This window comes from Pinus tabuliformis, chromosome 2_1 (assembly GCF_031772625.1).
Source record: "Pinus tabuliformis cultivar Carrire ecotype Pingquan chromosome 2_1, CPIR1, whole genome shotgun sequence".
Lineage (NCBI taxonomy): Eukaryota > Viridiplantae > Streptophyta > Pinopsida > Pinales > Pinaceae > Pinus > Pinus tabuliformis.
This window is the reverse complement of record NC_142299.1, coordinates 176,813,407-177,101,764: the sequence shown is the minus strand read 5'-3', so window position 1 is coordinate 177,101,764 and position 288,358 is coordinate 176,813,407. Positions and strand designations below refer to the sequence as shown.

The window sequence follows — 288,358 nt, the reverse complement described above, 5'->3', positions numbered from 1 at the left end:
TTACAAGACCATGTAAAATAAAATCCTTATGATATATTAATAAAGGTAGTCTTTATATTGTCTTCTCCTTCCATGATAACAAGCATTCTATTCAAAGGATGAAGTCATTACTTCCATTAAATGATTAAGGAAACCACCTATAAGTGTTGGCCTTGCAATGACAGAGTATGCAAGAATATATTCACATACTTACCATCTCAATCACCACCTCATTTCACCCATCATCTTTTCCTCATCCATCCCTTTCTTGTCCTCAATTTGTATTGCTCAGTAAATTAGTATGGTATGTTAATGTGAAGAGTCTTGCTCCAAAAGAACCAACACCTCCAACTATTCAAGTAGTGCAACTCCACAAGAACCAGAACCTCCAAATATTTAAGCAATGTTGTTCCACAAAGGACCAACATTTACGAAACAGTGTCAAAATTTTGTCAATGAATAAGGGATTTGTTTGCATGAGGACATGAAAATTCTCAGGCATGGGGGGATGTTGGACATAAATATGCCCATTTTTCCATCGTATAATACCACTATTCATAATCTAGATTCCTATATCTTTTAATTCATTTCATATCATAATTCCACAACTTTCCACCAATACATATCTTACACTTCATGGTTGATTATCATTAGTTTTCTTAAATTTTCAACGATTAGGGATGAAATTGCCATAATTTACTAATGATGGTTTTTCCAAGTTTATTTACTACAGGGATCCATTGCCGAAATTCTTCATAAGTTAATTAAACTAAATGCTACAGGACAAAGTACAGAATGCAAAATTCATGTAGGTGAAAATATTAAATTTGTGATTAAATGGGGAAGAATATCAATATTATGAGACACGAGTTTTGTTCAAAATACCCTCATTCAGGTAACTGAGAAACCTTTTCGTAAAATTCATTATCACAAATAAGTTATGGTCAGGGGAGTATTAAGTATAGAATCAACATGGAAAATTTTAGGGGCTAATGTTCGCCCAGTGGGCTAATTTTCCATGATTTTTCCAAAAAAAAGATTCGCCAATTTCCAATTTTATAAAAGACGATTCGCCCAAATTTTAGAATATAAAATTATTTTACCTTAAAAATCGCCAACATTATAGAGAGACTATATATAAAATAATTATAAATTTGATTAATTTTACAAATATATCAATAAACATTTATAATTTGCATATTAGGGATTAGTGAGATTCGCCAATGTTTTAAACTTCAAGAAAATTTTCCATCCTTAAAATTTTCCTTGAGAATCAATGTCAAAATTATGGGTTAAGTACAGAAAATCTAGGTTTGATGGTTTTAGATTAGCCACGATTGGGACAATTCGGTTACAATTTGGGATAAATAGTCTTGAAGATTCCACTTGGCTTAACTTAGTTTAGATTCCAAATATTTTTACTCTCCTTAGTCAATCAGTTGTAACTATTTTAGTTGTCTTGAATTATTTAAGAGGTGCAATGATTTTTATGTAAAGGGACCCTCACGCACACATAGATGGGAATAAGGAGATACATTTGATTCTGGTTTGTTAATATTGGACTCTTAAACTGATGTTCTACTGCAGTTTTTAATATAATTATTGTCTCAACTTTTACTCTTATTTGAGAGTTATGTCTCTTTAATATGAAAGTACCGAATTAGATTGGGCTTGTTCTAGGTTGTGGAAAGGGCCCACCATGAACCTATAACTGAGTCTTGTAACCATTGTAGATTGTAGGAAGTGTGTTTTTCTACAATTTGTAGGCTACACTTTCTTTTCAAATCATTTGTTGGATAAGATTTCAAATTTTTTGCAGTTCATTCTATACTTAAGTTATTTTCTTTGTTTTCTCAGATCTGGAAAGGGAACGATAAGTGTAACACCAATGAATCTTTGTAAACATAGGGATAGCATTACTTAACGTACCATGTACATGAATTCTTTCGCAGTTTCATCTCCATAATCATAAATGTTTAGAAGGAATACTTTAGTCTTTAAAGGAGAAGCAATCATTGTGTTTTAAACTTAACTCTTTGATTTAAATTGAATTATGTTTCTAGTATCCAAACATTATGTGCATTCATCCATAATAAAAAGATCTGGCAGCATTATAATTTGCGTGAAAGTCTAGAAATCATAGAGTTAAGGTGTTATTTATTGATGCAAGTTTTGTGTTGATAGTATAGGGATTATGTGGTATTTATAGCATAATAATTTCAATTCCCTGCACGAGATATATTTGAGCTATGGTTTGATCATTATTTGAATAGATCGTAGGCTATTTCTCTTTTCATATAAGGCTCTGTACTTAGAATGAAATTGTCTGAGCTTATTTACAATATCTTTTGAATTAGAAAGAAAAGTTTTGCCTTTTAAAGTCTTTTGAATTTAAGTGTATTAAATAGAGTAGCATATAAGAATCAATTTGAGCTGTCATTTAGTTTTATTTTTGTTTTCAAGTCTTTCATAATTGAATGTGTGAATCGGGTAGAATAGAAGGAATCAATTCGAGTTATTATGAGTTTTCATTAGTTTGAAAACCCTAGGGATTGCTTGAGCATGTTTTTAACAATAGATTAGTTTCAAACTAGGAATATAAATTCCATACTTAATTTAGGAATAGATTTCATATTTCTTTATGTTAGTTTATATTAGACGCTCTGATCCTACGTTACCTGCACCTGTGCCTCTAATTTTACAATCCTTGGATATATAATTTAATGTTCGAATTATAACACATAATTTCCCCAACATCTGCCATCTAGGAAATAGATTTAAGCTAAAACTTTATCTCCTCATGATTTTCAACTAAAAGAGAAAATCATGAGGGATTTTTCTCGGATCATATCCTCGTGATTGAAAAAGTATTATGCATGCTCTCCTAATTTCATTTCTTGTTTCCTTCACTTGACCATTGCACTGTCATACTTAGAGTTTGGCTTTAAGTTTGACTCTTATATCTCCTTATCTTTGTAGCCTGACAAGTCATGCTGATAGGTGGTCATCCATGTGGTGAAAATTTTTTATCTTCAGATACTCTTCATCCCTTTACTGATGCACTGCAACCTATCTAACCATGAATATTTTTGCGGAACTCAACATTAGTTGCGGAATGTTCACAATTTTGTTATTGTAGGAATGTTTTCAATATAATTCATAAAGAAACATAGATTCTAAGCATGGATTATAAATACCTTTTAATAAGTTGAATTTACCTTGAGTATGCTGAGACTACTACAAAAATGGTGACAAAAGGGTGAAGGAGGTGGAGAGAGGTAGTATAAAAGGAAAGAATTCCAAACTTCAACACTTTGGTTGTTGGCTTGGCTCACTTCTTAATTATTTAACGGGTTTTACAGATTTTCATTTCGTAACCTTAAAATTGCTTGCACAAGCCTGTGAAATAAATTCTCCTTTAATAGTTTCATGAAAGCTAAGGCCTGATTTGATGGAGGGAGTTCTTTCCCTACTAGGAATGTTATCCAAAATCTTAGAGGTATCTTGAAATCTCAATTTCTTATCATTTTTTGCTAATTTCCCTTCTAGAATGCTTACCTCAACCACTTTTTCACGTCTAGTCTTTTCCAATTGACTTCTCAATTCAATGATCTCCTTCTTAAGCCTGTTTTCTTTTTCTTCAAATGCTTGAAGAATCTCCAAGAGAAAAAGAGGACAACACACAATAAACAAAACCATAAACAAACTTTTTTTATTAAAACATATAATAACTGTAAAGACTACATTGTGGTGGAAAATTTGTCCTTTTACAAAATGTGACTTGTTACTTATAGTGTTTTTTGGTTATGGTACCACAAGTAAATTTCATGGGTGGGTAAATACCATGGGTGAATCAATACCATGGGTGGGTGTCACTTACAATACCATCGGTAAATTCCATTGGTGGATATATACCATGGGATTATTAATACCAAGGGTGGATGCCACTTACAATACCATGGGTGATAAATGCCATGGGTGGGTGAATACCATGGGTGGATGGCACTTACAATACCATGGGTAAATTCCATGGGTGGATGCCATTTTCTATTTGGATCATTCCTCCCTCCTTAAGAAGCAATGGTACCCATTGCGTGAAGTTCCCTCCTGAGAAGCTTGTGTTGAATATAAAGAGCCACTAAAGAGAATGGTTTTGTGTGGTTAACCCATAATCATGATGAAATAAGATCCGAAGATAGAGATACCATTATGACCATGTGTGATACTGATAGTGTGAGGCCTAGCAAATGGACTTCAATGAAGTGTGGGTTTGTGTATGACCCATAACCATGAAAAACGAAGATCCGAGGATAGAGATGCCCTATAATGCTTGTGACCAATAGTGATACTAACATTGTGTGGCTTAGAAAATGGACTATGATGACAAGGATTTTGTGTGGTTGACCCATAACCATGATGCTAATAGTTGATGAAGTAGAAGGTGCCTACATAGCCTCGGGTGGGAGGGCACATCTCCAAAGAACCGAAGTCGGATGTTTCTATGCTAAAACCGATGAATGTGAAGCAGGTGCCTATTAAAATAGGGTGGAAGATATAAAAAATTAATTTAAAATGGGCATAACTCGATCAATATAACTCAGAAACTTTAGTATAACCTATTTTTGTAAATAGAATGATCATTCCATGGGTGGATGTCAATTACAATACCATGGGTAAATTTCATACGTGGATAAATACTATGGGAGGATGAATACCAAGGGTTGATGCTAGTTACAATATCATGGGAAAATACCATGGGTGAATGAAAACCATGGGTGGATAAATACCATGGGTGGATGAATACCATGGGTGGATCCCACTTACAATACCGTGGATAAATTCCATCTATAGATGAACACCATGGATGGATGCCATTTTCCATTCGGATAAAAAATTAAATGCACCTAAAATGATATGCAAACCAAGAATGGAATCCTATACACAACTCCCCAACAATGATGCCAAAATGTTGGGAAATTTAATTGTTCTTAAATTACGTCATTAATTGTCAACCAAGGTTCGTGTACTTGTCATATGTATACGCACTATATATGATATGAATTCTATCTATGGAATAAATTATTCTAAGTATGAAATCATCCTAAGTATGGACAAATATTTGAATGATATTTAGAGAGTAAACACGAACAAGTTCTTTCTATTCAAAGTTACATGAAAACCAAATTACTTAACTAAATTGAAATCTATTTTTTACCAAATCGAAAGTCTATTTTAATTGCAGAATTCAAAACTTACTTCTACTTGCATAAAAGAAAATGTTAATACTAAATTTCATGAAAAATAATCTAGTGTTACTTATAGAATTGAAAGCACTAAAACACTATTTTGTAGAAAGGTACTTCTACACTAATTGCATAAGAAAAACTAATTACATAAACAAAAGAGACTACAATTGCAAAAAGAAACTATTGACAGGAATAAAAAACAAATGACAAATTGTAACTCTAAATGATTATTGATGTGCACGACTAACTTTAAAATACATTTCTTTTGCCATCTATGAAATTAATTGAGTAATGAAACCTAAAAGGAAACACATATGAAAGTTAAATCTTTTCGATAATTTTCTTTTACGAGCACTCTGAAACTGGAATAACAAATGATGAAACCATAACTGTAATGAAACTATTATAAGAGAAAATAGACTTCAGAATATTATCACACTGTGAGAAAATCGAAACATAAACAAAACTAGATATCCTTACAGCTCGACAAGAGCCCCTCCCATGAGCATAAGTTGACTATCGATCAAATGAATTCTTAGTCACACATTGAAAACAAATGATTGTATTAACCTAAAATAGAGTATCACAAATTATGGAAATGAACCACAATAAAATTAATAATTGAAATGTCTTTTGGGTCTTGCCTTATGGAGTTTTTACAAGTTTTGGTTAAAAAACTTCAAGAGTTTTATGTCGATACGAAATTAAAGTATTCTTCCATATAGGAATTAAATTTAAACTAAATATTTATCTCCTCGTGTTTTTATACTGAAAGAGAAAATCATGAGGCCTTTTTTCTCAGATCATATCCTCATGATTGAACAAGTATTCCACATGCTCGCCTAATGTTGTTTTGATCTCCTGTTGCCTTCGTTTGACTGTTGCATCGTCATACTCAGAGTTTTACTTTGAGTTTAACTCTTAGATCTCATGATCTTTGTAGCCTGACAATTCATGCCAATAGGTGGTCATCCATGTGGTGAAAATTTAACATCTTCCGATACTCTTCATCCCTTTAATGATGTACTGCAACCTATCTAACCATGAATATTGCTAAGGAATTCAACATTATTTATGGAATGTTCAGAATTTCGTTATTGTAGGAATGGTTTTGTTATAATTCATAAAGAAACATATATTCTAAACATGGATGATAAATACCTTTCTATAAGTTGAATTGAACTTGAGTATGCTGAGACTGCTACAAAAATGGTCAAAATAGAGTGAAAGAGATGGAAATAGGGAGTCAAAAAGGAAATAATTTTAGGCTTCAACACTTTGGTTATTGCACAATCCTGTGAACTAGATTCTCCTTTAATATTTTCATGAAAGCTAAGGCCTGATTTTATGAGGGAGTTCTATGGATGCTAAGAATGTTATCCAAAATCTTAGAGCTATCTTGAAATCTCAATTACTTATACTTTTCTACTAATTTTCCTTATAGAATTCTTACCTCAACCTCTTTTTCACCTCTAGTCTTTTCAAATTGAGTTCTCAAGTCAGTGATATCCTTCTTAAGCCTGTTTTTTTTTTCTTCGAATATTTAAAGAATCTACTCATATTGTTTGTTTGACTTTTCAAGATCATATTTGAGAGAAATGACTTCTACTTCAAGCCCGTCACAATAATTGGTTATTTCTTTAAGCTCCTCAGTTGATGTATCCTCTTCATTTACCTTGTCCCTGATCCACTCTCAAGTGGTTAATCTTCTGCTGGAGCGACATAATCTAATACCAGTTGTTAGGAAAACTACTGGGGGGAGTGAATCAATATTTTTAATTCACTTTTAATTTCAATTTCATATTCATAAATCTATATGCTACTTTCATTCATGCAACATGCGTGTGTACGTGAATCAAGCGCAAGAAAATTGCGTATATCTAATTTACTTATTTTTTCATATATTCCATGAGTGATTTAACCTAACCAGTGCATCATTGTTTCTTTAGTTATTCATTATGAAACAACCATGAACAGTAAAGAGACTATTCATCAACACATAAGAAACACATCAATAAATGAGAACACTGAGATTTTAGGTGGAAATGCAATGTGGGAGAAAACCACCGTTGATGTCGTATTTGTCTTCTTATTTTATTATAAAGAAAAACTCCATTACATGTTGTACTAGTGTAGACTCTTACCAGCACACAAGCTACTACCCGCAGGAGGCTAAAACCTCCACTCCTTCTCCAATACACACTGGAAGGGAGCTACAAACCCCTAATCTCGTTTACCCCCTCCTATCAGAAGGGAGATCCTACCCCCTCACTGAAGTCTCCAACCTTCAATAGCTTATGGACAATAGCTTATGGACCATGTTTCATATTATTTCATACTAGACCCACACCTATGTCAAACAAATATCAAAACCTATTGGCCATATTTCATCATTTTTTCACACTAGACCCACCCCAACATTATGATCAATACCAAACTGAATAATGAATATGAAATACGATAACTAAAGCACTATAAACCAACAGAATCACTGTAACATCACGCCACTGAATACTCAAGAAAACCAGTCACCACTAGATCAAATTAATGCACAACTATCTACAACATATAAAAACCATATTGATCAAGGCATCATCGATAGATAGAAGAAAATACCATAGAACTTATCAACTCTCATCATCATTTTGGGAAAAATACTGAGAGGGGGGGGTGAATTAGTGTTTTAAAAACTCACAATAATAATTTTATTTTATGAAATATATACATGACTTTACTGAACCCAACTCGCATATGTACATGACTAGTGTAAAAGAAACTAGCGTATTCTCAGTAAACTTGTAAAAAATCTAATTCTTTATCTGTTGAACTTAAACCAGAATGTAAGATATTTATCAGGAATTCGATAAACAGTAACTAGGTGCAGTAAGAACATAATAAAATATTAGGCATAAGCAACACACATGAACACCAAGACTTAAGGTGGAAACCTAATGTGGGAGAAAACCACTCCTGCTGTTGTCTCAGTCTTCAAACTTATTAATATCAAAGGATTTTTACAATCTTATACTAGTGAAGACTCATACCAGTATGCAGGTACCCACCTGTAGAAGGCTATAACCTTCACTCATTCTCCAGCTCCTACTAGAAGGGAGCTCCAACCCCCTGGTTCTTGTATTGGCGTAAAATTATACCAGTATGCATGCCCCAACCTACAGAAGGCTACAACCTTCACTCGTTCTCCAGTTGGTACTAGAAGGGAGCTCCAACCCCCTAATTTGATTTACCAACTACCATTAGAAGGAAGCTCCAACTCCCTCACCTTCGGGGACCATGTTTCATACATTGGATCAACCTACTACAACACTTCATAACTTGTAGGCCATGCCTCATCAAATTTTCAGACTGGACCCACTACCAAAACTTAAGCTCAATATCAATAATCAAACTATAACTCATGACTGTAACATAATCATCAATCCCTGACAGAAATGAATCAATCAATCACTAAAACCCAATCAATTGAAACTTAATAAAAACTGAACCAATCAACTAGAACAGTAAGATCACTGTAACCAGAATATAAAACATCATTTTACACATCACAAAAACCATGTTCTGTTACTCCAAATCTTTATCAACCATATGTCAAAATGTATAAGCTACTTTTCTTAAGGCAACATGCGTGTATACGCGCTTTTCTATAGAGAAACCTACGTATAGATCTCAATATAATAAAAACTTGTAATTCTGAATCAGACACAGAGTTGAGGTCAAGTTATTCTGAAATATTATGTTAACTTACAAAACCCTCATACAATTAGAAACATCAATAATATTTTCAACCAATCAAAATTTAACCAAATTCCACTTCATCATTCAATCAGTTCTACTTTAGACATTATCACTCAACCCAGATCAACATGAGGACAGCATTGACAGATAGCAGAGAAACAACAACATTGGTCAAGTTGATCATACATTTATGAACAAAAACCTTTCCTTTATATACATGACTTTGAAGAAGCGAAACCACATGTAGATGAAACTTAACCGAGACCAACCTATGTATAGATCTGAAAATTTTGACCTAAAATTGCGTAGCTCTTTAGGACTTCGGAAAGACCCATATCATAATATTAAGAGATAAAAGAATGTGCTAACACTTAGATCTAGTCAATCCATGAGAAAATCATACAATGGAAATTCATTTTATATCTCATGATCCTGATCCATCATTGTATTCATCGGTGCATAATTATTTCAGATCTATTGGATCTTATCCATCATCAAACTATCAGGTGCATACTTGGTTTAGATCAAGCAAAGCATCAAAATCCCATAATATGCATAGTTTCTTTAGATCTAACTATTCATAAGATTTCCATCCCTTGTACTTTCCACACACTTTGATCTTCACCACCTTATATAGTTTAGCCTTTTTCAATACCACGGGTCAAAACTACACTAGTGTCAATGGTAATATTGGACGGGATCAAATAACCATTATTGCGCTCAATACTATGGGCTAATACCACGGTAAGCACCCTTGGTATTCTTAAATTAGTGCATAATTGGTACACATAAATTTCCCTCTTTGTACCTATTTGTATACATGACTTGGCCTTGACGAACCCACGTATAGATATTCAAATAATCATCTTTATCACACTTATGATTCTGATCTATAAGCCTTTGTCCCATTATTCTTTTATTTTGTTCCACCACTCTGTCACCTTTGAACTAACCTATGAATTCATCTAGTTACCATATACTTATTTTGTTACAAGTGAGTTTCCATCAAGGACAACACATGCATCCTAATGCCAACCATCTCCCCCTTTGGACTTTATGGAAACCATGTTGGTGTTGATCACCTCAACTTGTAGAAACTTGTTAGATACATCAAATAATCATTATTCAAACACCAAGATACTCTCCACCTTTTACATGAAGGGAAAAGGGCGGACCAAAGCTCCCCCTTTGGATCTGATTTGCACTACAATGCCCATGCTCCCCCTGAGCACATGTTGAATCTCCAGAAAGACTTTCAAATCAAGAACAAGACTCTATAACTCAATTGAGTATGAGCTTCCTATCACCAAGGACTCATACTTACATCAATCACCCAACCAAGTGGAATTTGATATTTGACATGACCTCAAAAGTCCATACAGGACTGAATATGAAACTCATTACATCATAGGTCTCCACATGACCTTTACATAAAATGACAAATATGAAATTAATAAAAAAGACTAAATATATAAACAAGACCATGATAATTATCAGCAACTATCATACACCATATATGATCTACACCATAAGCATCTGTCAACAGCATCAAGTACAACAATCTGCATACGTCCATCATTAATTCGAAAGATAAGACAATGTAGCTTTGATATCATCAACCTATGACTAAGTATGATGCATATAGATTTTCATATATATCTACTATCAACTCATCCTCTTGACCTTATTAAGAACAACTTGATCTTTTTCCCTAGAGGAAAAAAGCCTTAATCTATGTTCATAAAAAACATAGCCTTTCATGAATCAACTAAGCATATTCCATATCTCCAAGAATTAATGCCTATATCTTCACAAAACCATTCACATCATATCATATACATGTGAAAGCACCATAGTCATCATCCATGACCACAACATCATCATCAAATCATCGTAGCAAGAACTGCATGTTATTTCCACAACAACCTTCAATATATCAACCATGTATCATCACTAGGGAGTTTTCTAACATCCCACATCTTATAAGAATCAACCATGATAATCAACATATCTAAGAACCAAGGCTCTCATAATAAAGTAAGATAGGAAGAAGTTGTTGGTGTCTAGGTATGAACAATATATTCACCCTTTTTCCTACATTAATTTATCAATCCGAGTGCATATCCTTTTCAAGGCAACACACAAAGTATATGCAAGGGCAAGGTTACCATCCGTTACCGACCAAGGGTTCATGATTAATACTCAAAACATTGTTGTAAAACGGAAACTACTTGCAGTACTCAAGAAAAGCAATTACAAGAAATAACAATCTGCAACAACAACCATGAAATGATAAATGACACACAACAGGAAATACGCAGCGCCTGATCAAAAGAGCGGGCCCAACTCTCTGATCAGGGCTGCGTTAATCACAACGGAGAATGGAGCAGCAAAAGAAGTGATGTTTTATTAATCTGGAAAGAGCTATTACAATATCGATGGGGAGTCCCCCTTTTATAGGAATAACCTGTCTTTTATACACAGTGAAGGAGAACAACATCTTTCCCCAAAACCTGGTAACCGTATACCCAGAAATATACATTAGTTCAAAACGGAACCGACACCGGATGAACAAGAACAAAGAATGGTCCAAGAATGGTTCAAGAATCTGTGACTCCAGCTACACGGCTCCCTTATGGCTGGTCGTTACTGTGAATCGTGGATCTGCTTCGGGATGCTAGAAGATCGGTACCTGTTCTCTGGAAGCTGCGGTCAAACATGTATTTTAGTGCTGTGAATAGGAAAAACCCTGTGACTTTACTTCATTAATAAAATATTCCAATAGACAGAAAAGGGGTAATTACCTTGCGGGTTTAGCATAGTAAACACGGGTGAATAAGTGCAAAAAGGACAAAAAGAGGGATGGAAATGTAACAGAAAGATAGCCCAATTTTGTGCCCAACATCTCCCCCCAACTAGCCTACTACATGTCCTCATGCAGTTCGCTGCCTCCGTAGGTCTGGGTTATGTAGACTGTTGGCTTCCTGGAGCTGAGCGAGATCATACTCTTCAGCCATCTCTGTCCCTGGAACCTTAAAACCTTCTGAGAGGAGGATTTCCTTTCGCTAATCACCCCGAACATATTATGTTGGGGTGTAAACTTCCACTGGCAACAAGATGATGGGTAACTGGAACAGGATCCCCATCCATTGAACCCCGCATGTTCAGACGCACACCACATACTTGGGCACTCTGGTGAGTACTCATGCAAAATTTGGTGCTCCAAACGATTCCCTATTCTGGATGGCTGTAGGTGACATCATCCATCTTTTCTGACAACAATCAAGGGCTTCATCTTGAAATGTCACTAATTGTTTGACATAAAGATCAAGGCACCATTTTTGTGTCCTTAGCATTCTTTCCTTGCTTCCCTCAATTCCCAAAAAGGTGTTGTGTTTAGTGAACATGGTTATTGACCTTTCATGTTCTCCTCTTACTATAAATGGCTTGGTAACCTAATTGGACTCAAATGTATTAAAAACCTCCTGCCAACTGATCTAATTAAAAGTGTAAGAAGTGAGAGCCCTTAAATGAATATCTCCCACATATGGGACCGGGTTGAATTCTTTGTCCATGTCCAATAGATACCCATGCATGTAAAACTCACACATCAAATGTTGAGTTGGCACGTCATGGCTCCTCAATATGCGGAGGAATTGTACACCATCCTCTATTTTATAACTCATCTTGTTCTTGATGCTCTCCATGCAGAATAAAAGAAAACATTCATGCAAGAATAAAGAATAACAAGAAGCACGGGAATGACATGCCATCACATCTTGTGCTAAGTTAATCATCTACTCCTTATCAACTTTCAACTCTTCCACTTGCCTTTCCAACTACTCCATCTTGAGTTGCTGCTTCGCATGCCTCAACCTTATGACATCTATACGCTCCACATATTCAAAAATGGTTGTGGAGGCTCGTTCCTAAGTTCTTTTGACCTCGCTTTGATACCAAGTTGCAGTGGATTTCCAAGTTTGCACTTCAGCTGTTAGGGCATATTCACAATCTTCAAATAGTTGCTCGACCGGGTCTGTTTGAGTGGTAGCAGAATTTGTGTCTATCTGGTCCACCTGAGTCCCTACTTCTACTACTGTGGCTTGGGACTTTTTGGCTTGCCGCTTGTATTTCTTCACCCACTTCTGCAATTTGTGTACCTATTTCCTCAACTTCCTAACCTCTGTCTTAAGCCGCATTGTTTCTCTAAATTGCATCTGGTATTTTTGTTTGATAGGTAGTCTTCGTTGTTCACACAACTCCACCCATTCTTGCTTAACAAAAACCTCTTCAGTTTCTGCAACTGGTTCAGCTGGAGGTAAATCCCCTGGGACAGCTTCTGCTACACCGACTATCGGATTTCCTTCCACTGCCCGTTCTTCCTCGATTATTTCTTGTTTTATGTCCTTCTCGCCTGGCCTTACCACTGGCTCATTCGTTGAGACTGCTTCGCTTGGTCCCTCCTCTTCGCCAACAACTGCTTCCTTTTGTTGTGGGATCACCACGACCAGTGGTGCCCTTGTGAGATGATCACCTGTTAATATGTCTACTGGAACCCCTCCAGGTTCCCCTGCCTCAGGGATATCTGCCTCTTCTTCCCTTTCAGGCTCCGAGGTGCTTGTCACCTGGGCAGCATCTATCCCACCTGGTTGTGGTCTTTGTGATAATTTCAAAGCAGGAGGAACGGCGATATCTTCTTTTGTGCACCGAGGGGAACGAGATACCCTCGCTCCTCTTGGGATAGAAGAGAAAAAGGAAAATTGGCAGGGATCTTCAGTGTTTGGTCCTGAGGTTGATGCTGGTTCTTGTGGAGTTGCACCAGCCTCATGCCCTAGTTCTCCCAGAACTTCCTCCCTAGATTCCATGGTTCTCCCAGCTCTAAGCTCTTCTCATCCTGGTTCGTCCTCCTCCATTAGTCCTATGGTTGGGGTGGCCACAACCTCTTCTTCATCTAGTTTGTCTTCTTCCATTGGTTCCACGGTGGCAGGAGGTCCTTGTGGGGTACCTTCGGCCGCAATATCAACCAATTCTCCCATCCTTGCTTATTGTGGTACCTCCTCTGTTGTTGTCATGCTGTCGATTTGATCTGCTAACCTTACAGTCGAGGCTGGTTCTTGTGGAACACCCTCGGCCATTGTACTAGTGGGCTTTTTTATGTCTACTCGTACGTCTTCCATCAGTTCCACAATTGCGGCTTGCTCTTGAGGAGTAGCCTCTTCTTCAAGTTCTTCAGCTTCCATTTCCATCTCCTCTGGCTCCTCTTGGTCAACATAGTCATCTCCTTCTCCATATTCTTCCTCCATTGCTTCTGGTTCATCTTCCCTGGCAGCCATAGCGGCTGCTATCTCTTCCTCCGTGGAATCCTGAAATAGATCCCACGAAATCGGAATCCATCTAATTTCATTCATCACTAGTAGCTGGACTAGCCCATGGTGGGTAATGACCACCATCACCTATTGCGATTGTTGACCAGAATGTGCCATCAGCTAAAGACTCCTTAGTAAGAAATAAGGCATATTTAATGAGAAGGCCTCTGCTTGGGGGAATCAGAGGTGAGCTAATATCTGGAGATGATATTTAAACACAGTGGAGTATCTCCCCTCACAAGTTATATATTTTATTACAAACTCTGCTACCTCTCCCCATGGATGCGGTAACGAGTTTCAGTCGTATCCTCAACCCTTCTGAGCAATGCTTTCTCCTACCTGCAAAAAGGCTTTGGGAAACTCTGGGAGGGAAGTCCTCCTTGAAAACCATCTCTATCCATTTTGAGGGAGCCTGCTAACTTCTACAATGGCTTCCTCTATAACAGGGACTTCTATCCCGCAGACCCGAGAACTTTCTTCTTCCAGATTGAGTGTGAATTCCACTGTAATTGCCTCATTGGACCCCCTCAACTTGTCGAAGTAGACATCCCAACCTGCATTTTCAAAGACCTTCCATACCTCCCGACTGTTTCGAACTCTTGTTGTGTCTTCTGGCTCATGCCGCACAGACCGTCCACCCATCTCTATAGAGGCAGGATCAGCACGACAAATACAGTTAGATGGTAGGGGAAAATGACAGGGAGCCAAACCGTTGGCAACAATAATAACGTCATGGTTGCCTCAGGGAAAAGCACGGTACAGCACTGGTATGTCTGAAGAAATCTCAAAGAATGATGGCGGGTTATGGCAGTACGGTTGGATATTTTCAATGGTTTAATGCGACATGTTGAGTAAGTGACTAGTTATGGCTTTTTTCATACGAATACGCATTCCAATGCATTGAGGTTGTGATTGCAAAATCATTGTAATTAGTGTGAATCATGTGATATGAATGCATTTTGTTGGTACGTCGTTGTTTATTATGACGAGCCCCCCCCAACTTAATTAAGGCCATCTGCGGCATGTATTGATGTCTTTTGGAATATTTTAATTAAATTCATAAAAGTTAGCAAAGACGTACCTGGGGACCTACCTTGTGGTGGAGTAAGAGCGAAATGACTGACGAAGTAACAGCAACATTGAGTAACAACAGCGACAGAGTAATAGCAACAGGGAGTAATAGCAGTTGCGGAGTAACAGAAATGGCAAAGTAACAGCACCAGCGGAGTAACGGCAGTTGCGGAATAACAACACCGGCGGAGTAACAGCACCAGCAGAGTAAAAGTAGTTGCAGAGTAATAGCAATGGTGGAGTAATAGCACCAGCAAAGTAACAGCAGTTGTAGAGTAATGGCACCGGCGGAGTAACAACAGCTGCGGAGTAACGGTACTGGCAGATTAACAGCATTGGTGAAGTAACAACACCGGTGGAGTAACAACAACAACTGAGTAGCAGCACTAGTGGAGTAACAACAATGACTAAGTAGCAGCACTGGTGGAGTAACAGCAACAACTGAGTAGCAGCACTGGTGGAGTAACAGTAGCGATTGAGTAGCAGCACCAGTGGAGTAATAGCAATGGCTGAGTAGTAGCACCAGCGGAGTAATAGAAACAGTGCTGAGTGTTACATTTCTCCTGGCCATATTCCTTTATTAGTCTTGCAAAATACAAACAAGTAAGTAATAACAATTTTTTTTTTTTTAGAGCAGAGTGAGAGTGTCCTTTATACCAACAACCATTAAACCAGATGAATCAAAAAGATGTTTGATAAAGGCATCTCTAGAGGCTGGACGGTGGTATAGCTTTAGACGGTGTCCATTTACTAAGAACGAAGTATGATTCCCATCTATTGTAATTAGTCTAACTGTTCCATTGTCAAACACTATGTCCACTTCATACGGTCCCATCCAATGAGTGCAAAGCTTTCCTTTGAAATCTTTAAACCAGGAGTCGTAAAGTAATGCCCAGTCCCCTTCATGAAACACCTTGCTCTTGATAAATTTATCATGCCATTTCATTCTCTGTTGTTGAACAGCAGTAGTTTTCTGGATAGCTACCGATCGAATCTCGTCCAACTCATTGAGTTGTTCCAGTCGATGTTTCTGTGCTTCTTATAGGTCTAGGCCTACTTCCAAAGCTGTTCTAAGTGTGATGATCTCAAATTCTACCGGAAACAAGGGGGATTTCCCATAGACTAACTCAAATGGATAACCTAGTTGTGTTCCGCCATGTTGTTCTATATGCCCATAAATCTTTTAGAAGCTTTTGTGCCCAGTCCCAGCGATGAATTTCTACTATTTTTGTCAAGATATTTTCCAATATCTTGTTTGTACTTTTTACCTATCCATTCACCTAGGGGCGATAAGGGGTTGTCACTCAGTGTTTAACCCTGTATTTCTGCATCAGCTTCCCTATCATGTGAGATGTGAACTGTGCTCCTCTATCTGACACAATTTCCCTTGGAGTACCATATCAAGCAAAGATTTCTTCAAAAAGAAAGTCTGCCACTACTTGCTTCGTTGCCCTTGTGACTGCTCTAGCTTCCACCCATTTAGTCACATAATCAGTGCAGACCAAGATGTGAGCTTTCTGATGAGAAGGTGGATTGAAAGGTCCAACAAAATCGATGGCCCATTTCTCGAAAGGTTCAAGGGCTCTCTAGGGTTATAGAGGCATTTCTTTCCCAGGTTGTCCCATCCGTTGGCAACTATCACATCTACGGATATAATCCCAAGCATCACGAAAGATGGAAGGCCAGTAGTATCCCATTTGCAGCACTTTGTGGCCTGTTCTCTTATTTGCAAAATGTCCTCCATAGGGTCCATCATGGGCAGCCTTTAATATCTCATAGATGTCATCCTCTGCCACACAACGCCGAATCTATTGGTCAACCCCTGTATGAAAGAGATACCCTGCCATCCATGAATATCAAGTACTATGATGAATAATCTTCCTTTGATCCTTATATGACAAATGACGAGGCACTTTCCCTGTAGCAAGATAGTTAACAATATCTACATACCACGTAGTGTTAGCAGAAACTGCAAAAAGATGCTCATCTAGAAAATTATCTTCAATGGGTTTATTCTTACCATCATTTTCTATCCTAGACAAGAAATCAGCAACCACATTGTCCTTCCCTAGTTTGTCTACTATAGTAATGTCAAATTCCTGAAGTAGCAAAAGCCATCTTGTAATGCGACCAGGGGTAACAGGTTTATTCATTAAATACCTGATAGCTACGTGATCAATATGTACGAAGGTAGGAAACCCAATAATTTAATTCCGGAATTTGTTGATGGCGTAGATGACAGCAAGGAACTCTTTTTCAATCACTGTGTAATTTAATTCAGTAGGGGCCAAATTCTTACTAACATAGTAAACTACATACTGTACCCTGTCCTCTTGCTGTCCCAACACCGCACCAACCGTTGTTTGGGAAGCATCCATGTGAATATGGAATGGTAATGCCCAGTCTGGCCCTCTAAGGATCAGAGCGCTACAGACCAATTCCTTAATTTTGTGAAAGCTACATCACAGTCACCTGTCCACACAAAATCTGCATCTTTTGTCAGCAAAAGAAAAAATGGATGTGCTGCTTTAGCAAAATTTTCTATAAAGCACCTGTAATAACCGGCACAACCAATAAAGCTGCGCACCTGCGTGGGTGTTTTTGGTGTCGGAAAGTGCAGAATTACCTTTATTTTAGCTGGGTCCATCCTAATTCCTTCAGCCGAGAGAAAATGTCCCAGAACAATTCCTTCCTCCATCATCATATAGCATTTTACCATACTTAAGGAGACTCGCGCATGTATGCACCTCTCAAGAACTATCTCTAAATTTCTCAACCCCTCTATAAATGAATCCCCATATTGAGTAAATTCATCCATGTAAATTTCAACACTATCGTCCACCAAATCAGAGAAGATCCCAAAAATTGCCCTCTAGAACGTTGCAGATGCATTACATAGGCCAAAAGGAAGGACCCGGTATGCAAATGTTCCCTAGGGGCATGTGAAAGTAGTTTTTTCTGATATTCAGGAGCTATCTGGATCTGGTTATACCCACTAAATCCGTCTAGAAATGAGAAGAACTTTTTGCCAGCCAATGTGTCCAAAACTTGGTCAATAAATGGTAAAGGAAAATGATCTTTCTATGTTGCCTTATTTAATTCTCTATAATCCACACATATCTGCCATTTACCATTTTTCTTAGGGACCATTACTAATGGAGAAACCAATTTGATATCTAAAATGGGGTAAATAAACCTACGTCCAGTAATTTCTGAAGTTCTTCTTTCACAACATTTTTCAATGCAGGGTTCATCCTTCTCTGAGGTTGTCTCACAGGATGAAAATCTTCCTTAATGTATATATGGTGGGTACATAAATTAGCAGGAATCCCCTTCATGTCTGAGTAATCCCAAGTGAAGGCTTCTTTATGTTTCCAAAGGACATCTACATGTTTCTTCTTCTGATATTCTGAGAGGTCAGGTTTAATGTTTAGGGTCTTTCCTGGTTCTAATTCCACTAGAATACTTCCATTGGGTGCAACTACGGGTAGCTCCTCAGATCCCTGTGTTGTTTCAATAGTATCCTGAGTTTCACAGCTTAAGATGGATTCTAGGATTTGTTGATTTGTTTCTAAAACAGAGTAAGGATCATCCATAAAAGAGGTGATTACATCATCCTCTGATTCCATTTTTAACTGGAGGGCTTGTCCAATAGTAAGGACTGGTCTTAATTCCTCATTTTCCGTTTTAGGTTCCTTCCTAGATAAGATTTTCTTGCTACCTACTGGTTTTGTGGATGGGTTTGGTTCTACAGGTGGGTATAACACTAAATTCTTAGTGTTTTGCCCATTTGAAATGACCATGTGCCCTGAACGACACCCAATGTAAGCATCTGCAGTAGCCAACCATGGCCTACCTAAAATCAGGGGATGGCCGCCAACCGAAGATTGCGTATGTAATACAAGGAAATCTATGGGATAGTGCCATGAATCCACCGAAATTGTTACATCTTATAACTTCCCTACTAGTTTTACTGTAGATCGATCTGTCAATTCTAACACTGTAGGTGTGTGTTTCAAGTTACAAAGACCTAATGTATGCATAGTTTCAGTGGTGATAACATTGATGGCAGCACCCAGATCTACCAGCACATTCGGGATTTCTACCCCATTAATTTGCACTGTCAGAATTGGGTTCCCTGGATCTCCATACTTTACAGGCATTGACTTTCCCATCATAAAATCTGATAATTTTCCCATGACGTGAATAGTAAGGGGATCTTTGGATTTCTTTATAGGCTTCTTCGAACAATATTCCCTAAGAGTCTTTGCATATATCGGTACATCCTTGATAGCTTGTAGCAGGGGAATTTTGACAAATAAGTTCTGTAATTCACCTAATAAGTTGAATTTAGCCTGAGGGCTTGATTTACTCAAAGTCAGTCTCTCTGGATAGGGTGGTTCAGTTTGATGTTGTTTTGCAGGAGGCACCTAGTTTCTATCAATTTGTTTTGGTTCCCTGTTAATTAATTCTGATTCTTTACCCTCACTATCAAGTTGTTTAATGATAACTGGTGGAGGTTGAGCATCGATTGTCCGACCTGATCACAAATTCATTTCATACAATTCTGTGGTGGAAATGCTATACGAAGGTAGGTTGAGAGTGTCAGTTTGATGAACCCCCTTATTATTAGGATTCGGGTTAGGTTGGATGGGAAGCTGGGGACAGACAAGTTGACTACTAGGAGGCACATTAGAGGGTAGTTGGAGTTGTTATTGTGGCATCGGCTGAGGGAACTACCCAGGAGAAGATCCTTGCCAAGTTGGAGCCCATGGGGAGCTCGAACTGGCTTGAGGGCTCCACTGCTGCCAAGGTGGAAACTAGTATTGTGGCCACATGGGTGGATAGGGCATGGACTGAGGATTCATATTGAGATTACTGAAATATTGAGATGGGTCTCAGTACATACATTGATTTCCCATTGGTGGTCAAGGCTGCCATGGCTTTTTAGACCCCATGAGGTACAACTGCTCCATGTCCTCTCCTATCCCTTGAAACACTGATTTCAGGCCTGGCAAGGAGGGGCATGAGCTTGTTGCATGATTTAACTTACAAATTGCGCATTCCTCCATGGAGTTCAATGGACATTCCCTCTCTGGATGCTTCTTTCTAAACTTTGGGCAGAATATAGCCATGGTCTTGTCCAATTCCAGATGCTTTTGTTTCACTTGTAGCATATCCATCTGTGCCGACAGAGTACTCAGGATATCTGTTCTCAAGTTGTCCAGCAGGTTTTCGATTTCTGCCTTCATAACACCCCCGCCAGATACCCTTGCTGAGCGAATCCCTTGTCTGTTTCTTGCGAGCCCTCTCAAGCACTGAATGCATAGTTCACAGATAACCTCAAAGGTTTCCTTCGATATATCTCCCTTTCCTACGATGTTCAATAATTCCAAAGAGTCCTCATGAAAAGCCCGGAGGAGGATAATTTTTAAAATATCCTTATCTAGGTTGTAGTAACCTGACCTCTGTAATGTGTACTTAAATAGTTCCACATAGTCTTCCAAGCTCTCGTCTTCTTTTTGTGTGAACTTAAAAAGTTCCTCTTTGATGTTCTAGGATTTGTAGTAATCCTGGTATTTTTCCAGAAAAGATGTCTGCATCTCATCCCATGTGGAAATAGAACTTCCTCCAAGGCCCATAAACCATTGCAGAGTTGTCCCTTTTAGTGTAGCAGGGAAAATTTTTAGCTTTTGGGCGTTCATCATGTAGTCATACCCTCGATACACTATGTCAAACTCGAACAAAATCATGTTAGGGACTTCTGAAATAAGCCCATGAAAGCTTGGTAAGGCTGCTAATGGAATGGGTTTCGTGGGTGCGCTAGCTCCCAGATCCCTGATCGGAAAATCAATAGTGGAGGTTGTAGGAGCCATAAATATCTTCCAATAACCACTGGGTATTTCAACAAGCTCTGTGGAGGATGGTTGAGGGTTCCTTACCACTCGGGCTCGACTTTCCTTAACGACACTTCCCTGATCCCTTGGTTATGCGAGTGCCCCTATGTTTCTTTCTCCTGCATCCTGATGACTTGATCCCTCGGTTATGACCTCCTTTCCTTTGCTAGAGTGGCCTGACTCTATCGATGTTCTGCTTGCAACCTCTTCCCCTTCTATTACCAGCATAGGGTTCCCCTGGTTAGGTATACTGTTGGATGTCTCCTCAACTGTTGGAGGGGGCTACTGTGTCGAATCACCAAAGAATGTTGTAGACAACACTGGTTGATCTACCGATTGTCCCTCAGATTTTACTCTCTGTGCACCTGGTCTCATGGTTGTGCGAGAGGATGCTTCTGATTCAGCTTTTGCTATAATTTGCTGGATGTAAGTCTTTCTTCCCAAGTCTGGTCCTCCCCTCTTTGGGGCTCTTCCTCTGCCCCTCTTATTTGGTTCTGTGTTCATACAAATAATGATATGACAGAAATTTTTGGTGTCAACTTACAATGCTCTAGTCTTAAAGTAAGGTGTGAAAATACCATTCCTTCCCCAAGACGAAAGGGCTTACAAAAATAGATACAACTAACAAAATAGAAATCTAGGGTTCGGGGCCTAGAGCAGGGCATCAAAGGACTCCTCCCTCCCTAGGACAAGAAGCAGAAACAAAAACACACCTCTGAGAAGACCTAATACTTCCATATTTGATGTAGGGTGTCAAAAGACTCCTCCATCCCTAGGGTAAAAGCTAGGGTTTCCCGAAATTAAAACACAAAATGGTTTGAAAAAAGAATAAATCTAACTCAGGGCCTAGAGTAGGGCGTCAAAAGACTCCTCCCTCCCCAGGACAAGAGGTCAGCCCTATAAAAATAGGAAAGCAAATAAAAACAAGTAGAAAGAAACACCTACGCTCAGGACTTGGAGCAGAGTGAGAAAACTTGTTCTCTCCCCAGGACGAGAGATTGACCCTTTGGTTGGTCTGGATCATGTCTTGCACCTTGTTAGCCTCCCCGAAAATGGCGCCAAAATGTTGGTGTCCAGGTATGAACAATCTATTCACCCTTTTTCCTACATTAATTTATCAATCCGGGTGCGTATTCTTTTCAAGGAAACACGTAAAGTATATGCAGGGGCAAGGTTACCATCTTTTGCTGACCAAGGGTTCGTGATTAATACTCAAAACATTGTTGTAAAACGGAAACTACTTACAGTACTCAAGAAAAGCAATTACAAGAAATAACAATCTGCAATAGCAACCATGAAATGATAAATGACATACAACAGGAAATACATAGCGCCTGATCAGAAGAGTGGGCCCAACTCTCTGATCAGGGCTACATTAATCACAATGGAGAATGGAGCAGCAAAAGAAGTGATGTTTTATTAATCTGGAAAGAGCTATTACAATATCGATGGGGAGTCCCCCTTTTACAGGAATAACCTATGTTTTATACACAGTGAAGGAGAACAACATCTTTCCCCGAAACCTAGTAACCATATACCCAGAAATATACATTAGTTCAGAACAGCACCGACATCGGATGAACAAGAACAAAGAATGGTCCAAGAATGGTTCAGGGATCTGCGAATCCGGCTACACGGGTCCCTTATGGTTGGTCATTGCTATGAATTACAGATTTGCTGCGGTTTGATGGAAGATCGGTAGCTATTCTCTGGAAGCTGCGGTCAAACATGTGTTTTGGTGCTATGAATAGGCAAAACCCCGTGACTTTACTTCATTAATAAAATATTCCAATAGACAGAAAAGGGTTAATTACCTTGCGGATTTAGCATAATAAACACGGGTGAATAAGTGCAAAAAGGACAAAAAGAGGGATGGAAATGTAACAGAAAGATAACCCGATTTGATGCCCAACAGAATTATTCATCATTCCTTATCATCATCATTATGTGACTAAGTAAGCCATGTTTCCAAATAGCCATGTCTTCATGAAACCTGCAATAACACCACTCTCTTGGCTAATTTTCTTCATACAAGAAGATCTTTTATACCAACATCATTTACCAATATGAAACTTAATTAATCATCCATGTGATCCTTACCTATAATGTATCCATCATAGATATAACAATATGTATCTAGCTTCTCATCAATGAGAAAAGCAAACCATGAGCTCACAATCATTTGTCAAACTTTCTTGGTACCATCAAAGGAAACAATCCTCAAACAATATACCATGTGAGAACCAATAACTATAAGAATCTTCATCCATAACTACACCATATGAAATTTATGCATCTTTGAAGGGATTATGACAATAGCATAAAATAAATGAGTGACACTTATCATCATCAAATAATGAAGTTGTGTACTCAAGCTTTGTTTTTCTCCTTGAACTTATGAAGATCACCATGTAAGAAACATAACATATGTACTATATGCATCATCAAAAGAATCATCCATAAATTTTATTAGCAGCATAAAAACAACTATGTGGCTCAAGCAATATATAAGTATCATATGTGATTTCATCATAGGAAACCCATGGTCGTAGCATAGCATGATGCATCATTTAAACACTTCAGCAACATAAGCATCATCATTTTTGATAAGCATCGTTACATACCAAGGACTTTTAAAGAAAACATAATGCCAACAATGCATTATTAGAAGCATCACAAATGCTCCCCCTCAACCTGTGCCATCTGTTCACAGTCATATCTGATCATTTCATATATCAGGCAGAATCATCAAGTCATCATCATTAACCAATTATACGTCAAGTCATCAACAACTTATGAGGGCCAAAAGAACTTCTAAATAGCATCAACAGACTGTAATCATCAACCTTCAAAATAGAAAAGACAATTAATAATTGAATTAACCATATCAGACCCTTTTCCTGATTTTATCCGATTGTTTCCTCATCAAACCAAAATATACGTGACTGTGTAGTTTAGAACTCACGTATACACGTGACTTGTATTCATAAGATTCGCATATAGAAAGTGAAATACTAATATTTCACACTTTCATCTCCCCCTGAGTTTGTTCTGACTGTACCTAGTCCTAGAGCGTTTGTTGAAACATCAATTCCAACATTACCATGATGGTTCTTCATGAGAGACTTCATTTTACTCTTATCTCTAGCCATGTGATGAGAAAATCCACTATCTATGTACCATTCATCTTCGTCTTCGAATGAGAAGAGAGAAAGACCAACCTTATCTGTTCCTCCTTTCCTTGCTTATTTGTGGATCCATCTTTTTTATATTTTCTGATATCAATGTTCTTATTTGGTTTCTTACCATATTGTTATGACGATCCATGAACTTGTTCCTGCATTCTTTTGCTACATGCCCAAACTTGTTACGATCAAAACATCTTATATGTTTCATATTCCTTCTATTGCAATCAATGGCTTTGTCATCACACATATTGAAAAAAAAACAATATTGTCCCTTAAAGTAATTGGAAGCTGATGATGTTTCTGTGAGACGGTTATTAGCTTGAAACATTATACTTTTGAAACTAGTTGCAACATGTCCAAAATTATGACATATAAAACATTCAACATTATTGATCAGAGGAAAAAATAGATTAAAACTTCTATAGTTAGGAGTAAATGATTTCCTTTGAAGACTTTCTTTCCTTGGTTGTTGATGGGGTTGACTTCCTATCTCCTTGTTGAGCATTTCATATTTTACATTAGAATACCTTGCCTCGGCTTGTGAGCTAGATTCACCTTTAATAGTTTCAAGAAAACCAAGATCATATTTGATGGCAGGAGACCTTTGAATACTAAGAATATTATCCAAAATCTTAGTGCTATCTTGAAATCGCACATGTTTATCCTTTTCTTCTAATTTACCTTTTATGATATTTACCTCAACCTGATATTGCTTTTCCTTTTCTAGATACTGCTTCTTCATGATTTCTTCAACCTTTCTTCCTTCCTCCACTTGTTTTTTTAACTTGAGAATGTCATTTTCTAGTTCTTCAAATGCTTGTAGTTCTTCATTCTGCTTATTTGATTTTTCAAGATCTTCTTTTAGAGATATGACCTCAACTTCAAGACCTTTACAATAACTGGTTCTTTCTTTAAGTTCCTTGGTTATTGTATCATTTTCATTCACTTGATTTCTTAATGACATTACTTCATCCTACAGCCTTTGACATTGATCTTCCTTTTCCTTGTACTACTTCCTTATTTTGTTTCCTTCCTCCAACTAATTTTTAACGTACTAATATCTTCTTTGTAGGTATATTCCCTTTTATCAAATAGATCTTGTTGATCTCTAACTTTATATGTGAGACTTTTAACTTCTACTTCTATGGTCATTAGATTTCTTCACTTTTACCGATAAGAGAAAATTCATTTGTTTCATTGTCATATTCATTATCTTTAATATTGCATGAACAGGGAAAGGTATCACTAGAGGACCAAAAATCAGCACTTGATAGTTCTTTTTCTTGATCATCTTCATTCTGGGGTAATTCTAAGTCTGAATATTTTCTTCCATCTAATAGCCAATTGTATCTAAAAATGTCACTTTCTCTTTGAGATGTATTCTTCTGTTGATTCTTTCCCATTGTCTTGCAGGATCTCCTTCAAGCGATCAAGCCTCTGCCAAAGGCCATGCTCTGATACCAATTGTTGGGAAAAATACTGAGGGAGGGGTGATTCAGTATTTTAAAAACTCACAATAATAATGTTCTTTTCTGAAATATATACACGACTTTATGGAACCCAACTCGCATATGTATGCAACTGTTGTAAAAGAAATTAGTGTATGCTTAGTAAACTTGTAAAATAGCTAATTTATTATCTGTTGAAATTAAACCAGAATGTAAGAGATTTATCAGACATTTGATAAACAGTAAGTAGGTACAGTAAGAACAGAATAAAGTATCACACATAAGCAACATACATGAACACTAGGATTTAAGGTGGAAACCTAATGTGCGAGAAAACCACCACTATTGTCGTCTCAGTATTCAAACTTATTAATATGAAAGGATTTTTACAATATTGTACTGGTGCAGACTCATACCCGTACGCATGCACCCACCTATAGAAAGCGACAACCTTCACTCATTCTCCAACTCCCACTAGAAGGAAGCTCCAACCCCTTGGTTCTTCTACTGGAGTAAACTTGTACCAGTACGCATGCACCAACCTAGAAAAGGCTACAACCTTCACTCGTTCTCTAGTTACTACTAGAAGGGAGCTCCAACCCCCTGATATGATTTACCAACTACCATTGGAAGGAAGCTCCAACTCCCTCACCTCCGAGGATCACATTTCATACATTTTCACACTTGATCCACCTGCTACAACACATCATAACTTGTAGGCCATGTTTCATCAAATTTTCAGACTGGACCCACTACCAAAACTTAAGCTCTATATTAATAATCAAATTGTAGCTCATCACTGTAACACAATCATCAATCTCTGACACAACTAAATCATTCAATCATTGAAACCCAATCAAGTGAAACTTAATCAAAACTCAACCAATCAAATGGAACAGTCATATATCTATAACTAGAATATCAAACATCATATTGCACATCACAAAAACCACATTCTATTACTGTAAATATTGATCAACCATCTGTCAAAATGTATACACTACTTTTCTTAAGGCAACCAGTATGTATACGCACTTTTCTGTAGGGAAATCTGCTTATAGATCTCAATATAAAAAAACTTGTAATTTTGAATCAGACATAGAGTTGACCATATTTATTCTGAAATATTCTATTAGCTTACATAAACCTCATATAGTTAGTAGCATCAATAATCTTTTCAACCAATCAACATGTAACCAAATTAAACTTCATCATTCAATCAGTTCTACTTCAGACATTATCACTCAACCCAGATCAACATGAGGACATCATTGACAGGTAGTAGAGAAACATCAACACTGATCAAGTTTATTAGTCATTTATGAACAAATCCCTTCCTTTATATACGCGACTTTGAAGAAGCCAACCCACGTGTATATGTGACTTCACCGAGACAAACTTGCATATATATCTGCAAAATTTGACTTAAAATTGCGCAACTCTTCAGAATCTCAGAAAGACCCAGATTGTAATATTCAGAGATAAAAACATGAGTCAATACTTATATCTAGTCAATCTATGATTAGATTATATAATGAAAATTCATTTCAGTTCCCATTATCCTAATCTATCATTGTATTCATCGATGCAGAATTATTGCAGATCTATTGGATCTTATCCATCATCAAACTATTAGGTCCATACTTTGTTTAGATCAATCAAGGCATCAGAAGCCCATAACATGCATATTTTATTTAGATCTAACTATTCATAATATTTCTATCACTTTCACTCTCCAAACACTTTTATCTTCACCACCTTATATAGTTTAGCCTTTTTCAATACCATGGGTCAAAACTACACTAGTGCAAGTGGTAATATTGGATGGGATCAAGTAACTATTACCACGCTCAATATTGTGGGTTAATACCATGGAAAGGACACTTGGTATTCTTAAATTAGTGCATAATTGGTATCCGCGACTTCGCTTCTTTGTACCTGCGTGTATACGCGACTTGGGCTTGACAAACCCATGTATAGATCTTCAAATATTCACCTTTATCAAACTTATGATTCTAACTTGTAAACCTTTGTCCCATCATTTTGTTATTCTATTCCATCACTCTGTCACCTCTGAACTGACCTGTGGATTCATCTGGTTACCATATACTTGTTCTGTTACAAGTGAGTTTCGATCAACGACATCATTTTCATCATAATGCCAACACATCAAGAAGAATTGAATGCCCTAACTATATTTAACACGATTGTTATTAAGTAGAATTGCATATATATGCACTTATCATGCACAACACCAGCGTACAGATCTTAATGTATTGAAAAACATATCTCATAATAAATGCGTGACTAAATATAAACATATCTGTGTATGTAACCGACTATACAGAAACAATCCTGCATATATATCTTACGTTATTGAATCAAAATTTTGTTGCAAACACAACTCATATTCCACATACTTCACTATAAAAATCACATATCATTGTAAGCACATTTAGATCATACCATTATTATAACCATAGATCTAGCACTATTAACTACACAACCATAAGTAGATTAAGCATGTATATTCATTAGTCTTCACTTCACTTTCATATTTGAGCCATCTCCTTGCTTCTTGGTGCACACTTGTTCCAGGCCAATTCACACATGAATAATCCATTTAATTTCACACTTAACTCCCTAATCTCCATCTCCTTATCTTTTTTTCCTTTTCCAATCCCTCAGGAAAATCCTTTCGTAATGTCATTATTATTCGTTGACAGGATCGAATAAATGTTGGCGACACAATTACTATGGGAAATTACCATGGTAATGGCCCCTAGTATCCATATTTTGGTGGTTCAGATTATGTAGGTGACTTTTGTTCACAATACTTGCATATGTACATGAATCTTCTTCATAGGAACCATGTATACTTCTCAAACTTCATATTTTTCATGCATCGTGTGACTAAGTTGCTAATTCTCTTCCATATCCTCTGTAATATTTGTATCAATATTCCTATTATCTACATTAGTTCCATAATCACCCTATTATGACCAAGTTGAAATCAATTACTTCTTTGTCAAATAGGTTTCCATCAAGGACAACAAATTAGCCATAATGCCAACATATTGGATCCTCCCTTAAATGAGGTTAAGTCCTCTTTTATATAGGCTTCTATGAGGCCGACGTGTCTTTCTAGATAGGTTGATTTCTCCTTTTCAAGGCCAACTTGATTGCTAGCATATGACAAGTTCTTGGAGGGTCTTTTGACTCAAATAAATTATTTTCACAATATGTAACATGCCAAAATGGGTCTTCAATACATGACAATGACTCAATTGACCTAGAATCACTCAATGGGTGATTGACCTAAAATTAAATTTTCCTTGAGCATGAAACCCATGCCTCAAGAACAATAATAATAATTTTATTTTTTTCTTTACATTAAATAGATAAAATCATGATTACATATGTCATTATGAATACCTAACCTAGTTCCATATTTCAACACAAAACATCCTACGAATTTTAGGACCCAAAAATCTATGGAAAAATTACTAAAATGGAGAACCATGGTTTGATCCAGTGGAGTAGGTGGATGGAAATTGATATCCACCTAGATCAGAATTGTTCACAATTTTGGACCATGTTGATTTCCAAACTAATTTGTGTATGATTCGACTCTAACCATGGGAAATGCCACAAAATAATAGCTATAGGGTCCACTAAAAATGAGCATTGTATTGGGAAATGATTTGTGTCATGCTACTATAAGAGCTAGCACTTGTTACTTATTACACAAAGTGAAGGAACTAGAGTGAGGCTTTCTATCCAACAAATCTCATAAAGATATTAAGTTTCCTAGTATTTCTCTAAATAGGTCTCTCACTATCTTCCCACCCTTTTTTCCACTTGGTAGAGGGTTGTGTTGAAATCACCTCCTAGAATGCTCCTCTACATAATGCCCACCTGTTGCAACAGTTTTGAATATTTCTATTATGCCTACTTATCCCCACTATTATCAAGAATGTAAATATTAATAATGTTAAAATTTTCACCTAAATGTAGATTTTTGATATTTCTATTCTAGAAACTAATAATTCCTCCTAGGGATCCTCTCAAATCCTTTACCTTCCTTGTACTATATTTTCAAATTTATTAATGAGCTTCAAGGGCATCATTAACCCGTAATTTAGTCTCGTGGGGAAGTATAATTTTAGGTTTCTCTTTTCTAATTAGAATTTTTTTAACAACTATTGTTTGAGCTTAAACCCAAGCCTATATAATTATAGGAGATTTTGACTAAGGTTGCATGATCCCCCTTGTGAAGGATGACTTTCACATTGGATTTTGAATCTAGTTCCAAAGACATAACCAACCAATGTCCTATGATTTCCTAGATCCTTATCTTGTTCCATTGATTGCTCTTTCTTCTCTCTCTAGGTGTGAGAACTAATGCTCAAGGGGATTACTAGCAGTAAATTCATCATCGGAGGTAATGGAAACTTTGGGACTACTTGGTGTGAATCCTAATGAATTATTCATGAAAGATAAAAGGTCATGCCATGACAAGCATAATTCATCCAAGGATTCAGTTTTATGCTAAAGAAATGTTAAGGGCCCACAAGGGCTTCACCTTCTTGACCAATATGTTACCATGTTCATTCATAAAGGGGGTTTTTTAATTTGGAAAATAGAATCAATATATTGTAGGTATTGAGTGGAGGGTGGTGCGAGATTCAATTTTTATAGGTACTAGGGGGTATAAAAAATGGTATTCAATAAGAATAGGGGATATCTATTAAAATAGGGGTTATTTTTATTAGAAATATGTATTGGGAGGGGTGTTCAACTAAAGGATATTGAGATATTTATATAAATATCTTTTTGCCTATGTGGGGCCTGACCCAGGTTCAGCAGTGAGTTTAGCCAAGAAAATCCCGGTACTACCAGCCCTTTCGGCAAAAGTCCACAGAGTGAGGACTGAGGTCTCACCCGAGGTAGTATGGGAGGGTGTTGGAACCAAGTTTCCGCACCCTAGGGATGTCTTGATGTGGGAGATCGGTGTCTGATCCACTCTTCACGCTTACTAGATTACGTGTACCTAAAAGCTTCTGGTGTTCTATGGAACTGTGCATCCTCAGCCGCAGTGCAATCAATGTTAATTACCCAGTTCTTCCTTAATTAGGGTTTGTTCATTAATTACTAAGAATATTCTCAATCATAAGCATACATATAAGTGCACACAGATAAATAAACAGGTATTATCAACACATAACATTCAATTACATATCTATGACCAAATGCACCATAAAACAACTGATCTTTATCAATAAGGCCTTCAAAGCTTGTTCCAGTACAGACTCGACTCTTTCCTGTGCACTGAGCTACAAGGGTCCATGCACTCAGTTATGGACTCTACTAGGCCTCTGTGCACTCAGCTGCAGAGCCTCTACCCTCTACTACGACCCAATACACTTCAGATTCATTGTTATAGCCTAACCATGCCTTCACATCTATCTATTACTTCTTAAGACTATCAAGACTAATTTTTACACTTAGAGCCTCGCTCTATTTATACAATCCCATGGTCCGCGGACCATGGGTAAGCCGACACACTTTACATTAAAATACATTAGTTTAGGGTGGACAACCCTAAACTCTCACACTCTGCACCTACATTTTGCTGGGTCTTTACATTTCATTGACCAAAAATTGGGCTTTAAGCCCCAAAAACTTGCTACAGAGGGATCCGCTGTCCAACAGGCCCCCAACACAATCATCGTGACTCATCCCGAGTCACTCAGCTAGTGCGGTGATCTTCGCGTGAAGTCCCTCCAGGAGGTCACACGCAGCTTGGGTACCTACAACACACTGTTCAGTTGTCCGCTATATCTGCTGCATCCTAATCTCCAAACTCTTAGAAGGAGGGTCACCTTCCTGTCCAATCGTAGAAAGTGCTTGCATTTGTGCCAACTGCCCTTCAATGGTAGCGGTAATGGTGAATGCTTCATCTATCCATGGTTGGATGCGTTCCTTGAGCATTGCTTCGTCTTGGTGCGCGGCGTCTAATTGGTCCTTCAGTTCCCTTGCCTGCTACAATCAGGTGATTCGTTGAGTAAGGGAAACTATTTGTACGGTACCCTAGACACTGTCGTACTCCCGCAGTAATTCACGCGTCTTGGCCTCTAGATGTTGCAAATTTGGGTCTTCCTGTAGGTGCGTCAGCATGGTAAGTGGTTGCTCCAGCAGCCCGGTGCAATCCTGTGTTGCCTGGCCAATCTGTTCCAGCCCCAGTTGGATAGCGCAGGCATGCTGCTCTCTGACTTGGGGGGGAGTGGAGGGCTGTGCCTTCAAACGTAGCTTGGTGATCTGCAGGTTCAGCTCCAACTGAACCTTCGTTGTCGCCTCCCAGGCCTTGCGGACTCCAGCCACCATTTGGTGAATCTTTTCTGCTATTGGGAGTTCCGTCGGTACAGCCAACTCCGGTATGCTTCTACAGGCCTCCTACATGGCCTGTTCCAATCCCTTGGTCTATGCAACCAGGTCGTCACGTTGGAGGCTAAGTTGTTCAAGATTTTCCTCTTGCTCGCTTAAGACCTGGAGGGCGCGGCCCTCCCTGGCACGAAGCTTAGTGATTACCCCATCCTGTAGCTGGTATAGGGTTTCCCTGGGAAGGACAGCCAAATTCAACCCCCAGCCCTTCATTGGACTTGCCGTGGCCTTGTCGCCCTCGGCTTCGACTAAGACCGCACCTTCTGGTAACACCAAAGTGTTCATTATGCGGGCGCACAACATCTGTTCAGCTTCAGATGTACCTGCCGCAACGTGTGGTGTCATCATTCCTAGGGGTCGCACCTGTAATGCCTGCAACTGTGCTCTAAGCACCCCCAACACAGTTGTCTGCTTCGTCATTAATTCTTCAAAAGCATCCTTTGTCTTTGATACCTTTGTCTTTTTCCGCGGGGCTGACTTCTCGTGGACGCGCGACCTCTTGAGTTGAGTCGATGTCAGTGCCGGGTCTGTGCATTCCTCATCTGATCCTACCCTTGTATGTCCTGCTCCGTGGAAATTTCCTGGCTTCCCTTGGGCTCTTTGACTAGCGTGGCTGTAGTCTCTACCATCTGCGTTGCTACTGCTACCTTAGCCACCTTTAGCTACGTGGCCACCTCTTGTTCCTGGTGCCTTCTTTCAGCCAGCTACATGATATGAAGCTTGGTTTCCTTCTTTCATTGCTTCTCGGCGATCTTCTCCATTACTGCCAAGTCCAGGGTGTGCCACTCCGAAGGCCATGACTCTATCACTGTAAAGATCACATCATCGGTTGCGATGGACAAGAGCTTAACCCATTTGTGTGTGGGATCCTTGCGTGCTCGGATATATAGGTTATGCATATCCGCCTTGAATTCTACCGCGCTTTGCAAGCTATTATGCATGGTAGCGGAAAAGCATGGCCTGTGGTTGATCCAGGTTCGTATGCTCGCCTCCATGAAAACCTAGAACACCTTTATCTCACAAATCCTTATCGCGTCCTTCATAGCTCAGAGCAAGGTGTACCTCGCGACTTCGGGTAGGTCATTCTCAATCGTGGGAAACTGGTTGTCCTTCGACAACTCTCCTGCAACCAACAGGATGGATAAGAGTAACCACGAATAGTGGAAGGTCTTACCCTACTCCTGGGCCTCCCTGCAATTTGTCAAAAACTCGTCACAGAGGAACTGCAACCAGTTGAACTGGACCCCCTCTGCGCATTGCTCTGCCAACGCAATTACAAACGTTGGCACTTTGTTTGCACGACATTTCCTCATCAACTTGCCATCTAGCAGTTGGGTGGCTACTTGCACCCCTTGGTCCTTGATTCTTGCGATTGTGTACCATTGCTTCCTTTTCTCCAGTTTATATTTGGCCTTCATAGCTTCTGCAAGGGCTAAGTCACTACTCTTTCCTGATATGGCTGCAGGGTCATTTCCTTTCACAGGTAGCCGAGAAATCTGGTGAATTAGATCAACCATGATGCGAATCGGCTCCTCCAGCCAGAGATACCCATCATGTACTAGGAACAGTAGCTGCCAGATGAAAAAAATGGTGATAGGCGTGCGGTGGTAGTGGGGTATCCATCATAGATGGAGTAGCCCAGCCCTCTCTGCACTGCGTAGCCATTTTTGCTTCAGTAATTTCTTCACGGCCAACTGTGGGAACTTCTCACCATCTGTGAGGTCCCAGTCTTTGAACATCATATTAGGTACCCGTCCCAATGGCGGACCTTCAAACCTTATGTCATCAGGAAGGAGCAGAGTCTAGAGCGCACTCTTCATGGCCTCTGGGTCCTTTGGTATCTTGGCTTTCTCCTTCCACAGGGGGATGTAGGGGGGTAACTTTATCGCCAAAGGCACTTGGGAGACATTCTCCGCCTCATTGTCTTGTGCTTCAGTTTGGACAATCAGGGCTTGCAAATCTTCCTCCTCCTCCTTTGTTTCAAGGGTGATGGCTGTTGAGATTGCAACAAGATGATGGAGCTTAGTGAAAAGAGTCGCCTTCACTAAGTGGGCCCGCAGGCTATTTTTGGCGCAAGTCTATTTTTAGACTATGTCTATTTTTAGACATATGGATCATGTTTATGGATTGCAGGTTGCTGTTTATGGATGATTGATCAAGTTGGGAAAAAAATAGATGGACTACTATTTTTGATGAAAGTGTGAGTGATCACAGTGTGAGTGATCACAGTGTGAGTGATCAAAGTCAAAAATAGAAAAGTCAAATATTATTATCTCACAATAATATTTGGACTATAAACTTAATCTTATTCTGTTGGAGCACTTCAGTTTGAGCTACAGAGGTGGCACATGCAGCTGTCAGAAGGAAATACGCTTTTCTTATGAGTCAGTTGAGTTGTTGCATGCATGACTTCAGTTAGAACTCAATCAGTTGAGTTTGGTGGAGTTGATTGTGGAGTTGATGGAGTTGTGTTCAGTTTAGCTTTGTTAAACTAGTTGTATTTAGTCTAACTGGAAAATAGACTAGAGATGAGTTCGGTGAATTAGTTATTAATTAATTCACAAGTTATTAACTCATAATACAACTAATGAATACATCAGTTAACTCAGTTGCATGTCAGTGCATGTTCAGTTCAACAGGGACAGGTGGTAGAGAATCAGATTGCTATCAGTTGTGACTATAGTTGTGCACCAGATCTTGCACAATCAAGGGATTGAGTATGCCAATGAGTTTGCCCACGTATTTTCCCACATTATAGCTTGTGCTCACGTCCAACAAAGTGTGAGTGACTATTTTGCAGGTGAAAAACGAGTTTGGTAAGCCATTCTCATCAGTTCTTGAGCAGGTATTGAGCAGTGGAGGCAGGCAAGCAGTGGAAGAGATTTGGAGATCAGATCTGAGCTGTATTGTGTGTAACAGAGGTGGAGATACTTGTGAGAAGTATTATGCTATGTAATGTTACATGACTCAATCATTAATATATAGATAGTTGGGTTTTTTAGCGAGATGCTTTCCCCGGGATACATACTGTGTTAATGTGTGAATGCTCTTGATGTTTTATTGTTATTGATGCTGCTATATTGTTGATCAACGTAAAGGAGCTTATGTATTGTGTATGGTTTCCGCAATAGTACATGATCAGGATAATCTCCATTGAATATGTGTTAAATTATTCAAAATTTCTACATGGTATCAGAGCTGTTGATCATCAGATCTACTATTCAGGAAGTGTTTACATTCTAATTCTTCAGGCAGAGTCTGTAATCGGGCCAGGTAGCCTCTGGATTCATCCTTCCTTTGGAAGGTGAGATATCTGCTGAATGCCCATACAGTCAATCTCTGTACGAGAAATATTGTGTTCTCACGAATCTTAGATCCGAGGCGATTGAGTTGGTTGCTGGTGGAATTCGAATTTGCAGTAGTGTTTTCTTGGTGACAACGCAGCAATGTCTTTCAACGGATTGCGATTGGAGTATGCTCTTGAGGGAAGCTCAAACTATATTGCATGGAAGGACAAGATGGAGGCAGTATTGGATGATAACGGGTTGAAGGAGTTCATAGATACGGATATCCCAAAGCCTACTGATGCTGCTGAGGCAGAAGTTTGGCAAAAGAAGACCGCAAAATGTCGAAGGATTCTGTTGGAGGGCGTGAAGGATCACATTGTGTCCAGCCTCCATGGAAAGGCTACTCCATATTTGATGTGGAAATCATTAACAGAATTATTCCAAAGCAAGAGCGATCAGAGGAAGCTGGCGCTCAAAGATAAACTCAGAAACATCAAATGCGAGAAGGGTGACAGTATTCCCAAGTATCTCACGAAGTTCACTCAGTGTCGAGATGAGCTGGGAAGTGTGGGGGTTACTGTCGATGATGAGGACTTGGTGAGCTTGGCTCTCCTTGGTCTTTCGAAGAGTTGGCATTCCTATCAGGACTCTGTCAATGGTCGAGAGAAGTTGCCAGGATGGGAAAGACTATGGTTAGATCTTGTGCAGGAGGAGATCAGGCAGAGTACCAGGGACAGATCTTCGTCAAAGGGAGCTGATGAAGAGAATTGTGCTTTGGCTGCCAAAGCAAAGAAAGGGAAGAGCAAGAAAGATTCTCAGTCTGGTGCGAAAGGCAAGAAGCAGGATATGTCCAAGGTGAAGTGTTTTCACTGTCACCAGCACGGACACTATGCCACAAATTGTCCGCAGAAGAAGAAGAACAAGCAAGCTGCTGGATCTACAGGGGGAGAGGCCTTAGCTTCTCAGTTTGAGATTGATTTTTCATTGATCGCATGCTTGGTTTCAAGTGTGATGGGATCAATGTGGTTCTTGGACAGTGGTGCGTCTTTTCACATGACAGGAGATAGAGATTTGTTCTCTGATCTGGAGGACAAGGATCTTGGAGTGCACATCGAGATGGGCGATGATGGTAGATACAGTGCGATCGGTATCGGTACCATTTCCTTTGAGAGGGAGTCTGGTAAACCCTTTGTATTGAAGGAAGTCATGCATGTTCCAGGATTGAAGAAGAATCTCATCTCAGTGGCGATGTTAAAAGACAAGGGGTATGATGTTGTTTTCAGGGAGGGAAAGGCCTTCCTGCGCAGCAAGACAACTTGTGAGACCTGGAAGATAGGGGTTCGAGTGAGGAACCTTTATCAGTTGCATGTAGATGGATGCGCAGCAATGGCAGGCAAGGCAGAAGGATTGGTGAGCCGGGATGATGGCGAGTTGTGGCATAGGATATTGCGTCACCTTCACCATGGAGCCTTGAAGATACTGCAGCAGATCACTACAGGGCTTCCTAAAGGCACACTTGTGCAGTCAGATCAGTGCAAGGGGTGTACTTTGGGGAAGTTTGTGAAAGCCACCTTTCACGAGAAGGATAGTCACGCCACGACGATCCTTGAGAGAATTCACACAGATGTGTGTGGACCTTTCTCAGTTGCTTCGACAGCAAAACACAGGTATTATGTGATTTTTGTTGATGATTTCTCTCGTAAGTGCTGGATCTTCTTCATGCAGAAGAAGAGCGAGACATATTCAAAGTTCTGTGAATTCAAAGCACTGGTCGAGAAGGAGTCGGGGAAGAAGGTGAAGGCTCTTAGGAGCGATAATGGTGGTGAATACATCTCGGACGAGTTCAAGGATTTCTGCAAGACAGAAGGGATTCGTAGAGAGCTCATAGCTCCCCATAACCCACAGCAGAACGAGGTAGCTGAGCGAAAGAACAGAATGATTGTGGGTGTTGCACGGGCAATGTTGCATGATCAGGGCCTACCCCTTCACTTGTGGGCGGAAGCATGCAATACAACAGTTTATGTGCAGAACCGTTGTCCTCATAGGATACTTGGCATGAGTACACCCGAGGAGGCTTATTCTGGTAAGAAGCCTGATCTTTCTCATTTGAGGATTTTTGGTGCTAACGTTTACATGCATGTGACGAAGGATGCCAGGAAGAAGTTGGAGCCGACCGCAGAGGTTGGGATATTTGTGGGGTACACTGATACGCCCCACAACTATCGTGTGTATTTTCCAGACAGTGGTAAAACTATTGTGCGACGGGATATAAAATTTCAGGAGGAGAAAGCCATGAAGTGTTCGCTTGAGAGGGAGCTACACTTGCATGCAGATGAGGAGCTATTAGTTCTTAAGGATGAGCTTTAGGACGTGGATCAGCCACAGGACGAGGTTCATGGAGTGGAAGAGACCACTCATGCAGCGCCAACCATTAGAGGGCGAAAGCGCTTGACAGAAGCTGAGCGACTGGCTCAAGATGCAGAGAAAGTTGTAGGACCACCTACAGCCCAACGCAGGCAGAGACAGTCACCTGATCGGTACACTGGATACATGGCTCTTATGAGCAAGTGTGTTGTGACTGAGCCATCCTCTTTCGAGGAAGCTGTGGAGGATCCCGCATGGTTAGACGCCATGGTGGAAGAGTATGATTCTATTGTCAGAAACAGTGCATGGGAGATTGTTCCTAGACCGGAAGGGAAATCAGTGGTGGGTTCGAGATGGATCTACAAAGTTAAGCAGGCAGCTGACGGGAGTGTGGAGAAGTATAAGGCAAGATTTGTTGCCTGAGGCTTTTCACAGATTGAGGGGATCGATTATGAGGAGACCTTTGCACCTGTCGCAAGGTATTCTTCCATACGGACGATTCTTGCTCTCTCAGCGCAGATGGGATGGCACATTCATCATATGGATGTGAAGACTGTGTTCCTCAACGGAGTCATTGAGGAGGAGGTGTACATTGAGCAACCCGAAGGCTTTGAAGTCTTCAGCAGCGAGTCGCATGTGTGCAGGCTCAAGAGAGCGTTGTATGGGTTGAAGCAAGCACCACGTTCTTGGTACACACGGATAGACAGCTATTTCACAGGACTTGGATTCTCCAAGAGCGAGGCGGATCCGAACCTATACCAGATTGTGGTGGAGGGTAAGTTACTTATCATTGTACTATATGTTGATGATTTGATTCTAACGGGTGATGAGCTGTTGATACTGTCATGCAAGAAGGATCTTGCTACAGAGTTTGAGATGAAGGATTTGGGCCTCCTTCACTATTTCCTGGGATTGGAAATATGGCAGCGCAGTGGTGGACTGTTTGTTTCTCAGGGCAAGTATGCTCGGGAGATACTGGAGAAGTTCAACATGCATGGCTGCAAGCCTATTGATACTCCTCTTCCTGGAGGTTGGAGGAAGGAGGATGCCACTTCGGGAGAAGAAGTGGATGCCACTGTTTATCGATAGTTGGTGGGGTCGCTGATGTATTTGGTCAATACACGACCTGATATATGCTATGCAGTTAACCAGCTTTCACAAGCTATGGTTAAGCCTACCAAGCTCTTCTGGAAGGCGGGCAAGCATGTATTGCGCTACTTGAGAGGCACATCGGGATATGGTTTGTGGTACAGACAGGAGGATGAGGTGAAGCTATGTGGCTTCATGGATGCAGATTAGGCAGGGAGCCCAACAGACAGAAAGAGCACATCAGGAGGGGTCTTCAGTATTGGATCGATATCAGTTTCTTGGTACAGCAGGAAACAGAGATCCGTGGCACTCAGTTCAGCAGAGGCCGAGTATATGGCAGCAAGTTTGGCTGCATGCGAGGCTATATGGATGAGGAAGATCCTCGTTGGTTTGTTCGGTTCTCATTTGGATCCTACTGTGATTTACTGTGATAACCAAAGTTGCATTAAACTCTCGGCTAATCCTGTATTTCATGATAGATCTAAACATATTGACATCAGGTACCATCATATCAGAGATTGTGTGCAGCGGAGGATCATGTTACTTTCGTACATTCCAACGGAGGATCAGGATGCTGATATTCTGACGAAGGCTCTCACCAGGAGCAAATTCGAGTACCACCGAGGCAGGATAGGGGTTGCTGATAATCCATATCTTGTCAAGAGGGAGTGTTGAGATTGCAACAAGATGATGGAGCTTAGTGAAAAGAGTCGCCTTCACTAAGTGGGCCCGCAGGCTATTTTTGGCGCAAGTCTATTTTTAGACATATGGATCATGTCTATGGATTGCAGGTTGTTGTTTATGGATGATTGATCAAGTTGGGAAAAAATAGATGGACTTCTATTTTTGATGAAAGTGTGAGTGATCACAGTGTGAGTGATCAAAGTCAAAAATAGAAAAGTCAAATATTATTATCTCACAATAATATTTGGACTATAAACTTAATCTTATTCTCTTGGAGCACTTCAGTTTGAGCTACAGAGGTGGCACATGCAGCTGTCAGAAGGAAATACGATTTTCTTATGAGTCATTTGAGTTGTTGCATGCATGACTTCAGTTAGAACTCAATCAGTTGAGTTTGGTGGAGTTGATTGTGGAGTTGATGGAGTTGTGTTCAGTTTAGCTTTGTTAAACTAGTTGTATTTAGTCTAACTGGCAAATAGACTAGAGATGAGTTGGGTGAATTAGTTATTAATTAATTCACAAGTTATTAACTCATAATACAACTAATGAATACATCAGTTAACTCAGTTGCATGTCAGTGCATGTTCAGTTCAACAGGGACAGGTGGTAGAGAATCAGATTGCTATCAGTTGTGACTATAGTTGTGCACCAGATCTTGCACAATCAATGGATTGAGTATGCCAATGAGTTTGCCCACGTATTTTCCCACATTATAGCTTGTTCTCACGTCCAACAAAGTGTGAGTGACTATTTTGCAGGTGAAAAACGAGTTTGGTAAGCCATTCTCATCAGTTCTTGAGCAGGTATTGAGCAGTGGAGGCAGGCAAGCAGTGGAAGAGATTTGGAGATCAAATCTGAGTTGTATTGTGTGTAACAGAGGTGGAGATACTTGTGAGAAGTATTATGCTGTGTAATGTTACATGACTCAATCATTAATATACATATAGTTGGGGTTTTTAGCAAGATGCTTTCCCTGGGATACATACTGTGTTAATGTGTGAATGCTCTTGATGTTTTATTGTTATTGATGCTGCTATATTGTTGATAAACGTAGAGGAGCTTATGTATTGTGTATGGTTTCCGCAATAGTACATGATCAGGATAATCTCCATTGAATATGTGTTAAATTATTCAAAATTTCTACAATGGCTTTGCCCTTCTCTTCCATTGACAATTTACTAAATCGTGGGTTCCGTGGTGATACCTGGACTGGCCCCATTGTTTGTTTGTCTTTCTGTGGTCGCAGCATGCGTGGTGACTTTGGGACCTCTAGTGTAGCTACCACCTCTCCAGGCTCCTCTTGGATCATACGGGTTCTGGGGTAACTTCCATGAATCGCACTCTAGTTCTTGTAGCCGTCATCATGTCTACACTGGATCCGTTTGGTCGCGTACTCAAGGGTGGCAAGAGTGATTGGTGCTCAATGCACTGTACTCGCTCAAATCTTAAACAACCAAGTGTTGCCTTGAGGCCAGCCCAAGGGATTTTATAGTATCGTTTGAATTTGAATTCAACCATTCCCTCCACTTCTGAGTCATTAATACCTTCTTGGCGGTAGATCATCCCGAATCTAGCTCTTAATTCTTGTCTTAATTGCCCATCGCCTGCTCCTTTCTGCCTTAAATTGGACCTCTTGTCATGACATTGACATCAATGGTCACCTTCCAGCCTACCCACGCAGCAACGCAACCCCTTATGTGCGATCGTGACCCCTGCGACATACTAACCCTCCACGTAACCTCCTTCCCGCGCAACTCTCCTACAGACTTGTCTATAGTCTCGCGCTCTCTTTCAACTGCTTGGAGTGCTCAGACTATGCTTTCTACGGATAGTTAGGTGGGCATACCACCTGCACAAAGCTTCCTTGCACCTGGTAGCCTAGTCCGCCGGCACCCCTCAATTACCCTCGCGTCAGTTAGCATGTCACATTCTTCCTTATACGGTGTGCTCCCTCAGTTCCTTTGTCTAGTGAGGTGCGGCCACAGCCATGGTAGTAGAGCCACAAATCCTTCTAATGCAGTAGTATGGTTGCCTCCCTCTTGTCCTGTCGTACTTGGTTCCTCAGCGTGGCTTGCGTGTGCGATTCCAGTTTCCAATTTGTTGATTTCTTCATCCCAGATCCTGCTTTTCTTCCTCAGTCGTACCCGATCTTCTTCGAGTTCACAAATTTTTGAGTGCCGAAGGGCGTCCGGTATATAGTCGTCTTCATGTAGTGGCATAATTCCTTCGTCCTGGTCCCTACGAATTGTTCCAATTATGTGAGGATTCCGTCCTCCCAAACCTATGGCCTCAAATCTACCCATCATCTTTAGGATTGTTTCCACCCTCAGATTCTTGTACACGGCCCTAGAGGCCCATCGAACCGCTACTACGCGCTGGTTGCAGTCATTCCGTCTGGCCTGGTGAACCTTATTCAAGATCCCGCATATCCTCTTGAATGATTATAGGTGGAACTTGTGCAGTGCGCGATGCTTTTCCTACTGCTGTAGCTGGTTCTGAGTGTCGAGCCATACTCTAGAGTGTGCATTGGTGGACGACACAGCCCCCATTTGTACCCATCGACACAGGTGAGTGCACAGACTTCTCTATCCTGGCTGCCCGATTCTTGTTCAGCGACGAGGGCTTCCAACTCGTAATCACATCTGCCTTTTACCTTCATGCCATCTTACCATGGTCTTTTGTCATGTACTCCATCCCTGTTGTTTCCGGGAAAACTAGTGTCTATCGACTAGCCCTCTAATATTGGAAGCTATCCTAGAAACAAATAGTTTAAAGCAATTTGTGATTTCCTCTATGTATGATAGATAAGAGAGAGGCAAAGGAACCAACCTAGATCTTCCGCTTAACTCGTTGCTTGATCTCTCTCCCCCTTGGCAGAGCTTGCACCTCTTCTCCTACTTATCCCGCTTAGTGAATACCTATAGAGACAAAGTAACAAAACACCATCAAAGCATCTTGATCTATTATATCATAAGCATTGTAGAATTAGAAATACAATGAACATACAATAGCATTCACAAATAACAACATTCACAAATACACAGTTGTATGGAGGAAAACTCAAATAACTTTATTAAAATAGAAGGGAGAATTACAACCCAGCTGTCTGATCCAGCATCATCCTCCCAGCATCAAAGCCCTCTTCACCTCATGAAAAGCAAGATCACCCAACAATACAATGCTCTTTCTTAGATACAAACTATCAACACTTCCTTACAAATTACCAAATTCCAGCCTCTAGATCTCTTAGATGAGGGATCCATTTATAGATGTCTGCAAGGGTGTGAGTCATCTCTGGGTTTTTGATTAGTGTTATTCCACTTGTTGTTTTTGGTTCCACTTGGAGATTTCTTGGATCTCTTACTCATCCCTGGGTGAATTCAAAGAAACAAGTGTCATAGGAGAAGTTTCTAGAAGATTTCATGAGCATCCACTTAGCAAATTGTCTCAGACATTTGTCCATTCTCGCTCATCGCACCCCACAGAAGGCCTCATCAGTATGCATCACACCTGGCTAGTGTAGAAGTCAGTATACATCGCACCCTAACAGTGGAGCTTTCAGTATGGTCCAGTTGAGGCCAGTTCTGGATGGTTTTTCAGGTGGAACTTTTGGGGAATGATGTAATCAGTTGACCATGATCTTTTAGGATATAAAAAAACACTTTTAGGGATTAAAGAGCCCTATTTTATTGACATATAAGATTGGGGTTGAAGTGCCCAAATATGTCTATAACACCGTACAGGTGTCACGCACAATATCCCTTCCAGCGTAGTGTATTACTGTTGTTCCGGTACTGTGCTTTCAACCTTGTCCAGGAATTCCCCTGCCACTGTCACATCATCATATGTTGGCAGTTCCCTTGCTTCCGTTGTTACGCGACGGAATGATCTAATAATCATGTTTCAATTTAGTGTCGTCACCTCGTGTAACCTGTTCTGCCAACGTTCTACTTCCTCATCTGAAACCAAAGTGCAAGATCTGTTGCGCTCCCACGAGATTCTCCCATATGTAGTTGGGTTCACCCAATCCTGGTCTTGCGTGGTTATCTAGTAAATGCAATCTAGCTCATCGTTGCTTTCATCGTCGCACACGGGTTTAGTGTAGCGTGCTCCTTCGGATGGGTCTAACGGGACTACTACGCATAGGGACTTTTTCTCAAATACCATCTTCCTCTTCTTCAGGTTGATGAATCCATTCATATCAGTCGCCCAATCTATTCCTAACAACGCGGGATAAGGATTACTGTCATCGAAAATTTCTATCACTTCAAAATCTTTCTATGTGCTCGCGCCTTCAATATCAACTGTTACTCCTTTCAACCTTCCCATGGTCACGATCTTTTGTTGGTTCGCGATTCGTAATTGAATAGGGTACCACTGCAACACAGGCCTGCCCATGTGTTCCCAGGTTTGCTTAGGTAACACATTCGCGTCTGACCCCAGGTCCAGGATAACCGAATCCATTTCGTATTCACCAATCTGCGCCATCAATCTCATCTCCGTCCCAGTGTGCAATGCATGCTTTCCCAGTTTCCGGACTATGCACGATTCACCCACCCCGGCGAACCTAGTGATCAGCTCTTGTAGTCCTTTAACTGCCTTATTGTCATGCAGAAATTTCATACATGTCTCTAGAAAGGTAGTAAGCATGGAAGGATCCACTCCTGGCTCTGGTTGGTCCTTACTACCTAAAGTTGAGGCCTCCGTGAAGCTCTTCTTAGCTTCCATAAATGTCTCCTTTGCGCATTCCAAGTCGAACTCAAGTTCCTTTGCAAGAGCCTTGCGAACCCATATATGTCCCTCAGGCTACTTCCTCTTGTCTTCCCCTATGGTCGCACCACTTCTGAGCATCATGTTCACGTTGGGGTCTTCTTTGCGGGGTTCAGATTTCATCATTTGCATATTCTGAGTCGGAGGGGACTGGAGTACCCCTTTCTCGCACATCTGTGTGATCAACGTAGGACAATCTATCATTCCATGATCAAATTGTTTGCAATATGAAGAAGACATTCTTGTCGGGTTAGTACAATCACGGGCGTAATGTCCTGGTCCTCCAAAATTGTAGCAAATCAACTGTCCGCGTCCCCTTCCTGGCCTCATTCCTCCTCGTCCTTGGCCTCACCCCTGAAATCCAGCATGTACCATCCCCGCAGCTAGGTCGAGGGCTCGCGTCTCTATCTGTATCCTATAGGCTAAGGTCTGATCCATCATTAGCTCATAGCTATGACAAGTGCGCTCGTCGTGGCCTACCGACCTACAAAAATTACAAAACAGTTGTTGTGGAGTCTGTGTATACTTCTGCAGCAAGTGACAATTGTCTATTGTGTGTTTTCCTCCTACCTGATAGATCACGCACCATAATGTGGGTATCGTACTCGGCCCTACTTGTGCTTCCGGTCTTAACGACATTGGTCCCCCTCCTACCAATTAATTCATGAATACCAAACAGTGATCTTTGTCGTGGCCCTGACCTTTGCATTTTATGCACCATACTTCCTCGCGCACCTCTGGCCATGGTGCCTTATCCTACTTCAAACTCTGCATCTCCAAGCATATATTTTGTAGTTGCGTGTGTATTTTTTTAACTCCCAACCCAGGGTCTTGTTTCGGGGTCTCATGCAACTTCATCGCCATATCTAATGCTTAGGCCTGGGTTGAAAGCTTCTACTGTGACAACGTCTTCCTCAGGTGCTATGTCAGAGACGCCACAAACCATGCGCGGTGCTACCCATCCGTTAATGTCATATTAGCCTCGTGGATCATACTTTTCAACCACTAATCCAGGTCCCAGGGGGTCTCGCTCGGGAGCATCACAATTTCTTTGAACCCAATGATTGACTTCGTCTCGGATTTCGGCTGTCTAAATTCTTTGTTCAACGCATTCTGGATCTTTGTTATCCCTGTGTTTGGGTGATTGCTAGAGTGCTTGATATACCACGTCAATGCGCAATCTTGCAGTGCGCTCACCAATGTAGCCTTCTTAATGTTGTCATCCGTGACCCCTTGCGCTTCCCATACTGCTCGTACCATGAACTAGAACTAGTTCGGATCCTCATTCCCTACTCCTCCAAATACCGGTAGCTTGATCGCATTTGCCATGCTGAACTCAAGGGCTAGTGGAGGTGGAGTGGGTGGAGCTGGAGGGGAGGGAGGTGAAATGGGTGGTGGCGTGGGTGGAGGAGGCAACTGTGGAATGCGTTGCTTTATCAATTGGACCGCACTTCTCGGAGAGAATCAAGCGAGCTCTTCCTCGCTCTCTCGCGACGGTGAAATTAATGGACTGTTTTCTAATTCCCCGCTACCTTTTTAGATTGCGTCATTCCAAACATTAATGTATTCACATAACCCGCTTTTCACATAACAACATCTTAATCCAGGTATTCAAAGATTTAATATACTTACCTCGCAGTCGTTTGTTGTGGCTTATGGTTGTGTCTATCGCGAACTCAGTGATGAATCCCCCTATTATTCGGTCGAGCCAGTGGTTCACAGCTCTCGCGATCTTGTCTTCGGATGCCTCTAGTCTGTGCACCAACTCTGGGTTCCACACTATCAGTTGGTCGAGCTTATACCTTCCCTGGTTGTCAGCTAATCTCGTGATCCAATCATATAGCTCTGATGGAAAGGATGCAAAGAAATTCTCATGGATTTTCGTATATACGTAGCGATCCAGCCACCTTTTCTCAGATAGTTGCAGAGTTCTGTTTTCCTGTGTCACGAACTTGTGAATCTTCTGATCCAACCACTCTTCAATTTCTTTCTTCATGGGATTCCAGTGTTTCAACATCAAACGCCCCTTAGGCAGATCCCGGTCTCGGCAACGAAACCATTTGTTGGCTACGTGGGGCCTGACCCAAGTTCAGTAGAGAGTTTAGCCAAGCAAATCCCAGTACTACTGGCCCTTTCCGCAATAATCCACGGAGCGCGGACTGAGGTCTCACCCAACGTAGTATGGGAGGGTGCTGGAACCAGGTTTCCACACCCTAGGGATGTCTTGATGTGGGAGATCGATGCCTGATCCACTCTTCGCGCTTACTAGATTACGCGTACCTGAAAGCTTCTGATGTTTTGTGGAACCGCGCAGCCTCAGCCGCAGTGCGACCAATGGTTAGGTAGCATGTCATATTTCATGTGGGAGGATAGGTGGGAATCAAGCTTGATTCACATTAAATCACTTACAATTGAATCGATCGCCAACATCATTACCACTCCAATTCTTTCTAGTACAAATGAACTTGGAAGCAGGGCAAAGGATTTGTTGTAGGGATTTGTTGGTTTTTTGATGCAGTTGTTGATTAGAGGCATTAAATTTGAAGAGATGATGTTAGGAGAACACCAAAATCTTTCAGGTGCTTCTATGGATTCATGGGACATGACATGTATGGGTGATACCTTCATCAAGGGGGAGGGTCCCCTCCTCCAAGGTTGCTCCTGTATTGGCTTGATCATCGACGATTTTGTTGTTTCCTCTTTTGACATCAAATAAATTGGTTGTCTCAAATTTATTTAATTGCATTCTAATTCTATCATCTAGAGGGAGTCGGTCTTCTGCCAATGGGTTTTTTGAATAACAAATTTGTTAAATTGTTACTTGTGAATCCCCAAAGATAGTAAGTTGTCGAATCCCATAGGACAATGTTATCTTGAGACCCTACCATAGTGCAAGAGTTTCGACTTAATTGTTTGTAGTCCTTCCTAATCCCCAAATGAATTTTGTCACTACTGCTCTTGCCTCCCCTATTACTTTTTATTCTTATTATTCATTTAATTAAATCAACTTTATATTATATTTTTTTCTAAGTTAAGCTAATTCTATTACTGAAAAATATAGTACACCGAGGCTTTAGCCTGTGCATGTCCATGCCTGAGTGTTGGGTAAAAACAGAAAAAACAGAGTCTGGACTGCCCAAAATGGGAAACTAGTCCGAATCAAAATATGATTGCCAATATTATCTTGCTACCCATGCAGGGGAAACCATCAATTATGCATAGTTTTTTTATCAATTTTTCAAGGAGAAACAAAAAACAACCAAGTAACCAAATACCAGCAGTTTTTCTGAAAGCCCCATAAAAGAAACCAGAAAGCAAAATTCCCAAAACCTGAGAATAGTAGACACATGGCAGGTTGTGTGGCCGATTAGGTGTGTGGCGGAGATGACGGGTGTTCCTCAATGATGAAGCATCTGTAAGCATCCATGTCGACACCTACCTGCTTTGAAGCCTCTGTGTTGTCTGCCTGCTACGTCGGTTGTTCTTCCTCGATAAAACAACGGTAAGGATCCATGTCTTTATCGTCATGCTGGTCCTTGTTTGTCTCCTTCCCCATTTGCTACGTCCTTGCACTATGAGTGCTCTTCCGGACCATGGCTGGTTCTGCTCTAGTGTGGCCACCACCTTCAGTGGCCTACTCCTCCTCATTAAAGGTGATGGAATTCGGGCTCCGCGCACCTCTGGCTGGTGTTGTTCTAGAATGGTGTCCACCCTCAATAGCTTGCTTCGTCTCATGAAAGGTTATGGAGATGCTGGCACTAATGATGGGCCTATTCATGGAGGAGCGAAAGATGAATTGAGCGGAATGGGGAGGTGGCTGTGTATTGGAAGGAATGCCACTAGGAGGTGAAGTAGGGAGCGTTGGATGGAGATGGTGAGTTTATGAGCGGCCTCTTCCACTACAAGTATTTGGGTAGCAATCTGTAGTCTGCTGAACCAAAGAGGATGTGGTTTCAGAGGCCGGAGAATGAGAGGGATGAGTCAAGCTTCCTCTACTTCCACCCCTGCGACTACGCATTCGATGTCATGTTCTCGACATGTTGACACCAAGTGTTTGAGAATTTCTGCCGGGATTAGGCTCAAAGTGATGAGAAGGCTCAGTAGGATTAGCGGGCGGTTCAGAGGAGGGATTAGCTGCAGAGGCCGAGTGGAAGACGAAATGGCAAGCCAGGCTTTGAGTGAAGTGAGTTCCTAGGCCTAAACCAATGCAACAAAGGAGGCTGCAACACCTCCCCGTAGTAGTGCGAGAGCTAGGTGCTGCAGCTGCCTGAGGGCATAGACATTGCGGAGGTAGGGGATAATGGATAGGTGCGGTGGTATGATTATCACCAGAGGTCATCTTTGCGTGCAGCTGAGGTGGGTAGTTGTAAGCTGGTTGAAGACAGTGCCAACTTACATGCCATTTAAGGCTAGTGTTAATGCATTTTTTAGACTGATGTGCCGGATTACAGAGGGCCATGTGGTATGGCTACTTGCCATCCCATTCTTCTGCCACCTTACTATCTTTGCTGGGCAACCAGATCCGGGAAATCAACTTTATTATTATTATTATCATCATCATCATCATCATCATCATCATCATCATCATCATTATCTAAATACTACAATATTTCTCATAACATAAATATTTTTTTATAAAATTTTATCTTATCAAATGAAATTTCATTTCGAATGAATTGCATTTAAGTTGATGGAACATACATTATAAATATGGGAGAGTATTCCTAGTTGAATAAGGGTTAATAATTGTGAGAGGTAACTCTCTTTATAAATGAATTTAATTTATATGTTTTTAATTAGCTATGTGAAATAGTTTATTGAAGTGTTTGCAAGTGTATAATAATTGTGAGAGGTAAGGAATGTATTTTTTTTAAATGAATTTAATTTATTTATTTTTAATTAGTTATCTGAAATAGTTTATTGAAGTGTTTGCATGTGTATTTAATTTAATGAAAAATATTAATATTAATATAATATTTATGTTTTTAAATTATTTACTAAAAATAAAATTATATTTTACTTTTTTAAATAAAAACAAATATTTTAAATTTCCAATGTTATTTAAGTAAAATTCAGATTATTGTAAAGTTATTGATTAATACTAATATACTAATTACCAACTACTACTTCTGAGTTTCAAATAAGATATGTTTAACAACTTGAAATTTAGTAGTATTATTTTAAACACACATAACACACTTTAAGAAGAAATATGGAAGCAAGGTACATGATAATACATATATTATAGAAATTTGGAAGTCTAAAATGACTCTATATAAAAATTACAAAAACACATCTAACACACTTTCAGAAGAAATATGGAAATAAGGTAAATGATAATACATATATATTATAGAAATTTGGAAGTCTAAAGTGACTCCATATAAAAATTACATAATCCTAAATTTCCAGTGCACATGTAGCCAGTCCTCTCCCCAATCTGTTGTAAGAATAAAGAAAACTCATTACACCAAAACTCACCATAAAAAAAATGTTCCCTTAGATTTTCTGCTCGATTCCATTTTTCTAAAATGCTTATTACCTCTGTTGTAGACTTTGTTAGTACTCTTGTTTTATTTTCTTTTCTCATTTTCTTTAAATTTTCTGTCACCATTGAACAACCCCATAGTCTTATTTTTTGAAGTTTCCTGATATTCAAATAACTTTCTGGCAACCTCCTCAATGCTTCACATAACATCACAGTGAATATTTGAAGTGAAGGCATTGCACCTTCTTCGATCACTGGTAATTCTTCTAAATTTTTTAGTAAAACTATTGGAAAGATAGGAAATGCTCCTTTTTTACCAAACTTTTCCGGAATTTTTTTCAATTTAAAACAGTTTATGATTTCTAATTCTTTTAAATTCGGAAGGTTATGTAAATCTGGAAGTTCTTCCAGATTATTACATCCCTCCAATTTAAGTGAGCTTAAATTCTGAAATTTATAAAACCTACTCTCCATTTTAACCACACACGGACATTTTAGCAAAAGCCTTCTCATCTTCGACGCGCTGAATAAGTCATTCGGTAAATTTGCGATTCCTGTGAATCTCAATTTGAGCGTCTCTATTTTATCCATACTCCCGATTGTTCCCTCGCTTATGAGTTCTCCATTGTTATCCAGACATAACGTCTTCAGTTGTGTCAGAGTGCGCAAATCATCGATAGAAGCCACCGTTTGAGGACGACTTCTCTGGCCGCGTTTTGTCCACACCCGACTGCAACCATCCATTATTAAGTACTGCAAAGAAGTAAGCAGAGACATACTCCAAGGCAGAGATATTAAATCTTCACAACGCTTAAGCCCTAAAAGCCTTAGGGACCTTAGCCTGTGAATGTCCGACGGCAATTCTGTGATTTTAGACCCATTAAGTAGGAGGACTTCAAGGCTTACAAGATCTGTAAGTGATGCAGGCAGACTTGCAATCGGAACCCCTACCAAGGCGAGGTATACCAACTGTTTCAAACACCCCACACTCTCCGGCAATGACCGGACGGACGTCCCATTCAAAATCAAAACCTTAAGGGAAACCATACTCCTAATCAATTTCCTTGGAATTTCTCTGAGATTTGCATTTCCAGCCAAGGTTAACGAGGACATTTCGGGAGCTCGCAACGACTCCGGAAGCAATGTCAATTTGTTGTAGTCTAAAAACACGTGAGAGCGCCCTGAACATTCATCTTCAGTTAAGGCTGCCAAACCCTTATCTGCCCGGCAGTAGAAGTTTTCTTCCCGCTCAGCGATTTGTATTGCCAAATCACGCAGGACGTCGTGCACCCTGAAATACACCACTGACCCACCCACGTCTCTCAATGTGGTTTCGATCAAGCAACGATCCGCCAAAAGGTTGATGTAAATTTTCCCCACCTCAAATGGGTCGTAGCTACGCTCATCTTGCACATTCTTTCTTGCAACTAGCCCTTCCCCTATAAACAGCGCAATTGATTGTTCGAACCAGATGATCTGGTCTTCAAAAAAGGCACTTAAGAATAGAAAGCACAATTGCAGGTTAACGTCATACCTGCCGAGGGCATCATAACTCCACCTCAGGGGATCATGCAGAGCTTCTCGAATGTCTTGGCTGTCGCCATTTGGCTGCCTCCCGATTGCAAATTCCCATTCTTTTGGATCCGTAATGCCAGCCATTGACCTGGCAACCACTTTGATCGCAAGGGGAAGTCCTCCACACTTGGCACACACAACCCTTGCCCTTCTCTCCTCAATGCTTGCTGGCGGATTTCTGTTACTATATGGAAAAGCATGATGAGCAAACAATGCCCAACTATCATCTTCCATCAAATCCTCCATTTTTATTGTGGACCTTTCTGCAGCATTAACCCCCATCTCTAACAGTGCTCTGTGATTCCTCGAACTCACAATAACTTTGGAGGTCGAGTGGTCGGTTAACAAGGGTATACATAATTCTTCCAACAACTTTGCACCCTCTCCCCATACATCATCTAAAAATAAGGCAAATTTCTTTGCCTTCATACTGTGATTCATCCAGATTTTTACGCCTTCTGCGTTCATATTATGTTCTAGGTCATGTACATTTGTCTGGCTGGCTATCTGCTGACAGAGTTCGTTCCCAAGACTTTTATATGACGGACACTGAGAGACAGTAAGCCAAAGCAATAAGCCATCGCTAAAGACATTCCGCACCCTTTCACTGCTGAAGATTCTCTTGAGAATCAGAGTCTTTCCAGATCCACCCTTGCCAACCACGCCAATGGACGAGAACTCTGAATCGATCACTAGCTTCTCGAGTGTTGCAAAAGCTATGTCTTGTCCGACTATAAGGGGTTCCTGGATGAAGAATCCAGTTGAAGCAAGAGATTGGGAGGTGCTTACAGAAGGAGTGCTTGAAGAAGGCAATATGGCTTGGATGCTTTCCTTCATACTCTGCCCAATTTCCTGCTTGAGTTCCTCCAGGAGCTCAGGAGTATGAGCCCACGCAGCCAAAGGAGACAATTGTAGATGTTCTTTAATGTCTGAAATAAGATGAGTGATCTTTCTACTTGATTGATATCGGAAAACAACATTATACCGTGGAGCAATTGTGCACTGTTGCACCAGTTCTGATGCTTCTCGGAGAAGCAGATCCAACTTCTTAAGCCATATATTGATGGCTGAAGCCTTATTATAACACGGAGAAGTGGGAATTCCACTCCTCCTATTTAATGCTGGGCGGTATCGCTGGATCTGGTTGATGATAGGCTGAATGTTTGTTACCAGACGCTCAAGGGAACTCAATTCTTTCTTAAAGCGAATAGCAATCCCTATCTTGTGAAGAATCTGGTTGATTAAATTTTCTGTGGCCACACCAGCAAATGCAGAGACCACAATAGCTTCGGCCATCGTGTAATTTTGTATAACACAAACACAATGAAAACACTCGCACAGAGTATCTGTGAAATTTTCAAAATATATTCAGATGTCTCAAAATGATAATTTCATCTCTTACTGGACTTGCCCAACCATAAGAACAGTACAACACGGTCTGAGGAAGGCAATCACAAGTGCGGTAGATATTTTAAAACATCTTAAATCCAAGTTAGTAGCAACTAATTCCGTAGCTTTTCTGACTGCTAGATCACAAATCAAATGAGTGAACCATTTCAGTTGTCAAATTTGAGTGTGAACCATTTGAGTTGTCAAAATGAGTGAACCATTTGAGTTGTGAGAGGAGAACTTTAGGTTTGGAATGGTGGGTAATGTGCCTTTTGGAAGCCTAACTTATCACGTAAGAAATGTGGGGTCTGGAGTATTGACTTGACTTGCGTAAGGTGGGGTTAGAAATTTCTATGGCTAATAAAGCGAGTGAGGACGGCTGCGGGGTTCAAATTTATGTGGTCAATAAGGCGAGTGAGGATGCCAGTCGACTTGGAGAAGACAAAGTGGTGGACGTTACAAACTCCTAGCGTTGGAATTTCATTGGTTGAAGTAAAAAGACACCCATTTACTCAACAAGTACCAATTTGAGGTCAAATCCACCTCCATAGATGTACTAACCTAAGACTTTATAACAAATATCAATATCCATATTAAAATCACCAAGTGGGGTTGTAAGGTCCCCACATTTACATATTACAGCAAGTGGGGTTGTAAGGTCCTCACATTTAGATATTACAGCAAGTGGGGTTGTAAGGTCCCCACATTTAGATATTACAGCAAGTGGTGTTGCAAAGTCCCCACATTTAGATGTTACGTTCTAATTGAAATTGTCAAATCAAGCATAATAGAGATTACTTGACTATAATTAAAAAAAATAAAATTGTGTGGGCTTACTTCATGTACCATTTTCTCAATATTAATATCTACTGAAAAGATGTTAGGGACTTTTACTCTTATTTCTTCAACTTTCTACTTTTATATATTGAATATCATATATTTATAGCGAATAAAAAATTAATTTTGTAATTCAATTATTTATTACTACATGTATGTAATATGCATATATAGTCTTAAGGGTTAGTTCAAGTGCTTTAGAGTTAGACATGAAGTTTTTTTATATTGTTGCTAGTTGTTGTTGATCACTTGTTCAATTCTCTTCAATTCCCTTGGGGTGAGATTTTGTAATCAAGATTGGCGTTGGTTTACCCAATTTACCATCCACAAAATATGAGGAAGTACTCCAAAATTTCTCTTACTTTTATTCCAAATAAAAATAAATAAATAAAATAATGTACCAAACATATATCTACATGACATAAAATCTTTTCACCAAATCAAAAATCACATTATAAAAAAACAATTACTTTATTGCAACGAGAGGCGCCCATGACATAACATCTTTTCACTATATCAAAAATCACATTATAACAAAACAATTACTTTATTGCACGGAGAGGGGCATTCTATAGTCCAGTATGACCTGGACCTCATGCCACCCTGATATGTAAGTATGTCACTTCCTAAAAAAAAAAAAAAATTGCCTAATGTTGGCCAATCTTAAATTATAAATAAATCTTATTAATGGATTAAAATTAATTATTAAAATATAACTATGTATTTGAATGGATAGTAAATTATCTCATGCTTTTAATAGTTCTTTTATCATATATGTGAATTTGAATGGATCATAAATTTATCTTTAACAAAAAATGTTACCGCATTAAAATTCCAAATTAAGTAAAATTTTAAACAATTTTACTCTTTACTAAAGTCAATGTCATTTCTTAAATCAAAGGGAAAAAGGTTATTTCAACGAAAAGAATAGAATATCTTGCTCCAAAATATTTTAATATTTCTTTTTGCTCCCAAAACATTTAGCATGTAATGTTTAACATTTAACATTTAACATTTTTAATCTAATGTTAGCCCTATTTAAAAATAAATATAATTATTATTATATATAAACACAATATAAATTTAAAATATAAAAAGGTTTAAAAACATTCAAAAAAGATATGGTAAATAAACAAAAATATAAATAAACTGGAGGGATGGTAAATAAATAAAGCCATTTTTTATACTTGCTCCATAGGTATGGTAAATAAATAAAAATATAAATAAACTGGAGGTATGGTAAATAAATAAAACCTCTTTTTATATTTACTCCATCAAACTCTTTATATTTAAAAAAACTCAAAAAAAAATTATTTAGGTGAAGCCTATGGGAGTAACAAGGGAGAGATAAAGATAAATTGAAGGAGAGGGTAGAGGAGGAATGAAGAGAGAGAGAAAGGGAGAGGAGTGAAAGAGGTAGAGAAGGGTAAGAGAGGGAGAGGGAGACACAAAGATGGAGAGGCGAGAGAGATAAGGAGGGGGGAGGGGGGCGGGGGGAGAGAGGGGGCGATAATGAGAGGATTGGAGGGCAGCGAGAGAGAGAGAGAGATGTGGAAAGGGAGAGGTAGGTAGGAGAGAGAGGAAGGACAAGAGAGAACAGGAGAGAGGGAGGTATAGAGATATGGATTTGGAGGGGGAGAGAGGGAAGGATAGAGAGATGGTGTTGGAGGGGGAGAGAGGAAGGGAAGAATGAAGACATAGAGAGTAAGAAGTGGAGAGAGAGGGAGTGACAAGGGGGAGAGAGAGAGAGAGAGAGAGAGAGAGAGAGAGAGAGTGATGGGGGAAGAGAGAGGGAGGTAGGAGATAAAGGGAGAGAGAGGAGGAGAGTGGTGGGGGGGAGAGAGAGGTTTGGAGGGAAGAGAGAGAAAGAGAGAGATGGGGGTAGATAGAGGGAGGTAGGAGATAAAGGGAGAGAGAGGAAGGAGGAGAGAGAGGAGGAGAGTGATGGGGGGAAGAGAGAGAAAGAGAGAGATGGGAGTAGATAGAGGGAGGTAGGAGAGAAAGGGAGAGAGAAGTAGGAGGAGAGAGAGGAGGAGAGAGGGAGTGAGAGAGGATCAGAGAGGGAGGGATAGAGAGATGGAGTTGGAGGGGCAGAGAGGGAGGGAAGAAGAAAGACATAGAGAGTGAGAAGTGGAGAGAGAATGAGTGACAAGGGAGAGATGGAGAGAGTGTGTATGTTTGGGGGTGAGATAAAGAGACAAAGAAGGAGATATGGAGAAAAGGGGGGAGAAAAGGAGAGATAAGGAGAGAGGGAGGGATATAGTAACAGAGTTAGAGGATAATGATATAGAGGGAGAGAGAGAAGTGGGAGAGAAAGGGAGAGAGAGGATGTGAAAGAGTGGAGAGAGGGAGGGAAAGAGAGATGAAGTTGGAGGGGGAGAGAGAGGGAGGTAAGAAGAAATATATAGAGATTGAAAGCTGGAGAGAGAGAGGGAGTGATAACGAAGATGGAGAGAGAGGGAGAGAGGACAACAGGAGGAAAGAGAGAGAAATGGGGGAGAGGGAGAGAAGGGAGAGAAGGGAGAGCGAGAGAGAGAGAGGAGGAGGGAGGGATAGATATAAAGATTGGAGAAAGAGGGTGTATGTTTTGGGGGTGATATAGATAGACAATGGGAGATATAGATATTGATGGAAGGTGAAGAGAGGGAAGAAGAGAGAGGGAGAGAGGTAGGGACAAAGAGTTTGATAAATATGGATTGAAAGAGCATGTGTGTTTGGGGGGTTAAGATAGAGAGACAAAGAAGGAGAGATGGAGGGAGATATAGATCTAGATGGATAGGAAAGAGAGGGAAGAATATTTCTTTCACTTGATGCATTGATTTTAGTTTAGATGGAGATTTCTAATAATATTTGATTGCTTGCACTAGATGCATTGATTTTAGTGTAGATGGAGATTCTAATAATATTTGATTGATTTCACTAGATGCATTTATTTTAGTGTAGATTGAGATTTCTAATAATATTTGATTTCTTGCACTAGATGCATTTATTTTAGTGTAGATGTTGATTTCTAATGATATTTGATTTCTTGCACTAGATGCATTGATTTCAATTTAGATGATTTCTAATCCTATTTTATTTCTTGCACTAAATGCATAGATTTTAGTGTAGATGGTGATTTCTAATCCTATTTGATTGCTTGCACTAGAAGCATTGAGTTCAATGTAAATGATTTCTAATCCCATTTTATTGCTTTCACTAAATGCATTGATTTCAGTGTAATTGTTGGTTTCTAATCTTATTTTCTTACTTGCACTAGATGCATTGATTTGAGTGTAGATTTTGGTTTCTAATATTATTTGATTGTTTGCATTAGATGCATTGATTTCAGTGTAGAAGTTGGTTTCTAATCTTATTTGACTGCTTGCATTAGATGCATTGATTTCAGTGTAGATGTTGATTGTACATTAACTTTAAAGTGATTAGATTAACAATGTGCATTTATTTCAGTGTACGCACAAAAAGTTATTGGCAATGTATATTGATTTTTGTGTTATATTAATTCAACTTATTAATATTGGAGAGCAAGAGAGACAAGGTATGATGTTTACTACAACAACTCAAGTTAAAGATTTAAGTGGTTTACGATTTTAACTATCCTTTTCATATAATCGATATGAAAAGATGACAAAACTAATAAGGGTGAAAATAAGAATAGTAGCAGAAAAGAGTTTGAGATTGATCACAATAAATACTATTTGTAATTGAATACATTATTATTATTCACATTTTATATTATTCAACAGTATTACATTGTCACTTTGCATTCAAATTTTTTATTTCATCATTTTTTGTCATTAAAATTATTAACAATATTTATCATCTCAACAAACTGACGTAACTAAGAAAATTTGAAATTAAAATAATCTCAGACATGTTTAGCATATTTAAAATGATTATATTAATACTAGATATATTTACATATTATTGATAAAAATAATCATATCTTCGATATATTTTCCTTGGCCACACACGACTGAAACCAACCTAGATCCATCTTAACTCTCGGTCTATCAAGCGCCAAGAGGGATCAAATATCTTGAGGTGCAAACTTTTCCTTGAGTTTTTCACTCAAAAATGAGGTTTGCACCTTGAGAGATTTGATCCCTCTCGGCGCTTGATAGATCTAGAGTTAAGATGGATCTAGGTTGGTTTATATTAAACTAAATTTGAGGTTTACTAAACACCATTTGTTTATTCAACTTATAATTTTATAATTTTATAAATTTGTCAATATATAATATTTTAATTCTTTAAATTAAATATCTTATAATTATGAGAATATCTTAATTGGACATTGCAAAAAATACTTTAGGACCACTTGTATCACAAAATAAACAAACTAAAATAAACCGGCAACATAGGTAACAAAACATGAAACACACTAATCAAATCTTAAATATTAACAAATAAATTAATCATTCTATCAAATATAATTTTCAATGGTCACATCTATCCCTATAGTTATCGCATTCTCCCAAATGTTTTCTCTTTCCATTTCTAAACTATGAATTAGCCATTTATTATTTCTACATCAAATATTGTCCTTTCCATTTCAAATTTTGTCTCTTCATCTCTTATCCCAACATGGTTGAAGCATTCCACAAAATTCCACAACAAAAGTTATTGATCTTAGCATAAATTTAATTTTGACCATAAGCATTGGAAGAGACAAAAATTGAATTTCGTTATAGGGTTTCAACTATTATGTACAATTCATTTTGGGCCCATATTTGATTGCTTTGGATGAGCCTAATGGACCTAATGGTTAAGAGCAAGTGTTTCCTCGTAAGAGGTCACAAGTTCACAACCAGAAGGTGGTAGAGTATGTATGCCTTCGTAGACTTAGCACTCAAATCGTTGCGTGGAGGTGGGTCCTTTGTCCCAAACAAGGGGGTCTCATACAACAATTTGGTGTTTGGCTTGGTCGTGACCTTAAAATTGGATAATAATAATATTATGCACAGCAAGATAAGAAATTCTTTAGCTCAATTCTCTTGAATAGGACACATGGACGAAAGAATACATTTAGGTTTTCAATTCATCACATTGGTGGAGTAATAAAACCAAAAGGTTTTCCTACTATAACTTATATAGTATATTTATAATTGTGATAGTGGACATCTTTAGGGTTTTTGAAATTTTAAATATTGCATATCCCAATCTTAGATCGGTCATGTGTCAATGTTATATGAAAAATCATGGATTGTTGGATAACCCCGGTGCAAGGTCCCAATTAGACGTTACACCATTTTGGGTAGGAATCCCATTCGGTATGTTGGCCAAGCCACCACCATGTTTTTTTGAGGTTTGTTTTGGACGAAAAGAGAAATGTTTGAGAAAACTAATATAACTCTTGAAAAACACAAGTTACAATAGCTTTATGAAATACTAAGCAGCTAACTCACAAAAGACATATCCACAACCAAAATAAATAATATGAATATTTAAAGGAAGGATGCGAGGATAATTCAATTAAGATACATGGATAAAGAAAGGATATGTTTATCAATTGTGAATTAATTCACAACTAGGAACAACAATAAAATCATAAATAACATACAACTTCAAATAAGATATGTGTTATAAACCGAATGAAATTGTTCATTAACTTTGACACATGTAAATACAAACACATACCATTGAATCACCACAAGATAAGTCCCAAAATGCTCAATAATACATGCATGAAATTGTTGCAATGGCTCAATGAGCTTCTCTATATTATGTTGAAATGTCTAGTGCACCATTACAAGAATCAGTCGTGAAATCCACTAGTGGAAATACTAAGCTATCACTTGATTTCTCAAAAGGACGTGCAAGATTTCCTAAGCAAGGTGCTCAAAATGGAGTCCAAAAATAAAAGTCCTTTCTATCTAGTTATGAGGGTATATTTATACTGAAATGAAGTGACTCTTCAGCTCCCTTCATGACTCTTCAATTACCCTCATGACCTTTCAACTTCCACTTGACTTTCATTTCTACATTTATTATATTTCTAATTTCAAAATACTTTAATTTCCAAACATTAAATGGAAATTAAGAAAACAAGATATGTTCACGGAGAAAGATGCATAATAGGCATGCTACGTGCCTCAATGTGTAAATCTTGAGTCATGTGTGTGTTCCAAGCCTTGCATTTAGTAGCAACCAATTTGACTTTTTGTGAAATTTCATTGTCAAATTTTACTTGGCATTCTAAGGCATCAGGGAGAAACATCTTTGATTTTGTTTTCATTTAGCTTAAAAGCATCGAACTCTTAGTTTGCAACTTTTTTGGCTCTGCAACATACATTTTAATTGCTTCATTTCTAACTTCTCGATCATCCCATACAAGAAGTTTTTTTATAGGATCTAATACCTCTTGAATCTCTCACCTAACTTATTCTTCTAGCCTTTTCTCTCTCAATGCACCAATAGAGGGTATTCTATGCACTTTGATGAGACATTCCAACAGTGAATATGAATATTTTGATAAGAAGATATCATTATAGCCATGTTTTTACTCAACTTTCCATGTGATTGCACAAACATCCTTACTTCCACCTTGTCCAATTCCGTAGTCAATCTGCCTTTTTTGGATAGTTTTTTCAGTGCATCAGGATACTCCATGCACCATTCCTGGATATAATCCATGGCCAAGAGTGAATTTTATCAGTTCTCATCACCCTTCCAATTCTCCATGCATCTCCGGGAGTGGGGCTACTACCTTGTGTAAGACCATGATTTCATCATAGACCCCCTTATGACTTCGAGTGGTACTTTAAATTCCTTAGGAATTGTTGACTATAGATCTTCCTTGCATGAGTTTGTTACTGACAAGGTATGATTCTATGCATAAGGTGATCATTTTGTTGTTATGCAATGGACAATTCTTCCTTTAATTTCTCAACTTCCTTCATCAAAAGATCTACATTCTTCTTAGTTGCAGCCATAAATACAATGTTGATAGAGGCTCTATCGTTGTAGGATTTGTTCTAGTTTCCATCACAATTTCCATTTCTAATGTGATTGATATAGGATTATCCAGATCTCTGGGAAAACAATTTCACCTTTCTTGGGTAATTTTGAACTTGAACTAATCAAATGTGAAGCTTAAAAGATCTAGTAGCATGTCTTCCTCTTCAAATGTGACCCCCATTTCACTAGCCGAAAAGTGGATATTCATTGTAGACAATATTGTTTCTACTTTAAAAAAAATCAACCTAGCCTCTTCCTTTGCTTTATCATCTAGCCCATTGGCAAGTAATTCCTCCTCTAGCTGCTTGGCCAATGCCTTTTCTTCCTTCTTATTTCTTTTTGCTTCTTCAACTTGTTTTCTTTTCATTTGTTTCATTCTCTCCTCTTTCGCCTTTTTCTTTATGGCTTCTTCTTCTTTCCTCTTCCTTCTTATTTCTTAGTGCTTCCTACTTTTGTTTTTCTTGTTCTTCTTTTCCTCTTCCTTTTGCTTTTTTTTTTTGTGTATCCTCTTCTTTCTCTATTTTGGCTTCTTCTTTTCCTATTCTTCATTTCTTTTAAGTTTGACTCTTTTCTCCTCTAAATAAATGTTCTCTTCTGATTCCTCTTCTAAATGTTCAAATTTGTTTGTAGTTTTAGAGGGACCTACTCCTTTATTTGCTTCAATTTCTTTGGCAGCATTAAAGGAATACTTATCTTTTCTTCTTCATAAATAACTGGAGCATACATCCAACCCTACTTTATTCTTACATAATGTTGAGTGGCAACAACCTTGGAATCATATTTACGATTACCCAACTCTCCAAACATAAGGTGTTCTATTAATTTTTCTATGCCCACACCAACAAATCCAAAGACCCCAACAACTTCGTCCATCATTTAATTTTGTATAACACAAACACAATGAAAGCACTCGTATAGAGTATCTGTGAAATTTTCAAAATATATTTAGAAGTCTCAAAATGATAATTTCATGTCTTACTGGACTTGCCCAACAATAATAGTAGTACAACACGGTCCGAGGAATGCAATCACAAGTTTGGTAGATATTTTAAAACAACTTAAATCCAAGTTAGTAGCCACTAATTCCATAGCTTTTCTGACTGATATATCACAAATCAAATGAGTGAACCATTTCAGTTTCCAAATTTGAGCGTATTTTCAAAAATAACGTGAAAGGAGAACTTTAGGTTTGGAATCGTGAGTAATGTGCCATTTGGAACCCTAACGTATCACGTACGAAATGTCGGGTTTGGAATATTTACTTGACTTGCATAAGGTGGGGTTAGAAATTTCTGTGGTCAAGAAATCGACTGAGGACAGTTGCAGGGTTGGCAATATCGACTTTTGGTGCTTCAAATTTATGTGGTCAATAAGGCGAGTGAGGATGGCAGTCGACTTCGAGAAGACAAAATGGTGGACGTACATTACAAATGCACTGCTCAAAACGGATTGGAAAGCAATAAAGTTCTTGCATTGGAATTTGGTTGAAGTAAAAAGACACCCATTTACTCACCAAGTACCAATTTCGAGGTCAAATCCAATAAAATCATACACATTTCTTGCGTTGGAATTTGGTTGAAGTAAAAAGACACCCATTTACTCACCAAGTACCAATTTCGAGGTCAAATCCAATAAAATCATACACATTACACAATTTCTATGATCTAAGATCATAAGATTGGGATTATTTTTAATATATATGTCAAATGTAATGCATAGATTTTAATATTGTGATTTAATAATTCAATGATTTTATATCTCAATCTCTATTATTTAACTTTATGCTATAGGATTGGGATGTTTTACATTATTTAAGACTTATAGGTTCTATTATTTAATGATCTAAGACTTTATGCTATAGGATGGGGATGTTTTAACATTATCTAAGATTTTATATTATAGGATTGGGATATTTCAATATGATATAAGACTTTTTTTCAGAGAAAAAAAGCAACATAGATTATATTAAGGAGATATAAAGATCAATATACATGGGAGTTCAGGAACCTCAGTCGAAATAAAAAGATCATATAGATAGGGAAAGACACATAGTTCCCCAAATGAGCAGAATGAGATCAGATGTAACCATCAAAAAGAAGCAGATGGTCTATAACATAAGACTTAGAATATCACAAGTATTGGACCCAGGAGGGCCGCAAAATAAGCTATGGATCTACATGATCTGATTGGTCTATCAGTGAGACAATGCTGCCAAAAAAATATCCAGCTAGTCCAAGGAAGGCATGGACCCCGAAATTGAGATCAAAATGGAGTCAAGGGGCTGACAGATGTTCTGGAAGATACGTCCATTCCTCCATTTCCAGATGTACCAGCAAGTGAGGATGAAAAGAGCACGCCAGGAGGGGCGCTGGGCACTCCACCAGAAGAAACCATCCTGTACAGAGGGAAAAAACCGGTGAGAAAAACCATAAATCAGAGAAAGCTCGTACGAGATTGAAGAGGAAGCAGCGCACTCGAAGAACATATGAGTGTTTGATTCAGCTTTAGATAAGCACAGTTGACACCTGCCAGGGCCCTGCCATCCTTTTTTTTGGAGAACCTCCCAGGTGAGGTTCTTATTAGAGAAGAGTAGCCATGAGAAGAGGATCGACTTGAGAGGGCAGGGAGCTTTCCAGAGTTTGGTGGGGAAGGTAGGGGAAGATAGCGGAAGGTCGGATGAGAGGAGAGAATAGAGGTTTCTGACGGTAACAGGTTGGGAGGGTTTCTCAAAAGGCCAAATCAATTCGTCCTTTGTACCAGATTGTACGATTCCTTTGTTTGAGAAACCATTGGTAGCAGAAAGCCATAAGGGGCAGAGGGGAGGGGGTAAAGCTAATTGAATTTCATTTTTCCAGATTGGCTTCTGTGAGGACCACGAGTCTATAAGTTTATTCCAGGTAAAAAGGCCCTTTGAGTGGAAGAAAGTAAGTAAAGCTGGGGAGATCATGGATTCAAGCTTGTGCAGTGTGGGGTCGATACCAATGAGAACACCCTCGCCAGAAAAGATTGACCATCTTAAATTCTCCATGAAAAAAGACTGTAATTTCCTGAAGCTCAGCCAGATTGTGGAGCCTGTTCTGATGCCTAAAGTTGACCTCCTGTACCAGTATGATATATTCTGATGCCGGCAGTAGAAAAAGGTGACTCCAATAAACCGCGAGCTGGGAAAGCACTGCCTGTACCAAAATAAATCTGCCTGCCAGAGAAAGAAAACGCATTTCCCAGCATGAAATTTTGTTGTAGAAGCGGTCGATTAGCCAATTCCAGTCTCGAATGCAGTACCCTTTTGCTTTTAAGCGGAACCCCAAATATGTGAAGCCATCCCTTATCAGCGCGAGATTTATACCAAAGCGATCTGCTATCCATTGTGCTATTGCAAGATTAGTTTCATTATGATATAGCACAGATTTCCCTTTATTAATGGTCAAGCCCGTGGCTGATTGAAATTTCTGAAAAATCACATATAAACAGGCCCATGTAGATTTGCACAGCATTGCAAAAATTAAAATATCATCTACAAAAAGATTGTGTGATAGAGTAATGTCCTTGCACATCTTAATCGGTCTACACCTTCCTTCAGCGACAGCTAAATTAATCTGGGCGCTGAGGGAATTCATCACCAGAATGAAAAGAAGAGGGGAAAGAGGGCATCCCTGGCGGAGCCCCCTCTCCGCTTTGAAGAAAGTTGATGGGGCGCCATTTATGATGACTGAGAAATTTACACTTTCAACGCACGCCATAATCCAACTTATACCTTGTGTCTTTAAACCTATTCTTGCAAGAAGGATTCTGAGAAAGCCCCAATCCACACAGTCGAAAGCCTTTTTTAGGTCAATCTTGAGAGCAGCAGCATCAATATTTTTGGAGCAGATTGTGAAGAGACATTCCTGAGCCATAGCTACGGCATCCAGGATTAGTCTATCCTTTAGGAAAGCATGTTGTTCCTTGGTAATGAAAGAATTTAGAACTTTCTTCATTCTTTCCGCGATTATCTTAGAAATAATCTTGTAGAGAGTATTGCATAAGGCAATCGGCCTGAAATCCCCAAAAGATGTTGATTTGTCTTTTTTGGGAATAAGGGCAATGAAGGTGGCAGATAAAGCTCCATTTATGTTCCCCGAGATGCGAGAGGCGTCTACCATGCCCAGCAAGTCATTTTTGAACAGATCATAGAAATGTGAGAAGAATTCTATCGGCCAACCATCTGGCCCTGGGCTTTTATCTTTTTTAAAGCTCTTGATAGAATCAGAAAGCTCCTCCTCCGTGATAGGCCTGAAAAACTCCTCATTTTTATTATCATCAAACATGACCGGTAATAGGTTAACGGCCCACAGCATGTCAGAAACTTCACTTCTTTGTCTTTTATATTGTTCTTTGAAGAACCTTGTGGCTTCAGCTGATATTTCCTGTTGGGAGTAGAGAAAACCTCCATTGCCGTCCTCTATCTTCCATATTGAGTTCTTTGCTCTGCGTGCGTTGGCAAAGTTGTGAAAAAACCTCGTATTTCGGTCACCCTCCTTCAACCAAGTTGCTCTGCTCTTTAACCTCCATGTTGCTTCCTCCTTTTGCAGCAGATCTTGCTTTTTTCTTTCCAGGGATCTGATAAGAGTTTTTTTGTCAAAAGATAGGCCGCTATAATGGACTGAGGAGGAAAGCATGCATATTTCCTTGTTTATATCATGTAGTTCCTGTTTATCTTTCTTCTTCTTTTTTATTTGCCAGTCTTTTGCAGCATCTCTCAGCATTTGTATTTTTTCCCGAAATGTGAACCAGATTGCCTCATCGGATTGATGAAAATCTGTCCAGATTTTTTTTATGAGCTCATTGAAGGAATCATCCTGCAGATGGATTCTGTTGAACTTAAAAGGATAGCCCATCCTTCGCTCCATATGCATCCATTCCAAAAGGATGGGCTTATGATCCGAAGTAAGATCACTTCCAGTCTTTGCTGTCGGCATTCCCCACTTTTCGATGATGCTGGAATTTAAGATGAATCTATCGATTCTTTTTGCAATGAAAGCTGAGCCAAGCCTACCATTATCCCAGGTTGGAGTCATTTTCTCTGGAATGATATCGACCAGATCCCTTTTTAGAAGTTCCTGTCTCATTTTGTCAGCCATGCAGTCCTTTTTCCTACACTGTCCCCAGCATTCATCTGAGTTGAGAGTCAGATTTAGATCACCTGCAATTAATAGGGATTCAATATCTAGAATTTCAGAATCAAACAAAGTATTCCAAAATGGAGCTCTGTTCCTGTAGGGCGCATAAATGTTTAAGATATTAAGAATCTGTGGTCTTCCTCTTATGGAGGCCGAGATGAGGATTCCAGCACAGCACTTGAAGGCCTTTGCTTTGACCCTGTGCGGGTCCCACAGAGCCACCAGGCCACCAGACAAACCCTCAGCATCTGTGGCAGCCATATGCCATGTTGGAAACATTTTTCTGAAAAAAGCCAGGGACACAGAGCTGGAATGCATTGTTTCCTGTATAAAAATAATATGGGAATGAGCAGAAACGAGGGTCTCCTTCAGCGCCAGGAATTTAGGGGCGGCACCGAGACCCCTAATGTTGTAAGAGATTAAGAAGGTCATTTTGAGGGCTGACCAGCCGTGCATGCTCTAAGAGGCTGAGGAATAGGAGATTCAAGAATCGGGACATCAACCAGAGGCAGGTTTGTGATCTCCAAATCAGAGGCAATCGTTCGACCTCTGAAGTGGCGGCTCCCCCCTTTGTGCTTTTTCCTTACTGTGATATTTTTGGCAGAGTTGGGGCTGATGATGGGGAAGGATGGCTTATGGATCGTCAGAGGTTCAAGAATCGATGGGTGCCGCTGAAGAAGAAGGTCGATATCGCTGTCATGTCTGTTCACCGGCGAGTCTGTTGGAGAATTGAAAGGGGTCGGCGACATCAAAGGCTCTTTTCCTTTATGATTGACAGAGGGCGATTTAATGGGGGAGGGGGAGGATGATGTGATTTGAATGGGGTGCGATCCCACAACGAAATCTGCTCTATTCATAGCCGGTGGGGAAGGCACTGCCGCCTCCTCATGCTGCTCCAGGATGGGAGGACTAATGAAGTCCGTCATGTTCATGAGCGGTGGGGATAGAGCCGCAGATTCGTTATACACCTTCGGTGAGGGAGGACTCTTGAAATCCGCCATGTTAGGAGACCCAGGTCGATTTTGAGTGTTTACCTGTGAGCATCGGACATCAGAAGATTTGAAAGAGAATTGATTCCCCGAAAGACTGACATCTTCAGTTTGGGAATCAGAGTCCGATTGCCTCTCCTTTCCTGGAGGGAAACTGTATGGCCTGTGATGACGGAATCTGCAGTTCTTGATGAGGTGACCCGTCCGATGACAAGAGGAGCATCGAAAAGGGATGCCCCAAAAGTCAAGTCGCTGGCAAATCTTTGATCCTTCCCAGGAGATTTCAATCTGGTCGGGATAGCCTCCCTTATAAGGTTTTTCAATAAGAATCCACGCGATTCTTTTGTCCTTCTCGCCTCTGACCCATGGATCAACATAAATGAACTTGCCAATTGCGTTTCCAATCAAGGCGAGGATCTCTGTCGTCCAAAGTTCTAACGGCAGATTGGGGAGCTTGACCCAAATCATGCTGTGGGACGGAGTGTTTTTGAGAGGGTCAAAACCCAGATACCATCTCGACAGGGAAAGGAAACTTCTGCCAGAGACCCAAGGTCTATTAAGAGCCAGCTCCAGATCAGACTCCTTCTGAAAGTGGAACGAGAACCAGTCTTTCATGAGACGGGAAATAATTGGAGTGTATCCAATGAGAGGGGTCCAGGAAGATGATATCCATTTTCTCATATTTTCCTCATTCATTTCGGGGAAATACCATTTTCCCACCAGTGCATGCTTTTGAAGGCTTTCGATACGATCTGACAAAGAAGAGCCAGAGACCGAAACAACTTTTGGGGGAGGAACCGTTTTAACAGGAGCTTTATGCTTGTAACGGTGCCGGCCATGGGCATGGTGATCCTTTGGAGGATGCGGGCCCTTCTTTTGAAAATGGGAGACAAGACTCCCTTGAAGAGGGGGGTCTCTTAATTCAGATGGGAGCATGTCGGACACCGTGGCATGCCAGCCAGGATTCCGGGAGGCGAATTCACGTGATGATTCAGCTTTGATGGCTGCAGCAAATAAGGCCCGCGTGGCAGGAGAGTCACTGTCATCTGCCATCCTTGCCAGAAGAGAAATCCCGAAAGATGGATCCACCCGTACCACAAGTACTTTGTGAGAATCCCAAAGGAGAAGACCGACAGAGAGAAATACCTGGAGAATAAAGACTTCTGCGGGAATAGAGCTAGAAAAGGTACAGGGTTAGATCATTCTCAGAAGATCTTGTCAGGAGAAAGGACACACTCTAGAAATGGAAATGAAGAAGAGACCAATTGTGGGGATGGGATCCCAAGAAAAGGGGAGGGGGAAACCTCTAGATATGTACTTAGGTGGATCAAATGACGAAAGCCTGCCGCCAAAAGAGCAGTTGCCGGGAGGCCTAATGGTCAGTGCATTTATGGAGGCGGGAGACGATAGCAGGAAAATTTCAGAACGTTCAAATGGTTCATTAAAAGCTCACAGGGGCACCGGAAAGGGAGATTGAAATCAAATTCCGGGAGACAATTGACCGGAAAAGCAGAGAGCCTTAGTAGGATTCGAAGCCGAATCCTCCTGTAACCTTCATGGCTGATAGAGAGAAAGACCTACAACTGCTCTGTTGACAGATTGTTACAGTCGAAACAGCAGCAGAAGATCTGTAAGATGCACCACCATTTCCCGACACGGAAGCGGATATCTTGGCATGGACTATATACGTAGAAAGATGCTTTTAACCTATTTAAGAAAGCTTTTAACATTTTTTACCAGACTAAGAGAAAAATCAACCCCCTGTTCAGGAAAAAACTGATAATGTAACAGACCACCCACAACTGAAAGAAGTTCTATATTCATATCATAGCAGACCGTCTGCATATAATTATCAGCTTAAACAAGAAGTGAAACTAAAACAGATAATTCGTTTTGAGGATGGCACAACCATAATAGTTCACATTCCCTCCTTAAACTAAAGATTCAATGGACAAAAGAAATGAAGCACGCACCTGGGAAAGGAGACCGCGAGCACGCCCGAGACGGAGAACTGAGGCCAGGCATCACCATGAAAGACAGGAGTAGAGGGGAGGAGGAAAGAACCTCAAGCCTGTGAGGCTGGAGGAGGAAACCGAATGGTCACCCTTGTTGAGGATTAAATAGAAGAGCTGTGAATTCCGCCAGATGTTCAATGTCATGCAGGATCGAGACTAAGCTGTGCCATGTTCCAGCAGGTGGCCATGTTCCAGCAGTAGCGTTAACAGGTTGACGGACGCACTTGGATGAAAGACAGCCTCCGGTGCAGGAGCTTCCGCCGGATGTCCGGTTCATGCAAGAAAGGAGAGAGTCACGGTCATGGCAAGATGGGCTCCTCCGGTAGGTGGGTGGCCTTCGGAAGCTTTTGGTATTGGTTGAAATCGTCCTAAGTGGATGCAGCTTCCCATGGTTTCACTGGCTGAAATCTACAGTTGGCTGATAGTGGGTGGCTCCTCCGTCTGAACGCGCTCGCGCTCCTCCCAGCTCTCCCCTGATATAAGACTTTATGTAATAGGATTGAGATGTTTCATGATCGAAGACTTTATGTTATAGGTTTGGGAGGTTTCAAGCAACAATGTTCATGTCAAATCCAATAAGTGGCATTGCAAAAGCCTTTCATGTATATATTATATTCCAACTACCTATATTTTGTTTTGATATTATATTTCAACTACCAATGTCTATGTCAAATTCAATAAGTTCCTTACACACTATATATTATATTAAATAAATGATCTAATGACTTAAGGCCTTATATTATGGAATAGAATGGGGAATACTTCCCTAATTAGATACAAATATCAATATCAATGTTAAATCCACCAAGTGGAATTCCGAAGTCCCCACATTTAGATATTAGGTCCCAATTGAAATTGTAAAGTCAATAAAGGTTGCTTGACTACAACTACAAAAATGTCTGGAGCTTGCCTCATGTACCATTTTCTTAATATTAATATGTACCGAAAAGGTGTGATGTACTTTGACTCTTTTCTTATCAACCTTCTACTTTTTTAAATTGAACATCATATATTGTAAATTATGGTTGAAACCTTCTTATAGCAATAAGAAGTAGGGATTCCAATTTTACCGTTCATTGTTACGAGGTATTGTTGGAGCTGCTTGATGATAGGTTGGATTTCCTTTACCAAACGCTCATGAGAACCCAATTCTTTCCTACCATGAATAAAAATCCTTACTTGGTGAAGAATCTAGTAGATTACTTTGCCTATGCCCACACCATCAAATCTAGAGACAACAACAACTTCAACCATGGCATAATTTTCTCTAACACAAACAATAAAAAAGGATTTGTGAATATATATATGCAAAAATCTCAAAATGGAAATTTCTTCTCACTCAACTTCTCTAGCAATACTACCATGGTCCAAGGAAGGCAAACATAAGTTTAGTAGATATTTTAAAACAAGTGGGATAAGTTGCAAAGAAGCTAGTCCTTTCCTCTATGGATAATTTGATTACATTGTTATATGAAACTTGTGGTTTAATTGCTTTGTAATTGTTTGATTGGTCCCCACAAAAAATTAGGATATATATACTCATTTGGCCTATCTTTTTATAGTGAAATAATTCGATGGAATGTTTGGATGGAATTTTTCAACAAATGTTTGAAACAAACAATCTTCTTTCTATTTGTGGATGGACTAATTAGGAAATTTTTTTAGCAAGTGTGACAAGTATTTTCTTTTCAATTTTGGGGACCACACTATTCGAGCTTTTGAGAATTTTCTACCTCATAATAAAGTAGATCATGCCTTAGAAGAATTAGTCAATGCTTATGGTGACACTACATTGCTAAAAAATGTTAAGCTAGTGATATCTCAATGCTTGAAACTTTCAAAATAAATTCTAGAATTTTGTTAATTGTCTTCCTAGGGAGACTACATGATTTAGTGGTGACAATGAGTGGGTTGTGGGTACACCTGCTAATAGAGGGGAACATGCTAGGCTTGAACACTTGGACCACCCATCCAATTGCTTGACAAGATCAATGGTTGTGATCAATTGTCAGGTCATAAATTTCTTACTGAGTTTCCATTCTCAACCTCTTCAGATTCAACATTTATTCATGTTCACAGTCATTGGGCACTTAGTATCATTGAATGCATCCACATAGAGGATTTTCCCATTATATATGCATTGATGTTGTGCATGTATAGTTGAAATGAGTGGTTGGAATGGTTTCCCTTTCTCTCCTATACGCAGTTGATCACTGGATCACAAGGAATTTCAACCCAACACACCTAACAATTTTTGGTTATGAGTCACTTTGTAAAAAGAGCGCAAAAAATGGGATTGATGTCTAATTCTCTAAAGTGGAATCCTATATCATAATCGAACCTTCTACTAATGTAATATTGTCACCACTCATTAATTAATTCTCAAAAGAAAATCGTTGAGAGAAATATGCTCGTAGTATGTGGACCCCCCCACCTCCCCCTCTATTGGTTCTGAAATGGCGATGGGGGGCGGGCGGGGGGGGAGGGCGGCTTGCTGATGAGCCTTAGTATAACAAGAATGCTAGAACTCCCAAGGCTACCAACTTTAATTATCAACTCGGGGTTCATACAAACTTAAGATGTATCGACACTATATGTGCAACATACAACGTGTCCTTCCTTTTTTGTCATGCTATAATGGAGTGCATGTAATGAAATCAAATCCTAAACTAATTGCAGAAAATGAAATGCTCAAAATGGAAAACTTAACATATTGCAAGAAAGAAAATACAAGGAAAAAAACCTATTCTAAATGCATAAAGTAAATCTCATGAATTAAATGTCAATAATTACATTTCAAATAGTTTAGGTCCATTAACAAAGTTCATTGGATGTGGCAAACATCATTGTATTATCCACTTCATAAATCTGTCCATTAGCCCAAATCGTTGAAATGTTTTGCATGGGTAAAGAGGAAAGTCTTAAGTGGTCTTTAGTCTTCCCTAATAATTGATTTAGAGCCTATGGGTCTTGATTCAACCTTAAGGGACAATAACCAAGATTCTTGAGCGAATCTGGGCAAGTATATACATGTTGGAAGAGTACTATAGGAAACAACAAAGTTACTACATGAAACTATAATTCACTGAATGACCAAGAAAATAAAATCCAAATTGGATGGGACAAATTTTTTTATTGACTAGGATGTCTTAGGTCTTCATTCCAAGTAGAATCACTCAAAAATACCTCTGTTAACCCATGCTAAAAAATAGCAGAAAATTACTAGTCTAAAATCTAGAAATTCGAGAACTAGTGAGCTAGTAAATCTATCAAATTCCTAACCTAATCAAGTGCAAATGCAATGGGGTAATTTTTTTTATTAACTATAATTTTTTTTGATCTAATGGAAGTGGAATAAAATCGATTGAAGCTTGTTAGCATGCTCTAAAAAAGAGAAGAAATTTACTGTGATTTGCCACAAGGGACTTCCACAAATCTAGATTTGGGAATAAACAAATTAATCCAAGTAGCTCAATGATTACTATGACCTTCCAAAATTGTTATAATGATGAAATGATGCTTGTGGTACTGCAAAATAACTTACTTCAACCATTTAACCCAATCCTACAACAAGAAATCATTAATACTAAATGTAGAAATAGAAAACAAGAGCAAGAGGTGCATGTGAATAAGAAGTAAAGTAAATGATACAAAAGGGTTTTGAGGCTACTGGGATGGCCAAGCCCAAGGAAAATCAGAGACCTATGAAGGATCCCAAGGTTTATAAGTTGAACATGACACCAATCTACATCATTTCCATCAATACAATTACATCCCTATAGAAAATGAAAGTGGATTTGCAAAAATATGAGTTCTCTCCACAAGAAGACTAATAAAATTCAACCCCTAGAGGAAAATTCGACTTGGTACTTTTAAAAAATGATTAGGAATCATTAGCCATGAAGTGAGGAAGCTTTCCCCACCAAAATTCCTTGATTAGTGGATCTAGTTCCCAATACTAGGAATCTACATTAAATGGTAGGGAACACATCCCTAGATTTTCTCAACCATTGGAGCTCCAGAATCTAAGCCATAATTCCAGAATATCTTGTTGATTTATTATTTAATATTGATCCTCCTATAGTAGGGAGCAAGTTCTTAAATTATCTCATCTTCCAAATCTTCATAATATGCCCCATATTCTCACAGTATTCCACAAAAATAAATAATATTAGGCACAAATATGAAACTATCCATAAACCTTCATAATGAACATATTAAAGTTAAAAATACATTATCTAATGAAAAAAAGAGGTTTAATGTGTTGAAGAATGGTCAAATGGGCCTTAATTTATGTCTAATTTACAGGCCCATCAGTTGCAATTCATGAGGACTGTCAAATGTGCTCCCCTTGGATGAACATCTTACAAAGATCATTTGGTAATTAGAAGTAAAGGGGGAAGCATTGCTTCTATGCACATTGGCAGATCTAAACATTGCAAAGGTGGGGAAGTAGGTTTACTGCAAATTTTGATGTTAAGGGATGTATATTCTTTGCAAACCACAATGACTAGGAGTATCATACTTTGGACTACATTTAAATGATAAATGGCTATCACCACCTTGTACATGAAATACCTGATTAAGGTGAGCTCTGAAATGGTGAAGACACCCTCCAAGTTGTTACCTATTCTACCCTCGAAATAAACTCGTGCCAAGTGGATTGATGTGCAAGATTACATGAAGTTGTTTGTTAGTGGAACAACGAAAGATCCAAGAGCTACCTATTGATGATATGATAGTCCCACATGTAGCTCTCTATGAAGCTAGTGCTTTGATCCTTTCACTTCCCAATTGAAGAAACTCATTACTAGCCTTTGGTCATTAGTGTGGAGCTGAAGTACCACTAGAATAGTTTGTTGGCACCCATCCTAAGGTTAAACTCTATAGGGGTAGTGTGAATTACCTTGATGATAATATTTAGCCACTATGTCACAAAATTCCTTTTAATAAAAATTGTTAACAGCACCCTAATCACGAACAATAAAGGGATGCAATTTCTTCAAAATTAGAATAAAACTACTCATTATTGTTTAACAAAGGTTCCATAATCTACAACTTGATACTTCATATGTGAAGTCGTCATATTATCACGTTTTCCTTCCTTGCACATTTTTTGTCCAAATTGAAAGAAACTATAAAATTCAAAATGGCATATTCCTTTCCTAATCATGAGATTGCAAGGCATTCCAACTTTGGAATGACCTGCTTGATTATTTGCAAGATGAACCCACTGATGAAGAAGAATTCTGCATAGTTCAATTTTAGTTTCATGTCATGATTAAATTCCATAAGGAAGTGGACAAGTGAGATAAGTGAAACAAAAAGATACATTTTTTGCCCAATCCTCAAAATTTTCTTCTACTCTTCAGAATTGGTGACAACTTCCATGAATTCTTTGCTACTAAACAAATCATCTCGTGTCCCTTTATAGTTAATGCTAAAAATATGAAATAGATCACACTCTAAATTTGGCTCTTATATATATGATATTAATATTATGTATCGGATCCAAATGAACATGAAATTCATCATCAAGAAAACAAAAGCGATGGGTTTTCTTAGCATTCCTCATGCTCAATATTTACCTAGGATCATTTAAACGAATATTATCCCATTAAAATTAGGAGTCTTACTTGTTTCTCAATTTCTAACAACTTGAGTGATAGTGATGGGTTTTCTTTATTATCCCAATAAAATTAGGAGTCTTACTTGTTTCTCAATCTCTAACAACTTGAGTGATAATGATGACTTTTCTTAACATTCCTCATGCTCAATATTTACCTAGGATTATTTAAATGAATATTATCCCATTAAAATTAGGAGTCTTACTTGTTTCTCAATCTCTAACAACTTGAGTGATAGTAATGGGTTTTCTTAACATTCCTCATGCTCAATGTTTACCTAGGATCATTTAAACGTATATTATCCCATTAAAATTATGATTCTTACTTTTCTCTCAATCTCTAACAACTTGAGTGATATCTATTTTAGCACAGAAAAATCAGGAAAGAAAGCCATTGTTTCTTCACCAAAATCTGGCCATCTATTAAACTCATTAAAACCTTCAGTTGATATGTCTTTTATAAATGTAGACCAATCAAAAAGGGAGATATGAATACTATATTAAAATAATATATAATTAAACTTTTATTTTGAATTAAAAAACTATTTTGTCTAACCCAGAAATTAAATAAATTGTAAAACAACTTCTTTGATTAATAGTGTAATATGGACCCCTTAACTAGTTTCTAGTTTTAGGGTAGGGCCAGGAATGAATCTTGTTCGTTGAGTTTTTATTGGTGGTATTTGATTACTGCCTTCCCGTACCCATTGCCGCTAAACATCCTGAGGGGCCATGTAGCTATTGTGGACCATTGGTTCTCATATACTTTGTTGTAGATTGTAGCGTTCGACTCTTTCATTTGTCTTATTGGTGGCATCCTGTTGCAGCTGTACCAAAGTAGCACATGCAATCCTGAATTGATTAACATCGGTTCACTATTATTTTTGTTTATGTGGAGTATATCACTGGTCGAATGGGATGAAAACAACCTCCCCCTTCAATCTCAACTTGAACCTAGAGCTTTCAATAAATTACTCGTTGATCCAGACCACTAAGAATGAGAACATTATTAGTTTCGAGCAAGGAGAAAGCAATACCAGTTAGGGATATTTATTTTGTTAAGGGACCCTTTCACATCCTTATAGGGCATACCAAATTCTTGAAAACCCTTTTCTACTTGAGAGTTGGCTATTTTCTAGCGTAAAGGTTATTATCCCTAGACTTTATTTAGGTTATGTTTTTGAAATGTAATATATCTCAATTTTAATAATTGTCTAATGTAACCTTATAATTTTATTGGAAAGTCCTTTACATAACATAGATTTAAATCTCTCTTTTCAAAAGCTCTAGGTGAAAAAGATTGTTGGAGATTTATCACCACTCAAAGTTTATGGATGGAGGCGGTTCACAATGTTGAAGTTTCCTTTCCCTCTATGTCTCATATGTGCCCTATTTAGGAACACAATACACTAAAGAAGCCCAACATAAAATCACTTTACATAGTGGAAATATAATAACAGTGAAACAATAAAGTACACAAGTATTATAGGCCCAAAACTTGTTATTACTTGTCCTTCAATAAAACAAACATATGGCTCTCGTACCAAGGATCATGGCCCTTTACACCCTGATACAAGACTAGTATACAACAATATACAACTAGGGCTTGAGGTCTACTTCGTTAGACCTTCAATCTGCCCAACAATCAAAGACAATACTGACAACTCACTTGTTGGTTGAGCTCCCTTTCAATTCAAGTAGCCTTATAGGGTTGTTAGCTCAATTATCTCGTTGAACTAATTTAATTGATTGAACTGTGTTGGATGACTTCTTGGATATGGTTCCTTAGAGAGCCTCATTGGAATTAATGGGATGATGGTACCAGGCTTCACACTGATAGGGAGGGATATGGATTTATGATCAAACAGAGCTAGAAGCCAGGAGATGCTTTTAATCAACCTCTTTCAACCTTGTTGTCCACAGAAGATCAGCTCCCTTTTGACTTTTGTCCTAGCTATCCTTTGCCTCCAAACTCATAGGGAAATATCTCCTTTAATTTCTTTGCATACCAAGCTACTTAGAGTGGAAAATACCTTGTGTTCACGTCCATATATCAGTTGCTAAACATGTTGTTCACACCTGCATTAGTGAAAATACTTCACCATGAAGACTCAATAATCCATCTATACAAACATATTAGCCTCCACACAAATTTTTGTCCAACTCTCTTTCTAAGGTATCTGAGCTATTATTGGTCAAGGTTTAAGGTCTTTTCTAGCCTCCTTTAGGGATTTGGCCTTCCACAATACTCATGCACAATTCCAAAGGCCTTTCAGCCTCCTATAGTGGGAAAATTTGAGGTTGTTAGTCCTCCTTCTAGGGATTATACCCTCTTCCCTTTGACAGAATACTCTGCGGCCTCAACATAGAATTTTCAATGGCTATCTTCCTCAACTTGGGCTTGTATAGGATTCTTCTAAGGCTCATAACAACTATAGAAAAGTTGGCCTTGATTTTGGGCAGAATCGAACTCTTCACATCACAGAACAGACCCTTCTGTTTCATCCTCTTCTAGCTCAACCTCTCCTTGAGGTTTTATGGGTCCTTCTTAGTCTTATGTTCATCACAAGAATGGATTTCTATGATGTGATATCTCTCCATTGGTATTTCAAATATAAATACTCTCTAAAGTTTCCTTAGGAACCCATTTTGTCCATTAAAGGCATCCTCCACAACAAATAGAACAAACAAATAATAACTTTGGGTTTGAAGCCCACTAACATGGGTACTTTCCCCACAAAGTCAATTTTCTCCTCACAAATCAAGCACCGGGGACTTGTGAGAGTACCACACAAGATACATGATTTTCAATACTCCCTCTTAGCGAGGGAGGTACTTCCATTCCATGGAAGTAACTCGTTATGAACACAATATCCATTCATGACATCAGTCATTTGATCTTCAAGTGCCACCTAAATCTAATTATAACCACCAAAACCATCCAAGAATGATAAATACTTCTTACCTGCAAATGTATCTAACACTTGATTTATAAAGGTCAAAGGAAAATGATCTTTAAGGGTAGCTTTATTCAATTCTCGATAATCAATGCACACCCTCCATTTACCATTCTCTTTAGGCACAATCACTAAAGGGGAAACCCATTGGTTGTTTGAAATTGGGTAAATGAAGTTTACATTCAACAGTTTTTGCAGCTCTTTTTTCACATTTTCCCTAAGATTTGGATTCATCCTTATTTGAGGTTGTCTGATAGGTTTACAATTTTCCTGAATGTAGATGTGATGTATACAAGTCTTAGGAATAATTCCTTTCATGTCAGTATATTCCCATGCATATGCAGCAGAATGTCATTGTAATGTTTTGATTAGCTTTCCCTGTTTTATTTCCTCCATGTTATTGTTTATGTTCAATGTTCTCCTTGGAAATATTTCAATTGTAAAGATACCGAATTCTTCCATAAAATCAAGGGACATCTGCCTAGATGAAAAATATTCAATATTGGATTTTTCTTAGAATTGATCATGTTCATATTCTGGAGATGATTCAAAATTTTCCATTGTATTCAAGATTTGACTATCTTCACTAATATCTAAAATAGTAAAGAGAGGCTGAATGTCATTTTCATCATCAATCCATTCTTTGTCATCTATTTCTGTGATTGTTCTTGCTGGAGGATATAGAGTGAATTTATATGTTGAATTCCCATCAGAAATATACATGTCACCAGATCTACAACTAATGAAAGCATTAACTGTGGTCAACTAAGGTCTTCCTAATATAAGTGGATGTCCTCCTAGATTGTTCTTGGGGGTTAAGATCATAAAATCAATAGGATATTCCCAAGAATCTAAGGATACTGAAATATCTTCTAACACAACATTTGGTTTGATTACAGATCTATTTGCTAATTGCAGTAATGTAGGTGTATAAAGAAGATTAGGAAGCTTGAGCAGTTCCATGGTTTGTTTGCTCATGATGTTTATAGTTGCTCCTAAATCAATCAATGTATTTGGAATTTCAACTCCATTGATATGTGTTTTCACAATTGGACTTCCTGGATCTACATATTTTTGTATGGAAATTTTTCCCATCATTATGTCTGTTATTTTTCCTACCAGGTGAATTCTCTTTGTTTCTTTTTCTTTTCTTCCTAGTTTCTTTATGCTGAACTCCTTTATTGTTTTAGCTAGGATTTGAATCTCTTTAATGAAATGTAACAAAGGGATTTTGATAAAGACATTTTTCAATTCATCTAGAAAATCATAATTAGTCAACATAATCTGCTTTTCTACTGCTCTATCAACTTGTAATCTTTCAGGAAAAGGAGGTGTAGAAGTAGATACTGGTTGCTCAATGATATGAGTTGAGTTCATTGGTTCTTTTTGTTTTTCATTTTCAGTATTTTGGTTTTGAAGAGATGTTCCTTCAAAACGTTTATTGGGTTGTAGAGAATCTTCCTCAGAATTGTCTTGTTCCACAATAACTACAGAAGGCCTTTCCTTTTCTAATATCCTACCAGATCTTAGTTGAACATCATTGGGATCTAGAGAAGTGATCATATAAGTTGGAAATTGTTTTCCTTCCACCATGTAAGTATTCTGAGGATTTTTATTGTTGGGGTTTGGTAATGGTTGGGCAGGTAGTTGATTTGGTCTTTGTTGAAATGGTAGTAAGAGTTGAGGATTTCGGTTTGGAAGTTGAGGTTGCTAGTTTTGTTTGTGGAATTTTTTGTGGAAATGGTAGTGAAAGTTGAGGGTTTTGATTTTGAAGTTGTGGTTGCTGATTTTGTTGTGGAATTTTTGGGGGAGGATAATTTTGATATGATGGAGGATATTGATAATATTGAGAAAATCTTCCATAAGGATTTTGTATTCCTTGAGCTCAAGGTTGAGATTGAGATTGAGGTTGAGGTTGAGGCCAAGTTTGCTGCCAAGAATTCCAATTTGGTGGGGGCTGAAGATACATTTGATTGTTAAATCCCTGATTTTGTGGCCCCTACCAAGGTCTTCTACAGACAAAGCAAAGAGATTCTGTTAATTTTGGAATTGTTTCTTCTTGAAAAACAACCTTAAGACCTGGAATTGAAGGACACCCCTTGGTCTCATGGTTTTCTAAATAAATCACACAAGTCTCTATGATTCTTGCAACCAAAGGGCATTCTCTTAAAGCATGTTTTTTTTTTTTTTTTTTTTTTTTTTTTTTTTTCTGCATTTGGGACAGAAAATAGCTAAAGCATCAACCTTTGTTTTCTGTTTTTTTTGTAACATAAGGGTGACTATTTTCTCACTAAGGCTCCCCAGAATATTTATTTTTAATCCATCAAGCATATTCCCAATTTCTTCCTTACTCACTGATCTAGTTGCAGACTTATTCACTCTAACAAGAGAAGGATCTCTTGGACCTTTCCCATTTTTGGATTTCCCTCTTGAGAGATGAACACATAATTCTCCTATGTCACTTAATGGGAGTTGAGAGATATCTCCCTTCCCCATCATGTTAAGGATATCTATCCACTCATCTCTAATGGATTTTAATAGAAGAGCTTTTAAGGTATCTTCATCTAAATTATCCATCTTTGCTCTTTTCAAGTTATAGTTGAATCTCTCAATTAAATCCTCTAAATTTTCATCCTCTCTTTGCATCATTTTGAACACTTCATCCTTGTGATTGGTAGGCATGCAATAATCCAAATACCTGTCCAAAAACACTTTCTTCATGTCATTCCATGTTCTAATGGACTAAGTGACCAACCCCATGAACCACTTCAAAGCAACTCCTTTCAATGTTGAAGGAAACAACTTAAGTTTTTGAGAGTCTTCTAAGTAATCATAGGTTCTACACAAGACTTCAAACTCAAATAAAAATGTTTCAAGATCCTCACTTTTTAGTCCATGGAAATTTGGGAGGACAGAAGGTGAGATATTTTTCATTGTGGAATTTGTTTCTTCATCAACTATAGGGAATCCAAAAGAATTATCTACTTCCCTATTTCCTCTCCCACCTCCATTTTCCTCTACCTCCTCCATTATTTCCTCTATCTTTTCCTCTACCCCCTCCTCCAAACAATGTGAATTCTCCATCCTCTCCTTCTTCTGCCATTATAGTTTCTTCAGAGTGAGTATAAGGTTCAACCTACAAGGTTAATTTCTCTTCCTTTGGTTCCTCTATTAATGGTATGTGGGAGAGAGGTTCTACTTCTTCTTTCTCACTAGGTATTCTTAATTCATCAACTAAAATATGCTCCCCTGTGGAGGTGAAAAGGGCTACTCCTTCTATTGGAGATCCAAGATCTTCCTCCTCTAGGACTATTTGGTCTTTACTTACTAAGTTAAGTTAAGCTCTTAATTCCTTTATCAACCTGGGAAAGTACACTTAAAGGTACTCATCTAATGTATCTATATCTAGAAGGATCTAAGGTTCTAATGATAGCCTAGTGAAATGAAATTAACAATGCTCTCTTACAAGAGATCCTTCCTTGTCTTTTCAAACACTTAAGCATCAATTTAGATGAAAACAAATCTAATGAAATTCTGATTGCCTAGGTAACAAAAACATAGTATTAATGACTGGTTAAAAATCCTATCATTCCCTTACAAGAATCTTACTCAATAGAATCCTTTCCAATCCTTGGATCATAACAATTTAAAGCAATTTCAACACCTAACTAATCCAAGCAACAAATAAGATAAGTAACATTGCAAACCAATGATAATTGACTCCCTTACAAGAATCACTTATCTAATTGCAAATTGAATTTAACAATTACAAATCTGAATCACTTGGAAATCAAACCATGAACTATCTTTGAAATTAAAGCCAATAAGAAAATATCAAAATTATGCAACAACAAGCATATATATCAATCTTCAAGATTAGTATTGGTTGAGTCCTTTTACAAGGTTATTTTCACAACGAATGCAAATCCTTTCCAATTAACAACTTCAATCACATAACCTTCCTTACAACACATAGAATAACCTCTAAATTTTAAATCTATCTATGCAACTAGCAAAGAAACTTGAAGACAGAGTGTACCAACGTAGTGATCAAGGCCCTTCAACACTTCACAAGAACACCAAAAAATGATTAAGAAGAATATGAATATTGGATCTGGAGGCATAAGCTAGATAGTGAAGTTTGTATTAAGTCTGGAATTAAAATGCATAAACTATACTTTCATGTGTCCAAAATCTAGCAGAAACATAGTCTTTCCTCCTAGGTTATTTATTACAAATCCTATACCAAAAGAAGTTATTCTGCTCCATATTATCCTAACAGAATTCTATTAACTACATCCAAGAAGGTCAAAATTGGATCAGTTCCTTCATTTATGAAAAAATTCTCAAAATAGAATTATTTTGTTCATAAAATCTGGAAATTCTACTAAAGTGGCTGGGTTTGACCAGTGTTGACGGACACCTATTTTCTTCAAATTTGAAAGTGGATAGGTAATCCACCATCAGTGTAAATCTAGATTCATGCCCACAATCTTCAAATTTACCAACCTGTTATGCAACATGTCAAACCATGGAGCAGTTACAGGAAGTTACAACTTCTTGTAATTTTCTGGAAAATGTCATTTTTAACACAATAATTTCAAAAATTAATTTCAAGCTAAAAATAATGATAATGACATCATATCATTTAGTTTCTAAGGATTATGGCTAGAATATGAAGGTTATATGGAAAAAAATGATAATCAAAAGAGGATTTTTAAGTGAAATGGGCAGTCATAATTTGATACCAACATTCCCCCAAACTTAGGATTTTTCATGCCCTCATGCAAATGAATTCTAACCTAACAAATTCTGCCTTCTGCCTCTGCTGCTTGAAGTAAAGCGTTGATGTTTATTTGGGCTTCATATACTGTCTTCAAGATTTGATACTTGGTTTTAATTGCCTTCTTTTTCTTGTAAAGTTTATAGGCCTTCCTACAGATTTGCATTTTATAAGCTTTAGGTTTCTTAACCTTATTTTTCAATTTTTCATTCTCATCTTGAAATTTATTTCTTTTTATTTTGAGTGTTTCATTTTCTCTTTTCACCACTCTTTCCAAAACTTTTGATTCCATAAGCTACCGCTGTAATTTCTCAACTTTCCTTTCCAGCTTCCTTTTCTTCTTTCCTAAGAATTTTTGTTCTTGTTGTTCCTTTTCCTTGTCTTTTATTTCCAATACTTGTATGTAATCATACTGGGGTTGTTGTAGAATGTCATATTCCTCCACCATTTTCCCTTTCTGACCTAACTTAGTCTTTCTGGACTTCCTTGTGTAGGTTGTAAAATTTTTATCCTGTTTAGTTTTCTCAACTTCCTATCTTACCATTCTTCTTATATTAATACTGCTGCTAGATGGAACAGAGTTACTTTGTCTGTACTCTGAAAAGTCTGCATTTGTAGCATCTACATACATCAATAGTTCTGCATGTTGCTACCCTTCCTTTAAATTCTGTTGTTCTTCCTGTGAATCTCGTTGCTTTGCTTGCTCCTCATCTGCTATAAACTCATTAGTCACCAAGAATTTCTTCCATGTCACACTTATCTTTTGCAGTTAAAACTCAATCAAGATTTTTACCAAGCCATAATGATATAAACTCCTATCCTTGTTTTTTATTTGTTTTTGTATGGTCTTATACATCCTAGTTAAGCTTTGCAAAAGAAAATAAGGCAAGATTATAACACAGTCCCCTCTTAGATGCATTAACTATTTGATATGATAAATAAATATAATGTTCTATCTTTCCTCACAAGTTATAAATTTTTGAATGACATAGACTATTTCATCCCATGGATGAATGAGCCAACTCCTAGGAATCTCTGATTTCCAGTCAAATGATGATACCCTTGTCTTGGATATGAAATGTATCCATGTTTTCTCCTTGAATTGCTTTTTAAAAAAATACTTCTCCCCTTCTGGGCTTATGCCTATTGCTTGAGAAATTGTGTCTTCTGAGACCCTAAAAGACAAGTTTCCTACAATGGCCCTCTCTTTAGTGAATGAAGAGGCAAACTCCCTTGTTGTTAGCTCATTGTGCCCATTAAATTTTTCTAGGAATTTCAGCCACTGTTTTTCCCTAAAAATGTCTATGCAGCCCTTATGGAATTTGGAAGGGTCAAATTATTCTGGCTCTATTCTGTTTTCCATGATAGAAATTTGTTTACCTCCAGTTACCCTGTGCTGTAAGAAGAATTTACAGTTGTAAAAAAAGTACTGCAATTTCCTTATGTTGTAAAAAGAATTTTACCCCTAACTTGTGATAAGAAAACTACTTGAGCCTGAGTGCTATGCGTGTCTTTGTTTTTTAGTTGAGGATGTTGTCAATTAAATTGGAATGCCCTTCAACCCGTTTTGTAGAATCTCCCCTGTGTTGTGGCCCTCTTACTCGTATGTTGACATTGTTATTGTCAACATACTTGTAATGTGATACCCATACGTATTTCAGAGATGATTTCGTTTTAATCTTCAGAATGTTAAATAGCTCTTACTAGTCACTAAGAGAAATTCACAGCATTCTCTACAGGTTCGGACTTATACCTATACTCCATGATAAATACAACGTTTACTTCCCTTTTTCACCACAACGATTTCATTCATTTGCCTCCATACATCACTTGATTATGCAACGAACCCTCGGTCCCTTCATGCAGCATATACTTCAATGATGATCCTTCAGTTCCTTACACAGGGATTTTTAATGACGTCCTAAGCAATCCGGGTAGCGGTCTTTGAATGATGAAATTGGGTATGGTGCAAGACCTTTGCTAAAATCGTGAGGGCTACAAATCATTATGGCCTCTTCAGATTGTGAGGGCATTAGGTCATTATGATTTCTCTGAACTAGCCATTAATCCTTATTATGATAGCATACCCTTTGTCTATCAATTTTTTTATGTTCTAGATTTAATAAAATTTAGGTTGAAAACCATAAAAATTTATAAATCCTTCATCTTCGTGACCTGATCCCATTCTTCAAAATTAAAATATGTAGCTACTAACTGGTGGCTTCTAATCTGTAGTTTTCAACTTAATTGGTTTTAAGTATGCATGCTTAGTTTTAGTAGGTTTGTTGGTACTTATGACTGTAGGTTGAATGTTGAATCAGAAATGTATGTACAGGATATAAAATCTAGTTTTTAAGAGTAGGAATGACTCCTACAGGATATAAAAATGGGCATGTATGATATAGGATAGGCTAGATATTAGAAACTAAAATCAATAATCATCATAAACCACTATTTAAAACTTGGAATTAATAAAAGAAATTAAAAGTATTAAAATGAAAATTCTTACAGCCCTATGATATTTCTTTGTTTGGAAGCTAGCTTTTGTTGTTTGATATGTTCAGGCATAGCAGAATGTGATGGTGTCCATTTCTCTCTTAAGTGTAGTCTCTTTTCCTTAGGTGTAGTCCAGTCTTCTTCTTTGCAATCTTCTTCTTCTTAGGTGCAGTCTTCTTCTTTGTAGATGCAATCTTCCTCTTAAAAGATCCCATTCTGATAATGTGCATAGAATAGGTCCCTTTTCTGAGAATGAGAATTTGTATATAACAGGTCCCTTTCTGAGAAATTGTATATAATAGGTCCCTTTTTGAGATATGTTCTAAGTTTAAAATTTGATCAAATCCTTTGAAAAAAATATTGAACAACAATCATTTTTTTATTTTTTTTGTTGAGAATCCATTAGAAAATGTAAAGACAAATCTCTTCCTCTGCTGGAGATGAAATTAGGGAGATGGAAAAGCATGAACAGGTTCAGACTTTCTTCTCCCCTACTAATGATTTGACTTGTCCTCAAGTCATGTTTCTTTGAGAATCCTTTTATTTTGAAATTCAAACTAAAGAAAAAGGAATTCTTACAAGCCAATTGCTTGGTTTTCTCATAAGAATTCGTGTTTAGAGTATGCCATATCTGGTTTTCATATCTAAACATTATTATGGGTTTTTTTTGAGTTTTTTTTTAATTGTGTGTGTGTGTGTTTTTTTAAAGAAGAGAAAAAAACTAATTAAGGCTTAGATATTACAGCTGACTGCTGTATTATCTGTACCTCCTTTTGTTGTGATACTGTCTCCATGAAATCTTCTTTGCTGACAAGTTTATGATAGATCTTTAGCCTGTGTCCATTTACTAGATATGTTTGTCCTTTCTGGTCAATTGTGGTGAGTTTGACTGATCCATTCTCAAAGACTTCAATGATTTCATAAGGGCCCATCCAATGGGTTGTAAATTTCGCTTTGTAGTCTTTGAATTTTGAGTCAAAGAGTAATTCCTAGTCACCAACTTGAAATTCTTTCTTCTTAATTAACTTATCATGCCATTGTCTCCTTTGTTGTTGTATCATTGTTGTCCTTTCCACTGCTTGCAGTCTCATCTTGTCCAACTGATTTAATTGCATGATTCTTTATTGCTGAGCTTCAAAGAGATCTATTCCTAAGTATGTAGCTAGTTTGTAAGTATGTACTTGAAATTCTATTGGTAGCATGACTTCTTTGCCATACACTAGCTAATAAGGTGTAAACCCTGTTGTGTTTTTCCAGGTGATTCTATATGCACAAAGTGCTTCATTGAGCTTATCCGCCAAATCCTTCCTATTTGTTGCCACTTTTGTTGTCATGATCCCTTCTAGTGTCTTGTTTGTAGATTCCACTTAGCCATTGGCCTACAGATGGTAGGGTGTACTCCCTTTGTGCTTGATTTTGTACTTGTCTGTAATTTCTTGAAGTAGTCTAGAAGTGAATTGACTCCCTTGGTCGGTTACTATCTCTCTGGGCACTTCATATCTAACAAAGATTTCTTCGAAAAGGAAATTGACTACTTCTTGTTCAGTTGTCCTTACAAGTGCCTTTGCTTCAACCTATTTAGTCACATAATCAGTACGTACAAGAATGTACTTCTTACCTTTGGATGGTGGATTGATGGGTCCAACAAAGTCAAGAGCCCATTTTTCAAATGGCTCTAGATGTACTTGTGGTTGTAGTGGCATCTCATCAGAGGTGGTTGGTCTGCCTATGCATTGGCAGCTATCACAACTTCTTACATATCTTTGAAAATTGATGGCCAATAGTAGCCAAGGCTAAGAATTTTATGTGTTGTCCTCTTAGCTACAAAATGACCACCACAAGTTTGATCATGGCATCATGTTAGTATGTCAATAATTTCATCCTCTCTAATGCATCTTCTAATGATCATATCATAACCAGTGTAAAACAAATAGCAATTAACCCATGAATATCTTGCGCTTTGTTTGATGAGTCTTTTCTTCTCCTTTGAACTGAAAGATGGAGGTACTTTTCATATGGACAAGTAATTAGCTAAATCAGCATACCATGGAGTTAAAATTGAAATTGCAAACAATTTTTCGTCAGGAAATGAATCTTCAACTTGGACAACTTCACCTGGATTTTGTAGTCTAGAAAAGTAATCTGCTACCTGGTTCTCTTTCCCTGACCTATCTAGTATGGTGAGATTAAATTCCTGCAGTAAGAGTAACCATCTAGTGATCTTGCCATTAGTAATAGGTTTTTTCATTAAGTATCTTATGGTGGAGTGGTCAGTGTGAATGAGGACTTCGTATCTAGTTATGTAGTGACGAAATTTGTTCACCGCATGTATAATTGCAAGCATTTTATTTTCCGTCACTGTGTATTTGAGTTCAACAGGAGTCAAATTTTTACTGATAAAGTAAATGGCATAAGTTAAAGCATCTTATTTTTTCCCTAATGAAGCCCCTACTACTGTATTGGATGCATCAGTTGAGATGTGAAAAGGTAAATTCCAATTGGGTGTCCTTAAAATTGGAGCAGTGCTTAGTTTCTCTTTTAGTTTCTCAAAAGCATTTTGACAAGCCTCATTCCAATTGAAGGATACATCTTTTGCAAGAAGTTTAAACAAAGGAAAATCTATCCAACTAAATTTTTCAATAAATCTCCTATAATAGCTTGCATAACAAAGTAAGTTTATTACATCTTTTTGATTTGGTGGAATTGGCAATTCAACAATTATTTGTATTTTTGTTTGATCTACCTTGATTCCCTCGGGAGAAATATGATGTCCTAAGACTATTCCCTCATTCATCATCATACAACATTTTTCATTGCTTAAAGACAAATTGGTTTCTATACATCATTGTAAAACTTTCCCAAGATTTTGCAAAGAATTGTTAAAGGAATCACCATATACTGAAAAATCATCCATATATACCTCAACACATTCGTGGACCAGATCAGTAAAAATTGCTAATACTGCTCTCTAAAATGTTGTTGGAGAATTGCACAAACCAAATGGTAGTACATGGTAAGCATGCATGCCCCAGGGACAAGTAAATATTGTCTTGTCTTGGCCTTTTGAGGCTATGCCGATCTGATTGTAGCCACTAAAACCATCCAGGAAGGAAAATGGCATTTTTCCAGCTAATGTATCCAAAACTTGGTCAATAAATAGCAGTGGAAAATAGTCTTTAAGGGTGGATTTATTTAGGTCTCTATAGTCCACACAAACTTGCCACTTACCATTTTGCTTGGGGACTATTACTAGCGGAGATACCCATTGACTGTCAGAAATGGGGTAAATGAACTTTACTTTTAGTAACTTCTGCAATTCGTCTCTTACAATACTTTTGAGCATGGGGTTCCTCTCTCTCCGTGGCTGCAATGGTGGAATACTAGTGTCTGTATAGATACGATGAGTGCAAGTTTTCGGGTGAATTCCCTCCATGCTATTGTAGTCCCAAGAGAATGCTTTTTGGTATTTGGTAAGCAAATCAAGCAAATTTCGTTCCTGAGATGTTTCTAGAAATGGCCCAATGTTCAATGTTTTTTTGGGATGATTTCTATAGTCTTACTTTGTGTGTTTGTAATGGAGTTGCTTGGAAAGATCTCTTCAAATAATGTTTTCAGAGAATACATGGTACAAGTCTCCTGAAAGCTTTGTGCCAATATTTGATATACACTAGTGTATTGTTCATTTCTCAACTCTTCTAAAACATCAGGTTGAGAGATAAACATTTCCACTAAATCTTCATTGTTGTTCTCCCTGATATCATACATTTGATTGATGCTTAAAATAGAGTATATTTCTTCCTTATCATTGTATTTGTCATATATCCATAGGTTTTGTGTTATTGTTAGAGCTTGTGTTGATGGGTATAAGGTAAGTTTTTTTCTCTCCGTGCCTCTAGAAATGATCATGTTACCAGATCTACACCCAACGAATGCATCAACAGTTGCCAACCATGGTCTGCCAAGTATGAGTGGGTGTCCTCCTAAATTTGATTTTGGCTGGAGTACTAAGAAATCAACTAGGTACTCCCAAGAGTCCAGTGAAACAATTATATCTTCTAGTATCCCTTCAGGAATGACTTTAGAGTGATATGCTAATTCCAAAATAATCGGGGTTGACTCTAAATTTGTTAGCTGCAAAATTTTCAATGTGTCCAATGTCATTATATTTATTGATGCTCCTAAATCAATTAGAGTGTTTGGAATTAAAATTTTGTTGATAATTGTTGTGACTCTAGGTATGCCTGGGTCAACGCATTTTTCCATGGATATGATATTTGACATCAGGCCAACTAAATTTCCAATAACATGTATTGCTTGTGGATCAAATCTTTTCTTTGCAAGATTTTTGAGACAGAGCTCTTAATGGCTTTGGTATAAATCAGAATATCCTTGATTTGCTGGAGTAATGGCATTTTGACATACACATTTCTGAATTCATCAAGAACATTGAATTGTGGAAATGGTGTGGGTAACTTTGGTTGAAGTAATCATTCTGGAAATGGAGGTGATTGTAGTGTTTTGATTTGTTGACCCTGTTCTAAATTGTTTTGTGTTGGGTCATTTTTTTTACTGTGTGTTTCTTTTTCTTGTTCATCAATTTGACTCTATTTTTTGTGACTGTGTTGGAACAGGTGGAGGTTCTTTTTGCAGAGCTCGACTTGACCTTATTTCAATGTTTTGCAATGGCAGAGTTGGGTACAATGGTCCTTCATCCATGCTATAAGCTGGTATATCTATTCGGTTGTTTGGTTTAGCTATGGGTTGAGCTGGTAGCTGTGTGGGTTTAGGAGGTTGGTTGGATGGTAATTGTAGTTGTGGTGAATTTATTTATGGAGGAGTAGGTAATATTTGTTGAGGATTTTTCTATTGATAAGCAACTGGTTGTTGAGGGTATTTTTGTGGATATGGCTGAGAATATTGTTGTTGATAGTGTTGGGGATATGGCTGAGCAAGTGGTTGTTGATATTGCTGAGGTTGTTGTTGAGTAAATTGTTGAGGATAAGAATATCCTTTCCATCCTTGTTGTGGATATATTTGATGTTGTTGATTAGGCCAATTTTTCCAAGGCATAGGAACATTCTAAGAATTTTGAACATGCATGGTATAATTTGCTGGATTTGGATTTTGATACATACCTGGAGGTCTTGGCTGCCATGGATTTCTAGCTCCCATGAAATACATGTTCTCCATTTCTGCATTGGCTTCCAAATTATAATTCTGCAAAATTTTCATCTTTGTGCAATCCTTAGTGTCATGATTTTCTGTACAAAACCCACAAATATGCACATTATCTAAAGGACATTCTTTCAAAGCATGTTTTCATCTGCATTTGGGATAGTATATAGATAACTCTTGTTCTTGTTCATCTTGTATTTTCTTTGTTTTTAAAGTGTCTATTTGATTCCCCAAGGTGCTTAAAAGGTCTGTTTTGAAATCTTCAAATAGATTGCCTAGTTCAGCTCTAGTGATATTTCCTGTGGCAGATTTAGTGATCTTAGATGTCATAGCTCTTTTTCCATTTCTTGCCCTACTTCTGGAGTACTTTTGACACAATTCAACAATCTCATCAAAAGGTAAATTAGAAATGTCCCCTTTACCCATGAGATTGAGGTCATCTAGATACTCATCCCGCATGCCCTTAAGAAATATTGTTCGAATAAGATCAACAGACATGGTTCTATGTTTTTATTTTTGTAGATTCTCTGAGAATATTTCAAAATATTCCTCTAAGGTCTCATCTTCTTGTTGATTCATTCTAGAGATGTCATCTTTAGAATCTTTTGATTGACAGTAAGGTTGATACTTCTTCAAAAAGATTTTTCTCATGTCATCCTAATCAGTGACTGAATGTTCACCTAATCCCATGAACCACCTAAGTGTTGTTGCTTTTAATGTAGCAAGAAAATGTTGAAATCTATATGCATCATCGGTATATCCATAGGTTCAGCATACTATGTCAAATTCGAACAAAAACGAATCAGGGTATTCAAATGCCATACCATAAAAGTTTGGTAATACAGATGGTGGTATATTTTTCATTTTAATTTCCTCATCCATATACTCTCCTCTATCTTGAATTGGAAATTTAAATGTGGATTCCTCTGCCTCTGGTGGATTTGGATCTCCTCCAAACAGAGTATCATTTCCTTGTTTTTCTTCATTCTCTCTTTTTCTTCTCCTTTCTTCCATTTGTCTCTCATACTCTCTTAATTATTCTGCAGTAGGTCCTCTGGATCCTCCATCTTCAGCCATTGTGATTTGTGACTTGTCTAAAGTTTCTATCTCTTGTTCTTGTTTTAGTTCTTGAGGGAAAATCTGTTCAAAGATAGGTTGTTGGATTCTTGTATTATTCTCTTTTAGTTTCCCTACTGTAGAAGTCTCAGGTATATATATTTTCTTTGCCTCATGAGCTAGTAGGATTTGTCTTTCAACGAGAGTAGGTCTTTGGCCTGAGCTTTGTTTTTCCTCAAGTTTTTCCACAGTAACTTTTCCAGTTGGTGTTGTGTACTCAATCTTTCTAATGGTTCTGCTCCTAATGGTGAGTTAGTTGTTGGTTGGGGGGATTTTATGAATCTTCCTTTCTCATCCCTAAATCTAGACATAAATAAACATGACTAAAATTTAAATTGAAATCTATGTTTTTGTTGTTTTTTTTATTTTAAGTGTTTTTTTTATATTTATTTCTAAATCTTTCTAGTTGCACCTCCTCGGCAACAACGCCAAAATATTTGGTCTTTACTTACTAAGGTAAGTTAAGCTCTTAATTCCTTTCTGAACCTCAGAAATTAAACTTAGAGGTACTCATCTAATGTATATAGATCTAAAAGGATCTAAGGTTCTAATGATAGCCTAATGAAATGAAATTAACAATGTTCTCTTACAAGAGATCCTTCCTTATCTTTTCAAACACTTAAGCATCAATTTAGATGAAAACAAATCTAATGAAATTCCGATTTCCTAAGTAAAAAAACCATAGTATTAATGATTGGTTAAAAATCCTATCATTCCCTTACACGAATCTTGTTCAATAGAATCTTTTCCAATCCTTGGATCATAACAATTCAAAGCAATTTCAACATCTAACTAATCCAAGCAACAAATAAGATAAGTAATGTTGCAAACCAATGACAGTTGAATCCCTTACAATAATCACTTATAACTGAAAATTAAATTTAACAATGAAAAATATAAATCACTTGGAAATCAAACCATGAACTATCTTTGAAATTAAAGCCAATAAGCAAATAACGAAATTATGCAACAACAAACATATATATCCATTTTTAAGATTAGTATTGGTTGAGTCCTTTTACAAGGCTCTTTTCACAACGAATGCAAATTATTTCTAATTAACAACTTCAATCACATAACCTTCCTTACAGCACATAAAATAACCTCTGAATTTTAAATCTATCTATGCAACTAGTAAAGAAATTTGAAGACAGAGTGTACCAGTGTAGTGATGAGGGCCCTTCAACACTTCATAAGAACACCAAAAAATAATTCAGAAGAATATGACTATTGGATCTGGAGGCATAAACTCGATATTGAAGTCTGTATTAAGTGTTGGAAATAATACTGAGAGGGGGGGGGGGTGAATCCATATTATCACATCAATAAAACTTTTTCATTTCCATATTCAGATTCATATATGCTACTTCCACAACTTCTTATGATTCAGTTAGTTGATCCTTAATGAGTGCATTAGAACAGTATCAACCATATTAACAGTAAACAGGTGCAGTAAAATAGAACAGATCATCACACATAAGCCACACACATGAACACCATGATATAAGGTGGAAACCCAATGTGGGAGAAAACCACCTGTTGCAAGTCATCTCAATCTTCTTCTTAATAAGAAAATCCTTTTACAATATTTATGTACTGGTGCAGTCTTATACCAGTACGCAGGCTTCTACCTGCAGAGAGCTACAACCCTCTCTAGTTCTCCAGTCTCTCCTGGAAGGGAGCTACAACCCCCATAGTTCTTGTACTAGCCGATCCATTTACTAGTATGCAGGCTGCTACCTGCTACAATGCTCCAAAGTTTTCAACTGCTACTGGAAGGGAGCTACCACCCCCTTAGCTCTTGTACTAGTTAATATACTAGTACGTAGGTGCCGGCCTACAATCTTCTCTCCTCTAGGTACCATGTTTCATACATTTTCAGACTGGATACTCCTGAAGCACAACACATAATCTGAAAGGCCACGTTTCATCCAATTTTCATACTTGACCCATTAATATAATTGAAGCACATAATCAATCAATCTTCTGAATCACCCAAACACCAGATCAATACATATACAAGGATAATATATGTGTTAGCACCCAGATCTAGTCCATCAGATCACATAAATATGAGTCATTATGATCCTAATCCAATATTAGTTCTCATCCATCAATACTAAGCTAAACACAACCAACCAAACAGGATATGCAGAATACTGACACCTTTAAACTGTCATCAGAACCCATCAACAACCAGAACCACCTGTGACTTCAAATATCATAGCTCAAATTGTATACGCTACTACAATGAACCAAACCTGCATATATACGCGCTTACACCAAAGCCAACCCACGTACAGATCTATAAATATTCAAACATGACTTGTAGCAATTTCAAACTTAAGTTATACCCAGTTCAGATCATTTTTCAATTTACAGATCTAGAATAAGCATAATCAAATATATAGAGATAGTTCATTTCAAACCATTTGATCCCGATCTATCCTTAGATCTTGTTCTCCATCAACTGGTGAGATCCCTCTTTAGCTCAGATCCAGATCTGCACCATAACCCAATCACAATATTCCAGATCTAGCACTTTATCAGATATTCAATAATTCAGATAATACTTTGCCAAATGATCCCCTTCCTCTTTTATAGCCTTAGTCCTTTCTCAATACCACGGTCCAAAACCATAGGATCAAAAAACTGTTGGACTAATACCATGAACAAACCATGAAAGTGCGCGAGATCAACACTTTTGGATGCAATACCGCGGAGCAAAACCATAGGATCAAAAACTGTCGGACTAATACCATGAACCAACCATGAAAGTGCGTGAGATCAACACTTTTGGATGCAATACCACGGACCAAAACCATAGGATCAAAAACTGTCGGACTAATACCATGAACCAACCATGAAAGTGTGTGAACTTTTCTCTTGCATGAAGGGAACTTTTCTCTGCATGAAAATGCGTAAACTTTTCTCTACATGAAATAAACTTTTCTCTGCATAAAAGTGCGTGAACATTTCTCTACATGAAATAAACTCTTCTCTGCATAAAAGTGCGTGAACTTTTCTCTACATGAAATAAAATTTTCTCTGCATAAAAGTGCGTGAACATGGAATAAACGTTTCTCTGCATAAAAGTGCGTGAACTTTTCTCTACATGGAATAAACTTTCTTTCTGCATAAAAGTGCGTGAACTTTTCTCTTCATGGAATAAACTTTTCTCTGCATAAAAGTGTGTGAACTTTTCTCTACATGAAGGAAACTTTGTTTCACTATAATTTATCAAATAAATTTGCTGCACTATAATTTATCATTTGTGTGATTTGCCATCAAGAACAACACTTGTCTCATAATGCCAACAATCTCCCCCTTTGGACTTGTCATACTGAGAATTGTCATATGATATCTCTTCCGTAGATTCATCTAGATATATATAAGTGAGTTGATCTTCTATGAGTTGTTTGCCATCAAGTACAACACATGCATCATAATGCCAACAATCTCCCCCTTTGGACTTGATGGCAACAACACCAAATCACTCTCCCCCTTTGACATCAAGGGCAAAGGGTGAACCAAGATATTCTCTTTCCTAAATAAACATTCCGCTGTCCATACTCCCCCTGAGTACCTGCTGAAATCTCTGAATGAGCTCCCCCTTTGTATATGCCAAGGTGTACCAGTCTGTCCATGCTACATGTTGAAAGCTCTGCTCTTGCTGAATTGTGTTGTTCATGCTCCCCCTGTATGTAAGAAAGGTCTGCAAAAAGGTGTTCTACAAGAACATGACTCTATACATCATACGTGACCTTCCTAGAACCAAATACTCATACATACATCCATCTCTCAACCAAGTGGGGATATACCAGAAAATGACAACCAAGTACATTACATCATTCATCCCAGGCATAGTGGGGAAACCAACATAGGCCGTTACATGACCTTGATATGACTGAAATATTTCATCAAATGACTACAATATATAGAGACAAACTATTACATCATGAGTCTTGATATGACCTTTACATCGAATGATATACATGACATTTATAACATACACCAAACACCTAAATAAGATCATGATAAACATCAGCAACGACATTGAATGATCTGCTCCATAGCATCTGTCACCAGCAACTTGTGTTGGTGCATGAATCATCAAGGTATGTCTGTATCAACTCATCCTTTTGAACAAAATTCTGTATATACAGAATCATTCTATCATATGTGAGAAACACCATAGCCATCCAGATCTACATGGACCAAGTATCATCAACTGGGAATATATCAAAATATGTACGAAACAACCTATCATCATATAGGTAAGAACTCATCATCATCAAGTCTCCAACAATGCAACTTTGAATAATCATCCATGTATCCAACCAACAATCCTCATCCAGATATGTGCCAAGAACAATAGGAATCTTGCATCATAATTGTAATATATGATCTTTATGCATATGACGACAACAGCATATGAGTGACTCATAATCAAGTAAAGAAGATGTGAATTCAAGCTATGTACTTCTCCTTATCCTTATGAAGATCACCATGTAAGCACCATTAGAGGATTAACCACAAATATGATCTAAATATCAACTATGTAACCCCAAGAATCATCTGAACAACTCATAACCATATCATAGCAAGATGAATCATTTATCCATATAAGCATCATCACCAAGGACTATTAACCATAATGCCAACAATGCATTAAAAGCATATGCTCCCCCTAAACCTGTGCCATCTTGTTTACTGTCAGATCTGATCATTCATATCAGCAAGAAGTATCAATACATCATCATTATCAAGTTAGAAACAAAACACTTCTAACCATCAAGTCATTTCCACACATCATCAGCAAATTGTAACCATTATCAAACAGCGCAAATAATAAACTGAATCATGACTGATCCTTTTCCTGAACCTATCCCTACTGCCTTTCCTCAAACAATCATATACGCGACTATGCCATAACCAACTCGCGTATATAAGTGACTTCTCTTTAAGAAACTTGCGTATGAGATTTAGGACACTGAAGTTTTACACTTCCAGCTCCCTCTAATTCTGTTATGTCTGTATGTTGTGCTATGCCGCCTCTTTCTGAATGTACTTCTTTCTTATTCCACATCTTCAAGTGTGATGATGATGTTTTCTCCTTTTGGTATGGTTCCCATACTTTGTTCCTACATTCCTTAGCTATATGTCCAAGCTTGTTACATGTGTAACATCTTACATGTCTCATATTTCTTTTATAGCAATCAACAGCTCTATGACCAAACATATTGCAAGCAAAGCAATATCCATTAAAGTACCTTGAATGTGATGATCTTTCTGCATGATGGTCTTGAACCCTTCTTCTTCTACATCTAGCTGCAACATGTCCAAGATTATGACATACATAACATTCAACATTATTCATAGGAGGAGTAAAATATTTTCTTTGAAGAATTTCTTTCCTTGGTTGATGATGAGATTGACCTTTCATATCCTTATTGAGCATTTCAGATTTTGCAGTAGAGTCCCTTGTCTTACTTTGTGAACTAGATTCACCTTTAATAGATTCATGAAAACCAAGACCAGTTTTGATAGCAGGAGACCTCTGAATATTAAGAATATCATCCAAGACTTTAGTACTATCTTGAAATCGTAACAGTTTATCCTTTTCTTCTAATTTATCTTTTAGAATATTTACCTCAACTTGATGTTGCTCTTCCTTTTCAAGATACTGCTTCTTCACGTTTTCTTGAGCATTTCTTTCTTATTCCAACTGATGTCTTAGTTCAAGAACTTCACTTTCATGAGCTTGGAGTAGTTCTTTATTCTGCTTCTTTGATTCTTCAAGATCTTCTTTTAGCGAGCAGATCATGGCTTCAAGACTTTCATAGTAACTGGATCTATCTCTGAGTTTCTTGATGGTTGTGCTTCTTTCATTGACTTCATATCTTATTGATGTTACTTCATCCTGCAACTTTTGATATTTGTCCTTGAATAACTTCCTTACCTTGTTTCCTTCCTCTAGTTGAGCTTTTAGTTTGGCAGCTTCTTCTTTGAAGACACATTCCCTTTTGTTCAATATATCTTGTTGATCTCTAATTTTGTCTGTAAGCCTTTTAATTTCTGCCTCTATTTGATATCTTTCTTGCTCACCCATAAAAGCAAATTCAGTTGTTTCACTATCACTTTCATCTTTTCCAAATGGATAGATAGCTGGAACATCAAAGGATAACAAATTCATAACTGATAGTTCATCTTCATTCTGAAATGATTCTGAATCTGAAGTGCTTCTTCCACATAATCCACAATAGATTCTTCCACTGTCATAGTTCTTATGAGATGTCTTCTTCTGCTTAGGCACTTTCTTCTTAAGCTTCTTTCCCATTGTTCTACGGATCTCCTTCAAGCGATCAAGCTTCTACCAAAGGACTTGCTCTGATACCAATTGTTGGAAATAATACTGAGAGGGGGGGGGGGGGGGTGAATCAGTATTATCACATCAATAAAACTTTTTCATTGCCATATTCAAATTCATATATGCTACTTCCACAACTTCTTATGATTCAGTTAGTTGATCCTTAATGAGTGCATTAGAAAATTATCAACCATATTAACAGTAAACAGGTGCAGTAAAATAGAACAGATCATCACACATAAGCCACACACATGAACACCATGATATAAGGTGGAAACCCAATGTGGGAGAAAACCACTTGCTGCAAGTCATCTCAATATTCTTCTTAATAAGAAAATCCTTTTACAATATTTATGTACTGGTGCAGTCTTATACCAATACGCAGGCTTCTACCTGCAGAGAGCTACAACCCTCTCTCGTTCTCCAGTCTCTCTTGGAAGGGAGCTACAACCCCCATAGTTCTTGTACTAGCCGATCCATTTACTAGTACGCAGGCTGCTACCTGCTACAATGCTCCAAAGTTTTCAACTGCTACTGGAAGGGAGCTACCACCCCCTTAGCTCTTGTACTAGCTAAGATACTAGTACGTAGGCGCCGGCCTACAATCTTCTCTCCTCCAGGTACCACGTTTCATACATTTTCAGACTGGATACTCCTGAAGCACAACACATAATCTGAAAGGCCACATTTCATCCAATTTTCATACTGGACCCATTAATATCATTGAAGCACATAATCAATCAATCTTCCGAATCACCCAAACACCAGATCAATACATATACAAGGATAATATATGTGTTAGCACCCAGATCTAGTCCATCAGATCACATAAATATGAGTCATTATGATCCTGATCCAATATTAGTTCTCATCCATCAATACTGAAGCTAAACACAATCAACCAAACAGGATATGCAAAATAATGACACCTTTAAACTGTCATCAGAACCCATCAACAACCAGAACCACCTGTGACTTCAAATATCATAGCTCAAATTGTATACGCTACTACAATGAACCAAACCTGCATATATACGCACTTACACCAAAGCCAACCCACGTACAGATCTATAAATATTCAAACATGACTTGCAACGATTTCAAACTTAAGTTATACCCAGTTTAGATCATTTTTCAATATACAGATCTAGAATAAGCATAATAAAATATATAGAGATAGTTCATTTCAAACCATTTGATCCCGATCTATCCTTAGATCTTGTTCTCCATCAACTGGTGAGATCCCTCTTTAGCTCAGATTCAGATTTGCACCATAACCCAATCACAGTATTCCAGATCTAGCACTTTATCAGATATTCAATAATTCAGATAATACTTTGCCAAATGATCTCCTTCCTCTTTTATAGCCTTAGTCCTTTCTCAATACCACGGTCCAAAACCATAGGATCAAATAAATGTTGGACTAATACCATGAACCAACCATGAAAGTGCGTGAGATCAACACTTTTGGATGCAATACCACGGACCAAAACCATAGGATCAAAAACTGTCGGACTAATACCATTAACCAACCATGAAAGTGCGTGAGATCAACACTTTTGGATGCAATACCACGGACCAAAACCATAGGATCAAAAACTGTCGGACTAATACCATGAACTAACCATGAAAGTGTGTGAACTTTTCTCTTGCATGAAGGGAACTTTTCTCTGCATGAAAGTGCGTAAACTTTTCTCTACATGAAATAAACTTTTCTCTGCATAAAAGTGCGTGAACATTTCTCTACATGAAATAAACTCTTCTCTTCATAAAAGTGCGTGAACTTTTCTCTACATGAAATAAAATTTTCTCTGCATAAAAGTGCGTGAACATGGAATAAACGTTTCTCTGCATAAAAGTGCGTGAACTTTTCTCTACATGGAATAAAAATTTTTCTGCATAAAAGTGCGTGAACTTTTCTCTTCATGGAATAAACTTTTCTCTGCATAAAAGTGCGTGAACTTTTCTCTACATGAAGGAAACTTTGTTGCACTATAATTTATCAAATAAATTTGCTGCACTATAATTTATCATTTGTGTGATTTGCCATCAAGAACAACACTTGTCTTATAATGCCAACAATCTCCCCCTTTGGACTTGTCATACTGAGAATTGTCATCTGATATCTCTTCCGTAGATTCATCTAGATATATATAAGTGAGTTGATCTTCTATGAGTTGTTTGCCATCAAGTACAACACATGCATCATAATGCCAACAATAAGTCTAGAATTAAAAATGCATAGACTGTACTTTCATGTGTCCAAATCTAGCAGAAACATAGTCTTTCCTCCTAGGTTATTTATCACAAATCCTATAACAAAAGAAGCTATTATGCTCCATATTATCCTAACAAAATTCTATTAATTACATCCAAGAAGGTCGAAATTGAATCAGTTCCTTCATTTATGGAAAAATTCTCAAAATGGAAATTATTTTGTTCACAAATTTTGGAAATTCTGTTGAAGTGGTTGGGTTTGACCAGCATTGACCAGATAGCTATTTTATTCAAATTCGAAATGGATAGGTAATCCACCATCCGTGTACAGCTAGCTTCATGCCCAGAATCTTCAAATTTTCCAACCTGTTATGCAACATGTCAAACCATGGAGCAATTATAGGAAGTTACAACTTCTTATAATTTTCTGTAAAATGTCATTTTTAACACAATAATTTCAAAAATTAATTTCAAGCTAAAAATAATGATAATGACATCACATCATTTAGTTTCTAAGGATTATGGCTGGAATATGAAGGTTAGATGATCAAAAATGATAATCAAAAGAGGATTGTTAAGTGAAATGGACAGTCATAATTTGATACCAACAAGGACTACATCAGTAGATGAAGTAGGAGATCCTCTTGATTGAATTTCTAACCTTAGAACTTCAGTAGTTCTATGGCTAGGAGTATGAGCTTAAGATGGAGGTGTATCTTTTCTTATTCTTGGTGGAGTAGGTGGTGTTCTAGGAATTGAACCCCTACCTCTAACTATAAATCTACCTCTAGAGTCTCTTTCTCTATGCATATCATTTTTTTTTAATGTAAGAGATAAGGTTACCTAATTACACTTCCTTGACAATGGCGCTAAAATGTTTAGTCAATTTAGTGTTCTAAATTTCTTGCATAAATTATCAACCGAGGTTTGTAAGCTGATGAAGTGTAGTGCACTATATGTTCTTAGTTAACCATTCTTACTTCATTGTTTTGTATTTTTATATTGTTTTGGGGTTTCTGTTCTTTGATTCCTAACGATGTACAATCTGAATTATGAGAAACTTAATCTAAACTTCTTAAAGGCGAACCAAGAGGCTGAAACTAGTCAAAATCTAATTTAACGAAAGGAAAAACAGAGTATCTGTCCTATCTTGTCCTTAATCCTAAGTCATGAATCTAATTCTTAAAGTTAAAGGTGAATTTATAATGCATTTTGAAATAAATACAGAGAATGAAATCAACTGAGGTACTTCTAGTTACTCTAACCTTAAATTTTGGAAGATAACCTTCTTGAGATGGAATACAAGAAACTTTTTGTATTTTATTATCTAAAGAACTAAATGAAAACATGCAGAAGGTAACTAATTGATTTCAACCATTGTGTGGAGTAAATCTTTAACCATTTAGTTTAGGATGGGTATCAACTTGAAATGGTGATAAAAAACATTCATTAACGCAGTGTATTGAAAATCTAAACTAGAAAATAAATAACAAAACAATGGGTAAACTAGTTAACAATGCATTCTCATTACTTCAACCTTTCTCTGTTTAGAAACAAAATTGTTTCCTTTCATGAAATGTGTTGGAGAAACAAGACTACACAGTTGAGTTTTCACATTATGCTATTGATTAAAACTAAAAGAAATCAACCTAAGTTAGAAATACTACTGAAAGAAAATGGTGAAATTGAAACTAAATAGAAAATGAAATGGAAAGAAAAACTCCTTCAGTGCAGGGGCCCTCTACAACTGACTGGATTGAGCTACTAGCTAATTGAAAATTCTCTTTTAAGTGATCATTGGTCAACACACGATTTTATATTATAGATAAGAATGAAGTCCAAAAATACAGAGCTGAAGGTATGAACTTAATACATCAAATTCTTTGAACCCCCCTCGGTTCTGTATAACCAATATTTAAAAGGAAATAATAATAACTGTCTTTGAGGAAAACTAACTACAGGTGGCCTATACGTATTACAACAGGACTGCATAAATTTTTGATCAGCTACAGGTGACTTGAATTCGAGCAAGATGTTTGCAATAGAACTGTTAACACAGGTGTGCTAATCCAAGTTAATGATGCAACAGAACTGTGAGATTTATTAATTAACCACGTGAGATTAGACGAAGAGTCCTATTGCTTCCAGGTGTCATATGTTTAACTCCACCTTTGACTACGATCTTGAGCTTGATTTCTTGTCGATCTGGGCTAAGTGACTAGGATAGAATCCATGTGGAGATGATTCTAGAGATGCCCATGTGGCTGATTTCTTCATTTGACACCTGGAACCTTCCAGACCATGGAAGTAGCTACGGAATACATAGTTAGCTATAGAATAGGCTGTGTTCTATAGCTAATTTGCAAAAATTTATTCAAATAGAAAAAACATAAATATATAACATGTCAATCATTTAATGTCCTCCTTAAAACAAAACCTATCAGTTATCATTGATGGGGATCTGTAATCTTATGGAAAAGAAAGGGAGAGAAGTGAGAAAGCTGTCAAGGAGAGGGTAATTCTAAGGTTCAACAGTCCCCTGCTGCACAGTCACCTGCCAATCACTCTCCCGTCACGCAGTCCTCTGCCACTCAATTCAACCGGAAGATGGATATACATCTTTTCCTTTATATTCCTAGTGTCTTCTACCTCTTCTGCCTCAACTCGAGGCTCCACCGCGAGGCCAGGACTTCACCATATCTACCAAAGTCAGGCATGCTTTCTTCACCCTTCTCTCACTTTCCCGCGCTTGTGACCCAACCCACTGTACAGAGGCTAGAAGTAAAGACAATGTAGGCAGACCTGGAATATAATTTGTACAGAGAACCACCTGAAAAACAAGCATTAACTTAATGAATGGCTAAAAAAAATATGCAACTTCGAACAACACTACGTCCCTTCATAATTCCACCACCTGAGCTAGCAAGCATATATAATTAATAACCCTCATGAGGTGGGAGGTATCACCATAATAAGAACAGTGTCCCCCATACCCCCCTAAGCCTTGAGTCCGTAGACTTGGGCATGATCATTTTCCAAATCCCTTGCTCTCCACAGGTCTTGCCCCAATAATTCAGGCTTAAATCGGGAAACCCAATCATCAACATGTAGAGCAAACATCATGATAACTAATGGAAACCAGCAAACATGCCCATGTGAGAAAGAAGACTTCCAAAAAATATAGAAATCGACATTACATAATCGAGAAGGCCTATATTTCCAGTCAAAAAAACTTCTAATTTAACTAATGTTTCCTTTGCCCTCCAGGCATGAATTTTATCCCGAGTAGCTACCCCCCACCCAGGATACAAAGATAAAATTATAACATACTAGACTTTATATGCCAACCTAGAGGAGAGACAGGAAACAACTAGGTATTCCTCTCGTGTTCCCAGTGTCGTGAACCTGTAACCAACAAACTTAGGCTCCTTAAGACGCTGAGGACCCAATTTTATACGTTGGATATATGGTCTTCACTCCACCCTCACTCCCACTACCTGTAGGTGTACCAACCTTCACGTCATCGACCTACCAAGATTTGTGATGTTTCATATTATCACAATGAATATGTGTGTGAGGGCTTGGGGGATACCACCCACCATCCCAAAACAATAAAAGCTTTGTCATGTCAATAAAGCCCAAGTGGGCCTCCAATTGTCTCACATCCCGGTCAGGGGCTCTGATTAGGAGCCAGGTCCTGGTTTAGAATCATAGTCAATTTGTCCATTCCTACTTCCCTAATCTCCCTTATCCAAGGCTTATCTATATTCACACCCGGGTGAAGACAATCCCAATTTGATAATAAATACATATATTTATTGCCATTGCGGTGAACATGTAAGGGGATGATATATTTGAAATTGTGAATAATTTCACTGAACTCCTGAATCAAGCGATAATTCCTCTAGTTTTTATTAATCGTTTCCCACTAGGACCCATTGTTAATCTTTTTAATAGTGACCAGAGAAGAGTCGCCTTCCACCACCATTTTTCTCATCCCTTCCCTTCTGGATATGATCAAACCATGCTTAACAACATTGAATTCAACTTCGTTGTGACTTGCAATGCCACAATCCAAAGCATAGATTTGGACAACCTGACCCTGTGAATCCCTGATGACCTGTCCAAAGTCCGCATCCCTAGGGTTACCTTTTGATGCCCCTTCGAAGATTAGCTTGAAAAAACCCTCAGGGGGGAATGAGAAGCAAGAAGAAGATTAGCTAGGAGGTAACTTTAATTTCCAATATGAGGGTGCAAGCGTTTGCGGGGATAAGTTGAGAGTAGACAATATCTGCACTTCTTGGGGGTTGACCTTCCAATAATCAGAATGCCATTGCTCTACTAGTATAGATTCTCCTACATTCTAGAGTATTCCTTTCCAGATTTCCAAGTGTGACAGTTTCTGGTCCTTGAAAATCCTTTTATTCCTTTCCTTCCATACAACCCATAAAATAAAGTCTAGAGATAGAAACCAAGCTCGATTTACCACCAGAATGGAAGAGACTCCTTTCCTCCAACTCCCAATGGCGGATCAGATATTGGTATTATCGCAATCTAGATGACCAAAAAGAGTATCTATATTATGCCAAATCCAGGCTAAAAAGGGGCATAGATTCAGGAGATGCTCTATGGTTTTAGTATGAGAGGCACACATACTGCAGAAAGAGGACCCATGGATTCCTCTCTTTTGTAATTTGTCCTAGGTGATAATCCTACCACTGCACACTAGCCATAGGAAATACATTACTTTCGGCCAAAATTATCTCATCCATATTTTCTTCCAGAGTGGATTCTTCTAATATGGATGCTCCTCTACTACCAGTTGGTAATATTCTTTTATGGTGAACATACCTTTAGTTTTATATCCTGACCTCAAAACGTCCTACCCTTCTAATAATGCAATTCTTCTAGTGTGCAGCTCAGAATCAGATGCATCTCATTGATTTGAATCAAGAGGGTTGTGCCAGTCTTGTTTCATTTTCCACTCTCTCCATTGATTCCTGGGGTTTGTGTCCCAAAACTGATTAACCATCAAGTTGAGGGGTCTATTAGTGAAAAGGAATATCTCCAGAAAATCCTAGCAGCTCAAGCATTTTTCCCATTGTTGCCACGAATCTGGCCAAAATAGAGCTCTCCTCCCATCTCTTATTTCCTAGAATGTATGGTTGTTGATTAAATATTTAGTCTCATAAGCTAAATTCCAAATTGATGATCCTCTTGGAGTTCCCTGCAGTCTCAGTCTTTCCTTTGTAGTTGATGGCATTTTATATTTCCAGCCTGAGATGACCTTCCAAAGATTAGTACCACCTTGAATCCATCACCACTAGTGTTTTCCCCCAATCACTTAGTTTAGTAGAAAGGGATCCCGAATACCTAACCCCCCTGCCATTTTAGGTTTAGTCAACCAGTCCCATGAAAGGAGTGCCGATTTTTTAGCTTCTTGAGTCCTCCTCCATAGGAATTTTTTGAAGATATTTGTCATATAAGAGCAAGAAGATTTACGAGTAGCTAGACCCGAGAGTTGATATATTGGGATTGATTGTAGCATAGCCTTCAGTAAAACCAACCTCCCAGAAATGTTTATGGATTAGAAAGACCATTTTTGAAGCAAGGATAAAATTCACTCAAGAAAGGTTTTCCAACAGGAGGTCCTAAGAGAGTTAATCACTAGGGGAATTCCGAGGTATTTGGACGAAAGGGAGCCAATATGAAATCTGAGAATCCTGGCCAGGAAAGATTGGGAAGGAATCAGGTGTTGAAGGAAATGATATTGGATTTCTCATTATTGATCTGAGTACCAGAAGATTGCATAAAGTCTTGCAGCATGCCTTTTAGAGCCCTTGATTCTCGAAGAGAGACTTGACAAAATAACATTATATCATCCACAAATTTCTGGTGGGATAAAGGAAGGTCATTTCCACATAGACGAATTCCTTCTAAATGGCTATCTTGAACGGTTGATTTTATATATCTTCCCAGCCCTTCCACAGCTAAAAAGAAGAGGCGTTTAGACGCATTGAAGGTGCGAGAGAGAGATCCAGCTATGAGGATCGAAAATACGAGGGAGGAGATGAGAAAAGAAATCCATTAGATCCATCACTGGTTAAAGTCAAAGTCTTTCAATATGTTCATAAAATAGGACCAACTCAAGCTATCATAGGCCTCAGAAAAGTCCAATTTTATCATCATACCCTTTGATTTAAGGCTCTTGAGAGAGTGAATTGCCTCCTGGGCAGTGACAATGCCATCCAAAATTTGGCAGCCTTGGACAAAACCGATTTGTTCATGATAAATTAGGGTAGGAAGAAGGGGTTTAAGATGATTGACCATAATGGTGGAGATAATTTTATATATGACATTACATAAAGAAATAGGTTTGAATCCCTGAGGATATTTAGAATGAGTTGTTTTCGTAATCAGGGCTATAAAAGTAGAGTTAAAAAGGGGATGTACATGCTCGGATAACCGAGATTCTTCAACCACTTCCAAGATATCCTTACCCAAAATAGGCTAGGCCCCGCCTGAAATAATTTTTCATTGAAGCCGTCAGATCCTAGGGCTTTGTTCTTTGCTAAGCCTTTTACTACCTCCTCAACTTCCTCCATAGTGATGGCTCTCATCAGTGTCATGTTTTTGTCTCTATTGACCAATTGTGGGATGTGTCTTGTAATGCACTTGATTGCTTTTGATCTATCCTGCTTTGATTCTAACTGGAGGTTATCAAAACAGTCAACCAAAAGGCTTTCCATGTCTTCATGTTGTATCAGTCGGTTCCCCTCTGCATCAAGCAGCGAAAAGATACAGTTGTGCTGCCAATGCTAGATCATAGTTTTTTGAAAGAAACAAGTGTTTCTCTCCTCTTCCCATAGCCATTGAACCCTGGATTTCTATTTTCAAATTATCTCCTCCTGCTTTATTTGTTCCTCAATCTGAGTTAGGATTTGTCCTTATTTTACTATTAGGGGCCCTGAATGCCCTTGGTTCATCATTTGTTTTTGTACCTTTTTCATGCGGCCTTGCAAGATTTCCCGATCTTTCCGAATGTGACCAGATTCATATTTATCCCATTTTTTATTTGTTGCTTAATATCCTTCAGGTGGAGTTGAAAGGCATGCATATAGTTGCATCCCTGAACCGTACTGGATGTCCACCAATCCTTTATTTTTTTACAGAAAGGATGTGTCTTATAACCAAAAGGACTTGAACTTGATGGGTCGATTATGTTGGCCCAACTTAAGGTCCATTTCTAGCCTAATTGGCCAATTTTAGGATCCCAAACATGGAAGAATGGAGGCTTTGAAGAAATTTCCTTACTGATAAGGTCTTTAGAGATCAGGAATCTATCTAACCTAGAGGCGATTTGGCAGGCTCTTCTTTTTCGATTATGTGAATATCCCGTTGATGGTTAGAATATACACTACTTTTAAATCCGCTATACAAATTTGGAAGAGATCCATTTCTGGCTCATGTCATCTTATCCCACCCTTTTTCTCTTCTAGCGATGTTATGAGGTTAAAATCTTCCCCAATTAGTGAAATTTTTTCGTCATTCATTGTGCTAATCTTTACTAAATATTGGAGGAAATATTCTTTCTCCCCTAGAATATGAGGACCATAGACTGCCAATAATAATACCCACTCTTTAGTCCCAATATGTATAAATCTTCCAAATAAGATATGGGGCATACTGATCCAATAGTCAAAATGGATCTCACTAGGGTTCCATTGTATGGCAATGCCCCCTGCACTACCCCTTGCAACTAAATCTATTACTTCATACCTGGGACACATCTGACTAAGCATTGCTTCAATTCTTGCCCTATAACCTTAGTTTCTTGGAGTAGCACTATTCGAGGTTTCTCCCTTTTTAGATGATCCTACAGATATCTCTGTTTACCTTAGCTGTTGAGGCCCCTCACATTCCAGGAGATAACAATCACTGAGAAACTTTCTTAATTTGATGGAAAACTGCCAATAGTGGTACCACCCATCCAGAATTGACTCATGAATCTCCTACCATTGGATCGATTCTTGAATATTTTTCCTTCCACATTTCTTACTTCCCTTGTTTTGGCTTCTGGGGTTCTTATGAGCCTCCTAACTAGGAAGCGATCATATCCGATTCATCCGATGGTTTTTTACTCTGTTTCGCTTGATATTGCTGGAACATGTCCTGGTAAAGCTTCTTTTGATCCTCTGGAATGAACCTCTCATCTATATTCCTCCATTCATGCAATAGTTTATTCAAAAAAATTTCTTCGATGTTCAAATCCTCCTTTGATGTATCAAGATCCATGATATTGAGTTCCCTAGGTTGCTCATGTTCTTCCTTATGCAAGGGTTCCGTATGGACTTCTCGTTTTAGCTTAGGATTTGTTTGGTTGGTTATCTCCGTTATGAATTTTATGTCGGCTGATCTGCGACTTTGGAACTTTCTCCCATATCCTGCAGAACCCCAAAATGACTTTGATTCTCTAGATTTCGTTGCTTTGCTACCGAATGCATTTGGGTCTATTTCATATTCTTCTTCTTATGCGAGACCTCTTGAAAACCTTATTTTTTTGTGGTGGAGTCTTCTCTTTGGCTTGAGGCCCAACTTCAGGTTCGATTTGATTCAATGGGAAGGCTTTATACAAGTGTCCATACTCATGGTAGCAGCGACAACAAAAAGGGATGTGCTCATAATCTAGAGGCTGCTGCCAGATCTCATCTTGGTATTTTAGTTCTACAAATTTAGGGAGGGGTTTAGTGATATTCATGTAAACACAAATGCGGGCATATGAAGTGTATCTCCCCCGACGGGTCGATTCAACAACTTTTAGGAATCTTCCAATGGAGTTTCCTGTCCCTTCCATAATTTCCATATCCTAGAAATCTATTGATATAGAAAAGAGGTGAACCCAGATAGGGGCGGATGTAAATTGTTCCTAATCCGGATTGTAGCGTTCCTCCCAATATCTCATAAAAAGCCCTGCATTGTAGTAAAAATATGGTGCATTTTCAAAAACCCTCTCCTTGTTCTCTAGGTTGGCGAATAAAATTGTAAAAAACCCTCGAGCTCCATGCTTAGTATCTATATGGCCTTTGGGTTTCCATTTTAGTTGGATTCAATTGATTAAGTCCTTTTCTGATGGCCAAATCCCAGTAAATTTGCAGATCATGGCATTATCCATCATGTACTTGCGGTAGTTCTCCATTTCGTTGGAGGGTATCACGAATATGGGTTTCTTGGTGTGTGTGGGAGGCATTTCCTGCAGATTCGTGCTTGCCATTGGGCTCCCATTATAGGTCCCTCATTAGGGGCTGATCCTTAGCCATGCAATGTTTCTATTTTTCCACTAGTTTCACCTAATGCTACACTTCAATAGGAGGGGATGTTTCCTCCCAAATGAGGTGCTCATATCCCCCTATTAGAGCCTTCCAGTATGAAAATGATTACGGAAAATTGAGATCTGACGTTGTCAGATGCTTCAATATTTGCTCGTAACCCTAATAGAGCTCATTCTTTCTTAGTTACAAAATTCACAAAGTCACATTATTTAAAAATTAGGTTCCAGTTGAAATTATAGGTCAAACTCAAAAAGATTACTAAACTACCATTAAAAGCATGTGTAAAACTTTCTTGATGTACCATTTTCTTAATATTAATATGTACCCAAAAGGTGGTATAGACTTTGATTCTATTCTTATCAACTTTCTACTAAATTTAAGATCATATATTGTAAATTATGATTGAAGCCTTATTATAACACTAAGAAGTGGGGATTCCAATTTTTTTGTTCAATGTTAGGAGGTATCATTGAATCTACTTGATGATAGGCTAGATGTCCTTTACTAGATGCTGATGAGAATCTCATCCTTTTCTACCATGAACAAGAATCCTTATCTAGTGAAGAATCTACTAGAATATTTTGTCTATTATAAATTACTTTGTCTATTCCCACTAACAAATGTAAAGACCATTGTAACTTTGGCTGATAATTTTCTCTAACACAAACATTAAAAACACTTCGTGAATATATATGCAAAAATCTCAAAATGACAATTTCTTATCTCACTTGACTTCTCTAGCAATGCTACGATGGACCGAAGAAGGGGAATCAGAAGTTCAATAAATATTTGAAAATAATTTAAATCCAATATAGTGACCACTAATTCCATTGTTTGTATGACTGTTATATCAAACATAAGGGAGGAAACCATTCTATATTTATAGCAGGGCCTCATTTAGACATAATTGTCAATTTTGTAAGTATTTTCAAAGATATGATGAATAATGAAAAGGAAAACTTTTGGAACAATGGGTACACTATGTATGAAAGCACATGGGATAAGTCACTATTTTCAAAGATATGATGAATAATGAAAAGGAAAACTTTTAGAACAATGGGTATACTATGTATGAAATTACATGGGATAAGTCACTATGTTAGTGTGGGATTCATTTCTATTTGGTCAATTTTTTTTTATATAACCATTTTTTAAATTTTAATAAAAAATTTTAATTTGTTAATTTTTGAAAAAAAATTTGAAACTCTATTTTATAAAAATAATTTTACATTAAATTATTATTAATTATTAAAAAAAGGGAAACTATATTAATGATTAAAGTAAATGAAAATATAGTTAACATCTAAAATTTAAAGAGAGTATAATGTTAAACAGTTCAAAGATTTTTGAGATTTTAAGTTCTTTCAAAAACACTCAATATGAAAATATAGTTAACATCTAAAATTTAAAGAGAGTATAATGTTAAACAGTTCAAAGATTTTTGAGATTTTAAGTTCTTTCAAAAACACTCAATTTTTTAGAGAGTAAATTATGTCTATAAAATTATTTCAAATTTTATAAACTATATTTTGAAATTGAATAAAAAGTAATTAAAAAAATATTTTTGATAACATTTAGCCTACTTCTAAAATGAAATTAAATGAAATTTCATTGATAATATGCCAGAAACATCATATTAATTATACCATTCTAGCTAGATACAACACCTAATAATATTAATTAATTTAGTTTGAATGAAGAGTTAGTTTGAATGAAGAGGCTCATATAACATTGCATGGAAAGGGTTTAAATGAAGAGGCATTTTAGAGGAACGGACGGACAAAATATAGTATTTTATAGTGGTAAAAGTTATTTTCAAATGTTATTAGCTTAACATGTTTCATATAGAATAAGGGGAACGTAAAGCAAGAAGGTATATTTACTTAACAATTAATTAATTATTAGAGTCATTTATAGGATGAGAATAAAATCTTAAAAAACACACATACCTACATTTTAATCAATTTAATCCTTATTTCTTTGTGATATGTTTTATAGTTAAATATAAGAGACGTTTCAATGAAACATTAGATGAAGTATTATATAAAATAATAATAATAATGTACATTCAAATAAAAAATAACAAATAGATTCAATGGATTCAATTCAATCGGTTATATTGTAGTTTTATTTTTCTTTAATAAAATTACAAACAATCATTTCAATAAAAATAAATAATGATGTACATATAATTAATAAACGTATAAGTAAAACAATAAGAAGACAATTCGAATTGAGAATGAAACTCACAACTCTTAGGTGAGGAGAACCTGAGGCTGCCATAACGTTGCATTCATTAATTAGAGCAATCACTCATACACAAATATAATGGTTACATTGTGTTCGGGAGATCAAAACAATCCCCTAGAAAATAGGAACTAAAACTAATCTTAGAAAACAATCAAAACAACTGAAACAACCTTTCCCCATTATTTCTAAGTAACCCCCTTAATGGAGAAAGGATTAACCTCCACAACTAAGATCTCCCTAAACAATTCAAATTTCTTCTTCCCAAGTGGCTTTGTGAAAATATTAGCAACACTCTCACAAGTATTACAATATTCAAGAAAAAAATCCTTAGATTGTATATTTTCTCTAATAGAGTGAAATTGAGCATCAACATGATTTGTCCTTGCATGAAATATTGGATTATTTTCCAACTTGATCGAGCTCTGGTTGTCACACTTGATCATTGTATCCTTCTTTTTCTTTTCTCCAACATCTTGAAGAGCTCGCCTCAACCAAACAACTTCACAAGTTGTTGCACACAAAGATTTATACTCTGCCTCTATAGATGACAAAGATACAATAATTTGCTTCTTGTTGTACTCTATGAAACAATCCTGGATCCAATACTGAATGCATAACTTGTATTAGATATTCTATCATACGGATTACGATTCCAATATGAATCTGAGTAAGTTGTCAGCTCAACATCAAATGAACCAATATATTTAGACCAAAATCAATTTCTCCTTTAAGACACTTGAGTACTCCTTTTGTTTCTCTCCAATGGATTTCTAGAGGTCTCACCATAAATTGACTTAACACACTAATAGAGTATGCTAAATCAGTTATGGTTGTAGTAAGATAATTCAATCTTCCCACCAGTTGTCTATAAAATGTGCCATCTACCTCCTTTGATTCGTCAGCAAAATGAAGTCTCACATTCTGCTACATCGGAACAAAAGCAGCGTTGCGCTGATCCATATTAAACCTTTTAAGTACTTCGCTGACACACTTACCCTTGAGTAACAAAAGTCTGGCCAACATCTCTCCACACTTCAAGACCCAAACAATAATGTAACTCACCAATATATTTGATCTCAAATACTTGTGACATCTGCACCTTAATTTCATCAATTAGTTTGACTAAATTTCCCGTAATAATTAGGTCAACAACATACAAAGAAATAAATACTACATGCCCCACAACATCAAACTTGGTATATAGATTTAGATCGCTTTGACTCCTCATAAAACCCTCTAAATAAATAATGGATCCATTTTTCGATACCATGACCTAGGTGCATGCTTTAGCCCATACAAAATGTTGTTTAATTTACAAACTAAATGTTCCTACGCCTTTTTCACAAACCATTCAAGTTGTTTCAAATACACTTCCTCTTTTAAATCACCATTTATAAAAGAAGATTTTACGTATAATTAGTGATAATTATAATGGTACTTTGTAGCTAATGCAATTAACAATCTAATGGTATTTAATTTAGCTACAGGTGTAAATGTTTTTGCATAATCAATTCCCTCTTTTTGTGAGTAACCTTTTTCCACCAATCTAGTTTTATATTTATCTATACTGCCATCTTCTTTAAATTCAAGTTTTAACAACCATTTAAATCCTATGGGATCTTTTCCTTTAATCAATTTAGTCAATTCCCAAGTTTTGTTTTTAATTATAGATTCATATTCTTCCTCCATTGATTTTCACCACTCTTCATGTTCATTAGCTTCATTAAAACTCATGGGTTCTATGACATTCAAAGCACTACTCATCAGGGCATAGTTCTTATACCTTTTAGGTAGTCAAATTTGTTGAGTAGATCCCCTTCTCACTTCTCCATTTTCATATTTTTTCTCTGGAAGTACTTCACTTATGTTTGGGCTCTGACTACTGGCGATGTCCATATCATTGGATTATTCCTCAACATTTTGCTGCTCACTGTCTTCTGCTTTTGCTTCTAGTTTATTGTCTTCAACTTCAGGAAGAATGTGCCATATTTCATAGTTGTTATCCTTGTTGCCTTCATCTTCCTTCTCATGGAAAATTACATCTCTACTTGCAAACACTTTGAGAGTAGAGGGATCAACCATTTTATAAGCTTTAAATTCTAAACAATATCTTACAAAAATACATTTTATACCTTTAGTATCAAGTTTCCTTTTGTCCTCCTTCGGAATATGTGAAAATGCCTTACACCCAAATACCCTCAAATGATGAACTTCTGGTTTAAAACCATACGAGGCTTCGAATAGGTTCCGTTAGGTCCCTATAATATTAGTGATCCCCCCATTACTATTATCGTTGTATCCCTTATTGTTATTATTGTGCCCTTATTGTCCCCATATTGTTATTATTGTGCCCCATAGAATCCCTCTATTATTATTTTTGTGCATTTTATTATTATTGTTAGGTCAGCTTGGTTATATTGTGACCCGGTAGACTCCTATATATAGAAAGTAGGTTTTGTCATTTGAATCATGTAATAATTGTTCTTTTGTGTAATGTAAAGGAGGTTTACCCCTCGAAGAGGCTGAATTCTAAGACGTTGATCTATCTTTTCTATCTTTTTGTGAGTTGGTTTCCTAACATTTGGTATCAAAGCTTTGGATTCTAGGGTTTCGCTGCTCCAAACAGGTCATCATGGCATTTTCACTATAATTTTTTTTTTTTCCTGCAATGTTTCAGAAGCTACAAAAAAACCCATTTCGGCTAAAATAATTCTGAACTTCGGGTCCAAATTTCAGAGATTTTATCGCTATATTTGTGGATATATGATCTGAGGAAGTTGTCATTTTTGCAGACTCGCGAATTACATTCCAAACAGGTGACCTGGGAAAAATCACCATAACTTTTTTTTTAATCGTCATATTGAAATCTCGTAAGAAGTTTCAGAAAGAGGACAACATCTAGTTTTATATGTATTAGTTTTAGATACTAAGGTCGAAACAGTGACACATGGCGCATTGTACAAGTTCACTCTACTGAACTAGTCTATAATCAGGTCACCGTGGGAGATTTGGCATAACTCTTCCTTGGAGAATCCAATTTTGATAAGGCTAGTGTCATTGGAAATAGGACGCAAAGAGATATTGTAGGTCACGATTTCATAATTGGGAGATCCACAATTACAGAGGTACATCAAATTCAATATCGAGCTCCTACAAAGTGAAAAAAGTGTGTATTTTTTTTAAATTTTTGCATAAGCTTTGTTTGAAAAATTAGTTTGAAGGAATTAAAAGGGCATAGTGAAGCATTATTATTAGTAATTGATGCCCCAAAGAGAGAAAATGGAAACACCTAGTAACCAACATGAAAGCTCTAGCACGACTCATGAAGAAGAGGAAGAAATGCAACATGATATATCAATATTACGATACCAAGTGCAACAAATTTCACTCACACAAAAGGTAACAAAAAATAAGATGGATGGTTTAAAGAAAGACGTAGAAGCTAAGATGGATGATTTAAAGAAAGGTAAGCTAATATGAATGACTTGGAAGCTAAGATGGACGGCGTGGAGGCTAAGATGGATGGCATGGAAACTAAGATGGACAGCATGGAAGCTAAGATGGATGGCATGGAAGCTAAGATGGATGATTTAAAGAAAGGCATGGAAGATTTGTAGACAAATTTGACAAAGTTTCTATAAGGAATGCTTACTAATGGCTAAAGGGTAGTAAAGGAAACTCAGGATGAGAATAAAATAAATTTTAATCATGATTTCATAGACTCTAATGTTGGATTGAAGAACCACCATGTTCCAAAGATTGATATGAGGATGTTTGATGGAAAGAATCCCAGAACATGGATACTACAGATGGAGCAATTTTTCAATCTCCATAATGTGCAAAACACACAAAAGGTACGCATTGCAACTTTGTATTTGGAATCAAATCAGTTTGTATGGTATCGATGGCTTTGCTCTTGTAAACAAATTGTCACTTGGTCTATTTTTACGGATGAAATGATAGCACATTATAAAGATATAAAAAGAAACACTTTTTTTAGCCAATTGATCAATCTCAAACAAAAGGGTTCAATGATGGAGCACATTGAGGACTTCCAAAAATTGAATATAAGGGTAAAATATATTCTAGAGGATCATAGGATTGATGTGTTCATAGTGACTTAAAAGATAATATCCAACATGAGGTTCGCCTTTGGGAACTAGATTCATTGGAGAAGGCATTCAGGTTGACAAGAAAAATGGAAAGCAAAACTATGGCAACAAGGAAGCCTAGCACTCACAATCATAAATATGGAAGTGTTACTTCCCCTAGCCATCCATAACCTACAAGGTTGTCACCACAACAATTGGAAGAAAAAAGAGTAAAAGGGCTTTGTTACAATTGTGATATCAAATACACTAAAGGTCTTAAGTGTGCCGAGAAGAACTTATTTTACATAGATTTTGAAGAGGAGGAGGAAAAGGAACAATAAATGTCAAAATAAGAGGATATACAATAGGAAAAAACCCTAGAAAAAGAAGAAATGAATCTGACCATATCTTGTTATGCATTGGCTGGAATTACCACTCCTCAAACTATTAAGAAAGAAGGGCTTATCAAGAAGAAAAAGGTAATAGTGTTGATTGATTCGGGAAGTACCCATAATTTTATTCATCGTAAGATAGCCAAGGAATTAAATTGCTTCCTATATCTAGCACCAGAGTGTCAAGTGATGGTTGCAAGTGGAGGAACCATAAATTGCTCAGGAAAGTGCCATAATATAAAGCTATCCATGGGAGAATATGTATTGAATAGCCCAATGCTTTCCATTCCAATGGGTGGTGCTGATGTTGTACTAGGAGTCCAATGGCTATAATCCTTGGGTACAATAGCTTTTAATTTTCAAGAACTTCTCATGAAATTCTCTTCAGAAGGAAAGGAAGTTGAATTAAGGGGTATCGCAGGGAAACCGGGAAAGGTAATCAGCTCTAACAGAATGACAAAGCTTCTAAATAAGGAACAACGAGGTATAATTGCACAATTATGTTCACTAGAGGTTCCCACATTGAAATCATCCATTTATCCAGATCTCCAAAAAGTCTTGGACAATCATTCCAAGGTATTTGAGACTCCCAAGGGCCTCCCACCTATTCGTGATCATGATCATGCTATTAATTTGATTCCAGGAAGTGTTCCTCCAAACATCAGGCCTTACAGATATCCCTATGTCCAAAAGAGTGAAATTGAATGTATGGTTGCAGAAATGCTAGAGGTTGGTATAATTCAACCTAGTCAAAGTTCTTTCTCTGCTCCAGTAGTATTAGTTCACAAGAAGGATGGATCATGGCGCATGTGTACAGATTATAGGGAGATCAACAAGCTCACTATTAAAGATAAATTTCCCATTCCTGTCATTGATGAATTATTGGATGAATTGCATGGATCAATTTACTTCACTAAGTTGGATCTTCGTTCAGGATATCTTCAAATCAGAATGAAGACTGAAGACATTCCAAAAACAACATTTAGAACTCATGAGGGTCATTATGAATTTTTGGTCATGCCTTTTGGCCTTACTAATGCACCTTCTACATTTCAAGGTTTGATGAATTCCTTTTTCAAACACTTCCTTACAAAATTTGTGTTAGTATTTTTTGATGATATACTAATCTACAACAAGTATTGGAAGGATCATGTCCAACATGTTGACATGGTGCTCAAACTATTGGAGGAGAAACAATTATATGCAAAAATCTCCAAATGTTTCTTTGAACTGCAAGAGGTGGAATATTTGGGTCATATTGTATCTCATGAAGGTGTTAAGGTAGACCCTAGAAAAATTAAAACCATTAACGAATCGAAAATCCCCACATCCATAAAGCATCTACGAGGATTTTTTGGGTTGACAGGGTATTATCACAAGTTTTTTAAGAATTATGGGAGAATAGCAGCACCTCTAACAACATTATTGAAGAAAGATGCATTTTCATGGACTCCAGAAGCAGCGAAGGCCTTTGAACATCTTAAAGAGGCAATGTACCAAGCACCAGTCTTAACTACACCGGACTTCACAAAAACCTTTATTGTGTAATGTGATGCCTTAGGAAATGGAATTGATGTTGTTTTAATGCAAGAAGAAAGACCATGCCTAATGGGAAGACACTTCAAGGTAAAAACAGATCATGATAGCCTTAAATACCTTTTAGAAAAAAGATTATCTTCAGAAGAGTAGTAAAAATGGGTCACAAAGATGTTGGGTTATGACTTTGAAATCATCTAAAAAAGGGGGAGCAAAATGTTGTGGCAGATGCACTCTCAAGAAAGGATGAGGATCTGGAAGAATTTCTTTGCGCCATTTCTATTATCCAACCAGATTGGATAAATGGAGCAAGGGATGAATGGAAGAATGACAAGGAAGTGTGGGCACTCATTCAAAAGATACAACAAGATCCCAGTACATCTAATACATTTATCTAGAAAAATGATTCATTATGTTACAAGGATTGCTTATACCCATGTAAGAATTCCCAACTCAAACAAAATATTTTTAGGGTATTGCACACCTCTCCCGTAGGAGGGCACTCAGGATTTCTAAAAACCTACCACAGGGTTAATAAGGATTTTTTTTGGGATAGCCTTAAATCGGATATTCAAAAGTTTGTAGTGGAATGTTTGGTTTGCCAACAAAATAAAGTTGAAACAATTAAGACTCCGGGACTATTACAACCTTTATCCATTCCAAGCCAACATTGGGAGGAGTTTTCAATGGATTTTATCACATGTTTACCCAAGTCCGAAGGAAAGAGTGTTATCATGGTGGTAGTGGACAAGCTTACCAAGTATGCACACTTTTGTGCATTATCTCATCCATTTAAAGCAGGTACAATTTCTACTGCATTTATGGAAAAAATTCAAAAGCTACATGGAAACCCAAAGATTACTGTAAGTGACAGAGATCCCATTTTCACTGGAAATTTTTGGACAAATTTTTTTTCTTGTCTTGGTACTCAGTTAGCTCATAGCTCATCTTATCATCCTCAATCTGATGGGAAAACTGAGATAGTAAACAAACATTTGGAAGGATATCTTCGTTGCTTTGTATTTAATAAACAGACACAATGGGTCAAATGGTTGCCTCTAGATGAATGGTGGTATAACACTTCCTTTGATACTGCAACAAAAAGGACCCCATTTATGGCACTTTATGGATATCGTCCACCATCCATCACATCATATTTAGGAGAAAATGCTAAGATTCAGCAGTGGAAGATCACATCGAGCATCAACAAGAAGTTCTCCAACTCTTAAAGGATAACCTCACCTTGGCATAGAATAGAATGAAACAACAGGCAGATCAACATTGCAATGAAAGAAGTTTTGATGTAGGTGATTGGGTATTCTTATGGCTACAACCATATAAAAAAATGTCCCTCAAGCAAGTTAAGAAGGATAAAAAATTATCACCGAAGTATTATGGTCCGTACAAGGTCTTGCAAAAGATAGGTACTATGGCATACAAATTGGAGCTTCCTGCAGCTTCTCGAGTGCACCTATTTTTCCATGTTTCATGCTTAAAAAAGGTTATAAGTGACAAGCTTCTGGTTCAGACAATATACCCAGAACTTGATGAGGAAGGAAAAATCATATTGGAACTTGAAGCAGTCAAAGAAACAAGAACTCGACAGCTACGAAATTGATCAATTTCAGAGTATCTCATCAGGTGGAAGAACTTACCCATTGAAGATTCCACATGGGAGGATGAGAATTTTATACAGAAGCATCCAGAACTACTCAAGCATTGAGGGAAACACTTTTTTAAAGGAGAGGGGCATGTTAGGTCCCTATAATATTAGTGATCCCCCCATTAATAGTGTAGTTGTATCCCTTATTGTTATTATTGTGCCCCTATTGTCCCCATATTGTTAATATTGTGCCCCATAGAATTCCTCTATTGTTATTTTTGTGCCTTTATATTATTATTGTTAGGTCGGCTTGGTTATATTGTGACCCCGTAGACTCCTATATATAGCAAGGAGGTTTTGTAATTTGAATCATGCAAGAATTGTTCTTTTGTGTAATGTAAAGGAGGCTTCCCCCTCGACGAGGCTGAATTCTAAGACGTTGATCTATCTTTTCTATCTTTTTGTGAGCAGGTTTCCTAATAGGTTGTTAAGATCAAGATACCTTGTTGGAATTTTGTTCTTTAAATAAACAACAGTACTAATGGCTTTTGCCGAAAAACCATTTGAGAGGTTCTTACCTTTGATCATAATCTGTGCACATTCCACCAATGTTTTTTTTTCCTTTCTGCAACATTGTTTTGCTGTGAAGTGTAGGGTATTGTAAATTGCTACACTATTCCATGATACTTGCAATACTTGATGAATTTCCCCAACCTATATTCTCCCCCTTGAGCTGAACACATGATCTTTGTGAACTTCCCTATTTGTTTCTTTACCATGTTTTTGAATTCTTTGGAATACTAAAAAAAATCACCTTTTTTCTTGAGGAATTACACCCAAGTGTACCTTATGAAATAATCAATAAACAACAAAAAATAATAGGCACCACCTAGGTATCTAGTCTTCATGGCCCCACAAACATCAAAATGCACAAGTTCCAATACATCTCTTCTTCTCCTATCAGAATTAGAGAGAAATTCTTCTCTATGAATTTTTCCTAATGCACAACTTTCACAAGAAACATATTCATTCTTTAACACAGGGAGTCCTTCAACCATAATTTCACAAGATGCACAAATATGTGCACTTTTTCTTCATAAAATATACAAAATTGTGCACTTTTCCTTAATAGAACCTGCATGGATATGCTCAACTTTTCTTAAGAAAAGCTACACAATCTACCAAATATGCGCATTGTATAATTATGAGGGTGCATAGGTTGACTCTGATCTTTCTTTTCCTAAAAAATCCTAAATTGACTCACCTCCACTAATCCACACCAAAATCTATTGCACTCGAGACAGTGACTCGATCTTCAAATGAACAATGCAGCCTTCCAAGGTGATCATGTTGGTCCACACATAAATATAGTAGATCTTGGTTCTACCAACAAATCTTCACACATGCACTCACTAGCAGAAGAGGCTCCACGCTCACAAGTCTTTCTCAGCCACAAAGGCTCACCATGTTAATCTTAGCCACAAGGGCTCAACTCAACCCCTGACACTCTGATACCAATAGTAGGACGAAAAATAAAATTGAGAATGAAACCTCCAGCTCTTAGGTGAGGAGCACTTGAGGCTGACACAATGTTGCATTCAATAATTAGAGCAATCACATATACACAAATATAATGGTTACATTATGTTCGGTAGATCACAACAATCTCCTACAAAATAGGATCTAAAACTAAACTTAGAAAACAATCGAAACAACCTTTCTTTATTATTTCTAAGTATATATAAGTTAATAAATTTAATTAATAAACATATTATTAGAAATAAGTGTCATTTTCTATATAAAGATGTGAAATATATATAAAATATAAATAATAATTATAAATTGAGATCCAATTTCCCATATAAATAAAATAATCAACATACATCCATTTTAATTTATGAAACTATGATACACATAGAGGGATTAAATTTGTAGTTGTAAACCTCTTCTTGAATGCAAAAGGTAAGAAAAAGTTTGCACCTCAATAGATTTTATTCCTCTCAAGAGCACCTCAAGAGACTTGATTCCTTTTAAACCCAATACATCTAAAATTAAGATGGATTTATGATGGTATTAATTGGAAACCCACTTCCTTGTCGTTACTCCAATTACTAATAATATTTAAACAACACATTTTAATAAATATAAAATTATTATAATCAATTATATTAAAAGTGGTTGACATATGGTCATAGTTTTCAATGGGGTTTTACTTTAATTCTTGTATCTATGAAGTTTAATAGCTTTTTTCACTTTAAAAAATAGTCTAATGACAATAAACTTTATGCTTATTAATGTATGGAACGGTAATAAATCACTCTTTTTCTTTATCAATTAGATTATAATTTGACAATGTCAATTATATTTATTTAAAGTGGTTTGAGGAACGATCTGACCACCCAAATTAAATTCCCATGAGTGATATATTGAATTCTTGTGAAGTATATTATTATATAAATTTTTACATCTTCTTCTAACATCATATCCTATCACATTTTAATGTATAAAAATTAATTTTATATATTTAAAAAATTAATAATACTTAAATAAATTTTTAATAATTTTTTTTTTAATAATAATTTTCATATTTTTACACCGAATGTGTCTCTTTTTGAAATTGGTTAGGTTAAGCATTGTCTATCTTTTTCATCTCCATTTGACATTTGTTCATTTGTTGTTTTGACATCTATTTTGTCTTTTTTATCCTTTTAATTAAATTAATTAATTAAAAAAATGTTATATTAACAAGTTTCATATAAAATGAGTTATGGTTTTTTGGGCATGTAGTATTGATAAGCCATAGTAATGGACCATGATATTATAACAAATCCTATTTACAAATTAAGAATCTCCACAATAAAATAGGGATAAATATATTTAATTAATTTAAATATCTAAAATAAAATTAAGTTTGTTATTTATTTATTTTTAATTTTTTTGAAAAAAAATATTAATAATAATAATGATCATTTAATTTTAAGATTATGGCTAAGTTAGATATTAACTTGATATATGATATTTTTTCATTTAAATTTTATATATGTAGGAATTTACAGGGTAAGTTCCTCAGAAAGAACACCAAAAGGACACCGCTCACAACCAGATCACAGATCAATACACAAGTATTTTTGACGTGGTTAAAACCCTCAAAGAGGGAAACAGTCCACGGCCTGAGCCAACGCGGCCACTTCAGGCAATTTATTAATCAAAGAATGAAAATTTACATAAGCTTCTCTCATGCACGGATTACACTACAACTGACCCTCCATGCGCTTTAAATAGAATTCATGGACCAATCGGGTGTCAAGCCACGGATCAAGTGTTGGTAATATTGAGGAGAGAATGAACCGTCGGATCACTACATATCGTGACCGTCGGATTGTAAGTTACAAAATGTACAACAGTAAAGAAACACACTTTACCTAACTCTACACTAGACCAAGTTGTACTTAACTATTTCCTATGTGTCAGAATATCCTAACATCCCCCCTTAAGAACAACTTGGGATAGGATTGAAGGATTTACAATTATGACACAATAGGAGAAGGAAGGAGGCACTAGAGCCTATCCCCCCTTAGTGACAACTTCCTGAACTCCAACCATAAATCGAAGTTTAGTGAACTTCGCCTCTGTGAGAGCCTTTGTGAAGATGTCTGCAACTTGATCATCTGTTGAACAATATTGCATTTCAAGAACATGGTCGTGAATGAGCTTTCTGATGAAGTGCATGTGCAGTTCAATGTGTTTGCTGCACTGATGTTGAACTGGATCTTTGCATAGCTGAATGGCACTTTGATTATCACACCAAAGTGTAGTCGGATGCTGCTGCTGAAAGCCAAATTCTGACAGGATCTGACGAGCCACAAGGCTTCCTTACTAGCTTCTACGGCACCACGATACTCTGCTTCTGCTGATGAAAGAGAAATGGCAGCTTGTTTCTTGCAAGCCCATGTAATAGGTCCTGAACCAAGAGTGAACACATAACCGACAGTAGACTTCCGATCATCAGGGTCACCAGCCCAATCAGAATCAGTGAAACCAACCAATAGAGGAGCTGCTTCGGCACTGTAATGAATCCAAAACTGAACTGTACCTCGAACATAACGAAGTATTCTTTTAGCTGCTTTCCAATGACTTTCACGGGGGTTTTGCATGAACCGAGCAACAAGGCCAACAGCAAAGCAAAGATCAGGACGAGTATGGGTTAGATACAAAAGTTTTCCTACAAGTTGACGGTATAAGGTAGCATCAACTTCAGGGGAAGTACAAGTGACTGAGAGTTTGACTCCAGACTGAAAGGGAGAAGGGGCTGGCTTACAGTCTTCCATGTGAAAATGACGTAGAATATCACAAGCATACTTGGACTGGGAAAGGGAAATACCCTCCTTGGATTGCAAGACTTGAAGACCGAGAAAATAGTGTAAGTGTCCTAAGTTTGTCATTTCAAATTTCCTTTTGAGGCTAGACTTCACATGGTTTATAAGGTTGGGATCACTACCGGTAAGGATAAGATCATCAACATAAAGAACAAGGATGATAAGAGAGTTGCCCACTTTCTTGGTGTAGACAGTATTGTCAGAATGACACCTAGAAAAGCCAGATTCTAAAAGAAAGCTATCCATCTTGGCATACCAAGCCCAAGGAGCTTGCTTGAGACCATAAAGGGATTTCTTAAGTCGACAAACAAGGCTGGAGTCTGTTTGTATGAAGCCAATGGGTTGTTCCATATAGATTTCTTCATGCAAGTCCCCATGCAAGAAGGCAGATTTAACATCCATCTGACGGACTTCCCATTTGAAAGAGGCAGCAAGGGAAAGAACAAGGCGGATAGAGTTCATTTTGGCAACAGGGGAGAAGGTTTCAGTGTAGTCAATGCCTTCAACCTGTGAAAAACCCTTAGCAACAAGACGAGCTTTATGTTTATCAACTTTCCCATCTGGTCCATACTTGGTTCTGTAAACCCATTTGCATCTAACAAGTTTTCGTCCCTTTGGTAAAGGAACAAGATCCCATGTATCATTTGCCAATAATGAATGATATTCTTCATTCATAGCTGCTTCCCAATCTGGATGGCCCGAAGCTTCTGCAAAGGTGTCAGGATCATAATTTACTGGAGCTTGAGCTAGTAAAGAAGAGGCTCTCTCGAACTGAGAACGTGTGCGTCGCTGATCTGTAGGATCACCAGCAAGATCACCTGCTGCATCTCGAGTAGCACGAACCCATTTTGGAAGCTCAGGAGCTGAAGGAGGATCCTGAGATGGTGGGGGAGGATTGTCATCCTCACTTTCATCATCTGAAGAAGAAATGTTTTCAAAAGTAGAAGAGATAGAGAGAGGTGGCACATTGTTATGAACCAGCTCACAAAAAGATAGAAAAGAGAGATCCACGCCTTAGAATTCAGCCTCTTCGAGGGGGCAACCTCCTTTACATTACATAAATGAACAATTCTTGGATGATACAAATGACAAAACCTCCTTTCTATATATAGGAGTCTAAGGAGTCACAATATAATCCAGCCGACCTAACAATAATAATATAAAGCCACAAAAATAACAATAGAGGGATTCTATGGGGCACAGAAATAACAATATGGGGGTAATAGGGGCACAACAATATAAATAAGGGGTATAACTACAATAGTAATGGGGTAATCACTAGTATTATAGGGACCCAACATGCCCCTCTCCTTCAAAAAAGTGTTGTCCTCAACGCTTGAGTAGTTCTGGATACTTCTGCATAAAATTCTCATCCTCCCATGTGGAATCTTCAGCGGATAAGTTCTTCCACTTGATAAGATACTCTGAAATTGATCGATTTCGTAGCTGTCGAGTTCTTGTTTCTGTGACTGCTTCCGGTTCCAATATAATTTTTCCTTCCTCGTCAAGTTCTGGCAATATTGTTTGAATTGGGAGCTTGTCACCTATAACCTTCTTTAAACATGAAACATGGAAAACTGGGTGCAATCGAGAAGCTGCAGGAAGCTCCAATTTGTATGCCATAGTACCAATCTTTTGCAACACCTTGTACGGACCATAATACTTTGGTGATAATTTATTATCCTTCTTAGCTTGCTTTAGGGACATTTGCTTATATGGTTGTAGCCGTAGGAATACCCAATCACCTACATCAAAACTTCTTTCACTGCGATGTTGATCTGCCTGTTGTTTCATTCTATTTTGTGCCAACACGAGGTTATCCTTTAAGAGTTGGAGGACTTGTTGTTGATGTTCGATGTGATGTTCCACTGCCTGAACCTTAGAATTTTCTCTTAAATATGATGTGATGGATGGTGGTTGATACCCATAAAGTGCCATAAATGGGGTCATTTTTGTTGCTGTATGGAAGGAAGTGTTATACCACCATTCAGCCAGAGGCAACCATTTGACCCATTGTGTCTGTTTATCAGATACAAAGCAACGAAGATATCCTTCCAAACATTTGTTTACTATCTCAGTTTGCCCATCAGATTGAGGATGATAAGATGAGCTATGAGCTAACTGAGTACCAAGACAAGAAAATAATTCTGTCCAAAAATTTCCAGTGAAAATGGGATCTCTGTCACTTACAATAATCTTTGGGTTTCCATGTAGCTTTTGAACTGTTTCCATAAATGCAGTAGAAACTGTACTGGCTTTAAATGGATGTGATAATGCACAAAAGTGTGCATACTTGGTAAGTCTGTCAACTACCACCATGATGACACTCTTTCCCTCAGACTTGGGTAAACCTGTGATAAAATCCATTGAAACCTCCTCCCAACGTTGGCTTGGAATGGATAAAGGTTGTAATAGACCCGGTGTCTTAATTGTTTCAACTTTATTTTGTTGGCAAACCAAACATTCCGCCACAAACTTTTGAATATCTGATTTAAGGCCATCCCAAAAAAATTCCTTCTTAACCCTGTGGTAAGTTTTTAAAAATCCTGAGTGCCCTCCTAAGGGAGAAGTGTGCAATTCCATAAGAATCTTTTGTTTTAGCTGGGAATTCTTACAGAGGTATAAGCGATCTTTGTACCATAACGAATCATTTTGCCAGCTAAATGTATCAGAAGTACTGGAATCTTGTTGTAGCTTTCGAATAAGTGCCCACACTTCTTCGTCATTCTTCCATTCCTCCCTTGCTTCGTTTATCCAATCTGGTTGGATAATAGAAATGGCACACAACAATGCTTCCACATCCTCATCCTTTCTTGAGAGTGCATCTGCCACCACATTTTGCTTCCCTTTTTTGTAGATGATTTCAAAGTCATAACCCAACATCTTTGTGACCCACTTTTGTTGCTCTTCAGAGGATAATCTTTGTTCTAAAAAGTATTTAAGGCTATCATGATCCGTTTTTACCTTGAAGTGTCTTCCCATTAGGTAGGGTCGCCATTTCTTAAGTGCATGGAGTATTGCCAACATTTCCTTCTCATAAATAGCTTTGCTTAAAAACTTTCCCTTGATTGGACGACTTTCAAAAGCAATGGGTCTTTCATCTTGCATTAGAACAGCACCAATTCCATTTCCTGAAGCATCACATTCCACAATAAAGGTTTTTGTGAAGTCCGGTGTAGCTAAGACCGGTGCTTGGCACATTGCCTCTTTAAGATGTTCAAAGGCCTTTGTTGCTTCCGGAGTCCATGAAAATGAATCTTTCTTCAATAATGTTGTTAGAGGTGCTGCTATTCTCCCATAATTCTTAACAAACTTGCGATAATACCCTGTCAACCCAAGAAATCCTCGCAGATGCTTTATGGATGTGGGGATTTTCCATTCCTTAATGGCTTTAATTTTGCTAGGGTCTACCTTAACTCCTTCATGAGATACAATATGACCCAAATATTCCACCTCCTGGACTCCAAAGAAACATTTGGATCTTTTTGCATATAATTGTTTCTCCTCCAATAGTTGTAGCACCCTGTCAACATGTTCAACATGATCCTTCCAAGACTTGCTGTAGATTAGTATATCATCAAAAAATACTAACACAAATTTTCTAAGGAATGGTTTGAAAATTGAATTCATCAAACCTTGAAATGTTGAAGGTGCATTGGTAAGGCCAAAAGGCATGACCAAAAATTCATAATGACCCTCATGAGTTCTAAATGCCGTTTTCGGAATGTCTTCAATCTTCATTCTGATTTGATGATATCCCGAACGAAGATCCAACTTGGTGAAGTAAATTGATCCATGCAATTCATCCAGTAATTCATCAATGACAGGAATGGGGAACTTATCTTTAATAGTGAGCTTGTTGAGCTCCCTATAATCTGGACACATGCGCCATGATCCATCCTTCTTGTGCACCAATACTACTGGAGCTGAGAAAGAACTTTGACTCGGTTGAATTATACCAGCCTCTAGCATTTCTGCAACCATACGTTCAATTTCACTTTTTTGGACATAGGGATATCTGTACGGCCTGATGTTTGGAGGAACACTTCCTGGAATCAGATGAATAGCATGATCATGATCACGCATAGGTGGGAGACCTTTGGGAGTCTCAAATACCTTGGAATGATTGTCCAGGACTTTTTGGAGATCTGGAGAAATAGATGATTCCAATGTGGAAACATCTAGCGAACATAATTGTGCAATTACACCTCTTTGCTCCTTTTTTAGAAGCTTTGTCATGCCATTAGAGCTGATTATCTTTCCTGGTTTCCCTGCAATACCCCTTAATTCAACTTCCTTTCCTTCCACAGAAAATTTCATGAAAAGTTCTTGAAAATTAAAAGCTATTGTACCCAAGGATTGTAGCCATTGGACTCCTAGTACAACATCAGCACCTCCCATTGGAATGGAAAGCATTGGGCTAGTCAATACATATTCTCCCATGGATAGCTTGATATTATGGCACTTTCCAGAACAATTTATTGTTCCTCCATTTGCAATCATCACTTGACACTCTGGTGCTGGATATAGGAAGCAATTCAATTCTTTTGCTACCCTACAATGAATAAAATTGTGGGTGCTTCCTGAATCAATCAACACTATTACCTTTTTCTTCTTGATTTGTCCTTCTATCTTGATGGTTTGAGGAGTGGTAATTCCCGCCAATGCATTACAAGATATGGTCGGATTTATTTGTTCTTCATCTAGGCTTTGTTCCTGGAATATATCCTCTTCTTTTGACCTTTCTTGCTCCTTTTCTTCTTCCTCTTCACAATCTATGTAGAATAATTTCTTCTCAGCACACTTATGACCTTTTGTGTATTTGCTATCACAATTGTAACAAAGCCCTTTTGCTCTTTTTTCTTCCAATTGTTGTGGTGTCAACCTTGTAGGTTGTGGAAGACTATGGGCAACAACACTTCCGTCTTTATAGTTGTGAATGGTATGCTTCCTAGTTGCCATAATTTTGCTTTCCATTTTTCTTGCTAACCTGAATGCCTTCTCTAATGAATCAGGTTCCCAAAGGCGAACATCATGTTGGATATTATCCTTTAAAGACCCTATGAACACATCAATCCTATGCTCCTCTGGAATATCTTTTACCCTTATGTTCAATTTTTGGAACTCCTCAATGTGCTCCATTATTGAACCCTTTTGTTTGAGACTTATCAATTGGCTAAAAAAAGTGTTGCTTTTTGTATCCTCATAATGTGCTATCAATTCTTCCGTAAAAATTGCCCAAGTGATAAATTGTTTACGAGAACAAAGCCATTGATACCATACAAACTGATTTGGTTCCAAATATAAAGTTGCCATACGTACCTTTTGTGTGTTTTGCACATTATTGAGATCGAAGAATTGCTCCATCTGTAATATCCATGTGGCGGGATCCTTGCCATCAAACTTCCTCATATCGATTTTTGGAATATGGTGAGTCTTCGATCCAACATTAGAGTCTATGGAATCATGATTAACATTTCTTTTGTTCTCATCATGAGTTTCCTTTACTACCTTTTCACCATTAGTGACCCTTTCTTGTAGCAACTTCTTCAATTCTTCCATGTCTGTCTTCAAATCTATCTTCAAATCATCCATCTTAGCTTCCACGTCAATCATCTTAGCTTCTACGCCTTTCTTTAAACAGTCCATCTTAGCTTCTACACCTTTCTTTAAACCATCCATCTTAGATTCTGTTCCTTTTTGTGAAGGGACATTTGTTGCACTTGTTCTTGTAATTTTGATATATCATGTAGCATTTCTTCCTCTTCTTCATGAGTCATGCTAGAGCTTTCAGGTTCCTTACTAGGTGTTTGCATTTTCTTTCCTCGGGGCATCAGTTACCGATAATAATGCTCTACTATGCCCTTTGAATTCCTTCAAAATAAATTTTCAAACCAAGCTTAAGCAAAAATTTAAGAAAATCTACACACCTTTTTTCACTTTGTAGGAGCTCGATATTGCCTCTGATGTATCTCTGTACTTTCGATCATCTAGTTCTGAATTTGTGACCTGTAGTAGCCCTCTGTGTCCTCTTTCCAATGCCACAAGTCTGACCCAAATTGGATTCTCCAAGGAAGAGTTATGTGAAATCTCCCACAGTGACTTGATTATAGACTAGTTCAGTAGAGCGAACTTGTACGACGTGCCACGAGTCACTGTTTTGACCTTTGGATCTGAAAAACACATACAAGAAACTACAGTCCGTCCTCTTTCTGTACCTTCTTACGAAATTTCAATCCGATCCCCAGAGAGAAAGTTATGACGATTTTCCCCAGGTCACCTGTTTTGAATGTAATTCAGGAGTCTGCAAAAAGACCAACTTCCTCAGATCATATCTCCGCAAATATCGCGCGAAAAGCTCTGAAATTCGGACCCAAGGTTCAGCGCGATTTCTTCTCAAATGGGTTTTTTTTTCGACTTCTGAAACGTCACAGAAAAAAAGTTATAGCGAAAATGCCACGATGACCTGTTTGGAGCAGCGAAACCCTAGAATCCAAAGCTCTGATACCAAATGTTATGAAACCAGCTCACAAAAAGATAGAAAAGAGAGATCCACGCCTTAGAATTCAGCCTCTTCGAGGGGGCAACCTCCTTTACATTACATAAATGAACAATTCTTGGATGATACAAATGACAAAACCTCCTTTCTATATATAGGAGTCTAAGGAGTCACAATATAATCCAGCCGACCTAACAATAATAATATAAAGCCACAAAAATAACAATAGAGGGATTCTATGGGGCACAGAAATAACAATATGGGGGTAATAGGGGCACAACAATATAAATAGGGGGTATAACTACAATAGTAATGGGGTAATCACTAGTATTATAGGGACCCAACACACATCCGCCGGACTAGGCTCGCAGGTCGATATATTTTCATCAAATTTTACATCTCTTCTAATGATAACATTTTTGGACTTAAATGGAATAAGTCTATAGCCTTTTACATCTTCAGAATATCCAACAAAAGTACATTTTTCACTCTTAGGTTCTAAAGCTTTATGCTTTTCATCTGGAATATGGGCCCATGCTTCACTTCCAAAAACACGAAAGTGACTTACATCTGGTTTAATTGAACTCCATGCTTCTTCTGGAGTGATATTCTTTAGAACCTTAGTAGGAGTGCGATTTATTATGTAATTTGCACAGTTAATTGCTTCTGCCCAAAAACTAAGACCAAGTCCTTTAGATTGTAGCATACAATTAGCCATTTCCTTTAAGGTGCAATTCTTCCTTTCAGCTACACCATTTTGTTGTGGAGTATATGGAACAATATGTTGCATTTGAATTCCATTCTCAGTGCAATAGTTGATGAATTTGTTTTTAACATATTCTCCGCCATTATCAAATCTTAACTTAAGAATTTGATGTCCAAATTGTTTTTCAACAAAGGCCTTGAAGACCAAAAATGTGTTAAATACTTCACTCTTGAGTTTTAAGAAGTATACCCAAGTGCGTCTGGAGAAATCATCAATGAAAGTTAAGAAATACTTGCAGCCAGAGAATGAAGCAACAGGAAGTGGACCACATAAATCACTATGCACAAGCTGTAAAGGGGCTGAGGCGTGCCAAGAGGAACGTTTTTCAAAACTATCCCGATGATGTTTTCCGAGTACACATCCGGAACAAACACCATCTCTGCAAGATACCATAGGAAGACCTGTCACCATATTTTCTTTACATAGATGCTGAAGGGAGCGATAGTTTAAGTGACCAAATCGCTCATGCCAAAGTTTTCTCACTTCATCGTTATGAGCAACAAATACTGAGGGAAGATTTGATGACCCAAAGTTGTGAAACTTATACAACCTTGTAGAATCATCAGCAATGCCAGTAGCCAAAATCTGTTTAGGATCTTTTAAGTCCTTTATTACAACATCATGAGGTGAAAATTCAACGATTTTACCTTCACCTCAATGAGTTATCTGATATACAGATAGAAGGTTGCAGGATAAGGTTGGAACACATAATACATCATTAAACTGACCATTGTCTAGATGAACAGTTCCAGTCCCTACAACATTAAGAGATCTATCATCACCAACATATATATTTTTGGTGTTACAATCATTTAAAGAAGAAAACATGGCTTTGTTTTTGGCCATGTGATAAGAAGCTCCAGAATCAATGAGCCACTCATGAGAATGAGAAGAAGAAGATACATTTAATGCATAACCAGACCGAGATGCTTGACAACCACATGCAGAAAGTGCCATTCCTGAAGATGATGTTGAAGTTGAAGATTGCCCCAAATGGATGTTATGCTTCTTCATTGTTGCTTCCAAGGCTTCCATCTTTTTAAAGCATTTTGATTCTAAGTGGCCATCTCGATTACAAAAGTTGCAATGTCTGCCAGTCTTCTTCCATTTGTTTTTATTGGTCTTATCATTTTGCTGAAATGATCTTTCATTTTGAGGCTGAGTTTGCTTAGGACCCTTGTTTGGTTTAGGACCATTCTTTTTAGGATATGACTTCTTAGGATTCTTTGAATTTGGTTGCTGCTGGGCGGCTAACGCTTTCTTGGAAGAGTTTCCAAGATTAAGAAGACCAAGGTGTAAGAGTTTTTCTTGTTCTCTTATTAAAGAATCACAAAAAGAGTCAAAGGAGGGAGGCTTATAGTCTTTTACTTGAGAAATGAAGGCTTCCCTTGTAGAATGGAAGGTGGAAACAAATACAGAGTAGGCTGGTCCCAACTTAGTAAGGATGGAATAAATAAGGTTACTATCTTCTTTCTTAACCTTAACACCTTCCAAAAGATATCTAAGGGTCTTGAACTTAGACAAGAAATATTCAATGCAAGAAAAATTATTAGGGTCCAATGTAAGCAACTCATTTTCAAGTTGATGGGCTCTAATTTCATTTTTAATCCCAAAAACTTTATTGATTTGTTCCATTGCTTCATGAGGAGTTTCAAGTTCTGCAATATGGAATCTAAGATCTAAAGAAATAGACATCCCTATCAAACCACGTGCTTGATCTTGTCTATTTTCCCATTTAGCAGCCTTTTCTTCATCTTTCGGTTTCTTTTCTTGGTCTGTGGCTATTCGGTAGAGACCTTTACTTCTAAGTAAATCCTCCATGTAAGACAACCATTGGAAGTAGTTGGTGCTGTCAAGGGTAACTTGGTATTGACTTTCCATTTCAACAGAAACTGAAGCTGAAGATGCTGAAAGTAAGTGTTCCAATGGATAGATCTCGAAAAATTAGGCTGGTTTAAAAAAAATGGCTTTGAAAAAGGCTTCCGAATGAAGAAGTTATGGCTTTTTGAAAAAACGTTGTTGAAGTTGCCGACGAAGTGCGGGAATGTGCGGAAATGAAAAAGTCCACCCCCACAAAATGGAGACTTGAACCCAAGACCTCTACTCTCTTAAAATAGCTTTGAACCAATTGATCTATACAAAAAATTTGAGAGAGCGAGAGAGAGAGAGAGAGAGGGGGGGGGGCCTTGGGTTGCGTGCTTGCTTTGAGAAAACTCTTTTTCCCTACAAAACAAAAAACACAAAACCCAACACGGACATGCAAAGAAAACGAACCTTATGGCTCGAAGTTAGCTTTACCCAAAAAACTAAATATTTTCAAAAAATGAACCTTGCGGCTCAAAGTTAGCTTTAGCTGAAAAACTAAATATTTTTCTCAATGTTTCTGATTTTTCGAGATCACACTAAGGTGCAGGGAAAAGAGCATACGCATGAGAAAAATCCTTCCTTTCTGTTTCTGATTTGCCCATATCGCACAGAGTCGCAGGGAAAAGAGCATATGCAGAAATGAAAGGTATAGATCCGGTTAAAAAAAAAGCTAAATAAACTGAAACCGAAATAAGCAGAGAGAAAATAACAGTAAACTGCAAATAAAGACTGTATACCTCCAGATCTTAAAAATGACGCAGCTAGGGCTACCGGAAACCTTTTCGCGTGAAACGAAAGGGTTTCCTTACTGGAACAGATGCTCCGAACACAACAGAGCAGTCCTCTCGGCCCGAAAGCAGTCAGAAACAACAGATCTAGGAAACGACAGTCGGATGCAATTCTACCGGCTTCAGATTTGGATCACCAACGGACGCGACCCTCAAATAGCTCTGATACCATGTAGGAATTTACAGGGTAAGTTCCTCAGAAAGAACACCAAAAGGACACCGCTCACAACCAGATCACAGATCAATAATATATATATTAATCCTCTTTGAATTTGAACATATAACATTTTACCAAAGAAACACATACTCTTAACCATTGTTTTATATTTATATTAAATTTCTCTTATTTATATTTATACTTTGTTAGTATGAAATTGAGATTTATAATTTCTTCATTCCACATACAAAACAAATATATATAAAATAAACAATTCAATAATGTGAAAATTTTCCAAACTATAAATGCATATCATAAACATAGTAGGTGCTCCTTCAAATCAAGAGTGAGGAGTCACCAATACAAAATGGATAATTAATTACTAAAAAAGGACTAAAATTTGCATATAAATGACCATTTTCCAGTCACTGACCAATAGTAGCTAATTTATAATATCTTATGACGCGACCAACATTTAGTCATTTTTAGCTTAGCCATTAATTAGTTGTCTCAATTGTATCATCTAGTAGTATATTTAGTTATAAATTTGATTATTAATTTAGTCATTAATTGTCGTAATTAATAACGAAATATACAACAACATATATTGCTATATGATTACCCAAGAAAACCAATTAATGAATAAAGAAATATGACTAAAATGTTGGTCGTGTTATAAGATAATGTAAATTAGCTACTAATAGTGGTATATATGCAAATTTCCGTCATTGTTTGAAACCAATTAATTCTCAAAGAAATATGATTAAATTTTGGTCATGTTATAAGATACTGTAAGTTAGCTGCTAATAGTCTTATATATGGAAAATTTAGTCATCATTTGTAATAAATTTTTTATCATTTGCACTATTCATTTATCTTTTTTTGGTGGTTTCATATTCATTATATAAATGACCTATTTAGTAGTTTCTATTCATTTCATTTTATTTCATTAATAATCATTATAAACGACTAATTTAGTCATATATTAATTTTATTTGTGTTCATCATTAATCAATATAAACTACTATTTTAGTAGTTTTAAATTAATTTTGTGTTCATTATTAATCAACATAACTTAAATAGAATGATTTTGTGACTAAATTTAAAAAAAATGTCGTACAATGTGTATGTTCATCTAATACGAAAATGCAAAGTTACATATGTTAATTACAATACTAAATAATATCGTGTGAAAATATAAATAATTTCAACCAGATAAATTTTATTATATAAAATGTCAAGTATTACAATATGACTTTCCAACTTAATATTGGTTGGAGTACAATTTACACATGAAATATTTTTTTATCGCTTAAAAACATTATCATTGTCTTGCCAAGGCATTGCAAATGAATTCACCAACTCTGAGGACTTGACCATCAGTCTCTATGTTTGTGCCTTATGCAGGATATTGGCTCGAAGGGTATCACTAGACTGGTTCTCTTCTCTCTCTCATTAGAAGTTAGTGGAGAGAAATCATCGCATATATTTGTTAAAATAAGTAAGAAACAACAAAGAAAGGATCGGATGGATGCTTCCCTCATGCAAATACTAGCACAAGGATGCTAGAATAATATCGGAAGAGAAATAGAAGTACATGGAAGAAATCATGATGGATAGATGACACACATCCATATGTCACATCAACTTTTGAAAAAAGAGGGAAAAGAAGGCTGCGAGATCAAAGAGATCACTGATGACAAGGGCCTAGAAAGCATGCCCAAAAAATAAAATTAACATATAAGGTAAGCACAACATTGGTTAGTTGGTCACATTAAACTTTAGCTAACCACACAAATTAAATTTCCGTGACAAAGCCCACAATGAGCCACATTCTAATAACATCCTTACCATGTCATTATGATGAACTAAATTTTGGTATTATAATATTAGTAAGTTGCAGAAAGCCAAATAATCCACAACTATTATGTCAGACATAATATCTTCTATAGTTCCCAAAATCCCTTGTATCAACTTCACTCTAGCAGTAAAGCAAGACGCAATTATCGTCATGGTTCTCTCCAGTAATGTAATAATGGCCTAAATGTCCATTAGAGTAAAGTTTATAGATGTAATGTGGCTAATTAATGTAAATTGGCCCAACCATTAATAAAAGCCTACTATTATGGTTAATAAATAAAAATCACTATGTTCATTATGTAAGGTCCTATTGTACTATTCAACAACCCCATTTTAATATAGTATAAATTTCCTATGAAATTTATTATATTAAAAGAGGGACCCTTAGTTAAAAAAAAAAAAAGCCCTTTCATTTTATTTCTTTAAAAACCAAAAAAATAAAAAATACTATTAATAAAATCCTATAACCAAAGTTTAATACTTAGGATTTTTAATTAAAAACGAAGTATTAAACCTTGACTATCCAAAAAACAAAGTTTCAAATAGTCCTTGAGACAAAAACTATACTCAGGCTTTAAAAACCTTAAGTCTTAAAAAATATGGGCTATTTTATTTGAATCAGAGTTTTCAAATTCCTAAAGGCCAAAATCTTTTAAAACTATGACTCATTGCTTCCCCGCATTACAAAAAACCATAAGGCAAATATTCTGGACCCAATGGAAAAACTAATTCATTTTTAAAATACCTCTCATCCATCACAATCGCATAATCCGTTATCATATAAGTCCATGCCCCATTACCTTCATCGATTTGCGATTTGTGATCAGGTTCGAACCCGCCATGATTATAAAACACATTTAAATTAATATCATGTCCACACAATCGCAAAGTTCCAAGAGTCATGCCTCATTTGAATTACGATTGCAATATTCTTCTTCATGCTGATTGTGATATGACGTCATCAGTGATGTCATCCTTCATGTCACCATTCCACATAGATCTGGCACGTCATAGTGATGTCACAATCACATCATCCCTTATATCATCCTTCATATCGCAAATCACAAGTCTTTCAGCCACCTATTAAAGTCTACCATTCCTTAAAATCGATTGTGATATAGAAGCCCGACTTGCCTTGTTTTAGTAAATGGCTTAGATCTGCTTGGATCAACGGCGGAGAAGACTTCAAACACCCCTGTGCTCATGTTAAGTTTCTCAAGGGGCGGGGGGGATTCGAAAAGTGGCTTTTCGTCCAAGCCATATATCCACATGTCGCTCCTTTGTTCTTTTAGACCCCCTTCTTCATAAACCACTTACCACTACTGACCCCCTTCGAAAAAACCATTAGCCATCCACCTTTGCATGATTGTGATTGTGATTTTATTTGAAATACTCCCGGCCTCCAAGTGATTGCAATTATTTTGAGCTCTACCCTAGTCTAAAAGCGAAATGCGATAGGACCGTAAAGTCCACCTCTCTTACCACATACCTCTCTCCACATTCCTCTCCCTGATGGTTGTGTTCGGGATTTATTACGCTTTACAATTTTTCCTGATTTCCTGCAAAACATACTTTGTTTCAAATAAAACTCCCTTATCAGTTTCATTTAATTTTTACCTATCGATTCTTGTTTTCTGTGTTTAGGTTCATGACAGAAGATGACAGTTGTGCTCATAAGCCACAGTTCAGATCAAATACACAAACTAACATCCAGATAATCAAATAGAACAAACAAAGCCTATGAAGACAGCAAATCACATTCAGAAAGTTTTACCAAAAAGTTGTTTTTCTTTAAGCGTATTGAAGAAATCTATTTAAATGCCCTCAATGCTCTGCAAAATACATTTAGTTGTTTTTCTACTATTTATGCTTACTTGTTGTATGAAGGTTAGGTCTCGAATTTTATGAAGAAAGTCTTATGAAATCTCACACTATCGTACTTTCATACTTTTTTCAATAGAATGATTGGAACATTGCTTTAAGAATTTTCATAAGGAATTTTGAGAAGTTTCATTTCTATACTCCTAAAATCATCTTTGTGAGAAGGACTAAACTTCTTCTATTTCTTTTATGAGCTGAGAAATGTACATCTGGTATTTCTATATTTGTACCATTGTTTTGTTCATAAATAAATAATAAATTTATCTCTTCAACTTGCTTATTACATAATATTTAAATAATAGTGTTACATGTATTCATTTCTGATCATGTTGGCATTGATATTTTTAAATACATGTTAAGAAATTTGCTTTGATAGTATAAAGGCAATATGAGTTATACACATTGTTTTGATTAACTATTTAATGAAAGTAATCATCTTGAAATTATTTCATTTCCATTAGTGTTTGAGCACTCTATATTGTTATTTACTAAGGAAAATCATTATATATCGCATCTAGATGATTGTTAAACAATCCCAGGTTATAGAGTAGATTAATGCATATTTTTTCCATTTGATTCATTTATGAAAATCCATCTCTTTCACTCCACTATAAGCATTACACATTCATTAAATCACCTTTCATTGAGAAACTGACCCCATTATCCCCAGTCGTCGCCACTACCTAAATGGAAAAGGTGTTATCTTAAGGTCTAGACTGGGTGGTTTTCCCCCATGTTGACGTAGCGATTTCGAAGCCTCAACATTTTTTGGTGCTAGAAGGAGGGCCTATAGACTATGAATAGAAATTAAGTCCAATCCAAAAACAAAAGGCCATTCCAAGAGTCATTTCCCCTTCGAATCTCCTACAACTTCCAGATCCCCTCCAAAATCTCCTACTTTTAGATCAGAATTTGTACAATCACCTCCCAAGTCTCCTAGAATACTTCCTGAGGTAATCCCTATAGATTATACTTCAGAATCACCAGAAATTATAACTTTGATAAAGAAATTGGAAGATGTCTCCATTTCAGTAGAAAATCCTGAATCATCCAAAGTTTCTGAAGGAAGTATAACTTCTATTTTTCATGGAATTGGTGTTTTGACTCGAACCCAAAATCAAAAAATTTGCATCTCGCAATTTGAATTTCCACTTCAATCTTGCTAAATGAAAACTACTACATTATATTACCAAACATATACTAGTGAGATTACCTCATTCTCTCATTCACAAACATATCCATTTATTCCCTTTTCATTTCCTTTTTCTCTACCAATCATTTCATCTATTTCCATTTCCTCTACACAAACAACTACTTCTGCCTCAAGCAGTACTATCACAGTTTCCAGTTCTTCTTTCATCAGATCCACCTGCCCCACTATTACAATGGCAGCTAGACCATGGTCCAATCCAGGAGTTATTCAAATGCCATCACCACTTCATCCTCTACCAAAGCATCTTGAAAGATAGCTTCCCAAATTCAATCCTAATGATGGGTTACCATCTGAAGAGCACCTTCATAATTATATGTTAGCCATAAATATTGATGAGGTATTTGAAGAAGACGTTGTTGTTAGATTATTCCCATACACTCCTACAGGATCAGCAGGGTTTTGGTACTTTTCATTACCAACCAATTCTATTACTAGTTGGGATATTTTTGAAGAACAATTTTTTATTAAATTTGGTGATGATCACTCAACCACATCTCTTATCAATGACATTTCCAATTTAAAAACGATTTCAGGGGAAAAGATAAAAGATTTCAATTCCAGATTTAACAAATTTTTAAAGAAAATCCCAGCTACTTTTAGACCCGGTGTCAATGTACAAATTGAATGGTATATTTCATCTCTTCCTTCTAACATAGAAATTTTTGTTGATAGAGCTAATAAAAATACCTTTGTAGAAAACATGAAAGAAATTGTTTCTATAGAGAAGGAGATAAATACACTAGAAAAGAAAAATTATTAGGAAGACAGAAAATTAAAAAGAGTTACATTTAAGGATGAACCTAAAAAGAAAGCACTTAAAGATCCCTTTGATCTTGAAGGCTTGCAATAGATCCTTAAAAATTTGTCTAACGAGATGGTAGAGATCAAAAAATAAGTAGTTGAATCTTCTTCCAAAAAACCTTTTAGAACATTTAGAAGAAATCAACCACCTAATCCACAACCTCCAAACATGATCTCTAATTCAGAAACTGATGATGAAGATGAGGAAGCTGCATTTTCTGATGATGAATCCCAAGATGAACAAATAGCTGAGTTAAATGGAATGTGGGATTTTATTCCTCCTATTTCTGATAGCGAAGATGAATATGAAGCATTACCAGTTAGCACTAGAAGTAAAGGTTCAGTTGAATCTATACAACCAATTCAAAAACATAAACCTTTAACTTCCACTCCTAAAGATAAAACTGTTGTTAAAAAATCCACTTTCACTTCCCCTCAAGTAATTCTGTCTTCATCCAATTCTCCATATTCACCCAGAACCTTAGTAGTTTTAGATACTATTGAGTACAATATGTAGGAATTTACAGGGTAAGTTCCTCAGAAAGAACAACAAAAGGACACCGCTCACAACCAGATCACAGATCAATACGCCAGTATTTTTGACGTGGTTAAAACCCTCAAAGAGGGAAACAATCCACGGCCTGTCCCAACATGGGTACTACAGGCAATTTATTAATCAAAGAATGAAAATTTACATAAGCTTCTCTCATGCACGGATTACCCGAACAATGACCCTCCATGCGCTTTAAATAGAACTCATGCACCAATCGGGTGTCAAGCCACGGATCAAGTGTCGGTAATACCGAGGTGAGAGTGAACCGTCGGATCACTACATATCGTGACCGTCGGATTGTAAGTTACAAAATGTACAACGGTAAAGAAACACACTTTACCTAACTCTATACCTAACTCTATACTAGACCAAGTTGAACTTAACTATTTCCTATGTGTCGGACTATCCTAACATCCCCCCTTAAGAACAACTTGGGATAGGATTGAAGGATTTACAAATATGACACAATAGGAGAAGGAAGGAGGCACTAGAGCCTATCCCCCCTTAGTGACAACTTCCTGAACTCCAAGCATATATTGAAGTTTAGTGAACTTCGCCTCTGTGAGAGCCTTTGTGAAGATGTCTGCAACCTGATCATCTGTTGAACAATATTGCACTTCAAGAACATGGTCATGAATGAGCTTTCTGATGAAGTGCATGTGTAGTTCAATGTGTTTACTGCGCTGATGCTGGACTGGATCTTTGCATAGCTGAATGGCACTTTGATTATCACACCAAAGTGTGGTTGGATGCTGCTGCTCAAAGCCAAACTCTGATAGGATCTGACGAAGCCACAAGGCTTCCTTACTAGCTTCCACGACACCACAATACTCTGCTTCTGCTGACAAAAGAGAAATGGCAGCCTGTTTCTTACAAGCCCATGTAATAGGTCCTGAACCAAGAGTGAAGACATAACCGACAGTAGACTTCCGATCATCAGGGTCACTAGCCCAATCAGAATCAGTGAAACCAACTAATAGAGGAGCTGCTTTGGCACTGTAATGAATCCCAAACTGTACTGTACCTCAAACATAACAAAGTATTCTTTTAGCTGCTTTCCAATGACTTTCACGGGGGTTTTGCATAAAACGAGCAACAAGGCCAACAACAAAGGAAAGATCAGGACGAGTATGGGTTAAGTACAAGAGTTTTCCTACAAGTTGACGGTATAAGGTAGCATCAACTTCAGGAGAAGTACAAGAGACTGAAAGTCTGACTCCAGACTGAAAGGGAGAAGGGGCTGGCTTACAGTCTTCCATGTGAAAATGACGAAGAATATCACAAGCATACTTGGACTAGGAAAGGGAAATACCCTCCTTGGATTGTAAGACTTGAAGACCAAGAAAATAGTGTAAGTGTCCTAAGTCTGTCATTTCAAATTTCCTTTTGAGGCTAGACTTCACATGGTTTATAAGGTTGGGATCACTACCAGTAAGGATAAGATCATCAACATAAAGAACAAGGATGATAAGAGAGTTTCCCACTTTCTTGGTGTAGACAGTATTGTCAGAATGACACCTAGAAAAGCCAGATTCTAAAAGAAAGCTATCCATTTTGGCATACCAAGCCCGAGGAGCTTGCTTGAGACCATAAAGGGATTTCTTAAGTCGATAAACAAGGATGGAGTCTGTTTGTATGAAGCCAATGGGTTGTTCCATATAGATTTATTCCTGCAAGTCCCCATGCAAGAAGGCAGATTTAACATCCATCTGATGGACTTCCCATTTTAAAGAGGCAGTAAGGGAAAGAACAAAGCGCATGGAGGGTAATTGCTCGGGTAATCCGTGCATTAGAGAAGCTTATGTAAATTTTCATTCTTTGATTAATAAATTGCCTGTAGTACCCACGTTGGGACAGGCCGTGGACTGTTTCCCTCTTTGAGGGTTTTAACCACGTCAAAAATACTGGTGTATTGATCTGTGATCTGGTTGTGAGCGGTGTCCTTTTGGTGTTCTTTCTGAGGAACTTACCCTGTAAATTCCTACATGGTATCAGAGCTATTTGAGGGCCGCGTCCGTTGGTGATCCAAATCTGAAGCCGGTAGAACTGCATGCGGCTGTCGTTTCCTAGATCTGCTGTTTCTGACTGCTTTTGGGTCGAGAGGACTGCTCTATTGCGTTCGGAGCATCTGTTCCAGTGAGGAACCCCTTTCGTTTCACGCGAAAAGGTTTCCGGTAGCCCTAGCTGCGTCATTTTTCAGATCGGGAGGTATACAGTGTTTTTGCAGTTTACTGTTATTTTCTCTTTGCTTATTTCGGTTTCGGTTTATTTAGCCCTTTTTTTTTAACTGGATCTATACCTTTCATTTCTGCATATGCTCTTTGCCCTGCGACTCTGTGCGATCTGGGCAAATCAGAAACAGAAAGGAAGGATTTTTCTCATGCGTATGCTCTTTTCCCTGCACCTTAGTGTGATCTCGGAAAATCAGAAACATTGAGAAAAATATTTAGTTTTTCGGCTAAAGCTAACTTTGAGATTTTTTTAAAATTTCTAGTTTTTTGGCTAAAGCTAACTTCGAGCCGCAAGGTTCGTTTTTCTTTGCATATTCGTGTTGGGTTTTGTGTTTTGTGTATTGTAGGGAAAAAGAGCTTTCTCAAGGCAAGCACGGAAACCAAGGTCCCCCCCCCTCTCTCTCTCTCTCTCTCTCTCTCTCTCTCTCAAATTTTTTGTATAGATCAATTGGTTCAAAGCTATTTTAAGAGAGTAGAGGTCTTGGGTTCAAGTCTCCATTTTGTGGGGGCGGATTTTTTTTTCCCGCACATTCGCGCACTTTGCCGGCAACTTCAACAATTTTTTTTCAAAAAGCCATAACTTCTTCATCCGGAAGCCTTTTTCAGAGCCGTTTTTTTAAAACAGCCTAATTTTTCGAGATCTATCCATTGGAACACTTACTTTCAGCATCTTCAGCTTCAGTTTTTAAAAAAAAATGGAAAGTCCATGCCAAGTCATTCTTGACAGCATTAACTACTTCCAATGGGTAGCCTACATGGAAGATTTACTTAGTAGTAAAGGTCTCTTCAGAATAGCCACAGACCAAGAGAAGAAACCAAAAGATTAAGACAAGGCTGCAAAATGGGAAAATAGACAAGATCAAGCACGTGGTTTGATAGGGATGTCTATTTCTCCTGATCTTAGATTCCATATTGCAGAACTTGAGACTCCTCATGAAGCATTGGAAAAACTCGCTAAAGTTTTTGGGATTAAAAATGAAATTAGAGCCCATCAACTTGAAAATGAGTTGCTTACTTTGGATCCTAATAATTTTTCTTTCATTGAATATTTCTTGTCCAAATTCAAGATCCTTAAATATCTCTTGGAAGGTGTTAAAGTTAAGAAAGAAGATGGTAACCTTATTTATTCCATCCTTACTAAGTTAGGACCAGCCTACTCTGTATTTGTTTCCACTTTCCATTCTACAAGGGAAGATTTCATTTGTCAAGGAAAAGACTACAATGCCCCTTCCTTTGACTCCTTTTGTGATTCCTTAATAAGAGAACAAGAAAAACTCTTACACCTTGGTCTTCTTAATCTTGGAAACTCTTCCAAGAAAGCGTTAGCCGCCCAGCAGCAACCAAATTCAAAGAATCCTAAGAAGCCATATCCTAAAAAGAATGGTCCTAAACCAAACAAGGGTCCTAAGCAAACTCAGCCTCAAAATGAAAGATCATTTCAGCAAAGTGATAAGACCAATAAAAACAAATGGAAGAAGACTGATAGACATTGTAACTTTTGTAATCGAGATGGCCACTTAGAATCTAAATGCTTTAAGAAGATGGAAGCCTTGGAAGCCGCCATGAAGAAACATAACATCCATGTGGAGCATACTTCAACTTCAACTTCTGGAATGGCACTTTCTGCATGTCGTTGTCAATCATCTCAGTTTGGTTATGCATTAAATGTATCTTCTTCTTCTCCTTCTCATGAGTGGCTCATTGATTCTGGAGCCTCTTATCACATGGCCAAAAACCAAGCCATGTTTTCTTCTTTAAATGATTGTAACACCAAAAATATATATGTTGGTGATGATAGATCTCTTAATGTTGTAGGGACTGGAACTGTTCATCTAGACAATGGTCAGTTTAATGATGTATTATGTGTTCCAACCTTATCCTGCAACCTTCTATCTGTATATCAGATAACTCATTCAGGTGAAGGTAAAATTGTTGAATTTTCACCTCATGATGTTGTAATCAAGGATCTAAGAGATCCTAAACAGATTCTAGCTACTGGTATTGCTGATGATTCCACACGGTTGTATAAGTTTCACAACTTTTGGTCATCAAATCTTCCCTCAGTATTTGTTGCTCATAATGATGAAGTGAGCAAACTTTGGCATGAGCGATTTTGTCACTTAAACTATCGCTCCCTTCAGCATCTATGTAAAGAAAATATGGTGACAGGTCTTCCTATGGTATCTTGCAGAGATGGTGTTTGTTCCAGATGTGTACTCGGAAAACATCATCGGGACAGTTTTGACAAACGTGCCTCTTGGCACGCCTCAGCCCCTTTACAGCTTGTGCACAGTGATTTATGTGGTCCACTTCCTGTTGCTTCATTCTCTGGCTGCAAGTATTTCTTAAATTTCGTTGATGATTTCTCCAGACGCACTTGGGTATACTTCTTAAAACTCAAGAGCGAAGTATTTAACACATTTTTGGCCTTCAAATCCTTTGTTGAAAAACAATCTGGACATCAAATTCTTAAGCTAAGAACTGATAATGGTGGAGAATATGTTAAAAACACATTCATCAACTTTTGCACTGAAAATGGAATTCAAATGCAACATACTGTTCCATACACTCCACAATAAAATGGTGTAGCTGAAAGGAAAAATCGCACCTTAAAGGAAATGGCTAATTATATGCTGCAATCTAAAGGACTCAGTCTTAGTTTTTGGGCCGAAGCAATTAATTGTGCAAATTATATAATCAATCGCACTCCTACTAAGGTTCTAAAGAATATCACTCCAGAAGAAGCTTGGAGTTCCATTAAACCAGATGTAAGTCACTTTCGTGTTTTTGGAAGTGAAGCATGGGCCCATATTCCAGATGAAAAGCATAAAGCTTTAGAACCTAAGAGTGAGAAATGTACTTTTGTTGGATATTCTGAAGATGTAAAAGGTTATAGACTTATTCCATTTAAGTCCAAAAATGTTATCATTAGAAGAGATGTAAAATTTGATGAAAATAAATCGGCCTGCGAGCCTAGTCCGGTGGATGTGCCACCTCTTCCTATCTCTTCTCCTTTTGACAAAATTTCTTCTTCAGATGATGAAAGTGAGGATGATAATCCTCCCCCACCTTCTCATGATCCTCAACTTCCAAGATGGGTCCGTGCCACTCGGGATGCAGCAGGTGATATTGCCGGTGATCCTACAGATCAGCGACGTACACGTTCTCAGTTTGAAAGAGCCTCTTCTTTACTGGCTCAAGCTCAAGTAAATCACGATCCTGACACTTTTGCAGAAGCTTCAGGCCATCCACATTGGGAAGCAGCTATGAATGAAGAATATCATTCATTGTTGACAAATGATACATGGGATCTTGTTCCTCTACCAAAGGGACGCAAACTTGTAAGATGTAAATGGGTTTACAGAACCAAGTATGGACCAGATGGGAAAATTGATAAACATAAAGCTCGTCTTGTTGCTAAGGGTTTTTCACAGGTTGAAGGCATTGACTACACTGAAACCTTATCCACTGTTGCCAAAATGACCTCTATCCGCCTTTTTCTTTCCCTTGCTGCCTCTTTAAAATGGGAAGTCCATCAGATGGATGTTAAATATGCCTTCTTGCATGGGGGCTTGCAGGAAGAAATCTATATGGAACAACCCATTGGCTTCATACAAACAGACTCCAGCCTTGTTTGTTGACTTAAGAAATACCTTTATGGTCTCAAGCAAGCTCCTCGGGCTTGGTATGCCAAAATGGATAGCTTTAGCCGAAAAACTCTCAAAGTTAGCTTTAGCCGCAAAACTAAATATTTTTCTCAATGTTTCTGATTTTCAGAGATCACACTAAGGTGCAGGGAAAAGAGCATACGCATGAGAAAAATCCTTCCTTTCTGTTTCTGATTTGCCCAGATCGCACAGAGTCACAGGGCAAAGAGCATACGCAGAAATGAAAGGTATAGATCCGGTTAAAAAAAAAGGGCTAAATAAACCGAAACCGAAATAAGCAGAGAGAAAATAACAGTAAACTGCAAAAACACTGTATACCTCCCGATTTGAAAAATGACGCAGCTAGGGCTACCGGAAACCTTTTCGCGTGAAACGAACAGATGCTCCGAATGCAACAGAGTAGTCCTCTCGGCCCGAAAGCAGTCAGAAACAACAGATCTAGGAAACGACAACCACATGCAGTTCTACCGGCTTTAGATTTGGATCACCAATGGACGCGGCCCTCAAATAGCTCTGATACCATGTAGGAATTTACAGGGTAAGTTCCTCAGAAAGAACACCACGAATTGTAAGTTACAAAATGTACAACGGTAAAGAAACACACTTTACCTAACTCTATACTAGACCAAGTTGAACTTAACTATTTCCTATGTGTCGGAATATCTCAACACAATATAGTTGAGGATATGAAGAAAATAAAATCAAACATTTCCCTTCATGAACTCACTAAACTCAAAGAACAACATAAATTTTTACTGAAACAATTGAACGCAATACCTTCTTCTCCTCTTCCTACTGCTATGGTATCCAAAGCTTCTAATGGAATGGGTAAACCTACTAGTCATTCATTATTCGACTCCTTTGATGTTATTCTGATAGGTGGCAAGTCAAATTTACATACCCATCCTTTTATTTTGACTTTTGAAATATTTAATAAAAATGTAAATAATTGTTTGGTAGATTCACAGGCTTCTTCGAATATCATGTCGTATTCAGTTTGTCTGGAATTAAACATGTCACCCCAGAAAATTTCATTTCACATTGTGAAACTCGAGAGAACAAAAGTCAAAGTCATAGGATAAATGCATTCAGTTCTTATTAGATTATCTTCAAATCCTAAAGTTTGTTAAATAATTTATATACTAGTTGTCGCTATCCTGGATTTGTACGGTTTAATTCTTAGTAGAGATTGGTCAGAAAAACTACACAGTTATTTTTCCACTGATTGGTCTCATTTATGGCTTCCATTTAAAGGAAATCCGAATTAGATTAGAATCAACTGGGAAAAACACATGAAACGTTCGGTAAGAGATTTCGAAGGTGAAAATGAGGCAGTAGCATTTAATAACAACATTCTTGGAAACTACTCCACTGAATCATTTTTTGATATTTAAAAGCACAATCGTCACCATTTCTGAGTAATTCTGTAACTTCTCAAATTGAAATTTTTTCAAAGACAGACTTTTTTAGATGTGTAAATATGCTAGAAAAACCATTATTTAATTCTTTATTCTTGACATTGTATTTTGATGGGTCAAAATCAAGTGATGGTGCAGGAGCAAGTTGCATATTGATTAATCCTGAAGGTGTGAAGACAATGTTGACTTGGAGATTGGAATTCGAATGCACAAATAATATTGTTGAATATGAGGCATTGGTCTAAGGTATGTATAAATCAATTAGCCTTGACATTAGATACCTTCAAGTTTTTGGAGATTCAGAAATTATAGTTAAGCAAGTAAGAAACATGATGCATTGTATCTCTACACACTTGAAGCTTATCAGTTTTTGGTTCAGTCTCTCACTTCACATTTTTTAGCATTTAATATTTCTGCTATTCCTAGGATTCAGAATATCAGCACTGGCCTTCTTGCTAATGTTGCATCAAAACTGATCCCATCTGAAGATTACAGTCCCGGTAGATTTTCTATAGATTTAATCTTTAAACCATCCATTCTACAATGACCAAATAATTGATTAGGATGAACATGAGAATCAATTAAAACATAAAATAAATGATAATCCCATAGCCAAATCTGTACTAAAACTTAGGATCTCTATGATTTAAAAGACAAATTTAAAAGAGTTAATAATTCAAAACTACATAGTTTAACTGTGAGATTTGAATTAATAAACCTTGGGATAGATCTAAAACCTCAGAACATCAATTTAGGACTTGGTCTTTCGTCTGAAGAAATATTATCCTTCATTCATTTGTTAAAAAAATATAAGGATATCTTTGTTTGGAGTTAGAAATATCTCAAGACATTTGACACCTCAATCATTCAACACACAATTCCAATGACATCTAAAAATTAAACTGTCCAACAAAAATTAAGGAAAATTCACCCTTAGAATATCAAATCAAAACAAAACTGGATCAACTCCTTAAAGCTAAAATCATTTTTCCTGTTAGGAATTCAAGATGGGTTCTAGCTTGCTACCTATTAGGAAGAAAAATGGTGATATCCACATTTGCATAGATTTTACGAATTTCAATAAGGCTAGTCAAAAGGATAATTTCCCGCTACCCACTATAGAATAGATTTTATGATCAGTTGTTGGTTTTGAACTTATATCTTTCCTTGATGGTTTCTCAGGATATAATCAAACCATGGTCCACCTAAATGATAGGCTAAAGACTACTTTCAGAACTAAATGGGAAACTTATGCCTACCAAAAAATGCCTTTCGGTTTAATAAACACAGGGGCCACTTTCCAACGAGCCATGGATATAGCTTCCGAAGGTTTGTTAAACAAAATAGTTGTTGTTTATCTGGATAACATTATTGTTTATTCAAAGAACATAAATAATCATTTGCAGGACTTAAGACAAACTTTTGAATGCTATAGAAAATATGGGATTTCATTAAATCCGAAAAAGTCTTTTTTCACTCTTAGTGAAAGGAAAATTTTAGGATTCATTGTGTTAAAAAATGGAATTTACATTGACCCTGATAGAATAAAAGAAATTTCAGAAATTTCTCCACCATATAACAAAAAAAGAATGCAATTATTTTTTGGATAGATCAATTTTATCAAAAGGTTTGTCCCTGATTTTTCACAAATTATTTTTCCGTTACAACAAATTATTAAGAAAGACGCGGTTTTTAAATGGGTTCATCATGAAAAACAAGCGTTCGATTTAATCAAACAGGAATTTATCAGTGCTCCTTCTTTAAATACTCTAAGTTTCTTTGATCATTTCATCTTATATATATTTGCTTCTTCAACATCTTATGCCGTTGTTTTGATACAAATTAATAATCAAAAAATTGAAGCACCCATTTCTTTTTTCAGTTCAAATTTTCAGGGTGCTGAATTGAATTATCAGAAGTAGAAAAAGAGGCATTTGATGCATATAAATATGTAAAACATTTTAGACCTTTTATTTTAAAAACACACACAAAAGTAATAGTTATATTCCCAGTAGTGAGGCAATTACTAATGCAGAAAGAATTAGGAGAAAAGAGAACAAATTGGGTAACAACTCAGCAGGAGTACGATATTGAAATTAAACCAGCCAAAATTGTCAGAGGGCAAGATTTCTACAAGTTTCTTACAGGAGAATCCAACATACAAGTCGAAGGGGACACAGGTAACAATGAAAACATTTATGAGGTAAGTGTAATTGATGTTGAATCCCAATACGCTCATTTAATTTTTTATTTAAAAAATGGATATGTTCCTCCCAAACTCAATCATAAAAGAAAAAGAGCTTTAAGATTAAAAGAAATTCATTATGAGATTGTTAATAACGTGTTATTTAGGAGAAAATATGATTCTATATTGTTAATATGCCTTGAAAAGTTTGAAGCACAAACAATTTTGTAGGAACTTCATAATGGACCAACAGGTGGACACTTTGGAGTAGATACTACTGCACACAAAATCTTACATGTTGGATACTACTGGCCCACTCTCTTCAAAGATACCCACACATATGTAAGGAAATGCAAAACATGCCAAACTGCTTCTGGAAGACAATGGAAACAAGCCTTGCCTCTACAGCCAATCAACATCGAGCAACCATTCAAACAATGGGGACTAGATATCATAGGTGAGATCATTCTTGATTCTTCTAAAGAACATAGATATATTCTGAGTGTTACATATTACTTCACTAAGTGGGTGGAATCAATTCCACTAAAGGTAGTCAATTCTGAATCGTTATGGAATTTATTGATCAATTTATCATTACAAGATTTGGTTTTCCTTCTGTACTTATATTTGATAATGCATCTTATTTTTCAAGTACCAGTATGATTGAATTTGAAATTAGGACAAGTTTTAAACTCAAATATTATTCTAATTACTATCCCTAGGGAAATGATTTGACAGAATCCACTAATAAAAATCTCCTTAAAACAATCAAAATAATTGTTGATCAAAATCAAAGAAATTGGCACAAAGCTTCAATATTTTCTCTATGGGCCCTGATAGGATAACTCAGAAGGCCTCTATAGGCACTTCTCCATTTAACCTATTATATGGGAAGGAAGCCATCATTCCATCACATTTAGCTCTTCCTTCATTAGCCCTATTCAATTTATTGAAGAAACACCTTCTTCTTCCTTGAAATTAATAAATTCACAAATCATAAAACTAGAAGAAGAAAGAGAAAAGGCCAAACTCACACACACCAAACGTCAACAGATGGTGAAAGCTTCTTTTGATGCAAGTTCAGTCACACAAAGATCCTTCCAAGTTGGAGATCTAGTTCTCAAGTGGGACAAAGAACATGAAGAAAAGGCGATACACACCAAATTTTAGAAATTATGGCTTAGTCCATTTTAGATTGTTGAACAAATAAGCCCATCTACATTTATACTTCAAGATTTATCAAGAAAGAGAGATTATCTTCCTGTAAATGGGCTCATCTTAAAGAAATTATTTTCCTAGGAATTTAAAAAACAAAAGACTGTAAAGTCACTTCCATTATACATCCTGCTGCAATTTATTTTCCTTTTACAATTTTTGTTAATAAAATGTTAAGTAGTACTCTATTCAATTTTCAAACATATCTTGAAGTTATTTAAATTTTTTCAATTTTAAGGTAGGAATTTTTTGAGAAGTAGTTACCAAAATTGAAAACTAGATAAAAATTATATAACTCTGAAATTTTTTCCATTAAATTAGTAAAATATCTAAAAGACCTCAGAATTTTCATCCTATTACTCTAGTTTCAGCCAAAAAGGTTATCCTTAAAAAGAAAAGGCTGTTTTACGACTAAGAACTTTCAACTCAGATTTGTCATCCAAAACCCTTAAGGAGTCAATGATCCTCCCCATCCATTAAAAAGGGAAATTTCAGAGTGTAATTCTAAAATATAATAAATCTAAAAATATAAGAGGTCTCATCACGAGCCTGCTTACCATGATCATAGGGAACCAATTAAATTGACATTTCCACACTGAACACCAAATCAGGGTAATTGCTTATGATTTTTAGTTGTAATACAAGGGGTCTCATCATGAGCCAACTTGTTCAGTTTTAATTATTGCAAGTGAATGGCATTGTTGTTATTTGGCCACCAAAACAGGACAATGGCCTTTTAGCATCAAAAAACAAAATTACCTCTAATTATTGCACTATTAAATGGATGAGATATTGGATTGTTGTTGGTTAAAAGGTAACCCCATCGAGGCTATGAACGCTTGCTAGAATTAGTGGCTCTACCTGTGACAAATGATTACATTACAAACGAAGTCGTAAAATCCCCCCTACATTATTTTTATCAACTAATTAATGCATGATACAAGTAAATAGGAGTTTTTCATTCATGAAATGTTTTTAAAAGAAATCACAATTTAATGACTTATATATTCAGAGTAATTTTATTTATCTAAATGTTTCGAAAAGTAGTTTCCACTTCCTAAATTATGTTTAGTGAATCCTTGAAGAAATTAATTATTTATTAGAGATAACTGGTTCTTCCAGTGAATCGCCAATTTTTGTACTGCTCAACAACCCCATTTTAATATATTATAAATTTCCTATGAAAAATATTATATTAAAATAGGGACGCTTTAGTTAAAAACAAAAAACCTTTTATTTTATTTCTTTAAAAATAAAAAAATAAAAAATAGAAAATCAACAAAAAATTGTTAATAAAATTCGATAATTAAAGTTTAATACTTAGGATTTTTAATTAAAACCCAAGTATTAAACCTTGATTATCTAAAAAACCCATTTTCAAATAGCTCCCGTGATATGAATTGGGGCAGATTACTAATGTTATGCTAATTCCCCTCATCAGAATATAAAAAAGTGTTTGAGTTTGAACTCCAAAATAGCAAGTAAAAGCATGAATTTTATGTGTTTTTGTTTAAGACAGTTTCATGAAGAAAAGCTTAAAACATGAAGCGAAAACACTAATGGAAGAATGCATCAAACAATAATACACCAGCCATTGATAAAGGAGTCCACCCCTCCTTGCCTACATCTCCTTGGATCAGTTCTAAAGGCATGACCCCTTCTCATTATGCTCAAAATTCTTTAGATAAAGAGTACATAAATGTGTTGACAAAACTTAGAGTTGCTTGTTTCCCCTTCAAGCAAACATTATTCTATAAATAATTCTCACTCTAAGCATATGACAACCTACAGTTATTCATGGAACAATCAGAAAGCTAAGGGCTCTCAAATCAAGACCCCATACTCTAAGTTCCAAGAGCATAAACAAATACAATAATCCACTTGAAGCACTTAAACAAGTCTCTTTCTCCATACACATATAGAGAAAAGAATAAATAAAACTACAACACTGTTGTAATAGCTACTACAGAAAGCACACAGAGGCTGGAAGACCCCTACAAGGTTATCTCCACATTCAAACTCCTCCATAAATTGAATCAACACTCTCGTTGACCAGGGCACCCATAGGATTAAATTTGAAAAAATCTTATCCATAAGTGCTCCTTTGACTCTGAAACCTATTCCAATGAGTTCAGAATGCCCAAAAATGGCTATCTAGTCTCTTTTTCATCCAATTTGGTTGAAAATTGCCTTAGTTATGACTTTTGCCAGTCTCCCCACAATTTTCTCCTCCAAATCTGGCTTACTGCCAGTTAAATTCATTATCTGTAGTCTAAACTAGCAGTTCTATCAAAATTGGTGGTTCGCCATCAATATTTCCAATCTCGTGGTTAAGGGCCAAGTGGTCACACTTGCGGTTAGGTCCTGCAGTTATAGCGATGATCCTGTAGTCTATCGGTTATCACAATCAACGTGCTAGGGGTAACATACATTACACAAGAATTTAATGCATCAAACATGTGAACTAGCGATAAGGGGACCTGCTAGATTATAAATTGCAACATAATACAGTATGACATCCAGAACCTCCTGCTCATCACAATCAACGTTATTGTATTCGAGACTTAACTGCACCTAGACTGGGGCTGAAAACCTATGGCTGATGTGATTGTGATATGCGATCACATCACATTGCAACTCCATACTCTATCGGGGTTGGGGCCAATTCTTGTCACTGATGTGATTGCGATATGCGATCACATCTCATCTCACTCCATAAATTGTTAGGGTCAGGGCTGATATCCTTTCCTGTGATATGTGATTTCACTAATCACAATCAGATTATTCTAGGGGCCGATTATTACCCGATTCACCTTTCCACTACAGTATGAAATTTGTGAAGGCCAATGGCAAGCTTCCACTTGGTGCCTCCTAAGTGGATAGGACCTTTGTCATGTCATGAAGTCAACCCTGAACTTGGACTTCCTCTAACTTCTACATACAAACTCAGATTTGAGTGTCGTTCACACCAATGGATTCATAATGAGAAGCTCTTCAATCTGAAGCTAAATTTATCAAAATTATGACACTTCGAAATTTTGACAAATTTTGAGCTCCTCATCATCCTGAGACGAAAACTATACTTAGGTTTTAAAAATCTTAAGTATTAAATAACTACGGGTTATTTAATTTGAATCAGAGTTTTCAACTTCTTGAAGGCCAAAATCTTTAAAAAATCTAACTCACCACTTCCCCGCATTGCAAATAACCATAAGGCAAAGACCCCAGACCTGACAGGAAAAATAATGCATTTCTAAAAGACCTCACATACATCGTAATCGTATAATCTACTATCATATAAAACCATACCCCATTACCTTTGTCGATTTGTGATTTGTGATCAAGCCCTGACCCACCGTGATTATAAAACACATTTAAATTAATATCGCGTATGCACAATTGCAAAGTTCCAAGAGTCATGCCTTATTTCAATTGTGATTGTGATATCCTTCCTCATGGAAATTTCGATATGATGTCATTAGTGACATCATCCTCCATGTCACCATTCCACATAGATATTCCACGTCATAGTTATGTCACCATCATGTCATCCCTTATATCATCTCACATATCGCAAATCGCAAGTCTTTCTGATTAGGAGCTCAAAATTTGTCAAACTTTCAAAGTGTAAGAATTTTGATAAATTTAGCTTCAGATTAAAGAGCTCATCATTTTAAATCCAATGGTGTGAATGACACTCAAATCTGAGTTCGTATGTAGAAACTAGAGGTGGTCAATGTTGAGGGTTGACTCAATGACATGGCAGGATTGGATCACATGGAAAATGTCCTATCCAATTAGGAGGCACCAAATGGCAGCTTTGTTATAGACATTTTTGTGCCTTACAACTCCAAGCATGAAATGTCCATAAACCAAGGGCTCCTAAGTCCCTAAAAGTGTTTTTCTAACCCATAAAAGAACAAGGTCAACAAATTACAGCTTCTCCCAGAAGTTCTCCACCAGAAACTGCTCAGAATAGGTCAAAACAGGACCATTTCAGCTGCTCCACTGGCTAGATGTGTTGCATAGAACCCAAATACACTGGCTAGGTGCATTGTAACGCACCTAAATGCACTATGAGGGTGCGTTGCGCGAGAAATGACAAATGGCAGTGTCATTCCGCGAGGTGGAGAGACAATGGAAGCTTCCAGAATCTTCTCCTATGACACTTGTCTCACTGAATTCGACCAAGGATGAGTAAGAGGCCTTCAGTCTCCAAGTGGAAGCAAGAACTGACGGAGAGAAGACACTAATCAAATCACAAGCTGACTCATCCTCCTTACACATATCTGTATATGGATCCCTCATCCCAGAGATCCGGAGGCTGGAATTTTGTACATTGTAAGGAATTGCTGTTGGTTTTGAGACAAACATCAGAGTATTGGGTGATCTATGCTTTGTTGGAGGTGAAGAGGGGCTTCTTTGCTGGGAGGTTGATGCTAGGTCAAGAACCATCAGTTGTAACTCCTCCTGGATCTTCTTGTTTATCAATAAAAACTATTTGAGTTTCTCCTCCATGCTTTTGTATCATTTATGCTTGTTACATTTGTATGGTTAACTTAAATCTGATCCTAAGTTGTTTATGAATATAGATCCATGTCTTTGTATAGTTTTCTTCTTCTGTGATATTACAGGTACTTGGTGAAGCTGGGCAAGTAAGGAAGCAGGTAGCTGGAAGCTGTCAAAGAAGAGAGGGATTGGATCAAAGGATTAGCGCAAGACACAGGTTGGTTCTTTCTATTCCTCTCTATTTATAGTTCATAAAGGAAATACAAAAGTAGTTTTCTCTGTTTGTTTCTAAGGCAGCTGTCACACCTTAGTGGGATAGAGCAGTTCTAAATAGACACTTTTCCCGGTAACAAAATGGCGACTCCGCTGGGGAGAATGTCTAATTAGTTTGTTTGTGTATCTCTTCGTTGTTTGTTTCATAAACTCATAAGTAGCATTCGAACTGCATTTGACATAACAAATGCAAAGTAGACATCTGCTGCTTCAATCCATTCACTGGATTTGTTTATGATTTGAACAGCTGATTCACAAACTATCTGATTTCCCTTGTGATAGCTCTTAGACCCTCCTTAGATCTACCCCTGATTGTGCATTACTGATTGCTTTTACTCGGCCAAAAACCAAAGATTGAACTGCAAACTGTGACCCAGAACCCAGACAGATTCTCGTTTCTGGCCCAGCGCAGGTACTGTGAAGAGATCCTGCATTTCAACGCACTTCCCGAAAGGGCAACCTGCGCTGCAATGCAGTTTCTCTGTGTTACAGGTGCACTGATCAGACTAGCCCTGTGCAGCTGAGGTTCTTGTGCTTCATTCTTTCCAGTTCTGTCTCTGAATTTTGCAGCCTGTGATCAGTATATGTCTGTTTAAAACCCCTTTTCTTTGCTGTTATTCCGCCTCCTTTGTACAAAAGAACTGTAGATGTTTTTGTGTGTTTGTTGAGTCATTTACAGTTTTCCATTGCAAAAGTAGAATAGTCGTACTGTCGTCCTTTGATTTAGATCTGTCGCAAGTGTCGATTTCGATCATAGGAGAAAGCTTGATTGCTGTTGATGGTCGATTATACTTTTACTATTTCCTTTGGTCTGAATTTGTGATTTTCTAGTGTCAAAACGAGTATTCATTTCAAAATCGTAAAGTGTCGTAATCATCTCTATCTTTTGATTTCGAAAAGAAGCTTGTTTGTGTTTGTCGCTTGAAAGCAAATTCAAATTTGTACATCAACTTTCTTTTTAGCATCAATACTAAGAAAGTCAAAAACAAATACATGCATGTGCATGCATATAGACAGTCTGTTTGGCTTGATTTAGGAAAGTGCATTTACAGTGTGCTCTTTGCTCTTAGTGAAAAGATTGTGTCTTTCTTTTCCTCTAGTAGCTAGGATTTTCATTGCAGAAAAGAGATAAAAGTTTGTTTATCATCTTTAGATTGCATTTTAGGAATTACATCTACATCTCGTGGTGAACCCAAAAGGCAAACTTCATAAGCAAGATCAACTTAAAATAAATTCAATGAATCTAACAACGCTTTGGAACTTAAGGCACAACATTTAGAGGTCTAGGCTAGAGACGTATTCCGGCGTCGTAAAGCCTGGTAACTGTTGTCCTCACTGATGGTTGGGTGATTCCTCCACTTTGATACGATAAGTGCCAGTACGGACTTGTGCTCCCCCGTACCGTCGAGTATATTTTGGGAGACCCCTATAGTCTTAAATCCTTTATCCATAGGAAGCCGTGTCTGCTGCCCTATCAATCGCAATGCACTGAACACAGCATTCGGGAAGATTGACTGTCGTACCGTAAAAAGTATTCTGCAGTTTTGCGATTGGTTTGGTACTCCCTCTACCTAGACCTCCAGAGCAGTCCCTTTCCTTCCTTTTCAGACTCCTTAACGGAAAAGGTCCATCTGAGCACTTGTCACTTCAGGCTCATTAAAAATCGAAGGAGACTAGAGTCATCTTTTGTTTTTTCTCGACTCTTAAAAACTGAAAAAACAAGTTGTGTCAAAGCGTATAAAAATTTATTTTAAACAGAATATTCATTACCCTTTCCTACGTTGATCTTGGTTTGAGAAAATGGAGTCTACCAACCAAGGAATTCCCCTTGGAGTAAATCCTAATCCCTTCTCCTCTTGGGGAGATGTTGGTGCGCCCCATATGGCCACATTGTCGCTTCTAGGGCTGACAATTGGTTTGCCAGTATGGCTCTTCTCAACCTCTGTCGTTCAGAACACCACTATTCCTGAACAATTGAATCAACAATTAGATGAATCCAGAGTTTCCCACCAGCCTTCTACTTCCTCTAATTCTTCCTCTCATCCTTCCTCTTCGCTTGATGGGGCTGGTAAAGCCAAAAAACAAGTTCCTAAGGAGAAGAAGGAAAAGAAGAAGAAAGAGAAGAAGAAGAAGGAGCCAAAGGCAAAAGGGGGAAAACAAGTGTCGTCTAACGAAAATCCACACACTGCACCGACCAGGCCTAAATCGCCATGTGTCATTTGCAAAGGAGACCACTTTCACAGAGGTTGTCCTTGCATCCCTCGGATATTAAGGGACTGGTCTCCTCGTTTGCACAACCTGGTGTCGTCAACCTCTGATGATCATGTTGAAAGCACACCATCAACTAGTGAAATTGAAGCCCCAGGACAAAAAGGGAAATGTATATTTCCTTGTAAACTGTGCGAAGGCGATCATGCCATCCACCGTTGTCCCTTCTTAGACGAAGCTAAAAGAGTTTTGGATGATCGTCTGGTTTCACCGTTACGACTTCCTCCTGGATATAAAAAACTCTTGCCGAGTCCGTCACTAGTTGAAAATCTGGCTGGCCCGCTCAGGTGGTCGACTGAAGCACCTATCATTGAAGATAAACCATCTGGATCCATACCAGACAAAAGTCAAAAGGTCGAGGCGGCAGTTGACCCGGTCTTTCCTTCAAAGGTTTCATCTTCAGATGATACAGTCACTGAAGAGAACAAGGATGACACCGTCCAAATTCTCTTCATAAACACAGACTCCGACAAACATGGGGGCAATTTACCCATTCCTTTACCGCAGGAAGGAAGTTCGTGAGAGCCGTATCCGACCGTCTATTCGGTCCCACCTCCAAGGAACCTAGTTGTCTCCTTCGACTGGAATCAACTAGGCATACCCCGTTTACCAACAAGCGTACCATTCTGAATCATCGTTCAAATATATAGAATGGTTATGGCTGGTACCATCATAGATGAGGGGGCTTCTGTGAGTATCCTTTCCTCAACTGCTTGGAAAGCGCTTGGTTCGCCATCGCTTTTTCCTGAGATGAGAAATCTGACGGGCTTTGATAAAGGAACCAGTCGACCTTTAGGGATCCTTCCCGATGTGCCCATAACATTGAGAAGGAAAACAGTTTGCATGAACGTAATGGTAGTTCAAGGACCCCTGGATTACAATCTACTCCTTGGACGAGACTATATTTATTGCATGGAAGCAATTGTCTCCTCACTCTTTAGAGTAATGTCTTTTCCGCACGAAGGAAGAGTGGTCAAGCTCGTAGACCAACTTTCATTTCTCAGATCACGCATAGCAAATAGTCATGTACCATCCTTGAATGGTCTTTTCACACAAGAAATGTCTCAATCTCCAGTCCGTCCTCCATATGAGCGTGAGTAATTCAGAGGGATATGACTGAAACCCAGGGGGCATGCATCCTGGTCTGCTTCGGCAGGAAAACTTCGGGTATAGGGTAGGTTTCAGCGAGAGAATATGACCTTCGTACTCCCGTCCGTGAGTGGAAGAGGGAGTTGGACTGGAACAAGATCCTCTTGTCAAAGTTATGTCAGGGATGGTCTCACTATATCATCCGTTCACCTTTGTTTATTTCGGTAGACATTGCCGAAGAAGTGTTTTGTTTGCGCTGTGAATAGAACAATCTTTGGGTGACCTGTAAGAGGTAGGCCTCTCTCAGTAAAACAAATTTTTTGGCGGATAGAAGTAGAGGTAACCTTGAAACTCTGTTTTATACCTGGGTGCATGCAAACCTTTCGGAATGCAAGCGAAGAGCGACTATTTATTTTTAAAATTTTTAGGACCTCTAACCCTTTAAACTGTTAGGATATTCCGACACATAGGAAATAGTTAAGTTCAACTTGGTCTAGTATAGAGTTAGGTAAAGTGTGTTTCTTTACCGTTGTACAATTTGTAACTTACAATCCGACGGTCACGATATGTAGTGATCCGACGGTTCATTCTCTCCTCGGTATTACCGACACTTGATCCGTGGCTTGACACCCGATTGGTCCATGAGTTCTATTTAAAGCGCATGGAGGGTCATTGTTCGAGTAATCCATGCATGAGAGAAGCTTATGTAAATTTTCATTCTTTGATTAATAAATTGCCTGTAGTAGCCACGTTGGCGCAGGCTGTGGACTGTTTCCCTCTTTGAGGGTTTTAACCACGTCAAAAATACTGGTGTATTGATCTGAGATCTGGTTGTGAGCAGTGTCCTTTCGGTGTTCTTTCTGAGGAACTTACCCTGTAAATTCCTACATGGTATCAGAGCTATTTGAGGGTCGCGTCCGTTGGTGATCCAAATCTGAAGCCGGTAGAACTGCATGCGGCTGTCGTTTCCTAGATCTGCTATTTCTGACTGCTTTCGGGCCGAGAGGACTGCTCTGTTGCGTTCGGAGCATCTGTTCCAGTGAGGAACCCCTTTCGTTTCACGCGAAAAGGTTTCCGGTAGCCCTAGCTGCGTCATTTTTAAGATCGGGAGGTATACAGTGTTTTTGCAGTTTACTGTTATTTTCTCTCTGCTTATTTCGGTTTCGGTTTATTTAGCCTTTTTTTTAACCGGATCTATACCTTTCATTTCTGCGTATGCTCTTTTCCCTGCGACTCTGTGTGATCTGGGCAAATCAGAAACAGAAAGGAAGGATTTTTCTCATGCGTATGCTCTTTTCCCTGCACCTTAGTGTGATCTCGGAAAATCAGAAACATTGAGAAAAATATTTAGTTTTTCGGCTAAAGCTAACTTTGAGCCGCAAGGTTCATTTTTTTAAAATATCTAGTTTTTTGGCTAAAGCTAACTTCGAGCCGCAAGGTTTGTTTTTCTTTGCATATTCGTGTTGGGTTTTGTGTTTTGTGTTTTGTAGGGAAAAAGAGCTTTCTCAAGGCAAGCACGCAAACCGAGGCCCCCCCCCCCCTCTCTCTCTCTCTCTCTCTCTCTCTCTCTCTCAAATTTTTTGTATAGATCAATTGGTTCAAAGCTATTTTAAGAGAGTAGAGGTCTTGGGTTCAAGTCTCCATTTTGTGGGGGCGGATTTTTTCATTCCCGCACATTCGCGCACTTTGCCGGCAACTTCAACAATTTTTTTTCAAAAAGCCATAACTTCTTCATCCGGAAGCCTTTTTCAGAGCCTTTTTTTTTAAAACAGCCTAATTTTTCGAGATCTATCCATTGGAACACTTACTTTCAACATCTTCAGCTTCAGTTTTTAAAAAAAAATGGAAAGTCCATGCCAAGTCATTCTTGACAGCACTAACTACTTCCAATGGGTAGCCTACATGGAAGATTTACTTAGAAGTAAAGGTCTCTACAGAATAGCCACAGACCAAGAGAAGAAACCAAAAGATGAAGACAAGGCTGCAAAATGGGAAAATAGACAAGATCAAGCACGTGGTTTGATAGGGATGTCTATTTCTCCTGATCTTAGATTCCATATTGCAAAACTTGAGACTCCTCATGAAGCATTGGAAAAAATCGCTAAAGTTTTTGGGATTAAAAATGAAATTAGAGCCCATCAACTTGAAAATGAGTTGCTTACTTTGGATCCTAATAATTTTTCTTGCATTGAAGATTTCTTGTCCAAATTCAAGACCCTTAGATATCTCTTGGAAGGTGTTAAGGTTAAGAAAGAAGATGGTAACCTTATTTATTCCATCCTTACTAAGTTGGGACCAGCCTACTCTGTATTTGTTTCCACTTTCCATTCTACAAGGGAAGCTTTCATTTGTCAAGGAAAAGACTACAAGGCCCCTTCCTTTGACTCCTTTTGTGATTCCTTAATAAGAGAACAAGAAAAACTCTTACACCTTGGTCTTCTTAATCTTGGAAACTCTTCCAAGAAAGCGTTAGCCGCCCAGCAGCAACCAAATTCAAAGAATCCTAAGAAGTCATATCCTAAAAAGAATGGTCCTAAACCAAACAAGGGTCCTAAGCAAACTCGGCCTCAAAATGAAAGATCATTTCAGCAAAATGATAAGACCAATAAAAACAAATGGAAGAAGACTGATAGACATTGTAACTTTTGTAATCGAGATGGCCACTTAGAATCTAAATGCTTTAAGAAGATGGAAGCCTTGGAAGCCGCAATGAAGAAACATAACATCCATGTGGAGCATACTTCAACTTCAACTTCCGGAATGGCACTTTCTGCATGTCGTTGTCAATCATCTCAGTCTGGTTATGCATTAAATGTATCTTCTTCTTCTCCTTCTCATGAGTGGCTCATTGATTCTGGAGCCTCTTATCACATGGCCAAAAACCAAGCCATGTTTTCTTCTTTAAATGATTGTAACACCAAAAATATATATGTTGGTGATGATAGATCTCTTAATGTTGTAGGGACTGGAACTGTTCATCTAGACAATGGTCAGTTTAATGATGTATTATGTGTTCCAACCTTATCCTGCAACCTTCTATCTGTATATCAGATAACTCATTCAGGTGAAGGTAAAATTGTTGAATTTTCACCTCATGATGTTGTAATCAAGGATCTAAGAGATCCTAAACAGATTCTAGCTACTGGTATTGCTGATGATTCCACAAGGTTGTATAAGTTTCACAACTTTGGGTCATCAAATCTTCCCTCAGTATTTGTTGCTCATAATGATGAAGTGAGCAAACTTTGGCATGAGCGATTTGGTCACTTAAACTATCGCTTCCTTCAGCATCTATGTAAAGAAAATATGGTGACAGGTCTTCCTATGGTATCTTGCAGAGATGGTGTTTTTTCCGGATGTGTACTCGGAAAACATCATCGGGACAGTTTTGAAAAACGTGCCTCTTGGCACGCCTCAGCCCCTTTACAGCTTGTGCACAGTGATTTATGTGGTCCACTTCCTGTTGCTTCATTCTCTGGCTGCAAGTATTTCTTAACTTTCATTGATGATTTCTCCAGACGCACTTGGGTATACTTCTTAAAACTCAAGAGCGAAGTATTTAACACATTTTTGGCCTTCAAAGCCTTTGTTGAAAAACAATCTGGACATCAAATTCTTAAGCTAAGAACTGATAATGGTGGAGAATATGTTAAAAACACATTCATCAACTTTTGCACCGAAAATGGAATTCAAATGCAACATACTGTTCCATACACTCCACAACAAAATGGTGTAGCTGAAAGGAAAAATCGCACCTTAAAGGAAATGGCTAATTGTATGCTGCAATCTAAAGGACTCAGTCTTAGTTTTGGGCCGAAGCAATTAATTGTGCAAATTATATAATCAATCGCACTCCTACTAAGGTTCTAAAGAATATCACTCCAGAAGAAGCTTGGAGTTCCATTAAACCAGATGTAAGTCACTTTCGTGTTTTTGGAAGTGAAGCATGGGCCCATATTCCAGATGAAAAGCATAAAGCTTTAGAACCTAAGAGTGAGAAATGTACTTTTGTTGGATATTCTGAAGATGTAAAAGGTTATAGACTTATTCCATTTAAGTCCAAAAATGTTATCATTAGAAGAGATGTAAAATTTGATGAAAATAAATCGGCCTGCGAGCCTAGTCCGGCGGATGTGCCACCTCTTCCTATCTCTTCTACTTTTGAAAACATTTCTTCTTCAGATGATGAAAGTGAGGATGACAATCCTCCCCCACCTTTTCAGGATCCTCAACTTCCAAGATGGGTCCGTGCTACTCGGGATGCAGCAGGTGATCTTGCCGGTGATCCTACAGATCAGCGACGTACACGTTCTCAGTTTGAAAGAGCCTCTTCTTTACTGGCTCAAGCTCCAGTAAATCATGATCCTGACACTTTTGCAGAAGCTTCAGGCCATCCACATTTGGAAGCAGCTATGAATGAAGAATATCATTCATTGTTGACAAATGATACATGGGATCTTGTTCCTCTACCAAAGGGACGCAAACTTGTTAGATGTAAATGGGTTTACAGAACCAAGTATGGACCAGATGGGAAAGTTGATAAACATAAAGCTCGTCTTGTTGCTAAGGGCTTTTCACAGGTTGAAGGCATTGACTACACTGAAACCTTCTCCCCTGTTGCCAAAATGAACTCTATCCGCCTTGTTCTTTCCCTTGCTGCCTCTTTAAAATGGGAAGTCCATCAGATGGATGTTAAATCTGCCTTCTTGCATGGGGACTTGCATGAAGAAATCTATATGGAACAACCCATTGGCTTCATCCAAACAGACTCCAGCCCTGTATGTCGACTTAAGAAATCTCTTTATGGTCTCAAGCAAGCTCCTCGGGCTTGGTATGCCAAAATGGATAGCTTTCTTTTAGAATCTGGCTTTTCTAGGTGTTATTCTGACAATACTGTCTACACCAAGAAAGTGGGCAACTCTCTTATCATCCTTGTTCTTTATGTTGATGATCTTATTCTTACTGGTAGTGATCCCAACCTTATAAACCATGTGAAGTCCAGCCTTAAAAAGAAATTTGAAATGACAGACTTAGGACACTTACACTATTTTCTCGGTCTTCAAGTCTTGCAATCCAAGGAGGGTATTTCCCTTTCCCAGTCCAAGTATGCTTGTGATATTCTTCGTCATTTTCACATGGAAGACTGTAAGCCAGCCCCTTCTCCCTTTCAGTCTGGAGTCAAACTTTCAGTCTCTTGTACTTCTCCTGAAGTTGATGCTACCTTATACCGTCAACTTGTAGGAAAACTCTTGTATTTAACCCATACTCGTCCTGATCTTTCCTTTGCTGTTGGCCTTGTTGCTCGTTTTATGCAAAACCCCCGTGAAAGTCATTGGAAAGCAGCCAAAAGAATACTTCGTTATGTTCGAGGTACAGTACAGTTTGGGATTCATTACAGTGCCAAAGCAGCTCCTCTATTAGTTGGTTTCACTGATTCTGATTGGGCTGGTGACCCTGATGATCGGAAGTCTACTGCCAGTTATGTCTTCACTCTTGGTTCAGGACCTATTACATGGGCTTGTAAGAAACAGGCTGCCATTTCTCTTTCGTCAGCAGAAGCAGAGTATCGTGGTGCCGTGGAAGCTAGTAAGGAAGCCTTGTGGCTTCGTCAGATCCTATCAGAGTTTGGCTTTGAGCAGCAGCATCCAACCACACTTTGGTGTGATAATCAAAGTGCCATTCAGCTATGCAAAGATCCAGTCCAGCATCAGCACAGCAAACACATTGAACTACACATGCACTTCATCAGAAAGCTCATTCATGACCATGTTCTTGAAGTGCAATATTGTTCAACAGATGATCAGGTTGCAGACATCTTCACAAAGGCTCTCACAGAGGCGAAGTTCACTAAACTTCGATATATGCTTGGAGTTCAGGAAGTTGTCACTAAGGGGGGATAGGCTCTAGTGCCTCCTTCCTTCTCCTATTGTGTCATATTTGTAAATCCTTCAATCCTATCCCAAGTTGTTCTTAAGGGGGGATGTTAGGATATTCCGACACATAGGAAATAGTTAAGTTCAACTTGGTCTAGTATAGAGTTAGGTATAGAGTTAGGTAAAGTGTGTTTCTTTACCGTTGTACATTTTGTAACTTACAATCCGACGGTCACGATATGTAGTGATCCGATGGTTCATTCTCTCCTCGGTATTACCGACACTTGATCCATGGCTTGACACCTGATTGGTCCATGAGTTCTATTTAAAGCGCATGGAGGGTCATTGTTCGGGTAATCTGTGCATGAGAGAAGCTTATGTAAATTTTCATTCTTTGATTAATAAATTGCCTGTAGTAGCCACGTTGGCGCAGGCCGTGGACTATTTCCCTCTTTGAGGGTTTTAACCACGTCAAAAATACTGGTGTATTGATCTGAGATCTGGTTGTGAGCGGTGTCCTTTCGGTGTTCTTTCTGAGGAACTTACCCTGTAAATTCCTACATAAACTCGTAGGATTGGTCGTCTCCTAACTTGCATAAAGAAAGGATGTGGGGCAAAACTCTAAAAGTTGCCATTTTTATATGAGACATTCTTATCGTACGACTGGATTAATCGAGCAGTGTTACCGCAAGGTTCAAGCTCGTTAAAAAATAAACCCGCACCGAGCAAATGTTTCTACCCGCGTTTAAGCTCGTTAAAAAATGAACTATTCCCCGGTAAATAACCACCGTGAATGTAGTACTTCAGCCATTAATGTTGGCATTATGATACATATGTTGTACTTGATGGCAACCCACTCATCTCAGATAATAAATTATAGTGTAGAGAAAAGCTCACGCACTTATATGCAGAGAAAAGTTTATTTCATGTAGAGAAAAGTTCACGCACTTTTATGCAGAGAAAATTTTATTTCATGTAGAGAAAAAGTTCACGCACTTTCATGCAAGGAAAAGCGCGTATATGTTGGAGAACTTACCTTTGGTCCATGGTAGTTAGTCCTTGGTATTTGAACCTATGAGGAAAAGCACGTATATGTTGGAGAACTTACCTTTGGTCCATGGTAGTTAGTCCTTGGTATTTGAACCTATGAGGAAAAGCGCGTATATGTTGGAGAACATACCTTTGGTCCATGGTAGTTAGTCCTTGGTATTTGAACCTATGGTTTTGGACCATGGTACTTCGTCAAAAGTGTTGATCTCACATACTTTCATGGTTGGTTCATGGTATTAGTCCAACAATTTTTTGATCCTATGGTTTTGGCCCGTGGTATTGTGAAAGGCCTAAGCCTATATAAAGCAAAGGAGATCACTTGGCTAATTCATCCTTGCAATTGAATATCTTAAGATCTAAAATATTGGGTTATTGTTTTGAAAGTTTGATCTATGAAAGTGAATTTGAAAGCGAATCTGTGAAGGGTGATCTCTCGAGCACTGCAGCTACGGAAGTGCGGAGGCGCCACAGAAGGCACAGTGCGAAGGCGCCACAGAAGGCGAAGTGCGGAGACGCCACAGAGGCGCAGTGCGGAGACGCCACAGAAGGCGCAGTGCGGAGGCGCCATAGAAGGCGCAGTGCGGAGACGCCACAGAGGCGCCACAGAAGGCGCAGTGCGGAGGCGCCACAGAAGGCGCAGTGCGGAGGCGCCACATAAGGCCCAGTGCAGAGGCGCCACAGAAGGCGCAGTGCGGAGGCGCCACAGAAGGCGCAGTGCAGAGGCGCCATAGAATGCGTAGTGCAGAGGCGCCACAGAAGGCGCAGTGCAGAGGCGCCACAGAAGGCACAGTGCGGAGACGCCACAGAAGGCGCAGTGCGGAGGCGCCACAGAAGTCGTAGTGCAGAGGCGCCACAGAAGGCGCAGTGCGGAGACGCCACAGAGGCGCCATAGAAGGCGCAGTGCGGAGGCGCCACAGAAGGCGCAGGTGCGCTGGTCGCAGCGCCACAGAAGGCGCAGGTGCGGAGGTAGTACAGATATCCGCAGATCTATACCAGTGAAGTTGCGATCCCTGCTTAAAATTTGTTTTAACTGCCTTTGACTATTCTGCAGGGTTTTGGGTGCATAACTGATGTTTGGTTACTGGTATTGAGTTCAGATAACAACATGATTAATGACTTATCTTTATGTACTAGATCTGGTTGATAACTCTCATAATATCATTGTATATGTATGGATCTGGTGATTGGGTGATTCAGAAGGTTGTTTGATTATGAGCTTCAATGTTGTTGTTGGGTCCAGTATGAAAATTGGATGAAAAGTGGCCTTTCAGATTATGTGTTGTGCTTCAGTGTATCCAGTCTGAAAACTGATGAAACGTGGTACCTGGAGGAGAGAAGATTGTAGGCCAGCGCCTATGTACTAGTATCTAAGCTAGTACAAAAGCTAAGGGAGATCTTTGGAGCATTGTAGCAGGTAGCAGCCTGCGTACTAGTAAATGGATCGGCTAGTACAAGAGCAAAGGGGGTTGTAGCTCCCGTACTGGTATAAGACTGCACCAATACAAATATTGTAAAAGGATTTTCTTATTAAGAAGAAGATTGAGATGACTTGCAGCAGGTGGTTTTTCTCCCGCATTGGGTTTCCACCTTATATCATGGTGTTCATGTGTGTGCCTTATGTGTGATGATCTATTCTCTATTACGGCATCTGTTATCTGATAATATGGTTGATAATGTTCTAATGCACTCATTGAAGATCAATTAACTTAATCATAAGAAGTTGTGGAAGTAGCATATATGAATCTGATTATGGAAATGAAAAAGTTTTATTAATGTGATAATACTGATTCACCCCCCCCCCCTCTCAGTATTATTTCCAACAATTGGTATCAGAGCAGGTCCTTTGATAGAAGCTTGATCGCTTGAAGGAGATCCGTGGAACAATGGGAAAGAAGCTTAAGAAGAAAGCACCTAAGAAAAAGAAGTCATCTCAGAAGAACTAATGATAGTGGGAGAATCGATTGGGGATTAGGTATAAGAAGCTCTTCAGATTCAGAATCAGATTCAGAATCATTATCAGGTATGAATATATTATCCTCTGATGTTCCAGCTATCTTTCCTTTTGGAAGAGATGAAAGTGATAGCGAAATTACTGAATTTGCTCTTATGGGTGAACAAGAAAGATATTAAATAGAGGCAGAATTTAAAAGGCTGACAGAAAAAATTAGAGATCAACAAGATCTATTGAACAAAAGTGAATGTGATTTCAAAGAAGAAGCTACCAAACTAAAGGCCCAACTAGAACAAGGAAACAAGGTAAGAAAGCTACTCAAGGACAAGGAAGACCAATGTCAAAAATTGCAGCATGAAGTGACATCATTAAGAAAAGAAGTCAACGAAAGAAGCACAACCATCAAGAAACTCAAAGATAGATCCAGCTACTATGAAAATCTTGAAGCTACAATCCTCTCACTAAAAGGAGATCTTGAAGAATCAAAGAAGCAGAATAAAAATCTACTCCAAGCTATTGCAAAACAAGAAAATGAAGTCACCAGCTTAAAATCTCAACTAGAATGTGCCTTCCGAGTTCGTCAAATGCAGCAGGATCTGAATGAAGAACAAGAAAAGGAGATTCTCAAACTAAGGGAACAAATGGAAGAAGGAAGGAAAGCTGAAGAAGATTTGAAAAAGCAATCTCTTGAAAAGGAAGAACAGCTTCAGGTTGAGGTAAATATCTTGAAAGGTAAACTAGAAGAAAAGGATAAGCTTTTACGATTTCAAGATAGTTATAAAGTCTTGGATGATATTCTTAGTAGTCAAAGGTCTCCTGCTATAAAGACTGGTCTTGGTTTCCATGAATCTGTTGAAGGTGAATCTAGTCCACAAGGTGAGGCAAGGAACTCTAAAGAGAAATCTATAGTGATCAACGAAGAAATGAAAGATCAATCTCATCATCAACCAAGAAAAGAGATTCCTCAAAGAAAATCCTTTACTCCTCCTATGAATAATGTTGAATGTTATGTATGTCATAATCTTGGACATGTTGCAGCTAGATGTAGAAGAAGAAGGGTTCAAGACCATTATGCAGAAAGATCATCACATTCAAGGTACTTTTATGGATATTGCTTTGCTTGCAATATGTTTGGTCACAAAGTTGCTGATTGTTACAGGAGGAATTTGAAACATGTAAGATGTTATGCATGTAACAAGCTTGGACATATAGCTAAGGAATGCAGGAACAAAGTGTGGGCACCATATCAAAAGGAGAAAATGTCATCATCACGCTTGAAGATATGGAGGAAAAAGGAAGTACAGTCAGAAAAAGGTGGCACTGCACAACGTAAAGACATACCAGAATCAGAGGGAGCTGAAAGTACAAAACTTCAGTGTCCTGAATCTCATATGCAAACTCCATAAAGGAAAGTTGCATATATACGTGAGTTAGTTACTGCACAGTCGCGTATATGATTGTTTGAAGAAAGGCAGTAGGGACAGATTCAAGAGAAGGATCAGTTTTTCTCTAGTTAATAATAATGATGTGTGGATATGATGGTTAGAAGTGTTTTGGTTCTAACTTGATATTGATGATGTCTTGATACTTCTTATTGATATGCATGATCAGACAGATGGCACAGGTTTAGAGGGAGCATATGGACTTAATGCATTATTGGCATTATGGTTAATAGTCCTTGGTGATGATACTTATATGGATAAATGATTCATCTTGCTATGGTTATGAGTTGTTCACATGGTTCTTGGATCAGATTTATGGTTGATTCTCTAATGATGCTTGCATGGGAAGCACTTAGCTTGAATTCACATCTTCTTGATGTTGAGTTACTCATATGCTGTTGTCATCATATGCATAAAGATCATATATTACAGTTATGATTCCTTTCATTCTTGGCACAAATGGATGAGGATTGTTGGCTGGATATAGGGATGATTATTCAAAGTTGCATTGTTGGAGACATGATGATAATGAGCTCTTATCTATATGATGATAGGATTGTTTCATACATATGTTGATTAATGCAGATATTCCCAATTGATGATACTTGATTCATGTAGATCTGGATGGCTATGATGTTTCTCACATAGAATGTGAAATTCTGTTGATGCGGACATACCTTGATGATTCATGCACTAATACAAGTTGCTGGTCTAGTTGCTGTTGACAGATACTATGGAGCAGATCATAAAGTGTTGTTGATGATGTTCATCTTATTTAGGTGATGTCATATCAAGACTCATGATGTAATAGTGTCATCTCTTCAGGTCATGTAACGACCTATGTTGGTTTCCCCACTATCCCTGGGATGAAGATGTAATGTATTTTGTTTTCATTTTTCTGATATATCCCCACTTGGTTGGGTGATGGATGTATGTATTGAATCTTTTAGGAAGGTCATTTGTGATGTAGAACATCCTTTTGCAGACCTTGATTACAGTCAGGGGGAGCCTGAGCATGAACATCACTATATAGCAGAGCAGACATTTCAGCTTGTTCTTAGAAAGAGCATGATCAGATTGGTGCACCATGACATATACAAAGGGGGAGCTCATTCAGACATTTCAACAGGTACTCAGGGGGAGCTTATAATGCATTGTTTGCATTATGGAGGACGTACAGAAGGAGATCTTGGATGCTGGTCTGATTATTGCTGCAATCTATCTCTTTCATGGTCATGGATTATGGTTCTTCTTTGCAGTAGTCAGGGGGATCATGTTCTTAGGGGGAGCATAACCCTTTGCCCTTGATGTCAAAGGGGGAGAGTGATTGGTTGTTGTTGCCATCAAGTCCAAAGGGGGAGATTGTTGGCATTATGATACATATGTTGTACTTGATGGCAACCCACTCATCTCAGATAATAAATTATAGTGTAGAGAAAAGTTCACGCACTTATATGCAGAGAAAAGTTTATTTCATGTAGAGAAAAGTTCACGCACTTTTATGCAGAGAAAAGTTTATTTCATGTAGAGAAAAGGTTCACGCACTTTCATGCAAGGAAAAGCGCGTATATGTTGGAGAAATTACCTTTGGTCCATGGTAGTTAGTCCTTGGTATTTGAACCTATGAGGAAAAGCACGTATATGTTGGAGAACTTACCTTTGGTCCATGGTAGTTAGTCCTTGGTATTTGAACCTATGAGGAAAAGCGCGTATATGTTGGAGAACTTACCTTTAGTCCATGGTAGTTAGTCCTTGGTATTTGAACCTATGAGGAAAAGCGCGTATATGTTGGAGAACTTACCTTTGGTCCATGGTAGTTAGTCCTTGGTATTTGAACCTATCGTTTTGGACCATGGTACTTCGTCAAAAGTGTTGATCTCATGTACTTTCATGGTTGGTTCATGGTATTAGTCCAACAGTTTTTTGATCCTATGGTTTTGGCCCGTGGTATTGTGAAAGGCCTAAGCCTATATAAAGCAAAGGAGATCACTTGGCTAATTCATCCTTGCAATTGAATATCTTAAGATCTGAAATATTGGGTTATTGTTTTGAAAGTTTGATCTATGAAAGTGAAGTTGAAAGCGGATCTGTGAAGGGTGATCTCTCGAGCGCTGCAGCTGCGGAAGTGGGGAGGCACCACAGAAGGCGCAGTGCGGAGGCGCCATAGAAGGCACAGTGCGGAGATGCCATAGAGGCGCCACAGAAGGCGCAGTGCGGAGACGCCACAGAGGCGCCACAGAAGGCACAGTGCGGAGGCGCCACAGAAGGCGCAGTGCGGAGGCGCCACAAAAGGCGCAATGCGGAGGCGCCACAGAAGGCGCAGTGCAGAGGCGCCACAGAAGGCGCAGTGCGGAGGCGCCACAGAAGGCGCAGTGCAGAGGCACCACAGAAGGCGCAGTGCGGAGGCGCCACAGAAGGCGCAGTGCAGAGGTGCCACAGAAGGCGCAGTGCGGAGACGCCATAGAGGCGCCACAGAAGGCGCAGTGCGGAGGCGCCACAGAAGGCGCAGTGCGGAGGCGCCACAGAAGGCGTAGTGCGAAGACGCCACAGAGGTGCCATAGAAGGCGTAGTGCGGAGGTGCCACAGAAGGCGTAGGTGCGGAGGTAGTACAGATATCCGCAGATCTATACCAGTGAAGTTGCGATCCCTGCTTAAAATTTGTTTTAACTACCTTTGACTATTCTGCAGGGTTTTGGGTGCATAACTGATGTTTGGTTAGTGGTATTGAGTTCAGATAACAACATGATTAATGACTTATCATTATGTACTAGATCTGGTTGATAACTCTCATAATATCATGGTATATGTATGGATCTGGTGATTGGGTGATTCAGAAGGTTGTTTGATTATGAGCTTCAATGTTGTTGTTGGGTCCAGTATGAAAATTGGATGAAAAGTGGCCTTTCAGATTATGTGTTGTGCTTCAGTGTATCCAGTCTGAAAATTGATGAAACGTGGTACCTGGAGGAGAGAATATTGTAGGCCAGCGCCTATGTACTAGTGGTACCTGGAGGAGAGTAGATTGTAGGGCATCCCTGGGTGGTAAGCAACTTCAGTGAAAACGGAGCGATTCCACTCAGCGCTCGACGCATGATAGGCGAAGGAGAGAGAAAACTGCCACTCATCGCGCGCTAATGGTCGAGCAAGTTAATCGCGCGAAACAAGTGGATGGCATTGGATATGGGGGCTGCAGATCTAATGGCTGAGATCGTGCCCGATGGAGAAGATGAAATTGATGGGTGATTAAGCCACGATATGAAATAATTTGAAGTCCAAATTGACCACCAAGGTGGCAAATGACTCATTCCATAACGTAACTGAAGAAACGAACTGGCAAGGTAAACTGGCGCAGTTTTTAGAAGGACAAGTGGCCACTCCCTGTGAGTCTGATGATGACGCCGAGATAGGGAACTCCAAGCGCAGCTGTAGCAGGCGATCCGATGAAGTTGGAAGAGGACTCAAACAGCCATGAGCTCGAGTAGATTTAAAGCTATGCACAGACCAACAGAAGAGGGGGACCAAAAGATGGGACACACACACACACATGGAAGAATAGAGAAAGCAGACAGAGAAAGCAAAAAGTAGAAAGAGGAAAGAGGGCTGAGCTGACCAAAGGTAGCATCGAGCACCAAAGGGTTTGAGGAACTTGAGCCATCCCTAAAGGGGATCTTTCAAGACCAAGCACCACATTGGGCTCCTTCCATTATAGACTTGAGAGGTTAGAAAGCTAGTAAGGCCGAGAGTTTGTGTACTCCAGTGGCTTAGGGAACCCAAGAATCACCCTGCCAAGTTATCCTATGGCAAGAGACTCATATTGAGTTCTTTCTTTGTAATTCTCTGCTTTAGGACACAAATAAAAAAAGCCCACCATTGAAATCTGGACCGAAGATGTAGCCCTGGAGGATAGGGTGAACTCCTTATTGATCTCTTGTGTTCTTATATTTGCTTACTGTATTTCTCTGCTATCTTCCTATTCAAGTGTCTACGTATTTGCAATCTGATCAATCCATTAATTAAATAACCTAGACACACACCAGCACATGAGTCTGTAATACCTCCATTCAAGAATTCTTAACTGAGGTCACTCATAGGGTGATTATTAGATCAAGTGGTATCAGAGCTTTAGGCTGTAAGGTTAGACAAGCTTGTGTTGGTTTAGCTATTGAATGCTCACTAGATCAAAGCTCAAATTAGGAGAAGGAGAGTTGGTTGAAACTAATCCTAAGATTGGGAGAGTCTATCCTCGGAAGAAAATGTCAAAGGAAGGTTCTCTAGGGCCAGACCCTCAATTCATAGAGAGTTTCCTAGCTATAAAGTCTATGGTAGAAGAAATGTATAGGGACTTTAAAAATCATAAGGATGAAGATTCATCAAGCTCTAAAAAAGATAAAGAAGAAGATGAATATCATACCCATGACCACTCAAAAGGAAAAGGGAAAGAGGAAAGCTTTCTCACACCTCCTAATAGCCCTGTGCATAATAAGAAAGCATCTTTGATTAAGCTAGATGTTAAATTTGACTTGCCTATATATTATGGAGAACTAAATGCTGAAAAGTTGGACAATTAGATTAGACAAATTGATGTGTATTGTAGAGTGCAAAACATCGACTCAGACAAGAGAAAAATTCAGCTGGCAAGTCTACGCCTAGGAGCCACTGCCTTGGTTTGGTGGGAAGGTAGAACCCAAGCTGACATGAAAAGACATGGTAAGACTATCTCTGTCTGGATTGAATTTGTTTCTGCCATCAAGAAGCAATTCTATCCATTGGCCTAAATGCAACAAGCCATGATCAGTTGGAAAAATCTTCAGCAATTGAAAGGGCAAAGTGTGCAAGGGTACACTCAATAATTTAGAAAGAGAGCATTGATTCTAGGGATCTCATTAGACTCACCAGAGACTATTTTGAAGTACATTGGTGGTCTACACAGCTACATGAGGCATACCATCCTCATGTTAATCCCAATAGTATAGATGAGGTATCTGTACAAGCTACTCATCTAGAGGCTAGAGGAAAGAATGGAAATCCAGAAGTTGGGGGGCCATCCCAACCCACTGCAAGCAAGAGCAAGGAGAAAAGAAAGTAGAAGTGGAAAGCAAGGAAGGCTAACATTGCACTAAAAAGGATGGGCATGATGATGAGAACTGCTTTAATCTGCATCCAGAGCTGAGACCTAAGAATTCCGAGGGCAAGAAGAAGAAGACTGTTGTAGCTATTCAGAAAGATTTGGGGTTAGACTCGGGAGATGAAATAATTGTTGCAGCCACAGGTATAAAAGGTAAGAATTCTGAAGCATTTACTAGTAATTCTGCTCAATCTATTATTGATGAAGAAAATGAGAGAAAAAGACATGAGCTTTTCCATATTCGAGTTGTTTCCAAACATCAAAAGATTGATACTTTGTTTGATAGTGGCTCACAAGTAAATTTGATTTTTGAAGAAATTGTAAAGAAATTGGGATTAGCAACTACAACTCACAAGAAACCATACCCATTAGGATGGTTGAATGATAAAGCACAACTACAAGTGACTATACAGTGCAAACTAAAGTTTTCTTTTGGGTCAACATTTGTAGATGAGGTTGAGTTAGACATAATTCCTTTGGATATATGTGGAATTGTTTTAGGGAGTCCTTACTTGTATGATAGAAAAGTTATTTTCTATAGAGCTGAGAACAAGTATCTACTTGTTAAAGATGAAATCAAATACTTTGTAAGAGCTCATAAGCTCAAGAATAAATATACTCTCATAAACTCAGGGAAAATGAAAAGAATGATAAATTTGTGCAAACAATTCTTACTAATGGTTGTAAAGGAAAAGAAACCTAATAAAACCAATGTATTTGAGGGCTGTAATACCAAGTAGCAAGCTGATATATAAAATATTGTTCAGAGTATGAGTCTTTTTTCAAGAACCTAAAGGTCTGCCACCCAAAACGGAAATAGTACATGATATTATTTTGCAGCAAGATGTTCCATTGCCTAACATTGGAATGTATAGGTTGTCTGCTTTAGAGAATGCTGAAATCAAGAAGCAGGTGTAGGAGTTTCTCGAGAAGGGGTTCATCAGACCTAGCACATCACCATGTGGGTCACCAATCATTTTGGTGAGAAAGAAAGATGACTCGTGGAGAATGTGTGTTGAATACTGAGCACTGAATAAGATAACAATTAAAAATCGTTATTCCCTTCCTCGCATAGATGATCTTTTAGATCAACTGAAGGAAGCTATTTATTTCACCAAGCTGGATTTGCACAATGGATACCATCAGGTCAGATTTGTAGAGAAAAATTCATGGAAGACTGCTTTCAAGACAAAGTAGGGATTGTATGAGTGGCTGGTTATGCCTTTTGGCTTAACCAATGCCCCTGCTACTTTCATGAGATTAATGAATGATGTACTCTGACGTTTTCTTGATGATTTTGTTATTGTGTATCTGGATGACATTTTGATTTTTAGTAAAAAATGGAAGGAACACTTAAAGCATGTTAAGCAGACATTATATGTTTTGAAAAGAGAAAAACTTTATGTTAAACTCTCCAAATGTGAATTCGGCAAAACATATCTAAATTATTTGGGTCATAGTGGTGAATTGAAAATAGATCCCTCTGAAGTGGCAGTCATTGTAAACTAGCCTAAACCCAAGTCTGCTACAGAAGTGAGAAGCTTCTTAGGAGCAGCACAATATTGGAGGAAGTTCATCTCTAACTTTTCCTCAATTACAACTCCCTTACATGCTTTGGCAAGATTGAACAAGGTGTTTTGGTGGGGAGGCAAACATTAGAAAACCTTCAACACCTTGAAAGAAAAGATTAGTACAACACTTGTACTAGCACTGCCTGATCTACATAGACCATTTGAGATCCAAACAGATGCCAATGACTATGCCATGGGAGCAGTGTTGACACAGCACAGTAAACCCATATTTTATCATTCTGAGAATTTTTATTCTGCATTAGTTAACTATCCTACATATGATAAAGAATTGTATGTATTAGTTCAGAGTGTGAAAAAGTGGAAACATTATTTAATGGGAAAAGAGACAGTAATACATACTAATCATCAGCCACTTCAATATCTACACTCCCAAACTAAGTTGCAACAATCAAGACATTATAGGTGGATGGGTTTTCTACAACAATTTCATTTGGTCATCAGATATAAAAAGGGCATACATGACAAAGTTACAGACATGTTATCTAGACCCATTATAAATGCATCTAATATACTTAAGCATAATTCTATACTACACGAAAGCTACATTGAACAATATGCTCAAGATATAGACTTTAAATATGTATATGCAACTTTGAGTAAAGGCAAAAAGGTAGAAGAATTGGATTATCATGTGAAGGACCGAATCTTATATCATTGTGGGAAACTTTGCATTCCACAAACAAAGATAGTAAAGATAATTAGAGAGGCACAAACTTCTCTGATATCATGTAACTTTGGGGTAAGTAAAATAGTTGCACAACTGCAAATATTTTGTTATTGGCCAAAAATGAATGAGATAGTTTCTAGATATGTGAGAGGGTGTACCATGTGTGCCAAAAGCAAGCCCAGTAATAGAAAACTAGGTCTATACACTCCATTTCCAGTTCCTTCTCACCCTTGGGAAAGTGTTTCGATGGATTTTGTTGGGGGACTGTCTAAGTCTAGAAAAGGTCATGATCATCTGTATGTGGTTGTGGACTGGTTCAACAAAATGTGCATTTTGATACCTTGTAATAAGTAGATTATAGCTGAACAAACTACAAAACTATTCTTTGAACATGTATGGGTTCATTTTGGATTACCCACTTCTATTGTATCTAATCGAAACACCCAATTTGTGGGGAAGTTTTGGTCAAGTCTGTGGGAGCTGATGGACACCCAACTGAAGAAAAGCACAGCTTTTCATCCACAAACCGATGGCCAGACAGAAGTAGTTGACAGGACAGTGATCAAGCTACTCAGAGTATATTGCAACAAACATCCCAAACTTTGGGATGAACACTTATGTTATGTGTAGCATGCTTACAACAGAGCAAAACATTCTTCCAAACAGAGATCTCCTTTTGAAACCGATTTTGGTTTCACACCAAGGTCACCTTTGGATTTTGTCTTTGGTAAAGATACCACCTTTGATGGACACAGTGATGTGGACAAGGCAACTACGTTCATTGAACAGATCCAGGAGATCCACGAGGCAGTACAGAAACAGCTAGAAAAGAGCCAAGCCAAATACAAGGCAAGGCATGACAAGCATCAAGTGCAGTATAGTTTTCAAGTTGGTGACCCGGTCTGGTTGTATATCAGCAAGGCAGGATGCAAGGTGAAGGTAAAAAGCTAAAGCTTATCAGGTATGGACCCTTCAAGATACTTCAAAAGATTGGTGAAAATTCTTTTAGCCTTGATCTACCAACTTACATGCACATCTACTCAGTCGTAAATGCAGATTTCTTGAGATTGTTTCAACCTTCGATGATTGAGGATCCTGAAGAGCAAAGTCAATTGCCTTTTATTGATGACCTGCTACCTGAATATCTGAATGAGTTGTAGAAAGACACAATATTAGATAGGAAGGTGAGGACAACGCGTAGAGGAAACGTTGAGTACCTCAAAATTAGACTCAAAGGTTCAAAGCCGAGCAGTGCAAAGTGGATTGAGATTGGGCAAGTGAGACATCAGTACCCTCACTTAGTCGATGCTGAAAGAAAAGCAACTTTTGGTGGTCCAAAATCTTTTCAGTGGGAAGGTCGTGTTCCGAATTGGATCTATAAAGAATGATCAATAGAACCATGGCTGTACTAGGTCAGGACAGACTTCAAAGAATTCAGAATAGCGATCAAAAAAACCTCTAAACCAGTGGCAGTTGGCAGCCAACGTGGAACAACGAGGACCTCGGTCAAAGTGCATTGACAAGGCCCATGGAGACTGATGAAATTATCCCCTGGGAGGTCTGGATTGGGAAACGGAGGGAGTTTTTTATGCACGATTATCACTTAGCACTAATCGTGCATTGTTAGGCGAAATCCTCAAAATGGAGAAGCCCCGAGCGCTTAGTCGCATGAGAGTCGAGAAAACTGTGGGGAGAAAGGCTAAAGTCAAAGGCAGGACTCGTGCTCCAAAAACTAGTAGTATTGATCAGGGGCATCCCTGGGCAGTAAGCAATTTCAGCGAAAATGGAGCGATTCCACTCAGCGCCTGATGTGTGGCAGGCGGAGGAGAGAGAAAACAGCCGCTCATCACGTGCTAACGGTCGAGCAAGTCAATCGTGCGAAACGAGAAAATGGCATTGGATCTGGGGGCTCCAGATCTAATGGTTGAGATCGCGCCCAATGGAGAAGATGGAATTGACGAGGGATTAAGCAGCGATATGAAAGAATTTGAAGTCCAAATTAACCACCAAGGTGGCAAATGACTCATTCCATAATGTAACTGAAGAAATGAACTGACAAGGCAAGCTGGCATAGTTTGCGGGAGGACAAGTGGCCACTCTGTTGTGGGGAAAAGTATCCGACTCGGAATGACCCTATCCCTACTCTAAGGGTGATAGTTCCTTAGCAACAACTGAAAGTAAAGCTTTGATATTTTTCCTTTATGAAAGTACAGAGAAGGAAGAAAAGATTGACCAACCGATGTCTTTCGCTTTTGTCGATCCTGTCTTCTCTCTTTGCCTCTTGTTCCCAGCTCCTTGCTCCCTTTGCCGGCCCAGCTACACAAAGATCCTGTAAAACAAGAGAGGGAAACTACAAGAAACATGTACTCATAACTGATGCATGGATTAGAATGAATCAAATATACAGATAAAAACAATACATCATTGCAATACAAGTATATAGGAGAACATCAAAGCTTTATTGATAGAAGAAAAAGGTTCTGAGAAGGTTACAACCATAAATGGCTCCAATCCAGCAACACCTCCCCAGCAACAAGAAATCTCCTCTTCCCCTCTATAAAAGCAATCACCCAATAGCTCTAACTGTAAACCAACAGCACTTCCTTGCTTTGCACAAAATTCCAGCCTCTCTAGACCTCATAGAAGAGCTCTATATATAGGAGATTTGGAGAAAGGATGAGTCAGCTTGAGACTGACCTAAAGCTGCCTTGTGTCCTCTCCCTCTTCAGTTAAACTTCAGTTCTTGAGTCCACTTGGAGATCCTTGCTTCCACATGGAGATCAAGTACCTCTTACTCATCATAGGGCGAATTCCTTGAACCAAGTGTCAGTTTGGAAGCTTCCTGGGCAGTTGACACCTTGCAGAATGACTGTGCCACTTGGCCAATCTCGCCCAGCACAGGTAGCCTTCATTAGATTTGACTTTCAGCGCAGGTACAAGGAGGAGCAGTTGACATTCAGCGCAGATGCTCAGTGGAGCAGCTGACATGATCCAAAAATAGCCTGTTTTTGAGTGTTTTCAGGTGGAGAACTGATAGGAAGTGCTGTGGTTTGCTGACCTTGTTCCTCTAGGGGTAAGAACAACATGTTTAGGGACTGAGGATCCCTGTAATTATTGACATTTCATGCTCCATGCTGCGAGGCACAAAAATGTCTATAACAGTTGCCCCCTAAAGTATGAGGCCGTTTATCGGGTGAAATGCTTTATCCAGAGGGTCCGAAGTTCATTCAAGTGCTGAGAGGTGCCCTGTAATACAATACAATACAATACATTATTTTTCATTCTGTTTTCATGATCTAGCTGAGGCGGGCATTCCCATGCTCAGCTTTATAAATACATTTTGGTACATAGAACAGACGATCGTCTGATGGTAGACTGATAATTCTCTGCTGAAATTATCATCCTTTGAATAGGATGATCATCTGCTGCAATGATGTACATGACAAATGCTTTTATATTTCCTGAATATATATCGCAGCCCGGATGGATGAAACTAGATCCGGGGTCTTCAAACTCGTTCGATCTTCACTCTAAGTACAAGTCGATCCATGTGAGAATTGCGCTGAAGTCGAACATGGAAAGACATCGCTTGATTACCGGTCAATGATGAAAACCGTTAACAAGCGCGAGAGGAATCACCGATAATGATAATGACCCTCAAGGTACTGCAGTACAATTCACGTGGCGTGAATAAAGGACTTGGCGTCGAACGCCACGCAAAATCTTCTGGTCGAAGGTCATTGACGTATACCTGTCGCCGGAAGTGAGAAACTTGCCATTGAGGCATGCAAGCTTCAAAGTACTGATGGGGTTGTTCCTAGATCAACTTCTTGGATAACGAGCTGAAGTCGACAAGAAGCGATCCGTCAAAGGAGGGCCTTAATGAATCCCACATCGATGACACGGAACGGAGCTAATGACTTTAGTGGAGGTGAAAACAAACTGTGACATATGATTCAGGGTGGCGATCATGAATGGATGAAGGATAATATATGGCAGTGGATGGGACACGGTTGACACTTTCAGAATGACCTCTCTTGAACATATAACGACACTGATGCGATGGATCGGTAGCATTACCCCAAAATGTGGATGGTTTGGCGAAGACCATGGTGATGAGACCGGTGAATGAAACAACCCAACCTGATGTGGTACGGAGGAAAAGTGTCATGTTCAAGAGCGACTTGCTACCATTAAGCTTTGATGTTCTCCCAATTTTTCCCCAGTCATTTCTGACCAGTACCTCTTTATTTTTGTCAAGCTTGAGGAGGATAACATATGCTTGTTCTATAACCTGCCCTTCGGGCAAGCCCATCGCTATGATTTAGCGAGCTTAGCGATAGGGAAACTCGTTCTCGTCTAAAGACAAGTTTGTCGCTATTTAATCATTTTAACGAGTCTAACGACAAGGAAAAATCGGTCCTTTTCATTTTTAGAGAGTCTGAAAAGGTACAGAAAGTTAACTCCATAATCCCTTTTTCGTCATCTAATCCCTTAAGTCCGAAAAAGTATAAAACAATACAGAAGGGATGGGTGTTCGGTACTTTTAACGAGCCGAACAAAACAAGCGCTCGATCTTTTTGTGTAATAATCCCTTAGGTCCAAAAAGATTAAAGTCTAAATGAGGGATAGCTCTTCCGGTCCCTTTAACGAGCTGGAAGGCCAAAACTCGGCAAACTTTTCATATTTTACGAGTCAGAAAAGAGCTCAAAGATGACTCGTCTTTTGAGGAACGAGTGATAAACAGGGATAGCAACTGATTCCAGGTACAAGTTGGAATTTTCCAATCACGGTAGTGTCACAAGGATGGCTAGGTGAAATCACTCTTCGCAGCTGTTCCTCAAAATGGGTAAACAATCATATGGGGGTGAACAATCGGCCAAATGACGGTGGAGGTGATGGATGAAAACACGACCAAGGCTTTTAAGGCTGATAAATTTACGATCGCAATGGTTATTTACCGGGATAGGTTCATTTTTTAATGAGCTTGAACTCTGGTGGAAACGTTTTCTCACGCTTTTCTATTTTTTAACGAGCATAAATTCCGCGGTAAAACTGCTCGATTCATGGTCAAATTTGATTTTTTAGTTTTACTAGCTTTTCTCTTTTCAAATGTAGTACTTCACCTTCAATTGCTGCAACAAACTTTGTTAGAAATGGACAATATTTGCATGAAAATGAGATTATAACCCTAATATTTAACTTTAAACTGTGTAAAAAGTCATAAAAAGGTGTTTTTACCTCTCATTTACCATTTCATTTGCATTTGGCCTGTTGGAGCTCTGGAGGTGCCTCTTCTTCCTTGATTTTCACCAGCTGATTCCGGGAGATTCTGTGGACGATTTTCGGCACCGTTTGGACCAGGTAGGAGCTAAACCCTAGCCCTTCACTTTCATGGTTTCCTTTTTCAGTTTCATGCACATTTTTCAGGGTTTCTGAGCCTCAGGGGTTTCATCAAGGTGCCCTGGCATCAGCGCAGGTTCCCCTTTCGAAACCTGCGCTGCATGCCAGGTTGTCTTAAGGCAGACTGCACCTCAGCGCAAGGGATAGACTCTCTTCCTGCGCTGGGCCTAGAAAAACTGATCCTGCATGTGATTTTTGATGATTTTTCGCCAGTTTTTCATCAAAATCAGGAACTTACTCCTTCTCTTGTTTGCTTGCAGGGAACTTTGAACAAAATGTCCCTTACATGGCGAGAACGAGAACATGAGGCAGAGGACATGGTTGCACTCCATGACCCGGTCACGGTGAATGCGCTTCGGAACTGTGGCCTACTGAAGTTCTTCCGTATCTCTAGCATGAGAGCACAGATTTCTTTACTGCAGTATATGCTTGATGCTTGGGATCCTGTTAACCAAGTATTCCAGATTAGGGGGAAAACAATCCCCTTGACCATAGAGGACATGTACTTCTTGACCGGGTTGTCAAGGCGGGGTGCCCCCATTTCTTTGTCAGGTACGGCTCGAGGGACTAATTCCACCAGAGACTATATCCGTCAGTATTGCCGGGAAGGTTCACAGCCGAGCAAAGACGGCAAGATCAATATCCGTGACATCACTGACAGGTCCCTTAGGTCCATTCTGTTTACCATTGGTAGGATGGCCGGTAGCGCAGCTTTACATGTTGCCAACAGATCTTATATGCAGCACGCCTTGGAGTGTCTCCAACCGAAAGTGTTTAACTAGTGTGATGCAGTACTTGTTCAGATGAAAAGTCAATTGACCAAGGTAAAGGATGGGAGGCTGAAGAACTTTGGATTTGGTTCTATTCTGACTGCCTTTGCCTTGGAGAAAATCCCATTGATGCAGCCTCAGTACATCATACTTGACTTGCCTTCTCCGACCGAGCCACGCATGCAGAGGTGGGTTGACCACATGTCCCGACATGCTGGTCAACCTCAGATTACTTTCACTGAGGCCTTCTTTAGGTGGTTCGAGCGTCAGGAGATGGTGTTTTCTGAGTATCCATATGTGGGTATGGACTACCGAGGTGATCCGGACTTGGTGCTACCAGATGGCGAGCAATGGGGCGCTATTGGTAAAATCTCTGACCATATCACTGTTTATTGTTTTTACTCATGATGTTACTGTGCAAAACTAATCAAACTCTTGGGTGCATGCAGATGTTGGTCCTGTTCGTCCAGCAGCTCGTCCACGATCGCCAGCTGCAGCCCCAGCAGCAGAGCCTGCTAGGAGAGTTGTTATTCGCGACCTTGGTGATACTGAGACACTTACAGCTGTGCAGGAGCAGGTTGAGAGCCTTACTCGTGGTCTTCCGGATGTACAGATTGACGAGTTACCTTTACAGTTGCAGCGGCACACTATTGGCGTGCCTAGACGATGGACCCGTCTGTTGCGCATGATTGCACAGACCGTGACGTACTATCATGAGCACCATTAGGCTAGGGTGCCCCCTAGCATCTTTTTGAGTTCTAGGTCATACGACCAATTTTGTTTTGATTACAGCACATTATGTACAAACTATAAACAGCTTTATATATTTTGATTTTCGGGGTTTATTTTGGTTTATTTTGTGATCCACTTGCATAGCACCGATGCATCTCTTTTTATATATGTCGTAAATGTCTATCTAATACATAGTTTGCTAATGAATCTGTTAATGTGTTCAAGTTTCTGGAAATATGCTGGTATTGAATTGAATCAAACTCTCTTTCCAAAATCTTAACCCTTAGAAACATTCGATAAATAGCTGGATTGCGGACTGAATATATACCAGTGAGTTGTAGTATCACAAGCTGTGAGTCTAGCCTAACAATTAGTCGGCGTATACCATGAGCGATGGTATCAGAGAGGAGTTCAACCAACGCGCTATACTCAGCGATGTTGTTCGTCGATTGCCCAATACACACACCTCTGAAACTCACTAACTCGCTGCTTGGATAAAAAATGGCCCAGGCTGCGGAGGACAAATTCCGCGTACTACGACTCGCTCCGTCGGCATATCCTACATATGTCTCAGAAAAATTCGACATCTGCAACAAACGAGAAAGGTGGATTACTAAACCGAAACAAACACTTTAGCGAAAACAAAATACAACAAAAGCACTCAGGTTACTATTCAGGCATAGTAACGCTTGAGGTACAACCCGTTGCGGGGTTGCGCCAGTGGTATCCCGTCATAATCCATTAACTCGTAGGCTCCTTTTGCTAACACCCTTTTAACAATATAGGGACCCATCCATAAGGACTTAAATTTTCCTGCTCCTAATTTGTCGGATTCTTGGTCATAAAGCAAAACCAAGTCACTCTCAGAGAAGACACGAGGTTTGACATTCTTGTCGAACTGCGCCTTGACTCGTTTCTTATGGGCTTCGTTCGCCAAAGCGGCGTCACGACGGTTTTCATCCAACTGGATCAATTCCAAGAAACGAGCCTCTTCTTCTGAGGTTCCGGGGAGGAGGTCAATTGCGAGTTTAAGAGACGAAATTCCGCACTGGATCGGTAAGACTGCCTCCAGGCCATACACCAATTGGAATGGTGTGAACCCAGTGGAGTTCTTTACCGAGGTTCGGTAAGCCCACAATGCTGAGTACAGGAGTAGGTGCCATCTTCTTTTGTGAACCCCGATCATCCTTTGCAACATACGCTTCAGGACCTTGTTGATTGCCTCAACTTGTCCGTTGGCTTGTGGATAATATGGGGTAGAGCTGTCGTGAGATAGCCCTAGTTTGGCAGCTAATTCAACCATCATGTGATTGCGAAAATGCGATCCATGATCTGTCACTATAGCCTGCGGAACGCCGAACCTGGCGACTACATGATTAAAAAAGAAAAGGGCAGCTGTTTCACCAGTGTTATCCAATGTAGGCATCGCCTCGGCCCATTTGGTAAAATAGTCAACAGCGACTATAATATACCCATGCCCCCCGGTCGAGGTGGGGTTACATTGCATGAAATCGATGCCCCACTTGGCGAAAGGCCCAACAGCAACTATAGGCTGCAAAGGTGCGGGAGGTCTCCTGGTTTTGCTATCAAAGATCTGACACGCATGGCAACTTCTGACAGCTATTATGCAATCTTTAAACATAGTTGGCCAGAAATATCCTGCTCGTAAGATTCTTTGTGCTGTTGCATATCCAGATTGATGCCCTCCGCACGCGCCTGAATGACAATCATTCAGGGCTTTCTCGGCCTCCTCATGGGTAAGGCACCTCCTCAGAACTGTATCGACACCACGACGGTAAAGTGTATCACCGACGATCATGTAGTCTTTAGATTGGTATCGTATACGCTTCTGTTCCGAGTGTGAGGTATTAGGCCTAAATTTTTGGGTTTGGAGATAAACAATGATGTCTCCATACCACTCATCACTTACTGATATCAGAAACAAGTTTTCATCCACGATTGACTCTTCTGATGTTTCATCGTTGGACGACGATGGGAGATCGCACAATAATTCCGCGAAAACTAGAGCTTTCTTCGATTTGGATTTTACAAAATCCAGATCAAACTCTTGAAGGATCGCTATCCATTTTGAATATTTGCCCCCAAGCAACTGTCGCGACAGTATATATGTCATGGGGTTGCAATCTGACAGAATGGTAGTTTTCCTAAAGAGGACATAATGTCGAAACCTTTGAATCGCTTGAACAGCAGCAAGCGCTAGTTTTTCAACATAGGAATATTTACTTTCTGTGTCATTTAAGTTTTTACTTAAATAATAAATAGGATGTTCAATTCCATCGACTTCTTGCACTAAGACCATCGCAATGGTCGTATCCGCTGCAGCTAGATACATGTTAAAATCTCTTTGATAGTCCGGGGCGTACATTAATGATGCTCTTACTAGAGAATCTTTCAGAGCGTCAAAGGAAGCTTGCGCAACCTGGTCCCAGACAAAAGGCACATCCTTTTTCAAAAGACGAGTATAACCTTTGGCAAGTTCTGCGTAATTTGGAATGAACCTCCTCAGAAAGTTTGCTTTCCCTTGGAGTTTCTGAATCTGAAGCAAATTTGAAGGTGGAGGCAAATTAATGATTGCCTGAACCTTACAGGGGTCGAGACGAATCCCATCCTTAGAGACTACAAAGCCAAGTAAACGACCAGAACCGACGCAAAACACACACTTGTGCGGATTGAGTCTTATCTTGTAGTGTCGGCAACGTAGAAATATTGCTCTCAAATGCCGCGGATGATCAGTCCGCTTCCGCGAATGAGCCGGAAGATCGTCGAGGTAAGGTTGAACGATGTTCTTGATGTCATGGAAGGCATAATTCATTGCCCTCTGAAACGTCGCCCCTGCGTTCTTTAAACCAAAGGGTAATTTTCGATAAGCGAATGTGCCCCACGGACAAATAAATGCAGTCTTAGACTGGTCCTGTGGGCGGATATTTATTTGATTATACCCGGAAAATCCATCCATAAAGGAAAAGATTTCACATCCGGCGCATTCATCAATTATCTGGTCGATGAAGGGTGTAGGGTAGTTGTCCTTTGGACAAGCTTGGTTTACATCCCTATAGTCGACGCACACTCTTATCGTCCCTTACTTTTTCATAACAGGGACAATATTCGATACCCAATCGGTTAGAGGAACCGGGTAGATGAATCCAGCATGGAGAAGTTTCTCAACTTCTGCCTTAATGGCAGCGGCTTTCTTGGGGTGCACCTTCCGAAGCCGTTGTCTTACTGGTTTGACATCAGGATACATTTTAATCTCATGTTAAACTATGCTCGAGTCAATGCCTGGCATTTCATCATATGACCATGCAAAGACATCTCTAAATTCACGAAAGAGAGCACCATATATTTCCAGTTCTGAAGGGGAACAACTTTTGCCGACATGAATATTCTCTACAACATCAGGTTTTGTCGAGATGTTTATGGCTACGGTCTCTTCAATATTGGATAGGTTTCGCTCTGAATCCACCGTATTTACAGTATTTGTTAGGAATTCAAACACTGAAGGGTGATATAGGTCGTGTTGAGTTTCTTCTTCACATTCCGGAAGAAGGGAACGATGGTGGTGATCATTCCATGGTGCCCCCTCAATCATCATTGATTGTAAGATTCCTTCGTCAGTCCCATGAACTTTTGACCATGGATCTAATGGGGTACCATATTCTCCAGACCTATCTACCCAAACGCTTGACGAGCGTTGATTTGGGCTCGCCTCCCATGCCTGAAACATTGATTGCTACAATATTTCTATAGGGCTAGGCAAAACCACTTGATAATCCATGACGACTTTGTCTCCTGCGACCTTCGAAGAAGATACCATGTTGCATGTTGCTACAAACGGGATATCCCCTACATGGAAAGGAGGTGGCAACGTGAAAGTTCCCATCATCGTGGGATCTTTCAATAGGCCTACTCCGATATCTTGGATTGAATGGTCGCTCCCATGGATCATGGGAATGCTTCCAGTAACTTGTGAACCATTAGGGAGGAAATTCTGTTGGTCGACGATCGTAATCCCTCCTTCAAACGGGAATGCGATCTTCCTAAAATAAGTCGACACTACAGCTGCCATGGCATATATCCATGGTCTTCCTAGTAGGATGTTATAGTCAAGATTGCCATCAATGACTTCAACATCAATTTCCACTATTTTTCCTCCTAGTTCAACCTTAAAGTTATTTAGGATACCGTACGGAGTGTACGTCCTATCGTCAAATGCTTTCAATGTCGTCGAAGATCGCGACAAGGTTGGAGATCCAAGAGTTTTCCAGCAACTCATCGACATGATACATGTCGATGCTCCCTCATCAATAATCGTTCTGTGAACAGTTTTGTTGAGTGCTTTCACTTGAATAAGGAAAGCTAGCTGTGCTGGCAACTGAGGATCATATCCTTTGTGATCAAAGGATACAAGATTGGAATCTTTAGGATCCACTCCACCAATTGCTGATAACAATGCCTGCCTTTGGGATGGACAATTTTGCAGTACCTCAAGAGTCGACATAGCGGATGGCGATTGGGCCAAATCTTCCACTATGTTATAATGCTGCGCCGCTCTGGCGCGAGGATTAAATGTCGACTTGTGTACTACTCCCTTAGGTGGCTTTATTGTTAATTCATGCGTGAGGGGGGGTACAGCTTCTGCCGAAGTTGTTGTCGAACTACTGGGTTGATCTTTCCCTTTTTCGTTCGACACCGGCGGATTCCCATAATCTTTATTCCTAGTCGAGATCAAAGCATCATTTTGCTTAGAAACTGACAACATAAGCACTTGAGACGGGGAAGCATTTCCACTATCAACCATATTTTGACCTGGGGTGGGAAATGGATCAGTCAACACAGCTGAAGTTTGGGAACTTTTAAAGAACCTCTTTAACTCAGCTTTGAACGGACAGTTCTTTGTCGAATGATCCTTTTCATCGCATATCTGACATGGATAAATTTGTTTCCCTTGCCCAGGAGGGTTTGAAGAAGTTTTTTGAGGGGATGACTCACCCTGTTTCTTCTTCTTCCCTTTGTTTTGTTTCTTCTTGCTTCCTGGTTGATTGGAGTTTTTGCCTTTATCCGTAGATATAGCATTTACCTCCGAAGCAAGAATCTCTTGATTTGCTTTTTGATTCGAAGTCTTACGGGCTTTCTTATTTGAATCCCTTGTCGACTTAGCGTTTGCAGTTCCAATCACGCCATCACCGGCATGAGAGTCACTATTCGATCCGGGAGGAGGAGGGATTGAAAATTCCGGTCTGGGGGCGTCAGGTATCTTATCATAGAGCGTGCCCGACTGAGTATATACTAAGTCCAAATATTGAGCACGAGCAATAACCTGCTCCTCTGTTACGACGCCTCCCTTGGCCACATCTTCTGTTATAGCAGGAAGAAGCGACTTTATAAACCACTTAGCTAATAGCTGATCTGGAACATAGGTCTTTACCATTCTGCGACGACGACGCCACTCATGTATATGATCTGATATATGTGTGGCCGTTGTCTGCTTGAAATTGGTCAAGATCTCTGTTCCAGTTTCGTACCTTATAGGTAACTGAAAGTGTGTTAAGAAAGTCGTGGCTAGGGAACTAAAATTGTTGAAAGAGGCTCTAGGTAATTCAATATACCATTTAACCGCCGGACCAGTCAATGTCCTCTGGAAAAGTCGAAGCCTTATCGAATCATCATTCAAGGTATTCGACGAACACCACAGATGGAATGTCATCACATGATTCGACGGGTCTTCGCCAGGATTTCCATTGAATTTAGGAATGTCCGAAGGAAGTTTGTGAGGAATCGCTGGCCACCAATGGGCATAGGCGATTGGATCGTTCGTCAATCGATGTAAATCTGGTAATTCTAGAGTCGCCACGAATGGCAACTGCTGATTCAGGTTTGGCGAGGCGTACCCAGGATACGATGGAATCGCCTGAGCAGTAGGCCTTTGCATACCAGCATAATGCAACTGATGTTGATATGACTGATATGGCTGGTGGGCTTGGCCACTGTAAAGTGGTTGATTTAACCCGTTCTGAATATAGGGTTGCCCACTATTCGCAAAGATCTGTTGCTCAGATCCCTGGTACACCTGTTGAAACTGAGGTTATTGGTATTGCACCATCCATGGTTGTGAAGCCATGTTTTGCTGTGCGACACTAACCGACGGACCAAGATGCGGGGTTATGGTTCCCGTTTGTATCTGTGTCGTCCCGGCAGTTGGCGATTGTGGTTGTGTTGCAGGGTCAATGGGCTATTGCATTACAACTTGGGGTTGACATACAACAGGCATCGATTGAACTTGCGACACGGTTACAATTTCTGGCGTCGTCGGGATACTAGACATAGGTACACACTGTTGCATGGAATATACAACTCTCGGTTGTTGGGGTAACATAGGTACCCAACCACTCGTCGTTACTTCAGTCAAACCTGAATGTTGTTGAAAACTGCCGTATGGGTATCCCCCCGGAAGGGGAAGTGAAAGGGCATATTGCCCCCCATACGGTAACAATCCGGAGCTCAAGGGTATAGATTGCCTTTGAGGATTGGATGGCCCAAACTGATTTCCAAAGGGATCAATTTGTCTAGTTTCAACATAAGAATTACCGGGTATTATACCGGAAGAACAAACTGGAACAGACCAAGTTGTCGTAATAGTCCCTGGGTGGACTCCTTCTAGCTGATGAGAGCTAGTCGGGACAGCTGGTATGCCGGCAAACATCGTTGGAGTGACAGCAGGAGTTTCTGCTGTCGCTGTGTCATTTGGCACAGTCCTAGATGTCGACGGTTGCTCAGACATTTTAAGTCTATCCAATAAACTGCCTAACGATTCTACAGGAACTTCCAGTGGCGATGGACAAACTTCTGATGCAGAAGGAAAAAGAGTGGCGCCTACTCCAAAATGAGTTGGAGTATTTGCTTGCTGGTCCTCTACGATTTCCTCTATTGCAATCAGACCAGGAGGAAGAGGAAGACCGTCAGGTCTGTAAAAGATTTCTGGTGCCGAAGAAGGGGTTGCTTCGACAGCGACAGTTGTTTGAGCAACAAGACTCTGTGGACCGGTTTCAGATGGAACTGGTTCAGTTATGCAAGTACTTGTCCTCAGACTAGGATTAGTACAACTGTCCCTCTGTTGCTGTTGAACTTCTTCAATAGAGGCAGGGATTCCAGAAATATTAGGAGTGACCAGAATCTCAGATGTTGTTGGAACTGTTGTTCTAACTTTAATGGGAGATTTTGACCCGGCCAAGCGAGTTCGCTTCGTCCGTACTACTCTCGATTCCGGAGACAAAGACGGTTGACTCGCGAGTCTCCTCGAACGACGGAGTTTTAATTGACTTTCCTCCACTGTTGCGGATTACTTGATCAACTAAAATACAAAAAGGGGAATTATGTTTCCGTATTGAATGAATTTTATTAGACGCTTTTAGACACAACTTTGCTTTTTCATGTTTTAAGAGTCGAGAAAAAGCTAAAGATGACTCTAGTCGCCTTCGATGTATTAACGAGCCCGAAGTGACAAATGCTCGGTTGGACTTTTTCAGTTATAGAGTTTGAAAAATGCCAAAAGAAACTGCTCTAGAGATCTAGGCAGAGGGTGTGCCAAACTTTTCGCGAAACCACAGAATACGTTTTACGGTACGGGTGGTCGATCTTCGTGAATGCTGTGTTCACTGCATCGCGATCAGTAGGGCGGCCGACACGGCTTCCTAAGGATAAAGGATAAATGCCTATAGGGGTCTCCCAATATACGCGACGGTACGTGGGAGCACAAGTCCGTATTAGTGCTATCGTCCCTCAGGAGGAATCACCCACCTTCGTAGAGATCGACAGTCACTACGTTTAACGACGCCGGAACACGTCTCTACCTAGACCTCTATTGTGAGCGTTATGTTACAAAGCGTTTTTAGATTCATTCAATATATTTTAAGTTGATCTTGTTTAGCAGTTTGTCTTTCAGGATCACCACGAGATGTATTGGTACAAATTCCTAAATGCAGCTAAAATGATAAGCAAGCTTTACAATCTTTTTAGCTCTGAAAATCCTAACTACTGAGGGGAGAGAAAAAAACATTATCTTTCCACACAGAGCACAAAGCACAAACTAATGCACTTTCTCCTAGATCAATCACGCAAACTTATCAAAAAATGCAAATGCAAGATGCATGTATTTCTTTTCTTTTCCCTTAATGTTGATGTAAGACAAAAGGAAACTGTCGTATAATTTTCAAATTCAATTTGAAGCGTAAACAAACAAGTTTTGTCTAAAAAAAAAAGACGCCTTACAGGTACTTGTTTCGACACTAAAAATGTATGAATTCAAACCATAAGATGAAAAACAAACAAACTCAAACAGCCATGAACAGTAATAAAACTAGCTCTTAAGATCACGACGACACTTTTACAGTTCAGGATCTAAGAGGCCACAGCTATACTGGTTTGCTTTTCACAATGGGAAACTGTAACTGAAACAAGAAATACTGAAAGAACAATCACAGTTTCATCACACAACTGAGGCGGAATAATGTCAAGGAAAGTTGGTTTACAGCAAGTACAAATGACAAGCAATCAGCAGCAAAACAACAGTGAAAACAGGGCCAAGACTCAGTAGGAAACCTCAGCAAGACACTGGCTAACTGGTCCAGCGCAGGCTCTGGTCTGTCAAACTGACTTTCAGCGTAGTTCCCGAAGGGAGTACCTGCGCTGAAATGCAGACTGCCTTTGGGCAGCCTGCACTGAGACACGAGAGTTGCGTTTACAAGGATTTCCGGGTCATAAAAAGCTCAAAAATTCACTGTTTTTGCTGAAATAAAAAGCTATAGGTCAAGTACAAGCTAAGGGATGATCAAGAGGATGAAAAGCTATCACAAAGAGCACAAGAGTCCTTGTGGATCAGCTCTTCAAATCATAAACTTGCTCAGAAACTGAGCCAGAGCAGCTGCCCTCTACTTTGCAATTGAAGGACTCAATTGCAGTTTGATTTGGTGCTCTCCTTGTTTATGAGATGAATAGCAAGAAACACAACAAACCAACAAGATACTAGATCCCCAGCGGAGTCGCCAGTTTGTTGTGGGGAAAAGTATCCGACTCGGAATGACCCTATCCCTACTCTAAGGGTGATAGTTCCTTAGCAACAACTGAAAGTAAAGCTTTGATATTTTTCCTTTATGAAAGTACAGAGAAGGAAGAAAAGATTGACCAACCGATGTCTTTCGCTTTTGTCAATCCTGTCTTCTCTCTTTGCCTCTTGTTCCCAGCTCCTTGCTCCCTTTGCCGACCCAGCTACACAAAGATCCTGTAAAACAAGAGAGGGAAACTACAAGAAACATGTACTCATAACTGATGCATGGATTAGAATGAATCAAATATACAGATAAAAACAATACATCATTGCAATACAAGTATATAGGAGAACATCAAAGCTTTATTGATAGAATAAAAAGGTTCTGAGAAGGTTACAACCATAAATGGCTCCAATCCAGCAACACCTCCCCAGCAGCAAGAAATCTCCTCTTCCCTCTATAAAAGCAATCACCCAATAGCTCTAACTGTAAACCAACAGCACTTCCTTGCTTTGCACAAAATTCCAGCCTCTCTAGACCTCATAGAAGAGCTCTATATATAGGAGATTTGGAGAAAGGATGAGTCAGCTTGAGACTGACCTAAAGCTGCCTTGTGTCCTCTCCCTCTTCAGTTAAACTTCAGTTCTTGAGTCCACTTGGAGATCCTTGCTTCCACATGGAGATCAAGTACCTCTTACTCATCATAGGGCGAATTCCTTGAACCAAGTGTCAGTTTGGAAGCTTCCTGGGCAGTTGACACCTTGCAGAATGACTGTGCCACTTGGCCAATCTCGCCCAGCGCAGGTAGCCTTCATTAGATTTGACTTTCAGCGTAGGTACAAGGAGGAGCAGTTGACATTCAGCGCAGATGCTCAGTGGAGCAGCTGACATGATCCAAAAATAGCCTGTTTTTGAGTGTTTTCAGGTGGAGAACTGATAGGAAGTGCTGTGGTTTGCTGACCTTGTTCCTCTAGGGGTAAGAACAACATGTTTAGGGACTGAGGATCCCTGTAATTATTGACATTTCATGCTCCATGCTGCGAGGCACAAAAATGTCTATAACACACTCCCTGTGAGTCTGATGATGACATTGAGACAGGGAACTCCAAGTGCAACTGTAGCAGGTGATTTGATGGGGTTGGAAGAGGAACAGAACAACTATGAGCTCGAGTAGCTTTAAAGTTATGCACAGACCAGTAGAAGAGGGGGACAGAAAAATGGGACACACCCACACACACAGAAGAATAGAGAAAGCAGACAGAGAAAGAAAAAAACAGAAAGAGGACAGAGGGCTAAGCTGACCAAAGGTAGCATCGAGCACCAGAGGGCTTGAGGAATTCGAGCCATCCCTGAAGGGGATCTGTCAGGACCGAGAACCACATTGTGCTCCTTCCATTATAGACCCGAGAGGTCAGAAAGCTGGTAAGGCTGAGAGTCTGTGTACTCTAGTGGCTTAGGGAATCCAAGAACCACCCTGCCAAGCTATCCTGTGGAAAGAGACTCATATTGAGCTCTTTCTTTGTAATTCTTTGTTTTAAGACACAAATAAGAAGAGGCCACCACTGAAAGCTGGACCAGAGATGTAGCCCTAGAAGATAGGGTGAACTCCTTATTAATCTCTTGTGTTCTTATATTTTCTTACTATATTTCTCTGTTGTCTTCCTATTCAAGTGTCTATGTATTTGCAATCTGATCGATCTGTTGCTTAAATAACCTAGACACACACCAACACATTAGTCTGTAATACCTCCATTCAATAATTCTTAACTGAGGTCACTCATAGGGTGATTATCAGATCAGGTGTGCTCATCCTATAAAGTTCTTTTGATGTTGGAGTTGTCCTTGGCACTAACTCAATCGAAAAGACTAACTCCCTATGAGGTGGAAACTTTATAATGTCCTCAGGAAATAAATTCTTAAACTATTGCAACAATGGGTATCTACTCAATGCATCTGCATCCTCAACCTCCTTACCCTTATCACTAGAAATGTGTACTACAAATATCCTGCACCCCTTAATGTGGCTACGCTTTTCTTACATAATTTTCACCATCTTATTGAAAAAAGAAATTAACTCAGACAAATTACAGAAAAACACATAAAAATTAGACACACAAAATATTGGCGGAAAAAGGCTGAAGCCTCATGCTTCTCTCTCACTCTCATTCATTCATTACCCAAATAATTGAATATAGTGTTACAAATAAATAGATTAGAGACAGTGTTCTACGTGCTATCTTAGACACCTTTAGTTGAGATAATTTCTCCTTTGGTTGAGACAATTTCTCACCAGACACACACCAATATAGGAGTTACCTAAACTAACTCCTATCTTAGAGGAACAACCCAAGAGTTAGGCACAAATTCCTAACTTGGAATATTTAATTAATTAATTTATTTTTGGATTTATTATTGTTTTATGAGAGTCTAACATTCCCCCCCTCAATGATAAATCCAAAAATGAGAACCATCTTCCAAGTTCTCATGTTGATCCTCAAAAACATTGCCTGAAAAAATCGCCAAAAACTGGATGCTGGAAAAAACTCAAATCTGAAGAGAACATGAATCAGATGCATGCTTGATTCATCTCTGAAGGACGCTTGACAACTCCATCATGTGCCAAGCCGCAAAAGGATCCAACTTTCCTTTGCTTGAAAACAGCATCCGGTGTCCACTGACACAATTTGATGATGATTGCCCACTGGCTGAAGATGTCGAAAAACATCTCAATGTTGCTTTTGTTATGATGAAAGCTGCTCACTGCTGCTTTGGCTGTCGATCGCCCACTGGCGAATTTACTGATGCTCACTGCTGATGACAAATGCCTACTGGCTGATGAAGATGCCCACTGGCTGCTTTGTTGATGTTGTCGAGACTTTCAGTCTGACAACCACTTGTCAATTTCATTGACATTTTCCCCCCTTTGTCAGCTGAAAGGAGAGACAATCTTCAAAATATATTTGAACTCCCCCCCTTCAGGTGTAGGAGAGTTTCACTGTTGTACTCCCTCGTTCAACTACATGAGAGTACCATCATCGGTTCACTGCTGGCTGCACTATGTGTGAATGTAGTCGGTTGTAGAACTGAGACAACCGTTTGACTGTGGATGACCATTCCCAAGGATCAATCCATTCATAATGTATCTTCAATCTGCCTGATTTTTGTTGGTTGCGACATTTTTCCGAGGAATGATTGTGCTTGCCACAATGGAAACACAGATGGAGATCAAAACATTGATCTTCCATATGACCGGCTCTTTGACAATGAGAGCATTTCGGTTGAACATGAACTTCAGGTTGCATGCAATTTCGTTTGTCTACAACTTTCTCAGAACCTGCTGAGGTGAGTGGTTCAAGAAATCCTGCACTCACAAACTTAATTGGCTTGGAATAATCTGGGATTTGTAAGTTGGTGTCATCAGGGACATATCCTAAGCCACGTCTAGTCTTGTTATTTTGAATTTCTTCCCAGGGCTTGATGATGGGTTTGGAAGAAATTCGAATTTGATCAAGAAAAACTTCGACACTTGAAGTTGTTGGGATGAATGACTTATCATATGGATGGTTCAAAGACTTGAAAGTATCACTCTTTTCTTGCAATTCATTCCTTTGAAGTTGGGACTCAAGCTGAAGAAACTCAATGGTTTCATGCGTTTGCTGTAGATGCCGTGAAATATGAGCAAGAGTTTCTTTGCTGACGTGCACCATGTCTTCATCACTGGAGATGATCAAACTGTGAAGAATGTTTAACAACTGAATATGCTGCGCCATCTGAACTTGCTCACTTGAAGTCGGGCTCTCTTGTCGTAGATGTCGTGCTTTGAACTGTGTCACTTTACTTGAATGACAGGCTCGCTTGCTATGGGACTTGACTGTCATGCTCGCTTGATTTGTTGATCTCAACTTGCTTGATTGGTGTTAGAGTTGAACTTGTTGTGGTTGCTGTGATGGTTGTTTCAAGGAGTTAAAACTCATGGACTCACTTGATTGTGCTTTAAAGGAAGGGTGTCGAACACTGTCGAAAATGCACCCAAAAAGCTTACAATGATTTCAATGATTCACTACAATGACTCAATTCAAGACATGGGTGTCGGTGTCAACCGAGAATGCACCCTTACAATTCAATGTGATTTGAGTTTGATTACAAGTTCAACAATGTTGATGTAGACTGTGCGCTGAAAGGTTGAAGTTTACAGATTCATTAACTTGATTGTAGTGATGTAGACTTTGCTTTGAAATGTTGGAGTTTTCAGATTCATGAACTTGATTATAGTGAGTGAAATTGTTTGTTGAGGTAGAATGGCGATGTTGAAAACTTTGATTATTTGTTGTAGTGTTGTTCTTGCAGCTATGTGTTGTGCTTGCTTTATGTATGCGATGAAATTATTGATGTGTCACAACTAGACACAGATCATAAGCAACAACATGAAGCATGCACCATCATCAACACACTCTTCGTGTACCTAAGATCCCCTTATTCAATTTCGGGCAGATCTAGGACACAATCACCACAAATAATATGTCTTTATTAAATTTTGGAGTACATAAGCATTCAGCTTCACAACATCTTCATGGAATCAGAGTTCTAGAATTTGTGAAAGAAGAAAATGTCTTCAAAAAACTACCTACACTCACTCACTCTCAAAATCTCTTTCAAAATAAAATATTACTTTGGATTACAAAAAAAAATTCTCTCAAAGAAATCCACTTATCTTCTTTCTTATGTCACTCCTTATATCTCCCAAAAGCACTCCAAAAAATTTACACTTTAAACGGCATACCTCATTACAAAAATTAAAAAAATATTTTCCACTCCTTATCTCTCCAAAACACACTTTAACTAACTTATGCCCACTCAAACATAATAAAATCTCCACTTCACATTACACCACTCATTCGTTTTTATCTCCATTTCATATTACACCACTCATTCGTTTTTATGCATCAGGCTTAAGAAAAATACAAGTAAAAGCTCACGTTTTGGAAATGCGCATTTTCCCAGCATAAAACCTTTAAAAATATTACTCCATTAAGAGGGCTTTAAAATGTTTTGACTTTGAAAATTTGATCTACCTGACGATGTGAAAGCTAGAAGAGTTGGAGGTCATTCACTTCAACGACATGCTTTGAATCAACGCATCAATGCTTCAATGAAACTTAAGCATTACTTGTAGTTTCCACGCGGATCAGTCAAACAATTCCATGCTTTCCTTCAGCGTTTGCGAGATTGATTGAGAATTCGGCTCTGAAAAACAGCTACAAAAGCTGAAATTCCTGCAAGACCTGTCGCGGATAAAACCGCAGATGATTCAAAAGGCGCTTTCGTTATCAGCTTCACACTTATTTCTCCCCAAAAAACACTATAATTAAAAAAAAATACACTTTTCAATTACAGCTCCGCTTAACTTTCACTCAACTATATTCCACCATCTGCAGTGTATGCCGCAAATAAGCTATCTCCGTATGGATGCCAGGTCATGTCCTCTGGCCATCTTCTTTGTCCGGGAGATAGACAGTCAGATGTGCTAAGCAATGCTACACTCAAACCTTTTCCCTGAAGTTGCCATAGGTTTACAGTTCCATCCAATGCACTAGTTGCAAAGAGTTGCTCACTGGCAGGATTCATAACAAGACTTCGAAGTTTTCGTTTGTGCGGACTAGAGAGGAGAGTTCCTGTCTGAAAACGTAATGGTGATGGTCTTGCATTACTGCTGCCACCACGTACGCTTGAAATCAAATCCACATGCTCCTTCTGCTCTAACTTCCTCTTCGGTCGCTTCTCTTGTAAATCTCTACTTTCCAACTGAGTTAAAGATCTAGCAGCAGATATATCTCCTTTTGAGGATGACGGATTTTCAAATTGGGATGGACTCCGACTCAAAGCAGCAGCCCTTACACCAGATGTTGACAATGCCTTGTTGCCTTCAACTGGCCGCGTTGATGACCGCGTACTCACTGGCAGCAATTTTAAAAAAATGGAGAATACACTGTCCAGAACGCAGAGCAAACAGCTCTTGAACGCAAGCGCATCTCAGCTCTAGGAATTTTATCACAAGACAACACACAGGCCTCTCATCCTATGCTTTGATACCACATATTGAAAAAAGAAATTAACTCAGACAAATTACAGAAAAACACATAAAAATCAGAGACACAAAATATTGGCGGAAAAAGGCTGAAGCCTCATGCTTCTCTCTCACTCTCATTCATTCATTACCCAAATAATTGAATATAGTGTTACAAATAAATAGATGAGAGACAGTGTTCTGCGTGCTATCTTAGACACCTTTGGTTGAGATAATTTCTCCTTTGGTTGAGACAATTTCTCACCAGACACACACCAATATAGGAGTTACCTAAACTAACTCCTATCTTAGAGGAACAACCCAAGAGTTAGGCACAAATTCCTAACTTGGAATATTTAATTTATTTATTTATTTTTGGATTTATTATTTTTTTATGAGAGTCTAACACATCTTAACTGATGTGGCCTTCTTCTTACCTTGCAACTCTCTTGGCTCTCCTTTGCCATCAACACACTCAATAATTTTATCATAGCATTCAACTTTGCTTCTATGTAGATATAACCAATCTGTTGGGTCCCTATAGTACTAGTGATTACCCCATTACTATTGTAGTTATACCCCTTATTTATATTGTTGTGCCCCTATTACCCCCATATTGTTATTTCTGTGCCCCATAGAATCCCTCTATTGTTATTTTTGTGGCTTTATATTATTATTGTTAGGTCGGCTGGATTATATTGTGACTCCTTAGACTCCTATATATAGAAAGGAGGTTTTGTCATTTGTATCATCCAAGAATTGTTCATTTATGTAATGTAAAGGAGGTTTCCCCCTCGAAGAGGCTGAATTCTAAAGCGTTCATCTATCTTTTCTATCTTTTCTTGAGCTGGTTTCATAACATTTGGTATCAGAGCTTTGGATTCTAGGGTTTCGCTGCTCCAAACAGGTCATCGTGGCATTTTCGCTATAAATTTTTTTCTGTGACGTTTCAGAAGTCGCAAAAAAAACCCATTTGAGAAGAAATCGCGCTGAACCTGGGGTCCGAATTTCAGAGCTTTTTGCGTGATATTTGCGGAGATATGATCTGAGGAAGTTGGTCTTTTTACAGACTCCTGAATTACATTCAAAACAGGTGACCTGGGGAAAATCGTCATAACTTTCTCTCTGGGGATCAGATTGAAATTTCGTAAGAAGGTACAGAAATAGGACGGACTGTAGTTACTTTTGTGTGAATTTCAGATTCAAAGGTTGAAACAGTGACGCGTGGCACGTCGTACAAGTTCGCTCTACTGAACCTATCTAAAAGCAAGTCATTGTGGGAGATTTCACATAACTATTCCTTGGAGAATCCAATTTGGCTCAGACTGTTAGATGATCCAAAAATAATTTATTATCATAGGTTATAAAATTAAAATAAAATAATTATTAATTTAAGAAATTAAATTAATAATTATTCTAGAATGATTAATTATTTTAGAGACAATTAGAATTAGTATATTGTTGTAACAAGATATGACTCTCCAAATGAGTCGTATCTTAGGCTCTATTATAGGAGATTAGTTAGCTAGTTGGTTTGAATAGCATTTATTGTAAATGGAAACTTGTAAGTGATCCATAATTAGAGGTAGTTAGGACATGGAGCTTATAAATAGCTCATTGCAAGAGTGTTTGGTTGTTCGGGTGTAAGCTCTTGCAAATCAATTATGTAATTGTTTTTTTTCTGATTAATAAAATTACGTGTCTGAGGACACTTCTGCAATTATTGTGGTATCAGAGCTCCAGTAATGTTGCAGTGGATGTGAAGAGGAGATTCCAGCTCTACAAGTTTGTGGAAGACTCCCTTGAATTGATCAGCAAATGATTGGTATGGTATTTGTCAAGTTTTTTGTTTAAAAGGAAGAGAAATTTTATTAATGATTGAATTGGCCAAAGATAAGAAAAGAACAGTTGATTTGTGATTGTCACAAATGAGGAAATGATCAAATTTATTGTAATAAGACCTACTGGTTTCATTCTGGGACATCCCCTTCAAAAGAAAGAAAAGTTTTGTACTGCGATTTCTGGCTTGGCGATTACTTGCACTGAAAATTCTTGATGAGAGCCATTTAGATTTTGAGTACCAGCACGCAATCGCATAACGTCGGCCCTCAAGGGCTCCACTGCCCATAGTTCTGCATCTAAATTTTTCAATCAGATCCCTTGCTTGCCGATCTTTATCATCTCTTACATGCCAAAAGCGTCCTAAGACTGCGTTTCCAATTTGATCGCTAAAGTATTTGTGTAATACTAGTAAAACTACCTCTGAATTTAGCTCTCAAAACCCCTTAAAAACCCCTGAATTTCCAATCCGATCCAAATTACCAAAGTTCTGAGTATCAATTCAATTCGAAGCGCAATGATCAAAGGATTTCTGGAAGTAGATTCTTTTTGCAAGTGAAATAGACAGTAAATAAAGAAATGAAGGTTGGGGCCGAGTCTTCGCCATTTCTTTCCAGAAAGATGAGAAAGATCTCATGTTCTATTCTTCGTACATAGATACATAATGTGTTTGAGTATTTATTTTTCAAATATCAGAGTGTAGAATATGATAAATTCTTATGTGTTTGCATCCAATAAATTCGTTGTTGATCCTTGGTGCCGAAGCTGAAGAATCTTGGTAGTAGCAGTGCTGATGTTTGTTTCCAGATCAGAGACGCTTGATTTCTTACCTGGAGGCCGATCGCCGGATCGCAGGAAGACGTTGCTTAAATTGCCCGGAGGCTGCGGTAGTTGCTGCTGTTGTGTGCCTAAGAATTTGACTTAAAATTCAAGAACATTACTCGCTTCTGCCATTATTGATCATAGTTGCAGGTAATGAAAATGCGAGTGTAGTGGCCGCATTTTTCAAACTGGTCGCACGTAGGCACTACCATGAGAACATAAAAGTGTCACTTTTACATAAATACAAGTTTTAAAAAATTTTAACGCTCGTTAAATTACTTTCATAAAGTAATTTAATAAAAAAATATTAATTTGTTTTCATGGGGAGTATGTAAAAGTGATTATAAAGGTTTTTTAATGGAGCGATAAGGTGGGAAGAAATTGGGGAGTATGTAAGGTGTGGAGAAATAAGGGGAGCTTTATAAAAGTGTTTTTTAAAGCTTTGTAATAGAGTGATAAGTGAGGTTTTTAAAAGTATTTTTTTTAAAGTCATGTCATGGAGTAATAAGGATGGTGTTTTGAAATTTATGATTTTTGGAGTAATAAGGAGTTTTATTTGTAACTTGGAGAGATAAGGTGTGTTTGATAATTTGAAGCTATTTTTTTAATTGGGATCATCATATTTGTAACTCAAAGTAATTTTACTTTGAGGGGGGTAAATTTTTTTTTACCAGATTGTGCAAAAGCACCCTTGTAAAAATCAAATTTTGAAAGTTGCCTTGTAAACATTTGAGAAATTGACTAGAGCCAAGTGCAAAGCTCAGTCAATTTTCTCTTGTTTTGACGACTATTCGAGGGTCAAGGCCAAGCCCCGATAGTTCGTTTTTTGCATCATGTGTTGCTGTTGTGTTGACTATATTGTCCTTTCTGTTCTGCTTCTTGGTCCGTCTCTTCATCGCTAAAAATGTCTAAGTTGATTAACTTATTTTTTGATTCCGACAAACTTGAAGGCACCAAATCTTATAAAACGTGGCATCGTCTTATTGAAAGCACACTCATTTACAATGAATTATGGCAAGGAATATGTAATGGAGATGTAAAGCCGAATAAACCCACAAATGCAGATGCACTGGCAACATGGGAAATCAAGAATGCTAAAGCCTTAGCTCTTATTAAATCTTCTGTAAATGATGAAATGTATGTACATATAGAAAATGCCACAGATGCATGGACTACCTTGAAAACTTTTAAATACCTTTTTGATACTCAGCCTGAATCAAAGAAGGTTGATCTACAGTTAAAATTGTTGCAACAAAAATTAACTAAAGATGGTGATATTCTTGAATATCTCTCCAGACTTAAGAATATTAAGCAGGAAATTATTAATGTTGGTTTTCCCGCAATTGATGATAGCTTTATGGTCACAATTGTAATTGTTGGGCTTCCTTCTTCCTATACGCATTTTTTAGAAACTTTACAAGTAACTGGGAAATTAGAAAAACTAAAGTTTGATGAACTTTGTGAAATGTTAAGTCAACATGATAAAACTTTTGGGAAGAAGAAGAAAGTTGGTGAAGATGTTTTTCTCACAGAAGCCAGCACAAGTAAGTCATCAGCAGATAGTTCTCGAGGAAGAGGCAGATGGAATCAGAATCAAGCAGCACATAATCGAGGTCGAAGCCAAAGCAGAGGCAACAATTTTAACAGAGGAGGAAGAAATAATTTTCAAGGTAGAGGAAACAACCAAGGAAGAGGCAATTTTCAAGCACAAGGATATAATAGTCAAGGTAGAGGACAATCTCCAAATAGAGGTCAAAGCAGAGGCCGAGGACAATCTTCAGGATGAGGAAGAGACTTAAGTCAAATTGTGTGTCGAAGATGTAACAAAGTTGGTCATTATGCTGAAGATTGTCGAACTTCACTTAATAGAATTCCCAAGTTTCAGCAGCATTCAGCACAATTTGCAAATGATCAAGATGAAGACAGCTCAGAATATGTTTTTACTTCCTCACCAGCATCACAAATTTAATCCCATCTTAGAAGTGACTATGAAGATGCCTAGATCTTGGATTCCGGGGCAACTCAGCACATGACTTGTGGACGTGATTTTTTCTGGAATTTTCAAGAATGCCAACTTAATTCAATTTTTCTTGCTGATGATACCAAACATACTCCTTATGGAAAAGGAGTAGTGAAAGTTTTTCTCCCAGACATTGGAGAAAAATTGATTTCCAATGTATGGTATGTACCTAGTTTCAAGAAAAATTTGCTCTCTTTAGTCACGATTCGACAAGCAGGACATCAGGTGATTATGGAAGATGGTTTATTGAAGATTAATTCAGTGAAACAGAACTTGAAAATAGTTATGACAGGTTATGAAGATGGAAAACTGTTACGGATGAAAGGGACAGTTATTCCAAGACATTCTGATTTTGCAGGGGCAGTGACTACAGGTATTTCACCTATCAGACTATGGCATGTAAGATATGGACATTTGAATTTTGAGAGTCTTTCTCAATTGCAGAAACAAGGAATGGTTAAAGGACTTCCCACATTCAAAATGGAAAATGCAAAATGTGAAGCTTTCATTTATGGGAAACAAAATCGAGAAAGTTTTCCAACAAGTTCATGGCGAGCAAACAGGCGGCTTCAACTAATTCACAGTGATGTTTGTGGTCCACTACAAACCTCATTTGGTGGTTGCAAGTATTTCTTACTATTCGTTGATGATTTCAGCAGAATGACTTGGGTTTACTTTTACTTCTTGAAGAACAAGTCAGAAGCATTTGATAAGTTTAAACTTTTTCGCCAACTTGTTGAAAATGAAGTCAAAGAAAAGATAAGTACTCTCAGGACGGATAATGGGGGAGAATTCACTTCAAATGAATTCAAAACTTATTGCAGTGAAAATGGAATAAGACGACATCTCACTAATGTTTACACTCCACAGCAAAATGGAGTAGTCGAAAGGATGAATCGCACTTTGTTAGGAATGGCGAGATCCATGTTAACCTTCAAGAGGTTAAGTCCAACATATTGGGCGGAAGCAATACATACAGCTGTCTACTTAAGAAACAGATCTCCAACTGCTTCTTTAGACGGAATCACACCTTATGAAGCTTGGTTTGGTTTCAAACCTCGAGTTAAACATCTTAGAGTTTTTGGGTCAGTGTGTTATGCCTTAGTTCCGAAAGAAAAGCGAACTAAGCTTCACTCAAGAAGTTTAAAATGCACAATGATTGGCTATTCTGTTGAGAAGAAAGGGTATCATCTTTTGACCAATGGAAAATTCATTGTGAGCAGGGATGTCATTTTTTATGAAACAGAGAGTAAGAGTGCTGAAGAAATTGAAAATCTTCTTCACAAATTAGAAACTAAGGGAAGTAAAAGAAATGGAAAAATGCAAAGTCAACCAACTTCACCAAATTGGTATGAACTTGATTTTCCTTCCTCTGAAGATGAGTCATCCAGTCCATCTACATCAACAACATCATTTGGGTCTTCTAGCAGTTCATCCGCATCTCCAAGCAGCAGCAGTTCTTCAGACAGTGAGTCTCCACATTCTTCACCTGAACGCTGTACATCAGTTTATATTAATCCTCTTTACAATGATGGGGACTTTACAGAAGCACAAACAAGTGAGCACCAACTTCCGAAATGGGCAGTTCAACTTTTGAAAGATGTAAAGCCTGATGAACAAAATAAAACTGGCACCAGAAGGGCACATAGAAGTGAAGGCAATTTTGCCTTGATAACAAATGATTTTACTGAACCTTCCACATACAAAGAGGCAGTAAAACATAAAGAATGGCAACAAGCTATGGTTGACGAATATAAAGCAATAATTGATAACAACACTTGGAAACTTTTTGATTGTCCAGCAAATGTTAAACCCATAGGATGTAAATGGGTTTACAGAATTAAGTATAACCAGAAGGGTGAACTTGACAAGTATAAAGCACGACTTGTTGCAAAAGGTTTTGCGCAGCAGGAAGGCATTGATTATGAAGAAACCTTTGCTCCAACAGCTAAATGGAACACCATCCGATTAACACTTGCATTGGCCGCTCAAAAAGGATGGAAGGTTCATCAAATGGATGTGAAAAGTGCTTTTCTCAACGGGGATTTACAGGAGGACGTGTATATGACCCAACCACCAGGTTTTGAAGTGGAAGGACAAGAACATAAAGTCTGCAAATTGATCAAGGCTTTATATGGGTTAAAACAAGCTCCCCGAGCCTGGTATGCCAAGATGGATGATTACCTTAAGAAAGTTGGTTTTCAACGAAGTGAATCTGATGATACTTTGTATGTGCGACAACAAGGCAAATATCTGGTAATTCTTGTTATGTATGTAGATGATTTGATCATCACTGGCAATCATGATGATCATATTGCACAGGTAAAAAAGGAGTTACATGCAGGTTTTAAGATGACAGATTTGGGATTACTTCACTACTATCTTGGAGTTGAAGTCTTCCAACGTCCACATCATATTTTCATTTCTCAGAGTAAGTATGCCGCAGAGGTTCTTCAACGATTTGGCATGCAAGATTGCAAGCCCGTTCTCACCCCCATGGAGCAAAACTTGAAACTTTCAAAATTTGAAGGGGGGGGAAGGTGGACAGTACAACTTACAGACAGTTGATTGGCAGCTTGATTTATTTGACAAATACTCGTCCTGATCTATCTTATGCAGTCAGTATTCTTTCACGTTTTATGCAGGAACCACGAGACAGCCACTGGAATGCAGCCAAAAGAGTTCTTCGATATATCCAAGGAACAAAAGATTTTGGTCTTCTTTACACAAAGACTAAAAATTTTGTACTTGGTGGATATTCTGATACCGACTTTGCTGGGAGTATTGATGATCGAGCATCAACATCAGGTTATTTAATGAATATGGGGTCAACAGCAGTATCTTGGAGTTGTAAAAAACAAGCTACAGTGGCCACTTCCTCAGCAGAAGCAGAGTACATTTCAGCATGGGAAGCAGCATGTGAAATTGTTTGGTTGCGCCGAATTTTGCAGGACTTGGGCATTTCTCAGGGAGAAGCTACATCATTGTTCATTGACAGCCTGTCAGCCATCAAACTTGCCAAGAACCCAGTTTTTCATTCAAAGACAAAGCATGTGGACACCAAGTATCATCATATCAGGTCTCTCATTGCCAAAGATGTCCTCAAACCAGTTTATTGTCCTTCCGAAGATCAGATCTCCGACATTTTCACCAAACCGCTTGGCAGAATAAAATTTACTAAGTTCAGGGATGAACTTGGTATCTGTTGTAATGTATCTTTGGATCATAGGGGGGAATGTTAGATGATCCAAAAATACTTTATTATCATAGGTTATAAAATTAAAATAAAATAATTATTAATTTAAGAAATTAAATTAATAATTATTCTAGAATGATTAATTATTTTAGAGACAATTAGAATTAGTATATTGTTGTAACAAGATATGACTCTCCAAATGAGTCGTATCTTAGGCTCTATTATAGGAGATTAGTTAGCTAGTTGGTTTGAATAGCTTTTATTGTAAATGGACACTTGTAAGTGATCCATAATTAGAGGTAGTTAGGACATGGAGCTTATAAATAGCTCATTGCAAGAGTGTTTGGTTGTTCGGGTGTAAGCTCTTGCAAATCAATTATGTAATTGTTTTTTTTTCTGATTAATAAAATTACGTGTCTGAGGACACTTCTGCCATTACAGACTTGTGGCACTGGAAAGAGGATGCAGAAGGCTACTACAGGTAGCAATTTCAGAACTGGATGATCCGAAATTACAGAGATACATCAGATTCAATATCAGGCTTCTATAAAGTGAAAAAAGGTGTGTAGTTTTTTTTTTTTTTAATTTTTGTGTAAGCTTGGTTTAACGGAATTCAAAGGGCATAGTAAAGCATTATTATCGGTAACTGATGCCCTGAGGAAAGAAAATGCAAACACCTAGTAAGGAACCTGAAAGCTCTAGCATGACTCATGAAGAAGAGGAAGAAATGCTACATGATATATCAAAATTACAAGAACAAGTGCAACAAATGTCACGCTCACAAAAGCTAACAGAAGCTAAGATAAGTGGCGTGGAATCTAAGATAAAGGGCATGGAAGATAAGATGGAGGATTCAATGGCAAATTTGAAGATAGATTTGAAGACAGACATGGAAGAATTGAAGAAGTTGCTACAAGAAAGGGTCACTAATGGTGAAAAGGTAGTAAAGGAAACTCATGATGAGAACAAAAGAAATGTTAATCATGATTCCATAGACATTAATGTTGGATCGAAGAATCACCATATTCCAAAAATCGATATGAGGAAGTTTGATGGCAAGGATCCCGCCACATGGATATTACAGATGGAGCAATTCTTCGATCTCAATAATGTGCAAAACGCACAAAAGGTACGTATGGCAACTGTATATTTGGAACCAAATCAGTTTGTATGGTATCAATGGCTTTGCTCTCGTAAACAATTTATCACTTGGGCAATTTTTACGGAAGAATTGATAGCACATTATGAAGATACAAAAAGCAACACTTTTTTTAGCCAATTGATAAGTCTCAAACAAAAGGGTTCAGTAATGGAGCACATTGAGGAGTTCCAAAAATTGAACATAAGGGTAAAAGATATTCCAGAGGAGCATAGGATTGATGTGTTCATAGGGTCTTTAAAGGATAATATCCAACATGATGTTCGCCTTTGGGAACCTGATTCATTAGAGAAGGCATTCAGGTTAGCAAGAAAAATGGAAAGCAAAATTATGGCAACTAGGAAGCATACCACTCACAACTATAAAGACGGAAGTGTTGTTGCCCCTAGTCTTCCACAACCTATAAGGTTGACACCACAAAATTGGAAGAAAAAAGAGCAAAAGGGCTTTGTTACAGTTGTGATAGCAAATACACTAAAGGTCATAAGTGTGCTGAGAAGAAATTATTCTACATAGATTGTGAAGAGGAAGAAGAAAAGGAGCAAGAAAGGTCAAAAGAAGAAGATATACTCCAGGAAAAAAGCCTAGATGAAGAACAAATAAATCCGACCATATCTTGTAATGCATTGGCGGGAATTACCACTCCTCAAACCATCAAGATAGAAGGACAAATCAAGAAGAAAAAGGTAATAGTGTTGATTGATTCAGGAAGCACCCACAATTTTATTCATTGTAGGGTAGCAAAAGAATTGAATTGCTTCCTATATCCAGCACCAGAGTGTCAAGTGATGATTGCAAATGGAGGAACAATAAATTGCTCTGGAAAGTGCCATAATATCAAGCTATCCATGGGAGAATATGTATTGACTAGCCCAATGCTTTCCATTCCAATGGGAGGTGCTGATGTTGTACTAGGAGTCCAATGGCTACAATCCTTGGGTACAATAGCTTTTAATTTTCAAGAACTTTTCATCAAATTTTCTACGAAGGAAAGGAAGTTGAATTAAGGGGTATTGCAGGGAAACCAGGAAAGATAATCAGCTCTAATGGCATGACAAAGCTTCTAAAAAAGGAGCAAAGAGGTGTAATTGCACAATTATGTTCGCTAGATGTTTCCACATTGGAATCATCTATTTCTCCAGATCTCCAAAAAGTCCTGGACAATCATTCCAAGGTATTTGAGACTCCCAAAGGTCTCCCACCTATGCGTGATCATGATCATGCTATTCATCTGATTCCAGGAAGTGTTCCTCCAAACATCAGGCCGTACAGATATCCCTATGTCCAAAAAAGTGAAATTGAACGTATGGTTGCAGAAATGCTAGAGGCTGGTATAATTCAACCAAGTCAAAGTTCTTTCTCAGCTCCAGTAGTATTGGTGCACAAGAAGGATGGATCATGGCGCATGTGTCCAGATTATAGGGAGCTCAACAAGCTCACTATTAAAGATAAGTTCCCCATTCCTGTTATTGATGAATTACTGGATGAATTGCATGGATCAATTTACTTCACCAAGTTGGATCTTCGTTCGGGATATCATCAAATCAGAATGAAGATTGAAGACATTCCAAAAACGACATTTAGAACTCATGAGGGTCATTATGAATTTTTGGTCATGCCTTTTGGCCTTACCAATGCACCTTCAACATTTCAAGGTTTGATGAATTCAATTTTCAAACCATTCCTTAGAAAATTTGTGTTAGTATTTTTTGATGATATACTAATCTACAGCAAGTCTTGGAAGGATCATGTTGAACATGTTGACAGGGTGCTACAACTATTGGAGGAGAAACAATTATATGCAAAAAGATCCAAATGTTTCTTTGGAGTCCAGGAGGTGGAATATTTGGGTCATATTGTATCTCATGAAGGAGTTAAGGTAGACCCTAGCAAAATTAAAGCCATTAAGGAATGGAAAATCCCCACATCCATAAAGCATCTGCGAGGATTTCTTGGGTTGACAGGGTATTATCGCAAGTTTGTTAAGAATTATGGGAGAATAGCAGCACCTCTAACAACATTATTGAAGAAAGATTCATTTTCATGGACTCCGAAAGCAACAAAGGCCTTTGAACATCTTAAAGAGGCAATGTGCCAAGCACCGGTCTTAGCTACACCGGACTTCACAAAAACCTTTATTGTGGAATGTGATGCTTCAGGAAATGGAATTGGTGTTGTTCTAATGCAAGATGAAAGACCCATTGCTTTTGAAAGTCGTCCAATCAAGGGAAAGTTTTTAAGCAAAGCTATTTATGAGAAGGAAATGTTGGCAATACTCCATGCACTTAAGAAATGGCGACCCTACCTAATGGGAAGACACTTCAAGGTAAAAACGGATCATGATAGCCTTAAATACTTTTTAGAACAAAGATTATCCTCTGAAGAGCAACAAAAGTGGGTCACAAAGATGTTGGGTTATGACTTTGAAATCATCTACAAAAAAGGGAAGCAAAATGTGGTGGCAGATGCACTCTCAAGAAAGGATGAGGATGTGGAAGCATTGTTGTGTGCCATTTCTATTATCCAACCAGATTGGATAAACGAAGCAAGGGAGGAATGGAAGAATGACGAAGAAGTGTGGGCACTTATTCGAAAGCTACAACAAGATTCCAGTACTTCTGATACATTTAGCTGGCAAAATGATTCGTTATGGTACAAAGATCGCTTATACCTCTGTAAGAATTCCCAGCTAAAACAAAAGATTCTTATGGAATTGCACACTTCTCCCTTAGGAGGGCACTCAGGATTTTTAAAAACTTACCACAGGGTTAAGAAGGAATTTTTTTGGGATGGCCTTAAATCAGATATTCAAAAGTTTGTGGCGGAATGTTTGGTTTGCCAGCAAAATAAAGTTGAAACAATTAAGACACCAGGTCTATTACAACCTTTATCCATTCCAAGCCAACGTTGGGAGGAGGTTTCAATGGATTTTATCACAGGTTTACCCAAGTCTGAGGGAAAGAGTGTCATCATGGTGGTAGTTGACAGACTTACCAAGTATGCACACTTTTGTGCATTATCACATCCATTTAAAGCCAGTACAGTTTCTACTGCATTTATGGAAACAATTCAAAAGCTACATGGAAACCCAAAGATTATTGTAAGTGACAGAGATCCCATTTTCACTGGAAATTTTTGGACAGAATTATTTTCTTGTCTTGGTACTCAGTTAGCTCATAGCTCATCTTATCATCCTCAATCTGATGGGAAAACTGAGATAGTAAACAAATGTTTGGAAGGATATCTTCGTTGCTTTGTATCTGATAAACAGACACAATGGGTCAAATGGTTGCCTCTGGCTGAATGGTGGTATAACACTTCCTTCCATACAACAACAAAAATGACCCCATTTATGGCACTTTATGGGTATCAACCACCATCCATCACATCATATTTAAGAGAAAATTCTAAGGTTCAGGCAGTGGAACATCACATCGAACATCAACAACAAGTCCTCCAACTCTTAAAGGATAACCTCGTGTTGGCACAAAATAGAATGAAACAACAGGCAGATCAACATCGCAGTGAAAGAAGTTTTGATGTAGGTGATTGGGTATTCCTACGGCTACAACCATATAAGCAAATGTCCCTAAAGCAAGCTAAGAAGGATAATAAATTATCACCAAAGTATTATGGTCCGTACAAGGTGTTGCAAAAGATTGGTACTATGGCATACAAATTGGAGCTTCCTGCAGCTTCTCGATTGCACCCAGTTTTCCATGTTTCATGTTTAAAGAAGGTTATAGGTGACAAGCTCCCAATTCAAACAATATTGCCAGAACTTGACGAGGAAGGAAAAATTATATTGGAACCAGAAGCAGTCACAGAAACAAGAACTCGACAGCTACGAAATCGATCAATTTCAGAGTATCTTATCAAGTGGAAGAACTTATCCGCTGAAGATTCCACATGGGAGGATGAGAATTTTATGCAGAAGTATCCAGAACTACTCAAGCGTTGAGGACAACACTTTTTTGAAGGAGAGGGGCATGTTGGGTCCCTATAATACTAGTGATTACCCCATTACTATTGTAGTTATACCCCTTATTTATATTGTTGTGCCCCTATTACCCCCATATTGTTATTTCTGTGCCCCATAGAATCCCTCTATTGTTATTTTTGTGGCTTTATATTATTATTGTTAGGTCGGCTGGATTATATTGTGACTCCTTAGACTCCTATATATAGAAAGGAGGTTTTGTCATTTGTATCATCCAAGAATTGTTCATTTATGTAATGTAAAGGAGGTTGCCCCCTCGAAGAGGCTGAATTCTAAGGCATTGATCTATCTTTTCTATCTTTTCTTGAGCTGGTTTCATAACACAATCCATGCCCAACAACATACTATATGATCCCAATGGTAACACATTCAAATGTGTGGTTGCAAGCATACCATTTAAATCAAATGTGCAAGCTCTTACCCAATGATGAAATTTCTTCTTTTTACATGTAGCCAATTGCACTAACCAAGACTCTGTATACAATTCCTTATTCAAACCACACTTACCCACCAAGTCAGGACTAACATAGCTATAATTAGATCGAGGGTCAATCAAAATAGAAATAACTTGTTCACAAATCTTACCATCCATCTCAATGATAGATGCCTGGTGTTTTGCCTGCCTATTGTCCACTGCTTCATAGGTACGTGGAATACTCTGACCAACATCCCTAATAGTCTGTGCCTCCTGTTCAGTGTATATATATAGGGCCTACCACCCTGATTCTATGGAAAATATCTCTTAAGGTACTCCTTGCCACATGTCCAACACTCCAACCGACTAGTACCAATACATCTATGCCATTGTTGTGACTCATGTCCCTATCTAGCTACATTAATTCTCTTTTGTGGTGCCACATTCTATTTCTTATCTGCATTTTGATCCCTTCTCCTCTTAGGTTTCCATTTATCTTTACTTTTGTCCTTTCCTTTCCATCAATACTAAGATTCATTCTTACGCTTTGATTTCTCAAAGAAATGCTTCAACTTCCCAATAACTTCCTCAAGTGACCGAGGCTCATCATACTCAATCCAATCTCTAAATACTAATGGAAAACCACTAACAAATTGTTGACCTTTAGCCTTCTCATCAGTAAGATATGGTACATACTTCAATAGCTCCATAAATTTGGTCATGTACTCTTCATCGATCATTGATCCCATCTTTAGCTCATAGAATTATTTTTCCTTACCATCATAGTACCTTTCTAACAAGTACTTCTTCCTAAGAAGCTTCTTGAATTCCCGTGAGCTCAAGTCATCTATCTTGATGTCTTTAACCTACTTAACATCTTCCCACCAGATGTCTACTTTATCTTTCAAGTTGAAGATAGCTATTATGGCCTTCATGTTATCTGTGTAATCATGCAACTCAAAGAATTTGTTAATTCCAAGTATTCAAGCCTCTGCATATTCCAACTTCTTGGTATCTCCGTCAAAAGTAGGTGGCTTTTATTTCTTAAACTCATCCGGAAAGTATCCCCTAACATTCCTCCTGTAAGGATGATAACGATGATGATCATGATGTATGTCAAAACCAGAACTAGAATAGTACTTGTACTCATCGCCCCTCCTTTTCGGAGTGTCCAACAACCTGCCATCTCTCAGCGTATCATATCTATCCAACCTGTGTCTACCACAAAATCTACTTCCATATGCCCCATTAGTTTTATCCTCGTGGTCATGGCTGATCCGAAGAGGCCCTTGTCACTGAAAGTCCGACAAACTCTAAAGAAGTATAACATTCACCTTTGTCTCCTTCTCTTGTTCCTGTATGATCCAATCATTATCCAACTTACAACTCCTAATCTCTTCCTTCAAACTTCTCAATGTAATTTCCAAATCGGAAGAGTTCCCAACACCATGTTGCTCTTTAGATTCATAGGGAGAGTCCTTGTAGTCAGCCATCCTGGTAGCCATTTGATCTTTCCCTTCCTATAATGCATAATATGTTAGATAAACCAAATCACAATAAATGAATGTACCTTAGTTTAGCTCGGGGAGGATACCTTGTGTGCAAGATCACAAAATCAGTGTGATACATGTATAACATAATCATAATAGCCTATTGACATACACAAGTAAATGTATCAACACATAAACATCATTCTAACTAGGATCCAGTCATCAATGCAAGGCCATATCAACAATGCTTGCTATTACCTCATGCATGACAATAACCATTACACCATTATACACATTCCTACATGCAACTAACAATATGCATAAGCAATGCCTAACCAACTGCAAATATGCATAAATTCATGTAGTCAAACATAATCGATCAATTCTTGCAATAAACCTACAATATTGATACATGTAATCAAAATATTCAAAATGTGACCTAACATACAAGGATGTAAGAAGGTGACATAAGATAAACATGTAATCAAAAAATAACCATATACAGTTAGTCACATACTCATGTCAAATACTCTTTACGAAATCAACATCAAATTCTCCATGATAACCATACTACAACCCTAATCCAAGATCAAGCAATTGCAACAAGTATATAAGTGTAAGAGGCACACATGAAACTAACAAGCATGCATGACTAACACATTCAACTCATCTAGTTCAAGAGTTGAACAATGATTTGGTACCACTTTGTAACACCCTCCTCCCAAATCCACCCAAGTAACCATGACAACCGGGGTAAACCTGAGACAAGAGGCTACTATGATAAAATTCAACCTCGTAGGTGACCTTAACAAAGTGGAATCGATGGAACATCACACAGAGCCATCCAACATCATCAACAAAACCCTCAAAAGACAAGATAGCCACTCAGACAACCTGTCCCTAGGTCCCACTGTTGTTCTACACCTCTTAGGCCTTATTCACTCTCATGCTATGGGCAAGGGAGTAGCCAAAGACCTAAAGTTGCGCTCATAGGCCTACCTGCCAACAACTGTGGACTAAATTTTCCAGTTTTGTGCCAACAACCCTGAGATTTAGGACACTTTAATAGGCCTAGAGCCCAAGCCACTACCCTGAATGGAACAAAATCTTAGAATCAAGTAAAGTATAGGGACACAATGAAGAAAAATCAATAATTTGATTAAGAGCTTAACTAGACCCCTACTAGCCATGACAGGAATTTGATCAAACATATTGTCAACATGTAGCCTATAGGTGTAAACAACAAAATTAAGTGTAGGGATCTCATACTTATATGAGAATCGTTATAAACCATTTTTCCCTCATTCCATTTGCTACATTATCCTTTATTAGGTCATAACCACATTATCCATTCATATACAAGTAAAAACATGTTGAGAGCCATACATCACTACTATCATGAAATGTGCATATAACCAACATAATATAAACATAAATACAATAAACATATCAACATCAAAATCCATATAAACATCAGTGCATTTGCACATAGGAATCAAGGAAATTAATTTCTCATTAATCGATGTAATGAACTAACTGGAGATGGGACTACCACATTCCACCCGACCATAGAATGGCTGAGCCAAATCTCTCTTTAGTCATTCATCCCCGTGCCATATTCTTAGCATGAATGTGGGACTCAAATCAAAAGAATCCAACGTGGGCATACTGAGGCTAAACAACCTCACCCTCATAGATAGAAACTAGGCTTTTATGTAATCCATCCTAGATCACTAGGCCAACACAATGAACACATCATAATAAGATTTATCATGATCTCCACCCAATCACTAGGCCAAACAAGCATGGATGCCACTAGATTTCTCCACCTACACCGTGAGGAATTTTCCTGTCTCCTAGTCTCTTAGGCTTTACCAAAATCCAAACCTAGATCACTAGGCCATAAACCGATACCCACTGTCTAGGCTCTACCACATATCCCAAACCCAGGATTACTAGGCCCAACAAATAGCAAACCACCTCTAGGATTTACTATATATCCTTCCATTCACTGGCAAGGATTCCTTGGCCATTCGAGGCAACACAAAATCTGGCTTTACTGCAACCCATAGTCTAGTTTAGGGGTTACTAGGCCATGTGTTCTATCATTTTGGAGATCCACCTCACTCAGCTTTGAATCTATCTGGAAATCCAGCTCAACCAAACATGAGAACCCCATCACACCATGGCTATCAGAAAATGGCAAGGCTAGGCTAAAAAACATTGTTACACCTAGGAAAACGGATGCCATGATAGAAAATTGCCACATGCAATACCATGCATGATGAATCTAGTAAGGAAAATACACACACAAGTCGATACTTGAAATGAAGCCTAATTTATCTGCTTGATCCTTGCTTCCTCTTTCCTTCTTTTCCTTTCTTGATCTAATTCCAAAGTACTCTAAGAAAACTCTAAGTATCCAAGAGTATGAGGGAGAGAGAGAATAATAAAATAGCTCCAAATCTAAACTAACAAAAGGTTACCAACTGATCCTCATAAGCATTTTTATGAATGAGGCCTCTATTTTCTTCATTTTCCATTATTTTCCTTCATTTTTCTCCTCACATGCAACCTGTGACCTTTCACCTCCCTTTTCTCCTATTTTCCATTATTTTCATAAATAATTGTGAAAAATATGCCATTTTTTCCTTTCCAAAGCCATAGTCATTGCATTTGCAAATTTACTTAGCCATAAACAACCAAATGAACACCCCCTAGGATGTCCTTCCCAACATTCAGCTTGGAATAAGTGTCTCATTCATCTGTGGCTATTGTTCTTAAATTTTATTTCATGGAATTTTCACTAGGGGTGTAAGAGAAACCTCCCCCTTGGGGGACACCATCCTTGGTGTTCAATCACACATATACCTCAACAACCCACTGAAAGACGACATACTTCTCATGGAGATTTATAACATAGCTCGATGCAATATTTACAATGAAAGATCTTCTTAAGAGAAAATAATATCATGAAAACATGACAACATACTGCATACTGGAACTTTATATCACAACTCATTACCATAGTTAGAATGATCATCCTATTGAGTGTAAATCCACGTGACATCATAACATCATGACAACATAACCACATGATAGCATAACAACATGATAACATAACCATAATAACATGACACCCATACCGCATAATGGAGCTTTATAAAACAACTCGTTACTGTATTTTCATCCATACACAGGTGTACATATAACAACATCACCATAGATATATATACCAAAACATATGCCAAATCATATACCAAAACATATATCAAACATATACTAACATCATATCTAAGCATATATCAAAACATCATATAGAATAAATAACCATCATAAAGCATATATCGATCGCTAGAAAGCATATTCCAAACAAACATAAAGAAAATACTAGACCACCATAAGCAAATACCAAACGACCATAAGAAAATACCAAACCATCATAAGAAAATACCAAACAATCATAAGCAAATACAAAACCACCATGTCAAGATGGTTTTCCTCAACCAACAAACAAGGAAGGATAAATGGCCCACATCTTATCTGCCATCACCCATGCAGATTCATCGAGCATGAACACCTTTTTCTACAATATAGAATGAGGCTCTAGATGGAATTCGCCATCTAGTTCCAGCTACTATTATGAAACTAGCTCACAAAAAGATATAAAAGAAAGATCAATGCCTTAAAAGTCAAGCTCTTCAAGGGGGAAACCTCATTTACATTACACAAATGAAAAAACCCCCTTTCTATATAGAGGAGTTTAAGGGGTCACAATATAACCAAAGCCGACCTAACAATAATAATATAAGGACACAAAAATAACAATAGTGGGTTTCTATGGCGCACACTAATAACAATATGGGGACAATAGGGGCACAACAATAACAATAAGGGATACAATGACAATAGCGATGGGGGAATCACTAGTATTATAGGGACCTAACATGCCCCTCTCCTTCAAAAAGGTGTTTTCCTCAATGTTGAGTAGTTCTAGATGCTTTTGTATAAAATTCTCATCCTCCCACGTGTAATCTTCAACTGGTAAGTTCTTCCACTTGATGAGATACTTTGAAATTGATCGATTTCATAGCTATCGAGTTCTTTTCTCTTTGACTGCTTCAGGTTCCAATATGGTTTTTCCTTCCTCATCAATTTCTGGCAATATTGTTTGAATTGGGAGCTTGTCACCTATAACCTTCTTTAAGCATGAAACATGGAAAACTAGGAGCACTTGGGAAGTTGCAGGAAGCTCCAATTTGTATGCCATAGTACCTATCTTTTGCAACACCTTGTACATACCATAATACTTTGGTGATAGTTTATTATCCTTCTTAGCTTGCTTGAGGGTCATTTGTTTATATGGTTGTAGCCGCAGGAATACCCAATCACCTACATTAAAACTTATTTCACTATGATGCTGATCTACCTACTGTTTCATTCTATTTTGTGCCAAGGTGAGGTTATCCTTTAAGATTTGGAGAACTTGTTGTTGATGCTCGATGTGATCTTCCACTGCTTGAACCTTAGAATTTCTCTTAAATATGATGTGATGGATGGTGGATGATATCCATAAAGTGCCATAAATGGTGTCATTCTTGTTGCAGTATGGAAGGAAGTGTTATACCACCATTCAACCAAAGGCAACCATTTGACCCATTGTGTCTATTTATCATATACAAAGCAACGAAGATATCCTTCCAAACATTTGTTTACTATCTCGTTCTGCCCATCAGATTGAGGATGATAAGATGAGCTATGAAGCTAAATTGTAGAAATTCTACTGTAGATCACCCGATAATGCAATATACTAAAGCAAAATACTTGATCTACTTCTACAAACAAACTTGTGGAAGCTTAATAGATTTTGAGCAAGATCAAATAGAACACATATAACAGAGAATGAGAAATCAATCACACATGAAAAAAAAAGAATACTCTGGGGAATGCCTTAGCTAAAAACCTCGATCTCTGTATTATCATACAAGTGGAAATATCTCCGGATTACACAAAGCTTTAGCTCACAAGCTATCCAGCTCTTAGTACAATCCCTCACTGCTGCTCATAGACAGTCAAAGGCTTCTCACAAACCTTCTCCTCTGCCCTCCAAGCCTCCTATTTCCTTGCGCAGTTTCTCCTGGGTCCTCTAGCTGCAACCTGTGTGATTCTCACCTCACACACAACACTGACCTCTGAAATAACTACATAATCCTGAAGGAAATAATTCCTTCTGCATGGATCAGTTTCCTTTATAGGAAAATTCCTCCAACTGATAGTACACTATCCCTTCCTTTAATCTCAATTGGGTCTTTCTCTAAACTGACATGCATGAGTTATTTATGAGAGAATATTTAGTTATTTGGAGAACACTAGTTGCATGCATTTACACATTAACTGACTGAACTCACAATTAGTTCCTCCAATTGTTTGGAACTAATTTAACTGGACTTAACTTAGTTAACTGAGCTAACTACTTACAACTCAAATACAACTCATCCTTATCTCCTTAATTAAGGGATAATTTCCTCAATCAATGGAAAAACTGTTGCATGTCTTCACATAGACTTCATGTTTGATTTTATAAAACTAATTAACTCAAGATGAATTAATTAATTATTTTACAAACAACTGCTAAGATCAAATTTGAATTTTTACTTCTCTATTTTAGTTCAGGGACTAACTAAAATAGGAAGGTATCTTGAAATTCTATCTATAGTAGTGCTAAATTTAGCACTTCTATATTTAGCATTTCTTGTTGCTATTTTCAACATTCCCTCTCAACAAGAAATGCATTCAACTCGAACCTAATCCTGAACCTTTGGAATGTTCTGCATGCAACACTTCTCCCAAGTGTTGGTTCTCCAACAACTCTAGAAACAAAAAAATCTCCCAACTAACCTCCCTATTGCGCTAGAAACACCCTCTAACGTTGAATCTCCCTCTGGTGCTGACAAGTGCTCCCTCTGTGACCTCTAAGCTGCTGCAACACTCCATGCATCTCACACCATTGCACACCTCTCTGTGCCATCCTGCACTACTGCAAAACTCCTATGCCTCTCGCATTATTGCAGCCTACTAGCTCTGCGTTGTCTTGGGATTCCTGCACTGTAGCTCTCTCTACCGCTCCATCCGCATCTGCCTCTATCCACTTAGCTAGTCTTGCTATTCCTCGTCGGGGCTCTTGTATCAAGGTCTAATCAAAGAGGTTGGGTACCTCAATTATCCTCCCCCTATTCCAGCCTTCTTGGGACTGTCACTTCACATCGCCCCACATCACACCTGGAGGTATGGCTGCATGGATCCCTCCACCCACTTGGCTCAAAATTTCCTCCTACTGGAGGCCTCTACATGAGTGGATGCCTCCACTCGGTCTCCTCTCAGCATCTCTAATTGTGGCTCCTCAACAATTGTTTGAGACTTCTTCTCGGACTACATGTTGAGAGGTAATGTACTCTCCCTCTCAACCACCAAGTCTCCAACAAATTCCTTACTCCTCAAGGCTTTGCATGCATCTTGAACCTCAAGAGCATACAGGTTCTTAACTTGTGAGCTGATTTACTTCACCTGTCTTGTGGTGATGTGTCTAAGGAAATCCTTTCCCTTACTAAATACTACATCATAGCCTTTGTCTTCTAGCATAGCAACAGACACAAGATTCTTCTTCAGACCCAGTAATACTTTACATCAGTCAGGGTAATGCGAGCTGCATGCTTCCTCTAAAAAACAACTATGCCTACTCCTGAGACACTATACTTTTCATCATTACCCATCGCTATGAGTATCTGGAGATATTTCTGCTCCAAGGTACTGAACAAACTCTTATCGTCGGTCATGTGCAATGAAGCTCCACTATCAAGAAACCAGCCACATCCCACCATGGATGAAACATGCATGCAAAGAGGGTGAAATCCAACTCAAACTATGAGGCCAATGCCTCACCTTCAGATCCTTCCTTGGATCCCATCTTGGATTTATTTAGTGGACAATTTGTAGCAAAATGGCCCACCTCATGACAATGAAAGCATCACACTTTTAATTTGACAAAATTCTTCCCACCATGGGAAGAACTCGATTTGGAATGAGAATCCTTCTCCTTCCCTTTCTTTGCCTTACTCACTAAGGCGCAGTTTTCTTCATCCTCCTTGGATGAAGAACCATCTCTAGTGCTTCTTCTTATCTCCTCCTGCATCAGATCCAACCAAAGTCATTCCCAATCTGGCAATTTCTCTCTTCCATTAACTGAGTCTTGGTAGCTATGCTAGCTCTTAGAAAGGCCAAGGAGTGCAAGACTCACCATGACATCATCGACTGTCATGATCCCTACACTTCCAAGCTCATCCCTGCAGGTGGTGAGCTTGATCAGATATGTAGAGATCGTGTTGCCCTTTTCACACTTGATTTTCGGAAGCTTGTCTTTTGGCGCCAACTTCCTCTAATTGCTTCTGTTCTGATATAGATCTTTCAATGTTTTCCATATCAAAAACGATGTCTCCTTCCCATGGAGGCTTGAGAAAATGTGGTCTCGAACTCCCTCCAGGAGGATTCTCCTTGCTCTAGCCACACATTTCTTCCATTCTTCCAATTCTGTAACATTAGATGTTGCTGGCTTGGGGACTTCTTGATCAATGAAGTCCTTTAGACTGTTATCTTCTAATACTGCTTCCATGTGATCCTTCTAGGCTATATAATTCGAGTTGCCACGAAGGGCATACTCGAGTCTTAAACTGTTGAATGCCATTGGTGAAATTGAGATGTGATAAGAACTCAATTTCTATATTCAAGAACCTCAAACTTCGAACTTATCCCTTCTTGGATACTGTTCTTCCCTTTGATCACCTTTATTTCGATACCATGTAGAAGTTTTTCTACAAAACCTCGCTCTGATACCATGTAGAAATTCTACCGTAGATCACCTGATAATGCAATATACTAAAGCAAAATACTTGATCTACTTCTACAAACAAACTTGCGAAAGCTTAATTGATTTTGAGAAAGATCAAATAGAACACATATAACAGAGAATGAGAAATCAATCACACATGAACACAAAAGAATACTGTGGGGAAAGCCTCAGCTAAAAACCCTGATCTATGTATTATCATACAAGTGGAAATATCTTCGGATTACACAAAGCTGTAGCTCACAAGCTATCCAACTCTCAGTACAATCCCTCACTACTGCTCATAGACAGTCAAAGGCTTCTCAAAAACCTTCTCTTCTACCCTCCAAGCCTCCTATTTCCTTGTGCAGTTTCTCCTGGGTCCTCCAGTTGCAACCTATGTGATTCTCACCTCACACACAACACTGACCTCTGAAATAACTGCACCATCCTGAAGGAGATAATTCCTTCTGCATGGATGAGTGTCCTTTATAGGAAAATTCCTCCAACTGATAGTACATTGCCCCTTCCTTTAATCTCAACTAGGTCTTTCTCTAAGCTGACATGCATGAGTTATTTATCAGAGAATATTTAGTTATCTAGAGAACACTAGCTACATGCATGCATGCATTAACTGACTGAACTCACAATTAGTTCCTCCAACTGTTTGGAACTAATTTAACTGGACTTAACTCAGTTAACTAAGCTAACTAATTACAACTCATCCTTATCTCCTTAATTAAATGATAACTTCCTCAATCAATGGAGAAATTGTTGCATGTCTTCAGATAGACTTCATGTTTGATTTTCTACAACTAATTAACTCAAGATGAATTAATTAATTATTTTACAAATAGTTGCTAAGATCAAATTCGAATTTTTACTTCTCTATTTTAGTTCAGGGACTAACCAAAATAGGAAGGTATCTCAAAATTCTATTTCTAAGAGTGCTAAATTTAGCACTTCTATATTTGGCATTTCTTGTTGTTATTTTCAACATAACTGAGTACCAAGACAAGAAAATAATTCTGTCCAAAAATTTCCAATGAAAATTGGATCTCTGTCGCTTACAATAATCTTTGGGTTTCCATGTAGGTTTTGAATTGTTTCCATAAATGCAGTAGAAACTATACTCACTTTAAATGGATGAGATAATGCACAAAAGTGTGCATACTTGGTAAATCTGTCAACTACCACCATGATAACACTCTTTTCTTTGGACTTGGGTAAATATGTGATAAAATCCATTAAAACCTCCTCCCAACGTTGGCTTGGAATTGATAAAGGTTGTAATAGACCTGGAGTCTTAATTGTTTCAACTTTATTTTTTTGGCAAACCAAACATTCCTCCACAAACTTTTGAATATCTAATTTAAGGCCATCCCAAAAAAATTCCTTCTTAACCCTGTGGTAACTTTTTAGAAATCCTGTGTAGATATTTTGAATAATTTAACACATATTAAATGGAGATTATCCTGATCATGTACTATTGCGGACAACATACACAATACATAAGCTCCTCTACGTTGATCATCAATATAGCAGCATCAATAACAATAAAACATCAAGAGCATTCACACATTAACACAGTATGTATCCCGGGGAAAGCATCTCGCTAAAAACCCCAACTATCTGTATATTAATGATTGAGTCATGTAACATTACACAGCATAATACTTCTCACAAGTATCTCCACCTCTGTTACACACAATACAGCTCAGATCTGATCTCCAAATCTCTTCCACTGCTTGCCTGCCCCCACTGCTCAATACCTGCTCAAGAACTAATGAGAATGGCTTCCCAAACTCGTATTTCACCTGCAAAATAGTCACTCACACTTTTTTGGACGTGAGCACAAGCTATAATGTGGGCAAATACGTGAGCAAACTCATTGGCATACTCAATCCCTTTATTGTGCAAGATCTGGTGCACAACTATAGTCACAACTGATAGCAATCTGATTCTCTAACACCTGTCCCTGCTGAACTGAACATGCACTGACATGCAACTGAGTTAACTGATGTATTCATTAGTTGTATTATGAGTTAATAACCTGTGAATTAATTAATAACTAATTCACCCAACTCATCTCTAGTCTATTTGCCAGTTAGACTAAATACAACCAGTTTAACAAAGCTAAACTGAACACAACTCCATCAACTCCACCAAACTCAACTGATTGAGTTCTAACTGAAGTCATGCATGCAAATATTAGTCATCCCATAGGTAACCACGTATTTCCCTCTGGGATTTTCATGTACCACATCTGTAGCTCATCCTGAAGTGCTCCAAGAGAATAAGATTAAGTTTATAGTCCAAATATTATTGTGAGATAATAATATTTCACTTTTCTATTTTTGACTTTGATCACTCACACTTTCATCAAAAATAGAAGTCCATCTATTTTTTTCCCCAACTTGATCAATCATCCATAAACAACAACCTGCAATCCATAGACATGATCCATATGTCTAAAAATAGACTTGCGCCAAAAATAGCCTGCGGGCCCACTTAGTGAAGGCGACTCTTTTCACTAAACTCCATCATCTTGTTGCAATCTCAACAAGCATTTCTTGTTGCACACTTTTCAACATCCTGAGTGCCCTCCTAAGGGAGAGGTGTGCAATTCTCTAAGAATATTTTTTTTGATTTGAGAATTCTTACTTAGGTATAACCGATCCTTGTACCATAATGAATCATTTTTCCAGCTAAAAGTATCAATTGTACTAGGATCTTGTTGTAACTTTTGAATGAGTGCCCACACTTCTTCGTCATTCTTCCATTCATCCCTTTCTTTGTTTATCCATTCTAGTTGGATAATAGAAATGGTGCAAAGAAATACTTCCACATCCTCATCCTTTCTTGAGAGTACATCTGCCACAATATTTTTCTTTCCTTTTTTGTATATGATTTCAAAGTCATAACCCAACATATTTGTGACCCATTTTTGCTGCTCTTCTGAAGATAACCTTTGTTCTAAAATGTATTTAAGACTATCATGATCTGTTTTTACCTTGAAGTGTCTTCCCATTAGGTAGGGTTGCCATTTCTTAAGTGCATATAGTATTGCGAACATTTCTTTCTCCTAAATATATTTTTGTAAATACTTTCCTTTGATTGGAAAACTTTCGAAAGAAATGGGTCTTTTTTCTTGCATTAAAACAAAACCAATTCCATTTCCTGAGGCATCAAATTCCACAATAAAGGTTTTTGTGAAGTCCAGTGTAGTTAAGATCGGTGCTTGGCACATTGCCTCTTTAATATGTTCAAAGGCCTTTATGCTTCTAAAGTGCCTGAAAATGCATCTTTCTTCAATAATGTTGTTAGAGGTGCTGCTATTCATAATTCTTAACAAACTTGCAATAATACCCTGTCAACCCGAGAAATCCTCGTATATGCTTTATGGATGTGGGTATTTTCCATTCCTTAATGGTTTTAATTTTGCTAGGGTCTGCCTTAATACCCTCATGAGATACAATATGACCCAGATATTCCACCTCCTGTACTCCAAAGAAACATTTGGAGCTTTTTGCATATAATTGTTTCTCCTCTAATAGTTTGACCACCGTGTCAATATGTTGAACATGATCCTTCCAAGACTTGATGTAGATTAGTATATCATCAAAAAATACTAACACAAATTTTCTAAGGAAGGTTTTGAAAATGGAATTCATCTAACCTTGAAATGTAGAAGGTGCATTGGTAAGGCCAAAATGCATGACCAAAAATTCATAATGACCCCCATGAGTTCTAAATATTGTTTTTGGAATGTCTTCAGTCTTCATTCTAATTTGATGACATCACGAATGAAGATCCAATGTGGTGAAGTAAATTGATCCATGCAATTCATCTAATATTTCATCAATGATAAGAATGTGAAATTTATCTTTAATAGTGAGCTTGTTGAGCTGACTATAATCTGGACACATGCACCATGATCCGTCCTTCTTGTGAAGCAATACTACTAGAATCAAGAAAGAACTTTGACTAGGTTGAATTATACCAAGCTCTAGCATTTATGCAACCATAAGTTCAATTTCACTCTTTTGGGCATAGGGATATCTCTAAGGCCTGATGTTTGGAGGAACACTTCCTGGAATCAAATGAATAGCATGATCATGATCATGAATAGGTGGGAGGCCTTTGGGAGTCTCAAATACCTTGGAATGATTGTCCAAGACTTTTTAGAGATCTGGAGAAATAGATGATTTCGATGTGGGAATCTCTAGTGAACATAGTTGTGAAATTATGCCTCATTGTTATTTCTTTAGAAGCTTTGTCATTCCATTAGATTATCTTTCCTGGTTTCCTGTCGATACCCTTTAATACAACTTCCTTTTCTTCTGAAGAAAATTTCATGAAAATTTCTTGAAAATCAAAAGCTATTGTACCAAAGGATTGTAGTTATTGGACTCCTAGTACAACATCAGCACCACCCATTGGAATGGAAAACATTGGGCTATTCAATACATATTCTCCCATGGGTAGCTTGATATTATGGCACTTTCCTGAGCAATTTATGGTTCCTCCACTTGCAACCATCACTTGACACTTTGGTGCTGGATATAGGAAGCACTTCAATTCCTTGGTTATCTTACAATGAAAAAAATTATTTTTACTTCCCGAATCAGTAAACACTATTACCTTTTTCTTCTTGATATACCCTTCTATATTGATAGTTTGAGGAGTGGTAATTCCAACCAATGCATTACAAGATATGGTTGGATTAATTTCTTCTTTCTCTAGGGTTTTTTCTTGGTGTATATCCTCTTCTTTTGACATTTCTTGTTCCTTTTCTTCCTTCTCTTCACAATCTATGTAAAATAATTTCTTCTCAGCACACTTATGACCTTTAGTGTATTCTCTATCACAACTGTAACAAAGTCCTTTTGCTCTTTTTTCTTCCAATTTTTGTGGTGTCAACCTTGTAGGTTGTGGATGGCTAGGGGCAACAACACTTCCATCTTTATGATTGTGAGTGGTAGGCTTCCTTGTTGCCATAATTTTGTTTTCCATTTTTCTTGCCAAGATGAATGCCTTCTCCAATGAATCAGGTTCCCAAAGGTGAACCTCATGTTGGATGTTATCCTTTAAAGTCCCTACAAACATATCAATCCTATTCTCCTCTAGAATATCTTTTACCCTTATATTCAATTTTTGGAAATCATCAATTTGCTCCGTCATTGAACCCTTTTGTTTGAGATTTATCAATTGGCTAAAAAAAGTGTTGCTTTTTCTATCCTCATAATGTGTTATCATTTCATCCATAAAAATAGCCCAAGTGACAATTTTTTTACGAGAGCAAAGTCATCGATACCATACAAATTGATTTGGTTCCAAATATTAAGCTGCAATGCGTACCTTTTGTGTGTTTTGCACATTATGGAGATCGAAAAATTAGTCCATATTTAGTATCCATGTTACGGGATCCTTCCATCAAACTTCCTCATATCAATCTTTGGAACATGGTGGTCTTCAATACAACATTATAGTCTATGAAATCATGATTAACATTTAATTTGTTCTCATCATGAGTTTCCTTTACTACCCTTTCACCATTAGTAAGAATTTCTTGTAGAAACTTTGTCAAATTTGTCTTCAAATCTTCCATCTTAGCTTCCATGCATTTCTTTAAATGCTCCATCTTAGCTGTCACACCATCCATCTTAGCTTTCATGCCATCCATCTTAGCCTCCATGTCGTCCATCTTAGCTTCCACGCCATCCATCTTAGCTTCCACGTCATTCATCTTAGCTTCTACTCCTTTCTTTAAGTCATCCATATTAGCTTCTACATCTTTCTTTAAACCATCCATCTTAGCTTTTGTTACTTTTTGTGTGAGTGAAATTTGTTGCACTTGGTCTTGTAATTTTGATATATCATGTTGCATTTCTTCCTCTTCTTCATGAGTCATGCTAGATCTTTCAGGTTTCCTACTAGGTGTTTCCATTTTATTTCTTTGGGGCATAAATTACTGATAATAACACTCACTATGCCCTTTGAATTCCTTCAAACTAATTTTTCAAACCAAACATGCAAAAATTTAAAAAAATTACACACCTTTTTTCACTTTGTAGGAGCTTGATATTTAATCTATTATATCTCTATAATTTTGGATCTCCAAGATCTAAAATTTCTTCCTGTAGCAACCTTTTGAGTACTCTTTCTAACCCCGTAAGTCTGATCAATATTGGATTCTCCAATGAAGAGTTATGTCAAATATCCCATGATGATCTGATTATAGACTGGTCTAGTAGAGCGAGCTTGTATGAAGTGCCACGTGTCATTGTTTGACCTTAGGATCTAGAACTTATACAAAAAAACTATAGTTCGTCCTCTTTCTGTAACTTCTTACAAAATTTCAATCTAATTCTGAGAGAAAAAAAAAAAAGAAAAAAGTTATGACGATTTTCCCCAGGTCACGTGTTTGAGATATAATTCGGGATCCTGCAAAAACCCTAACTTCCTTGGATCATATCTCCAAAAATATAGCGATAAAAGATATGAAATTCAGACCCGAGGCTTAGAGGTATTTTGGCTCCAATGGGATTTTGTTTTTTCTTCTGAAACGTCATAGAAAAATAGTTATAGCAAAAATTCCACGATGACCTATTTGGAGCAGGGAAACCCTAGAATCCAAGCTCTGATACCAAATGTTATGGAAACGATCTCACAAAAAGATAGAAAAGAAATATCAACGCCTTAGAAATAAGCCTCTTCGAGAGGGAAACCTCCTTTACATTACACAAATGAACAATTCTTGGATGATACAAATGACAAAAGCTCCTCTCTATATATAGAAGTCTAAAGGGTCACAATATAACCAAAGCCAACCTAACAATAATAATATAAGGGCACAAAAATAACAATAAGGGATACAATGACAATACTAATGGGGGAATCACTAGTATTACAGGGACCTAACAGTTGCAATACAAACCAGCCAATCACATTATCAACATCCTTAACATACTTCTTAAGAAAATATACATGGCAAACATTGTGGACTTTCACTATCAGAGGAAATGCAACTTGATAGGATATTGGCCCAATCCTCTCAATGATACTGAAGGGTCCACAAAACTGTGGTGCCATCTTGGCACAAAATCCAACTGCAAGTATCTCTTCTTTAGTTTGATGCGCAAGTACACCTATTCCCCAACCTGGAACTTCTTGAACAACCTTCTCTTATCTACATAACTCTTTTGCCTATCTTGTCCTACCTTGGGATTCCTCTTGGTCACCTACATCTCCTGTTCCATGTCTACCGACATATCGAGTCCAGTCAATAATTTTCTAATCATGTCACTCCAACTAATGAGAGTGTTACAACTTTGCCCATTCAATGCCTCAAAATAACTCATCCTCAATGACTCCTGATAATAGTTGTTGTATGCGAACTCGACCAAAGAGAGATACTCTTCCTACTTTGTTTGTTGATGCATCACATACATTTTCAACATATCCTCTAATATCCTATTGAAATTCTCTGTCTGTCCATGTTCTTGCGGATGATAAGTTGTTATGAAGGCCAACTATGTGCCCAAACCTACAAATAACTCCTTCCAAATCTTGGAAGTGAACTTCACATCCTTGTCTGACACAATATTCTTTAGAAAACCATGTAGTCTAACCACATCTATGATGAATACATGTGCCACACCGCTATCTGAATATGTATACTTCACCGAAATGAAGTGTGCATCCTTTGTTAACTTGTCCACAATGACCATGATGAAATAATGCTGCTTTACTGTCAACCTTGTGATGAAGTCCATGCAAATGACCTCCCATTTCCATTCATGAATTGTAATCAATTGTAGTTGTTATGAGCTAGCTCACAAAAAGATAGAAAAGCCAGATAAATGCCTTAGAATTTAGCCTCTTCAAGGGGGAAACCTCCTTTACATTACACGAATGAGCAATTCTTGGATGATACAAATGACAAGACCTCCTTTCTATATATAGGAATCTAAGGGGTCATAATATAATCAAAGTTGACATAACAATGATAATGTAAAGGCACAATAATAACAATAGTGGGCTTCTATGGGGCACAATAATAGCAATATGGGGACTACATGGGCACAACAATATAATGAGGGGGTTGTACTAATAACAATAAGGGGTTACACTAGTAGTATAGGGACCTAACATGCCCCTCTTCTTCAAAAAGTGTTGTCCTCAATGCTTGATTCATTCTTGATGCTTCTGTATAAAATTCTTGTCCTCCCATGTGGAATCTTTAACAATAAGTTCTTCGAATTTGTGAGATACTCTGAAATTGATCGATTTTGTAGTCGTCAGGTTCTTGTTTCTGTGACTACTCCAGGTTCCAATATGTTTTTTCCTTCCTCATCAAGTTCTGGAAATATTGTTTGAACTAGGATCTTCTACAACTTTTGAATGAGTGGGCACACTTCTTCATGTTTATTCCATTCATCCCTTTCTTCATTTATCCAATCTAGTTGGATAATATAAATAGAACAAAATAATGCTTCCACGTCCTCATCCTTTCTTGAAAGTGCACTTGCAACAACATTTTGCTTCCCTTTCTTGTAGATGATTTCAAAGTCATAACCCAACATATTTGTAACCCATTTTTTCTATTCTTCTAAAGATAATCTTTGTTCTAAAAAGTATTTAAGACTATCATGATCCTTTTTTACCTTGAAGTGTCTTCCCATTAGGTAAGGTCTTCTTTTCTTAAGTGCATGTAGTATTGCCAACATTTCCTTCTCATAAATAGCTTGCTTGAGGGACATTTGTTTGTATGGTTGTAGCTGTAAAAATACCCAATCGCCTCCATCAAAACTTATTTCACTGTGATGTTGATATTCCTGTTGTTTCATTCAATTCTACACCAAAGTGGTGTTATCCTTTAAATGTTGGAGAATTTGTTGTTGATGCTCAATGTAATCTTTCACTGGTTGAAAATTTTTCTTCTTGATATGTCCTTCTATCTTGAGTGTTTGAGGAGTGGTAATTTCTACCAATGCATTACAAGATATGGTTGGATTCATTTCTTGATGCTCAATGTGATCTTTCACTTCTTGAACATTTTTCTTCTTAATATTTCCTTCTATCTTGAGAGTTTGGGGAGTGGTAATTCTTGCCAATGCTTTACAAGATATGGTCAGATTCATTTCTTCTTTCTCTGAGGTTGGTTTAGTGACTTTCCTTTTCTTTTGACGTTTCTTGATCATTTTCTTCTTGATATTTCACTGCTTGAACCTTCTTCTTCTTGATATGTCCTTCTATCTTGAGAGTTTAAGGAGTGGTAATTCCTGGCAATGCAGTACAAGATATAGTCGGATTCATTTGTTCTTTCTCTAGGGTTGGTTCCCGGTGTATATTCTCTTCTTTTGACATTTCTTGATCCTTTTCTTCCTCCTCTTCACATTCTATGTAAAATAATTTCTTCTTAGCACACTTATGAACTTTAATGTATTTTCTATCACAATTGTAACAAAGCCCTTTTGCTATCTTTTCTTCCAATTGTTGTGGTGTCAACCTTGTAGGTTATGGAAGGCTAGGAGAAACAACACTTCCATCTTTATAGCTGTGAGGGGTAGACTTCCTAGTTGCCATAATTTTGCTTTCCACTTTTCTTGACAACCTGTATGCCTTCTCCAATGAATCATGTTCCCAAAGGAAAACCTCATGTTGGATGTTATCTATTAAAGTCCCTATGAAGACATCAATCCTCTGCTTCTCTCAAATATCATTTACCCTTATATTCAATTTTTGAAAGTCCTCAATGTGCTCTACCATTAAACCCTTTTGTTTGAGATTTATCAATTTGCTAAAGAAGGTGTTTCTCTTTATATCCTCATAATGTGCTATCATTTCCTCCGTGAAAATTGACCACGTAACAAGTGGCTTATGAGAACAAAGACCTTTATACCATAAAACTTGATCTGGTTCTAAATATGAAGATGCATTACATAACTTTTGTAAAAGTGGTACACCATGTAGATCAAAATATTTCTCCATCTGTAGTATCCAATTTCTCCATCTGAAGGACAAGAAGCTCAAGGATTTACAGATCAATTACATTAGCAGAGATATGAAAGAAGATAAAAAGAAAGAGTAACCCATCATGTAGAGCTCATGATATCAATAATTCTACACTTTTATGAGTTAGGAAAGACATAATAGATCAGTAAAGGAATGCATGTCATGATTCACGAAGCTCAATTAAATATTCATCTTTCGACGACTCATATAGGGATTTGCATTAATAGCTTAATTCAAATGAATCTGTAAGAACACATGAAACATATATGGTAGCTACATGATGTGAAATTAGAGAAGAACATGGACATAATGGAATTGCAATAGAGAGAAAACATATTGTAATCCTGGAATGAAGGAATCACCATGATTTTAATTAATACTCTAAGAGATACCTATTCAAAAAGCAAAGAAGATTATAAAAAAACATAGATTTTCTTTCACCAAATTTTGAACCTATTTTCATTTTCTAGGAACGTATATATACAAGGGCCTCTAAACCATAGGTCGTTAAAGAGATATTCCTTCTTTATCTTTGTCATCATTACAAAGATCACAAATCAAAATTAGATCATGCGCAAAGGCGCAACCCTCTTAACCATAATTGAATGTCTTGTTAAAAGCATAATACAAATAAGGTAAAAATAACTAAAAATTAAAATCATATGCCATAAGTGGTTAAAAAAACACGATCTTCATGGACGACAAGAAAACATGGATGCTTGGTGCAAAGTTGTAGAATGTTGTGTACGAACCATTTGAAGCATTGGAGGATTGGAAAACTACTCGCATCGCTACCACATGGTTGGAGGAGGAGGTGGAATAGAGTTGAATTTCTGATAGTGGAGTCTGAGATTGATCACCCCTACATAATCTAGTTTGCACTAAGAGATACCCTTAACCATCTCGAGAAGGTGAAATTATTTCTCCAAGAAGTTTTTTATGGTTGTTCCTTTAAGGACTAGTGTTTTCTTGGGAGTTGCACCTATCCTACTCTTAATATCAGTCATTTTTTGGTTTTACACTTCCTGTGTGAGAAATTATCCATTTACTCCCCACCAGTTAGGTAACCCAACCTCGAGAAGCTGATTGAACTTGACATCAAAGCTTGACACCTCTTTTTGTAGATTTGCTAGAATTTGTTTTGCCTTAGCCCTGGCTTCCTCTTTTGAGATAACCTTAGAAATCTCTGCTACTATTTCCATTCTATTAGATATGTCAAGTGGCCTTAACTCCCCAATTTTTCTCTCAGTCAAAAACTAAATGTACTTCTTAACATACTGGGAGTTAGTGATACTAGCTTGCTTGTCATTTTGGAGAGAAGGGGAATATTCATTGCAGAGTTTCTTTTGATTATGTATCAAAGCTATTTTCTCCCATCTTTGGTTAACCTCCTAGATGATCTTGTCCCACACCACTTGCCTAGCTTCTATAAGGGCCAAATTTCCTTTTAGTCTAGTCTTCAACTCCTTGTTCTCTTGAGTTGCACTCTGTAAATCTCTTGTGAGTTTATCAATGTTTTCATTTGTCGCTTGGAGTTGTTTCTCTTTCTGGGTTACCTGGACTTTAGTTGCATCCAACTCCCTTTGAACTTTTATCAACTCGTCCTCAAAAAGTTTCAGCTCTATTAATGCCTTAGTAAGAAAATCAGTGGGGTTTTTGGAATCATTAGGGATGCGTACTGTACAGACATGCTAAATGATCCAGTTCTGTAAATCTTCCACTGTCAGTTCTAGGGAAGCAACTCTCTCTCTATAATTTCATTTAGTTCCTACATTATCACCTCCTTTTCCTTTTCACTTTGGATTAACTTAGGGGTTTGAATATGTTCACCCCCTGGCATCTTTAGTTGTTGCCTCAACTCTAGATTCTCCTTCCTAGTTTCCTGTAGGACTACTACCGCTTGTTACACAACATTTTTTCATTGTCCCTGTACTCCCCATTCCTTGATCCTATAGAACCTCCACAGTGAACCCCGCATGCTTTTCCCTCATGAAGAAACTCCCATTATGTCCCTCTTCATGAGTAGATCATTTCCCTTTTGCACCATTTCCCCTGAAACTTCTGTTTTTCCCAATTTACAAGACCGACGCTAATGGCCTTTGTCTTCCCCACACTGATATGCAGATATTAGCACTATTCCCCGCACCGATTGGTGCAACTGAGCTGTGTTCCAGTCACCGCTCTTGTTATGGAAAGTTTTTTAAATTAGAGCTGAAGCTTCCATCTCTAGAAGCTCCGTAACGGAAGTCTGGTAAATGGTTTGGCCGGATGGGGTCGAGGATGACAGTTTGGGCTCCTTTCCCCTATAATGATGGAACTACCTCAAAGCATAAGTCCTTCTCCCATGAGAAGAGGATCCATCTCCCATCCATCCTTCCTATATAAGCCTCCCTTCTTCCCAAGCACAAGCTAGTGAGAATGATTAGTGTGAAAATCAGAATTAAACAAGAAAGCTATTACTAGTTGCAGCCATCTAGTTGTGTGAGGGAGAAGTGTGTTTGGTTTGGAGTGAAGCCTAAAGGGAAGAGTCTTTAAACTATTTTTGTTTGAATCCATCATGAAGTGCTAGCAGAAGTGTGTGGGAACCTGGTCTTGTGAGAGGAAGACTGCGACGTCGAGATGAATGGTTGTAATCTCTCTTTGATATTAATATATGCAACTACCGATTGATTTCCTACATGTTTTGTAATATTACATATTCATGTCTTGATGCTTCTTGACTCATTAAGTAGGTTGAATTGCAATTTGTCTATTATTATGTTTGTGTGTTGTTGTTTTTTACTTGTTTCAGGAACTTGAAGAAGGAAGTAAGAGATTTCTGGAGCGAGCAAGCAAGGACATCATCAAGCACGATAAGCGACCAAGAGGTAGGCCCTCTTGATTGATTCTAACCTAAGGAAATATTCCATAGAATGTATCTGTTGTGGTTAGACCCATTATCGGGCTAGAGGAATTCGTTTTTGTCCACACTTATAATTTTACTTCACCACACCGCTACTACATCATCTTCAAGGTCTATTCCCATTTTCATGATTAGTTCTTTATAGTAATCTTTTCGCTAAAAATAAGCACGGAACTTAACCTTCTCAATCTTTACCTTCTCAGCAATTTTATTTATATATATTTGAGCCCGACCAATGGTCATATCGTGTTGATTGATATCATTGTATAACATTTCTCCTACCTGCCTATGTAGGTTGACTTTATCTTCTAGAGGGACACTAGTCAAACCCAAAGACACATATAGATCCTAAAACTGGGAACCTCAAGGCAAGGTTTGGATGGATGGGTGCTTCAATCTAATTTTCATCTCCTCCCTCTCTAAATCCATTGCGGCTAATACCCAAGTGTGTTGAGGGTTGTTTCTTAAGGCCATGTCTTAGTGTAACTTCTCTTTTTCTCTCATGTTCCTTACTTGGATGCTTCTCCCATGTGACCAACCTATTCCTGCAACATTAAGGCTTTCCTCAGACTCTCGAATGGCTACCTCAGTCGAAGATGTCAATGAGGCCATAGGTGGTATCTCCAAGTTGACCTAAAACCATGGACTCTGAGACACTTGTTCTTGGAGCTAAATGGATTGTTCTTCCTCATCCTATTCATGTTCTTGTTCCTACCTTTAACTTCTGGCCTTTTTATGAATTGATCCTTGTTTCAAGCCAGTTGTCCCTAAAGTGTTAGCAACCATATTTTGTGTCTTTTTTGTGCTGACTAGGGACTCGATCTCCATGTCTATATTAATAGGCTAGGAATCATAGTTAGCTTCCCATTCGACCTCAGGCTTAGGATCATGCACATAAGTTGAGGCTTTAATATTTTCCATTCTCCAGGAAAGGAGACCTTGGGGATCATAATGCCAAATGTTTCCTTTCTCAAACTCATGGCTTCAAGGATGCCCTCAACTATATTGAAGGCTTTCCTGGTACTTATCACAAAAGGACCTGTAGAGATAATTTAATTTCTTAAATTCCTTATCATAAATTGTCAACCCGGGGGTCTATGGACTTACTAAGCGCACGTGCACTATATGTGATAGAGATTGGTTCCTAATTTCCAAAGAGAAACCTTAAGCTATTAAATGAAAAAAATGACAATCGACATAAAAATAAATCTATTCTAGAAAGCAATAAATCACACCACACTTCTAGAATTAAAAATCACTTGCAAGAATTGAAAGCACACATTTACAAAAATGAAATAACTAATCTCAGCACTTTTGCATGAAATTGAATTGACTAATCTAAAGCACTCTTGCATGAAATTGAAATCATTAATCTAAGCACACTTTGCAAAAACTGAAACACACTTGCATGAATTGAAATGATATACTAAAACATACTTGCAGAATGGAAAAGCACACTCTATTGAAAATCAAAGGAACATCATGTATTCTATAAATTCACAAATTACATCAAAAATAAGAATATACAACTATCAACATGTTGTAGCGGCTACAACCACCCTCCAAAATTTTGCCTTAGCTTCGTTTTGGAGCCTTCCTATCAACCTTTCACAACAGCATGTCTTGCTTCATTATGTACACAAGCTTCAGTGATTTTCTTACAAAAAGGCAGCCTGTCTATCAGAGCTTGATGCATTCCCCTCACAGGTTGTTTCTATAGACTTGGTCCAGTTGCAGGCTAAGTAGATCCTTTAAGGAATTGCGCAATTCTGGAGGGAAACCAACCTTCCCTCTAGAAATTGTGAAATTCAGTTTGGCAGCCTGCTAGGCTCTAGAATTGTGCAATTCTGCCAGTCAAGCTTCATCCAGAAAATTGTGCAATTCCCCTAGTAGGGTTGCTCAGCCTAAGAATTGTGAAATCTTGCGTAGAATTCAGTTGCTCTACCCAGAAATTGCGCAAATCTCCTGGGCAGTCATCTCAGATCCCATCCAGAAATGCGCATTTTCTTCCAGTAGTTGAGCAGGCTCTTGCATGTACAGTTTGTTTGACGAGTTCCACCCGAGACCAAGGAAACTTGACTTGCATGCATGGGCCTCTTTTTCCCCAAATCGAAAAAGAAACATGCAGGAAGCATCCCTAGATTTTAGGGAGATATTTTTAGTAGTAGGAGGTTACATGCAAAGATCGTTTTAGAATCTTTCCTCCATGTGTCGCTTTTTCCTAGATCTATGGCATGTGTGTCATAAGCTCCAAACTTATTTATTCGACATTTCAGAGCTCATTTCTTCACATCGATCTTGGAGCTATGAAATCCCATAGCACTTCAAAGACTCTTCAACACATCTAGCTCAACTATTCATGGGTTAGTGGCCTCAACTTGTCTTTTACAGCATTTCTGTCGCTTTTTATGTTTCCACTTGTGTGAGTGTTGTTTGCTTGATTTCTTTGAATGCTTGTTATCGTTTACATGCATACTAGCTTGTACTAGTACCATTTCAGTTTTCATTACTATCTCACTGTTGTTGCATGCATGAAACTGTTTTGCACGAATGGTTGCCGATTCGATGAATCACTTTACCCACATGCATGTTGTTCCATTTTCTAAAGCTTTCATTCACTGTTTTCATGCACGATCATTTTCTTCTACCTACACACAATATCATCATGCATTCACTTTGACATTTTCATTCATTTGCTCGTCGACAGGTTTGGGCAGCCTTGGCATGGACTCTACCTCACCCAAAAATCATTGTGCAATCTTGAGAGGGAAGGCTCTGCCTTCCCCTCCAAAAATGCACATTTCTACCTAGTGTTCGTTCCCTAAGATTTCTTTTCACAATTTTGAGGGATAGTGGTTGTTGGCCCAAAAAATTACACAAATCAGTCAGTGAGCCTATAGTCATTACCCACTAAAATTGTGCATTCCATAATTCCAGCAGGTAGGAGTTAGCCTGGATTGTGCATTGCACAATTCCAGTAGCCATTCATGCCTCCCAAACATCCCAGACTGCCTTTTTCGCAGTTCTGGTAGCTAATCACTCAGCCTCCTAGAAGAAATTGCACAATCTTTGCCTATCAATCCCTAGTTATGTGTTATGTTGTTCCTCCAATTTGCTTTGGTTTCCTCTAATAGATTTCTTGCCATGCATGTCGCTTTGTCTCCAGATCTAGCAAGTGTTTTTCTACCTCTTGACAGTTCAAGATCAATCGCCTTGAGGAGAGCAAGATCAAAGGACACTAATGGAAGTCCAACTGGAGTAGCAATTGAGCGAGTGTCCGCAAGTCTACCGATCTATGAAGATACCAAGTTGATTCTAGACAAGCAAATCAAGCTAAAATGGCAAGAGGTCAATGATGCATTTATAGGCACATTTGGGGAAGACCTCAAAGACTGCCAGGTATACATGAACATTCACAAGTCCAGTTTGTGCCAGATTGCATGCAAATACCCCATGTTCTCATGCGTGGACATGATACACTGGATCATCTCACACACTGATCCCAAGACAATGACCTTGATTAGTGTCAGTGGGACAAAGATTGCAACCTTCAGGGCAGAGGATTATGATGAGATGAATCATATGTCAGAGCTCGTAACTATCATGGAGACTCTCTTCAGCTTACCCAACAAGAATTTCAACTCTAGAGACATTTATAAGAACTGGGTAAAGGAGCCAGATAGCTTCAAGATGACAACCAATCAGATCTAGAAGATGAAAATATTGCGGAAGGCATATCAATATTTGGTTATTTTCTCATGTCGACTATATGGCCAAGAAAGCACGGAAACCTTCCCACATAGTTCGGTGATGGCACTGGAGCAACTGGCCAGAGAGGGAAAACCATGTAACTGTTCCAACATGTTGGCTCATCAACTGAAGAAACAGGTTATGAGGGCTTGACAACCGCCCACGGGTATGAAAAAATAATTCTACATGTCTACCTACATCTTGGATGTAGTCTGTGCCCGACAGGAGTTCCCAGGCTTGAAGTGGGCATGGTCACCAACAGAGACTGTTGTGAATACTTATTGTAAGATGTTGTCTAAATGTAGCTTCAGAGGAGTTATCACATGGTTGTCCGATCATTTTTTCACCCTAGTCTACAAGATGATATTTGAACAAGATCCACCTTGCATGTCTGTTTTCCCTTAAGAAATCAATTTCCTGGATGTATAGAAATTGTGCTTAAGACATTAATGTTTATAATTATTGTCACTTGTTTGTCACTTAATTGTATGTTGTATTCTCAAATGAAGGACCTGAAAGACTTGGTTTTTAACCATTAATACTTAGATGACATGAAAACCATAGAATTCCATTTGATTGTTGAATATAAATGATGAATGAAGAAAGCTTGAAGAAGTCAAAGACAATATGCTTTTTTACACAGAATCTACTATCTGTGACACTTGGAGAAGTTAAAGATAATATGTTGTCTTACACAAAATCTACTATCTATAACTTAGAAGAATTGCAGAGGTAGGAACTTCAAGTGTAGGAGCACTCTTTTAAGGGATTTTAACTTCATTTACAAAAGCAAATAAAGACCTGCAGCTTCATTACCATATTTAAAGGAAGAAAACATATGATGACACATAAAAGAGAAGTCACAAAATCATACCCAACAATGTGTGGAAAACTTCTGATTCTTTCATTAATCAACAGTTTTATCAAGAATATAGTGGCCTAGTCTCCAGGTTCTCCAAAGTTCAAACCCTTTCTCTATAAATTTTCCTCCTTTTATACATTATGAGACAGTTGGTAATCACCAAAACTGTCAAACTACTTAACTACCTCCTAACTGCTTAAAGTAAAATTTATTGCAGAATATTACAATGGAGGGTAAAGACACCTCATTCTCAAGAAAATAAAATAACAGGAAGTAACATAATTTAGAAAACTAATGATAGTTGTTCGTTGTTCAGATCTGTGGCTTGGTTGCTGATGAAGTTTCTCTGTTGATGTTTTAATAATGGTTGAAATGTCTTAACATAACACAACGCATTTTAACAAAACCATGTGTGTGGACTTGTGGGCCATGTATATAACGGAAATGTTCAGATTGGCTAAAACGCAAGGAAACCCGACCAATCACTATTGTTGAAAACAAAGGAATAAAGCCCCAAATCATTACATATTGGGTAAACTTGAGCCGTTAGCCCCCGTGCAAATTTGAGCACAATCACTGTCTGATCACTCATCCAACTGACAGTCCGATCCTTTGGAACTCAACGAGACTTTAAGCTTTTTGAACGAAACCTTATTGCATCAATTTTTTCAACATCCCTTTGACTCCCACATGGACCTGATAAGAAATAAAACTACCAGTTAAATATTTATCGGGTCCGATTTAAAAACAAAACCCAATTACTTTTCAACGCGATATCTCTCGGATCTCATTCCTTTCGATGAATGACTACGATTGATCCGGACTTCAACGTATTAGACTTCATTTCATACCCTATCGCATCCGATTTCCAAAATAAACCTCATTCATGTTATTCGCGCAACTACCGTCGGATCTGTGGTCTATTGATTAGACGACCCAAATCTTCTCGCAGGTTTATCACTTTAAAAAACCATTAATAATATAGAATCAACCATTTATTTCAAATCTCTGCATTTCTTTTATTTCTGTTATAACATAATATTTGTTTTTTTCTTTCATATTTTTTTATTTTCTTTTATTTTGTAATAAAAATGAAAATAAACTTAAATAAAAATGGATGTTAGAACAATGTTGATGGCAACAATGGAGGCACTGATAGAAATAGTTGATTGGTATGCCTCACTGTCTGACACCTTCATACAAATGTACAGTGTGGAGAAGCCTCTTCATGTTCTATCAAAGTTTTCCTTGGACATGATCATCATGCAGGAAGTAGCATATCACATCTCTGAAGGATTGACAGCTAGGCTGCACCAAAAGAAGAACGCACCTTAGCCAACTCTTCCACTACACATTGGGTTATATGAGATCTGAAGTTTCAAGCACACGGATGTCGAAGAAGAGAAGATGAAGAAGTATCCATTCAACCTTCAAAGTTATAATATGTATGACCCACATTGTCTTGTGAAAGATCACTGCATGAGAGTACAGTTCAACTTGTTAGCGCTTGAAATTTCACCTCAGGCTGAGAAAGGTAAACTCCAAGGCAACATCAAACCACTTAGCCTCGTAGCTAGCCCTACGGGGCAGGAGAGGGCTCTCTCTGGTCTATCTCAGTAAAAATCTTCAATGGGTGAGATAACCAATAGGGTAACACTAATTTTAGGCTAGTAAACTAATCAAAAGGGTTGATTTGGGATTTTTAGGGTTTTTGGTGGAAAATTGGGGAAATGGCAATTTTAGGTGCGGGGATTGGACACAGTTTTCGCAGGGGGTTCTTTGGGGCGAGGTAGGAAACAATATTGATGCCTTTAATAGAGATGGATGGATGAGAATGACCGGTGAGGAGTTAAAGAGAGCAAGCAATAACCTTGAATTCCCTTTAAACAGTCAAAAACATTGATATTAAGCAAACTTAAAAGCAGAGCATGACAGTCATGAGTTCTACTTTAACACTTCAATTGCCTAATGTGCAGAAGGAAAAGTAAGGAAATGATTCACATAACACACTTACAAGTACAAAGAGAAACACACCATCAATACATGTGACCACAAGAATCCCAAAAAGGACTGCAAAACCCTGGTCTTCCTTTGCCAAAATTGCAGAGATACAATGAGTAATACAATAAGAGCTTCTCCCTCAAGAGTCCAACCTTCCAACCATGAAAATGATTGAGAAAATACATAATATAGGCAAGCTAACACCTTTCCTTGCCTCTAGGGGTCGAGCTCATCCTTCTAGGAGCTGTTTCAACCAATTCTAAACTGAGCACTAAAATCTAGGCAGTCAAAACAACTTGCCTCTATAAGCTAGGAAACCAATTCATTCATTAAATGTTTGCTATTTCATGAATGAATCTTCTAGAATAGGTAAATAAGTGCCTAAACATCATAAAATTACATCATTTACAACAAGGAGGATGAAAATCAACTCCCAAAAAGTCAAATCCAGTCAAACTGCGTTTTTGCTGAGCTGTAGGTTGATTTCCTGAGCAATTTGCCTGACGGGTCGCGCGCCAAATCCTGACGGGTCACGCGCCTTTGAGAGCACGTTTGGGGCACTTCCAGGTGTCCAAAAGAGGCAAGAGTAGGATTTTTGGAAATTTCTATGAGTTTACTTTCCAACCCAACTAGAATTTCTGAATTTGGTTGTCATTTGCCCCTCCAAAATTGTAATCTCCCAAGACTGCTTTCTGTGTGTCAAAAATGTGGCAGAAAGTCATTTTTTGCTTGTTTTTTGACTTTCAGGAGGCCTAAAACTTCATAAAATCTCTTGGAAATGGGTGAGCATGTGTAAATTTTCATGCCAAATCCAGAAATGCTGAGTTTTTTGAAAATACAGTTGCCAAGTGAAAGGGTCGCACGGGGGGTGAGACCCGTTAAGCGGAAAAACCTGTTTTTTGCCTTAAAAACCAAAAATCACCCAAAATGCTCAGAATTTCTTGGAATTTGTGCTGGGAGTCCCCAATAGAGTACCATGCTCAGTCAAAGAGGATTTGGCCAAAATTTGGAGTGGATCGGGCCTTTTCCGTCGTTTTAGTACCTTGGCCAACTGCCTTGGATCCGGCGATTGTAATTTTGACATTTCTCTAAAACCATGACACCTGTGCAAAAAGTGAAGGAGGTTTTTCTTCTTTGGAATGATATGGACAAAAACCTCTCTCAGTTTTCCAAAATTCATCTTTTATTGCTCTAGAACATCATTTGAGTGCGACTTGCCCCGATGTGTGAAACAAGGAATTTTGTCGAAATGGAGCGAAATGAAGGGGATAGGGGGCTTCTAAATTCTTGGGGAAATTTTTGGGAGTGGGGAGGGATGTTAGGAAGCAGGGGAAAGTGGAATCTCAGAGATTGAGCGAGGGGAAGGGGTCCAAAAGGGAAAAACACAGTCCAAACCTAGAAAATTGCCAGGTTGTAGCTAGAAACTAGGGTTTGTGCAAAAATGAGGAATTTGGCGAATCTATGGGATGGGAAGTGTTTGATAAGGTACTTTAAGGATAGGGGAAGGTGTATGAACATCAGGATACAAGTTTTGCCGATGATGTGACCGTCCAAGAGATATTGCCATCAAAACCCTAGGAGAGGGAAATGACCTTGCCTAGGTGCAACTGAAGCATGAACAAGGTGTAAAATGACTCATTAGACACTGACATGATAATGAAAACCCTATGAATGATGATAAACTCAGCTTAATGGTGACATGGACTGACATTTGGGCAACTTTGAAAAGAGTGAGATCAAACCCTAGACCTAATGCCTAGTGACCAAATTTTTCTTGAAAACTCTTTGAAATGACAAAATTTGACCTTGACACTCTGAGACCACTTTTTAAGAGCATATTTGATCACTGGAGGAAGGCTAGAAAGACTGAAACTAACATTGGCTCCAATGGGGATGGTAGCTCCTTGGAGGTGCCAAGAACCTTAGACCTCTGGGAGAGCAGACCAGTGTCTTATCCATTGGGCAATGGAGTCAAAAACTCAAACTAAAATGCATGACTGAAAACCGACACAAACTAATCTTAACAACAAGACTGAAAATTGACTCACAAAGGACTCATGACTCAACTAAAAATTGACTCGATACTTAAACACAATCGACCAACTGAAAATGATGCTCAAGTTTGAGCTTATTCATCAAAACCTACTCTAACAGTTTCATTCATCACCTGATCAAGTGAAATGGAACAACCAATGCAACCAAGTAAGTTTTCCATCTGTTGTTCGAATTTTCCACAAGTCCTCACTTATTAACAACAAGAGAGAACTACTGAAAGGCAACTCCCATGACAACTTAGAAACAGATCCGTTGAATGATATGAATTCTCTATCTGCCTCCAAAAACACTGCATAAGGATATTGAAATTCATGCACACTGGGATTTAGCTTATCCAATGGATTACTTCTCTTCTCCTCATACCATGAATGCAAACTTTGATCTGAGCCTTGTGACGAGACCTCTGCTGAAAATGAGAAAGAAACCGGCTGTCGGATCAAGTTCATATCAGCACATGTTTCAAACTCACATGTAGTTAATGGAGAAAGACTTTGACTGCAAACCTCATCCAAAACATCAGCTATTGGATCATGAAAAACCTGAAAAGACTGCTGCAATGTATCCTTTGAAAATGTATTACATCCTTCTAGTTGTTCATCTTTTTCTTGAGATATTTTACAAAGATTCTGCCTTATAAACTGAAATGCTTCGAAACAAAAGGGTATAGAACCTTCCTGCATCATCAAATAATCTTCCACAGCTTCATCTGTAATCTGCCCTTCAATTTCATTTGGTGGCTGCAAATCTAATGCTACAGGCTACTCAAGAATTTTGTTATCTATCTCATCCTCAACATTAACACTGAGAGATTGCTGATTTGTTATAGGCTTTTCATTTGAAGATTTACTATGCAATCTACCCTTCAAAAATTGAAATGATTCAAAACAGAATGGTACGGAGTCACCTTGAATCATTAAATCATGTGTATCCACTTCCAAGTCTTCAGCTGCAACTTGACAATCAATGGCTTTCGGGGGTTGCAAATCTGAATATAAGAAGTCTTGAACAAAATTTTCATTTCTCTCAAGATGATTCAAATCAAGACTTGTTGACATTTGATTTCTGACTGCATGGTAGTTATCTCTGATGAACTGAAACGAATCAAAACAAAAAGGCAAAGATCCTTCACTTACTTCAAACTTTGCTGCACTTTCCTCGTCAATATCATAGCTGATATGTGATGGCTGAACATTGTATTCAAGCTGCTGAAAATGAACTTTTTCCTCCTCCCACAAACTAGCTGTTGATTTGTCTACAAGATTAGCTTCTGTTTGGAGAATATAATCATCATCATACTGAACAAACCGAGGCAAATCATCGGTATAAAACATATCATCAAGCATGCAGGTCATATCAACAGTGTTTTCTTCGCCAAGGTGATCTACAAAACAATCATTATCAGATCTATGACAACTAGGATAAGAAACAAAATGTTTTGGATCAACAACTTGTTCTTCTTCAATCAGCGCGCCATGAGTTTGAACATCATAATCATTCCTTGTGTTGATCTTGTCCATCATCTTTTCCACTGCACTTACCAAAATGTCAAGCTTTACCTCTAGAGATGTCGATTCGGCCGGATCTATGTTTTTCATCTTTTCTTCCTTCAACCTTGCCCTTCAGATCAGTAGATGAGCCTCTACATTTACTGCACGGTTTTGCATCTCGTGAAGTGTTGCAATATCCCTTTCTCTCAGCTGAAACTCCATCTCCAGATCAAAGGCACCCGGATAGTGCAAGAGAGCAGTTCTAGGAGGAGGCCTTATATCAACTGGCATCGAATAATAAACTTGGTTAAATCTGGCTGAAAACTGTTGTACTGTCTCCCCTGGTAGTCTTTTCAGCTAATTATACTCTTCTACAATCAAGAAAAGGTTATGCCCGATCATCCACCTATCGAGAAAAACTTTGACGAACTGCTGGAAATCTGAGATGCTCGCATCAGGCAGGGTTTTGAACCAACTCTTCACTTTGGCTTGTAAAGAAAGAGCAAAAAGCCTTATACTGACATCTTCATCATCAACTTCAAAAAGATCTAGAAAATTCTCAAAATTCTGCACATGTTGCTCAGCGTTGACATTCTTACATTCACCATCAAACCTTTGCAAGTATAGATCATATTTTTTGGGGAAAGCATGGAGAACAGAAGGTAAAACAAGAGGTTTATACCAATCTGGAATTTTACAAGGTGTATGGGTATGTACAGCAAGTATAGAATCAGTCTTGGTTGCTTGAGGGTCATCAATTTGAAGATGGTCATCACAAAATTTAGAAGAAAGGTCTTGATCAAGCTCAAAGGTATGCAAATCTTTGGCATTTATAATCTTCAAAGGGAAGGAATCAAATGCAGGCCTGGGATATTTTCTCAAGTATAGTATACTTTGCAAAGCCTTCTTTACATTCTCCGGAAAAGAGAAGAAATAATTTAGAATAAAGAACAAAATGTCTTGGATGCAATTCCAACTTGAATACCTTATCTGTCCGTGTTGTCCTTTCATGTTTCTGTTGGTCGGGATCATCCTCCAGTGGAGTCTTTGGATCTGATCTCGAAACTGATTTATAGTTGCCAAGTGAATGATTTCAGCCTTTCAAGTGTCTGATCGTTGTCCACTATCAACAATCAGATTTGAACTTGATACATGTTCTGGGGTAAAATGTAATCGAAGTGGCCGTATTCACAATCTCAGGGAGATTGACTGAAGCAGCGTTTATCTACTTCCGCTTATGCAAAGCAAAAGCGTTTCGAAGGCTACCTGGCATAACTTCAGGCTCCGTCTAAGACTTATGAAACAAACACATCAATCCACAAACAAGTTTTTTCTCCCCAGTATGGTCGCCAGTATGTTAGCGCTTGAAATTTCACCTCAGGCTGAGAAAGGTAAACTCCAAGGCAACATCAAACCACTTAGCCTCGTAGCTAGCCCTACGGGGCAGGAGAGGGATCTCTCCGGTCTATCTCAGTAAAAATATTCAATGGGCGAGATGACCAATAGGGTAACACTAATTTGAGGCTAGTAAACTGATCAAAAGGGTTGATTTTGGATTTTTAGGGTTTTTGGTGGAAAATTGGGGAAATGGCAATTTTAGGTGCGGGGATTGGACACAGTTTTCGCAGGGGGTTCTTTGGGGCGAGGTAGGAAACAATATTGATGCCTTTAATAGAGATGGATGGATGAGAATGACTAGTGAGGAGTTAAAGAGAGCAAGCAATAACCTTGAATTCCCTTTAAACAGTCGAAAACATTGATATTAAGCAAACTTAAAAGCAGAGCATGACAGTCATGAGTTCTACTTTAACACTTCATTTGCCTAATGTGCAGAAGGAAAAGTAAGGAAATGATTCACATAACACACTTACAAGTACAAAGAGAAACACACAATCAATACATGTGACCACAAGAATCCCAAAAAGGACTGCAAAACCCCGGTCTTCCTTTGCCAAAATTGCAGAGATACAGTGAGTAATACAATAAGAGCTTCTCCCTCAAGAGTCCAACCTTCCAACCATGAAAATGATTGAGAAAATACATAATAGAGGTAAGCTAACACCTTTCCTTGCCTCCAGGGGTCGAGCTCATCCTTCTAGGAGCTGTTTCAACCAATTCTAAACTGAGCACTAAAATCTAGGCAGTCAAAACAAGTTGCCTCTATAAACTAGGAAACCAATTCATTCATTAAATGTTTGCTATTTCATGAATGAATCTTTTAGAATAGGTAAATAAGTGCCTAAAAATCATAAAATTACATCATTTACAACAAGGAGGATGAAAATCAACTCCCAAAAAGTCAAATCCAGTCAAACTGCGTTTTTGCTGAGCTGTAGGTTGATTTCCTGAGCAATTTGCCTGACGGGTCGCGCGCCTTTGAGAGCACTTTTGGGGCACTTCCAAGTGTCCAAATGAGGCAAGCGTAGGCTTGTTGGAAAGGTCTGTGAGTCGAATTTCCAACCCAACTAGAATTTCTGAATTTGGTTGTCATTTGCCCCTCCAAAATTGCAATCTCCCAAGACTGCTTTCTATGTGTCAAAAATGTGGCAGAAAGTCATTTTTTGCTTGTTTTTTGACTTTCAGGAGGCCCAAAACTTCATAAAATCTCTTGGAAATGGGTGAGCATGTGTAATGTTTCATGCCAAATCCAGAAATGCTGATTTTTTTGAAAATAGAGTTGCCAAGTGAAAGGGTCGCGCGGGGGGTGAGACCCGTCAAGTGGAAAAACCTGTTTTTTGCCTTAAAAACCAAAAATCACCCAAAATGCTCACAATTTCTTGGAATTTGTGCTAGGAGTCCCCAATAAAGTACCATGCTCATTCAAAGAGGAATTGGCCAAAATTTGGAGTGGATCGGGCCTTTTCCGTCGTTTTAGTGCCTTGGCCAACCGCCTTGGATCCGGCGATTGTAATTTTGACATTTCTCTAAAACCATGACACCTGTGAAAAAAGTGAAGGAGGTTTTTCTTCTTTGGCATGTTATGGACAAAAACCTCTCGCAGGTTTCCAAAATTCATCTTTTATTGCTTTGGAACATCATTTGAGTGCGACTTGCCCCGATGTGTGAAACAAGGAATTTTGTCGAAATGGAGCGAAATGAAGGGGATAGGGGGCTTCTAAATTCTTGGGGAAATTTTTGGGAGTGGGAAGGGATGTTAGGAAGCAGGGGAAAGTGGAATCTCAGAGATTGAGTGAGGGGAAGGGGTCCAAAAGGGAAAAACACAGGCCAAACCTAGAAAATTGCCAGGTTGTAGCTAGAAACTAGGGTTTGTGCAAAAATGAGGAATTTGGTGGATCTATGGGATGGGAAGTGTTTGATAAGGTAATTTAAGGATAGGGGAAGGTGTATGAACATCAGGATACAAGTTTTGCCGATGATTTGACCGTCCAAGAGATATTGCCATCAAAACCCTAGGAGAGGGAAATGACCTTGCCTAGGTGCAACTAAAGCATGAACAAGGTGTAAAATGACTCATTAGACACTGACATGATAATGAAAACCCTATGAATGATGATAAACTCAGCTGAATGGTGACATGGACTGACATTTGGGCAACTTTGAAAAGAGTGAGATCAAACCTTAGACCTAATGCCTAGTGACCAAATTTTGCTTGAAAACTCTGTGAAATGACAAAATTTGACCTTGACACTCTGAGACCACTTTGTAAGAGCATATTTGATCACTGGAGGAAGGCTAGAAAGACTGACACTAACACAACTATATCCACAAGGCATTTCATTAGGCAGAGGAGGACCCATGGAGATATTGCTATAGTTTCTCTAGGCCCAATGAACAGGTTGGCTTCGTTGTGGAGTGGTTAGCAAAGCAACATGAAACAACGTCCTGGAGAGCACTAGAAGTAGCAATGGTAGTATAGGTTAGCATACCAGTGTGCAACAAGGGAAAGAGGAAGATTTTTTATCACATGTATCACATGGAGGAAGAGCAAAGCTACAAGTTCTGAGCAGATCCACTTGTAGAGAAAGCAGCTATGGATATAGAGGCAAATATGCAACAATGCGATAAGTCAATCGCAGAAAGGTAGAGGGATAAATGGAGAATGGAGGAAACAGAGAAGGAGTTTCATGAATTGAAGGAGCAACTTCGAAAGGAACATGAGTTGTGCAAATAGGAGAAGGAAGCACAAAAGAAACAAGTACAACAGGGGGTGCAACATATGCAGACGGATGAAACAACGCCCATATAGGTAGTGAACTTATCAAAACAGCTAGCATCAAGCGAGCAGGGTGAACCATCACAGGAGCAGGACTTCACTCAGGAGATAGATCGAGTGCTTGAATGGATGGATAAGAACATGGAGTAGCAGGAGTTAGATAACAACATCGACCTCATGCCTCACCACCAAGAGGTCGACCCACCAGCTTCAGCACCTATAGAAGATGAGCAAGTCCCAAGTGACCAAGGAGACATTGAGATCCTTGGAGATCAACCAGAAGGATAGATGCACAACATCTCATTCGACGAATCTCAACATAAAGTTGTGCAATATCGCAGAGTGTCAACTCTGGAAGAGCATACATCTTCTGCACAGTACAAGGAATGAGTGATCGTGTCTATTGTGCACAAACATCCAATAACCTTGTCTAATTCCACTAGAGCATATGCTGAAGCCGCTAGATCAAGTGTTCACTTTCTGATAGCTGAGAATGAGTGAATGGTTAAGGAGATATAGATGGCCAAGCATGGAGGACAGTTGGTGGCAGCGTCTTCCCGAGAAAAACTAAAGAAGGAAATACTAGATGAAGTACTATCCCTTGACATAGTTATGCGAACGTTGTATTCCATGTCTAATACCATGCATAAGGTAGTCGTCCATCTCAACAGATGGTAAGAGTGATGTGATAGGAGAGCATGTATCTTGTCGAATGTGCATGCTACTGTCAATTACATGCAAAGATGGATGATGAGATACTAGGAATCTCCACTTCACTTGCTTAAGATGATGAAGCCCAGAGTGGTCAAGTTGAATGCCTACATCAGGAGTCAGATCCAGAACTATGAAGAGCTCCCGCAACTCATCACTAGTCTATAGGCTTCCTGTGCATGTGTATTCAATAGTATGGATGTTGTGGTGAGTGCACATGCGATCCCATCTATTAGGAATCTCACCCAGGAGAAGACAAAGGCACAAGTCTGACTAGAGCTTGACTCGTACTTTGATGAGTTGATGCACATTGCCACCAGCCCAGACTTTCCCATCAGTGCATACATCATGCACAAGTATGTTGCTAGTCTAGATGCATTGAAGAAAATGATGTGCATGCTTTTAGACGAGTTGAACAGAGGAACCCAAGCAATGTACTCGGATGCTATGGAGGCAAGAGTCAGGTTCTAGAAGGATGTCACCTTGGATCATAAGTATACCATCGTGAACTACCGATCTTGGCATCAGTTTGCTACTATCAATCTCAATAGAGATGTTAAAGAGTTGGTCTTCCAACAGTTGTCTAAGTCATAGTCATGTCTAGCAAGGCTTGATCAAGTTGTTTTGTCTCAATTGGGTACATATGCATTGTAATGTAACATTTTATCAAGTGTAAGTTCAAGTGTCGATAGTTGGATCTAACATTCATAGAGTATATGAAGAGTCATGAGGGTAGATGAATTGTCACAAAGGGGAATGTCAAGGGTCACCCCACCCTTTTCTATAAAGAGTCCCTCACAACTCATTTTAAGGGGTTTTGGTCAACCAAGCTTCTGATAGGACCATCTTAGAGAGATCTTGGATAGTATTGTAACGAGCCTTGGCTTCTCTACTACGTAAAGCTAGTACATCTCTTTGGAGGAGCGGGCGGTTGTGGCTGTAACGTTCCATTGTCGAAAATAGTGGTTGGACATGTTGTATTGTATGACTAGAACTTACACTTCTTAATATAACAAGAGTGAACACATTTCGTGAATTTGTTGTAATGTATTTCAGTTATCAGTTTAATCTAAATGATATATGTATTTTTTTCCTTACGCATGCATGTATAGCTATTTCTGTGTATGTATGTATGAATCTTTCTAAAATGTGTTGTTTGTTTAACCATCACTTTGAATTGCTAGCTAACATTCCTTCCATGTTGTGATGCATCCTTGCTCATGTGTTCCCTTCTTAACTCCGTGCTATCGTAGGTTTCCAAGGGGCACACTCATCTTAACCCTCTGTTGTGGCCAGCAACAACCCCCCTTCTTATTTAGTGTTATTACTAATACTAAATAAGTGGGGGCCCTTAGTCAAAAAATTAAAAAAAATGAATTATTGCTTGTATTTCCTTTTTAATAAAACTTACCATCATAAACTTAGGAAAATACCCTTGAAAAATCTAAAAAGGCTTAACTTTCATGATAAGGTAAGATAAAATCACTCCTTAAAAAATGTCGCATAGAAAAAGGGATAATAGGATACCTCCTTACAAGCCGAATTCTAAGATTGCGAGAGTGCGATGTGAGACTACATATTAAAAAACATATATCGCATTGCATACCTCAAAAAACCTCTTACGCTGAAAAAACTTCAAGGCCACCGATATGTGATAGCGCATATCACAAAATCGCATTTCGCAGAAAGTACATTAAACAGAAAACTGTCATATACCGCGATCTTGCGATATTACGATATTGCGATATTGTGATAGAGTGGCCAAGTGATATTGCGATAGAGCGGCAAGATGATATTGTGATTATGCAATATAGAAATCTGCGATATTGCGAAGCAAATCGCAAAATCGCTTCATCATGGATCTTTCGGGCTCATTATTCAAGAAAACTTTTTCCATAAACCGAGACCTAGTTATGCGCTTTAATGCTAATTAATGAGTTAGTTGCTAGTTGTTACTGAAATGTGGTTTTGTGCTTATCAAAGAGCTATTTCACTTAAGGTGGTATATTTTTTTTATGTCTTCGGCATTTAAAGCTTACCCCTCACCTTTCCTTGTCATTAATCTCACCTCAGTTGTAAATTGCAGGAATAAAGAACAAAGAACTATACAAAGAAGTACATAGGATATCATGGGGAAGAAAGGTAAAGCTCCGAGCTCTGAAGACAAAGAAATGACACCCTTGTATACAGACACCGCCTATAACAGAGATGTTGGTATTACTACTTAGGAAGGCATGTATAATCTACTTGAAGAAGAGAATCCCAAGGTAATGGAGGTTACGGCTACTGCAGGTTCACAGGGGTCTTCTGAGGCATCAGTTGCAGATTTATCTTGTTCATTGTTACACTGGATAGCAGCGAGACCCAAAATTCTCCCCTACATGGACATGATTAAATGGATACTGGACAATGCTGACATAAAAAATAGACAATTTAAAACATAGGGTCAAGGACTTATCGGCTCATTCACTCAACAAGATTTGAAGCTCATGTATTATTTACAAGAGCCACAAGTGACTTATAACAAACAGTTCATAGAGAAGTTTGTCAAAGAGAATGAAGACCTAGAAGAATGCACCAAAGACTGTTCAAGGAGAGACAAACCGTTGAAAAAAGATAAACATGGTATGTATAGTACTGGTTCTCTCACTTCCCCATATTGCTTTGTTGCTGCTATGCTCTGTAGATCTTTCGGGAAACCAGACATTAAAAAATTCTCAGCTGAATGGCTACCATTATTGCATGCTGCTATTAATTCTACTGTTATGGATTGGTCTAGAATATTGTCTGACAACTTAGCCACTGCCATTTTAAATTACCGATCTAAAAGAACTGTTTCTCAGAGAATTTATCCCCCATTCTATTTATTGACATATGTAATGGATGCAATTTTCTATGTTTCCATGTTTCCTTTAATGGGATGGAAATGGATGACCCAAGACCCCTTACCCATTCATGTTTATCACAAAGAATTGTGGGATTCTAAGTTCCCTCCATTTTTCTACAAAATTTGTCATGGAGTTATGTTGCCCCTGTACAAAATGTTGTACGATAAAGATGCTCCAAGATGTTCTCCTGAAGCAGAGGTAGATATACTCACGGTTGCGAGATGGTTTGGAGAAGAATTATTTACATATGTCAGGGTATTTGGAAGTACCGTTTCCCCTCACGTCTTACCTTTGTATGTTCCTGATAAACTCATGGCACGAGAAATTGCTTATCAAACTTGCGGAGAAGGAGGTTTGACTAAAGATTTGAAAGACAAAAAGAAGGCTATTTGGCCACAATTTCCTGTAGCCTGTGGAGCCTTTTCACTATTTGATGTAGGCCATTCATTCAAGGAAGTAAACAACATAACATGTCTACAATTGTTCAAGTTTCCAAGAAGATTGTTCGACCCTCATGATATTGCTAAGAATTCCACTGTCGCTATCAAAATAAAGGTGTTTTCTAAAGAGGAGGATCTTTTTGATGATATGTTCCAACAGAAAAGCACGCTTGAAGAAATTTTTCATTCATCTCAAACGTGATTCCCTCGAACAGAGTTTCAGTAGTTCAAGATATACAGGGAAAGGACGTTAGCTAATATTCCTTTGGAAAAACTACGCTTAGAACCCATAAGGGAACCAACTCCAAGTATTAGTCTCAGTGAAAGTTCTGGTATAGATAGATCTAAATCTAAGTCTGGAAAAGAAACATCAGAACATTCTAAGAAATCCGAAAGTGACCATGGTAAAAGCGAAGGGTCAGTAAGGGATACTGCCCAGTCAAAAGAGCTTCCACAGCAACAGGTGTTAACCTCTCCACAGGTAGATCCTCCCCCTCTCATCGTTCAGCCACCATCGGACAGAACTGAGCTAGACAAGGAATGGGAGACCTTCAATGATTTAATCAATCTTGAAGGGCAAAGCACAAAGACACCTATGAGTAATGTACAGGCAACAAAAGATATGGTCACAGGAACAATTAGCAATGTCTCGGATATGGAACATATTCCTATTACCCCGTCCTCTGAACTTATACTCAAGATAGAGGAAATTCCTCCTCTTGATGTATTTTATAGTCCACAACACAAGGCAGTAGTGAGAAGACAAAGGAAGAAAAGGAAATTGGAAAATGTGCTCTCCCATGATGTAGAGCAATTAGATGTCCTATGGCAAGATCCTACTACCGATCCCACTGAAAATCTCACCAAATTATCTCAAATCGCAGGAGCTTATGTATCTACGACTATTGATAAAGCATCTGAGGTAAAACAACTGTTAAAAGAAAAGGAAGACCAAATACAAGTTTTGCAGCAACAGTTGCAACAAGCCAACGCCAAGAACGAAGCACAAAAACAACTTGAAAGACTACAACAGGACTTCCAACGAATGCAGATAGGTTATCATAATAGTTTGGCTGAGAGAGAAAAGTAGTTACAGGATATGCAGGAGATGCACAAGGATGATCCTAAGCTTACAAAATTCATCATAGAATCCATTTCCTTGAACGATCAACTACTACAGCAACAGGAAGCATTGAGCCAAAGAATATCACAGTGGAACTCGTATTGTGAAATAAGTGATAAAATCACTAATCAGGTCATAGATTTACGACATGATTATGATTTAATTGATAGAGAAGTTACTGAATATTTGGCTTGGCAGGAAACAAAGGAGGGAAAAAGAGCAGGCGCACCAATAATCAACGACAATCATAAAGAAATGCTCTTTAACAATTGGGATGCGCAAATCAGGGAAGCAGAGCAAGCGGCAGAAAAAGCAGCCATAGCAGCAAACAGCGTCATCAATTGCATAAATGAAAATTTGTATAGAGAAAATCTGATCTCAGAAACCACTCCAGTGTATCTACCAAAAGTACAGCAACTGCAAACAGGCTGGAGACAGAAGGCTCAAGAAAAGGGAGAATCAATCAAAGGATTAACTAAGTTAAATTGGGATGCTTACTGGGCGTATTTAGTAAAACCACATAGCCAGTGTATGACTCTCAAATGCAACATCAGTCCTGCCGAAGAGATGGCACCAGCTCTTGTTGATTCTATTTTCGTAGGACAGTTAAAGGCTGAAGTCAACCAGCCGACTCTTCTCAAGCAAGTGCTGAATGCTTGCGATTTCAAGGAGCATATATAGAAATAGTTAGATGTTAGTTTTAGATTCAATATTAGAATTATTTTTGCTTTATTTTTGCCTAGAAAAAGGATGGTCATTTAAACCGTTTCCTACATTTTTGTAATAAGTTATTTTTAGATTTAGTTAGTACTATTTAAACTCTTCTCATGCATTTAGAGAAGGGTCCTGAAATTTGTCAAAAACTTGTCCTCAGAACATGCACTTTTGCACCCTCCGAGGAGGTTTTTATGAATGAATGGAACAGGATTTATTGATATCTTCATTTAATATCTGCTACTGATGTTGCACTTCTGTACTCTTAGTGGATGTTGGATTAAGAAGAGATAAATCATTATCGCTTGAAGCTCATGAGTAGAACTAGTTATAAATGGTACTTCTATCTCTTAACTATTTCTGCCTTTGTGTTAAAGTGATATTCATGTTCATTTGTTTATATATTAATGCGTGAATGCCTGAGTTACCATTTGTCACTTTTGTACGGTGATAGCTATTTGTTTATGCTTAATGTATGAGTAGCTTATTATGTGATATGTTTTTCGCAACTGTTTCGTCTACCTTTTTATACGAAGTGGTTTATCTACATTGAATTCTTTTCTCATAACAGTTGAGTGATCTTTATTACTGATTTTTATTTGAAATCATTTTAGATCGCATAACAGAAGGATTACACCCCGGGTTAGTGTAGACTTAGATATTTATGTTTATTAGAATACAAATGCATGTCATTAGACTAGTGTTAGAATTAGAGCATCTCACTTAGGAACTTTTAGAAAGGAAATATCAATTCTTCACACACACACACACATAAATTGGGAAACTGGTCCCATATCCCCAGTCGGACCCACTATACCAAACAGAAAAGGAGCTGCTAACCAAGGTTCGGACCGGGTGGGTATTCCCCTTGTTGTAGACCCGATTTTCGGGGCTTCAACATATTTGGTGCTAGAAGGAGGCCCTGAACTATGAATGGCAAGTAACTTTAAATCCAAGTACCATTTTGAGAGTAAATCACCCTCACCATCTCCCCCGACTTCTCCATTGCATTTAGAATCTTTAAATCCAGAGCCAGAAGTCGCGAGAACAACAGCCGCTGCTACAAACCCTGACATTTCAGAACAATCTCCTATTGAACCTCCTGAAGTTGAATCTTTTATTCACAAACTTCAACAATTTTCTATATCTCCTCAAAGATCTGGTAAATATCAAGGCATCATGACTTCACAATATAACCCTTCTCATCCTCTGACTAGATTAAAGAGCGAAAAGTTTGGTGTTCAGCCAACCGAAATACCTCTACTCAAAAGGAAGAGAGCAAGGAAATCACCTAGAGAGTTCGATATTGAGACTCTTTCATCATCATCATCCATCTCAACTTCTTCATCGTGAAGTCAACCATCCAACCCTCCACTTGAGATCATTGTCCACTAGCCCACTAGTACTTCCACATCTCCTTCTTAATCATCCGGAGTCATAATATCCTCATCTTCCCAACTGCAAGGATCATCTTCTGCACTTCCCTTTGTTAGTAGATCAGCGATGGCCCAAACTCCATGGAATAACCTAGGGGTAGTCTTAATGCCTACACCCTTGAGTTAGCTACCGGCCCATCTTGAAAAATGGCTGCCTAAGTTTAATCCTGAAGTAGACATGCTAGCGGAAGAACATATAAATAATTTTTTGCTATCCATAAATCTCAATGGAGTTACCAACGAAGATGTTGTCGTTTGACTTTTTCCTTATACTCTTTAGGGAGCAGCCGGATCATGGTATTTTTCATTACCATTTGGATCTAACACTAGTTGGGATATCTTCCAAGAACAATTCCTCACTAAGTTTGGTGATGATAGGTCTACGGCGACATCGATCAATGACCTGTCTAACCTTAGGGCCGAGTCAAAAGAACCTATTAAAGATTTCAATGCACGCTTCAATAAACTGTTAAACAAAATTCCTATGACTTCCAAGCCTAGCAAAGAAGTGCGAAGTGAATGGTACATCATTGCTTTAGCATCAAACATAGCAATCTTCGTTGACAGGGCTAACAAGAAAACTTTAGTCGAAAATATGAAAGAAGCAATAGCAGTAGAGAAACGTATTATAGCCCTAGAAAAGAAAAACGCGATAGAAGAATGAAAATCCAAGAAGGTTACTTACAAGGAAGATCCCAAGAATAAACAATCGAAAGATCCATTTGATTTAGAAGGATTGCAAAAAGTTTTGAAGGCCATGTCTAACGAGATGGTCAACATTAAGAAACAAGTGGTAGAAACTTCTTCTAAAAATCCGTACAGACCTTTTAAAAGAAACCCTTCAACCGATTCAAAGCCCCCTAATGCTATTACAAGTGCTAAATCCGAAGAAGAAGAAGAGGAAATCGATACTGAAGAACATATCGGTGAAGAAGAAGTTGTAGAGTTACAAGGTATGTGGGATTTCATCCTCCCAGATGAAGAGGATCAAGAGGCATCCCCGGTTAGTACTCGAAGTAGAAATCAACTTGATCCTCCTCAACCTACCCCTAAGACAAAGAGCGTAGTCTCGATGACTAAGGATAAAGTCACAGCCAAGAAAATGACACCTAAAGCGACTCAAACCAGCCCAGTCCAAACAGATTCATCAACTCCATCTAAAACGCTGATCGTTTCGGATGAAATGGAATATAATATCATAGAATACATGAAAAAGACTAGGGCGAACATCACTTTTTACGAATTGAGCAAGTTAAAACACCAACAAAAGATACTCTTGAAAGAATTACATGTTGTACCAGTTGCACCTTTTCCTGCCACTGTAATTTCTCAAGCTTCCCATGACATGGGAAGACCTCCAACTAATTTGATTAATAAGGTTGGTCCAAACGATATCGCTTTAATTGGAGGAAGGTCGAGATCTCATACTCCCCCGTTTCTTCTTACTTATGAAATTTTCAATAAAAATGTGCATAATTGCTTAGTGGATTCGGGAGCTTCATCGAATATTTTATCAAAGTCAATATGTGCAAAGTTGAACATTCAACTGCAAAAATGTACTGTGCACATAGTTCAGCTAGATCGATCACAAGTCAAAGTGATTGGCGAATTAAATCAGGTTACCATCAGGCTATCATCCAACCTAAGGGTATGTCAAGTTATCGACATTTTAGTTGCTGATATTCCAGAATTTTATGGCTTAATTCTTAACAGAGATTGGTCAGAAAAGCTTCATGGATACTTTGCAACTGACTGGTCGCACATGTGGCTCCCTTACAATGGTAAACCAAATCAAATAAAAGTTGAACGAGAAAGACATCAGAAATACATAGTAACAGAACTGGAAGGGGAGAACGAACCAGTAGCATACAGTAATAATATCATTGGCAGCTACTCAGTGGATTCTTTCCTAAGCAATTTTAATGCTCATACGTCACCTTACTTAGAACATTTTGTTTTATCTCAAGTAGAAATTTTTTCTCAAATGGATAGTTCTAAATGTATTAATTTTATAGATAGTCCTGTAAATAAATATTTATTTTGGAAATTATTTTTTGATGGTTCTAAATCTAACAAAGGAGCAGGAGCAGGATGCATGTTAATTAGTCCAGAAGGAAATAAGACTATGCTAACATGTAGAGTCGAATTTGATTGCACCAACAATACCACAGAATATGAGGCTTTAGTCCAAGGGTTATACAAAGCAATCAGAGATTCTGAAATTGTAATCAGACAGGTATGTAATACTATACATTGTTTATCAAGTCATTTAAAACATTACCAATCTTTAGTTCAATATCTTACTGAACACTTTATAGCATTTAATATTTCATCAATTCCCAGACTCCAGAATGCTAGTGCAGACCTCTTAGCGAACGTAGCTTCCAAACTCATTCCTTCAAAAGATTTTAGCCTTGATAGATTTTCAATCGAATTAATTTTTAGACCATCTATTCCTGATAACATTACCAATTGGAGGATTTTCAACGATGATCCTGATATCATGAGTTTCCTCACATCTGAAGGATCCTACACTAATCAAATAATTGACGAAGACCAACAGGACCGACAATTGCAACAAGATAGCACTAACAATGCTATACCTAAGTTAGTAGTCAAGTTAGAAGACCTTATGATTTAAAAGATCGGTTTAAAAGATCTACCAATTCAAAACTCCAAATTTCAACTCTGAATTACAAATTAGTAAATCTAGGAATCGATACCAAACCACAAAATATCAACCTAGGCCTTGGCCTAGCTCCTGAAGAAAAATTAACATATATTCGTCTTTTGAGACAGTATAAAAGTGTCTTTTATTGGAACTATGATGAACTCAAAACGTTGACACTTCCATCATCCAACATACTATTCCAATGATAAATGATGAAAAACATGTCCAAGAAAAGCTGACAAAAATCCATCCCAATATAGAAAACCAGATCAAATATGAACTCAATAAGTTGTTGAAAGCCAAAATAATTTTTCCCATTCGACATTCCAAATGGGTTTCCAATATGGTTCCCGTTAGAACAAAAAATGGAGATATCAGAATCTGCATTGACTTTCGAAATCTTAACAAAGCCTGCCAAAAGGACAATTTTCCTTTGCCTCCCATGGAGCAAATATTACAGGCATTCGCGGGATCAGAATTAATGTCCTTCTTAGATGGATTCTCAGGATATAATCAAGTGTTGGTACATCCCGATGATCAATTAAAAACCACATTCATGACCAAATGGGGCACCACCGCATATCAAAATATGCCCTTTGGACTGATCAATGCTAGTGCCACATTTCAGAGAGTCATGGACATCGCATTCGAGGGTTTAGTTAATACATCAGTGGTAATCTATTTGGATGATATAACTGTGTATTCCAAGAAACAAAGCAACCATATTAGAGATTTAAAACAAATCTTCCAATGATGTCAAAGGTTTGGAATTTCACTTAACCCGAAAAAATCCTTTTTCGCATTAAGTGAAGGAAAACTTCTCGGATTCATAGTGTCAAAATTTGGAATTCACATTGATCCTAACATAATCAAGGAAATTTCTGAAATATCCCTACCTCACAACAAGAAAGCCATGCAATCTTTCCTTGGCCAGATTAACTTTGTAAAGAGATTTGTTCCAGATTTTTCAAGAATCGTATTTCCTTTACAAGCAATGATTAAAAAGAACTCAAACTTCAAATGGGGTCAAGACGAATATGAAGCATTCAATCTAATCAAACAAGCAATTGTTAATGCTCCATCTTTAACAACTCCGAATTTTTCAGATCCTTTTATTTTATATACATTTGCCTTTGATAGATCATATGCTGCGATACTCACTCAAGCAAATCAAGAAAAGGCAGAAGCCCCTATTGCTTTTTTCAGTTCAAATTTACAGGGGGCTGAGTTAAATTATTCAGATGTGGAGAAACAAGCTTACGCTATTTTCAAAGAAATTAAATATTTTAGACCGTTTTTACTCAAAACCCATACAAAAATCATAGTACCATTTTCAGCTGTAAGAAACCTTTTAGTACAAAAAGACGTGGGTGAGAAAAGGGCCAATTGGGTTACTGCCTTACAGGAATACGACGTAGAAATCAAACCAACAAGTATTGTGAAAGGTCAAGGATTTTGCAAAATGCTAGCCGGAGCATCACTTATGTCTGAAATTCCATCTACAGAGATACAAATGTATGAGGTAAGCCTAAACGATGTTGAGTCATTATACACTGATATCATTTATTATCTAAAGAATGGATATGCTCCTTCAAACCTCGATCATACCAAGAAAAGAGCTCTAATGTTAAAAGCCAAACAATATCAGCTCCTGAACAATGTTCTTTTTAGAATAAATTATGATTCTGTTCTCCTTAGATGTCTTGAGAAATCTAAAACTGAAAAAGTCTTGCAGGAATTCCACGATGGGCCAGTAGGCGGACACTATGCTGGATATGCTATTGCACATAAAATCTTACGCGCAGGCTATTACTTGCCTACATTATTCAAGGACTCACATAAATACGTGAGGAAATGTCAAGTCTACCAAACCGCTGCTGGGATCAATGGGGATTGGACATAATAGGTGAGATCATTCCTCACTCTTCTAAACAACATAGATATATTCTTACAGCAACAAATAACTTTATTAAATGGGTAGAAGTAGTTCCACTCAAGACAGCTAATGCTGAACACATCATCAAATTCATAGATCAGTTCATAATCACTAGGTTTGGGTTGCCTTCTGCTTTAATGTTTGATAATGCATCATATTTTTCTGGTAATGCAATGACTGAATTTGCACTCAAAAGGGGTTTCAAGCTTAAATACTCTGCCAATTATTATCCATAGGGGAATGGGTTAGCTGAAACTACAAATAAAAATTTAATCAGAATTATTAAGCGAACCATTGACCAAAATCATAAAAATTGGCACAAGTCTTTAAAATATGCTTTATGGGCAGATCGAATAACGCAGAAAGCATCCATCGGCACTTCTCCCTTCAACTTAGTTTACGAGAAATAAGTAGTTCTTCTGACTCATTTAACAATTCCCTCTTTGTCCTTAGTTCAATATATTGATGAAGCACCAACTTCATTCTTACAACTAAGGCAACTGGAAATAATTAAGTTAGAACAACAACGAGAACAGGTCAAAATAACTCATGCTCATCATCAAGCATTAGTAAAAACCTCTTTTGATTCAAACATGATATCCAGAAAGGACTTTCAGATGGGAGATTTAGTTTTAAAATGGGACAAGGCTCATGAAGAAAAAGGGAAACATACAAAATTTCAATGAATATGGCTTGACCCTTTTCAAATCATATAAGTCATAGGTCCGTCCACTTTTATGTTACAAGATTCAACATGAAAAAGAGATTCTTTACCTGTTAACGAACAGATCCTCAAGAAATATTTTCCATAGGAGATCATTCTTCTATTTTGTAGATTAGTTTTTATTTCCATAATAAAACCAGTTATGAATGGTCGGAATGGGGATTTACAAAAAAGACAGATTCTCTTTTAGATTTTGTTTTTTCACTTGTATAAATAGAAATCTTTTAGAAAAGTGATCATTATTATTGAAAGATACAGTTAAAGACTTTGGGCCTAGAAATGATATTAGTTTCAACTTTATAAATTTTGATGAAAAACGAACTTTAGTGGGAAATTGTTTCATATCAGTTCAATGAAAGGTATCAATAACAAAACGAAGATTCTCTATAGAAAAGATCTTTCCAAAAAACTCTACCATTGTCGTCCAGAGCTATCTTAAGAAAACAATGACTTCCTCCCCACCTAGGAAACTACAATGTTCAGAGAACAATCCAAGGATATACTTTAACTTAAAGAGTAAGAGGTCTCATCACGAGCCGACTTATCATGATCATAGATATTATAGCTTGTTGAATTTGCCAATACTACATACCACAACTGGGCAATGACTCAAGATTGTTGCAATCAAAAGACAAGGGGTCTCATCACAAGCCAGCTTGTTCAGCAAAGTTATAAATCAAGTGAATGACTGTGTCATAAATTGGCTATCAAACCAAGACATTGTTCTTTAAGGGTAAAAAGAAAATGAAAGCAAAAAGTGTGGATATGGATTTCTCTTTGAAAATTGTATATTTCTCTAAGTAGGATACAGGATCATTGTTGGGTAATAGGTAACCCTGTCGAGGCTATAAATGCCTACTGGCAGCAGAGGCTCTACCTATGACAAATGAGCATATTTAAAACTGATTCACAGAGAAGGCTTTGTTTTTATCTTTATAAACCAAGTAATGACTGATGTAGATACAAGGACTAACTTGAGGAAGTAAATAATCAAAGTTGAAAAAAGAAGAAACAAAATATCATTGATAGGTAAAAGTATAACGTACTTTATCTTTCTATAATAAAGTTTAATTTTCTGGAAAATTTTCTCTTTTAGAAGTTTAGAAAATTCAAAAAGAAAAGCAGAGATAACTGGTTCTTCCAAGTGAATCACCAATTGTTGTGGCCAACAAAAATCGCCCTTCTTATATAGTTTTATTACTAATACTAAATAAGTGGGGGCCCTTAGTCAAAAAATTAAAAAAAATGAATCTTGTATTTCCTTTTTAATAAAACTTACCATCATAAACTTAGGAAAATACCCTTGAAAAATCTAAAAAGGCTTAAGTTTCATGAGAAGGTAAGATAAAATCACTCCTTAAGAAATTTCGCATCGCAAAAGGGATAATAGGATACCTCCTTACAAGCCGAATTCTAAGAATGTGAGAGTGCGATGCGAGACTACATATTAAAAAACATATATTGCATCGCATACCTAAAAAAACCTCTTACGCTGAAAAAACTTCAATACCGCCAATATGCGATAGCGCATATCGCAAAATCGCATTTCACAGAAAGTACATTAAACATAACACTATCATATATCGTGATCTTTCGATATTGTGATAGAGCGGCCAAGCGATATTGCAATAGAGCGACAAGATGATATTGTGATTATGCGATATAACAATCTGCGTATTGCAAAGCAAATCACAAAATTGCTTCATCGTGGATCTTTCAGGCTCATTATTCAAGAAAACTTTTTCCATAAACCGAGACCTGGTTATGCGCTTTAATGCTAATTAATGAGTTAGTTGCCAGTTGTTAATGAAATGTGGTTTTGTGCGTATCAAAGAGCCAGTTCACGTAAGGTGGTATTTTTTTTTATGTCTTCAGCATTTAAATCTTTCCTGTCACCTTTCCTTGTCATTACTCTCACCTCACTTGTAAACTGCAGGAACAAAGAACAAAGAACTATACAAAGCAGTACATAGGATATCATGGGGAAGAAAGGTAAAGCTCCGAGCTCTGAAGACAAAGAAATGACGCCCTTGTATACAGACACTACATGTAACAGATACACTGGTATTACTACTTGGGAAGGCATGTATAATCTACTTGAAGAAGAGAATCCCAAGGTAATGGAGGTTACGGCTACTGCAGGTTCACAGGGGTCTTCTGAGGCATCAGTTGCAGATTTAGCTTGTTCGTTCTTGCACCAGATAGCGGTGAGACCCAAAATTCTCCCCTACACAGACATGATTAAATGGATATTGGACAGTGCTGACATCAAAAATAGACAATTTAAAACACAGGGTCAAGGACTTATCGGCTCATTCACTCAACAAGATTTGAAGCTCATGTATCATTTACCAGAGCCACAAGCGACTTATAACAAACAGTTCACAGAGAAGTTTTTCAAAGAGAATGAAGACCTAGAAGAATGCACCAAAGACTAGTCAAGGAGAGACGAACCGCTGAAAAAAAATAAACATGGTATGTATAGTACTAGTTCTCTCACTTCCCCATATTGCTTTGCTGCTGCTATGCTCTTTAGACTTTTTGGGAAACCAGACATTAACAAATTCTCAGCTGAATGGCTACCATTATCGGATGTCACTATTAATTCTACTGTTATGGATTGGTCTAGAACATTGTTTGACAACTTAGCCACTGCCATTTTAAATTACCGATCTAAAAGAACTGTTTCTCAGAGAATTTATCTCCCATTCTATTTATCGGCATATGTAATGGATGCAATTTGCTATGTTTCTAAGTTTCCTTTAATGGGATGGAAATGGACGACCCAAGACCCCTTACCCATTCATGTTTATCACAAAGAATTGTGGGATTCTAAGTTCACTCCATTTTTCTACAAAATTTGTCATGGAGTTATGTTGCCCCTGTACAAAATATTGTACGATAAAGATGCTCCAAGATGTTCTCCTAAAGCAGAGGTAGATATACTCACAGTCGCGAGATGGTTCAGAGAAGAACTGTTTATGTCAAGGTATTCGGAAGTACAGTTTCCCCTCACGTCTTACCTTTGTATGTTCCTGATAAACTCATGGCACGAGAAATTGCTTATCAAACTTGCGGAGAAGGAGGTTTGACTAAAGATTTGAAAGACAAAAAGAAGGCTATTTGGCCACAATTTCCGGTAGCCTGTGGAGCCTTTTCACTATTTGATGTAGGCCATGCATTCAAGGAAGTAAACAACATAACATGTCTACAATTGTTCAAGTTTCCAGGAAGACCATTCGACCCTCATGATATTGCTAAGAATTTCACTGTCGCAGTCAAAATAAAGGTGTTTTCTAAAGAAGAGGATCGTTTTGATGATATGTTCCAACAGAAAAGCACGCTTGAAGAAATTCTGCATTCGGCTCAAACGCGATTCCCTCCAGCAGAGTTTCAGCAGTTCAAGATATACAGGGAAAGAAGGTTAGCTAATATTCCTTTGGAAAAACTATGCTTAGAACCCGTAAGGGAACCAACTCCAAGTATTAGTCTCAGTGAAATTTCTGGTACAGATAGATCTAAATCTAGTTACGGAAAAGAAACATCAAAACATTCTAAGAAGTCTAAAAGTAACCATGGTAAAAGTGAGGGGTCAGTAAGGGACACTACCCAGTCAAAAGAGCTTCCACAGCAACAGGTGTTAACCTGTCCACAGTTAGATCCTCCCCCTCTTATCATTCAACCACCATCGGTCAAAACCTAGCTAGACAAAGAATGGGAGACCTTCAATGATTTAATCAATATTGAAGGGCAAAGCACAAAGACACCTGTGAGTAATGTACAGACAACAAAAGATATAGTCACAGGAACAATTAGCAATGTCTCGGATATGGAACATATTCCTATTACCCCTTCCTCTGAACTTATACTCAAGATAGAGGAGATCCCTCCTATTGATGTATTTTATAGTCCACAACACAAGGCAGTAGTGAGAAGACAAAGGAAGAAAAGGAAATTGGAAAATGTACTCTTCCATGATGCATAGCAATTAGACGTCCTATGGCAAGATCCTACTACCGATCCCACTGAAAGTCTCACCAAATTATCTCAAATCGCAGGAGCTTATGCCTCTGCAACTATTGATAAAGCATCTGAGGTACCGCAATTGTTAAAAGAAATGGAAGACTAGATACAAGTTTTGTAGCAACAGTTGCAACAAGCCAACGCCAACAATGAAGCACAAAAACAGCTTGAAAGACTACAACAGGACTTCCAACGAATGTAGATAGGTTATTAGAATAGTTTGGTTGAGAGAGAAAAGAAGTTACAGGATATGCAGGAGATGCACAAGGATGATCCTAAGCTTACAGAATTCATCACAGAATCCATTTCCTTAAACGATCAACTACTACAGCAACAGGAAGCATTGAGCCAAAGAATATCACAGTGAAACTCGTATTGTGAAATAAGTGATAAAATCACTAATCAACTCGTAGATTTACGACATGATTATGATTTAATTGATAGACGAGTTACTGAATATTTGGCTTGGTAAGAAACAAAGGAGGGAAAAAGAGCAGGCGCACCAATAATCAACGAAAATAATAAAGAAATGCTCTTTAACAAATGGGATGCACAAATAAGGGAAGCAGAGCAAGCGGCAGAAGAAGCAGCCACATCAGCAAATAACGTTATTGATTGCATAAATGAAAATTTGTATAGAGCAAATCTGATCTCAAAAACCACTCCAGGGTGTCTACCAAAAGTACAACAACTGCAAACAGGCTAGAGACAGAAGGCTCAAGAAAAGGCAGAATCAATCAAAGGATTAACTAAGTTAAATTGGGATGCCTACTGGGCATATTTAGTAAAACCACATAGCCAGTGTATCACTCTCAAATGCATCATCAATTCTGCCGAAAAGATGGCACCAGCTCTTGCTGATTCCATTTTCGCAAGACAGTTAAAGGCTGAAGTCGGCCAGCCGAGTCTTCTCAAGCAAATGTTGAATGCTTGCGATTTCAAGGAGCAGATACAGAAATAGTTAGATGTTAGTTTTAGATTCAATATTAGAATTAATTTTTCTTTATTTTTGCCTAGAAAAAGGACGGTCATTTAAACTGTATCCTACATTTTTGTAATAAGTTATTTTTAGATTTAGTTAGTAGTATTTAAACCCTTCTCATGCATTTAGAGAAGGGTCCTGAAATTTTTCAAAAACTTGTCCTTAGTACATGCACTTTTTCACCCTCCGAGGAGGTTTTGATGAATGAATGGAACAATATTTATTGATATCTACATCAAATATCTACTACTGATGTTGCACTTCTGTACTCTTAGTCGATGTTGGATTAAGAAGAGATAAATCATTATCGCTTGAAGCTCATGAGTAGAACTAGTTATAAATGGTACTTCTATCTCTTAACTATTTCTGCCTTTGTGTTAAAGTTATATTCATGTTCATTTGTTTATATATTAATGCGTGAATGCCTGAGTTATCATTTGGCACTTTTGTACGGTGATAGCTATTTGTTTATGCCTAATGTATGAGTAGCTTATTATGCGATATGTTTTTCACAATTGTTTCATCTAACTTTTTATACGAAGTGGTTTATCTACATTGAATTCTTTTCTCATAACAGTTGAATGCTATTTATTACAAATTGTTATTTGAAATCATTTTAGATCGCATAACAGAAGGATTACACCCCGGGTTAGTGTAGACTTAGATATTTCTATTTATTAGAATACAAATTCATGTGATTAGATTAGAGTTAGAATTAGAGCATCTCACTTAGGAAATTTTAGAAAGGAAATATCAATTCTTCACACACACACACACATAAATTGGGAAATTGGTCCCATATCCCCAATCGGACCCACTATACCAAACGGAAAAGGAGTTGCTAACCAAGGTCCGGACCGGGTGGGTATCCCCCTTGTTGTAGACCTGATTTTCGGGGCTTCAACACCCTCGTGTGTTAGAACCTCTCATGTAGCTTCCTTGTCTCACTACATATATCACACCCTTGCTACCAATATAGTTATCTTACTTGCCTCTGTGTGAAATCGTGGTCAAGTCATTACTGTACGATCCACTGTTGGGACTCCTACACCAAACGGTCTAAGGTCTAGTTGGGACTTCTTACTAGGGAGATCCCCTGACATGTTGTCGGGTCCAGCACCGTCAACATTTATGGTGCTAGAAGGAGGCCTAGATGACAAGTTGTGTCATCTCATATTTTTTTGAAACTTTGCATATATATCATGGATTCTTGCACTCTTCTCCCTCCGCAATGTTTTTCAAATTGAGAATTTGTTACCACCATGAAGGAGTTTTTTGATCACTTATCCACATACACGTATGATGGTTAAGGCGAAGTGACCTGGCCTAAGTTCTTACATGACATTCTTTCCATGCTCCATGAGGAATATGGATGTTCTGACGAACATGCATGTTTTCTTCTTGCATACACACTTTGCGAATCTCCACATCGATGGTTGTGTAGCCTACTGGCTAACAGGGTGCACTCACTTGAGCACTTCTGTGATCTCATTGAAGACACTTTCTATCATTTTGATCCAAACCATCTTCACCAAAAATTGCAATGGAAGGCTCCACATGAATCACCTATGGATTTTTGGCAGTGCTTTCGTGGGTTGCAGTTTCAATTTCCGAAGAGCTAGATGAATTTTTTCTATCTTTGGGACTGATTTGAGTGTTGTGTTAATAAATTTTCTCATCCCAAGAAGAAGTTTGAAATCAAGCCTCACTCAGTATTCTTTAGTGATGGATCTGCGCAATCACAGATGGATATGGTCACTATCACAAGCAATTGTCCACCGTCCCCTCATCAAACAACTCCACCACTATAGAGTGATGCGGGAGATCATGCCCGCACATATGTTCAGTTGTCACATTCTCCCAACATCACTTCACTTAATTTTTTCATAGATTTGGTTGTGAGTCCATCGAGTTGTCACATGCATTTTGTTCCACAACCTCTGTCTTCATACTCGGCTAATCCTCTGGATGATAATGTCTTGTGTTCTTCCATTCCAAACTCTACACTTGTTGTGAATGAGGATCAAGCCATTGACAGAGCTGGTGTTGCACAACCAACATGCATTGTCATTCATGAACATTATGACTAGGAGCTTGAGTGCCAACACTCAGCAAAGGATGACTCCCTTTCATCCGAGCCCCCTCAGTTCTTTCCTGACATCTTTGGTAAACATGCCATTCATGATTTCGCATGTGTATCTTCATCCACGGATGCACCTGTTGTTGATCACTCGTAGGACACACTGGATGCCTATCCATCATTTGAAAACAAAGAGGATAAGTTATTCTTTGAAAATCCACTTGATCTTTCATCTTCCTTTTCCAGAAACATAGAGGATGAATTTGTTCGCTTCTCATCTACCCGTTTATTTGATTCATCAGATCATGAGGATGCTGATGAAATCATTTATTTTCCTGATTGTTGCTATCATGATCCATTTACTCCAAAATTTGATCATGATCATGGTTCTATCGTACTTGATTTTTAGAATCCACCAGTTTATGATGATTTATCTAACGATGAATTCGAAACACGCAATACTATCAAGGAACTTTAGCCTGAGCCGATGATTATGTCAGGCCCTTGCTCTCCTGGGGTTAGTTTCACTTTCGATCAGGAAATTGTTCAATCAACCAAGGGTCCTCATCACTCATCCATATGCATTGAAGTTCAATCTCACACACAGATCATGCTTTCCCCACTCGAACTGCACAATCCCATCACTCATGCATTAGAGGAATCTTACATTGCAAGCACATGTGCACGACGCAAGTTGTCTTTGTTGCTTTTTTTCTCTTGCATGTCACTATCAAGAGTATGTGTATGATTCAAATATGCACGTAGTGTTGCACAACATCATGACAAGTCCACAGACCACATATCATGCACTTGCACTCACTTATGTCCCATGGACACTTTTAAACATGAAGTGTGTTTGTCTTCATTTTTATATCTTTCTTGCTTGTTGGTCTACACAACTAGGTTGCTCTCGGACCAAGCCTTCACCAACATGGGTCAACCAATGCACCAGTGGATGCATTGGAAATATTACTTCATGTGATCAACCCCATGCATTGTTATCTTAGGAGTAGGAGTAGTGTTTTCTTTCAGTTGGTTTGCTTGCATGCTTGTCTTCTTACTTGTTATTTTTTGTTTGTTTGTCTACTTTCTTGTTTTCTTATTCACTTTGCCTTTGCTTTTCCTACTTCTTCCACTTTTATTTGTTGTTTGTTTGCTTGTTTTGTTTTTATGTTAATTTCGCATGAAACCGTGTGTGACTCTTGAGACAAGATGGGTAAAGTACAAGAGGCCTTGTACCACTATCACTACTTGGTTATCTGTCATCCTGCCTCTATATGATGGAATTTTTATCTTTAGTCCATGATACGTTGAAAGGAAATACGCATTGTTTGAGGTGAACCTTGGTGAAAACACAATGCCTGTGCACTAACTAGTGTCACCTACTCGAGTCAGTTCTTTTTGGGTTAACCGTTGTCAGCTCAGTCAAGTAGAGTAAGGTGAGGGCGAAAACCTTAACAATCACATCAAAGGTATATAATGAACTACTTCTATGAAGGAACAACCTCTTATGCTCTCAATAAGTTGGGATCCCTCTTCTGCCTCTGAAATGAATAAGTGTTATGCACAATTGTGAAAATGAAAAAATGGAAAAAATGAAAAGTGAAAATTTCAAAAAATGAAAAATGAATAAGGCGAAAGAAGAGAAACACTTCCTTCGTAAAGAGGTGATGCAAGTAACTCCGTCAAGTTACTGACCAGGCTCACTGGCATCGGAGCGATGCGTGTGTTCCCACGTGTCTCTGTTGGGGTACTGTCTAGTCCTACTAGCAGCGGAGCAACACCAGAGGTGAAACTAAGACTCTGACAATTATATTACTTGTGCACCAATATACCCCTCCACCCCAATTGAAACAAATTTGTTTCCTTGGATTGGAATGTGTTTCAATCAACGAAGAGTTTGGTAGATGCTACATCTTATAATCAGGCTAGTGTGAAACCAAGATGAACTAAGAATTGAACAATACTTCCAGAGGTGTTAGACTTGTTTTTCACAAACAATTTCCATTCAAAGAGCTAGATTTCTACCAATATGTTGCCAAGTGTTGTAGCGGCTACAACCACCCTCCAAAATTTTTCCTTAGCTTCATTTTGGAGCCTCCCTACCAACCTTTCATAGTAGCATGTCTTGCTTCGTCAAGTACACAAGATTCAATGATTTTCTTGCAGAAAGGCAGTCTGTCTATTAGAGCTTGATGCATTCCCCTCACAAGATTTTTCTCTGGATTTGTTCTAGTTATAGGCTAAGTAGCTCCTTCAAGGAATTCCACAATTCTAGAGGGCAACTAGCCTTCCCTTAAGAAATTGCGCAATTCAGTCTCGCAGCCTGCTAGACTCTAGAATTGCGCAATTATCCTAATCAAGCTTCATCTAGAAAATTGTGCAATTCCCCCCAGCAGGGCTACTCTACCAAGAAATTGCACAATCTTGGGCAGCAGTTAGTTTCTCTACCTAGAAATTGTGCAAATATCTTGAGCACTCAGCTTAGCTCCCATCCAGAAATGAAAATTTTCTCCGAGCAGTTGAGCAGGGTCTTGCATGTACAATTGGTTTGACCAGTTCCACCCAAGACCAAGGAAACTTGACTTGCATGCATGGGTTGATTTCTCCCGGAATAGAAAAAGCAACATGCAAGAAGCATCCCTATATTTTAGGGAGTTATTTTTAGTAGTTGGAGGTTACATGCAAATATCATTTTAGAATATTTCCTCTAAGTGTTGTTTTTTACTAGATTTGTGGAATGCACATCATGAGCTCCAAACTTATTTATTCGATGCTTCAAAGCTCATTTCTTCACATCAATCTTGGAGCTCCGACATCCCACAGCACATCTAGGACTCTTTGATACATCCAGGTCATCTATTCACGGGTAAGTGGCCTCAACTTGTATTTTACAGCATTTCTGTCTCTTTTTGTGTTTCCGCTTGTGTGAGTGTTCTTTGCTTGATTATTTTGAATGCTTGTTGTCGTTTACATGCATACTAGAACCGTTCATTTTCATTACTATCTCACTATTGTCGCATGCATGAAACTATTTTGCATGAACGGTCGTTGATTCGGTGACTCACTTTACCCACATGCATGTCATTCCATTTTCTGAATCTTTCATTCACTATTTTCATGCACGATCATTTGCTTCTGCCTACACTTAGTATCACCATGCATTCACTTTCACATTTGCATTTAGTTTCTCGTCAATAGGTCTATGTAGCCTTAGCCCAGACTATCCCTCACTGAGACAACATTACACAATCCTGAGAGAGAAGGCTCTGCCTTCCCCTCTAAAATGTGCATTTCTGCCCAGTATTCCCGAGGCCTGCTTTGTGCAATTCTGAGGGATAGTGGTTGTTGGCCTAGAAAATTGTGCAATGCAATCACTGAGCCTGTAGTCATTGCCCACTAAAATAGCGCATTATGCAATTCTAGTAGCCATTCATGCCGTCCAGACAACCCAGACTCCCTTTTGCACAGTTCTGGAATCAAATCACTCAGCCTCCTAGAAGAAATTGTGCAATCTTTGCCTGTCAATCCCCAGGTATGTGTTATGTCATCCCTCCAATTTTCTTTGGTTTTTGCTGACAAAGTTCTTTCCATGCATGTCACTTTGTCTCCAAATCTTGCAGGTGTTCATCCACCTCTTGATAGTTTAGGATCAATGGCCTCAAGAAGAGCAAGATCAAAGGACACTGATGGAAGGCAACTAGAGAAGTGATTGAGAAAGTGTCCACAAGTCTACTGATTTATGAAGATACCAAGTTGATTCTAGACAAGGACATCAAGCTGAAATGGCAAGAGGTCAATGATGCATTTATAGGCACATTTAGGGAATACCTTGAATATTTCCAAGTATACATGAACATTCACAAGTTAGGCTTGTACCAGATTGCATGCAGGTACCCTGCGTTCCCATGTGTGGACATGATACACTAGACCATCTCACACACTGATCCTGAGACGATGACCATGAGTAGTGTTAGTGGTACGAATATCGCAACCTTCAGGGTAGAGGTTATGAGGAGATGTATCAGATGTCGGAGCCTGTAACTATCATGGAGACTCCCTTCATCTTACCTAGCAATAATGCCAACTCCAAAGGCATTCTGAAGAACTGAGTAAAGGAGTCGACCATATTTAGGATGACACCCAACTAGATCTATAAGATGAAGATACCGTGCAAGGTATATCAATACTTGATCATTTTCGCATGTTAACTGTATGGCCAAGAAAGCATGGAAACCTTCCTACAGAGTTGGGTGATCGCGCTGGACCAACTAGCCAGAGAGGGAAAACTGTGCAACTAGTCTAGAATGTTGGCCCGTCAGCTGAAGGAACAAGTAACGAGGGCTTGAAAGCCACCCAAAGGTATGCAAGTAGAAATATACATGCCTGCCTACATCATGGATGCAGTCTAACCCCAGAGGAGTTCCTAGGCTTGAATTAGGCATGGTCACCATCGGAGACTGTTGTGAATACTTATTGTAAGATGTTGTCTGAATGGAGCTTCAAAGGAGTTATCACACAGTTGTCATATCATTTTTTCACCTCGATCTACAAGATGATATTCGAACAAGATCCACCCTACATGTCAATGGTAGCAATGGAGGCATTGATAGACATAGTTGATTGGTATGCCTCACCATCCAGCACCTTCATACGAATGCACAGTGTGGAGACTCCTCCGCATGTTCTACCGAAGTTTTACTTGGATGTGCTCATCATGGAGTAAGTAGCATATCACATCTCGACAGGATTGACAACTAAGCTGCATCGGAAGAAGAAGGCACCTTGGCCTACTCTTCCACTACGCATTGGGTTATATGAGATTCGAAGTTTAAAGTGCGCATATTTTGAAGAAGAGAAGATGAATAAATATCCATTAGACCTCCGAAGTTACAATATGTATGAACCACATTGTCTTGTGAAAGATCACAACACGAGAGTACAGTTCAACTAGATCCACAGGGCATTTCATTAGGCAGAGGAGGACCCATCGAGATATTTCTATAGTTTCTCCAAAGCCAATGAACATGTCGGCTTCATTGTGGAGTGGTTAGCAAAGAAACGTGAAGAAGCATCCGAGATAGCACCAGAAGCAAAAAAAGTAGTAGAGGTGAACATACTAGTGCACGGAAAGGGAAAGAGGAAGATTGTCGATCACATGGAGGAAGAGCAAAGGTGTAAGTTTTGAGTAGATCCACTTGTAGAGAAATAAGTTATGGCTATAGAGACGAAGAGGAAATAGTGCTATAAGCGAATCGCACAAAGGAATAGGGATAAACGAAGAATGAAGGAAAACGAGAAGGATTTTCATGAGTTGAAGGAGAAAATCGGAAAGGAGCAAGAGTTGCAAAAACAGGAGAGGGAAGCGTAAAAACAACATGTATAGCAGGGGAACAACATGTGCAGACAGATGAAACAGTTCCCGTACAGGTAGTGGACTTATTAGAACAACTGGCATCAGGAGAGCAGGGTGAACCATCACAAGAGCAGGACTTTGCTCAGGAGATAGAGCGATCACTTGAAAATATGGATATGGACATGGAGTAGCAGAAGTTAGAGCACAAAATCGACCTCATGCCTCACCACCAATAGGTCGACCCACCAAATTCATCACATCCAGAAGATGAGTAAGTCCCAAGTGACCAAGGAGACACTACTTGGATTTGGACTTTCTACCTTTGTTGTTGAGTAAGTTGATTGATCATTCACTAGCTTTGGATGAACTGCACCTGGAACTAGACCTATTGCTTAAGCTGTTGTGGAATCTACTGATTCCATGTAAACTCGCTTTTGAACTGTTACAAAAATGAATTCTCGAATTTGTGTGAATTACTTATTTTAACTAGCTAGTGCAAGCTGAACTATCCCACCCGAGTCAAATAGTGTGGCATGCAACTCATTATTGGGACCGACTGACATAAAATTTATTATTAATTTTTGATTGGATATTGACATATGCATGAGGATTATGTGCAATTATACTATTTTCTAGAAAAAACTCAGTTTAGATGTATTGGGTTGTGAATGCTTATCAATAATTTCTTGTTATAAACATTTTATGACATATGCCTTAAATGGTTACAAAAGTCATTCATTTATCCTCATTTTCTAACTCATGTAGTACTCATGAATATTTTATGTATTTGAGGTTCGAGCATTGCAAGCAATAGGTTTCAAGATACTTAGATATTAGTAAGGGGTTCTTACAACCATACATGAATGTATTTTTCCAGATCCTTGCCAATTTAGAAGTTGGCTTCAAGGTGCATAACCATAGGTGGATGTGGTCATATCTTTCCTCAGTCTAGAATTAACAACCTTAGTGGCTTCAGTGCCATACCTGATGTTGTGCCTTGTGGCCCTCTTTGGCTCATATTTGTCATCTTTGTGATGTCCAGGATAATTGCAACTATTACCACAGTGGCATATCCACTTCGACAAATTTGTGAAATGTGTTAAGACATTTAACCCCTCAAAATCATGTGATGCTACCTCTAAGTAAATTCATTAAAGATTCAAATAAGGCCTAAACCCCTTATGTTGATATTTTTACCTAGCCTACACTTGTAAACATCATATGTGATTTGAAAGACTCCTAATTTCATTAAGTTCCAATGATGAGGCTCCAAGAACCAATCGTGTTGTGAAAAATGTTTGAATGGTAGATACATACCTCCTAGAGGCTAAAGAATATCCCTTTCAGAATATAATTAATGTGGTGGTAATTTGAAACCTTTTTAATGAAAACTAATTATTTAGGACTCAAGTCAGACCTCTTTTTTAATTTCCTTCATTTCCCATAGTAAAGGCCATGAAACCCATTCTTATTATTCAAAACGTACTAAATGCCCCTATTCCTAGCTAGAGGTTTTATTCATGGAAATTATTCGCAAGGAAAAATAATTATAAACTAAGGTCCTTGTTTTACTCGCATGGCCATAGCATAGACACTAACTCCCATATGTGGTGATAAATCCATCCTAAGTTTCCCATATCCAGGCTTAAGACCAAATATCCATTAAAGAAGACCTATGTGGTTATTACGTCTAACTCATGACCCTTGAGACTAAAAACATTCTTGTAAGGTCTAATGCACTTGCTTACCTCCCCTACCCATGGTACATAATTCGTTGACTCCTATACATGGTGTGAAAAATTTTCTAATGGAATTGATATCCCATATATACCTTATGTTATTGAGAGAGGATCTATGTGGTTATTCAATGCCAAATTTGTGGTCCTTGAGCATGAGAAGCTTCATTTTAGAAGTAAAGGCACTTTTGTACTTCCCTCATACTAATTCTTATTATGAAAAAAATGTATTGGTGCCACTTTAGGCCAACTTAGAGTTATTTCCCCTCTCACCTTAGCAGTGAATCCTCTCACTTATTGAATCCTGGGGATATCCCAAAGTGAAAATTTATGGGTCTTTTACGTGACTAGATCACTAACACTGGAAACCATCTTTACATTGGATGGTTCAACATCTTGATGATCCCTATCTTATTGACCACAACTTTTGTATTCATTATTTTTTTCATTGCAACACCTCCAATAGATATTGATGGTGTTCATGAGCCTATTTTTGGTTCTCTTCTCTTTGGAAACAATATTATCTCTGGCGCCATTATTCCTACCTTGAAACTATCAGTTTTTACTAATATCCCATGAGGGAAGTAGCTTTCATCGATGAATGGCTACAAAATAGTGACCCTATGAGAAAATCATTCATGGTGTTGATGTTGTGTCCACACGCCATGGACATTTGGTGGTCCACAATATCCAGACACTCTATGATGGGTTTCACAGATACCCAACCTATGACAACAAGTGTCATTCTATTTTTTAAAATTGTAAGCAGTGGAAGAATTATATTCTTGGCATATTCTGACATGTTGTACTCACATGCTTATCTGAGTGTTGATAAGCATACTTTCTTCACACTTTGTTTGATCCTCTCATTAAATGATCACCTCAAAGGAAGGCTTCCGCCATGTTTGTGAGTTGTGAGATTGATATTCTTCTACCAAAAACCAAAGACAGCTTTTACATCCTATTTAGATTTATCTTTTCCCTCATTTTGATCATTTCCTTTTGTTATATGTATGTAAGGATATGTAAATACCTTTTTTCTCCTTTATAGGAGGATCATGACATTGTAGGTGAGTAAGGAGGCCTAACCCCTTCTGATTTGTTTGCATATTATTTGATCTCTAATTTTTACATATTCTAATAACATTTTTTTCATAGATCTCACATAATCATGGCTTGTTGTGCTCCTAGGAGGTCAAAATTTTTTCATTCTACTACCTTAACTTGAACACTGACCACAATTGGAAATACCCTTCAAATGATTGACCATTAAACAAAATTGGCAATATAAAAATTAAAAATATTTTTAAGTTGAAAACATAATCTACAATGATTTTTAATTGATTGAATATTTTTACTTTTTATTATAAAAAGGTGGATTAACTATTGAAAATCCAAAGATATCTAAAAAAAGTGAAATTGACTTCCTTATAAATCACCACTAATATTTTTTGGTTTGCTAAGTTGTGTGAGTCTTGAAATGACTGCACTCTTAACCTTTGACTTCATTAATCGAGACCTAAGGACATCTAAGCCATTAAAATCACCTAGGATCACATTGGAGCTAGGCCACACTAGCCCTTAAAAACACCCTGTCATTATCTGTTCTATGCCAATGAGCATAAATTCCACTAATTATTTTAAATAATTTACTTCTGTTTACATGATTTATAAATTAATCAATTTTAATTAAAAATTATTGGTTCAATATCATAATCTTCGCCCCCTACTTTAAGCAATGGTGTATGAAAAGTCTTAATTTATATTAAAAGGAATGGTATACTTTACCACTTTCCCTCCACCCACCCTCCAACCCATTTTATGTCGAGAAAAAATTAAGACCCAAGTAACTTTTAGGGCTAAACAAAAAAACAAAACCCACTGAAAACAAAGAAAATGAAAATTAAAGTGGTTGGGCTAAGAAAAATAATGATTTAAGAGGGAACTTAACATATATTTAAGCCTATTGAGGGGTTTATAAAAGCCCTCTTCCTCAATGTGTAGCCCCTCATAATGCACCTCATTAGGGTTGGGAATTCTTGAATGCAACTATTCACATTCTTGCATATCCCATCCCCTTGCTCAAAAAATAATGCGGCTTAAATTCAGATAGCTTAAGGTCCAGAATGCGTAGGAAAAGCGCTTTCAACAGATCTGCAAAGCATGGTAAGTAGCTAGCTAGACCAAGTTCAGTACCAGATACACTAGCAACATCTAAGGTAGAGGTAGTTACTAGAGCTGCAACAGTTGTTGAAGTCATGGATTCAGTTAGTTAAGCAGCAACAATAAGTTTTGTTTAGGCACCCCTAGTAGAGGAAGAAATGGATTAAATAGTAGATCTAGTTGTTGATTCAGTAGACTCTACATCTTCTTCATATTTTCGAGATCGATATTCTAACCCATGCTTACGAAATCCAGACCCTACTGAAAGATATAAACCAGAGCCAGACCCATAGCTGACAGGGAAAGCACCATCCATCTTTGTTATACAAGTTTTGTACGACAAAGACAACGAGGGTCCTGAGAAAGTAAAGTCAGGTTATTGCATTTCCTACCATGGTGACTCCCTTTTGCTCTTTTGACAATTTAGGATCAATGGCCTCGAGGAGAGCAAGATCAAAGGACACTGATGGAAGTGCAACTAGAGAAGCGATTGAGCAAGTGTCCAGAAGTCTACCAATTTATGAAGATACCAAGTTGATTCTAGACAAGGAAATCAAGCTGAAATGGCAAGAGGTCAATGATGCATTTACAAGAACATTTAGGGAAGACCTCGAATACTGCCAGGTATACATGAACATTCACAAGTCCGGCTTGTACCAGATTGCATACAGATACCCTATGTTCCCATGAATGGACATGATACACTGGACCATCTCACACATTGATCCTGAGACGATGACCTTGAGTAGTGTCAGTGGTATGAATATCGCAACCTTCAGGGTAGAGGATTATGAGGAGATGTATCAGATGTTGGAGCCCATAACTATCATGGAGACTACCTTCATCTTACCTAGCAACAATGCCAACTCCAGAGGCATTCTGAAGAACTGAGTAAAGGAGCCGACCAGATTTAGGATGACACCTAACCAAATCTACAAGATGAAGATACCGCGGAAGGCGCATCAATACTTGGTCATTTTCGCATGTTGACTGTATGGCAAAGAAAGCATGGAAACCTTCCCACAGAGTTGGGTGATCGCGGTGAACCAACTGACCAGAGAGGGAAAGCCATGCAACTGGTCAGGAATGTTGGCTCATCAGCTGAAGGAACAGGTAACGAGGGCTTGAAAGCCACCCAAAGGTATGCAAGCAGAAATATACATGCCTGCTTATATCTTGGATGCAGTCTAACCTTAGAGGAGTTCCCGGGCTTGAAGTAGGCATGGTCAACGTCAGAGACTATTGTGAATACTTATTGTAAGATGTTGTCCGAATGGAGCTTCAGAGGAGTTATCACACGGTTGTCAGATCATTTTGTCACCCCGATCTATAAGATGATATTCGAACAGGATCCACCGTACATGTCGATGATAGAAATGGAGGCTTTGATAGACATAGCTGATTGGTATGCCTAACCGTCTCGCACCTTCATACGAATGCACAGTGTGGAGAATCCTTCGCATGTTCTATTGAAGTTTTCCATGGACGTGCTCATCATGGAGTAAGAAGCATATCACATCTCGACAGGATTGACAACTAGGCTACACCGGAAGAAGAAGGCACCTTGACCCGCTCTTCCGCTACACATTGGTTTATATGAGATTCGAAGTTTAAAGCACACAGACTTCAAAAAAGAGAAGATGAATAAGTATCCATTAGACCTCCAAAGTTACAATACGTATGAACCACATTGTCTTGTGAAAGATCACAGTGCGAGAGTACAGTTCAACTGGATCCATGGGGAATTTCATTAGGCAGAGGAGGACCCATCGAGATATTTCTACAATTTATCCAAAGCCAATGAACAGGTCGACTTCATTGTGGAGTCGTTAGCAAAGCAACGTGAAGAAGCATCCGAGAGAGCACCAGAAGCAAAAAAAGTAGTAGAGGTGAACATACTAGTGCACGACAAGGGAAAGAGGAAGATTTTCGATCACATGGAGGAAGAGAAAAGGTGCAAGTTCCGAGTAGATCCACTTGTAGAGAAAGAAGTTATGGATATAGAGACGAAGAGGAAATAGCGTGATAAGCGAATCACACAATGGAATAGGGATAAATGAAGAATAAAGGAAAGAGAGAAGGAGTTGCATGAGTTGAAGAGAAAATGTGAAAGGAACAAGAGTTGCACAAACAGGAGAGGGAAGCGTAGCAACAACAGGTATAGCAAGGGGCACAACATGTGTAGACAGATGAAACATCCCGTACAGGTAGTGGACTTATTAGAATAGCTGGCGTCAGGAGAGCAGGGTGAACCATCGCAAGAGCAGGACTTTGCTCAGGAGTTAGAGCGAGCACTTGAAAAGATGGATATGGACATGTAGTAGCAGGAGTTAGAGCACGAAATCAACCTCATGCCTCACCACCAAGAGGTTGACCCACCAGCTTCACTACATCCAGAAGATGAACAAGTCCCAAGTGACCAAGGAGACACTGCTTAGATTTGGACTTTCTACCTTTGTTGTTGAGTAAGTTGATTGATCATTCACTAGCTTTGGATCAACTGGACCTGGAACTAGACCTATTGCTTAAGTTGTTGCAAAATCTACTGATTCCAGGTAAACTCGCTTTTGAACCGTTACAAAAATGAATTCTCGAATTTGTGTGAATTACTTATTTTAACTAGCTGGTCCAAACTGAAGTATCCCACCTGAGTCGAATAGTGTGGCATGCAAATCATTATTGGGACCGACTAACATAAAATTTATTATTAATTTTTGATTGGATATTGACATATGCATGAGGATTATGTGCAATTATACTATTTTCTAGAAAAAAACTCAGTTTAGATGTACTGGGTTGTGGCTGCTTATCAATAATTTCTTGTTATAAACATTTTATGACATATTCCTTAAATGGTTACAAAAGTCATTCATTTATCCTCATTGTCTAACTCATGCAGTACTCATGAATACTTTATGTATTTGAGGTTCGAGCATTGCAAGCAATAGGTTTCGAGATACTTAAATATTAGTAAGGGGTTCTTATAACCATACATGAATGTATTTTTCTAGATCCTTGCCAATTTAGAAGTTGGCTTCAAGGTGCATAACCACAGGTGGATGTGATTGTATCTTTCCTCAGTCTGGAATTAACAACCTTAACGGCTTTAGTGCCATACCTTATGTTGTGCCTTGTGGCCCTCTTTGGTTCATATTTGTCATCTTCGTGATGTCCATGATAATTGCAACTATTACCACAGTGGCATATCCACTTTGACAAATTTGTGAAATGTGTTAAGACATTTAACCCCTCAAAATCATGTGATCCTACCTCTAAGTAAATTCATTAAAGGTTCAAATAAGGCCTAAACCCCTTATGTTGATATTTTGACCTAGCCTACACTTGTAAACATCATATGTGATTTGAAAGACTCCTAATTTCATTAAGGTCCAATGATGAGGCTCCAAGACCCAATCATGTTGTCAAAAATGTTTGAATGGTAGACACATACCTCCTAGAGGCTAAAGAATATCCCTTTCAGAATATAATTAATGTGGTGGTTTGAAACCTTTTTAATGACCACTAATTATTTAGGACTCAAGTCCCTCTTTTTTAATTTCCTTCCTTGCCCATAGTAAAGGCCATGAAACCCATTCTTATTATTCAAAACGTACTAAATGCCCATATTCCCAGCTAGAGGTTTTATTCATGGAAATTGGTCGCAAGGAAAAAAAATAATTATAAAATAAGGTCCTTGTTTTACTCGCATGGCCATAGCATAGACACTAACTCCCATATGTGGTGATAAATCCATCCTAAGTTTCCCAAATCCAGACTTAAGACCAAATATCCATTAAAGAAGACCTATGTGGTTATTACATCTAACTCATGACCCTTGAGACTAAGAACATTCTTGTAAGGTCTAATGCACTTGCTTACCTCCCCTACCCATGGTACATAATTCGTTGACTCCTATACATAGTGTGAAAAATTTCCTAATGGAATTGATATCCCATATATACCTAATGTTTTTGAGAGAGGATCTATGTGGTTATTCAATGCCAAATTCGAGGTCCTTGAGCATGAGAAGCTTCATTTTAGAGGTAAAGGCATTTTTATACTTCCCTCATACTAATTCTTATTATGCAAAAAATAGTAATGGTGCCACTTTGGGCCAACTCAAAGTTGTTTCCCTATCACCTTAGTAGTGAATCCTCTCACTTTGGATTACTGATTGAATCCTAGGGATATCCCAAAGTGAAAATTTATGGGTCTTTTACGTGACTAGATCACTAACACTGGAAACCATCTTTACATTGGATGGTTCAACATCTTGATGATCCCTATCCTATTGGCCACAACTTTTATATTCATTACTTTTTTCATTGCAACACCTCCAGTAGATATTGATGGTGTTCACAGGCCTATTTTTGGTTCTCTTCTCTTTGGAAACAATATTATCTCTGACGCCATTATTCCTACCTTTGAAACTATCAATTTTTACTTATATCCCATGAGGGAAGTAGCTTTCATCGATGAATGGCTACAAAATAGTGACCCTATGAGAAAATCATTCATGGTGTTGATGTTGTGTCCACACACCATGGACATTTGGTGGTCCACAATATCCAGACACTCTATGATGGGTTTCATAGATACCCAACCTATGACAACAAGTTGCATTCTATTGTTGAAGACTGTAAGCAGTGGAAGAATCATATTCAAGCATACTCTGACATGTTGTACTCACATGTTTATCTGAGTGTTGATAAGAACACTTTCTTCACACTTTGTTTGATCCTCTCCTTAAATGATCACCTCAAAGGAAGGCTTCCGCCATGTTTGTGAGTTGTGAGATTGATATTCTTCTACCAAAAACCAAAGACAGCTTTTACATCCTATTTAGATTTATCTTTTCCCTCATTTTGATCATTTCCTTTTGTTATATGTATTTAAGGATATGTAAATACCTTTTTTCTCCTTTATAGGAGGATCATGACATTGTAGGTGAGTAAGGAGGCCTAAGCCCTTCTGATTTGTTTGCATATTATTTGATCTCTAATTTTCACATATTCTAATAACATTGTTTTTCATAGATCTCACATAATCATGGCCTATTTTGCTCCTAGGAGGTCAAAAAAAATCATTCTACTACCTTAACTTGAACACTAACCACAATTGGAAATACGCTTCAAATGATTGACCATTAAACGAAATTGGCAATATAAAAATTAAAAATATTTTTAAATTGAAAACATAATCTACAATGATTTTTAATTGATTGAATATTTTTACTTTTTATTATAAAAAGGTAGATTAACTATTGAAAATCCAAAGATGTCTAAAAAAAGTTAAATTGACTTCCTTATAAATCACCACTAATATTTTTTGGTTTGCTAAGTTGTGTGAGTCTTGAAATGACTGCACACTTAACCTTTGGCTTCATTAATGGAGACCTAGGGACATCTAAGCCATTAAAATCACCTCATTATCTATTCTATACCAATGAGAATAAATTCCACTAATTATTTTAAATAATTTACTTCTATTTATATGATTTATAAATTAATCGATTTTAATTAAAAATTATTGGTTCTTTATCATAATCTTCGCTCCCTACTTGAATCAATGGTGTATGAAAAGTCTTAATTTAAATTAAAAGCAACGGTCTACTTTTACCACTTTCCCTCCACCCACCCTCCAACCCATTTGATGTCGAGAAAAAATTAAGACCCAAGCAACTTTTAGGGGCTAAACAAAAAAACAAAACCAACCGAAAACAAAGAAAATGAAAATTAAAGTGGTTGGGCTAAAAAAAATAGTGATTTAAGCGGGAACTTAACATATATTTAAGCCTCAATGCCTATTGAGGGGTTAATAAAAGCCCTCTTCCTCAATGTGTAGCCCCTTATAATGCACCTCATTAGGGTTGGGAATTCTTGAATGCAACTATTGAGGACCAGAATGCGTAGGAAAAGTGCTTTCAACAGATCCGCAAAGCATGGTAAGTAGCTAGCTAGACCAAGTTCAGTACCAGATACACCAGCAACATCTAAGGCAGAGGTAGTTACTAGCGCTGCAGCAGTCGTTGAAGTCGTGGATTCGGTTGGTTAAGCAGCAGCAATAAGCTTTGTTTAGGCACCCCTAGCAGAGGAAGAAATGGATTAAATAGTAGATATAGTTATTGATTCAGTAGACTCTACATCATCTTCATATTTTTGAGATCGAGATTCTGACCCATGCTTACGAAATCCAGACCCTACTGAAAGATATAAACCAGGGCCAGACCCATAGCCGACAAATAAAGCACCATCCAGCTTTGTTATACAAGTTTTCTACGGCGAAGACAGCGAGGGTCCCGTGAAAATAGGCTGTCGAGGCTTCGGTTCTTGTAGGATAATATGTTGTGGCCGAATTTAGTGAATACCATCCATATGTACAGTGCTCCATGGACGCCAAAGCTAGGGCGGGTTTCATGTGACGTCGATCCGGCATATGGAGACGATGGTGGATTTGGAGTACGAGGAGTTGTACTACCTGTGGAGGGTGGGCCTGAGGTCTCTGAGAAGCGAAGGGTTGCTTCTATTGAATTTGGTATAATTTAAACTAATGATTGCCAGATCTGGCCTTCAGATAAAGACTAATGATTGCCAGATCTGGCCTTCAAAAAGGCAAGTGCTATTTCATGGACTATAGCATCATTAATGCACCAGATTGCCCTCACCGGGAGAGCCAGGGCATCTACGAATTTTCTGCCGCCTCTGTCTTGGCCTTGATCGCTGCCGCCGCCACCGGTACTCATTTAATTGCAGACGAATTTGAATTTGAATTTTGAGTTTGAATTTAAAATACCCCAAACAAAATTCTAATTTCTATAACCATAACTCGTCAGCTGATGTTCTTTCTTCAATTGCTATGGTGATGCCGGGAGGGTGCAGCTCAAGGCCGCCAGTCCCGCCCTCTGTACCAGTTTGGTATGAAAGTCATGGAAGAGGCCACAGATCGCTTTGTTTCTGATTCTACACCAACGAAGATCAAGAAAGAAGTCGCTTATCGGTCAAGAAACGCGAGCCATAAACAATTTCGAATGAGATCGGAAGATAGAAAGAAGATGGGGTAGCGATATGGTTGAAGAGATTATAAGTGGGAAAATGGCAACGTTGCCACTCACGTTGAGGGCCGTTGACATGAGCTTCACTGGTTTATTCTCCACTTTACCAACTCATGGTGAATTGAGGCCGCCTCTGTGTTATTTCATTCTTTCCCCGAAGGACATTTTTTTTATTCATTCTTTAGCTACGAACTTGTTTGCTCCATACTTTGGCTCTGAAGAAGGCTCTGCTCATTTTGCCACAATTCATAAAATCTTAGGAGCTAGCAATGCATTCAAGCTTTTACTCCATATTCCCATGAAAGAAAGCTGCCAGGCAGTTGTCAACCTATCGTATGAGGCAGAGGCACGACTCCAACATCCAGTCTATGGCTTTGTTGCGCACATTTACGCCTTGCAGCTTCTTGAGAACGTTTATACAATGTGTATATGTCGATAGCCTCTGCAGATGCATTTTTTGTTCCTTATATTTGCAGAAATTTTCTTGTTCTTTATATTTGCAGAAATTTTCTTGTTCTTTATAGTTTCAGAAATCGGTTCTGCAGGTGTCTCTGGACTCAAGATATGTCATGAATGTATTACAGGTTGCTTGTCTGCAGGCGGAGCTGGAATTCATGCAAGCACAGCTGGCGAGACGCCGTTCATCTGGATCAGCATCGGCCTCCGCGATTTATCAGGTCATGTTTGCTTCATCATACAGTCAACGTCCACATCAGGTCCCTGCACCATCCCATATGATCCGCCAGCCATATAACCATCGAGTCCTCGGTGTGAAGGGGGAGAACGCCTGCGTTTCGCTAAATTCAATCGACTGCTATTTTTTCGTGTCTCCCAGTGACAATTTGTAGCCACAAATGAAGGTCCTCCAAAGATGCAAAAATCTTGACAAAACTGTAGTAGATAGCGAAGACCTGGAGGATCAGGGTGGTGCTCTTCCTCTGACAGCTTAAGCTTTTCAAAATTTAGCAAACAATAATAACTTCATTGGCCCCCGCCTGCCAAATTGTGTCAAGATACATCTGGATTTGCTTTGATTCAACTTTTTTATGGTAAAGGAACTACGAAGAGTGCCAATCTGTGGACGAATATGGAGGAAGATACTTTGACTGTAGGTGGTTTTGTAAAAGGAATATGGATAGATGGCCATGAATTTAGAGGAATACTTTAACCAATCGTGCAGAGGAGCCGGAGATGGAATTCGGCATTATGTTTTTGTTGTAATATATTTTAACCAGATTAACATGTTGGTCTTTATCGTCTTTCACGATAGTTATTTATTCCTCTATTTCAATGACATTCAGAGAGACGTCATTTTCCGTTTGTGCCCATTGAAATGAAATTATCGTCAGAGTTTGCTTGTTACTAGTTTTTGCATATTTTTTAATTAAATTTTGCTTATTACAAGTTTAAGTCTAAGTTTTTGTTTTATTTATTTATTTATTTAATTTTTATTTTTTTTTCATATTTTTCAATTAAATTTGTAATTCAAATAATTTCTTTGGATACCATTTACCTAACACTTCAAAAAATATTATAGAAATATTGATTTAGAATATAATTTAAAAAAATAAGTAAGTTACACTTACAAAGAAGCCATAGTGATTTATAAATGATGAATATTAATTAGTGTTATAAAAAATGTATTTTATATTATTTAAAAAAAAATGTATTTTATATCATAAATTATAAATTAAATTAATTTAAATTAGGTTTAGAAGTATTTTTTTAACTTATGTTGTAATGTAATGTTTAACATTTTAATTAAGTAAAATTAAATAAAATAAAAATTAAAGAAAAATTAAATCATAAAAATTAATATAATGTAAAGATTTTAACTAGGTCAAAATAAATAGTGGAAATTATGACTTATCATGAAAAAGAAATAGATAAATTCAAAATAACTAAAAACTGAACATTTAAAAAAATATATTAATAACAAAATCTCCATTAATAACATATAATTATATAACACTCTCAAGGTAACATATAATTATATAACACTCTCAAGGTTCCCGGAAAATTAATTAAGAGCACCAAAAGAAAATGTAGAAGTTTAAAACAGGGAGACAAACACTAAAATGTCATAACAAATGGAATGCAAGATTGAAAACTGGATTAAATGAAAAATATACATTAAATAATACTTCATTATTTATGATGGTTTAAATAAACATTTTTTAAAGAAATTATCATTAATATTTTTCATATTAACTATAACATAATAATTAAAAAATTATAAATAAAGGATTTTTTTATTAAAAAACAATATATTTTAAATATCAAATTTAATAATATAATACATAATTAAAATTATATTATATTTTTAAATAAATTAAAAAATAAAAATAAATTTCATTTTATATGTGTGAGATATTATACATTTTTCTATTTTGTTTTATAAAATAAAAATATTTATTTTTTTATTTTTAAAATTAATATTTTAGTTTAATAATTATTATTAGTTTTTGTCAAGACAAATTAGAATAATTATCTTTAGAATTGACCAATACAAATTACAATGTTTAATTTTAAAAGATAAATATCTATTTTTTATAATATTTAGTAACAATGCAAATTATAATATTTTATTTTCAAAAATAAATATTTATTTTTCAATATTATTAAAAAAACCAAAATTTCACCAAGAAAATAATGGAACCTTCCTCATCATTTTGAAAAAATCTAGCAAGAATTTTTGGAAATCAAGATTATAATTGTCAAGCTTCGGGATTATGAGCTCCTCTTGGTAGATATGGAGTTAAGATGGACTAGCTAGTAAAATATATAGATGTGTGTATTACCAAAAGTGTGTGTGTGTGTATATATATATATATATATATATATATATATATATATATATATATATATATATATATAACGGTTGGCTCAAGTGGTTTAACAAAACCATGGCTTGTCAAACCTAGATCCCAAAAACTCCTAAGAGTAAATTGACTATTTTACCTCAATTTTATTTTAAATATTAATTTTTATGTAATTTGACAAGTCAAAATGCTTATTTTTCCCAATTACATGGAAAAGCTCCTCTTAACACAATAAACTTTAATATTTTTTTGTTCAATACCAACTAATGAAAGTTTTATTTTAATTTTTAATTTTATTAATAAATTATGAGCATAAATAATTATTCATTACTTTTCTTATTACAAACTACAAAGGATCAAGATCAAAGTAAATGGTTGTCATAATTTAAATATCAATATATTTAAATATTACTTCCCTTTGGACTTACCATGGTATAACTTTATATTTGCTTTCAATCCATTTTTTTTTCCATTTTATAATAGACTTATATTTTCTTTAAAGTAAATCTAATATTGTTAGTGTTATTAGTGACATATAATAATATTTTTTTTTTCAATTCTAGTAGTAAGTAAATTTATATTTACTTTAAAGTTAACATTTTTTTTTTTTAATTTCACTTTTATTTTATTTTTTATTTTTTTAATGCACTTTATTTTTTAAAACTTAAATTTATACTGTTTCAAGTTATTGAGCCGAGAGGCCCATTGTACACTCCAATCTGAGGGGATGTGTAAGTTTGTTCGTAGTCTCTCCAATCGAATTGACACATTCTCTAAATAGAAAAATAATGTGGTCTATTATAATAATAATAATAATAATAATATGCTTAAAAAAATTGTGAGTAAGTGTTTAAATCTTATACTTTTCAAAAATATTTCAATAGGAGATTTAATAGATCTACGTTAACTAATTTGCATTTATAAAATGTCTCTTTGTATATGTTATGTAAAATATTTTAATGTCAATTATGTATACATTGTATATCATTTAAAACAAATTATATATATATATATATATATATATATATATATATATATATATATATATATATATATATATATATCATGAACAAATAGGTTCTGTTGGTTAAAATGTTTATTTGGTCCTATTCAAAAATACAATTTAAACAATGAAAAATTATACA

The 288,358-nt window shown here is 38.1% G+C and overlaps 2 protein-coding genes across 2 annotated transcripts; one reads left to right on the top strand and one right to left on the bottom strand.

Annotated features, from left to right (window-relative positions):
- Nucleotides 1–49,954: 49,954 nt before the first annotated feature.
- LOC149199291 (putative disease resistance protein At1g61300) lies at nt 49,955–52,945 on the bottom strand. Its single transcript, XM_089400534.1, has 2 exons — nt 50,129–52,945; nt 49,955–50,026 (listed from the first exon to the last, which is right to left on the bottom strand). The coding sequence occupies exons 1-2, from the start codon at nt 52,943–52,945 to the stop codon at nt 49,955–49,957; spliced, it is 2,889 nt and encodes a 962-aa protein (XP_089256660.1).
- Nucleotides 52,946–284,665: 231,720 nt separating this feature from the next.
- LOC149199290 (uncharacterized) lies at nt 284,666–285,260 on the top strand. The gene is made up of 2 exons (XM_089399382.1): nt 284,666–284,816; nt 284,976–285,260. The coding sequence occupies exons 1-2, from the start codon at nt 284,727–284,729 to the stop codon at nt 285,237–285,239; spliced, it is 354 nt and encodes a 117-aa protein (XP_089255508.1). The 5' UTR covers nt 284,666–284,726; the 3' UTR covers nt 285,240–285,260.
- The last annotated feature ends 3,098 nt before the right edge of the window (nt 285,261–288,358 follow it).

What these genes read in the sequence shown, in the direction of transcription:
- LOC149199290 (XM_089399382.1), top strand. Translation starts at nt 284,727, where the DNA reads ATGAGGCAGAGGCACGACTCCAACATCCAGTCTATGGCTTTGTTGCGC. An exon ending in TGAGAACGTTTATACAATGT is followed by an intron (nt 284,817 to 284,975) that starts GTATATGTCGAT and finishes AATGTATTACAG; the next exon opens with GTTGCTTGTCTGCAGGCGGA.
- LOC149199291 (XM_089400534.1), bottom strand. Translation starts at nt 52,945, where the DNA reads ATGGCCGAAGCTATTGTGGTCTCTGCATTTGCTGGTGTGGCCACAGAA. An exon ending in TAACAAAGTCTACAACAGAG is followed by an intron (nt 50,027 to 50,128) that starts GTAATAAGCATT and finishes TTCTTACAACAG; the next exon opens with ATTGGGGAGAGGACTGGCTA.